The following is a 282,398-nucleotide window of genomic DNA, read 5'->3' as shown; positions in this document are numbered from 1 at the left end:
CCCCCCCCGGGAAAGAGGGGCAACCCCCCATGGGCCCCCGAATTTTTTTTTTTTTTTTTTTTTTTTTTTGAGACAGAGTCTCGCTCTGTAGCCCAGGCCGGAGTGCAGTGGCCGGATCTCAGCTCACTGCAAGCTCCGCCTCCCGGGTTCATGCCATTCTCCGGCCTCAGCCTCCCGAGTAGCTGGGACTACAGGTGCCCGCCACCTCGCCCGGCTAGTTTTTTGTATTTCTTAGTAGAGATGAGGTTTCACCGTGTTAGCCAGGATGGTCTCGATCTCCTGACCTCGTGATCCGCCCGTCTCAGCCTCCCAAAGTGCTGGGATTACAGGCTTGAGCCGGTCCCCAGAATTTCTAACGCAACATCAGAGGCACCTCCCCATCCTCAAGACAGTGCCTGTGTCAGTAATTGGGTTGTACATCGAAGCGAAAATCTAACTTGCTGGGCAGTTCCATGTTGTTATCTGCTATGATCTGAATGTCCACTCCCCAAATTCATATATTGAAACATAATCTGCAATGTGGTGGTGTTAAGAGGCGGGACTTTGGGGGAGGTCATTGGGTCATGAGGGCTCCACCCTCAGGAATGGGATTAGTGCCCTCATAAAAGAGGTAGAGGCTTGAGGAAGCTCATTTGGCCCTTCTGCCATGAGAGGAAGCAGCCAGAAGGCACTGTCTTTGAGAAACCAGCCCTCACCTGACACTGAATCAGCTGGCACCTTGATCTCAGACTGTCCAGCCTTTGGAACTACAAGCAATAAATTTCTGTTTATAAGTCACCCAGTTTAAGGTACTTTATTAGAGCAGCCTGAATGGAATAAGATAGTATGTGAGAAAGATTTGTGGGGTTTTCTTCATTTGTTTCTTTTTGTGACGGAGTTTCGCTCAGTCTCTCAGGTTGGAGTGCAGTGGCACAATCACAGCTCACTGCAGCTTCAACTTCACTGGCTCAAGTGATCCTCTTGCCAATGGCATCATCTCGGCTCACTGCAACCTCTGCTTCCTGGGTTCAAGTGATTCTCCTTCCTTACCCTCCTGAGTAGCTGGGGTTACAGGCTCCTACCACTATACTCAGCAAAATTTTTTTTTTTTTTTTTTTTAATCTTGGCTCACTGCAAGCTCCGCCTCCCAGGTTCACGCCATTCTCCTGCCTCAGCCTCCACAGTAGCTGGGACTACAGGCGCCTGCCACCACGCCCAGCTAATTTTTTTGTATTTTTAGTAGAGACGGGGTTTCACTGTGTAGCCAGGATGGTCTCGATCTCCTGACCTCGTGATCCGCCTGCCTTGGCCTCCCAAAGTGCTGGGATTATAGGCGTGAGCCACCACGCCCGGCCTATACTCAGCTAATTTTTGTATTTTTAGTAGAGACAGGGTTTTGCCATGTTAGCTAGACTGGTCTCGAACTCCTGACCTCAAGTGATCCACCCACCTCGGCCTCCCCAAAGTGCTGGGATTACAGGTGTGAGCCATTGCGCCCGGCCAAGAGAGATTTGAGAATGAGGAGTGGCAAGAAGATTATTGGAAGGAGATGGTAGAGCAGTGTCTCCCGACAGCAGGTGGGAAAGCCAGGAACGGGTTTAAAACACACTGCCATCTTGCCCAGGCCCTTCCTTGGCTACTTGATGGCATAGAGATGGAGTCACTGAACCAGTGGCCTCTGAGTCTTCCTGCACTTGGGTTAGTTGCAGTGGTGGGAGGACAAGAGTCAGAGGTCAATGGAGCAAGCGGGGGCTGCTCTCTTCTAGTCTACTGCAGAAACGCCTGGGCAGGTCCCAGGGCTCAGCCTCTCTGGTAACGGTCACCACCACTGATACTCTGAGGGCTTTAAGATCCTGGTGGGGGCGCCTGGGGTCGGGGGGCAGGTGGGCCAAGGGGCCAGTTGCACCTGAGTGTAAAGTGGCCTGGATGTGGGACTGCCCAGGCTGCAGCAGCAAGGCGCCGCTGCAGCTGGTGCTCAGCTGACTGGGCTCAGGGCCAAGCTGAGGCCCTAAACTCGTCTGGAAAAGCTGGCACTTTGCTGTAAGAGCATGCCAGCCAGGAGTGGGCCTATTGCTCATTCTACACACTGGGAGAACACACTGAGTTGCTTCAGGGGCGGGCAGTGGGGGGACAGGGCAGCTGACTGCACCCACCTCTGTCCCTTTCAGCTTCACCCCTACCCCACCTCCCACCTCTGCCCCCTTTCAATCCCCACAGAAGGAGCCTGCACTAGCCACAGCTGCAAATTCCTGAATTCCCTAATTCGAAGCAGGGACCTGGTGGCTTATTCAAATGAATCCGGTCGGCAAAAGACCCAGCTCTCAAAACCAGCCTACTTAAAACAGTCTTGAAGGGCCTGCCCTGGTGAGAGAGAGAATGTCTCAGGGCTCCACTGAAGCAAAGAAGAGCAGTAGCCAGGATGAGGGTGTCCTACACCAGGGATGAGCTGAGGGTAGCTCCCCCAGACTCATCCAAGCTCTCCTTCTTTCGAATATCGACAATATTCAGCCTAGGTTTAAAAATGATTGTCACCGCAACCAGAGATGAGGAGACATTTCACTTTTACTGGGTGGTTGAATCAACTCCAGCCGGCAAGCATTTCTTGAATGAGTCCTGGCAGGTGTGCCAGGCACTGACAACTTGCTTTACAACAGGAAATGAGATCGTAAGAAAAGAATATGTAATCTGACAAGCGGACCTTTTATATGTACTGAAATAGACTTCTGGAAAATACGTGTATAAATCTCAGAGACAAATCAGTTGGTGCTTTAAAATTGGAAAAGTTGTGAACAAATTCTTTTGCTTTAATCTCTACAAACAGATAACGTATCATACTTGGAAGAAGAAACATCACCAGGCAATTTGGTGTTTTCTTTTGATTGGCTGTGGCTGAAAGAGAAAGTTAAATATAGGAGATGAGAGCCAATTTAAAAGTATTGTTTTTGTGTCACAGCTATGGGGTGAGGTGCACTTAATGTAATCAAGTTGAAACACGAAGTTGTAATTTGGGATTTCTAAAGTATTTGGGACATCGCACGAAGTTGTTAGAAGATTAGATTCCTTGGAATTTAGAGCTCTATTTTTAAATATCCACAGAGTTTGTTTTTTAAAAAAACTTGGTATTGGACATTAGTTCAGAATTTCACTTTGAAGACAGCTAGCATAACAATCAAAATTGCCCTGATTAAATGAACTGGCCCTTCTGTTTTTCAAAATTACTAAGGAATCTGGTGATTAAATGAATTCTTATTTCTCTTCACACTGGTAAGATAAATACGCAAGGTTTTCACTGTTTAGCCTCATAAATATTCTAAAGTAACAATTGAATATGTAAAATCTGAAGGATTTAAATTTACTAGTAAATGATTTCTAGCAAGTAAAATTAGGCAATGAACATACAGTTATAATTCATGAAAAAGGAAATAAATATAGAAGCAAACATTAAAAAAGGTTTTGCCTCACTTAGTAATTTTAAAAGTGAAAATTAGACTAATTTTTAACCTATCAAATTCGTAAGGATTTTAAAGAGTGATAATACTCCTTCTGCTAAGTAGGAGTGTAAATTAGTAAAATACATCTGGAAACTAATCAGATGATATATGCTACTTCTTTTATTGACTCCCACATGCACATAAATAAACCTTTTTTTCTCCTATTAATCTGCTGTTTGTCAGTTCAATTTACAGCCCTCAAGTAATGACCCTAACAGGGTAGAGGAAAACTTTTATTTTTTGCTCCTCTACATATATATTAAGAGGCTTAAAAGAATTCCCATACCTGGCTGGGCGCAGTGACTCACACCTGTAATCCCAGCACTTTGGGAGGCCAAGGAGGGCGGATCACGAGGTCAAGAGATTGAGACTATCCTGGCCAACATGGTGAAACCCTGTCTCTACTAAAACATACAAAAATTCGCTGAGCGTGGTGGCACGCGCCTATAGTCCCAGCTACTTGGGAGGCTGAGGGAGGAGAATCGCTTGAACCCGGGAGGTGGAGGTTGCAGTGAGCCGAGATCACGCCACTGCACTCCAGCGTGGTGACAGAGTGAGATACTATCTCAAAAAAAAAAAAAAAAAAGAAAAGAAAAAAAAGAATTCCCATACTTTGGCCCAAGAAAACTCTAAAAACAAAATCTGAGGAAATAATCAGAAGTCAGGAAAAGGTTTATGTATGGGACGTTCATAAACATGAGTGATAGTGGGGGAAAAAATGAAGGAAAAAAAAAAACTGTCCTCTAAGCGGGGATGTCTTCAATAAATAATGGCATATCCATAAGATAGAATGTGTGTGGTACATGCATGCAAACACACACACCCACAGTACATGATTGTACACAAAACCAAAAAAAATTCATACATGAGAGAAAGGATAGAAAGAACTATTGCAAAATATAAACAGTAGTTATCTCTGGATGGTAAAATTATGGGTCTTAGAATTTTCTTTCCTGTATGTATTTTTATATTTTCCAGATCTTTACAATATGTATGCAATACTTTTAGATTGGAGTGTTCGAGAGAAGCACAGATTTATTTATTTACCAAAATAATAAACAAATTAATTATTTTGAAAGAACGAAAAGAAGGGAAGAAGAAAGAAAAATGTTTACAAAGATCTTTTCTTTCCCTTGTAACATGTCATTAAAGCAAAAAATATGGGTGGATTTTTTTTCTTAGGGTAAGAACAGTATTTTAATTATTTTATTGCATCCCAAAGGTCAGTGATAAAAGAAATGTAATTTTTTTTTTTTTTTTTTTTTTTTTTTTTTTTTTTTTGAGACGGAGTCTCGCTCTGTCGCCCAGGCTGGAGTGCAGTGGCCGGATCTCAGCTCACTGCAAGCTCCGCCTCCCGGGTTTACGCCATTCTCCTACCTCAGCCTCCCGAGTAGCTGGGACTACAGGCGCCCGCCACCTCGCCCGGCTGGTTTTTCGTATTTTCAGTAGAGACGGGGTTTCACCGGGTTAGCCAGGATGGTCTCGATCTCCTGACCTCGTGATCCGCCCGTCTCGGCCTCCCAAAGTGCTGGGATTACAGGCTTGAGCCACCGCGCCCGGCCAAGAAATGTAATTTAACCAAGTTGAAACACAAAGTTACAACTTGGTATGTTAAATAACTTGGTTCATAAAAGATTCTAATAAAGATGTGAATATGTATATATATCATGGCCATATATAAGATAAAGGAAGATAGGCAGGGAATTACTTTCTGTAAATAACTTTTAAACATACTTTCAAAGATAAGAAAACATAAGAGGAAGTTAAGTAAAAAAAGCTTACATGATTTCAACATCTCAATGCCAATTATTTTCAGTTATTCCGTTTGCATGTCATACAAGTTTTATACATTTTTTGCTTCTTAAGTTATCAGGTATTTACTCGTAAATGATTTCTAGCAAGTAAAAACAGTCAATGAACATGCAGTTACAATTTATTAGAAATAAATACAGAAACATTTTTCCTTTCTTTCTTCCAGCCTCCTGTTACATGGAATACATTCTATTTTCTAACTTCTTGTTGTAAATGTTTGCAAACATACACAGAAACTAAAAAGAAAACAAAAAGTATGTTAAATACTGATATTCTCCTTACCTAAACTTAACAGTTGTTAAGTTTTGGGGTATTTTTTTAAATAAACTTAACAATTGTTAAGTTTTGGCGTATTTTTTTGGGCCATAACTTTTCACAATAACTTGTAGACATCATGTCACTTTACTCCTAAATACTGATTTTTTATTTTAACATTTTTATTTTAAAAGACTTAAAAAGAAGATATTTTTCTTTTTTTAGAGATGGGGTCTCACTGTGTTGCCCAGGCTGGAGTGCGGTGGCTATTCACAGGTGTAATTCCACTACTGATCAGCACAGGAGTTTTCCCTCCTTAGGTAACCTGGTGGTCCCTCATTCCCAGGATGTCACCATATTGATGTGGAGCTTAGTGCAGACACCTGGTCAGCACAGGACTCTCAGGCTCAAGCAATCCTCCCACTCCAGCCTCCCCAGTAGCTGGGACTACATGCCTGAGCCACCATGCAGGGCATTACTCCTAAATATTTTAACATGAATTCTCCTATATAACCACAAAACCACCATCACATTTAAGAAAAATAATAAAAATTCCCCAGTATTATCTACTACCCAGTTGATAGCCATATATCCTAGTAAGTCCCCACACATTTTTATAGCTATTTTCTTACTCATACCTTTTTAACAGTTGCCTAAGATTACTGTCAATGGGTATACCATGATGGAATTAACCAGTTCTCCTACTACTTAAGGTGTTCTCAGTGATCAAGGAGCTTCTTTGCAAGTTTGTTCTTTCCACAGCTTTTTTTTTTTTTTTTTTTTTTTTGGAGAAAGAGTCTCGTTCTTTCACCCAAGTTGGAGTGCAGTGATATGATCTCGGCTCACTGCAGCCTCCACCTCCCAGGCTTAAGCAATCCTCCCATCTCAGCCTCCTGAGTAGCTGGAACTACAGGCACGCACCACCATGCCCAGCTAATGTTGTGTAGAGATGGGGTTTTCCATGTTGCCCAGACTGATGTTGACCTCCTGGGCTCAAGCAATCCACCTGCCTTAGCCTCCCAAATTGATGAAAATACAGGCATGAGTCACTGAAGCTGGCCTTAGACAAATATTCATTGAGCGTCCACTGTGCTCCAGGAAAGTGCTGGGTGCTGACAAGTGTAGTGTGAAAGTCATTGCTCCTACCTTTGTGCAGCGTGTAGTTAGTGGACATGGAGGTTTTGTTCTTCATTGAAGTATTACTAAATTAGCAGAAGGAGGAACCTGAGTTAAATAGTGGGAGCTATTAATAAATTAATTAATAATTTTGTAGAGATGGTGTCTTGCTATGTTGGCCAGGCTGGTCTTGAACTCCTGGAGTCAAGCAACCCTTCCACCTCAGCCTCCCAAGTAGCTGGGATGGCAGGCATAAGCCACTGTACCTGCCCGGGAGCTTGCATCGTGATATGTATATCTTCATTAAAAAATTGTTCTAGGCCAGGCACAGTGGCTCACGCCTATAATCCCAGCACTTTGGGAGGCCGAGGCCGGTGGATCATTTGAGATCAGGAGTTCGAGACCAGACTGGCCAATATGGCAAAACCCCATCTCTACTTAAAAAAAAAAAAAACTATCTAGGGATAGTGGCACACGCCTGTAATCCCAGCTACTTGGAAGGCTGAGACACAAGAATCACTTGAACTAGGCAGGTGGAGGTTGTAGTGAGCCGAGATCACACCACTATAGTCCAGCCTGGGTGACAGAATGAGACTGTATTAAAAAAAAAAGTTCCATGGATTATGTTATGTCAACAAAAACCGTGCTTCTGACATTTACCCCAACTAAAAATGGCGGTATTCCCAATATTGGGATTACTCTTATTTTTCTTCTTTGGCACTTCGTTGGGTAGAAAACAATACTGCCTTTTTATTCCTTGAGACTAAAGTGGATTTTTCTTCCTGAACCCCTCAAGTGCCTTGCTTGGCTCTGCTTCCAGGTTCTTTCCACAGCTCTTTTTGTACCATCTTCCTCACCTCCCAAGCAGAAATATTTACTGTCTGGGAACCATTGCAGTAGAATATCCTGGGAGACAGCCTGTTTTCAAACTGTGAGACCCACTGGTTGTCCTCAGCTCTCTGCCTGAGGTAGTCTCATAATCTCCGCTTAAATAAAGGACTTTACAGCTTTGATCCTTGCCCTTCTTCCCCAGGAGTCCCCAGTGGTCTTTATTTTTTGTTTTATTTTATTTTATTTTTATTTATTTATTTATTTATTTATTTATTTATTTATTTATTTATATGGAGTCTTGCTCTGTCACCCAGGCTGGAGTGCAGTGGCGTGATCTCGGCTCACTGCAACCTCCGCCTCCTGGGTTTAAGTGATTCTCCTGCCTCAGCCTCCTGAGTAGCTGGGATTATAGGCACGTGTCACCACACCTGGCTAATTTTTATATTTTTAGTGGAGATGGGAGATGGGGTTCCACCATATTGATCAGGCTGGTCCAGAACTCCTGACCTCATGATCCGCCCACATCACCCTCCCAAACTGCTGGGATTAAAGGTGTGAGCTACCGCACCTGGCCCCCAGTGGTCTTTAGAGGGAGATCTGGGAAGAGACGGGAGGGAAGGGGCCACCCAGCTGGAAAGACAGGTTTGAATTCAGGCCCCCTTGGACTGGTCCCCCCTTTCTTGCCTATTCCACCTTTTGCTCCAACAAGCCTGTTGCATTCTCCAGGCTTCACACACATGCTGTGTGAGGTGCGTTTTCTGACCTTACCTGGGGGCTGTGTACCTAGAAGTTTCTACCCATCCATCCATCAGGTTTGACACCCTCCAGGCCAGGCCTAGTTCTAGCACTTTCTAGTCCTTTTTATCTCCTCTCACTTCTGCATTTTAGTTCACATCCCCTGGCCCCATGAGCCACCTCAGGCCTCCAGCAGTCGGGTCATATGAAACACATCCCATACACTGACTCCCAAGCGACTCACCTCTCCCCTTCCTGCGGTGCCTCTAGCCAACTCTGGTGGGAGGGAGCCATGGGGCCCTTTTGGTATGCTTGACAAACTCCCACCAAAGCCTATCCCACAGCCTGCAGGCTTTTCTGGCAGTTCCAAGGAAATGCAACATCAGGATCTCCCCAGCTAGCTAGAGAAGACCCCGTTCCCCCCCTTCTAAGGTAGAAACAGGGTGGGGCACATGAAAGACCCCCAAGAAGAGCAGCATCCGAGGGGAGAGGGCTGGTTTGGGTGGGGAGGAAGCAGGCAGTTCCACTTCGAGCCCTTTACCTGTGATGTGCCAGGGAGACAGCTGTTTGGAGAGTGGGCTTGACTCTCTTGGGAGAGAGGAGGCGCCTCCCATGTAGGATTTGGGGTCAGCAGTATGAGGGGAGACGTTTAGGCCCTGGAAAGAGACGTCTAGTGAGATGATAGAAAGAATCTCAAGGGATAAAACATTGATCCAGGAGATAACCTCAGATGAAGAGGGACAATTGGGGCGCTTAGTGGGTGAGGCGTTTCCCTTGTCATTTTATGCACGGGTCCTTAAAGTTCGTGTAGCAGGAACTCTGAGTAGTACCTGATTATGCACAGTACCTGCTTGTGCACAGTAGCTACCTGTGCACAGTATCTACTTGTGCACAGTACCTCCCTGAGCACCGTACCTGGGCCATGCAGCTCCCAGCAGCCCTTTCTCTCCCCCTGCTGGTCATGTGATTTAATTTTTAACTCAGGAAAGGGAATTCCCCGTGGAGGGGCTTGAGGGCCAATTAAACACTCTACAAACTGACTTCACAGGCCCAGGATGCAACCTGGCCTGGCCTTCTAACTTCTAGGACTTCAGGGAAATGAAATTTCTCCCTGACCAACGTGACAGTGACTAAGGTCTGTTATCTTTTAGCTGGGCCTCAGGGGGAGGAAAATCAGAATTATGAAACGGGGCAGAGGCCTGGCCTGCACTGGAGTGAGTGCTGTGGGTCCCCAGCTTGTCTAGTTGTCTCACCCGAGACACTAAAAACGGCACAAAGAGCCGGCAGGCCACCCTGCACCCCGCACTTTGCCTCTGCCTTGTGACTGTGCTTAATATAGGTCAAATGAAAACAGCTCCCAAAATAGACCTCTGAGAAGCAGCTGCAGTTGTGAAATGCTCCACAGAAAGGGAAAAGGTGTGGGTGACGAGAGCCCAGTTCTCCTCAGGTGTTACGTAACCCAGGCTTGGAAATCAGGGCCAGATGTCTGCAGAGAACAAGCCAGCCCTTCCTGCCCTTTCCTCCCGGCTTTCCTCCCTCCATGCCCCCACCCTAGACCCAGCAATCAGCCCAACCACACATCAGCAAACTCCGAGGGAGGGAGCTGGGCCCGTTCTGGACGGCAAGGTCACCCCTCAGAGCATCCCTTGAGGAGCTGGTCATGCATACCTAAGCGATCACGTGGCTCCCAGCAGAGCTGGCTGGGAGCTCCGGAAGTGGTCAGGTGACTCCCTGGAAGGGCTGGTGCCTGGGGTGGGTCCCATCTGACCCAAATGGTGGGGCGTGGGAGGGGTGGCGAGAGTGATGGGCTGAGATGGCTGAGAAGATGCCCATGAGGCAGGCTGTTGCTCTGGTCTGTTGAGAGATAGAAGAGGCCTCCAGGAAGGAGGGTACCTCTGTGCTGCCCACCTCCTGCAGGCTTTGCCTCTTCCCTCTGTCCCCCAAGCAGCCTCTGCCTCTGACATTTCCATCTTTGCCTCAGCAAGGAGGGGAATTTCCATTATATAATGAAAGAGAGGGGCCTCCCTCCCATCACCCATTTCTCCATTCATTCAGTGATCATTTCATCAGTGAGGAAGTGCCAGGCCCAGGCTGGGCACTGCAGATATAGCTGGGCATGAGACTCACTGCTTGCCCTCCAGAGTCTCTCATGGTTTGATATGGTGGAGAGCAGGACCAGGTGTGCTGGCTCACACCTGTAATCTCAGTGCTTTGGGAGGCCAAGGTGGGAAGATCGCTTGAGACCAGGAGTTCGAGACCAGCCTGGGAAACATAGCCCAGAAGACCCTATCTCTACAAAAAATAAAAAAAATTAGTCCTGTACGGCGGCACACACCTGTGACCCCAGCTACTTGGGAGGCCGAGAGGGGAGGATTGCTTGAGCCCAGGAGATTGAGGCTGCAATGAGCTGTGATTGGGCCACTGCACTCCAGCTTGGGCAAGGGAACGAGACTCTGTCTGTAAATAAATAAACAACCAACCAAATGTAAGAAAGAAAAGTAAGCAGAGTGTTAGAATTCAGGGAGATAAAAGCCAGGAGAGGTGAGCACAGGGTGGGATCAGAGCCCCTAGAGGGGCACTGTCTTGAGGGCAGGTGGAGGACCAAGATGACTTTCCTGAACAAGAGACTTCTGAGAACAAGCAGGAAGGTTGAAAAGAGCCTGCCAGGTCAGGGGAAGGGAGTGAAGGCTGGAGAAGTTCCCCGCAAGGGAGCCTATGCCTGTGCCGAGGCGCAGGGGCCCGGTGGAGAACATGCCTTCCCGGGAAACTGTACCCATCGCAGGACGGCTGCATGGCAGATTGAGAAAGGCAGGAGGAGGGATGAGGCTGAGAGGGAAAAAGAAGGCCATATCTGGAAGGGCCTTGTGAGGAAGTGTGGACTTCATCCTAACAGAACTGGGGAACTGCTAGAGCAGGAGGTTCTCAAAGCATGGTCAGCAGCCAGGGGAGCAAGTCAGAAAAGCCAGGCTCCTCTTCAGATCTACTGAGTCAGAAATGCTGGGGGTGGGGTCCAACCCTCCACATCTTCGCAGCCTGCTCCAAGAGCCTCTGATGCCTGTTAATGTTTGAGAACCATTGAGCAAAAGGCTTTTATGCCAGGGAAGTGCAGAAGCAGCTCAGGAAGATCTCTCTGGTTGCAGGGCAGAAAGTGGTATGGAAGCGGGCAAGGCTGGAGGCATAGCAGGAAGGAGGGTGTGTGGTGGCACCCAACGCCCCCGGAGAGCTGACAGTGGTGGCAGCGGACATGAAGCAATATACCAGATTCAAGAAACCTTAGCAGGGCCATGCGCTGACTCTGGTAGGGTCTGGGCACTTGTGACTTTGTGGACCACTTCCTCCATTAAACGATACTTAAAATTATGTGTGATGACTGCATTGGTATAAAAATGAATATACTTCGGGCCAGATTATGTTAATTTTATTCTTCTAATTTTAAAAGAAATGAAGATTTTTTCATGAGCCCCTAAATGTGCCATGAACCCTAAGTGCTGTGCCTAGTGGAGGAGTTGGTTTGGAGCATCCAGACTCTACTCTCAACAGGAAATGGCCTTTGATGGAATGTGAGGAAGAGGGAGAGAGGGCATCGTGACTGGCGCCCACCATCTGGGCTGGGGTCCCGGGTGGCAGAAGGTGGTCCATTGAAACGGAGAACACAGAGGAAGAGCAGATTTGCAGAAGGAGATGAGGCCAATTCCTTCATACAAGTTCAAGTGCAAGGGGCCTGAGACACATCCGAGTGGAAACGTCGAGGAGGCAGCTGGATACCAGGATTCGGACTTAGATAGGGATGTGTAAATAATGGCCAGCAAGGGGATAAATCAACTTAGATAGGGATGTGTAGATCATGACCAGCAAGGGGGTAGCTGAAGCAGGAGAAGAGTGGAGGTTATCCTGCAGAAAGTAAGAAGATGAATCCAGTGGTAAAACCTGAGGGAAAGTCACATTCAAAGGATAGACTGTCCAGAGAGGTGGAAGGAAAACCACAAAGGCTCGGGTACACTGGAGGAGGTGAGCATTTCAAGGGAGAATAGTCAGGTGTCGAATGCTGCAGAGAAGTTCAGCAATGGGCAGTACAGCATGTCCTTCAGATTGAGTTGCCAGTGAACAAGGTGGCCTTGTTCTTTCAGAACCAGTGGAGCTGTGCAAGTCGGTTTGTAGAAGTGGAGGCAGTGAGTGCAGGTTGCTCTTCCAAGCAGTCTGCCTGTGAAGGAAAGGAGAGAGATAGGGCCAGGTGTAGTGGCTCACGTGTGTCATCCCAGCACTTTGGGAGGTCGAGATGTGAGGATCACTTGAGCCCAGGAGTTCGAGACCAGCCTGGGCAACATAGCAAGACCTCACCTCTAGTTAAAAAAAAAAAAAAAAAAAAAGATGGGCATAGTGACACATGCCAGTAGCTGCAGCTACTTGGGAAGCTGAGGTAGGAGAATCGCTTGAGCCCAGGAGTTCAAGGCTACAGTGAGCCATGATCATGCCACTGCACTGCAGCCTGGGTGACAGAATGAGACCTTGTCTCTTAGAAAAAAAAAATACAGAAAAAGAAAAAAGGGAAAGAGAGAAGTAATATGGGCTGAGTGAGGGTGGGAAGGAAAGAGCTGAAGCACAGGAAGAAAACTCAGCCTTCGACTCAAGGGGAAATGCCTTCTCTCTCATGTTGGGAGGGAGGTGGAGGATTTCAGGTGGTTTTTGTCTCGTAACTTCTATTTTTCTCTATAAAGTAGAAAGGACCCAGAAACACAGGGAGGTTTGTTGAGGGTGCAGAAGGTTTGTAATGATTACAGTGGAGAATGGGAGAAGGCACTAGAAAATTACAAATCAAACCGTGCAACATTGAGGAGCCAAATGGAGGTAAAGACCGTCACAGTTTAGCGGCAACCATCTGTGGAGTTGTGTGTGGAAAGAAGGAAATTAAACAAGAACACAGGGTATGAGACTGATGGCTTTTTAAAATAGTTTTTGTGGTCGGGCATAGGGGCTCATGCCTGTAATCTCAGCACTTTGGGAGACTGAGGAGGGAGGATCACTTGAGCCCAGGAGCTCAAGACCAGCCTGGGCAACAGGGCAAGATACTGTCTCTACAAAAAAAAAAAAAAAAAAAAAAAGTGTATATATATATATATTTAGAGACAGGGTCCTGTCCTGTGGCCCAGGTTCTGGAATGCAGTGGCATGATTACACCTCACTGCAGCCTGGAACTCCTGGGCTCAAGCAATCCTCCTGCCTTAGCCTCCCGAGTAGCTGGGACCCCAGGCATGCACAATGCCCAGCTTACATTATTTTTAATGGTGTATGCTATGGTCTGAACAAAATTCATCTGTTGAAACATAATGGCCAATGTCATGGTATTAAGAGGTGGGTGGGCCGGGCGCGGTGGCTCAAGCCTGTAATCCCAGCGCTTTGGGAGGCCGAGACGGGAGGATCATGAGGTCAGGAGATCGAGACCATCCTGGCTAACACGGTGAAACCCCGTCTCTACTAAAAAAAATACAAAAAACTAGCCGGGCATGGTGGCGGGCGCCTGTAGTCCCAGCTACTCGGGAGGCTGAGGCAGGAGAATGGCGTAAACCCGGGAGGCAGAGCTTGCAGTGAGCTGAGATCTGGCCACTGCACTCCAGCCTGGGCGACAGAGCAAGACCGAGACTCCGTCTCAAAAAAAAAAAAAAAAGAGATGGGGACTTTAAGAGGTGAGTAGAGGCCGGGCGCGGTGGCTCAAGCCTGTAATCCCAGCACTTTGGGAGGCCGAGACGGGCGGATCACGAGGTCAGGAGATCGAGACCATCCTGGCTAACATGGTGAAACCCCGTCTCTACTAAAAAATACAAAAAACTAGCCGGGCGCGGTGGCGGGCGCTTGTAGTCCCAGCTACTCGGGAAGGCTGAGGCAGGAGAATGGCGTAAACCCGGGAGGCGGAGCTTGCAGTGAGCTGAGATCCGGCCACTGCACTCCAGCCTGGGCTACAGAGCGAGACTCCGTCTCAAAAAAAAAAAAAAAAAGAGGTGAGTAGGTCATCAGGGCTTCCCCCTGGTGAAAGGGATCAAGGCCTTTCTAAAAGAGGCTTGGTGCAGTGTTCATTCCTCCTGTATTTCCACCTTCTGCCATGTGAGGGCACAGCAACAAGGTGTCATCTTGAAGGCAAAGAGCAGTGCTCACCAGATGTGCAAACTGCCGGTGCCTTAATCTTGTGCTTTTCAGTCTTCAGAGCTGTGAGAAAATGAATTTCTGTTCTCTATAAATTATCCCATCTGTGTATTTTGTTATAGCAGGACAAATGGACTAAGAACAGTGTGTTTTCTAAATTGTGGTGGTGCATTCTCCAGTATAAAATACTGTAATTTGGCCAGGCACAGCAGGCTGAGGTGGGCAGATCACTTAAGTCTAGGTGCTCAAGACCAGCCTGGGCAACATGTGGAAACCCCGTCTCTACAAAATAATAGAAAAACTAGCTGGGCATGGTGACACACGCCTGTAGTCCCAGCTACTTGGAGACTAAAGTGGAAGAATCACCTGAGCCCAAGGAGGTCAAGGTTGCAGTGAGCCCTGATAGCGCCACTGCACTCCAGTCTGGGCAACGAGTGAGACCCCATCTCAAGACACAGAAAGCAAAACTATAATTTGTAAAATTCTGATTTCCTATTGTTAAACTGATATGGTTTTCAGATTATTACTATTATAGATAATATTAATTATACTTGGGTATTTCCTTAAGGTAAATTCCAGATCGAATATCTTGGTTAAATTACATAAACATTTTAAGGCTTTTGATAGGCATTATGTATCAAAACGTACCTGGCTTCATTTTTCATGCTTTGAGTGATAGTGCTTCATTTTGCATTGTTTTAGTCATATTTTTATTTCTTCCCCTGTGGTTATTTGTTCATGGTCTTTACACATTTTTCGAGTGGAATGCTACTTTTTTTCTTATTGGTTTATAATGGCTTTCTTTATATATTATTAGTTTTTTGTCATGTGGTGCCAATGTTATTTCCCGGTGATACAGTTTGACTGTGTCCCCACCCAAATCTCATCTCGAATTATAGCTCCCACAATTCCCACATGTTGTAGAAGGGATCTGGCAATAGGTAATTGAATCACGGGGCCTGTTTCCCCCATACTGTTCTTGCGGTAGTGAATCAGTCACACAAGATCTGATGGTTTTGTAAGGGGAAACCCCTTTTTCTTGGCTCTCATTCTTTCTCTTGCCTGCTGCCATTTAAGACGTGCCTTTCACCTTCCACCATGATTGTGAGGTCTTCCCAGCCATGTGGAACTGTGAGTCCATTAAACCTCTTTTTCTTTATAAATCACCCAGTCTCAGGTATGTCTTTATCAGCAGTGTTAAAACAAACGAATACACCTAATTTGTTGCTTGACTTTTATACGGTTTTTTGTCATTCAATTTCAGATTTGTATCTTGCAAAAGATCCATTTTATGTTTAGGGTTGGGTTTTTTTTTTGCTTTTATTCTTAGAAAGGCTTTTCCCTCTCCAATATCGTATAAGTATTTTATATTATTATTCTCATTCTTCTCATTATTTTATAGTTTTCTCTTTGAACTATCTGATTTTTTTTCTTAATAGTCAATTGTCCCAGTGTCTTTGCTTCCCTAATTAAATCACACTTTTATCATACATTAAATATTTACTCATTCTTGGGTTTATTCCTGGACTTTCCATTTTGTTTCATTGAGCTATTTATTGTTGTAACATATCATACTGTTTTAATTATTGTAGCTTTACAGGAAAACTATTAATAAGGCATAATATTCTCCCTTCCACACTCCATTAACTTTCTTTTTCAAAAAATGTCTTGAATATTCTGCTACATTGACTCTTCCAAATGAAGTTTAGACTTATTTTGTAAAATTGCACTAAAAACTCAAAATTTTTACTGGAATTACTTTTACAAATTCATAAGGAAAACTGATATTCTTGAAATATTAAATCTTCTCAACTAACTAGATAAGTATCTCCATTAATTCAATAATTTTTTAAAAAGTTAAGATTTCTTTAATAAAATTCATTAAATTTTATCACTTTCTCCATATATATTTATTATTTCATATACACTTCATTTAATTTGTTAAGAAAAATACTCCCATTTTAGGTTAACTAAGATTTTTAAAATTGTTTTTTAGTGTTTTAAAATTTTATTTAATTGTGAAAAATATTCATAACACAAAACTTACCATTTTGGGCCGGGCGCGGTGGCTCAAGCCTGTAATCCCAGCACTTTGGGAGGCCGAGGCGGGTGGATCACGAGGTCAGGAGATCGAGACCATCCTGGCTAACATGGTGAAACCCTGTCTCTACTAAAAATACAAAAAACTAGCCGGGCATGGTGGCGGGCGCCTGTAGTCCCAGCTACTCGGGAGGCTGAGGCAGGAGAATGGCGTGAACCCGGGAGGCAGAGCTTGCGGTGAGCCGAGATTGCGCCACTGCACTCCAGCCTGGGCGACACAGCAAGACTCCGTCTCAAAAAAAAAAAAAAAAAAAAAAAAACTTACCATTTTAACAAAAATTTTTTTTTTCGAAACAAGGTCTCACCCTGTCACCCAGGCTGGAGTATAGTGGTTTGATCATAGCTCACTGCAACCTCAACCTTCCAGGATCAAGCCATCCTCCCAACTCAGCCTCCTGAGTAGCTGAGACTACAGGTGCACACCGCCATGCCTGGCTGTTTTTTGTAATTTTTTGTAGAGATGGGGTTTTACCATGTTTCCCAGGCTGCTCTCGAACTCCTGGACTCAAGTGATTCTCCTGCCTCAGCCTCCCAAAGTGCTGAGATTACAGGTGTGAGCCATGGCACCCAGCCCCATTTTAACTATTTTTAAGTGAACAGCTCACTGACATTAAGTACTATGCATTCGCATTGTTGTGCCACCATCCTCACCATCTGTCTCCAGAACTTTTTTATCTTGTGAAACTACAACTCTATACTCCTTTAACAATAACTCTCCATTCTGCCCTCTCCACGGCCCCTGGCAACTACCATTCTACTTTCTGTGTCTGTAAATTTGACTATTCTAAGTACCTCATATGAGTGAGATAGTATTTACCCTTTTTTTTTTTTTTTTTTAGACAGAGTTTTGCTATTGTCGCCCAGGCTGTAGTGCAGTAGCTCGATCTCAGCTCACTGCAACTTCTGCCTCCTGGGTTCATGCGATTCTTCTGCCTCAGCCTCCCAAAGTAGCTGGGATTACAGGTGCCCGCCACCACACCCAGCTAATTTTTTTGTATTTTTAGTAGAGACAGGGTTTCACCATGTTGGCCAGTCTGGTCTTGAACTCCTGACCTCAGGTGATCCACCCACCTCAGCCTCCCAAAGTGCTGGGATTACAAGCGTGAGCCACCCTGCCTGGCCAATATTTACCCATTTATGACTGGCTTATTTCACTTATCATAATAATACCTTCAAGGCCCATTCATGTTATAGCATGTCTGAATTTTCTTCCTTTTTAAGGCTGAATGATATTCCACTATACGTATATATAACATTTTATTTATCCATTCGTTCACTGAATGGATACATACATATGATGATGGACACTTGGGCTGCTTCAAGTCAATGGGATGATGCTGCTACAAACATCTCTCTAAGACCCTGCTTTAAATTCTTTTGAATATATACCCAGAGGAGGAATTGCTAGATTTTATGGTAATTCTATTTTTTAATGTTTTGAGAAACTACCATATTGGTTTGCATAGCAGCTACACCATTTTCCATCCCCATCAGTAGTGCAGAGTATTTTAATGTCTCTATACCCTTGTAAACACTTGTTATTTTCTGGTATTAAAAATATACGTAGTAGACATCCTAGAGTGCTACATGGAACATCTTTGCCCCACAGAGGGTGGTCTGCTTACTTATTATGAGCTCCATCCAGATGTGTTTTTAATATTAGGGATAACATTAGGAAAAACAAGATTCTAAAGCTAATTACTATACCTATAGGATATAGAGTGATATCTCATTGTAATTTTTATTTGCATTTCCTTAATGATTAATAATATTGAACATTTTTGTTGATTTTTTTCCTTCCCCCCACCCTTGCATGGAGGTAAGGTTTTGCTATGTTGCCTAGGCTTGTCTTGAATTCCTGGGCTCAATTCTCCCACCCCAGCTTCCCAAAGTGCTGGGATTACAGGCATGAGTCACCATACCCGGCCTGATGTTGAGCATCTTTTCAGGTACCTGTTGGCCATTTGTATGTCTTTGGGAAAATGTCTGTTTAAGTCGTTTACCCACTTTTTACTTGGGTTTTTTGTTTTTTCATTGTTGGGTTTCATAAGTTTTCTTTCTTTTTTTTTTTTGTCTGAGACATAGTCTTACTCTGTCACTCAAACTGAAGTGCAGTGGTGCCATGTTGGCTTACTGCAGCCTCCACCTCCTGAATTCAAGCAATTCTCCTGCCTCAGCCTCCCAAATTGCTGGGACTACAGGCACACACCACCATGTCCAGCTAATTTTTGTATTTTTTTTAGTAGAAATAAGGTTTCACTATGTTGGCCATGCTGGTCTTGAACTCCTGACCTCAAGTGATCTGCCCACCTCGGCCTCCCAAAGTGCTGGGATTACAGGCATGAGCCACCGTGCCTGGCTGAGTTTTATAAATTTTCTATATATTCTGAGTATTAATCCATTATTAGGTATGTGATTTACACATGTTTTCTCCCATTCTGTGAGTTGCCTTTTTAATCTGTTGATAGTGTTCTTTGATGTGCAGAAGTTTCTAATTTTCATGGAGTCCAGTTTATTTTTATTGTTGTCTGTCTTTTTGATGTCATATCCAATAAATCATTGCCAAATCCAGTGCCATAAAGCTTTCCCTCTATGTTTTCTTCTAAGAGCTTTATAGTTTTAGCTCTTACAATTAGACCTTTAATCCATTTTGAGTTAATTTTATATTTGGTAAAAGACAAAAATGTCATCCTTTTTAATGTAGATATCCAGTTTTTCTAATACCATTTGTTGAAAAGACTATCCTTTCCTCATTGACTGGTCTTGGCAACCTTGTCAAAAATCCTTTGACCATATATGCAAGGGTTTATTTCTGGGCTTTTTCTCTATTCCACTGGTTGATGTTCTGTCTTTATGTCAGTGACACACTGTTTTGATTACTGTAGCTTTTTAGTAAGTTTAGACATCAGGAAGTATGAGTCTTCTAACTTTGTTCTGCTTTTTCAAGATTGTAGTGGCTATTTGGGGGTCCCTTGAGAGTCTATATGAATTTTACAATTGTTTTTCTATTTCTGCAAAAAAGCATCATTGGGATTTTGATAGGGATTGCATTAAATCATTAAATTGCTTTGGATAGTATTGACATCTTAGCAACATTAAGGTTTCCAATCTATGAACAAAAGATGTCTTTCCACTTAGATATTCTTTTTGAGTCAAATAGCTTAATTGTATTACCATTATTTTTAAAGTCAGCTATGATGTTGACAAATATTTGGGTTAGACTGTAGCAAGTCTCTAATTTCCAAGATACAAAAGACAATAAAAATGGATTCAAATTCAGCCTAGAAATGAGATTCTAAAGCTAATTACTAGGCTGAGTATGGTGGCTCACACTTGTAATCCAAACACTTTGGAAGGCTGCGGTGAGCAGATCACCTGAGGTCAGGAGTTCGAGATCAGCCTGGCCAACATGGTGAAACCCCATCTCTACTAAAAATACAAAAATTAGCCAGGCATGGTGGTGGGCACCTGTAATCCCAGCTACTCGGGAAGCTGAGACAAGAGAATCCCTTGAACCCAAGAGGTGGAGGTTGCAGTGAGTTGAGACTGCGCCATTGCACTCCAGCCTGTGTGACAGAGCGAGATTCCATCTCAATAAATAAGTAAATAAATAAATAAATAAAATTAAGCTAACTACTAACAGTGTAGCTTAGTTTCGGTATTTCAAATACATGTATAATTCTTAAGATGCTACAACAACTCATATAATAAAGGTATTGCTCACCGACAACCAACTAACAGATCTTCACTGACCATACACAATTGTATGGTGCCTTGGAGCCTTCATGTGAGTCCCCTGAGGGTTCACTGGTGCTGGGGGACAATCAGAGATGGCATCACCATGGCACTGGTCCTTTCTAACAGGAGGACTGGTATAGGAGCAGGTGCTGAAAATGCCCACTGAGCAGGACAGAAAGCTGATTTCTCAATAGCACAATAAACGGTCTTATTTTTTTGCAGAAAACAAGATTGTCGCTGTATATTTTTCTGATTGCTACATGGAACACCTTTGCCCCACAGAATATGGTCTGCTTACTTATGAGCTCCATTCAGAAGTGTTTTTAATATTAGGAATGAATGTTGGAATGCTTTTATTTTCATAAGAAATGTGATATGGTTTGGTTGTGTCCCCACCCAAATCTCATCTTGAATTGTAACTCCCACAATTCCCATGTGTTGTGGGAGGAACCTGGTGGGAGATGATTGAATTGGCGGCAGGTCTTTCCTGCACTGTTCTTGCAATAATGAATGAGTCTCACGAGATGTGATGGTAAGAAAAAAAAAACCAGGAAGCTGGGCATGGTGGCTCATGTCTGTAATCGAAGCACTTTGGGAGGCCAAGTGGGTGGATCACCTGAGGTCGGGAGTCTGAGACCAACCTTACCAACATGGAGAAACCCCATCTCTACTAAAAATACAAAATTAGCTGGACATGGTGGTGCATGCCTGTAATTCCAGCTACTTGGGAGGCTGAGGCAGGAGAATCGTTTGAACCTGGGAGGTGGAGGTTGCGGTGAGCCGAGATCACACCATTTGCACTCCAGCCTGGGCAACAAGAGCAAAATTCCGTCTTAAAAAAATAAAAATAAAAATAAATAAATAAATAAAATAAGAGTTTCCCTGCACAAGCACTCTCATTTTTTGCCTGTCACCATCCACATAAGACGTGACTTCGGCTCCTCCTTGCCTTCCACCATGATTGTGAGGCTTCCCCAGCTATGTGAACTGTAAGCCCAATTAAACCTCTTTCTATTGTAAATTGCTCAGTCTCGGATGTGTCTTTATCAGCGGCATGAGGACGGACTAATACAGTTGGTAATTCCTCTTTTTTTTCCACTTTGTTAAGTTTTGGTATTACACTTGCACTAGCTTTGTAAATTGTATTGGGAAACTTCCTGTGCTTTTCTCTAATGTGAAATTACATTTTGTAGCAAGGGAAATATCTTTACCTATTTCATTTGTATAGCAGGTGCGAATTGTACACAGGCTTAGAGATATAAATATGTGTCTTCATTTCTCTGTAACAGACACTTAGTTCAGGACAGCCCACTTCTGCTGATGAGAGAAAACTTACTTTTATAAATCTTAGCTGCTTTTGATGTGTATCAATTCAGAGTATAAACTTTAAGTCAGTTGTCTCCCTTTCCCCTCTTCTTTCCCATGGTGATCTTAATTCCAGGAGGCTTCCTCGTCTTTCTAGCATGGGGTGGGTTATCTGGTCCTGGCATCATGTCCTTTGGCTCCTGTTGCCAAATGCTGGTGCTGATGCAGAGGTGCCCAGCCCCGCATAGTCTCTACTGGGCAATGGGCCCAGGAGCACGGCATACCTTTGTCCTGATGACAGGACCCTTTAAATTTGTCTACCTCCCTACTCACCACTTCTGTGGCCACTAGTGCTTGGCTGTTTTCCCTCACCTGCCCAGGGGTGCATGGAAGCAAATGAGGCTTCCATCCACCCAGGTGGTCCACCCGACCATTTTGCTTTTACCACCCTTGTTCTGTGTCCTCTGAGGCTTGCTGGGCTACGGAAACCAGCCTATGGCTCTGCTCTGGGACGCACTGAAACGATCTGGGTTTCTCTCATCCCGCTCTTCAGTGTCCACCAGGAGGAAGTCAGGGTGCTGAGCACTCTTGGAGTCTCTCTGTCTGATGTCTCTCTATGTCACCAAAACTGTCATTTTATTATATGATCATGCATTCTATGTTCTCAGTGGCTTCATCTGAGAGGCTTAATTCAGCTTTAATTGTAAAGTCAAGCTTTTTAGAATGCAAAATAAAATAAAAATAACTTCTTTCTCAGATATCTGACTCTTGAAAATCAAGTGTTTTTGGCATTCAGGCTTTCTCTCCTCCATAAAGTAAAACCTGCTTTGAAACTCAAAGTTTAGCAACATCTTCTTGTTCTTGGAACTGCCACATCCTCAAAGCGGTGAATACCTTTGAGTTAAGAACAATGAGCTGCCGGGCAACTAAGAGAAAGTAAGAGTTATTTTAATGAAAAGTACATCAGTTAATGTAAAATAAAATATCCCATTTTTGAAATTATTTTCTCATAAAATCACCTGGGCCTAGTATATATCCAGAAGATAATTCTTTGATAGCTTTCTTTTTTTCATTTTAATTTGTCTCTTTGTGGGTTTCTTTCTTTCTTTCTTTCCCCCTCTTTTTTTTTTTTTGTAAATTTGTTGTTGTTTTTAGAGACAGCCTTACTCTGTGGCCCAGGCTGGAGTGCAGTGGCACTGTCACAGCTCACTGTAGCCTCCAACCTCTGGACTCAAGTGATCCTCTCACCTTGGCCTCCTGAGTAGTTGGGAGTACAGGCACCAGCAACCACACTTGGCTTTTTTGTAAATTTGGAAAACTTATATATTCTGAGGAACTATCAGATTTATCCTTTTTTTTTCAAACGTATCAGCATAGCGTTATGCATTTTATTCACAATTTTAAAATGCCATTTTATCTATGATTGTATACTTTTCCTTACATTGTTGCTCATTTCCTTCTTTCAATTGCATTTGTCAAGGTTTGGTTGCAGAAAAGGAGTCCCCATAACTGGTGTAAGCAGAAAGGAGATCATGTCAGTGCAGTAAATAACTTACAGAATTGTTGGGAAGTCTGAAGAGACAGACGCAAAGCTGAGCTCTCAAAGACAACCTCAGAGCCACTGTGGACACACAGGGAGTCCTTGTGTGTTCACTTCTCCCCTCCCTACCCTCCTTTTAGCTCTTTGTGAATATCGTTTCAGTGATGTCTGGCATCAGTGATGTACACCATGAGGTAGGACACAAACAAAGACCAATGAGGTATTAAAAATAAAAACTTTAGGCAAATTAAATTTAGCAGAGTTTGAGCAAAGAAGGGCTCAAGAGTCAGGCAGCCCTCAGAGCCAGCAGAGGTTCAGATAACTCCATTCCACAAGGCAGGCAGGCAGGCAGCTTTTATAAAAGCAAAATAGAAGAGAGGGACAGAAACAGCTTGATCAGTTCCAGCTCTGGGTTTGCCTCATTTGAACATGGTCTGATTAGTTGGCTGCTTGTGACTGACTGGAGCTCAGAGGCTGTGATTGGTTGAGATTGGCTATTTGTTACAAAAGTATATTCCTGTGTTAGGGTTTCAGGTAGTTTACTACTAAGGTTGCAGGGCCTGACTTAGCGGCTCCCTCCTATAATCTTATTACGTTGGGAGGCTGAGGCAGGAGACTTGCTTGAGGCCAGGAGTTCAAGACTAGCCTGGGCAATATAGGGAGAAGCCCCCCCCCATTCTACAAAAAAATTAATTTAAAAAAGTTAGGTTGCAGTTCCTTCAGTAAGGACTCAGGTACTGAAGCATTCTTAGGCCAAATTTAGATTAATTTAACAGAATCTACAATCTCCATGGTTACAAGCAGGCTAACAAGTAGGGGATCAGGGCTAGAAATAACTTTTCAGTTTTGAAGCTGATAACCTACAGGTCACATTTGGCAGGCTTCCCAATGAACCACCCAGGGAAGGTCTTACAATTCACGGCTTACAATCTGTCTCTGAGTAAAGAAAGTGATTGTGAGTCCCTGAAATTTTATCATGAGTTCCTTAAGATATACTAATTCATGTGTAACCTGCTGACACTAAAAATGACACTGATTTGTTTTGGAATCACAAAGTTTTACCGATTGTCTTGCACGTAGAACATTTTAGCTGTGCACTGTGATCTGTAGCCAACGATTGTACCCTCCAATGAAAAAAGACAATTCAGGGGCCGGCGTGGCACATGCCTGTAATCCCAGTACTCTGGGAGGCTAAGGTGAGTGGATCATTCGAGGTCAGGAGTTCGTGACCAGCCTGGCCAACATGGTGAAACCCCACCTCCACTAAAAATACAAAAATTAACCGGTGCGGCGGCACACGCCTGTAATCCCAGCTACTCAGGAGGCTGAGGCAGGAGAATCGCTTGAACCCAGGAGGTGGAGGTTGTAGTGAGCTGAGATTACACCACTGCACTCCAGCCTGAGCAACAGAGTAAGACTCTATCTCAAAACAAAAGACAAGACGAGACAAGAAAAAAGACAACTCAGATATAAGGGGTTCCTCTTCCTTCTAAACTTTCTTATAAAAGCATTTCAACTTGTTTTTTTGTTGTTGTTGTGTGTTTGTTCTTGTTTTTTTTTTAGATGGAGTCTCACTCTGTCACCCAGGCTAGAGTGCAGTGCCATGATCTCAGCTCACTGCAACCTCCACTTCCCAGGTTCAAGTGATTCTCCTGCCTCAGCTTCCCAATTAGCTGGGATTACAGATGCACGCCACCATGCCTGGCTAGGTTTTTTTGTACTTTTTTTTTTTTAGTAGAGATGGGATTTTACCATGTTGGTCAGGCTGGTCTGGAACTCCTGACCTCAAGTGATCTGCTCACCTCGGCCTCTCAATGTGCTGGGATTACCAGCATGAGCCACCATGCCCAGTCAGCATTTCAACTTGTAACAAACTCTAGAATATGTCCAAATCTGTGGGTGAGTCTTCCCTGGTCAATCCTTATATTTGGCGTCCAATAAACCTTTATCAAACTATTTCTGCCTCAACAGCCTTAATTTTGATTGACACGGTAACCATAGGGGGTCAGAGCAGAGCTGGGATGGACCATGAGATTTTGGTGGTCAAAGTGCCTAAAACCCAAAGAGTTTGGGGATAACTAGGAGCTGATAACAGGAAGCAGATTCCAGACTGAACCCGATCTTGAGATAGAATTATTTCTTCCTGGGAAAGTTGTAATTGAATTCAGTCCTAAAAAAAGTCCTAGCATGGTGACTCATGCCTGTAATCCCAGCACTTTGGGAGGCTGAGGTGGGCAGATCACTTGAGGTCAGGAATTCGAGACCAGCCTGACCAACATGGCGAAACCCCGTCTCTACTTAAAACAAAAACAAAAACAAAAAACTAGCTGGCATGGTGGCATGCACCTGTAATCCTAGCTACTCGGGAGCCTGAGGCATGAGAATCGCTTGAAACATGGAGGCAGAGGTTGCAGTGAGCCAAGATCACGCCACTGCACTCCAGCCTGGGCCATACAGCAAGACTCAGTCTCAAAAAAAAAAAAAGAAAAGAAAGAAAGATTAAAAAGGGGACCCCAGGATGTGGTTGGATGGGCCTGTGGCTGGGGTAGTGGGGTGGTGGGAGAATGCTATGGCAGGCTACACACAGGGCAAAGACCAAGGAGGCACGTGTTGGTGCCTCTGATACGTCCCCTAAGGGGATTAAGGAGAGTGAACAATGTATTTTCAAACCTGGAAGACTAGCAGAGTCCCAATCATTTTCATACAAAAGCTTGAGGACTGCTGGTCTAGCCTGGAGCCTTAGACTTTCCAGGCCACACACATGTTTAGTATATACAGTGGCCCCAGTTGCGACCAGAGAGTATGGCTACTGTGTTTGTGTGATGCTGGCTTAACCCATTCTGGGTCCCATTCAGACGTGTACCCATAGCCTCAGAGCATACTTCAGATATTCAACCTCTTTTTTGTTTTTTCAGAGAGGGTCTCACTCTTGTCACCCAGACTGGAGTGCAGTGGTGCAAATACAGCTCACTGCAGCCTGCACCTCCTGGCATCAAGCAATCCTCCCACCTCAGCCTCCCGTGTAGCCGGAACCACAGGTGTGCACCGCCAGGCCCAGCTAATTTTTTAAAAATTTTTTGTAGAGACAGGGTCTCGCTATGTTGCTCAGGCTAGTCTTGAACTCCTGGGCTCAAGCCATCCTCCCGCCTCACCTCCCCAAAGTGCTGTGATTATAGGCATGAGCCACTGCACCTGGCTTGTTTAGCTTCTTGAGTAACTAATTTCATATGTGTCTTTCCCACGCTGGAGAGTCCAGGTTTTTGCCTTGATATTTAAAACAAGTTCCTTCAAGCCTCAAGCTCTCCTTACTCCACACTATGCCCCAGTTTGCCAGCATTTAAAGAAACAAACAAAAGTTCGTGCTTACCCTGTTATACCCCCTCCAGTCTTCACTTATCCAGGTTGCAGAAGACTAATTTATGTAGTTCGTCTTCATTTGAAATTTCTTCCCAGCTCCTTGTCATGCAGGCTGTCTTGTTTCTAGGCATTTGGAGCATTCCCACGTCTTTGGAGAGGGGAGGGCACCCACCTGTGCCAGGCCAGGTCTCCCTAATGGCTGAACAGACAGGCCTCCATCACAACTGTTTCAGCACTGGCTGAGTGGTTAAGTTAAATATTAAAAGCTGAAAGAACCATTGCATGTCTACAAAGACTGGGATGTAACAAAAGCCCACAAACTCAGTTTTGCCTAGGCCTTTCCTGGGCCTTAAAGCAAGACAAGATAATGAAGAAATTCTTAACAGGACCCGTTTAGAATTAAACACATTTATTAGGGGTCTGAAGAAACTCCCCAAACCTCCATGGCTTAACAGGAGACAAGATAAGGGTAATCAGCCCAGCATCTGGACCCATTTAGATTATGTAAATTTACTGAGGCTCCAGAGGAAGGTCTGCAGGACTCAGATCTTAGTTATAGACTAAAAAGAAAGTTAATCGCTTATGTCTTTAGATGAATGTCCTCTTACACATAGACATATAGCTTAGGAGGTATATAAACTTTGGAAAACTTTGTAATTTTGAGTTGGTCTGGCGATATTTTCCACGTCTTCCTCCTGTGCCCAGTTACAGAAATAAACTCCGTCTTTTCCCAGTTCATCTGCATTTTGTTATTGGGCCACAAGAATAAGCAGCCCAAACCTCAGTTTGGTGCAGGAACGCACATGCTGCCCCAGGCGGGAACAGTGTGGCACCTTTGTGCCCGTGGGCAGGGGACAAAAGGAAGGGGCGGCAAGTGCCCTTTCTCAGCTGAGTAGCCGAGAAGGGCTGGCTGTCAGGGATAATTAGGCTTATGAAGCCCAAACCAGAGATGTGTTTGAAAAAACAGCCCAAAGCAAAACTTAAGCAGAAAGAGGATATTTGCATGATCTCAGAGTATTTCCTTTCAAATATTGAGTGATCACAAAAGACAAAAATAGTGAGCTTACAGTAGAAGATCCTGGCAGACACCACCTTAACCAAGCGGTGAAGGTCGCCTCACCAGGAATACACGTCGGCATCCCACACCCTTTTGATCTGAAGCACCGAGAAGAGCTCGTCACCTCTGTGGCGTCCACTGCGATAATATATCGCCTCAACCTAATTGTGAGGAAGAGTTCTGCAAAGCATCTAGCCAGTACCCTTCAAAATGTCAAGAAAAGACTGAAGAGACTAGCGCTAACTAAGGACGTGTAACATTGACTACAGTGTGGATCCAGGATTGGAACCTGTATTAATTCGTTCTCACATTGCTATAAAGAAATACCTGAGGCTGGGCACAGTAGCTCAAGCCTGTAATTCCAGCACTTTGGGAGGCCGAGGCAGGTGGATCACCTGAGGTCAGGAGTTCAAGACCAGCCTGACCAACATGGAGATACCCTATCTCTACTAAAAATATAAAATTAGCTGGGCATGGTGGTGCATGCCTATAATCCAGCTACTTGGGAGGCTGAGGCAGGAGAATCGCTTGAATCCGGGAGGCAGAGGTTGCGGTGAGTCGAGATTGCACCATTGCACTCCAGCTTGGGCAATAAGAGCAAAACTCTGTCTCTAAAAAAAAAGGAAAAAAAAACCGAGACTGAGTAATTGAGAAAGGTTTAATTGAAGTTTAGTTGGCTCATGATTGCACAGGCTGTACAGAAAGCATGATGCTGGCATCTGCTTGGCTTCTGGGGAGGCCTCAAGAGACTTACAATTGTGGCAGAAGGCAAAGGGGAAGTGAGCACTTCACATGGCTGGACCAAGAGGAAGAGGGGAAGGGGCTACACACTTTTGAACAACCAGGTCGCATGAGAACTCACTGTCACAGAACAGCACTGAGGTGATGGTACTAAACCTTTCCTGAGAAACTGGTCCCATGATCCAATCACCTCCCACCAGGCCCCACCTCCAACTTTGGGGATTATAGTTCAACATGAAATTTGGGTGGGGACATAATCCAAACCATATCAAAACCTGAAACAGAAAAAGACAATAGTGAGAAAACTTGTGAGCACTGAATAAATTCTGTGGTTTCATGAATAGTATAGAACCAAGGCTAATGTCCTAGCTTTGGTAACTGTTTTACAATTATGCCAGACATTAGCTATCACTGGGTGAAGTTGGTTGCAAGGTATATAGGAAATTCTCTGTACTGTTTCTGTAACTTCTCTGAAAGTATGAAATCAACTGGAGAAAATACACCCCACTAACTCACAGGGGTGGGTTGAGGGGCAAACCAAAGGTGAGCATAGGTAGGGTCCCAGAGCCCTTCCTTAGTGCCCATCTCCATTTGAGATTTAACTTCTTTATCCCCCTTTGGGGGGAAGCTCCAGGAGGTGGCATCCTTCCATATCCTCTGTACCCAGCACAGAGTGGGCACTAAAGATTTGTTGAGTAGCTGGGTACAGTGGCTTATGCCTATAATCCCAGCACTTTGGGAGGCCAAGGTGGGCAGACTGATTGAACCCAGGAGTTTGAGACCAGCTTGGCCAACTGTAGAGGACTACGTGCTCGCAAACGAGACGTTCCTGATAAGTCCTGCTCTTGCAAACGAAGCAGGGCATTCCCGATAAGTCCTGCTCTTGCAAACGAAGCAGGACGTTCCTTCCCTGCAAACAGGGAGGACAAAGGAGCCAGTTGCAAACAGCAGACCCTGGGGGCTTGTTTATGTGTAAACATCTTGAAAATCCAGAAAGTCAGGGAAAGGTCAGAAAAACAACAATGTGTCTTGTGACTTGGCAACATTCCACAAACGACTGTATAAAATAAAGCAGAGCATGCCATTCGGGGCGGCCGCCATGTTTGTCTTGTCTTGTGTTGTCTTGTGTGTTCATTCCTTTGTTTAGGAAACACGCGGACCCCAACAGCCAACATAGTGAGACCCCATCTCTACAAATAATTTACAAATTAGTGAGTGGTGGTGGTGCACACCTGTAGTCCCAGCTATTTGGGAAGCTGAGGTGGGAGGATCCTTTGAGCCTAGGAGGTCAAGGCTGCAATGAGCCATGATCATGCCACTGTACTCCAGCCTGGATGACAGAGAGAGATCTTGTCTAAAAAAAAAAAAAAAAAAAAAAAAAAAGATTTATTGAATGACTTGATGGATGGATGAGATTCTGGTTTCCACAGTGGAAGCAGAATTGACCTCCACAATGAGAACCTTCAGAGCAACTGCAATTGGTAAAGTCTGTGCATCGGTCTAGAGTCCTGGAGGACATGGAGCCAGAGTGGGGATAAACTTGGCATTGGGTAAACCTCTGGGGCCACACTTGTCCCAGTAGGTTCCTTCTAATGGTTTGGGATGCAAGTGTTCTTCCGAGAGGCGGTGCAGGGGCTGCTGGAATGCAGAGTCATTTGTGCTCACAGTCTCTTCCTAGAGCTGCTCCTCTTTGGTGGGTTGTTGGGATTTTTTCTGATTTGATTTGCAGGAGCTCTTTATACATTCTGGGAAAGTGGATCCTTTATTGGCCATATGAAATGCAATATTTTTTATCTGGGGTATCTTTTGTGTGCTTGTTTGTTTGTTTGAAGACAGAGTCTCACTCTGTCACCCAGGCTGGAGTGCAGTGGTGCAATCTGGGCTTACTGCAACCTCTGCCTCCCTGGTTCAAGCAACTACAGATGTGGGCCACCATGCCCACATCTACAGATGTGGGCCACCATGTCCAGCTAATTTTTGTATTTTTAGTAGGACTGGGTTTCACCATGTTGAAACCCAGCATGTTGGCTAGGCTGGTCTCAAACTGCTGACCTCAAGTGATCCACCCACCTCGGCCTCCCAAAGTGCTGGACCGCACCCAGCCGTCTGGTGTATCGTGATGAAAGAAAAGGTTTTTGTTCTAGATATAGTCAAATCTATAGTTTCCTTGGTACAGTGTGTGTGGGTTTTTTTTCTGTCATATTTCCTTCCCTACCTTAAGGTACTAAAGATATTCTCCTGCATATTATTCTAAAGATTTAAAAGTTTCTATTTTAGTATTTCATTTTTTAATTCACCTGAAATTTATTCTGTGTAAAGTATGGCATCACAACATGATTTTATTTTTTCGTAGTGAGTTCAGTTGTCTCAACACTATTTGTTGGATACTGTGTCCTTTCCCCCATTGACTCGAAATGTCACCTCTGCCAAGGAAGCTTGTAATAAGCAAAAAAGAATTTGCTTTTGTGTCTGCAATAGAAAATGATACATAGCTTAGAGCTCATTCTTCCAGGTTCTCTGATTCATTGGATTAAGCTATTTTACAACTTCATACATTGTAGATAACTAGTAGCCAAAAGAGTGATTTTTGTCTATACATACTTTAAAAAAAAAAAAAATCTTTCTGGTAGAGCTTCAATTGAGATTCCCTTTCCTGCTGTGGAAGAAACCAGTTAGTTTTGTTGCCATTTTCATGTTCATGTCAATATCTCAGATCTATCAATGTGTCCATTCCTTGGATTGCCCTTGTAAGATCTTACCAGTTCCCTCATTAACGATGAGTTAAATAAAAAATCTACCGGCCGGGCGCGGTGGCTCACGCCTGTAATCCCAGCACTTTGGGAGGCCGAGGCGGGTGGATCACGAGGTCAGGAGATCGAGATCATCCTGGCTAACACAGTGAAACCCTGTCTCTACTAAAAATACAAAAAATTAGCCGGGCGTGGTGGCGGGCAGCTGCAGTCCCAGCTACTCAGGAGGCTGAGGCAGGAAAATGGCGTGAACCCGGGAGATGGAGCTTGCAGTGAGCCAAGATCATGCCACTGCACTCCAGCCTGGGTGACAGAGTGAGACTCTGTCTCAAAAAAAAAAAAAGAATTAAAAAAAAAAAAATCTACCATGTGTTCATTTTATGTCTGTATGAGAGTGATGATTTCACCCTTTTTGAAACCACCCTTTAATAGTCACGTATCAATGGCATATAGCTTGAAGCAAACACAAAGGGATCAATTAGATAGCGATTATTCACTTATATAAGCTCTTCCTACATGACAATAGGATCCAATTTACAAATGTTTAGACCATTTTATCAGCAGCCAAGCCCTGAGTACAAAGGCAGCCTTGTACATCTGGCAGTGCTCTGACAGGCCAGGGAAACAAACCAACCATTCGTATTCTTCTATGTATCATCATATTACAGGAAGCTTTTCAACATCATGAGGATTGCATAATCAACTCTGAACATCTGGAATTAAGGAGGCTGACTGAACAGAGCAGAAGTCGTGAACTTTCCCGGACCTCCATACTCCACCCACTCAACTCAACAAATGTTTACTGAGTGCCTATGATGTACAGCACTCAGTGCTAAAATGCAGTAGGGAAATAAATAAGTCTTTTCGATCTGATTGAAATTAATTTCCTAATTTCAAAAGGAAAAACTAACGACAGGGACTCTATACTGAAAGATATGTTACAGGTTACCATTGCAACCAAAATGCAGATTCAGTCACTCATCACTTTGAATGCAATGAACAAGTACAAGGCTGGTATTGTTAGGCAGACATGAGCAGGGCAGGAGAGGGTCCCCCCCACCCCAACCCCACCCCAAGAATGTCAGCTGGTCATCAAGTGATGATCAGGCAGTTGTTAGTTGTCTCTCTAAAATAATAATTGGTAGCAGCCAACACTAGGGAAAGGCAGTCTCTCAACAGATAGAAACACCTGAAGCTGGTGATGGGCAACTTCCCGATAAGGTCTCAGGAGCTGAGAGAGTGGGCTCAAGCATGCGCTCTATGGGGCAAAATGGCGGAGTGTAACTGGTACATGACGTTCCTCTAGGAACACTCAATTGGTAAGGGAAAAGTGCCTCAAATGAGCGTGTGTGTTACTCCAGTAAACACACTGCACATGTGGTTCCTCCGAAGCGCTGGCAGGCCACTGCGCATGTGCACAGCCCACCCCAGGGGAAAAATCAGGGGAGAAGGGATGCAATTCCCCAGAAGCATGGCAATGTATAAGACCCCAAGTCAAAGGCCATACCACACACTTGATCTGTCAAGTAGCTGGCTTGGTGCTCTTCCAAGTGCACTTTACTTCCTTTTGTTCCTGCTTGAAACTTTTTTTCTTTTTGAGATGGAGTTTTGCTCTTGCTGCCCAGGCTGGAGTACATTGGTGCAATCTCAGCTCACTGCAATCTCTGCCTCCCGGGTTCAAGCGATTCTCCTGCCTCAGCCTCCCATGTAGCTGGATTGCAGGCATGCACCACTATGCCTGGGGAATTTTTCGTATTTAATAGAAACGGGATTTCACCATATTGGTCAGGCTGGTCTCGAACTCCTGACCTCAGGTGATCCACCTGTCTCGGCCTCCCAAAGTGCTGGGATTACAGGCATGAGCCATCGCACCCGGCCTCAAAAGTTTTTGAATACACTTTCACTCCTGCTCTAAAACTTGCCTTGGTCTGTCACTCTGTCTTATGTACTTCAGGTAAATTATTTCTTTTAAGGAGGCAAGAAGTGAGGTTGCTGCAGACCCTTATGGATTCACAATGAAGAAAGTGCCTTTATTCCAAGACTTAGCTCAGGGGAAGAAGTACAGACTCCTGTCTTTAAGGGTACCGCTTTGCTTTTGCGGCAGAAATCAGGGGCTTTTAAAGGGGGACTTGGCATGCAGGCATGGCATGCAGAGGAGGGAGTGAGCAGGTGGGGATCTGCATGACTCACTTTGGTGCCTTACCTACCAGGTGGTTCTGCTGGTGCCACCGCAAGCAGAACTAGGTTGTACGGTAGCAGGATGAGCAGCAGACAAAAGTCCTCAGACACTGAGTTACAGAAGGAGGAAGGGGTTTATTCGGCCGGGGGCATCAGCAAGACTTCAGTCTCAAGAGCTGAGCTCCCCGAGTAACCAATTCCTGTCCCTTTTAAGGGCTCACAACTCTAAGGGGGTGCGTGTGAGAGGGTCGTGACTGATTGAGCAAGCAGGGGGTACGTGACTGGGGGCTGCACGCACCGGTAATTAGATCGGAACAAAACAAGATAGGGATTTTCACAGTGCATTTCTATATAATATCTGTAATCTATAGATAATAGAACCAATTAGGTCAGGGGTCCATCTTTAACTACGAGGCCCAGGGTGCGATGCCGGGCTGTCTGCCTGTGGATTTCATTTCTGCCTTTTAGTTTTTACTTCTTCTTTCTTTGGAGGCAGAAATTGGGCATAAGACAATATGAGGGGTGGTCTCCTCCCTTAGTACAATGGCTATTGTCTCAAGATGCTCTCCAGGTGGGACAGAGTTGGGTCAAGGGCATATACTTTAGATGGTAAATTGACTGTTGTCTCTCCCAGTGGGTCAGCGTTCTGGCTCTGGAGCTTCTAAGTAAGCACGTAGTTAGATAAGCTTGCCTTGTAGGGAATGCCTGGTGAAGGGAATGTAAAGGTTATGATTACATTTCTAAAGGGCTAAGTAGAGGCCAGACATGGTGGCTCATGCCTGTAATCCCAGCACTTTGAGAGGCTGAGGCAGGCGGATCACTTGAGGTCAGGAGTTTGAGACTAACTTGGCCAACATGGTGAAACTCTGTCTCTACTAAAAATACAAAAATTAGCAAGCCTTGGTGGCGCATGCCTGTAATCCTAGCTACTCAGTGTCAGGCCTCTTAGCCCAAGTTAAGCCATCATATCCCCTGTTACCTGCACTTATACATCCAGATGGCCTGAAGCAACTGAAGATCCACAAAAGAAGTGAAAATAGCCTTAACTGATGACATTCCACCATTGTGACTTGTTTCTGCTCCACCCTAACTGACCAATGTACTTTGTAATCTCCCACACCCTTAAGAAGGTTCTTTGTAATTCTCCCCCCTTGAGAATGTACTTTGTGAGATCCACCCCCTGCCCACAAAACTTTGCTCCTAACTCCACTGCCTACCCCAAAACCTGTAAGAACTAATGATAATCCCACCACCCTTTGCTGACTCTGCTTTTGGACTCAGCTCACCTGCAACCAGGTGAAATAAACAGCCTTGTTGCTCACAGAAAGCCTGCTTGGTGGTCTCTTCACACAGATGTGCGCGACACTCGGGAGGCTGAGGTTAGAGAATCGCTTGAACCCGGAAGGCGGAGCTTGCAGTGAGCTGAGGTCGCGCCACTGCACTCCAGCCTGGGTGACAGAGCGAGACTCCATCTCAAAAAAAAAAAAAAAAAAAAAGCTAAATAGAACATGGGGAAAAGAAGGAAAGAAAAAAGAAGAGAGGAAGAAAAAAATTTTAAAATCTTTCTCTCTTAGAAAACTGGGGGTACTCAGTTACATCATGATAGGATAGGCTATGTTACAGTATTGATATCAGAGTTAAGAAATTATTTAGGCAGATAGTGAGGGTAAGGAAGTCCTTGGTAAGGTTTTTCTTTTAATGAAAAGCAGCCCCCAAATCATTTTCTTTTCTAATAAAGAGCAGCCTGTAAAATCAAGCTGCAGACATAGATAAGTAAGCTAGAAGCTTGCACAGGTGAATGCCGCAGTTGTGCCAATAGGAAAAGGCTACCTGGAGCTAGGCATGTTCAAAATGGCGGCTCTGTGTTCCCTTCTCTTTGCCAGCCATGTGTACAGTAAGAAACAGACAACATAGCACCGACCAAGTGGAAAGCCCTTTGCATAATAAGATTAGAATGGGGTAGCCAGCCTACTCTGCGTGTTATGTTAATGTCACACCTGGTTCAACCAATCTGTGGGCTCTATGTAAATCAGGCACCACCTCCTCAAGCCAGTCTATAAAATCAGATGCACTCAAGCGCAGGCCGGAATTCCTCTGGAGGCCTTTGTCTCTGTGGCAAGAGAGAAAGCTGTTCTCTTTTCTCTTTCTTTTGCCTATTAAACCTCCACTCCTAAGTTCTCTCCTGGTGTGTGTCTGTGTCCTTAACCTTCTTGGCATGAGACGACAAACCTTGGGTATTTACGCCAGACAATGTCACCACTTCAGTATCATGAAATGACACAACTTAAGAGAGAGAATATATTCACTAGATAGAGTGGGCCAACGGCAAGTTGCAGTGTTGCTGCCCATCTTAGATAGGGGTAGGGAGAAATGGGGGGAGCCCAACCCTGAAGAGAGTGAAGAGCTCCTGTCCTCAACATTACAGGCAGGTGCACATTATCACAGCCGGCTGAGAGAGGCTGGCATTCTTCCAGCAGCCCCATGCTTCCAACATGATCATCTGGGAGGGTTCTGGTGGGTCCTCCAGAAAAACCTTCCTCCAAGGGACCCTGTCGGGGGAAGCCATGGCATCATCTGTTTATAATTCAAGGCCTGTGGACTCTATTAATTTGGTAGGCAACCTGGTGACCAAAGGGAGAAAGTCTCATTGTCAAGTGATATTTTCTTGGGAAGCCCAAGTCCCTCAAAAAAAAGTTTTCCCAAGGACCCCTGCCAATACCAAGACAGAGAAGCTGCCATCAATAAATATATGACCTACTCGAGAAGACAAGATCTGCACAGGTAGAAAGTCCGGTGCAGATGCCCCTTGACTTATGAAGGGGTTACGTCCTGATAAGTCCATCATGAATGGAAAATATTATAAGTCGAAAATGCAGCTAATACCCTTAACCAACTGAGCATCACAGCTTAGCCTAGCCTACCTTAAACGTGCTCAGAACACCTACATCAGCCTAGAGTTGGGCAGAATCATCTGGCACAAAGCCCATTTTATAACAAAGTGTTGACTCTCTCATGTAACTTACTGCATGCAGGACACAGCGGCATGTGGCATCAGGTTGTTCACCCGCATGATCGTCTGGCTGAATGGGAGCTGCGCTCTCTGCACTGCCCAGCATCACAGGGCAGTATCCTACCACATACTGCTAGCCCAGGAAAAGATCGAAATTCACAATGCGAAGTATGGTTTCTGCTGAATGCGTGTTGCCTTTGCACCATCATAAAGTTGAAAAATCATAAACCATTGTAACCAGGGGGTTGTCTATAATGATGTCTCAGCTTGAGTGATGTTGGTCCAGGGGAACATTAGGAAACCTTGAAGAAGGTACCAGGCCAGAGTTGGGCATTCTAGGTGGTGTGGGATTTGGTAACTGGGTAACGGGGATAGAGAGCAATCCCAAGGCAGTCCCCAGACAGAGGGGCAGGGAGTTCGAGGAGGCCCAGAGACAGGGCATTGGGGACAGCCTGATTGTTTAGGAATGTTATTACTCCCTAGACAACCAGCCTAGGAAGTCCCCCCAAGGCCACTCATTCAGAAGCCTTTCCCGTTCACATCGATGGAAAAATACCCAGGCTGCACATATGCCCAGGCTGGGCCCCAGGCCGGCCTTTGGGGAAGTCCCCTTCCCTCCATCAGATTGCTTTCCTGCCCCACGGGATTGCGCTTCCGAAGCGAGACACACAGGACTTGGGAAAAGGGATCGGCCGTGAAGTCAACTCAGGCGCATTCATCCGGTGTTGCTATGGAATGAGACCACCACTTCTCCTGTTGTCCTTCCCAGCTTCTCCCCCACCTCCCCTTTTCCTTAGTTTATAAGACAGGAGAAAATGGAGAAAGCAAAACGTTAGAAAGAAACAGAAGTAAGATAAATAGCTAGATGACCTTGGAGCCACCACCTGGCCCTGGTGGTTAAAATAATAACAATAATGTTAACCCCTGAGCAAAACTACTTGTGTTATATGTAAATTCCAGACATTGTATGAGAAAGCACTGTAAAACTTTTCATTCTGTTAGCTGATGTATGTAGCTCCCAGTCACGTTCCTCACGCTTACTTGATCTATCACGACCATTTCACGTGGACCCCTTAAGAGTTGTAAGCCCTTAAAAGGGCTAGGAATTTCTTTTTCCGGGAGCTCGGCTCTTGAGACACAAGTCTGCTGAGGCTCCCGGCCGAATAAAAACCTCTTCCTTCTTTAATCCGGTGTCTGAGGAGTTTTGTCTGCAGCTCGTCCTGCTACATTTCTTGGTTCCCTGACCGGGAAGCGAGGTGATTAACAGAAGGTGGAGGCAGCCCCTTAGGCAGCTTATGCCTGCCCTGTAGAGCATCCCTGCTGGGGACTCTGGCCAGCTTGAGCAATGTGGATCCTGAGAGCGCTCCCGGGTAGGTATTTGCCCCAGTGGAACGCCTCGTCAGAGCAGTGCATGGTAGGCCCCCGTGGAGGATCAGCGCAGTGGTTGAACACTGGGAAGGAACTGACACTTTAAGTCCGTACATCTGAAACTTGGTAAGACTGGTCTTTGGAACTTGCCCACTCCATTTGAGTGGAAACGTGGCCTGACCACCCACGGCATGTCTGTACTGGCACTTTGGTTTTTGTTTTTGACTTGACTTGAACTGCTTGATACTTTGGTTTTGGTTTTGACCTGGCTTGGATTTCTGGATACTCTGATTTTGGTTTTGATTCTGGTTTGGTGTAAACTGAAAAAGTGTGTGTGTGCCCTTTTTACCCGTTCTTTGTTCTGTGGTGTGCGTGTGGTGTGAGCGTGGTGTTTTGTCTTGAGGAAACATGGGTCAGACACAAAGTAAGCCCAGTCTGCTGGGAACTATGTTGAAAAATTTTAAAAAGGGATTTAATGGAGACTATGGGGTTACTATGACACCAGGGAAACTTAGAACTTTGTGTGAAATAGATTAGCCAACACTAGAAGTGGGTTGGCCATCAGAAGGAAGCCTGGACAGGTCCCTTGTTTCTAAGGTATGGCACAAGGTTACTGGTAAGTCATGACACTCAGACCAGTTCCCATACATAGACACTTGGTTATAGCTGGTGCTAGACCCCCCACAGTAGCTAAGAGGGCAGGTAGCAGCAGTGCTAGTAGCAAAAGGACAGATAGCCAAGGAAGGATCCCGCTCTACCCACCAAGGGAAATCAACTCCTGAAGTTCTGTTCAATCCAACATCAGAAGATCCATTGCAGGAGATGGCACTAGTGATCCCAGTGGTGCCCTCCCCTTACCAGGGAGACAGGCTCCCCACTCTTCAGCCCACAGTGCTTGTGCCTCTGCAAGACAAACATATCCCTAGGCCACCCAGAGTACACAAGAGAGGAGGTGAAGCCTGGGGAGAAATCCCACCCTTGGCAGCTCATTTATGATCAGGGTCATCTGATCAAGGTCAGAAACACCAAATCATAGTCCTCAGAGGTGAGGTAGGGAGGAGGATCAGGAGAGTGTGGTGGGAAAGAGTGGAGGTCCAGGGTCAGTGTGGTTGGCTTCAAACCCTGTCACTGCCATTGACCAGCAGTGAACCTTGGGCGAGCTCTCCCACTCTCTGTGCCATTTCCTTGCCTGAAAATGGGGACAGTCGCTGCACACCACAAAGAGTATTTCCGAGAATAAAAATGGGCAATGCAGGTCAAAAACAGAGAAGAGCAGACAGCAAAGGTGCAACAAAGGTGCATTCGTACATATTGGCCAACTCAGTGAGTTCTTGACTATTTACCAGCAGAATTCTTTTTTTTTTTGAGACAGAGTCCCGCTCTGTCACCCAGGCTGGAGTTCAGTGGCGTGATCTTGGCTCACTGCAACCTCTGCCTCCCGGGTTCAAGAAATTCTCCTGCCTCAGCCTCCTGAATAGCTGGGATTACCTGCATGTGCCACCACACTGGGCTAATTTTCATATATTTTTTAGTAGAGACGAGGTTTTACGATGTTGGTCAGGTTGGTCTCGACCTCCTGGCCTCAAGTGATCCATCCACCTCAGCCTCCCAAAGTGCCAGGATTACAGGCATGAGCCACCGCACCCGGCCTTATTCTTTAAAATATGCCCTAAACAGAACATTACTGGAGAATAGCTTGTACAGGCCCAAGCTCTAACCAGTCAGCTTTCCCTCCCCACACTTTGCATCCAAAATGGTTCTTGAAGCACCTCCCTAGAGCACAGGTGGAAAAATCACTGCTCCAAATCCATCCTATTCTCAAGAGTGGGATTCCTTCAGCAATGCTCCTGGCAGGACGTAGCACCCACAGAGGGCCCCTTCAAGGAGGGCTCTCTGTAGGAAAGCCAGACATTCACACCCACCAGAACCCTCCCAGATGATCGTGTTGGGAGCACGGAGCTGCTGGAAGGATGCCAGCTCCTTTCTGCCATCTGTGACAGAGCTTGGGGCTGAGCTGGTTCCTCTGCCAGGGATAGTGAAAACCCAAGCTCCTCACACTCCCCTAGGCTGGCTTCTGCCATTTCTCCCCACCGTGGGCAGTATCTAAACACTCTGTTGATGGGTACCTTATGGTTTCCCAGGTGGTCCTGCAAGGGACCAGTCATCTCATCAGTGGTGGCTGACCTGATGCTGGGCAGAAACCTGCCTCTGGGTAGCCTCATCCATTTCCCCTCTGGAGCTACAGAGGACTAGGCTTCCCTCAACCCCTCCACCCGCACCCATCTGGCGTTGCTTTGGGAGATGATTGCTACATATAAAAGGAAAACAGTTGGCCAGGCATGGTGGCTCATGCCTGTAATCCCAGCCCTTTGGGAGGCCGAGGTGGGTGGATGACTTGAGGTCAGGAGTTCAAGACCAACCTGATCACATGGCGAAACCCTGTCTCTACTAAAAATACAAAAATTAGCTGGGTGTGGTGGCAGGCACCTGTAAACCTAGCTACTTGGGAGGCTGAGGTACAAGAATGGCTTGAAACCCGGAGGTGGAGGTTGCAGAGGTGGAGGTTGTAGTGAGCCAAGATCACACCACTATACTCCAGACTGGGTGACAGAGTGAGACTGTGTCTTAAAAAAAAAAAAAGACAAAGTGAGCTCCACAATAGCCCACCCTGACCTTAGCAGTTACCTTCCTAAAAAAGCTCCCTCCCAGGTAGGCAAGCATCATGGATAAGGCCAGGGTAAAGAGGAAGGAAGGTCAGAAGGCTCAGGAAGGCCGCTCTTGTGTTTCCTGAGTTCTCAAATGACTTTCCCGGTGAAGAACAAGAACCTGGCCTCGTCCCAAGCCTGGTCTTTATTCCTTGGCTGGTGTCTGCAAATGTTCTGACACACAGGCCAAGCCTCTCACAGCTCCCAGCGCACACTTGCTGTCAGTGGCTTCGGGCTTAATGACTTGGCTGCCTTCACTCCTCCACCGGGCAGTGTGACAGCCATCAGTACTCAAACCGAAGGCTGCAATTGATGCGAGGACTCATTGAAGAAGTGCTTCAGAGCCAGGGCCGCTCTAATGAGACTCTGCAGCAATGCCGGATCAGATGTCAGAGCCTGGGACTCAGGCCTTGAAGCATTCGATGCAAAAGTTCTAGTCCCCCTCACGGAGAAAAGGATGAGCTCATGGTAAACAGCCTCCAAGACTCACTGCAAAATACCTTCTCTATGGTGAAGCCTTCCTCAATTCTGTTCTCATAAGTTTCCCTACTAGTTTACCCCTTTATTATAGCCTTATCACAGTCTGTTTTGTTTTGCTGTTGGTTACATAAATGTTCATCTTTCCCATTAAACTGTGGAAGTGAATATCGTGTTGCATTTATTGTGGTATTAAACCCCAGAGCTTAGGACATTGCATTTTCCGTGGCTATGCAAGGATTTTTTTTTTTTTTAATTGAGATGGAATCTCATTCTGTTGCCCAGGGTGGAGTGCAGAGGCATGATCTCGGCTCACTGCAACCTCCGCCTCCAGGGTTCAAGCAATTCTACTGCCTCAGACTCCCGAGTAACTGGGACTACAGGCGCATGCTGCCACGCCCAGCTAATTTTTAGTGTTTCAGTAGAGATGGGTGTTTCGCTGTGTTGCCCAGGCTGGTCTTGAACTCCTGAGCTCAGGCAATCTGCTGGGATTATAGATGTGCGCCACCGTGCCCAGCTGGCCCGTGGATATTTAAATTGCATGGGCAGCTACTCTACTCACATTTCCCAGAAGGGATCAGCTAAACTCCATTCTGGACCCAGCTGAAACTACTTTTTTTTCTCTAATTGCACACTGGTATAGTGGGAAGGGGCCACGCAGCCTCAGAGGTACTCGGCACCTGGCCTGTAGAGGACCCCAGTGGAAATCTGTTGATTAGATGCATGCATGAATTAATAAGATGAGATGCAGGAGAGGCATCAAAGAGGGAAGATCCAAAGTGTCACGGTTTGGGTGAAATGAATCAAAGCAGCCTGCACAACAAAGGTTCATTGACCACAGGCTTTTGGACTGAGGCTGGAAAATGCAAGTGGCCAAGGACACCCTCGTGCAGGGAGGAAGCATACAGGCTTTGGATTCAGGCAGATCTGGGTTGGGATCCAGCTCTTCCGTTCACTAGCTGTGTGACCTTGGATAAAGTTTTCAATCCCACCAAGCTTCAGCTGTAAAGCGGGTTAAGAGTCCCCACACCACAGGGCTGTGGGAGGAGGAAATGGAAGGGTGCTGGTTACGCGTGCTCACATACTCCTTTGCACACGGTGAGTGCTCAGTCAATAAAAGCTTTTGTCATCGGAACAGCTCTAAGCATCCACGTGGAGCAAAGGACCTGGAGGCAGAGTGGGGATGGAAAAAGACTATCCCCAGCCTTGCCTTTCTACAGAGAAGCTCAGGAAACAGGACAGGCGGGTATCTGAGCTCCTTGGGCCTATTGCAACATCTGTTTGCCCTGCAGTTTTCTCTGGAGGCTCTCCAGGCAAGTGACAGGCCTTATTTAGCACAGCAAGATGATGGAAGCTGACACTGGCTAGCTGAGCAGATCTTGTGGTTCCTCTGCAGATCATCAGCCCCAAGGAGTACCTTATGGCACTGATTGCCTGGAAGAGACGCCCTTACTGAACTATCATCCCTTGGCACCTCCTGAGCTGCTGTCTTGCAGTTTTGATGGATCTCTTTTTTTTTTGTTCTCATCAGAGTTAGAATTTTTCCTGGTTTAAGAGGGAAAAGATAAGGCTGGGCGATGTGGGTGATGCCTATAATCCCAGCACTTTAGGAGGCCAAGGTGAGAGGATTGCTTGAGCCCAGAGGTTCGAGACCAGCCTGGGCCACATGGCAAAACCCCATCTTTACAAAAAAAAAAAAAAAATTACCGAGGTGTGGTGGCATGTGCCTGTAGTGCCAGCTACCCAGGAGGCCGAGGTGGGAGGATTGCCTGAGCCTGGAGGGTTGAAGGCTGCAGTGAGCTGTGATCGCATCACTGCACTCCAGCCTGGGCAACACAGCAGGATCCTGTCTCAATAAAGAAATAAGAGGGAAAAAATGGAATCAAACATACTATGTGTCAAATACTGTGCTCACCCTTCCCCTTCCTCGTCTGCATGAGCCATGGGTTAGTGCACCCACTCTAAAGATGAGGAAACAGGAATAGAAAGAATAGGAAGCTTGACTAAGGCACAAGCTCGCAGTGGTAGGTCCATGCCCAAAGCACATGTCTTCTCTCTGAAAAAGGAGTTTTGCCAGCATAGGCTCTCTTCCCATAGTTTCGGGCCAGGAATGTTGGTGCCAGCCTGAAGGCTCTCCACTATGACCTTGTTAACCTCACAGAAACCCGCACGGAGAAATGGGTTAGTTTGGAGGACTTGCTGGAGAGAAGACAAGTGCGTAAGTCAGCTCTTATTTAAGGAAGAATCAACTCTGCAGCATGCCCCAGTTTCCCATCTGCGGAATAGTCTCCTGTCTTCTATCCAGCTTTTGGAGATGTTGTAAGGCTGAGTGACAATACCAAAGGGGGGCATCCCATGCTGCCCCAGGGTTCCCCCATCCAGTCTAAGACTTGCATGCAGTCCCCACCCCACCTCTCTTGGTCCCTTGTGTTTTGTGCTCTAACAATCCCATCTTGCTTTTCGTCCACCAGCCTCCTTGCCCTTCTGCCCCAGTCCCTTTGCACTGCCTCTTATCCCTCTCGCAAAGCCTTTTCTGATCCTCACTCTGTAAGAGAATCATACCCTCTGTCTTGATTGTATTGGTGGGATTTTAACTGACAGAGGTTACCAAGTGACAACACGAAGAGGCCAATGCCACTGAAAGTATTTATTATGTATAGTTTCCAAGAGAAAGGGGCACACTACGTCTTGCAGGACCACATGGGGAAGCAGCTGGTAGGTCGTGAGGCAGGAGGAGCCAGGACAAAGTAGGGCCCTGATTGTGTTTCCTATGGGAAGGAAGGGAGGAAAGTGCAGGTTGAGTGGCTGAGCTGGTTGAAGATTGGCTGGTTTGCATGATGTTCGTGGTCTGGGGTGATTTAGGGCAGTGGGAGTATTGGCTTGGTGTGACAGTAGATAAAGGAGGTAGTGGGGAGTTGGGGAATGAATTGGCTGACGTGCACATGAAAGGCAAGTTCACAGGCAAGTTATGTACTATCTCTAGGAATTAGCTAGCCCTGGGAGGGACAGTCTCTTCCAGGCCAGCAGGGCCCCCAAGATGTCTAACCATCATAAAATACAGAAAATGAAAAACATAGCCAGGTGCGGTGGCTCATGCCTGTAATCCCAGCACTTTGGGAGGCCAAGGCAGGCGGATCACCTGAGGTCGGGAGTTCAAGACCAGCCTAACCAACCTGGAGAAACCCTGTCTCTACTAAAAATACAAAATTAACCAGGGTGGTGGCACATGCCTGTAATCCCAGCTACTCAGGAGGCTGAGGCAGGAGAATCGCTTGAACCCGGGAGGCAGAGGTTGCGGTGAGCCGAGATCGTGCCATTGCACTCCAGCCTGGGCAATAAGAGTGAAACAAAACAAAACAAAACAAAGCATGATTGGCTGGGCACAGGGGCTCATACCTCTAATCCCAGTGCTTTGGGAGGCCAAGGCAGGAGGATTGCTTCAGTCCAGGAGTTCGAGACCAGCCTGGGTAACATAGCGAGACTCCCATCTCTGCAAAAATTAAAAAAATTAGCTGGACATGGTGGTGTGCAGACTGTAGTCCTCTCTATGTGGAAAGATCCCTGGAGTCCAGGCGTTCAAGGCTGAAGTGAGCTATGATTGCAGCACTGCACTCCAACCTGGGCAACAGAGTAAGACCTCCAAAAAAAACTTTTTTAAAAACATGATTAACACACCCTCCTCTTTAACCTGGGGGTGCTTCTATGACTGAACTCAGCACACAGTTGGTGATTTTTTTTTTTTTTTTTTTGAGATGGAATCTCCCTCTGTCACACAGGCTGGAGTGTAATGGTGTGATCTCGGCTCACTGCAACCTCCGCCTCCCAGGTTCAAGCGATTCCCCTGCCTTAGCCTCCCAAGTAGCTGGGATTATAGGCATGTGCCACCACACCTGGCTAATTTTTTTGACGTTTTAGTAGAGATGGGGTTTCACCATGTTGGCCAGGCTGGTTTCAAACTCCTGACCTCAACTGATCCGCCCGCCATGGACTCCCAAAGTGTTAGGATTACAGGCATGAGCCACGGCACCCGGCCCACAGTTGGTGATTTTGTTTGCTGTGTTTTTTTGTTTTGTTTTGTTTAGACAGAGTCTCACTCTAGGCTGAAGTGCAGTGGTACAAACATGGCTCACTGTAGCCTCTACCTCCCAGGCTCGAGCATTCCTCTCTCCTCAGCCTCAAGGTGTGCACTGCCACACATGGTTAACTTTTCTTTCTTTCTTCCTCCCTTCCTTTTTTTTTTTTTTTTTTTTTGTAGAGACAGGGGTCTCACTATTTTGCCCAGGCTGGTCTTGAACCCCTTAATTCAAGCAATCCTCCCGCCTCAGCCTCCCATTGTGCTGGGCTTACAGGTGTGAGCCACCACACCTGGCTGTTTGTTTCTTTAGATGCTCATCTCCCTTCCTAAACTGGGAGCTTATCAAAAGCGGGATCCTCACCTTGTTCATCTTTGCACCTTCAGCACCTGCCATGTGCCTGCTATTTGTCTAGATTGAATACAAGGACTCTCCAGCCTGGCTGCATATGAGAATCATCTGGGAAGCATTTGAAACCCTCCATGTCTAGGCTTCACCTTCTGAGATTCTGGTCTAATTCACCTGGGGTGGGGCCAGGCATTGGTGATTTTCAGGCGTTCCTCAGGTGGTCTACTGTGCAGAACCACTGGGTAAGTGTTTGACTTCCCATTGATTTGTTGATTTTCCTGTGAGGAATTCTCTAGAAAGAAAGTAAGGGGATGGTTCCAGGTGTGGTCATTTAAAACACAGTAGGAAACCCAGGGCCTGAAAACCAAGTACTTGCCCTGGGCTTAGTTACCTGATTGGTAGACCCTTACCCAAGTGTGAGCCAACCTGGAAGACTTGGGTCTGAACCAGGTGGTGGTCTCCATTATTCTGCAGGCTCCAGGCCACACTTGTTGGGGAAGGGGACGTTTCTAAATCCCCCCAGTGGCGAGGTGCGGTGGGTGGCTCACGCCTACAATCCCAGCCCTTTGAGAAGCCAAGGCGGGTGGATCACCTGAGGTCAGGGGTTTGAGACCAACCTGGCCAACATGGTGAAACCCCATCTCTACTAAAACTACAACAACAACAACAGCAACAAAAAATTAGCTGGGCGTGGTGGTGGGTGCCTGTAATCCCAGCTATTCAGGAGGCTGAGGCACAAGAATCGCTTGAACCCGGGGGGCAGAGGTTGCAGTGAGCCCAGATCACGCCATTGCACTCTAACCTGGGCAACAAGAGTTACACTGCGCCTTAATCAATGCCTCCAGACTGGGAGCTCTGAAGATAGTTGTCAATCCGGTCTCTCTCCTGTCTGTGGCTGAGGGCCTGTTGCTCTCCGTGGTCAAACGTTGGACATCTTTCCCTGGACGCTGGTCTCAGTGGTTCCTCCCTCCAACCTTCTGCACCTGTCTCTGCAGCCTTCTTTTTCTGCATCTCTAGTGTCCCTTCTGCCTGATTCTCTGTGCATCTAGAAAGGCAGGAGAAACGGTAAGATAATTGTCTCCACAGTTTCCACTCTTTTCCTTAGAATCCTTGGAAGGAGGAATGCTGGCAAACCCACCCATTCTTCTTTTCCTATTCTCTCCTGCCCTACATATCAGCTCCTCCCTGGAACTCCCCTGGAACTTTCTCCAACTGTCTCCCCAACTGCCAACGGCTGCCTCCTCTCCTGTGGCTCTAGGAATCTTCCTGAACCTCTCCAACTCTCAACATCCGCAGGCTCTGATTACCTTAAGGGCCCAAACTGAGGGGCACCCTGGAGGGAATTTTCTCCCCACGTTCTCCAGGCCAGAAACCTGTCAAGGTATGTACCTTCCTGCAGCCAGCACCCAACAGCTCCCACACTGTTCCGGGCAAGTGACAAGGGCTCTTCTCCCCTGTTTGTGTGCGGTAGGAATTTGCTATGAGAGAGAGGAGAGAGAGAAAAAAAACCTTGGACTAGGCAGCTGTTAGAAATTCGTGGGCTGGATGCGGTGGCTCACGCCTGTAATCCCAACACTTTGGGAGACCGAGGCGGGCATATCATGAGGTCAGGAGATTGAGACCATCTTGGCTAACACGGTAAAACCCCGTCTCTACTGAAAATACAAAAAAATTAGCTGGGCGTGGTGGCGGGCGTCTGTAGTCCCAGCTACTCGGGAGGCTGAGGCAGGAGAATGGCGTGAACCTGGGAGGTGGAGCTTGCCGTGAGCCAAGAAAGAAAGAAATTCGTGGTAAAGGTGGTGTTTCCAATTTTTTCACTCTAGTGTGATTTGAGCACATCATTTGAGGCATTATTTGTGACATTCTTCATGGTGTTTCTAGGTGCCTGTCTGTGAGCCTCAAACATTTCTCTAATTCTCCTCAGAAAGGCCACTTCGGTGAATTTCTCACTGCCTGAGTTTTGGGCTGTGATGAGCCTCACTGATTTCAGGCAGGCCTTACATCTGATAGATTTAGTACGTTTCTTTCCTTTGTGAGGTCCTCATTCCCCCTTCTGTGATATAGGAATAAGGATCCCCATTTCCTCCCATCCTGAGAAATTTAGAGGGAACCAGAGATTGGCTGTGTCCCTGCAAAGAGGGACGAGGTAAATACATAGCTTCAGTAGGCTCTAAGTTCAATTCTCACCTCCACCAGATGGACAAAACGTTCAACCTTTCAAGGGTGACATGACGGCAGGTGAATGTGTGAGGCACCACCATTTCATAGCCCCTCTGGAGCCTGCCATCCCATGGGTGAAGTGACTCATTAATAGATGCAATGTGCATCTATTAATGAAATGGGTTTATTAAGTCAACCGTTGGTTGCTGAGACCACCAAGCTTGGGGCTACCTAAAAGAGGAACTTATGTCCCTAGAGTGGAAAGGTCCTGGCCCCCAGCCTCTGGCCCGAGGCCCTTTGGATAAATGGAGGGGTGAGGGAAAGGGTCAGAGCTGGGTTTATCTCACAGACACTCTCCTGACTCCTGGGGAATATAATTGTTGGGAAAATCCAGCCCTGGAACTCTCTTCGCCAGCCCCATCATTGCCACCATGACTTCCTCTGTCTTCTGCTTGATAGAAGGAAAGCAACATCTCTTAAAACAGAGCAAGTGTAGACACCCTGTAACAGAGCATTCCCCATTCCTTCCTCCCGTTTCTTAGACATTGCTAGCACTCATGCACTTAATGATCAGCCATAACACTTGAGGCATTCTTGTTCTTAACTATTTTAAACAAACAGTTATCTGTAAGGCCAATTAAGAATAATAAAAATAAAATATTTTCCTTTACCTCCATTTAGTCCATCGTCGATGTTCTTGCCTTCTTTATGTAGAGCCAAGGTTTCACTTTCCTTTTCATTGAAGGGCTTCTTTTAACATTTCATGCAAGGCAGGTGTACTGGCAAAATCTTCTCTCAGTTTTTCTTTGTCTTCATATCCTCTCCACTTTTGAAGAAAATTTCCGCTGGAAACAGATTCTAGGTTGATGGAAGTTTTAACTTTTTAAAACTGTTTCACTCCATTCTCTTCTCGCTTGCTTTCTGATGGGAAGTTTGATGTAATTCTTATCATTGTTCATTTAGAATAAGCCCCCCTGCCTGAGAAAAAAACAAAGGAAATTATATTTTTATACTTCTGCATTTCAAGACAATTTTCAGATTGGTCATCTGAAATGAAAGGTACATGAAAAGCAACCAAGAGTTGATAACAAAAGATGGCCCAAGTGCATATTGGGTGACTTTGGAATTCTTTCCCTGTCTTTAAATAGGACAATCAAAGGTCAGAATAGTTCCTTTACGACATACGGTTTTTACATGTGCGTGCTTATTTATGTAACGATTTATTAAGCATCTGCTATGTTCATAGTGCTGTGGGGAATGCAGAGACAAATGAGTCCCTCACAGGATGAAATATGTGCACAGAAAAGTAGAGCAGAAGGCAGAAATCAATGAATGGGAGGTGGGAGGAGCAGCTCTGCTCCTGGAGCTTCAGTGAGACCCAGATCTATAATGGGGGCGAAGCATGATCTTTAGGAATTCAATATCCACCCCTCCCTCTCTGATTTTCTCCCTTCCCCAACCCCCGAGGGATAATGGAGCACCTCCTGGTCCCAGGCACTGTGCTGGTGGCAGACACAGCAATTCCTAGGCTACCTGGGGTCTCTCCTCCACGAAGGTAACAGCCTAGTGACAGAGAAATACCAGTAAATAAACAAAAATGGCCAGATATTATTATTCTATCCTGGTGGAAGCACTGCAGATGCTGTCTGCAGATATGACAAGATACCCAGGAAGGTACCCTAAAGGAAGTGATGTTTAAATAGCACATAAAGGTGAGAAAAAGTAAGCCAGGTGGGTCATGGGGCAGGAGACAAAGGCACCCCTTATAGACAGAATGGCTTGTGCAAAAAGGCCTAGAGGTGGGAGAGAGCATGGCTGATTGGGAAGACGGAGAGTAGTCCACACAGGCTGAACAAGAGGTCTACACAGTGAGGAGGATGGAGTGGCCAGTGTTGCCAAAGGGGGCTCTAGAGAACACTAGTTTCTGGGATTTTTTTTTCTCTCATTCTACAGGTTGTCTTTTCAGTGTTTTGATAGTGTCCTTTGATGCCCAAAAGTTTTCCATTTTCATGGAGTTCAATTTGTCAGTCTACTTTTGCTGCCTCTGCTTTTGGTGTCATATGTAAATCAATGCCAAATACAATGTCATGAAGCTTTTCCCCTGTGTTTTCTTCTAAGAGTTTTGTGGTTTCAGCTCTTACATTTAGATCTTTGATCCATTTTGAATTAAAGCAAGGTTCCAACTTCATTGGTGTAAAGCAAGGATCCAACTTTATTCTTTTGCATGTGGCTATCCACTTGTCCCAGAATCATTTTCAGCACCCTTGCTGAAAATCATTTGAGCACACGCACGCACACACACACATGCATACACTCATACACACATATGATGGTTTATTTCTGGGCTCTCTAGTCTATTCTGTTGGCCTATTTATCTGTCTTTATGCCAGTATCAAACTATTTGGATTACTGTAGCTTTGTAGTAAGTTTTGAAATCAGAAAGTATGAGTCCTTCAACTATGTTCTTCTTTTCAAGATTGTTTGACTATTTGAGGTCCTATGAGATTATATATAAATTTTAGGATGGGTTTTTCTATTTCTATTAAAAAATTTGGCATTTTGACAGGGGTTGCAATGAATCTATAGATCACTTTGAGTAACTTTGTCATCTTAACAAAATTAAGTCTTCCACTCCATGAACATTGAATGACTTTACATTTGTTTATCTCTTCTTTAATTTATTTTAGCAAAATTTTGTAGTTTCAGTGTACAAGTCTTTCACCTCCTTGGTTAAGTTTGTTCCTACTTTATTCTGCTTTATGTAATCATAAATAGAGTTGTTTTCCTAATTTCCTATTTGAATTCTTCATTTTTAGAGTAAAGAAATACATTTGATTTTTGTTTGTTGATTTTGTAAATTACAACTTTACTGAATTTGCTTATTAGCTCTAACAGTTTTTCTTTTTTAAAAAATTTGAGTTTTCTATATGTAAGATTGTCACCTGCAAACAGATAATTGTACTTCTTCCTTTCTAATTTGGATGGCTTTTACTTCTTTTTCTTGCATAATTGTTCTGGCTAGGACTTTCTATATATGATGAATAAGAGTGGCAAATGCATGCATCCTTGTTTTGTTCCTGATCTTAGAGGAAAACTTGAAGTCTGTCACCATTAAGTGTGTTGTTATCTGTGGGCTTTTTGTATATGGCCTTTATCATATTGAGGAAGCTTCTTTCCCTTCCTAGTTTCTTTTGATCATGGAAGTGTGTTGAGTTTTGTCAAATGCTTTTTTTTGCATCAATTGAGATGACCATGTAGTATTTTCCCTTCATTCTATTAAAGTGGTGTTATTATGTTGATTGGTTTTTATATGTTGAATCATGCTTGCATTCCAGAAATAAATCTCACTTGGTTATGTTGTATAATCCTTTCAGTGTTGAAATGATCTATGCTAATCTTTTGTTGGGGACTTTGCATCAGAGTTTCTAAGGGATGCTGCTTTGTGGTTTTCTTTTCTAACTTTGGTTAGAAGGTAGGCTTTGGTATCAGCGTAATGCTGGCTTCACAGAGTGAGTCAGGGAGTATTCTCTCCAATGTTTCGGAAGAGTTTGAGAAGGATTAGTGTTCATTCTTCTTTAAATGTTTGGTAGAAATCACCAGTGAAACTATCAGGTTCAGGACTTTTCTTCACTGGGGTATTTTTGATTACTGCTTCAGTCTTGGTAGGTTTTATGTTCCAGGAATTTGTCCATTTCTTCTAGGTTATCAAATTTATTACATAACCAACAACCTTACCCATTGTTTATATTAATCTTTTGTCACCCTTTTTATTTCTGTAAAATACTATTTATTTATATTTTTGTTTTTATAAATTATAGAGTAATCCCCTCACCTTCATTTCTTATTTTAGCAATTTGAGTCTTCTCTGTTTTTTAATTAATCTGGCTGAAAGTGTTAGTTTTACTGATGTTTTTCAAAGAACCAACTTTTGGTTTTGTTGATTTTCTGTTTTTCTGTTCTCTATTTTATGTCTGTTGCAATCTTCAGTATTTCTTTCTGCTAGCTTTGGGTTATCTTGTTCTTTTTTTTTTTTTCCTACCTCCTTAAGGTGTAAATTTAGGTCGTTGATTTGAGATCCTTCTTCTTTTTTAATGTAAACATTTACAACTTCTCAATGTAAGCTTTTATAGCTATTTTACAGCATATACAGCTTTCACTGCATCCCATACATCTTGGTATACAGGTTGAGTTTCCCTTATCGAAAACACTTGGGACAAGAAGTATTTCAAATTTCAAATTTTTCAGATTTTAGAATATTTGCATATATGAGATATTTTAGAGATGGGACCTAAGTCTAAACATGAAATTTATTTATGCTTATACACACCTTATACACAGCCTAAAGATAATTTTATACAATATTGTTAATAATGTTGTACATAAAACAAAGTTTTGACTGTGACCCATCACATGACGTCAGGCGTAGAATTTTTCACTTGTGGTATTCCACAGGCCTTCAAAGTTTTGAATTTTGAAGCATTTTAGAATTCAAATTTTTGGCTTGGGATGTATTGTGTTTTTTGTTTTTGAGACAATTTCACTCTGCCACCCAGGCTGGACTGCAGTGGAGCGATCTCAGCTCACTGTAACCTCCACCTCCTGGGTTCAAGCAATTCTCCTGCCTCAGCCTCCCAAGTAGCTGGGATGGGACTACAGGGGCCCACCACCATGCCCAGCTAATTTTTGTATTTTTAGTAGAGACAGGGTTTCTCCATGGCCAGGCTGGTCTTGAACTCCTGACCTCAAGTGATCCGCCCACCTCAGCTTCCCAAAGTGCTGGCATTACAGGTGTGAGACACCACGCCCAGCCAGTCTCCCATTTCTTTAATTGGTCTTCTGCCTAGTTGTTCTATTCATTATTAAAAGTGGAGTACTGAAATCTCCAATTACTGTTGTTAAGCTACCTATTTTTCCCTTCAATTCTATCCTTGTTTGCTTATATATTTTGGATCCCTGATGTTTGGTGCATATAGGTTTACAACTGTTATATCTTTTTGGTGAATTGATTCTTATCAATATACAATGCCCTTCTTTGTCTCTTGTTGTAGAACAAAACTTTAAAATCTGTTTTGTCTGATATTAATATAGCCATCCCTATTCTCTTTTTGTTACTGTGTACATAGGATATCTTTTTAAATCCTTTCTCTTTCAATCTGTTTGTGTCCTTAGAGCTAAAGCAAGTCTATTGTGGACAGTATATAATTGGATCATTTTTTAAAAATCTAATCTGCCAATTTATAACTTTTGACTGAGGCATTGAACCCAATTAAATTTAAATTTAAATCCATTTACTGATAGACAATGACTCAATGACTTATTTTGCCATTTTGTTATTTGTTTTCTATATGTTTTAACTCTTCTTGCTTACTTGCTTGCATTCTTAAAAGATGGGGTCTCACTATGTGGCCCAGGCTGGCCTCAAACTCCTAGGCTCAAGTGATCCTCTCACCTCAGCCTCCCAAGCAGCTGGAACTACAGGCATGTGCCACTGTATCTGGCTGCTTTTCAGCTTTTTGTGTCCCTCATTTCCTCCATTTCTACCTTTCTTTACATCTAGTTGATTTTTTTTGTAGTGACATGTTTTATTCACTTCTCATTTCCTTTTGTGTATATTCTATAAATACATTTTGTGGTTACCATGGGAATTACATATAACATCCCAAAGTTATAATGATCTAATTTGAATTGATACTAACTTAACTTCAATTGCATACAAACATTTTACTTATACAGCTCCATGCCCCCCCATTTTGTGTTACCAATGTTACAGTTTACATTGTTATATATTATATACCCACTAATAGATATATAATTATTTTATTTGTTGTCTTTAAATCCTGTGCTATAGTTTAGATATTTGTGCCCTGCAAATCTCATGTTGAAATTTGATCCCCAGTGTTGGAGGTGGGGCCCAATGGGTGGTGTTTGGGTCATGGGGGCAGATCTTTCATGAGTAGAATGCATTTCCAGGGGAGTGCATTCCAACGTTATTAGTTCCATGAGAACTGGTTGTTAAAAAGAGCCTGGCACCTCCCATTTCTCATTCCTGCTTTCTATTTCACTGTGTGATTTCTGCACACTCCAGCTTCCCTTTCCCTTCTAAAATGAGTGAGAAAAGGCCAAGGCTTTTCTCTTCTGCCCAATCTTCCGGCCAGCAGAACTGTGAGCCAGATAAACCTCTTTATCAATTGTCCAGCGCCAGGTGTTCATTTATAACAACACTAAATGGACTAAGACATCCTGGATTTAAAAGTGGAATTACAAATCAAAATTACAATAATACTGGCTTTTTTATTTGTCTGTGTGTTTACCTCAAACCAAGGTCTTGATATATTTCTTCATCTAGTTTCAACTTACTGCAGCTTTTCATTTCAACCTCAAGGTCTAGTTTCAGTATTTCTTGCAGGGCAGCGCTAATGGTAATCAACTCCCTAAGCTTTTGTTTATCTGGGACTTTCTTAATTTCTGTCATATTAATATTTTGGAAGATACTTTTGCTGGACATAGAATTCTTAATTGACAACTTTTTCTTCTTTCAGTACTTTATATTGTCCCAATGCCCCCTGGGCTTCGAAGTTTCTGCTGATAAATTGACTGATAATTTTATTGAGGATCCCTGTACATGATGAGTCTTGTCTCTTATTGCTTTCACAATTCTCTCTTTGTCTTTGACTTCCAACAGTTTGATTCTAATGTGTCTCAATGTAGGTCTCTTTGAGTTTATTTTACTCGAAATTCCTTGAGCTTCTTGGGGCCTTAGATGGTCTATTGTATGTCTCAATCTGTAATCTTTGTCTCCAGTGTCTGAAGGTCTGTAGTTGGTCTGCTGTTTTAATGAGCAATGCTGCCCCTTTTGCCTTAGGCAAAGCAAGACTAGTCCTGCAGGCAGACCCCAGACAGATTAGAGCATTGCACATGATGAGTCTGGCTCTGCTTCTTTGAGTTTAAGGGAGAGAACTAGGGCTTGAGCTACCATCTCCAGACCAATACTGCTGGCAGTGGAGGTGGAACAAGGTAGAAAGAAAATGAAATTTCCAACCTTTTTTTGGAGATGGAGTCTCGCTCTCTTGCCCAGGCTGGAGTGCAGTAGTGCTGTCATGCGCTCCGTGTGAAGAGACCACCAAACAGGCTTTGTGTGAGCAGTAAAGCTTTTTAATCACCTGGGTGCAGGCAGGCTGAGTCCGAAAAGAGAGTCAGCGAAGGGAAATAAGGGTGGGGCAGTTTTATAGGATTTGGGTAGTTAAAGAAAAATTACAGTCAAAGGGGGTTGTTCTCTGGTAGGCCAGAGTCGTGGGGGGGCGGGGGTGGGGGTGTGTGTGTCACAAAGTACTCAGTAGGGGAGCTTTTTGAGCCAGGATGAGTCAGGAAAAGGAATTTCACAAGGTAATGTCATCACTTAAGGCAAGGACCAGACATTTTCGCTTCTTTTGTGGTGGAATGTCATCAGTTAAGGCAGGGGCAGGGCATTTTCACTTCTTTTGTGATTCTTTAGTTATTTCAGGCCATCTGGGCGTATAAGTGCAAGTCACAGGGGATGCGATGGCTTGGCTTGGGCTCAGAGGCCTGACAAGTGCGATCTCGGCTCACTGCAATCTCCACCTCCTGGGTTCAAGCGATTCTTCTGCCTTAGCCTCCCAAATAGCTGGGATTACAGGTGCCTGCCACCATGCCTGGGTAATTTTTGTATTTTTAGTAGAGATGAGGTTTCACCATATTGGACAGGCTGATCTTGAACTCCTGACCTCAGGTGATCTGCCCACCTCAGACTTCCAAAGTGCTGGGATTACAGGCATGAGCCACCGTGTCTGGAAAAATTCCTATTATTTTGAAGGAGGCTTTTAAAAAAATTTTGAGACAGGGTCTCCATTTCTCACCCAGGGTGCAGTTAAGGAGGCTTTCTTTGATTAGGCATTACTTGGCTGCTCTAACCTTTGGCTGTTTTCCAGAGCTCCTATAAAGTTAGTTCAGCCAGTTTTCTCTCTCTCTCTGGGTGTGTGTGTGTGTGTGTAGCTTTCCATGAGGGAACAAGAGCTTGGAGCTTCCTAGTCATCCGTTTTGCTGACATCCCCAGGATGATTTTTTAAAACAGCTTTATTGCTACATGCTTCATATATCTCACAATTCATGAATTTTGAAGTATATAATTCAGTGGTTTTTAGTATATGTATAGATATGTGCAACCATCACATAGTCAATTTCAGAACATTTTCATCACCTTTAAAAGAAACCTCATACCCTTTAGCTGTCATCCCATACCTTTCATTCCCATCTTACCCCACCTCCACCTCCAGCCTTAGCAACCACTAGTCTACTTTCTGTCCCTATATATTTGCCTATTCTGGACATTTCATATAAATGAAATCATACAATATGTCCTCTTTTGCGACTGGCTGCTTTCACTTAGCACAATGTTTTCCCCCATGCCGCCTGGGCCCCCACCCTGGGCTCTGTAGAGGGCACAGGATACTGAGAGTAGAGTGGGAGCAGGATTGCATGACGGAGTAGCCAGATCATTGGACTGGTCCAAATTTGAAGTTGCACCCAACAGCTGCAATGCGAAGATAAGGGGAAAGAAATTGAAGATGTTAGCAAGTGAATAGTACAAAGGTTTGCAAGACCCAGGTACCAAAGGGAAGGTAGTCAGAATAGGTAAGGAAAAAGGAGAATGGTCAAGGGACCAGAGTTTAGAATCAAATGAAAGACTAAGTGCAGAGAAGTAACAAGAGGGTAGAGGAAGGAGAAGAGATGGTGATCAGAAGAGCTGCTTGAAATCAGCTGGGCATAGTGGTGCGTGCCTGTAATCCCAGCTACTTGGAAGGCTGAGGCGGGAGAATCACTTGAACCTAGGAGGCAGAGGCTGCAGTGAGCTTAGATCATGCCACTGCATTCTAGCCTGGGTGACAGAGACTCCGTCTCAAAAAAAGAAAAAAAAAACTGCTTGAATTTAATATTTTAGGGATTTAATATTTGTAGTGATGACAGTGTCCAAGAAAGTGGCCATGGGAAGGGGGGTTGGAAAGGAGGGAGGGGAAAACGTTGGTAGAGGCATCCAAAATAGGCAAATTCATAGAGATAGAAAATAGATTAGGGTTGTCAGGGGCCGAGGTGAGGGAGGAATGGGGTGTTACTACTAATAAGTACAGGACTTCTTTTAGGTTGATGAAAATGCTCTGTACTTTGGTAGTGGTGATGGTTGCACAAGCTTGTGAACATACAAAAACCCACTGAATTGTACATATTAAAAGGGTGAATTTTATGTGTGAATTATATCTCAATTAATTTTTTATTAGGAATCAGTGAAAAAATTCAGGGGGATTTGTTCACTATAGTTCAGAGATTCCAGAGGGCCTACGTGGAAATGTTTAGGAGGGAGAGAAAGAACAAGAGTCTATGTCTGGGTAGAAAAAGGAGGTGAGGCCTGGGCAATGATTGGAGGATATCAGGCACAGGAGGCCTGGAGGGGTAAGAAGGGAGTGGAGAGTTTCAGCAACAGTGGTTCAACAGATCCCAGTAGCTGGAGGGACCAATGTGTCTCCGGAAGCCACAGGTTTGGCTTGAATGGTGGTGTCTGGAGGTGGTCCCAGCCCAGGTAACTAAAGGAAGAGAGGGGGACTTCAAGGGTGGCACCAAGAAATCTAGCAATGGGACTTTCCAGGGTGAGAGAATTAAGCAAAACCAGATGGTGATGGGGAGGGAGAATGGTCACTCCTCAAGCTTGAACACGGCTTTCAGATCTTAGGTTTCAAATATGAATCAAAGTCCTGAAAATCCCCAAGAGAAAGATCGGGTTTGAAAATCCCAAGAACCACTGCATTCTGCCAGATCTCTCTGCACAAAAACAAGCCACAGAAGGTTAGATAAATAAGCAAAAGGCATCCAGGGCTAAGGGCCAACCTGAGTGATTAGTTTCCTACTGATGTTTACACGGAGTTATGAGCTGTTAAGTGAAAATAAGGATGATCAGAAACGGAAGTGGCGTGTGTTATGCATTTAAACAAGAATTTTATTAAACCTCTATATACTCCACGTAAGGTGCTCAGAATGCTGGACAGTCTCCGTGCTGCCTCCCAGAAGCTTATAGGCTGGGTGATTGAGGGAGAAACTATCACTAAGCAAATAACTACAAAATAATTTATTACAACTATATAAGAATAATGAAGAAAGCAGTAAGGTGCTCTGATTGTTTATAAAAGGAATCCGATGGATGCTAGGGGTGAGAGCAAGTTTCTCTCAGGAAATGGCATTTCAGCTACCCCCCTAATGAAGGTGGGAAGTGGGGTCGGTGCCTATCACAGCCCTGGGATAGAAAGGAGCTTGAGGAACCTGCCAGAGGTAACATGTGAGAGGAGGAGGAAGTCGGCTAGAGAGACAGGAAAAGCCTGATTTCGCAGGGCATTGTGGTCCACGTGGAGGACTCTGGGGTCCTTCTCCCAAGAACAAAGGGAATGTAGAGGGAGTGAGTAAGAGGCAATGGAGCAGCTACAGAGTGCAGTGGAGCCAGGTGGTTAAGAGCGTGGACTCTGGGATGGGTGTGGTGGCTCATGCCTGTAATCCTAGCACTTTGGGAGCACACAGGTGGATCACTTGAGCCTGGGAGTTCGAGACCAGCCTGGGCAACAATGCAAGACCCTGTCTCTAAAAAAAAATACAAAAATTAGCCAGAGCCGTGGTGTGCCTGTAGTCCCAGCCACTTGAGAGGCTGTGGCAGGAGAATCCCTTGAAGCCCAGAAGGTAGAAGTTGCAGGAGCCGACATCACCCCATTGCACTCCAGCCTGGGCGATGAGAGTGAGACCCTGTCTCAGAAAAAAAAAGCATGGACTCAATGGACTCAACCCAGTTTCAACAGGTTCAACCAGAGCCTGGGGTTTAAATTCCAGGTCTGCCACTTCCTGGTGACCAAGATCAGGTTTTAGCTAATGTTGCTGTGCCATCTCCTCCTCCATAAGATGGGGTGATAATAGTGCCTATTTCCAAGGATTGGCATGAGGATTTGGAGACAAAAGTGCCTGGCACGTGGAGTAAGGAAGAACTGCCACTGGAAGTGGGCTCAACAGCAGCAACCTGCACTGTGGGCTCTCCCTGCTTCCAGGCTGCCATCACTGTGCTAAAAGAGTTGACACCCAGGAAAGTTGAGGCTTCTCTAGTGGATGCCATTTGTAAGATGAGTTTCTTGGTCTTGGGCAGCCCTTCTGGCAGCATCTCCTTGACTGTGGCTGTCCTGTGAGCTGTATACAGACAAGGCCATGCTCAACCTATACCCCAGGGCCTAACATGGGCAGGCACATGGGAGGTGCTTAATGCCTATAAGTGAAGTGGGTTGCAAAGGATTGAATGAATGGATGGATCTGTGAGAGAATATTTACACTATCCATAAATTATTGAGCATTTACTATGTTCCAGGCTCCTTACTGAGGGCTTAACCTGGTTGATTTCATTCTCACAATGATCTTGTGAGGAGGCTACTATTCGACTCTGTCCAGTAGGGGAGATCTTGGGAATACGTTTTCTGGTTGGGGGCAAGGGGAGTCCTGGTTGTATTTCAGGGAGCTTAATGATAGAGAAATGTGTTTAATATGTAGCCCCAAAGGGGGGCTTTTTGCTACAGATTGGGATCCTGGAGGCAGGAATTAAACCAGAAAGCAGACTATGCTAAAAGTAGTTTCTCTAAAGATCTAGCTGCGTGTACTTTACAGCAATGATCTCATGTTCCTTAGCAAGGCACCACAGTGACAGCAATTATTTTACTTGTTTGTGAAAAGGAAAAGTGGTGTGTTCTAGGGAGACGCAGTGGCCTCCCCAGCATCCAGAGAGAGCTCAGAGCAGAAGCCAGGAGTCCTGAGTTGCTGGCATGTCTCTCCCACCCCCGCCTCTGAGAAGCAGAGAGCAGAGAGCAGAGCTATTGGAAAGGCTGTGGCAAGCCGCCTTTGTTCTTCTCCTTGCCCACTCAGGCTCTAACCAGAGTCCCACATGCACCTGGTGGCAGGACTGTTCCCTAAGGGAATGCAGGCAACAGTCCCTGGCTCCCCTTCTTCCCGGTGCAGCGCTGGGGCAGACCAGCCCTTTCTGAGCCCCAAGCAGCTCCCCAGACCTCCTTCTCCAGAGACGATTATTTTGGGAGAGTGCTGAGTTCAGCACAGCTGCAAGGTGCAGCCAGACGCACCCTTCTGTCCTCAGCTGGCCCTTCGGAGCTGGCCTTGGGCTAGGGTGCGCCTGCCCAAGCCCAAGTCCCTGCAGCAGTCCCTCCTACACAGGGTTACTGTGTCCAAGCACCTCCACCTTGGGGAAGCTCACAGGCTGTGGAGACAGGTGGAAGAATGGGGGCTAGGAGAGGCAGAGCCGGTCTGAGGGGCACAGCCCAACTCCTAGCCCTGAGCCTGGGGTCACCAGCTTCCCAGGGCTTGCCTTACAGCCAAGGGGCAGGCTGGCCTTCGGCCAGCTGACCATCCCCAGGCCAAGAGCAGGGAGTGGACGAGGAGCTGAACTGAGAAGCTTATATAAGCACTTCTACTTTGCAGCCTGCTGTCTGCCCTGGCAGCCAGGACAAGAGTGACAACAAAGCTGTGTCCTGCCAGGGGGAGGGGCCTCTGCCAGGAATGTACATTGAGTCCAACTTGGAGGAGGCCCAGGTCCTCCCAAAGTACTTGTGTCCGGGTGGTGGACTGGATTAGCCGCGGAGCCCTGAAAGCTGCCTGCCTTTCTCCCTGTGCTTAACCAGAGGTCTCTCTCCTGCCAAGTGGGCCCCTGGGGTGGGGGGCACAGGTAGTTGGCAGGAAATGCCCTGTAGGGGATCCAGCTGCTCTAAAGCTCCTTCTGTTCCAGGTGCCCATGGGTTGGACAGTGAGGCTGGTCACAGCAGCCCTGTTACTGGGTCTCGTGATGGTGATCACTGGAGACGAGGACGAGAACAATCCGTGTGCCCAAGAAGCCCTCTTGGACGAGGACGCCCTTGTGTGCCAGTAAGTCAGGGCAGGCTTGGAGGCGGGAGGCATAGAGGCTGCCAGGCAGGTGGATTGCAGGGAGGGGTATTTCCAAAACCAAGGAGCACCATCTCCTGAGCCTGATTTTATGGGGAAGACAGAACACACGTCAGGTCTGGAGACCACCTTGATGGAGGATGGCGCTGAGAAAGGGACTTAGAAACAGACTCCTTCCTGCCTTCCAGAATGCACCTCTCCCAGGACCAGGAGGGCTGTGTATATGGTTGGCTCTGCTTGGGCCCTCCAAACCTGGGGGTCTTGGCGGGGGCAGGAGGCTGAGACCCTCAGAGAGAGACCCAGAGAGAGAGACCATCCCTCCCTATAGCCTGAATGCCTCCTCTCCACAGAACCCCGACCAAGAGGCGTTTTAATGAAAGAAGGTGTGTGATTAGACCCTTCCTGTGTGAGAGGTATTTTTCAACGATGGGACCCAGGAGTGTTTGTGCAGGGGCCCTTTAGGGATCATGGCACCGGGTGGAGTTGGGTGATGAGGCTGGCTTCTTCCCTTCCAAGGGCACAAGCTGCTTCTACTTTGGGTAAACTGGAAAGCCTGGCATTCGGCTCTCTCCTCACTGACTCTGCCGGTTAGAAAGCAAGCCTTCATTTATCTGGACTTGTGGGTCATCCTGAGGACTCCCCAGGCCAAATTGATGCCAAACCTCCCTGCCAGTTTAGTGACTGAGGAGGGGGCCACACCGCTGAGCCCATGTGTGAGAAATGGGACAGGAGGAAAAAGAACTTTGACGACCTACTCTCTTCTTTTTTTTTTTGAGACAGAGTCTGGCTCTGTCGCCCAGGCTAGGGTGCAGTGGCAGGATCGCAGCTCACTGCAAGCTCCGCCTCCCAGGTTTCCACCATTCTCCTGCCTCAGCCTCCCGAGTAGCTGGGACTACAGGCGCCTGCCACCACGCCCGGCTAGTTTTTTGTATTTTTTAAGTAGAGAAGGGGTTTCACCATGTTGGCCAGGATGGTCTCGATCTCCTGACCTCGTGATTCGCCCATCTCGGCCTCCCAAAGTGCTGGGATTACACTCTCTTCTGTACCTTTGAATTTTCACAAACATTACTGTTCATGAAAATATGTTTGTTTTTCTTTTTTATTTTATTTAAAACATTTTTGACAAATATTACTTTTAGAACCATAAATACATGCCTTCTCTTAAAGTTATGTAGTTGAATCCTTCTTAAAAAGTAACATTTTGGTTGGATTCAGTGGCTCACATGTGTAATCCCAGCACTTTGGGAGGCCAAAGTGGAGGATCACTTGAGCCTAGGAGTTTGAGACCAGCCTGGGCAACATAGAGAGACTCTGTCTCTACAAAACAGTTTAAAAACTAGCCAAGCATGGTGATGCACACCTGTAGTCCCAGCTACTCAAGAGGTTGAGGTGGGAGGATCGTTTAAACCCAGGAGGTCAAGGCTGTTCTGAGCCATGATTGCACCACTGCATTCCAGCCTGGGCAACAGCCAGACCCTGCCTCAAAAACAAAATCAAAAAAAAAAAAAAAGTAACAAACTTTGCTCATGTCAGTACATTTTGAAAAATCTTGTTAAACAGTTCTGGGTGTAGACCGGGCACGGTGGCTCACACCTGTAATCCCAGCACTTTGAGAGGCTGAGGCAGGCAGATCACGAGGTCAGGAGTTTGAGACCAGTCTGACTGACACAGTGAAACCCCGTCTCTACTAAAAACAAAAAAATTAGCCAGGCATGGTGGTGCACGCCTGTAATCCCAGCTACCCAGGAGGCTGAGGCAGAAGAATCCCTTGAACCTGGGAGGCGGAGGTTGCAGTGAGCCAAGATTGCGCCACTGCACTCTAGCCTGGGCAACAGACTAAGACTATCTCAAAAAACAAATAGTTCTGGGTGAAGTTTTCATGTGGAAGGAGGAAGAGAAACATGGTTGCCTCTCACAAGTGGGATCTAATTTTCTAGGTGCTCTGCTGAGTGAGCCAAGGGGCTGGCAGGCTTCTTGCTCTGAGCAGTGCAAGGTCAACGCCCTCATAAGCAGGAGAGGTCAGCTGGGCCAGGGTACAGCAGGCCTGGGCTGTGATAATGGCCCCTTAAGGAGGACCTCAGCGGTTCCTGGTGTTTCCCACACTGTGGGAAATTAGGATGTCTGTAGGGTTGCTGGAGGTGACCAGCCTGAGGCTCTGGGTGCCCTAGGCTCTGCCCTGCCAAGGTCACATCTTGGTACCCTGGTGACCCGTGCATGGGGGCACACATGGGAAGTCCCAGGGCACCTTCTGTGTCCCAGGTTCTCTGCTGGTGCTTGGACTCCTTGACTTCTCTCACTGTCAGTGATGAACCTACAGAGTCTATCTTAGCACCCCCATTTTGCAGATGAAGAGTCCCCAGAGATTAAGAAATCTGCCCACAGTGTTTACATAGCTTAAAAGTGGCAGAGCCAAGATCTAGTGCCCTTGTCTGACTCCACACTCATGCTCTTTCCCTATCTGCTTCTGCTGACGACCTTCACCCCGGGTCCAGGGCTCCCAAACTCGAGTCAGGGGGAGCCATTCTCAGGACTCCCGGAATACGCCAGCAGGTCCCCAGTTTGAGAAACGATTTATGACCCTAAGGTTGCATGCCAGGAAGATGTCTTTTGATTTCAAGCCATCATCGTGAAAGAGGAGATTTGTCTTTATTGCCATAGAAGTTTTTGTTTGGAAGAGATCATCATGAGTGATGATGAAATGAAAATACGCCAAGGACAGATAGGACCCCTGAGGAGACAGCAGGACCTCCTGCACTGACGCCCACCTCAAGATCCCCACTCAGCTCAGGCTCTGACCTTGGCAAGAGATCCCCCAGAGAAGGCACTCCTCTCGTGGGCATTTGGAGTCTACCAGGGAACTCTTAAAGATTGGACTCAATGCCTAAAAGTATTCATCTATAAGGGAGGAATTTTATGTACTGTGACAAGCAGTGAGACATTGTTAAGAGAAAAGCTTCTCGGGAATCGGACCTTCCCTGCTTCTGAGATACCCCAGACTAGACCAGCAAAACCACAGAGAGTCCCAACCCTGGGCTCAGTTGCGGAATTGAAAGAACTGTGATCCTCCAGCCCTGCAGCCGGGAGGTGAATCCACTCAACAAAGCCCTCCTGCTGCCATCCAGTCAGCCCTGCGAGCTCCCCTGGGGATGGCAGCTGCTGCTCAAAGCGTCCTGCTTTTTGGTGTTGAAAAGCTCCGTCCTGCTTTTTGGTGTTGAAAAGCTCCGTTCTTCAGAACATGCATTCTTATCCCAAGGCCCTGTTGCTCTTCTTGAACATCAACCCACCTTTTCCAGTGCAGATCCAGGAGGTGACACACAGTCTATTTTCTCATCTTCTTTGTGGTCATTCATGTGTGTGGTGACAGATGCCATGCCCTGCCCCTTCATCCCCAGCTCCCCCCAACCTGGGCAGTCATCCCCAGTCCTTCAGTCTCTCTCAGGGGCCTTGGTTTCTCTTCTCTTTAAATACATTTCTTTCAGAGACAGAGTCTTGCTCTGTCACTTAGGCTGGAGGGCAGTGACCTGATCATAGCTCACTGCAGCCTTGAACACCTGGGCTTGAGCAATCCTCCTGCCTCAGTGTCCTGAGTAGCTGGGACTACAGGTGCATGCCACCACGCCCGGCTAAGTTTCTTATTTTTCGTAGAGTTGGGAGTCTCCCTATGTTGTCCAGGCTGGTCTCAAACTCCTGGGCTCAAGCAATCCTGCCGCCTCAGCCTCCCAAAGTGTTGGGATTACGGGGCATGCACTGCTGGATACAGTGGCTCACGTGTGTAATCCCAGCATTTTGGGAGGCCAAGGTGGAGGATCACTTGAGCCTAGGAGTTTGAGACCAGTCTGGGCAACAAAGAGAGACTCCGTCTCTACAAAACAGTTTAAAAACTAGCTTGCTGCTTTTCAAGTGGGGTGACCCACGCTTTCACAGTTTCCCTCTTCAAGGCAGCCTCATATCCCATGTGTCTTTTTGTCATCCTCACTGCCTTAGTCTGTTCAGCTACTGTAACAAAATACCTTAGACTAGGTCATTTCTAAACAGCAGGAATGTATTACTCACAACTCTAGAGGCTGAGAAGCGCCAAAATCAAGGTGCCACTGGATTCAGTGCGTGGTGCGAGCTTGCTGTCTGCTTCAAAGACGGCACCTTCTTGCTGCGACTTCACCTGGTGGAAGGGAAGGGTAGCTCCCTTCAGCCTCTTTTATGAGAGTGCCTTTTATAAGGGTGACTTAATCACCTCTTCCAGGTCCCGCTTGTTAATACCATCACACTGAGGATTAAATTCCAGCATATAAACTTTGAGGAGACACCAACACTCAGGCAATAGCACTCACTGAGGGGCAGCTGAAATTCTAAGCCCTTCATACAGGCACAGCTGAGAAGCCATGTTTTTAGAGACAGGGTCTCACTCTGCCACCCTCTGTCACCTAGGCTGGAATACAGTAGCAGGATCATGGCTCACTGCAACCTTGACCTCCCAGACTCAAGCAATCCTCCCACCTCAGCCTCCCATATAGCTGGGACTACAGATGCGTACCACCACACTTGGCTAATTTTTTCTATGTTTTATAGAGACAGGATCTCACTACATTGCCCACGCTGGTCTCTAACTCCTGGGCTCAAGTGATCATCTCACCTCAGCCTCCCAAAGTGCTGGGATTACAGGCTTGAGCCACCACGACCAGCCCTTGTGATCTAATTCTTGCCATGACAGAGACTCACATGACCACCTAGCTCAAACTGAAGCCTGGAGGAATGAAATAGCTCACTAGGGAAAATGTGTGGTGCAGGGAAGAAAGTGCAGCCAAGCCCACTGTACTCGTTCTCTGTTGTACACAACAGATCACTCCAACACGTAGCAGCTGCAAATAGGTGTTGTCCTGCAGTTTCTCAGTTACTCATCTGGAGATGGGAATAGTGTTGAGAGCTGCCTCAAGATATGGTTGCATGAAATTAAATCCTACATATGTGATGTCCCTGATCTATTGGGGTGGCCCAGTAAAAGTCATGCCCTTCGTCCCCAGTCCCTTATGTAGCGTTAGTTCATGGCAAAGCTCGGGCCAGGGCCCCTGATCTTTCCACTCCACTCCCCAGGGTGCCTCCAAGTCTTGTCATGGAGATCAGGAGATCCCCAAACTCTCCGGATGGAAATTAGAATGAATTCCATGTCAGGTAAACCATAAGCAGCGAGGGCACACAGGAAGGTGGCACCTTTGAGGCTTTCTGGCTTTAATGCAAGTTGTTTGTTTCTGAGATAGAGTCTTGCCCTGTCACCCAGGCTGGAGTGCAGTGATGCAGTCATGGTTCACTGCAGCCTCTACTTCCTGGGCTCAAGTGATCCTTCCACTTCAGCCTCCCAAGTAACAGGGACTATAGGCATGCACCACCCTGCTTGTTTTTTTTGTTTGTTTGTTTGTTTGTTTTTTAATTTTTGGTGGAAACAGAGTCTCACTATGCTGCCTAGGCTGATCTCAAATTCCTGGGCTCAAGCGATGCTCCCACCCCAGCCTCTCAAAGAGCTGAGATTATAGGCATGAGCCACCGTGCCTGGCCTTGAATGCAAATTTTAAAGTATATTTTCTCACTAACTTTAATTTTTGATTCAGCTCACCTCAGGTTTGTCCAGATCATCTTGTAACTCGATTTGATAATCAGAATTGTTGGTCACCAGCTCTGTGCCATCTGCAGATCAAATAAATTTCTCTCTGCGTCCTTCTCTAAGCCTTTGCTAAAGCAGCTGAGCCGGGCAGAGGCCTGCACACGCCCCTCTCCTGTCATCCTAGGTGGGGCAACATGCTATCTTCAAACGCTGGCCTGGCAGTGCCCTATGGGTGTGAAGAGAGGGGCAGGGACACGACCCAATCCCTGGTTCGCTGGCATGTGCCCTGTCCTTCAGGGCACTCTGTGGCTGTGCACCCCCCTCACCAAATAACGATTTGCCGATTTTGCTTCTTTGATTCTTTTGATATTTACAACAATTCCACTCTGATAAAAAGGGGAGAGGGGTTGTGGGCATGAGGGCGTCCCTCCACCCTCAGTTTCCCTCCTCCCTGCCTCTCGTTTTCCCTTGCTGTGCTGCTTGCTGTCTGTCTCTCTGCCCTTGGAGGGTCCCCTCTCTGCCTCGCATCTCGCTAGGTGCAGCAGCAAGGAGTTGCAGCAGAAACAAACCAAATGGTCCTTAAGATGATGCTAGGAAGATAAAACTGGTCCCCTAAAACTTCCCCAAAAGCTATGAAAATCTTGCCATCCACCTAGAATTGCTGTAAGTGTGCAAAGAGTTAGAAGACACAGATTTGCTCAGCAAGACCTTGACTCATCCTGCTTCCACCCTCTGAGACCAGAGTACCTGACTTCTGGTATTGGGGGTGCTGGCCCGCCGAAGTGTCCTGGTCCGCGGCTGCCAGGTGCTGGGGGCTCAGCGGCCTTTTGCCTAAGGCTGGAATTCAGGAGCCACTGAAAGAGTAGGAGGTGGAAGGTGGGAGGGGGAATGCAGGGCTCCCCACCAGGAAGCTGCTCTTGGCCTATTCCCAGGCCCCAGCTTCAGGGAGCTCTCCCTCCAGAACTGTTCTCCAAATTACATCCTCACAGGGTCCCCTGAGGCATCACCTGCAGCAAGGCACTGTGGACAGCTGTGGGTGGCTACTGGCAGGCTGTAGAGCAGCTTAGCCATGCAAGGCTGTTAGGAAAGGCTGGGGACCTGCAACACGCACTCCATACCCACACCCCTTCTCTCTCAGTGATGTCTTAACCCACATTAACCCTACAGAGGCCTTGGGTTGTGGAGATAAAATGTAATAGAAGGGCAAGCAAAAACAGTTTTTAAAAATATCTTTGAAAAATCTTACCTGCATTTCTGAGTTTCAAATACAAGCATGCACTGAAGGCCAGCCTGGTGCAGTCATGGCCCGGCCCGCCGTGCCCTGCCCTGCAGACTCTGTCACTTTGCTCTGCATCATATTTTCTTCCCTTCCAGGAAGCCACATTCTCAGAACGCCGGTGCTGTTCGGGCCCTTCTTCTCAGGGAGCAAATAGATGAACCAGTTCATTCATACTCACTGTCTTAGTGAGCCAATGTTTTACCCCCTGAGGGATGTTTGCATTTTGAAATGGAACCTAGGCTATGGTCAATGCTTAACCCAAAGAAGCCAATTCTTCACCTAATGGCAGGATTTCAGGCATGGGGAGCTCTTGATTGTTTAGGGGAGAGAGAACGTCTATGCCCTTGAAGGAAGGTATGCTGACTTGCTAAGCCTTTCTTTCTGTAATAAGAATGTTTCTGAAAAGCAATCTATAGGTACTGTTTTTATAAACTCAATCCTACTTTAAAGACACTAAGTTTGCCTGAGGATATCTATTCTTTTAGGGAAGTAAACACTGATGATAATTAATATTACACTTTCTGATGACTTACAACATGCCAGGTTCTGTTCTGACCAGTGACCTCGATTTTACTCCTCACACTGACTCCATGAGGGAGGAATTATTAGCATCCTCAGTTTACAGATGAGGAAACTGAGGCACAAGGAGGTCAAGTAACTCTTGGGCCACACAACTAGTTAGTGGCAGGTTTGGGATTTAATCCCATTTCACTTTACATTCCCAATAGTGCTAGACTGAAGCCTTGGGAACCCCAGGCTCCCCTAAAACCCTGACACAGGGCAACCTCCCTCTTCTCTTCATAGGGGCCTTGAAGTTTTCTACCCAGAGTTGGGGAACATTGGCTGCAAGGTTGTTCCTGATTGTAACAACTACAGACAGAAGATCACCTCCTGGATGGCGCCGATAGTCAAGTTCCCGGGGGCCGTGGAAGTGAGTGAGCAGGGCTGTGTTAAAGCAGGGTGGGGGAGAGTGGGGGGGTCTTAATGTCCCTGCAGGCTTGCTCATCTGGGTGACTTGAAGCTGCATGCAGAGCCATCTGGGTTGGGTCTGGTGGCAGCAGATGGCTGTTGACATAAAGTTGTGCCTTCCTTAGAGTGGACTTGAGGAGAAGGCTGGGGGCTGGTGGGAGGGCCGCACACTGGAAACTGGTGATGGTTGAAGCCACTCTGCCCAGGCCTCCTCCTGCTCCCCTGCTCTGGGAGCTCCTTGGCTGCCCCTGAGATCTGGGCCCCCGAGCCTGGTGGAGACCAGCTGGTGTGTGCTTTGGAGTTGGCAGCTAAGTGGAAGAAGGGGTGGTATGGGGTCCTCTCCCAAGGTGCGGGGTGTCTGGGTCTTCAGATGACTTCTGGGCTGGAGAGAAGCTGGTATTTACCAGGACAGGCAGAGGTCAGTGCATCCTGACGCTTTGTTGTTGCAACATGAGACACGCTCTTCTTTTGCCCAAAGTTGTGTGAAAGAAGAACAAAGCATTTTAGGAATTGGAAATAACTATTTTAGTAGGCAGTGATTAGTACTATTCTGGAAGCTTTCCTTGCGGGGTCTAGGAAGCCTGGGGAAGAGTCACAGAAGTGGGAAATGGGTCTGCGGAGTGTGTTTTGGGGGAGCTGATCTGGCCTTCTGGTCTCCGCTTCTTTATTTCTTGACTCCTGGGCCAGACTGAGCTCCCAGAGTGTCAAGGGTGGAGACTGGCCTCTTTTCTGCTGTGTTTTAGAAGGAGGTGCTGGTGCCAATCTAGGCAGGACTCGGGTCACAAATGTGTGGAGATGGAAGGGTCATGGCTGGGATGTGACCAAGTACACACATCAAGGCTGACCTTCTGGTCCCTTCTGAGCAGCATGGCAGAGAGCGGCTAGAAGGGGTTTTTCCTTCCCCGCAGTGCTGCCTTGGTTAGACCTCATGCAGTCAGCTAAGCCCAGTAGGACAATAAGCGCCGGAGGGCGGCAGCACACAGGTTACTCCAATGCGGCGGATAGACTCTTCTCTTCCTTGAAGCATTTTTCACTATCAGAGAGCAAATAGATTGTTAAGAGGCTGCTATCATGAAGCTTTGATAGGTTGTCTTCTTTGCAAACATGACAAACACCCTTTCCTTTGGGAAGATGAGCAATAAAGCACACATGTGTACATGTGTACACATGTACACACACATTTGCATGCACACACATGTGCACACAACATCAGTCCTCCTCCCTGGAAACCCTTGGACTGGGCATACCTGTGGACAGCCAAGAGGAGCAGAGAAAGGAAGGCTGCTGATTGTGACTCCTGGGATGGGAGGTGCAGGGCCACAGAGGCCGGGCAGGAGCCCAGTCTCTTAGATGAGTATATGCCACTCTGTGGGACAGGACTCCGGGCTTCACCATCCATTCACGTCTCTTGGGGTTTGTCCCTTATATAGTGAGGTTCAGTCAGATGCTTTCACAGGCCAGAGACAATCCCAAGGGGATTCTCCCAAAGGGCTCCCTTCTGCGTGCTGATGATGCTGCAGACATCCACTAGATGGCAGTGTAGACTTTTCTGAGCACCTAGTGTCCTTCAGAGCAGGGATTTGAAGCCTGTTGGGAAAGTCTTTGGTTTGATTTGGTTTTGTCGCCCTGGGTTATCAGCACATAACACAAAGACGACATCACCCCGCCACATCCTGAAGTCTTGCACTGTTAAACCCATTCTGTCTCAGCCCAGGGGTGGGGTGGGGGGAAAACCGATGTGAAACGTAGAGATTTATGACGGACACAGAGCTGTGGTCAAGAAAGCCAGGGAGGGCGAAGATTTTACAAAGGAAGATTTGGTCGAAGCTGTGGGAAGAAGAAAAATATAGTATTCTACTACTATGGAACGATAGTTTATGGAAATGTAACAGACCTATGAGAAGGCAGATTCAGAGAGAGTTGCCAAAAGTGGTCATTGAGTGCCACCTTATTCCTGGGCACTACTCGGGCCTTTCATTTAATTCTGTTATTAAGTCTCCAAGTTAAGTATTTCTTTTGTCAAGACTGTTAGTGGCATGTGACAAAAAGTCATCTCAAATCGGTGTAAGCTGAAAAAGCGGGGGAAACTTATTGACTCACAAAACTGAAAACTCCAGGGATAACTTCAGGCAAGGCTGGATCCAGGTGCTCGTGTCACCAGGAATCTGTCTCTTGACTGTTTTTTTCTGTGCTGTTTTTATTTGTAAATAGACTCTTTCCTTGTGGTGACAAAGATGGCCCGAACAGCCTTAGGTTTGTGTTTGACCAGTTTGTCAATCCCAGTGGAAATAGGAATTTCCATCCATCAAAAGTCACAGGATTGGTCTCGCTTTGGTCTCGTGCCTATCCCTGAACCTAGCAGTGACCCTCTACAGCTCCCCTTAATCTACGAGGACTGAGAGCAGAGGAGGATGGTTGCCCTGAATGCGAGTCAAAGTGTGATTGATCAGATAAGGGTGAAAGGATGTTAGGTAGGAAATGCCAGGGCAGGTCCTATGGAAGTGAGTAATCTGGCCAAGTACAGAGCTGAAAGGTTCCAGAGCCAGGGTCAAAGCCAGGTCTGCCCAACTCCACAGTGGCCAGTGGACCACTGGCAGGGGCTCTAAGGGAGACACCAGGGGGTGCTGGCACAAGCAGGGGTGGGCTGGCCAAAGGGAAGCTTTCCTCAGTTAGAATGGAAGAGGGTGGGCAGGAAGGATAGTCCTTGTTAGGGAAGGTGGTAGTTGGAGCTTCGCTTAAGGGATAGGGCATGACTGGTGAGGCTGGAGGAGCAAGTGCTACCTGGATCCCTCAAGAAAAGGGTGCGGGGAGCCTGAGCGTTTAGGACAGAGAAGAGCATGGAGGTATTTCCTCTGGGCCCGACTGAGAAGGGCACGAGTTGGTGACTGCTATGTGGGGATGGTGCGCTGCTTCCAAGGTGACTGAAGCAATGCCACCAAAGCGGCGACTGCCAGCGGACATGCCTGGGAACCCCCACCCCCACCTCCCAGCAAACTCCAAAGCCCTGGAAAGAGGGGTGTAGCTGCGCCTCTGTGCCCACCAGAGAGCTTCCTACCTCCATATTCTGGCATTGGCCACTTCCCCATCCTTGGCATCTTTGGACCCTGCTCCCGTCACAATGCTTCCTCCTCTAGGAAGCCTTCCCTGACTGCCTCCCTCTGGGCTCCACCTACATCCCTGGCTGATCTCTTCTTTCTCTGTGCTTTTAAAATGTCCCTACCCTCTAAACTGGGTTTTGACTTTCCTCTGTCTTGTGCTGTAGTTGCTCATTCCTATCTCTCAAAGCTTCAAGCACTTTGTAAGCTAGGAGAGAAAGACTGTGTGTTGATTTTGAGTCACCCGCGGGCCCCCCAGCACCTCAGATCCTATGCTGGCTGACTGGGTGACTAGGTGAGAGAGTGAACAGGTGAAGGCATGCATGCATGAATGAATGCATGAATGAATGAATGAATGGCAGGTGAGAGAGCATGTCCTGGAGTGTCAGCTATGAGGTGTGTCAGCCTAACTGTTGGCCCTTTCAGCATCTGTTGGAGGAAAGCTGCTAAGCCTGGTGGGCCCGGGACGGCAGGACTCTCTCCTCCCCCAGGGGGTGAGGTGTGAGCTGGGGGGTGGGTGGGGAAGCAGGCAGAGAAAGAGAGGAAGTCAGGCAGGTTCATAAGAAGGCAAAGTAGCACAGGAAAACGTGGCTGGCTCCCGTGCCAGCTATGACTGAGCGAGAGAGGTGTGGAAGTAAGAGGAAGCGTTTCTCCCCTGGCGCTCTGACAAACATGAAGAGGCAAACATTTAAAAATGCATCCTGTTCTCAAGCCAAGGAAAACTGAAAGGCCCCTGAGAAGCTTCTTGACTGGGGGCTTATTCTCCACCTTAAATTTCGCCAGCTGGAATCCTTTTGAAGTGCAGAAATTGCCTTTAAGTGGGGAATGTGCATTGCATTACAGGGAGGGAACAAAAGGCTGCCTCGTTCTGTCCCGCTGTCCCTCGAGTTTCCAATCAGGCTTGGCCCAGGCCCTATTTCTTCTCCTCACAAAGCAGGTGGCTCTGAGTGCCCTACCCACCTGGGCCAGCGCATTTCGTGCCAGCCCGGGCCTCTAGTCGCAGTCTCCCAGGGAGCACCTTCTCGCCTTCATTAGCCCACGGTGGAGACACAAGTTTCAACACAAATTTTCTAGAGGCCCGGAACTCTCCTCTCTGCAACAGACCTCGGAACTCACAGGTCCACTGCCCCCACCAACCCTTCTCTGTATACACAGAGCAGAAAAATGCAGGCTGCTGCAGTCACAAAATGATTAGCCGAGGAAGGACACAGGGCTCCCAACACCCACAGCAATTCTAGAAGAACAGCCCCTAATGGATGGAGCAGGGACGTTCGTCTGAGTAAAGAGAGGCCAACAGGCAGGCATTTCCAGTAGACACACGTGTGCCTACACGTGGAGGCGGTCAAGTGCAGGCCCACTGGCTCGGGGGACTGCAGCCACCTGGACTATTTGGTGTTAAGGATGTGAACCGATTCACTTAGTAAATATTGAACACACACTGTGCATCAGGCACCACGTTAGTGCTATTGATTCAGAGACGAAAGGCACTATCACGGAACTTGCAGTATAGGCGGGGAGACAGAAAGGTAGCAGGCAAGCATGGGGACACAGGGTGTCAGTGAGCCAGGACCCGGCAAGGGACAGATGGGAGCCAGGATGGTGGGGTGAGGGATGAGGCTTGTGGTGGGGTAGGAGGTCGGAGCGGGCAGGGCAGGGGCACATCCGTAGTGAGGAGCCAAGAACTTCATGGCCCTGGTGTGGAGTTTAGAGTTTATCTTGAAGCTTGGCTGGTGGCTCGGGGAGGCGGGTTGCCGTTTGATTTTTAGGCTGGTAAATGTGATCAGATTTGCAATTTGGGAAGGTCACTCCAGCGGCAGGTGGAAGAATGGAAGAAAGGTAAGATTGAAGGCAGGATGTCCACCCTGCAACCTAGGTGATGGCATGGACCATGGGGTGGGTTTAAAAGATGTTCAGGACGTGGAACCCATAGAACTTGGGGACTGTGGGGATATTGGGGAGAAGGAGAGTCCAGATGACCCTCAGGTTTCTGTGATGGGCAGGCAAGTGGGTAACAGTGAGATTGGGTATATAATTTCTCATCTAAGACAGGACCCTTTTGAGAGTAAACAGGGGTGCTGTTAATAGTTATGCCAGGACAATGGGTGTCATTGGGCACGGCACTGGCAAGCTGGGGTATATGTTAACTCTGATAATGGTGCCTTCACCAAGAAGGGGATACAGAGAAACACTGGGTTTACAGGGATGGCAGCCATTGGCACGACTTCTGCACAGAGACCCATAGAGTCTGAGGAGGCTGTAGCATCCAGAGGTAGCCGCCTGAGAGGCGGGTCTACAATCTGACTTGAGAAGAGAAGGCAGGGCTGGGCGCCTGGGTCTGCATCCTCAGCGTTCCAGCAGGGGTGGACTCTGAGAGCAGGACAGGCTTACCTGCGGGGAGGCTCTGCCATGCTCAACAGCAGCCAGCCAGAGAGGTCGGGTTAGCCCACAGGAAACGCACACATTGCCTTACCCCCGCCAGCCACTGGTTACCTGTGTGAGGGGATGGAGGAGTGAATGAGGGTGGATCCCGTGGAATGGGCTACTCACACCACCGCTTTGCCAGGGGAGAAGAGATGCCTGGGAATATTTAAATGCTGGCAGGGGCTGGATACAGTGACTCACGTCTCTAATCTCAGCACTTTGGGAGCCCAAGGCAGGAGGACTGCTTGAGGTCAGGAGTTAGAGACCCCATCTCTACAAAAAACGAAAAAGTTAGCCAGGCCTCGTGGTGGCTGATACCTGTAATTACAGCACTTTAGGAGGCTGAGGTGGGCAGATCACTTGAAGTCAGGGGTTTAAGACCAGCCTGGCCAACATGGTGAAACCCTATTTCTACTAAAAATACAAAACTTAGCTGGGTGTGGTGGCGCATGCCTGTAATCCCAGGTACTCGGGAGGCTGAGACAGGAGAATAACTTGAACCCAGGAGGCAGAGGTTGCAGTGAGCCTAGATCGCGCCACTGTAATCCAGCCTGGGTGACAGAGCAAGACTCTGTCTCAAAAAAAAAAAAAAAAAAGTAGCCAGGCCTGTAGTCCTAGGTACTGGGGAGGCTAAGGTGGGAAAATTGCTTGAACCCAGGGGTTCAAGGCTGCAGTAAGCTAAGGAGTTATGATTGTGCCACTGCACTCCAGCCTGGGCAACAGAGCAAGACCCCAACTCTAAATAAATAAGTAAATTCTGGCAGGAAGGAGCCAATAAAAGGGCAATGTTAAAATGTAGCAGAAGGAGGGGTTGAGGTGTCGACTGGCAATGCTCATTCCGAGGTGATAAACGGTATGGATGGTGGGGGTTAGAGAGGAGGAGATTTTAAAGGGTGTCCAGCTCCTTTGGAACCGATGGGACCTGGCCACTGACTGGAAGTCAGGGGTGGGAGGTGCAGGAGATGCTTCTGAGGGAAGAGGAGGAGGAAGGGGATAGTGGGCAGGAGGGGTGCAGGCACGGCTGCAGGGGCTGGAGGGGGCTGCCCTATGCTTGCCATGGGAGCTGGAGCTCAGCCAGCTGAGTCCCTACTGCAGGGGGGGAAGAGGCAATGTCATGAAATTGCAGCATGAAAGGACTTTGGGGCAGAGCGTGGGGAATGCTGATGTCATGGGCGTTGTAGAAGAGGTGAAGGGAAGAGGCAGGAATGGGGAGCGGGAGTCACCAGGCTCCGCTGCTAGAAGAGGCTGCCATGGGGCCAGGCTGGGGAAGAGCCACTGGATCTGGATCGTTCCAGGACTATGGGCTGGGAGCAGAAGGTAAAGTCAGGACAGGGTAAGGGGCCACCCTGGGGAGATCACCAGTGCATCAAGTGAGGGTTTAGGGAAGAATTCATGAGATTCCACCGTATCTGGTGCCGAGCACCTAACTGGAGTTTCACGGATGGGATCGGTTGTCACTACCATAAAAAGAGATGGGTTTGTAGTCTGAAGGGCAGAAGACACAGAAGAAGAGTTGGACTTTCCGAGGTTCTAGGAGACCTGTGTGTGTTTGAGACCCAGAGGCAGAGGGAACAGGAGGCCGCTGAGGTTGTAAATGAAGGGCTCAGGTGCTAACAGGTGGAGCCAGGTCTGGGAAGGCAGGTGAGGTGAGCGCCCAGCACCCAGTCAAGGATGCATCAGGTCATCTTATCCTTTGTCCCTGGCTCCTTCAGTGCAAGTAGTCAAAGTGCTAAAATCACTCAGCTGTGTCCCACTCTAGCCCAGGTCCCCAGCCAGGTCATCCGGGGCTCCTCTGGGTGCAACTGGACTGGGTGAAAGGGGAGTGAGGATTGTCAGCATTTCTAACCTTTGCAGTTAGATGTTCAGGTGGTAAAGACACTTGCTATGCAGGACTTCACAGGATCGATCCTCCTAGCAACATGGGGAGATGGACAGAGGGGGATTATCCCCTTGATGACAGACGGGGGTGCTGCCCACGGTCACGCTTGGCATAACTGGGAAGTGGGAGAACCAGCCCTGGATGGCAGGTTCCCTGGTTTGCAGTCAGCTACCCTTTCACCTATGTAATTTTGCCTCTGGAATCCCCCGATTCCTGAAAACAGGCCTGTAATGTTGACAGTGGACAGGGGGTGTCATTCATTCATTCATGTAAACAGTGGACAGGGGGTGTCATTCATTCATTCATGTATTCGCTGGAGCAGATCCGGATGGAGCTCCACTCTCTGCCCCTCTGCCAGATACTGTTCCGGGAGTGAGAGATACACACAGAACGCATCCCTGCCCTGCCTGTGATGGGCATCTTGCAATAGTGAGAATGTTCATTGTTGTTGTTATTACTTGTCTGTTATACACTTAATGGCTGAGGGAAACCGTAACAGAATGGCCACGTGCTCTGGCGACCGTCTTACTCAGGGCAGCTCCATTAGCAGCATTCCCAGTCTTGATCTTCACTCCCAGGGCTTGTTATCCTCGTAGCCTTCTCTGTCATTCCAGAACTTCTGGCCAGGCCTGAGCCTGCCCCCAGTAGCTTTTAATCAAACAGCACCCTCCCTCACCCAACCCGCCGCCCCCAGTCCAAAGGATCCTGCCGGCAGCTCAGGCGGGCAGGGTGCACGCGCAGCGACTGGGCAGCTGACGTCCGCTGAAAGCTCCCAGTCAAGTGCTGGGGAAACAGGTTCCAGATGTTTCTCAGATCAAATACTGTTTCTTTGAAGAAACTGTGTGGGCTGATCTACCAAGGGGGCCATGGGACCTGAAAGGAGCACTCAGTGGATTTGCATCCTGGGTTTTTTGTTTTTTTGTTGTTGTTGTTTTAAGGGCACTGAACAAGCGTCTGTGTAGCGCTCTTCACATGTTTGGGATCTGTTCACAGCGGTATGTTGGGGAGTGTCAGCAAAGCCTTCTTGGATTTTAAAATAGCTGCCGGCCTTTGTCGGAGCCATTTACAAGGAAGAGCATTTTGAATGCTACAGGGACTTGTTGCCTGCTCTCACCGGGGAAAGAAGGTGGTGGCCTCAAAGGGAGTTTTTAGAAAGGTTTTGCAGATTTTTAGAAGAGCAATATCCTGTGTTATTTGTTAAAACTTGCAGGCTTGTGGGTGAGGGGCGGAGAGGAGGAGGTGGGTGGAGCTCCCAGCCCTGCAGCACTGCAGTCCAAAACCCTCACTGCCTGGTGGGGAGGTGAGAACTGCCGGAGGAGGGGGCTGCAGCGGCTGCTGGGAATTGGGCTGGCAGGGGCAGTTGTCATAGGATCCCAACTTTGAGGGCATCTCTCATTCTTCCAGGGACCAGCACACCCATGACATGTTGGTCTCATGCTCACAGAGTCCATTAGACCCCAATGGTGGCCATGTGGGTGTCATGGCAGGCAGAGCAAGTATTAGTGTCTCTGTTTTACAGGTGAGGAGACAACAGATCAGGGAAAAATATTTATTTATTTTTAATAGACTTTATGTTTTAGAGCAGTGTTAGGTTCACAGCAAAATTGAACAGATGGTACCGAGAGTTCCCATGTACCCCTGCCCCCACACAGGCACAGCCTCCCCCACCCTCAGCACCCTCCACCAGAACGGTGCATTTGTTCTACTCCACGAACCTACGCTGACACATCACTATCACCCAAATCCATAGCTCACATTAGGGCTTACTCTGGGTGCTGCACCTCCTGTGGGTTTCTACAAATGCATGATAGCATTATAGTATCATACAGAGTAGTTTCATTGCCCTGAAAATCCTCTGTGCTCCGTCTATTCATGCCTCCCTCCGACCTCTGGCAACCACTGGTCTTTTCACTGTCTCTGTAGTTTTGCCTTCTCCAGAATGTCATAAAGTTGGAATCATACAATATGTAGTCTTTTCAAATTAATAGAGAGCCTAGACTACCACCCAGGCCTCCTGACTTCCGTTCCAGCACCTTCCTCGCTATACAAGGGTTCCGTAACCCTGTCCATTTTTGCCAAGCCATTGGGCAGTTGCCCTGGGGCTAAGCTTCCCTTCTGAGAATTGTTCTTCCTTCACTGAGTGTTTCTAGCAAGGCTTCCAGGTGGGTGGAGAACTGCCTACCTCTGCCCCTGGTAATACCTTCTGGGTTCTCACCGTTCATTTTCTCGTTTGTCTCTCCAATGAGAACATAAACTCCTCGAGAGCAGAGACCTCTGTATGCTTGGGAGACCAGCAAGAAAATAGGCAGATCCCATGCAGGGAGATGCGTGCCGTGATATGGAGTGAGTGCAGGAGGCTGGGGGCTTGGTCTCTTGCTAACAATGGGGTAAGCTGTACAATTTTCCAAACACTTTCCCTATCATGACAGTCCTTTTTATTTGTAGCATGTCAGTGCTATCATTTCACACCCCTTATCTCCAATCAGTCCTGAGAGGTGGGTCAGGCGGGTGTTGATCCCTGTCTGTGATGAGAAACCCAAGGTCCTTAGAGATAAAGCCACTCTCCCAAGATCAGCAGGAGAGCGCAGCGGGGCTGGCTCCGAGCCTGGCACCCATCGGCGTGCTGCCTCAGCACCTCATGTGAGCCTCATTACAACCTGGCGGACATTAGTTTGCTCTAAAGTACAGATGTATTGCGTGGAGTGATGAGACTAGAGCCTGGATCCCCTGGCTCTAGCCCTTTCCCCAGCCACTCCAGCCCTCTGGTCCCCAATGTTTACTACATGGTGACATTTGCTGGCCATTCTCCACGTGGCCAGGCTCTGTGCTAACCACTTTATGAACAGTATCACACTTAAGCCTTGCAGCCACCCAGCACAGAAGGCATGAATGCCCTCATTTCACAGATGAAGAAACTGAGGCACAGAAAAATTCCCACTGCTCATGAGCAATAAAGTCAGGATTTGAACCCAGGTCTGTGCAGCCTCCAAAGCTCCTGCCCCTAACCACTCCACAGCACTGCTTCTCAGTGGGTAGAGAGCAAGCTGCAGTACACCCCAAACGTCCTGAGGTATTTCCAGGGACTACTCCAGGCCCAGGGAAGAAGCCAGCCACGTAAGTCGGTACAGAGAAGGAGTGGGTTGTGAGACTTCTCTGGTTCTGTCACCTCCCTTTACAAAAGGGCTAATGGTGGCCCAGCAACATCAAGTGATTGAGCCGAGGGAGTGATGTGGGGGTATAGTGGTGTGCGCAAATCAGGGACCCTCATTTCTTTACTGCGGGTTAGGTCTGCACTGCTAACCTGAGACTGAGTGAGAAGAAGCCATTACACATTTGAACTCCCAGGTGCTGGCAATGCGGAGGGTTTGTGCCATGGCCCAGTGTAGAGCCGCAGAGGGTGGGGTAGGGAGGAGGACCCTGGACCAACGTCTTAGGTGTGGCTCCCCAGGCCTCGCTGGCGGGTAGGCGGAGATCGCCCTCTATCTCCTGGGGCTGCAATGGAAAGAGCCGACACCAGGGGGAGATAGGTGACCGTCATCCGCCCCAGGAACCTGAGGGCTGGCTGAATGGCTGGGGCCACTGATGCAGGAAGGCATTGCAGAGGGCAGGTCACCCAGGAGTGAAAAAATAGAGGATGCCTGATTTGGGTTGGGTGGGCTCATCTCTCTCTGCAACCCCTGCCCCGTCTCTCTTGGCCACTTGGTTGTGGAAATGCCCTTCTGCCATTAAAATGGAAATATCCCTGGGATGCAATGCTTTAAACCTCACCCGCTAACTGGAAGTGCCTTCCAGGGTCAAGCCCCTAGTTAGCTGGGTGGGATGGTCATTTGCAAGAAAAGAAGGCCCAGCACTGAGCGTGCCTCTCACACCTCTCCCTGGATTGAAAAGATTTTAAAAATTGCACTGTCTGTCAATCCCCTATTCACTTGCAGTTTCCCCTCCCCTCAGGCTTCCTGAGTACGAATACCTAGCAGGAACACGAATTGTTGCCTCTCAGTGCTGCCTTCCTTGGTCCATGGAATACTTGGAGCCCAAGGGGTGAGTTTGAGAAGTGCCAAGGCCCCTGGCTTTGCACAGACCTGAGTTTAAATCCTAGCGCTGTTGCTTGCAGCTTGTGACCTTGGGCAAGTTACTTCCTCACTCTGAGATTCCTTTTCCTCACCTTAAAATGGGTGGAATATCCATTTCAGGGGTGAGAGCCAGTGGTTAATCCTCAGTCCGTATCTTTCTTGACCCGTTAGCAGGATTTCACTGAGTGGGTCACTGCCTCCTCCTAGACAGGTTTTTTTTTTTTTTTTTTTCCCTTGGCCTCCATGACCCACACTCTCTGGACTGACTTTCACTCTTTCTGGCTCTCACTTCAGTGTCTCCTTTTCTCCTTTCTTGTTCCCAACTTCCTCTGCTGGGTGGTCTCATCCAATGTCATGACTTTAAATGTCACCTGCATAACAACGATTTCCTGCTCACATGCATCTGGGGTGTCTGATAAGCACCTCAAATGAAACATGTCCAGCCCCAAGTACCCAGTCATCACTCCCAACCCCAGCCTGCCCCAACCTGCTCCATCTTCAGTCTTGCCCCATCTTGGTCAAGAGCAACTCCAGTCTTCTAGCTGTGCAGGCTGGACATGTTGGAGTCATCAGTATCTCTCTCTTTTTTTTTTTTTTTTTTGAGACAGGGTCCCACTCTGTCACCCATGCAGGAGTGCAGTGGCACAATCTTGGCTCACTGCAACTTTCTTTCTCTCACCATGCAGCCAATGCACCAGGAAACTACATCCAGAGCTGACCACCTCTCTCATTCACTGTCAGCACCCTGGCCAGGGTCACCATCCTGCCGACCCGGGTCATTGCAACAGCCTCCTAACCCATCTCCCTGCCACCACCTCTGCCTGCCTCAACGCCCAGCATACTCTCAGCCAGGCAGTCAGAGTGAGCCTTTACATCTGCAGCTCAGATCGGTTCAACCTCTGCTCAAGATCCTTCAATTCCTCCTCATTTCACCAGAGTAAGAGCCAAAGTGCTGACAGTGGCTTCCCAGACCTGGTGTGAGCCAGCCCATCACCTCTTCACTTCTCTGACCTCACCTACTAACTGCTCATCACCTCCCTTGCTTACCTCGCTCCTTCCTTTCTCTCTCTCCCTTTTTCTCTCTTTTTTCTTTCTTTTGAGATGGAGTCTCATTCTTTCACCCAGGCTGGAGTGCAGTGGCATGATCTCGACTCACTGCAACTTCTGCCTCCTGGGTTCAAGCAATTCTATCTCAACCTCCCAAGTAGTGGGGACTACAGGTGTACACCACCACACCTGGCTAATTTTTATATTTTTAGTAAAGACAGGATTTCGCCATGTTGGCCAAGCTGGTCTTGAACTCCTGGCCTCAAGTGATCTGCCCGCTTTGGCCTCCCAAAGTGCTGGGATTACAGGCATGAGCTGTTGTGCCCAGCCTCCTTTCTGTTTCTTGACTGCATGGGGCATGCTCTATAGGGCCTTTGCACTAGGATAGTATCTGCCTGCCTCCCCCGGTCCCGCTCATAGCTTCATAACTCATGTCTTCTTCTCCTTCAAGTCTTTGCTTGAAGGTTACCTTCCAAGGAGGCCTTCCAGATCCCCCAGCTCTGACAGCCCAGAGACCTCTTATCCCTCTTAACTTCTTTCCTTTGTGTTCACCTTCTAACCTTCACCACTTTCCTTTACTACCTTCTAACCTCCATATAGTTTTTTCATTTTTTTTTTTACATTTTTTGCTTGTTCATTTTATCTATTCTCACCCCCACCCCACAACTAGAATGTAAGCTCCATGAGGGCAGGAATCTTTGTCTGGTTTATTCGCTGGTGCACACCAAGCATTGGAACAGTCTCAGTCACATGGTAGGCACTTAGTAAATATTTGTTGAAAAAATGTTATTAGATGAAGATGACAAGAGATCATGTATGTCAACCTGTCAATGCCAAACTTCGGAAGCATTTGGTAGACGAGGATGATGGTGGTGATGGTGATGGACAGTCGTCTCGGCCACCCGGGTGACTACTGCAGCCTTGCAACATGACAGTCGAGGCAAGGCAGTGGCCAGTGGATGCGGAACTCAAGACAGAGGGCTTATTTATTTATTTAAGGATTTAAGGAGAGAGAAAGGGGAGAGGGAGATTTGCAGGAAATACTTTATCCCTGGTTGAAGAGGAATAAATTACAAGGCTAGACACAGGGCTATGCAGATAGTAGATGCTCAGTAAACCTGTGGGGTGAATGTACAAATCCCTTGCAGAACTGACTTGGCAAACTTGCCAGGCAGCCTTGGTGAGAAGTTTGAAGGCTGGATTGAAATAGGGATGCGGGAAGGCACACTCTCCCGAGACTGGACAGAGGAGGCAGCCTGCAGTGTCCTCTGCCTGGATGGTGTCCTGAGGTAACACCCTCTGTTCAGCATCACCCCCTCCCACCTGGTACTTGCTGTGTCTAGGGTCCCTGGAGATTGAGGGTTGGGGGTAGGCTGAAGTGAAGACCTGCATCTCTGGAGAGCCCGAGGTTCCTCCACCTCTATAGCATTTCTCCTAGATGAAAACCTGGTATTTGGGGATATGCAATGTCAGCAACTGCCTCAAACTCTTCATCTTGCAAATAGCTTGATGGTTAATTTCAGGTTTGGAATTGGATTCCTTGATTTCTAACGTGCTAAGAGTGAAGCAACTTGCCAGCTTTCCATACATCTGGCGCTCCCATCCTCCACCGCCCCCACCTCAGATGGGAAACAGGGCCACGTGAGGTGTACCTTTTTCAGTATGTAATCGTGGAACAGCTATTTCCTCCTCCTCGTTCATCTTTTCCATTCACCAGCAACATCCCAGGGCCCCGTGGAGAGGTGCCTGCCAGGCTGACACCTGTGAGGTGGGAGCAGCAGGCAGGTCGGGTCCTGCGTCTCTTTGGCCACTGCCTCTGACCTGTCCAGGCGGGCTCCTACCTCCGGACCCCTAGAGAAATAAAGGCCAGTCCTTGCCTCTACCTGAAGCCTATGTGGCTTAGAGCAGTGGACAGAAAACCAAGCTGACACAGCCACAAAATAACCAGAACAACAACATTCAAGTAGATACATAGCTGATCTCAGGAGAGAAAAGGTCTGCCTAGGTGTAAAATCAAAGGACAAAGTGATAAAAAGAAAGAGGGATGTGAATTACAGCAACATTTGAAACTTCTGCACTTTAATTGCCATAAATAAAATGAAAACCCCATGACAAACTGAGAGAACATATGTGCCACAAATATGCAAAGCATTATTATCTTTATGCATAAAGGGCTCTTATAAATTAGCAAGAAAAAGATGAATACCCTATTTTTAAAAAAAAAAAATAAAAGGATGTTAATGGGTGATTATAGAAAGAAAAACGTTCATTAAAAATATGGGGGAAGTTCTATTCCATTTACAATGTAAAGAATGTGATTTTAGAAAATAGTATATAACTTGATTTAAAAATCAACTAAATGACAGTTTGTGTTCTTTTCTTAAAAGAGTATACACTGCAGGCAAAAGTACAAATTGCTTCAACTTTTCTAGATGAAGATCATGTATGATGATGATTCAATAATGCCTATCAAAGTCATTAGCATGTCCATTGTGTTTGAGCAGTAATTTTAGTTCTAGGAATTTATTCTAATCTGATTACTTAATCAGAGAAACACACAAAAATTTATGTAAAAGGATGTTCATTGTAGTGTTATTTAAAATAGCAGGAAAGAAAAGAAAATCATCTTAAATGTTCAACAATAGATTGGTTAAATAAAATGTGCTCTATCCATATGAAAAAGTACCATATAGCCATTAAAAAGCATGTTCTCGAAGAATATTTAAGGCTATTGGAAAATCTCACAATGTATTTTTAAGCGAAGGAAGCCAAATGATAAAATAGTCATTTAACAATAGTTCCAATTTTCAAAAATTATATCTTTTATGCATGCAAAAATAAAAAACTAGGCGAATGGAGAATATATCAAAATGTTAACATTGGATCTCCTTGAGTGTTGAGACTAAGGGTGATTTTTATTTTCTCCTTTACACTTGTCTGTAATTTCCATATGTTCTCCAATGAATGTGTATTACTTTAATAAGAAGGAAAAAATGCTGTGGGGGACGGGGGGGCGAATGCTAAGAGGAAAAGGCTTCAGCTACCCAAATGGTCTGAGTGCTGGTTGCTGTGGAAACTGTAACTTTGAATTGCCCAACTTTTTGTGAATTACTTTCCTGCTCTGCAGGGTTAATGCTGGTGCTGGATTCAGTATCATCCAGGCGTGGGCACAGGTCTAGGGGTGATAAAAACAGAAGGACTCTGCCTCTAGCCAAGGTCCACGAGGAAGCCCCGTCAGCCTTATCCTGGCTCCTTCTCCTCTTCCAGGTACGGAGAGCGCCGGGGTCCCACAGCAGGTACTGAGGCACAAGCTGTCCCATGTGCAGATCAGCCAGGGAGCCGAGAAGCAGGCTGCTGCTTCTCTAAGTAAGGTTCCCCCAGCCTCCGTGGAGTATTTGATGTTTCTCATTAATCAGCCTTGCCCCACTCTCAGCCTGGCATCTAAAAATAGGGTCTCAGTCACAGTGTCGGGAGGCAGGGCAAGCAGCTTTAGTTTTCTTTTTGTGACGATGAACAAAGACAGGAACTCAGCTGAGTCCAGGGGCAGCTCACTGAAGTTGGGCGTCTAAGCAAAAGTCCCACTCCCAGCTGAAGTCTTGACCATTGGCTCTGTCTTGCCTGCCTGCTCTTTGCCATGGGAGAGCAATGCCTGCCTTGAAGGAGGTCAAGGAGGAAGCCCTGGAAGCAGAGAGGCTGGGTACCAGGTAACCCTGGCCGAGTTGCAAGGGCACTTTCCTATGCCTATTCTGGGAGCATGGATATCTTGCTGCCATTTGCGAATGCTGCTCAGAGCTCTAGGGTGTAGAGAACGGGTTGATTTATAGATCGAGGCAGCTACAAGTTGGAATTTTAAAAAGCAATGTGTCCTTTGAGCAGGAGCCCGGGCTGGGGGCTTTGCAGGCTGTTGCTTTGTCCCAGGGACCAGATGGAACTTGTTTTTCTGCACACTTGGGGGTTTAACCCTTCACGCACTCCCTCCCCTGCGGCCCCATTCAGGAACTGCTGCCTCTGGGGGTGAGGAGAGAGACTCCACGCATTTGAACCTCAGCTGCGTTTCTTAGAAATGCCGCATCTTTCAATCCCCTGCCTTTGCCCAATTATTTTGTTTTATTTGGCACACACTGGCATGTGCCAGACACTGTTCTCAGTGCTTTAGAAATATTAGCTCATTTACTCTTCACAGCCATCATTATCCCCGTTTTATAGATGAGAAAACTGAGGCACACGTTGGTTAAGCAACTTGCCCAAGGTCACATGGTTCGTGAGTGTTGAAGCCAGGATTTGAACAGCAGCTGTCTGTTTCCCAAATTTAATCATAACATCATGGTTGGCTCTCACATAACAGATAAATGAGTCCTGCTCTCAACATTTCGGGGTTTCCAGGGTGATTCTTCTGGCTTAAGCTATGGGAGTAGAAGGCTATCAGAGCGAGATGGAATCCAAGTTTCAGGTTGTACCTGAAATACCACTGCCATCTTTTCAGGGCCATCAAGCTATTACAAGGCCCTCCTATTTATGAGGTCTGAGCGGTGTAATGAGAAAGGTCCAAGGTTCAATGCTCACCTCCACCCCACTCCCCACCCCTACAGCATGTGGCAATGCAAGGCTATACTGCAGGATCTGGGATCCCTAAGTTTGGAAAACTGTTCTCCTGGAAAAGTTCCTGGTGTATCCAATGCCTTTACCCTCTAGTAGGGCTCCTGGGACCTTCCTTTTGACAAACTCCCTTGATTATTTATGTAGCAGAACCCTCAGGGTTCTTTGATCCTCTGTGACGTGTTGGAAACTTAACTCCTCCTGGGCAGAAGCTGTTTCTGACCCTAAGGAAGTTTGCAGAGACAAGAGCGGGACAGAGACCAGAGCTGAGATCTCAGCATTCACCGGGCCTGGGGCTGATGACAGAGCTGAGGCTAGAGTCCAGGTATCCAGGCCACCCAGGCTGTGCAGGAGGGAGAGGTCGCCTGGGGAGAGGCTAACCAGGCATCAGATCCTACATGAAGCAACATGGGGCTTGTCATATCCTCACCAAGGTCTCATGGACACATGAGAGCACTCTATCTGCCTCATGCCATAAGACTACCAGAGCATCCGGGGAACTTGGCGTGGTCTATGATGGAAATGACATGGGGGTTGGAGTTAGGACGTAGATTTTTTTAAATTTATGTAAGTTTCTTTCTTCCTTTCTTCCTTTCTTCCTTTCTTCCTTTCTTTCTTTCTTTCTTTCTTTCAGATGGAGTTTCGCTCTTGTTGCCCAGGCTGGAGTGTGATGGTGAGTTCTCGGCTCACCGCAACCTCCACCTCCCAGGTCCAAGCAATTCTCCTGCCTCAGCCTCCCAAGTAGCTAGGATTTCAGACATGTGCCACCATGCCTGGCTAATTTTTGTATTTTTTAGTAGAGACGGGGTTTCTCCATGTTGGTCAGGCTGGTCTCAAGCTCCTGACTTCAGGTGATCCACCTGCCTCAGCCTCCCAAAGTGCTGGGATTACAGGCATGAGCCACCGCGCGCGGCTAAAATTTACGTAGGTTTTTAAAATTAAAAATGGCAATGCAGTAATGCCACACTTGGGAATGAGCTGTTCTTTCTAAGCTCATCTTCTGGATAGCTGACCCTGGCTCATTCATGTACTCAATCTTATTTGAATCATTTGTAATGGCAGTCTTTCTAAAACATGACACGTGGCCATGGCTTCTTAAACAGAGTCTAGTGAACATGATTTAACCTTTGTTAAATGATGCAATGTCATCATTGTAAACATCTGTCACAGAACAGTGCCCTCACTAAGTAAAAGTATTTCTTTTCAACAGTGGCCGGAGTTGTTGACTTGTATCCTCACCGGGGTTCTGTCATTGTGCTCCTACACAGCCTGCAAATCCCCTAGCCTGGGATCCTTTGAGCAGGTTTGGCCTTGCCCTGGAGAGGAGGTTGCCCTAGTTCTCAATCATCTATGACAGGGAATTAGAACTCTGGAGGTTGCCTTAGTCGAACTGCACAGTGTGGAGAGTGGGTGGGCAGTATTAAAGATGACTTTAGGTGGACCAGGAGGGGCTACGTCCCTCCCCAGAGGTTAGAAGCTGAAGATCAACATGACACAGTCCCTGCAGGACCGACCCTAGGTAGTTCCAAGACAGCAGAGAGAGTCAACCTCACAACTGAATCCCCGAGGCCTAGGACTGTGCTGACACAAGACAGAGTCCCGATCCATCTTCATTGATCATGTCTATAATAAGTCAACGGCGATTTTGCACCAGACCATCTATTTCATGTCACTGTCTTCTCTTGCTTCCATCTTGCTGCCTGCAAGTCTTCAGTGAATACTCTGTCATTTCACCAGCCGCCCCGCCCAATGTGAAGATTCTTTTTCTGGAGCCAGGCCTGCCCGCGGAATATAGGTTTTGTTTTATGTTCATAAGGAAGGCAGAACTTTTCTTAGATCATGCGCAGTGATATCTGTGAGGACCAAGGAAATGTGTAGGGCTATTTGCTTCTACACAAAACCACACCAAACTGCTAAAATTATTTTTAAGCACTTTATCATCCTCCTGTCATCTGTCACTTCTTGCTGCTGTCAAGGATGACTAGTGTCCTTATGGTCCTTCTGATGTGTGGTGGTGTGGGCAACCTGAGAGCTGACTATGTCAGAATTATGTCTAAACTAAGAGTAAATAGGCTTAGAATGAGGATGTGAAGCAAGTGCCTGAGTTGTAGCCTGTGAGCCCTGTGACACATATAAAATGGCTTCTGGTGTATTTTTCAGAGGTGGGGCCAGGAAATCAGCATAGGATAGACAGATCTGAGTTCAGATCCGAGTTCTGTATCCATCTAGCTTAAGTGTCTCAACCTCTTAGGCTTAGTTCTTTCATCTGTAAAAGTAAATAAGATAATATCTTTTTTTTTTTTTTTTTTTTTTTTTTTTTTGAGACAGAGACAGAGTCTCCCTCCATTACCCAGGCTGGAGTACCGTGGCGTGATCTTGGCTCACTGCAACCTCCGTCTCCTGGGCTCAAGTGATTCTGATGCCTCAGCCTCCCAAGTAGCTGGGATTACAGGCGCCCACCAAGATGCCTGCCTAATTTTTGTATTTTTAGTAGAGACAGGGTTTTACCATGTTGGCCGGGCTGGTCTCGAACCCCTGGCCTCAAGTGATCCACCCACCTCAGCCTCCCAAAGTGCTGAGATTACAGGTGTGAGCCTATCTTTGTAATGGGGTACCAAGAGGATCAAAGGAGAAAAAGTACTTGAAGGAACCAATTAGCATACATGGAGCTCTTTCTGTAGTAGGCGCTCACTAAAGTTGTCTCACACCCCTCCCCGACTCTTTCCCATTCTCAGCTGTGCTGTGGGGTGCATGACCTCCTGATAAGTCATTCTCACCGTGCCTTACATTTAGAGAGCCTGTCATGTTTCCGACTCCTTAGCTTTGTCTCATGGTAGTCCTGTGGGCTTGGTGCAGTAGGTGTCCTGCTCCTCAGTTTGCAGACAAGAAAGCTGAAGCATAGATAAGGCTCTTGCCCGAGGTCATGCAGGCAGGTGGTGATAGAACCCAAACCACAAGCCAGGTCTCCTTCTTGTTTTTGAGATTTCTCTGTGCTATGCTCCTCTCGTTGTCACTAACCTTGACCGCGGGTGAGAAGGTTAACCTCTCCACGTTCTTGATCTCCTCATGTGTAACATGGGCAGATTAAACATTCCTGGTCGTCCCTGCTGTCCCAGGGTTCTTAGGTGGCTCAGGTGACATAATGCCCACAAAAGCTCTTTGAAAAATGAAAAGCAGTGCACTCACGATTTCTGCGATTTCTCTGCAATATTTTAATTTCCTTTCTAGCACTGAGCAGATGAGATGCCTTGCACCCTCTTCTCTCGTCTTTGCACCCTCTTCTCTCGTCTCCTCACCCTGGCTAGGGGAAAAGTAGCCAGGAGTCATAGCCACTTTGCTGAGATGAGAGGCACCACCGCCAGGTGCTGCTCAGCAGACACCATGGTAACAGGGTGAGTTGCAGGTTCCAGAAGCCCAGGATCAGGCTTGAGAAGCAGGGTGCACCTAAAGAACCCCCCAGAACAGAATGCTAACAAACACACTTCTTTTTCCCCTGCAAAAGCAGGTTCCTTGTCATGTGTGGCTTTTCAGAATTAATGATTTTGAAGACTCATCTCCCTCATGGAAGCTCTTTGGGACCCTCAGGGACACGAGAGCCATTCTCTCTGCCTTTCCATGGGCCAAGGCTCCACAGAAAGGAGCTGGCACTTGCCTGCAGAGCCTTGGGTTGGGAAAGGGGCAATGATGGCCAAATGCCCCCGGCAGCCCTTGGCTCCCTGAGTCTGTGTGCAGCCTGCATAGGGCAGCTTTTCTACCTCCAGAGAGCTGGGCTAGCAGGGCTATATTCTTTGTGTATCATCATCATTTAATCTTCCCAACAATGCTTTGAGGTAGGTACTGCTACTTCCCCCATTTTCCAGATGAAGAAGCAGGTATGTGTAGCTTGCCCTGGGTCCTAGCTCTCGAACTTCAGAGGCTGTGAATGAACCACTGTGCTGTACCGCCTGTCTGGGACAATGGACTTTATTTAGCCAAGCCACACCTCCTTGGAGCTATCCACAGCAGGGACTAGCAAAGGGATACTGAGACTCAGTTTCCTTGCCAGGCCTAGTTTACAGGGTGGGGCGCGTCCCTCTCTGCCTTCCTGAACTTCTCCCTCCCGGGCAGTAAGGGGGCCTCCCCAGGACCCAGCCCCTCCAAATTCACCCCTTTATTATCCCACAACCTGCCCAGCCCTTCAGCCTGGATTTCAACCACACATTTTCTGTTACAAGCAGTATCTCTTCTATGCCAGACCATCGAGAAGGACGTACTAACTCCAGAGGATAAAGAAAGGGACAAAGAGGAGCTAACAGCCAAGGGGCCACCTCTAGCTTTCACCTAGGGGTGCAGGGCATGAGGGGAACATTCCCTCGGGTATGAATGTCTGTGGTTATCTTTCTAAACTTACTGCAAACCAGAGCTTGGAGCACTTTGATTGAGAACCTGCCACTGATGGCAGATTAGATTGAGCCGCTGATGGCTGGCTGGGAGGATTGAGTGACCATTTTCTGTAATGGCTTCCATAACAAAATACCATAGACTGGATGGCTTTTGTTTGTTTGTTTGTTTGAGGTGGAGTCTCCCTCTGTCGCCCAGGCTGGAGTGCAGCGGCGTGATCTAGGCTCACTGCAACCTCCGCCTTCCAGGTCCAAGCGATTCTCCCACCTCAGCCTTGCAAGTAGCTGGGATTACAGGCACCCACCACCATGCCTGGCTAATTTTTGTATTTTTAGTTGAAACAGGGTTTCACCATGTTGGCCAAGCCAGTCTTAAACTCCTGGCCTCAGGTGATCCACCCACCTCAGCTTCCCAAAGTGCTGGGATTACAGGCGTGAGCCACCACGCCCGGCCAACTGGGTGGCTTTAACAACAGAAGTTTATTTTCTCACTCTTCTGGAAGCTGGAATTATGAGATTAAGGTGCCAGAAGATTCAGTTTTTGATGAGGGCTCCCTCCATGGCTTGAAAACGGCTACCTTCTCACTGTGTCCTGACATGGTGGAGGCTGAGAGTGAGCTCTCTGGGGTCTTTTCTTATAGGGGTAGTGATCCCATCGTGAAGGCCCCACCCTCATGACTCAATCACCTCCAGAGGCCCCACCTCCAAATACCATCACACTGGGGGTTAGGACTTCAACATAGGCATTTTGGGAGACACAGTTCATTTCATAGCACATGAGAAGGGCTGAGGGAAGAGCAAGTTGAGGAGATGAGTACAAGAGCTCAGGGCCTCTGATCTGGACATGGTGAGTGTGTGAGTCCAGGGAGAGATGTGAAGTATTTTTTTAATGAGTTTGATGTTTAAAGGAAACATCTGGACTGGAGATAGAAATGGTTTTGAAACTCACCTCTCCAAGCCAGTTTACTCAACTATAAAATGGAATTAGTAATACCCATCTCATACGTTTGTTGTAAGGCTTGAACAAGGAAAGCAAAATACTCAGTGGTGTTTTTACACATACGAAAACCAGAGAACTAGGTCTTAAGAGTCAAATGGCAGAGATAAGCCTGAGTAAGGCTATGAAAGGGTTTGTTTTTGGTGCCTCAATACTCTAATCGTGTGTCCTTTCCCACAGCTCTCTTCCCCTTTCACAGGCAGTATCTTCATTCTCCTCTACCTCCCCTCCTCCGTGCATATCTGGGCTTCTGAATACATCACATCCCGTGCAGTGCAGTGACTGATAGCAGCTTACAATGTGATCTGTCCCCAGGGACTTTGCATGATAAGAGTCTGAACAGTCTTACATTTAAAGAAGATGTAAGAGGAGGAGAAGAAAAGGGGCTGTATCTTCTCAATTAGCAGAAAAAGCAGGTTTTACTCAATTTTGAACATTTCTCCTATGCTTCAAAAAATCTTTCCCACATCTCAATGTCTACACTAAGCCGTAGTATATTTGGATTATATACATACACACACACACATACATGTGTATATGTATAACACACAAATATATATAGATAGGTACAGGTATATTATCCATTTTAGATTTAGTTATATATAATATCTAAATATGTTATATATAAAAATATCCAAATATACCATATATATTATATATATTAGAGATGAAGAGAGAGAGAAACTATCATGTACATCAATACACATTGAGAACTAGTGAGTTAAAGGGAAGAGACACTAATTGTGGATTTTAAGGCATCATATAGCAGGTGGTGACATAATTGAGGCACCTGACACCTTCAAAATTCTGCCTTATCATAAGTTGTCACCTTGCAATCTCTGTGTAATGCTGGTTCCACCAAGGACTGAATGAGGCATTGGGAGAGTCTGTGTCACTCCTGAACCTCAGCTTGAACAATAATAAAGAGGCCAAGGACTGGTGGGGGAAATGAGAAATGAAATAGGTAACGTGGTTCTCCAGGTCCCCAGAACCAGAAATCGCTGAACCAGAAACACAAGATGTCAGGAAAGTGAGAGTAGGAGTGTGCCTGAGTGAGCCCTAGAAACCCCTAGCAGGAGGGATGGGAGGTACCCCATCATTGGGATGAGGAGGGGAGATCAGAGAAGACTCCCCTTAGCCTGAGGATGGCTCTGAGCAAGCAGGTTGGAGCCTGGATAATACCCTCACTGAACACTGCAACCATCAGTTAAAGGAGCCATTGGAGTAAGAGTTGATAGGTCAGCAGGAGCAAAACTCAGTCATTCCTGATTAATTGGTATTACCCTGGCCTATGTATTGCTCTAGTTCAGATCTTCATCAGATCATACTCCAGCTATGACAGTGATTGTCCAAGCTCCACTCCCTGTCTCTCCTCCCAGATTAGCACACCTTCTTCTGGGTTCCCACGTCATTCTAGGTTTCAGTGGCACTTGTCTCACTTGATGCCAGGATGTGGGATTTGGGAACATGTTTCATCTCTCCAACCGCATTACCAGCAACTTTCAGGCAACTGTCTGATGCCACACAGCAAATCTGCCCCAGGGCAGGGGGGGCACTAGGTAGGCAGTAACTGGGAGCACAGGCAGAGAGACTGGCATGAAGAAACTTGCCCATGGGAAGCAAGGCCAGTGCCACCTAGGCTGGGTTCAAGGATGGGTCTCATCCCCTTGGAGGTAATGTGCTCCCAAAAGCAGAACTTCCAACAAACTTGGAAAACTAGACAGGTTACTGAAACAGGAACTTAAGCTTCTCAGCAAATTAGACATAACAGATGTAAACTGGAAAAATCAGTGAACTTAAAGATAGAGCAACAGAAATTATCTAAAGAAATATAAAGAGAGAAAAGAAGGCTGGGGGACAAAACAGAGCACCCAAGAATTGTGAGACAATGTAAAATGGTCTAGCATATGTATAGTGGGGATCTCATTAAGAAAAGAGAGCAGAGTAGAAGAACTATTTGAAGAGATAAGGCCAAGAACGTCTTAAAGAAAGGCAACATACCACAGATCCAAGATACTCAGAGAACCTTAATCAGAATTTTTTTTTAAATCCGACCAGATATATCATGATCAAACTGCTAAAAACCAAAGATAAACTCCAAAGACAACCAAGGAAAAAAGAATGCTGGCATCCCCCTCACCAAAACATGTCTAAATCCTCATGAAGGAACTATGTTCTCATGGGACAGAGTGAAGGAGGGCATGTGGGGAACACATGTGTAAGCCCATCCCAACATTATTATACCTCTCCAGGTATTAAGATTCCTTGCTTTATATCAAGGAATTTCTGTCACCTTAGCTTTATTTAGTATAGGATGCCATTGAGTTCAGGTTTCATTTCAGATAACCCACTGAGTGAACAGAACCATACCCAGATGATCCAGCCAGTACTTTGGATCCAGAATCCATATTGATCAATATGGCCCAATTGAAAATGATCTTCTTTCCTCTGTGATCAGCACCTTACTATATATTTCTCAGATTTCTGCCAATAAATATTTAAAAACAAATGGCACCTACTTTGGTGTGAAAGTCCACTGTTTCAGAATCAGACTTCGTGCTTGTCTCCCTTGGCCGTGCTGAAATCTGATTCTAGAATAGGTCAGGAGCAGCCAGGCGTGGTAAATGTGGACATCAGGGAGAATCAGGATTCTCTTGCAAGACAGGACCTGGGGAGAAGGGGCAGCTTCTGCTGGAAAGGGAGCTCAGCAGGGTCTAAGTCTCAGTTATCTGAATTCAGCATCCCAATTCACAGGGTTCCATCTTTCCCAGTCAAAACCCTCTCCCGTAAGAGACCTGATGAGGCTGTGAACTTAACTTAGGTTTAATTCAACAACCTGCTGAGTCAGACTCCACTTCTGATTTCAGTTTTGTTGGCCCTGAAACTACAAACCATGGGAGATTCTTTCAGGATAGTCCTAACTGTTCCCTGCTCTTCTGATTGAGGCTTGAGACAAGAATTTTTACTTATTTTATTTTATTATTTTATTTTATTTTATTCTGGAGACAGAGTCTCACTCTGTTGCTCAAGCTGGAGTGCAGTGGCACGATTATGGTTCACTGCAGGCTTCACCTCCTGGAATCAAGCAATCCTCCCACCTCAGCCTCCTGAGTAGCTGGGACCACAGGCACATGCCACTATGCTTTGCTTTTTTTTTTCTTTGTAGAGACAGGGTCTTGTCATGTTGCCTGGGCTGGTCTCGAACTCCTGGGCTGAAGCCATCCATCTGCCTTGGCTTCCCAAAGTGCTGGGATTATAGATGTGAGCCACTATGCCTGGCTGTGCCAAGAATTTAAACCTCAAGCTTCTAACTATTTTTATTTACTTTTCCCACTTCTGGCAGAAGAAGTCATCTTATTCCAACATCTTTATATTCATCATTCTAACATAATCATCTATCCTGCAACTCCACCAAACTCTTATCCTCAATGGGGACTTCGTTCTAGGTAATCACACTTGATAATCAAGATTATTTTGCTACTGTATGCCACAGGCTGCCAGTGACACATTTGCTAATGGTAACCTGTGCTCTCGTCTTCACTGGTTTTAAGCAATTTGGTTGTGATGTGTTTGGTGTAGTTTCCTCATGTCTCTTGTGCTTGGCATTTCTTTGGTTGGGCTTCTGGGATCTGTGGGTTTACAGTTTTCATCAAATTTAGATATTTTTTCAGCCATTATGTCTTATAATTTTTCTAATATTCCCTAAAAGGGAATTTTAGGGACTCCGATTGCATGTATATTTGGCTACTTGAAGATGTCCCACAGCTCACTGATATGCTATTCTGGTGGGGTTTTTTTCAGTCTTTTTTCTCCATATGTTTCATTTTGAATAGTTTCTATTGCTGTGTCTTCAAGTTCGCTAATATCTTATTCTGTATAGTTAACCTTCTGTTAAATCTCATCCAGTGTATTCTTCATCATAGACAATGAAATTGTTATCTCTTCAAATCTGAACTGGGTCTTTAAAAATATTTTCTATGTCTCTGGGAATATGTAAGCCTTCCCCTACCCTCTTGAACATATGCAATATAGTTATAATAACTGTTTTAATATATTTGTGTATGAATTCTATTATCTGTATCATTTCCCAGTCTATTTCAATTGATTGCCTTTTGTCCTTGTTATGGTTTCTATTTTCCTGCTTCTTTACGTGTCTAGTAATTTTTTTTAGGTGCCAGACATTGTGAATTTTTACTTCATTAGGTGTGAAAAGTCATTATAATCTCATAAATATTTTTGAGCTGTGATCTGGCATGTGGTTAGGTTCATTGAAAGCAGTCTGATCCTTCTCAAGCTTGCTTTTAAACTTTGGTAAATAGGACACGAGCAGCCTTTTTCTAGGGGTGATTTTGCCCACTGCTGAATACGCTCCCTGCTGTCCCAGGAATTCTGAAGCTTTTTTACTGTGCCTGGTGAAAATACAAGTTTATTCTCAGCCTTGTGTGAGCCCTATAGACTTTACCCTCTGTTTCTTTCGGGAAATTATTTCCTTGGACTCAGTTTCCTCACATGCACATGCTGATCTGTACTCAACTGAAGACTCAAGGAGGACCTTCTGCAATTTCCACAGTTCTGTCCCTGCACAGCTGTCTCTACCCTGTGAATTGTGAGCACCTTAACCTCCTTTGACTTGAGATCTATCTCCTCAACTCAGGGTGACTGCCAGGTTCCCTGGGTTCCCTCTCTCTCTGTACTGCTGCCTAGAAACTCCATCAGGCATTAAGTTGGGGTGATTGTAAGATCTTCCTCATTTGTTTTCCTTCTTTTGCTGATTACTGCCCCACACTGCCTGAAGTTCAAAATCTGGAAACCATTGTTTCACATATTTTGTTCAGTGTTTTCGTTGTTTCGGGTGGTAGAGTGAATCTGGTTCCTGATGTTCTATCTTGGCTGGAACCAGAAGATCTTTACCTGTCTTCAAATCCAGCCAGACAGATAACCAACCCCAAACATGAGGCTCTGTAGCCTGCAACCTCTTCTAGTTCCAAAACATGATGTCAGTCCGTGTTTACTTGGAGAAAATGGAAACGATACTCTAGCTTTTTTTAAGCAGAAAACTAGTTAATATAGAAAATTGTTAGATGAGCTGAGAAGTGGGCTGTAGCTTAGGCCTCCAGGAATTATTCCACCAGGAATGAAGTCAACAAACTCACCTACCAGAGGTATGTATGGCGTTTTAGTTTTGCAAGATGAAAAGCATTATGGAGATGGATGGTGGTGACGTTACACAACAGTGTGAGTGGACTTCGCACTACTGAATTATACACTTAAAAACGGTTAAGATGACTTTAAATTATGTATATTATGCCATGATTTTTAAAACAATTCATACATGTCATTTAAAAATAATTTGGAAAAGATATTACTTAGAAAACTATTCAGATATTTTAGCATTAAATAGGCTGACTACTGAAGTTTTATTTCTCACAACTTGGCTTAATGAAGTGTGACTCTTAGTCCCTCTACTTCCTCCTTCCCTGGTTTCTTAAGCTGAGAAGGAGGGTGTGGCCCATGGTGGGAGGATGATGAGGAAGGGTCAGAAGACCCTGTTATAATCCCAGCTCCATTCCTCCTCTGCTGTCTGAGGCGGGCCCACCTAAGTGGGCTTCACTAAGGGCTTAAACTATCTCTCTGAGACTTCTCCATAAATAAATGGAACATTTGCCCACAGGACCCTGAATGTTGCATCAGGAGCTTCCCGTTGTGTGCTAGAGACAGTACTATGCCTAACCGTATTGTCATCCCCGCACCCAGACTCCTCCTTCCCCCAAACAGCTTTACCTTCTGGGTGGGATGAATCACAGCAGCCCAAGAGGCCAAAATTAGCACTTTTTGGATTTGTTACTTGGGTTTCACTGGAGGGAAGTGAGGATGTGGGAGACAGCAGGCGAGGTAGGACAGAGGGCAGGAGGAGCCTGGCTCCATGGCTTCCACCCCACCTACTTCCCTGGCCTCTTCCTATGTGTGAGCCGCTTATACTTTCTTTGCCTTGGCTGCCGTGTAACCATTCATTCATTCATTCATTCATTCATCTGGCAAGTGCATACTGAAGAAATATATAACACAGCTGACTTTTGTTGGACATCTGGTAATTTGTCAAGGTCATTATGCTGCATATGTTATCCTATTTAATAAGATGGGAAGGGCCAGGAGCGGTGGCTCACACCTGTAATCCCAGCACTTTGGGAGGCTGAGGCGGGCAGATCACGAGGTCAGGGGTTCAAGACCAGCCTGGCCAACATGGTGAAACCCCATCTCTACTAAAGATACAAAAAAATTAGCCGGATGTGGTGGTGCAGGCCTGTAATCTCAGCTACTCAGGAGGCTGAGGCAGGAGAATCACTTGAACCCGGGGAGGCAGAGGTTGTAGTGAGCTGAGATTGCTCCATTGCATTCCCCAGCCTGGGTGACAGGGTGAGACCCTGTCTCAAAAAGAGGGAAGATATTGAGGAAAGAACTTTATTCCCAAGTTACTAGTGAGGTTCAAGAAGGTAAAGTAACTTGCTTAAGATCAAGCATGCTTGCTAGTAAATGTCAGGATTCAAACCCATGTTGTCTTATTTCAAACTCTGTCCACCACACTGCCCTGCTACCTGCCACCTGCCAGGCGGCCTCCGAACATAGTGACCTCTAGACACTGTCTGGTGGACAACACAGTATGATGTGGCAAGTGCCACTACAAAAGTGTGCCCCACAGTGCTGCTGGGGCACAGAGAGGGGAAGCTGGGAGTTTGAAAGATAGGGCTAATAATACCTTCCCCATGTAAACAATGGAGAATGCACCAGATTTCACCTTGGGGTCTTTCCAGCTCTGAAATTTGTAAGTCTATGACTTGAGGTTGCTTACTGACATAAAGTTCCTAAAATTCTAGAGAACTGCTGCCCAAAGTGAGGTCCATGGACCAGCAGCATCGGTATTCCCTGGCCACTCGTTAGAGATGTGCCACTGCAGGCCCCATCCAGACCTACTGAACTGATGTCTGCATCTTAGTGAAAGTCCCAGACTCTTGAGTGTTCATTACTGCAGTTTCTCTCTTGGATGTTATCTTGCCTTTCACCTTCAGCCCCTGGATTTCCTGGAGCACAATCACTGCTGGGTCCCCAGGGGAGGAAGCTACCTCTTCTCCATCACCTATCTCCTTCCAGGGCCCTCCGTCTCTGTGCCTGTTGAGAGTGGCAAGTACTGGCTTATGTTCTCCTCACTCCTATGAAGGAGTGTGAGGTCTTCCAGGTAACATCTGGTGGTGCTCAGCGGCTTGCTCAGAAGCCTCAATATCGCTTGGCTCAACCAAAAATAAATTGGAAAAGAAAATTGAACATTGCATCAATTTGGAGCAAGTTTATAAATTCTGCAGCTAAGCAATACCAATAGAAAATGATAGATGGTCACCGAGCAGGGCATCCCTGCAGTGATGTATAGTCACATTAGCTGAAATACCGTATTACATGATTCTGCTTTATTACCAGTGTTGGTGGCAGACAGAAAAACAGATTACACTTGAGTTCAAATCGATAGGAACTTTATTTACCGGCCTTTTAAAAACATATTTCTGCACTTTATAAAAACATACGGTAGATGCTATTGATAGAGTTTGTCTGCTTCTTAAAAAGCAATTTGCCCAAAACGAGGCTTTTAAGCTGTAATTTATGGCATTACCTTTTACCTCCTTTAAGGGTTCTGTTTGCCTGGCTGTGCTTTGACGACTTCCTTAGACTTCTCTTGCCTTTAATTTTTCTCTCCCATTTACCATCTCCCTAAACTCTGAGCTCCCCGGAGCCTTAGAGCAGAAAGGAGGACAGGGTAGCATCTTCCGATGGAGACTGGGGTCTCTTCGCAAAGCTCAGCTTCCACCTTCCTCTTCTCAGCCCCTGCATTGCTCTGGATTTTGAGGGCGCTCAGATGGCCCAGCCTCTGCCTCCTGCTGTTTCTCACTCCCATGGTCTTCTTTTCCTCCTTTTCTCAGCTCCAAAATGGAGCTCATGTCCGGCTCCCAAGCTCTTATTTCAACAAATCCTGTGTGGTAGGAAAATTATCCCCATTTTATAACTGTGCAAACTCAGGCTATCAGAAGTCAAACCCAGGTCTTTTGACTCCAAATGAAATCAAGTCGTTTTCGAGGTTTGAAGATTGCGGCCGGCAGTAAGCCTGGTGCTATGGGAATGCGGAGAGCTTATGATCCACTTGAGAAAGACAAAACAAACATACTTTTGAATAAACTACTTCTCAGTGGTTAAATCACATAGTGACTGAGCATATGGGAGTTTTACAAAGCCTGGAAGGCTTCCTGGAGGAATAAGCCTGTGGCCAGGATTAGCCCTGGGTTAGCCAGGAAAGGGGAGAGATGGGAGCTCCCAGCAGGGGGAATAAGGTGTAAGAATCCTGAGCCCAGCACTTCCTGACATGAAGTAAGAGAAGGCCTGGTGGCATGCTGGACAGAAGTGAGGAACCAGCCAGCTGGACACAAGGGCCTAGTGGCGGAGGCCCAGAACGCTGAGATTTGATCGGGACAGAGCGAGGCATTGCAGTTTTCTGGGCACAGGAATAGCATGAAATTAATGGTTTAGGAAGATGATATCATAGTGATGTGTGAGATCCTGGTTGGAAATCTGATCTGGGGATGTAGTACCAGTGCCCCTGAGCAAACCGGTGTGGCCCGGCCCAGGAGGGCTCCAGGAGCCTGGCCAGAGACAGGCAGAAGCCATGGCCACCTCCCTTACAAGCCCCACCCTCATAGCAGGGGCCAAGACTGAGGGTTCTCCTGTGGCCGGTCCTTTTAGAACTGGATGGGTTGGGGCCAGGCACGATGGCTCACGCCTGTAATCCCAGCACTTTGGGAGGCTGAGACAGGCGGATCACTTGAGGTCAGGAGTTTGAGACCCGCCTGGCAAACATGCTGAAACCCCATCTCTACTAAAAATACAAAAATTAGCTGGGCTTGGTGGCATGCGCCTGTAATTCCAGCTACTCAGAAAGCTGAGGTAGGAGAATTGCTTGAACCTGGGAGGTGGAGGTTGCGGTGAACTGAGATCACACCACTGTACTCCAGCCTGGGCAACAGAGTGAGACTGTCTCAAAAAAAAAAAAAAAAAGAAGAAGAAGAAGAAGTGGGTGGGTTGGCCAAACATCCTAGGTTGGTCCTGCATCCAAGAAGTTATGTCCTAAAGAAGATGTGTGGAGTCCCCTGCAGGACACGGCAGGGAAGACAATTAACTGGAAATAAGTAGAAAGCAATTAAAATGAGAGCACTCACTCCCCTTTTATTGTCATTGTTGTTGTTATTAAATTATTTTGAGTTAGCAGGTGTACAGATAAGGGTCACAGTGAAAAATTAACCTCCTCCCACTCAGTTATCTACCGAAGCAGCTCCTGTTCCCAGCGTGTGTGTGCGCGCACATGCATTTGTCTTCTCCAGAGATACTTCAGAGGGTTTCTTTTTAAAGAGAATAAACTAAAAAGTGCTAGAGAACATCATAAAACTTCATTTGGTAAATACATACTTTGAGATGGTCTTGCTCTGTCACCAAGGCTGGCAAATGTGATCATGGCTCACTGCAGCCTCGACCTCCTGGGCTCAAGCGATCCTCCTGCCTCAGCCTCTCTAGTAGCTGGGACTACAGGCGCATACCACCACACACGGCTAATGTTTAAAGGTTTTATGGAAATGGAGTTTTTCCATGTTGCCCAGGCTGGTCTCAAACTCCTGGGCTCAAGTGATCCTCCCACGTTGGCCTTCTAAAGTGCTGGGATTACAGGCATGGACCACCACCCCATCTTATTTGCTAAATATTATAAAAATATGCTAGGAATGGCTGGGCGTGGTGGCTCATGCCTGTAATCCCAGCACTTTGGGAGGCCGAGGTGGGCGGATCACCTGAGGACAGGAGTTTGAGACTAGCCTGACCAACATGGTGAAACCCCATCTCTACTAAAATTACAAAAATTAGCTGGGCGTAGTAGCGAGCACCTGTAATCCCAGCTACTCGGGAGGCTGAGGCAGGAGAATCGCTTGAACCCAGGAGGTGCAGGTTGTAGTGAGCCGAGATCGCTCGATTGCACGCCACCTGAGCAACAAGAGCGAAACTCTGTCTCAAAAAAAAATTATATATATAGAAATACACACACACACACACACACACACACACGGAATGTCCTCAAGGCCCAGTAACTTGGGAGGATTAAAAAAAATTAAATACAAGCCATAAGGAGAAAAATAAGGAGAGATGAGTCACAATTAGACTAACAGTCCCACCCCCTCCCCTACATCCTGCAACTTCATTTTCTGACTTGAGCAGCGTGCTGCCCCACCCTGGGGTGATCCCTGGACCTCCTCAAATCCCTCTGACCTTACCCAGGAGATCCCTGCCACAGTAGACAGTGCTGCTAACTGCTCCCTCAACCACCCACCTCTGCCCCTAACTGAGAACTCCCCACCTTCTGGGCAATGTGCCCAGTTACCAGCTGCCAGCCAGGTGGGCCACCCCACCTCAGGTCCCTGTCACTGTCCCTGTTGCTGCCGTGTGAGGAGTGGGGGCATGCCACGTGCACCAGAGCTGTCAGTGCACTTGCTGGGCCACTGCTCTGGGGCAGCAGGCTGTTTGGGGGCTACAGCCTTACCCCGAAGGGCTGCAAATGGCAGGGTACTGCGTGGCTCCAAACTGAAAGAGGTTACACCTCTCCCTGCCTCTGCACGCCGGCCTTGACCTGGACTTGACACGTGCTGAATGCTTTATATACAATTCCATTTAGCCCACGCCTGCATGAGACAGACATTGTTTGCAGCTGCATTTTAAAGATAAGAAAGTCTAGACTCGGGAATTTAAGAAGCTCTCAAGGTCCCACAGCTGCTAACTGACAAGACGATGGGATGTATCACACGCTGCCGGGTCAGATTCAATGGCTGTGAGCTGTGTTGAATTTCCTCTTGACCAGTGTGGATGGAAGAGTTGCCTTTTGGCTCTTCCAGAAATGTGCCGTGTTTCTGAACTCCATGGTTGGTGGCCGCTTCCGATCACTTCTGTCTTGCCTGTCTGTAAAGTGCAGAAATAGACCCTGAACGCCTGTGGGAAGAAACGCTTACTCATTTGACAGTCCTAGCACCGAACAGATCGTTATTCTGGAGCAGGGAGTCAGTATTTGTCTAGTAAGGGTTTCATTGTTGAAGAAATGATTGATGAGTGAGCAAGTGACTGAATAAATGAATCAACAGGTGAGTACGACTTCCCTCCTTAACCTGTAATTCCATGTTAGTCACAGGAGAGAAGTGAGCCTGTCTCCTGCAAAAGGATGCATAAGTCAACCCTGCAGGTGGTCTGTGACTATGAAGCCAGGAGGCCGGCTCTTGGAGTGGCCTGTAAGCTGATACGAAAGCAATTCCCAAACTCAGGTGTTCCCCTACTCTTGCACACAGACGGTGTGCCTGGGACACAGAGCTGGCTTCCCAAGAGGACCCAGTGAATACCCACAGGGCGTATTCATCTGTATGCGTAAGTCCTGACTTCTTTCAGAAGTTCACTGGAGACCTTGGGCAGGGTAGCTTCACTAGCAACAGTGCTGAGGAAGCCAGGAAGTGGAGACGATGTCCATAGACTGTCTCCTGTGTCCATCTAAGCTGGGCATCTTCTGAGGCTTTTTCACGCTGAAACTGAAGAGCACAGCTCCTTTGCTTCAGGCAGAAGGCGAGTGCCAGCTCCCTCACAGACTCCAGAGGACTCACAGTTGCATCGTGTGCCTGGTGCTGGGGACCAGCAGCAGGTGTAACCCAGCTTGGCAGTCATAGCAGCGAAAGGCCAGTGCCAGCCTGCTTCTTGTGCTTGGTCGTGGAGGGAAAGGGCGGGTGCTGGAGTCAGCCAGACCTGGGGTTGAATTCTGGGTCAGCCCCGTACTATCTGTGTGACTCTGAACAAGTCATCTAACCTCCTGAGCCTCCGTTTCTTCATGCGTAAAAGGAGGAAATAAGAGAAACCATCTCATGAATGTTGGAGAATTTAGATGAGATGAATTATGTGAATTCCTCGGCACTATAAGCTCTCAATAAACAAGGGCTCTCTTTGTGAACTGGCATCAAGCAAGGATGGTGTACATATCCTGGGGCCGGGTAATACTCATTTTCAGTATTATCACGGTCTTTCCTTGCATTGCATTGAATGCACCACTGGGTCAAAAAGATTCTCTTCTTACTGCCTACAGGTGTCCACTTCATTTGGGGAGAGTGCAGTGAACTCTGTTAGATGTAAGCGGATAGTTATCTCACAGTAAGTGCTGCTGTGATTCCGGATGGAGATAACACCACAGGGTGAGGCTTTTCTGGAAGAGGTGAGCTTGGCCATACTTTGAAGGATGGGCGGGACTTGAATGAGCAGAGATTAAAGGAGAAAGCTTTTTCAGGTGAGATAAAGGGAATAAGACAGATCCCAGACTGGGAGGCAAACATTCACATTGGAGGATGCAGTGAAATTAAGGAGAGGACATTGGGAGAAGAGAGAGAGGATGTCGAATTGAACTTATCAGGTGAAGGCTGGAGACAAGGAAGCAAATGCTCAGGGAGGATCAAAGGAAGTCAGAAAGCAACCCAGGCTGGGGGAAATGGCCCTTTGTCAACGGTGTGGATGCCGCCTTTGGAAGAGGTTCTTTCTTCTCCCTTTCCGCCTCCTGGTGTTCTCAAGTCCTGTGCTGAGTGAGTCTTGTCAACCAGCTCTTCCCTGATTAACTCTCCTCCCGGAGCCTTAAGTCACGATCTGCACTTGCTTCTCCGTAATAGCCAGTGAACCCTGCCATCCCACTAGGAGAGGAGAATGCACATCCTGACATTCTAATAGGCTCAGCAGCGAAGACAGTGCTATCATCGTGGTGGTGACAGCAGGCTCCAAGCCCTGCCAGGTAGTTTTTGCAACTTTCTAGTCTTCCTTGTCTTATTAATTAGGAGAGTCTATCTCACAGATTTGGGGCTATAAATCTCAGATAACAGCTCTTCAACCTTCATAACTGCTTCTAACTAGGTGGTGGAACCAGGTGCATTTCATCTTCATTTTAAAGAGGACCCTGTGTCTGCGACCTGTGTGGGAGCTCTCTCTGCAGGACGGGAGCAAGAGGAGCTACTGGTGATGGCAGGCAGCGGGACATTTTCTACGTGGCTCTTCACTGGCCTCCAAAATTGCCAACTCTTCAGCCCTTAAGTCAAGATGCATCAACTCCAGCCCCTTTCCTGGCTCCCTTCTCAGGTTGGGGGACACATATCTGGGCATCAGAAGCCTTTGCACTCCAGCATAAATATGTGTGAGCCCTGGAGTGGAGAATTGGTGAAATCAGCTGATGGTGGAGTTGTACCCCACTCTTTTTGTATCCCCCGCAAATAGTATACAGTAATCAAAATTTAAGCCACCCGAGATGAAATAATTGCTTAACAATCATATAAGACAAAATGATTCAACAAATGACAACGAGGCCCTGTGATATACAGAACAGATGCATTCAGTGTACCATATTATAATGCGCTAATACAAGATTGACAGCACAATAATAGGAGTGAGCAGCAACTCAGCCTATAATTCCAAACCAAATGTGAGGCTGTCCACAGAACTCAAATCCTAGCAGGCTGCAAAATTAGAGGTAACACCACGCAAGGTTCAAGACGACTCATTAGCAGGTTGGCAGAGTGTTTCAGGAGCAAATTTGTCTGTCGAAGGAACTAATTTTGTGCCATCTTCAGCTCAACTTTTTTTTTTTTTTAAGTATGCGGATACAACCTTCTCTGGAGAGGGATGTGGGGCTGGGAGGTTGAGATCTGGCCACAGCCCCTTGGGGCACAGGGAGGTCAGGTCCCTGGTGTGGGTTTTTGAGTGGATTTGAGTATTGGCAGAGTGATTTGAGTGTGTTAATGGGTGGTACAAAGCAGTGGTGATGTGGTAAACACTATTCAGGTTGATCTCAGCGTGAGAAACTGATGGGACTTTCTGCTGGCTCCTTGGGACTGTTCTCACATCAGAAAGTGTTTGGATCAAGGATATAATGAAGGATAATTGTGATAAGCGTCCTTCCAGGTCCGAATTTCTGAACCTTTAAACATAATCTCTGCTTTGTATAGATGCCCCTATTGTTTTGATGGTGTCTGGGATTTGTTTTAATCAGGTGTGGGAAGACATGTAGACACAGAAATGGCTCTCATGAAGGAGGAAGTTTTATACTCGCAGATCCCAAGAGGCGGGGGGTATGGCTTGCAGGGCCACATGGGGGATGCCCCAGGCTCGGTTGGGAGGCAGAGTGAACCAGGGGAAAACCTGAGTAGGAGTCTTGATCGTGGGAGGAACAGGTGGGGTAGGGTGAGCAGGCTTAGGGGTTGGCTAGTGTGAATCACTTCAACAGGCTCTGGGTATAAGGACTGTTCCCAGTTGTCTAGTACCCACCCTGGGGTAGTTTGGGCAGGTGGATAGTGGCCTGGAGTGTAAAAATCTGATAGAGGAGGTGGTTTGGTAGTATGGACACTGGACTGGTTGGTTTTCACAAGCAAATGGTGCTCAGAGGAGTTTACTATCTCTAGGAATTAGCCCTGGGAGGGGCAGTGCCTCCAGGATCAGTGAGGCCCCAAAATGTCAAAGCACAAACATTACAGAATAAAAAGACACGATTAATACCCCTTCATAGTTTCACATCTGCGGCTGCTTTCTTTCCTAGAGCTGTGGTCCCTTTTCTGCCAGTTTGAGACCTCCCTCTGTTCATGATCAAAATAGGGCATGGTAGCATCACCATGTGTGCATGACAGAAAGTCATGGTACATTCTCCACACCACCCCAAATCCTGAATCTGTGCGGTCAAGAGGGAAAAGCACCCACCTCCCTTCACCTGGGACCCCCTGCTGGCTCCTCCCACCTCTGCTCAGTCCAGGGCTGCCTGGGTGTGGCCGGCACTGCCTGGGTCACTGGTGCTGATGCTGCACGCTTTCCTAGAGTTTGACTAAGACGCCCTATGTCCCCAGTTCTGCCAATAACAGGCTGTGGGCCCTGGCTAGGTTGCTGTGATTTCCTGTGTCCCCATTTCCTTCCCTGAAAAGTGATAGGATGGATCCCAGTTCTAAATGCTTATTTTCTCTGCAAAATTGGGGAAAGGATAGGGAGAAGCAAGAAAAAGGTGAATGAGATGGAGGGTCGGGGTGTTCTCTAATCTTTACAGAAAACCAGTGACGGCCACATGTTGGAGAAGCCTCCCAGGTCTCATTGACAACCCCTTCCTCATCCGCCCCATTGAGCCAAGAAGCTCGCAGGGATGGCAGTGATTCAGTGCCTACGAGGTAGCCAGGCTTCCACGCTCGTTACCTTGTGTAATTCTTACAACAGCCCAAGGACAGAGTCGCCACTCTCAGCACCATTTTACTGCTGGGGAAACTGAGGTGTGGAGAGGTTAAGTCAATAGTCCCCACTTGCTCACGGCCACACAAGTAGTGGAGCCTGGCCTCCCACCCCACAGTTTCATCCCTAATTGCTGTATGCTACTGCCTCCCTCTGTGGCAGGCAGGATCATCCACGTAGGACTGGATGGCTTGAGTGTGATCCACGCTGCAATAGAGATTCATCCCAGGAGGAGTTTTTCCAAAGAGGGAGGGTGACCCCCAAAGGAGAAGCATTGCCCCATGGGGAGAACGTTATTTGGAACTTAAGTGGTTTCCACTAATTTCTTCTCTTAACAAGTATTTTGTGTCTGTTAGATAGCTGGCATGGCTCTAGGCACTGGGGACCTACAACTGTGAATGAGATGGTCCCAGTCCTGCACTCAGGAAGTTTTCAGCCTGGCAGAGCACGACAGACACGAGAAAAGGGAACAGATAAATATAGTAGCTGCAGGAAGCCCAAGTCTGAGGGGCTCTGGCCTGTCTGCATCCAGGTCTGCAAGTTGGCCAACCTTGGACACTTGCAAAGGCACAAGTCCTTGTAGGTGATAGGAAGGTCACAGAAGTCAAAAAAGAGGGTGAGAGGCACCCCCAAATGAGCAACTACCGCCCTTAGGCTGGATGGAGAAAGGGAGGATGTGGGGTTTGGAGAGTCCAGGAGCTGGGGCATCCCTGGGGACACTGGAGCCCTGTGGGGCCCCATGCACACAGTCAAGGCCACAGTCACTGTTGGACGCCAAGAGGGAGAGGTAGGACTATCCCAGCTTCTTCCTCCCTCCTGCCCTTTAATTTCCCACCAGTGCCTCTATATGACTCAACCCAAACTAAATCCAGAGGACCCAGGAAGCCTGGAAAGTACAGCCATGGGGGTTAGTCCCCACCCCTCCCCCAGGCAGAGCAGAGCAGGAAGGGCTATGGGACCTGGCAAGGGCAAGCGGGCCCAGGCCCTGGCCCTGGCCCCGTGCTTCCCCTTCTTTGGTGACTGCATCAAGGTCTTGAGGTCTATAGAAACTCCTGGTGGGCAGGAGAACCAGTGGCTTTAAGCAGAGTCTGGGTCTAGGCTGCCCCTGCTAGAGCACCAGTGGCCCCTCCCCACCCTCACTGGTCCACCTGGGCCACTCCACGTCCATCTCTGCATGGCCAAAAGAAGACTGAAGAATGGGGAGGAAGGTATGGGGAAGGGCAAGTAGGGAGAGCACCTGGCGGGGAGGAGAGCACAGGCAACCTGGAGCTGTCCCCAGAGCCCACATGGACCTGCCGCAGCACAGCAGGCACCTGCTCGGTGAAGGGATGGAGATCCGGTTCAGGAAGGGCCTTAGCATCAGAAACAAAACACATACACTGACAGCTGCCCTGAAAGAGAAGTCAATGTGAATGTAAAGCAGGTGATCGCTGCCTCAGGAGCAGTTTTGAACAAGTTTTTCTTTTAAAACCCCAGGGCGGCCATCTACAGCCCCCATCTGCATCTTCCTGCTGAAATAATAATACGTCACATTTATAGAGCACTTTGAGCTTCTCAAAGCAAGTTCTAATGTCATTTGACCCTCACAAAAGCCCTGTGAAGTAAATGGCAGGGACGGGAGTTGAGGTGGCTAAGGTCACATGGGCACCCACTGAAGAGGTGGGGCCCACTCAGGGCTGATGTCTCGTCTTCTAGCTGAGTCTTTCCCAGACTCCAGTGCCTGTGCTTTGTTACCCCTCCCCATCATCCACCGCCTTCAGGGTCCTGGCCCCAGGCAGAGCCCCAGGCTGCTCACTCCTCCCCATCCCCTTGCTCAGGCCCGACTTTGGGTAGAGCTATTCCCACTTGAAGCCAAACTTGGATGCATGTGGCAATCTGCTTTTCAGTCTGAGAGATCAAAAGGAACAATATTTTCAGCTGCAGAGACAACCACCACAACAAAAATGGTGCTTAACACGCTTTTCCCAAATGCAACGTACCCCTTTGTGTGCCGTAGAATCGTACCATATTTTGCCATGAAATAAACACACCAGAAAATTTTTTTCTTCTGTGGAAGAGGATGAAGAAATTTGGGTAATTAAAACTCCCATCGATCAATGCTTAGATCTCAGAGATAATTGCATTGCTTCTGCAGATGTTTGTTGAATCATGCAGTTTTGTTTTCAAGCGTGTGTGTGCCTCAAGGCCTGAAATCACATCTCCCCCAGTGTGAAGCACCCCTAGGCAGGCTCCCTGTCCTCCCCGACCCTTGTGGCATAACGTGGTGAGAATAGCCGGGTGGTAGTCCTGGCTCTGCCTCAAATTCGCTATGTGGGAATGAGCCTGTGATCTAGCCTATCTGGACCTCAGTTGCTTCTGTAGATTGAAGAGCTGGAGTTGGAAAATCTCAAGGTTCTGTCCCTCTTTTGATGTTTCTTGGAGTCAACATTCCTTTTGAGGGTGTTCATCTCTCCCCACTGGCTTGAAATCTCATCTCTGCTACTCACCAATTCATGTGTTCATGAGACGTTTACTGAGTGCCCTTTTTTGGGCAAGTCCCATTGTGAGGCTTGAAAGTACAAGGGTGACTAAGATATAGTTCCTACCTCTGGGGCACTCACGGCCTGGTGGGATAGGCAGCCCAGAAGCAGACATGTCACAATACAATATATTGAACGCCGTTCTCTCAACATTGAGATCGTAGAGGCCACGCTCTCATTCTATGAACTCACACACATCAGTTAAACCTCTGCGTCTGGTCTTTATCGTCACCTGGGGATGTTTGCTTCCCTTCCTAGCTGAGATCTATTCACTGTGAGTGGGCTCTGAGAGTAAGATTATGTTAGAGCAGAGTAAAGCATTTCCCATAGGGAAGGGCTTGTCCTCTCTTTCTGCCTCAAAAGAGATGGAGGAACACAGAGGAGATACCACCGGCCCCATAGCCACACTAAGCTGGGAACAAGAACTATAACTTTTAGCTCATCCCCCTACCCGGTGCTCTGTGATAAGAAACCAGCCCGACATCATTCCAGACGCCCTCTTCCAGCCTCCAGGCTCTGCCCATGGTGGCTTCACTGTGATGACAGTTAAAATGCAAGAATACTTTCAAAAGGAGGGCTGTTTCCCCTCGGCATCTAGCTTGGCCTAGACATTCAGTTTGCTCTCTGTTCCCTGAGCTCCAAGCCTCCTCTCTGATGAAGCCAGGGAATGCACCCCTGTTTGGAGATCCTGTGCTCTGCTGACTTGCTCAGGCTGGCCAGGAGCAAAGAGCCCGAGTGAGCAGCCCAGAGGAAGGAAGCCAGGGGACCCGAACCCAGGGGTGTCAGGCCCGGAGAGGGAAGCCCTCCCCACCTGTCTGCGCTTTGTGATTAGATGTGAGCAACGGGGTAACTCACAGGCAGCGATCTCACTCACTTGGTGAGTCAGGTAAACTGACAGAAAAGTGAGAAAGTGCCACCTGGAAACCCGAGGCCACTGCCACACGGCCGGGTGCTGCCCCCTCTCAGAGCCCTCTCCCTGAGCATGCACTGACCCTCCACCCTCTCCCACAGAGCCCATGCTGGTCTGATCTGCAGGATGTGTTTTCCGTAGAGGCCCCCAAATACCATCTTACCATGCCAGTCCCCTACTATATTCTCTAACCTTAAATTCCAGGGATTCCGCCCCTCCCTCCCTCCCTCCCTCTCCATGCTTACCCTCCACCCACTTTCTCCCAGGAGCTGCTCCTGTACCTGGAGTAGATTCACCTGCAAACACTCAGCTTGCAGGAGCACAGCAGACTGGGGAGTTTCCTTTCCCAGCCAAGCTGAGTTTGGAGGGGGGTGTGGGAGGAGATGGGGAGGGCTGGGGACACAGTTTGAGTCTCTAAAGGAGGACTGCATTGCCTTCTTCCCTGCCTCCTAGTTACAGATGAGAAGGTAACCAACCTCGTGTGTGTGTGTGTGTGTGTGTGTGTGTGTGTGTGTGCAGTGTATGGATGCACAGAGGGCCCCTCCATGGTGGGGCGCGGAGCCGTTCTCTCACCCTGCAGCTTTCTGCCTCTCCCTCCACCCTCCCCCGACTCCCTGCGTCCCACACTGCAGGTGTCTCTGAGGCAGTGTTTATGTAAGCAGCTCATGTTCTGCCGAGCGACAGCGAGAAGCTGTTGTCAATTTGAGGAAAGCCCCCGGCTGCCCACATGTGTGGTTGTCCCCGTGGGTTTCATAACAAGAGGGGGAGGTGGGGTGGTGGGCCCCTGGGGTGAGGGCGGCTGGTCTCGGCCCAGCCCAGGAGCTTCCTCCCTGCTGCCACCAGTGCGCCGACTATTTGCAAGCTGCTGGCCTTACCTCCTCTCCTCCTGGCTAGTGTTTTGGCTACGGAGAGACACAGTCAGTGCCTCCTGGCTCTGGCTGGCCCTGCCCAGGAATGTAGTACTTGGGTCGTGCTGGGCTACTGGAGTCAGGGCAAAGAACCTGACATTTTGAAGGCATGAAAGTCCTAAGGACCTGCCAACCAACCCAGCAGGTTGGTTTGATTCTGACCTCAGAATCAAAACATGGACCCCAGGTTTTGATTCACAATAAGGACATGTAGCCCCATCATCTTTCTATTCCAAAGTCAGCTGTCCTCACCCGGACAACTGAGGACAGGGAGAGAGTGGACAGAAAGGGCTCTGAGCCACCCAGACAGTGGAAATGGCTGGGACACCTTATTCCTGAGGCTGAGGGCTCAGTTTGAGGATTCCCATTTAGCACAGCCTGGTTTAAGGAGGAGAGAAAAGACCAAAACATGGTGTCCACTTGATATGTTTATAAGGGCGGAATAAACTCCCTGAAACCCAAATCCTAATTCAAATAGCTAATATATATGGATGGAGTGCTTTTCTGATCCAATCATCATGCTATGAAATGTATATTTCAGTCCTGGCAAAGACTTAATGAAGGAGGCACTATTAGCTTCATTTTAAAGATAAGGGTCCAAGGCCCAGAGAGGTTGAATAACTAGTCCAGCCTCACGCAGCAGTTAAAGGAGAGGTTCTCCTCAAAACTTGGAGTTTTCCTTTCTACTCTGAACATTAACAGAAATGTGTTTACATTTTCTGGCTAACCAAGCCAGATTTTGGCTTTGCTCCAAGGAAGCTAATGTCCCACCTGAGAAGTAGCTTTGTTTAAACAGTGGAGAAAATAATTCCTAACTCATTTATTTACTTCTAATTTTACACTTCAAGGGCTGTTTATTTTCACAACACAAGCACTATAAACACACACTGTCATCGATGAAGCACGTTTATGAGGTGCCCCTGGGCTGCAAGTTGAGTTAGAGACAGGACATGTCATCACTGGTAGTACCTTCATCATTGGATGGTAACCTCTCTCCTGAGTTTCTTGCTTTTCAAGTGCTCTCAAGTATTGTCCTGCCAACCCTCTCCTGGAATGAGGCCGAAAGGAAAATCCTGAGCACTGGAAGAATACGCTGGATACTGTCTGTTCTGGGTGGTTCATCCTTTCAGTCCTGCAACACACACTGGATGCTGTTAATTTCACCATGGACCCTACGCACTGGTGATGTGAAAAGTGTTGAGATCTGATCTCCGCCTTAGAGGAGGCTGGCAGAGAGAGCCAGTAGACACGCCACTGTTGTATGCATGGGATGTGTTAGCAGCTGCGGTAATAAGGGAAGAAGTGGTTGCAAAATAGGTGACATCTGTCGGCCAGGCACAGTGGCTCACAACTGTGATCCCAGCACTTTGGGATGCCGAGGCAGGTGGATCACTTGAGGCCCAGAGTTCTAGACCAGCCTGGGCAACATGGCAAAACCCCATTTCTATTAAAAGTACCAAAATTAGTCGTGCATGGTGGCGCATACCTGTAATCCCAGCTACTCCAGTGGCTGAAGCACAAGAATCACTTGAACCCGGGAGGCTAAGGTTGCAGTGAGCCAAGATTACACTACTGCACTTCAGCCTGGGCGACAGAGTGACAGTCTGCCTCAAAAAAAAAAAAAAAAAAAAAAAAAAAAAAAAAAAAAAAAAAACAAAAACAGGTGACATCTGAGCCGAATCTTCAAGGCTAAAAATTCTAAATCTAGAAAAAGCGTTGCTAGTAGAAGGAAGCCGCAATGCAATACCACAATCTGGAAAGCCCGGGGTGCAAGTAGAGGTGTGGCTTGAGACTTCGCAGGGTTTCTGGACAGTGCGGGTGGGTGACAGGCAGGAAGGGTAGGCTGGGGCCAGTTTGTGAAAGCCTTGGGGACTGGAACTAGACAACCTGGACCCTAATAATTCCCAGCTTCAACCTTCGCAGACGACAGGGAACTAAGTCAAGACTAACTGTGAAGCAGGGTCCCAAGTATTTATGTTAGGGACAAGAAGTGCCAAAGTTTGTAAGCAATTTCCTCTTTTATTAAAAAAAAGGTTGAGGGGGGGCTCAGAACAACAGATACTGGGGTCTATTCGAGGGGGAAGGTGGGAGGAGGGAGAGGAGCAGAAAAGACAGGGTACTGGGTTTAATAGCTGGGTGATGAAGTAATCCACACAACAAGCTCCCATGACACGAGTTCACCTATGTAACAAACCTTCACTTGCACCCCGAACCTAAAATAAAAGTTAAAGAAGAAAGGGGAAAAAGAAAATAAAAGGGGCTCACATATCCCTTATTACTAAAATACTATCCTATGTGATTTCAAGACTAGAGAGAGGAAAGAGTGGAGTTCCCCTTTTGTGAGCAGGGAATTGTGTTGAGCTTGCAACTCATCAGGCACATGAGTCTCGGGGGTGAAAAAGCACAGCTGGCTCGGAGGGCTAAATTCATTATTTCACTAACGAGGCTGACTCCTGAGGTGGCGAAGGAAGAGGATGGTCAGGCCGTGAGTATATAGGCTGAATGGAGAAGCAGAGAAGAAGCCACAGACCCCACCCAGAAAACAGGATGGGCAGGTAGACCACCAGAACCTCCATTTCTTAAAGCCCCAATGGACAGCTGGAAATTACTTGCCCCTGAAAAAAAATAATAAATTCCAAATTATCATTTCAATGGCTCCTCACATAAATACCAAAGAATCAGAAAAGCTGATGCCTCATGTTGCTCCCGGAATCTAAGCAATGGTATCTTTCAGTTATCGGATTTTATTTCTTTGCAGCATTACATTTTATACATATTTATTCATGCAGAACAGAAGCGCTGCGTTATTGAGGCTGCCATGGGAGCGGAGGAAAAGCTGTTATACATAAGAATGCACTGCATTTACATTGTCGCACTTTGCCACAATTGAACCATATGCAACTGGTTTTTTAAAATAATAATAATAAAAACCTCTGGTTTGCATTTAATTTGCTGAGTTTTTTTCTTTCTTACTCCTGAATTTTCATACGCCATAGAAATGTGAAAGGGGCGTCATGTCAAAATCCTTGAAGATACAGAGGGGCTGGGGGCTGGCAAAAGACAGCTTTAGTGGGGAGGGTTTGGGGGCCCACAGCAAGTTTATAACTATTTCTTTTTTAACAGATGCAGTTAACTGAACTGCAAAACATTCATCTTCCAATTTAATAACTCATTCTCCCTGCATGGAGACAGGGGTATTATAGTGCAGGATATTGCTTTTTGGGCTTTTGAGTGTCAATGATGAATCCCCATCTTCTAATAAAATACATTTTCATAGTAATTGAAATAATAATTTTTTTTTCCTCTTCATTTTCCCAGGTGCTTAAATAGGGGCTTTCGACTTCTTTCCCTTTCTACTATTCTAACCTTATTTTCTTTTAACTGAAGTTCCTCAGGCTTTTGAGCTGCACAAGTCAGGGCTTCTGGCGTCTGTGTTGTGGGGGCCTGCACACTTTCCCCAAGGCCACAGCTGCTGCGGGATGGGCTCCACACACACAGAGCTACTTAGGAAGACCAAGATGTCAAGACCTGGAATTTTTTTGCTGTGTTTGGCTTTTCACTTCCATTTGCTTAGCAAACTGACTGCCCCTGGAGCTAAGGACAGATGTGTTAACCAGCCAGCTGAGGGGCCCCAATCCTACAAATCCTGAAGTTCACACACTAGGGGTACTCTGAAATCTCCCCTAACACCTCCAAGGTCAAGATCTGGGACTCCCCCCTACACCCCGACCAACATTCCCCATGTACCCATCAAGCTGCAAGTAATCTCCCCAGGAATTAAAATGAGTACCAGTATGTTAAGGACAGCATGAATTTCTCAAGCAGGCAATGATGATGTTACAGTGAGTATAGTATGTTTAATCTACAGCTCAATTCACAGGGTTACTTTGTTCGATTGTTTGTTTATTTTTGAGACAGAGTCTCACTCTGTCACCCAGGCTGGAGTGCAGTGACACAATCATGGCTCACTGCAGCCTTGAACACCTGGGCTTGAGCGATCCTCCCACCTCAGCCCCCCTGAGTAGCTGGGACTACAAGTCTGTGCCACAAAGCCCAGCTAATTTTTTTTTTTTTTTTTTTTACTTTTTTGTACAGATAGTATCTCAGTATGTTGCCCAGGCTGGTCTCCTGGCTTCAAGCAATCCTCCTCGCCTTGAGCTCCCAAAGTACTGGGGTTACAGGCATGAGCCACTGTGCCTGGCCAGCAGGGTTACTCTAAATGCTATCGTGGTGAACTTAACTTCAATGGAAAAATATAATGTTGTCTCCTAAGACATCTTTTCATCGCATCCTTTCCTCCATGGCTGACAATGAAGACAAAGAAGAAAAATATAACTAAGACTGTAATGGGTTTAAAAACACCAATACAGGTGCAGTCTTGCCAATAACTTAACCAGCTTCGGGAGATTCTCCAGCCCCTTTCTCTTTATACTCACCCAGGGAAGAATGATTTCGGTGAGAACTTACTCAGTTTAGGCTGTAATTTAACTTCACCTATAAGAATACTCTCCTTTCTATGTCTAATCTTCCCTGATCTAGTAAAAATACCCTGGAAGTCAGGAATCAAAATTTAGGCTAGGCGTAGTGGCTCACACCTGTAATCCCAGCACTTTGGGAGGCCGAGGCAGGCAGATAACCTGATGTCAGGAGTTCGAGACCAGCCTGACCAATATGGGGAAACCCCGTCTCTACTAAAAATACAAAAATTAGTTGGGTATGGTGGCGCATGCCTGTAGTCCCAGCTACTCAGGAGGCTGAGGCAGGAGAATCACTTGAATCCAGGAGGCAGAAGTTGCAGTGAGCCCAGATCGTGCCACTGCACTCCAGCCTGGGTGACAGAGCAAGAGTCTGTCTCAAAAACAAAAATTTTAAAGTTTTAGTTAGAAAATCAAAGTAGCTAAGAGTAAACAGTCAGGAAAACTTAAAATTGTTGAAGGCAATGCCTTTGTCATTTACAGCATCGGAAAGAATACTTTTCTGCCTCTTCATTTTTCCAGGTACTGAACAAAAGACTCTCAGTTTCTTTCCCTTTCCCTTGTCCTAACAGAAAAGGTACACATGGCCCTAGCAAGTCCCAGAGAGCAGGCTGCACTGCACAGGGCTGCAGCCAGCATCCTCAGCATCTTTGTGCAAACTGCAAAAAAGGCTCCTGCCTCTTGGCCTGATTCATCGCTAGGCCAGGAGGCATGGCTTGGCAAGGGGGACAGGGGCTGGATTTTAGTCACCCTCTTGCCCAAGGGCCACTGTGTAGTACACACATGACTTAACTCTACTGACAGTAGATGGTAGAGTTAAAAAGACCCAGGTCCAAATCCTGACTCCATCATTTTCTAGCTGTGTTGCCTTAAGCTACTTGATTTCATACATATGTCATACTTATAAGAATGTTTTAGGCCAATGAGCAGATAAACAAAATATGGTGTATCTATACCATGGGATACTACCCAGCCGTGGAAAGGAATGAAGTAATGTCTTTCACAGCAACTTGGATTATTCTAAGTGAAATAACTCAGGAATGGAAAACCAAATATCATATGTTTTCATTTATAAGTGGGAGCTAAACTATGAGGATGCAAAGGCATAAGAGTGATATAATGGATTTGGGGGACTTGCGGGGGGAGGTTGGGAGTGAGGGATAAAAGACTACATACTGGGTACAGCGTATACTACTCGGGTGACAGGTGCACTAAAATCCCAGAAATCAGGCCGGGCACGGTGGCTCGCGCCTGTAATTCCAGCCCCTTGGGAGGCCGAGGCAGGTGGATCAGGTCAGGAGATCAACACCATCCTGCTGGTCAACATAGTGAAACCCATCTCTACTAAAAATACAAAAATTAGCTGGGCATGGTGGCGTGTGCCTGTAGTCCCAGCTACTCAGGAGGCTGAGGCAGGAGAATGGCGTGAACCAGGGAGTTGGAGGTTGCAGTGAGCCAAGATCGCACCACTGCACGCCAGCCCAGCAACAGAGTGAGACTCCGTCTCAAAAATTAAAAAAAAAAAAAAAAAATCCCAGAAATCACTACTAAAGAACTTATCCGTGTAACCAAAAACCACCTGTACCCCAAATCTTATTTAAATAAAAATAAAAATGAAAAAAAAGAATGTAATGGGGACTAATTATGATGATATATGTAAATCGCTTAGTACAGGACGAGGAGCTAAATCTGTAGTGACTATTACTATTCCAGAGAGGTCTTCCTAGGTCCTTTAGTGCCCATGGGCAGAAATGAAACTACATTTCCTACAGCAGTGATGGGGGTACAAAATGCGGGCCCAAGCCTGGAGGGGAACTGTCTTGAGGACAGAACGGCTGTCAGAGAGAAACCAGTAGGTTGTTTGACGTTGGCTTCTAGGCAGAGGCTGGACTTTTGCTCCTGCTTTCTGGGGTCACCTATCCCAGCTCTTCCTGCTTCTCTTTCCACCCACCCCCGACCCCTCACCCCCAGGGCCCAGCAGCATTTCAATGGATTAAAGGATCCTGCTTTATCTGACTTTGGGATTGGGGGTCAGGGGTAGCAACAGGAAGTCTTTCTTTTATTTTCCTGGGTTGAGCAGGAAAGAAGTCCAAGTGCATCTGCAGAGGATCCTCCAGAACGTTCCCTTTCCACCTTCATCTAGGGCCATCTTTGATCCTGAGAATCTTGAGATGAAGGTTGTTCAGAACAAAACCCCTTCTCTGGCAGAGGCCCCAAGGGCTTCTCTGGATAGGTAAGAAGTAGCCATTTAGAGCCTGAAGATCTACTGTTAGTAAAGACCTATGTCTCGTTCAACTTTTTCTCAACAGACTTTACTTTTTAGAGCAGTTTTTGGTACCCAGCAAAACTGAACAGAAGCTGCAGAAAGTTCCCACATATACCCCGACTCCTCCTATTCCCCCACTCCCCACCACTCACTATCAACATCCCCCACCAGAGGGGTGCATTTGTTACAACTGATGAACCTACATTGACACGTCATTCTCACCCAACGCCCATAGTTTACATTAGGTTACACTCTTGGTGTTGTACATTCTGTGGGTTTAGATAAATGTATAATGACGAGTCTCCACCATTGTAATATCATACAGAGCAATTTCACTGTCTAAAAATCCTCTGTGCTCCACCCAGTCATCCCCTCCCTCACTCTTGACCCCTGGCGACCGCCGATCTTTTAGTATCTCCACAGTTTTGCCTTTTTGAGAATGTTGTATAATTAGGATCTTACCACATGTAACCTTTTTAAATTGGCTTCTTTCACTTAGTAGTATGCATTTAAGATTTCTCTGTGTCTTTTCATGTCTTGATAGCTCATTGCTTTTCAGTGCTGAATAATATTTCATTGCAAGGATGTGCCATGGTGCATTTAACCATTCATTGACATTTTGGTTGCTTCCAAGTTTTAGCAATTATGAATAAACATCTGTGTGCAGGTTTTTGTATGAAATCTGGATTTGTTCCAGGCTGGCTGGTGCAGGTTTTGTGTCTTGAAACCTAAGTTTTCAAGTCCTTTAGGTAAATATCAAGGAGCATGACTGCTGGATTGTATGGTAAGAGTATCCTTAGTTTTGTGAGAAACTGCCAAACTGTATTTGAAGGCAGATACCTCATCTTGCATTCCCACCAGCAATGAATGAGAGTTCCTGGGGCTCCACATCCTCACCAGCATTTAATGTTGTCAGTGTTCTGGATTTGGGCCATTCCAATAGGTGTGTAGTGGTATGTCATTATTGTTTTAATTTGCAATTCCCTAGTGACATATCATGAGCACCTTTTCATATGCTTCTTTGGGACCTGTATATCTTCTTTGGTGAGGTGTCTGTTCAGATCTTTTGCCCATTTTTTAATTGGGTTATTCATTTTCCTATGGTTGTGTTTTCAGAGTTCTTTGTATGTTTCAGATCCCAGTCCTTTATCAAGTATGTCTTTCTCCATGGGTATTTTCTCTCAGTCTGTGGCCCCATTCAATTTTGTTCCCTCTTCCTGTGTGTCCAGCAGATTCACAGCTCCTTATGAAAGAGGTGCCAAAAACAAGAGCAGCTGTGGGGTAGCGTGGCTTCCTGGGGAAAGTCCGTGAGCCTGTGACCACCTTTCACTTTGAACCCACATTTGTTTATTCTTTAAACAGTTGCACTGTGCCCAGCACTAAGTCCTGAGGATGCATCTGTGAAGGAAAGAGTCAAAGCCCCAAGTCTTGTGGAGCTCACTTTCTGGTAGGGGAGACATACACAACAATAAATAAACAAACATAGAGACATATAGGGAAAAACACACACAAGTATACTGTACAGCAATCTGGAACACAGTCCAGTATAAGAGCAGGAAAAGGGAGACAAGAGGCCCTGGCACAGGGGACATTTACAACATGAATAGGATGGCACAGGGGGCTTCACTGAGAAAGGGATATTTAAGCAAAGTGGATGAAGATGGAGCCAAGAAGGCAGAGAAAGAAGGCAGAGGGGCCAGCCAGTACAAAGGCCACCAGGCAGGGGAGTGCCTGGTGTGTGTGAGGAACTGCAAGGAGGCCAGTGTGGCTGGAATGAGTAGCGTGGAGGAGAAAGATGTAGGATGATTTGGGGGTGGTATATGCAGATCCTGTAGGGTCTGGTGGCTTTTGCTCAGAGACAAATGAGGAGCCATGGGAAGGATTTGAGTAGAGGAGCAAGATGACCTCACTTAGGTTTGAACATGACTTTTCTGGCTACCATGTTGAAAACAGGCTGCCCAGGATGCCCAAATGGAAGGAAGGAGGCCAGTGTAATAATCGAGGTAGGAGATGACAGAGGAGGTGAAGTTGGTGAGACGTGGTCAGATGTCAAGCCAATGGGATTTCCTGCTAGATTCGATATGGGGGTGAGAGAAAGAGGAATCCCAGATGATGTCAAAATTTTTGACCGGAACCACTGGAAGGATGGAGTTGTCCGTAGCTGAGATGGATAGGAGCAGGTTTAGGGGTCAGGGGGACATGTTTTGTTTACCCGGTTTGACATCCTGCTGGAGAGGTCAGGCACACAGATGTTGGACAGATGGGTTTAAAGTTCAGGGTTGTTTGTGTATATGAAATTGGGCTGAGTTCTGTGGGGAATAAAATGGAAAAATAAAACCCAATTCCTCCCACCCCTACCTCTACCCAGGACTTACTGGGGGGGAGTTGGAGAGAATGCAGGCAGGCAGCACACACGCCAGGCACACCCAGAGGAAAGCAGCTTTTCTGAGACTCCCTGGAGGCTTGAAAGCAGGCGAACAAATCCAGGCTACCAAAAATCACACGAAAGAGACAATCACAAAGACAAATCCCCAAACACCTTGATTGCTCACTGCTAAAAAGCAGTAAGAGAAAACCAGGGAGCTGTCTTCCCTTCTCCAGCAGCAAGAGCATAGACATTTCCCACTCGCAAAGATGATCACAATGGCTCCTCATGGTCTGTCTGTCTGCCCTCTCCACTGACAAGGCAGCTAAACAGAGGGGGACCCACCCCCAGTGTCTGGGGCAGTGGCTTCAACTCTGTCCGCAGTCACTTATCAAGCAGCCAAATCTACCCTGGACTCCTGCCAGCTGGGCTGGGCTAGGTCCTATTACCTATGGTCTCTGCATGCACAGAGGTGTCTGTTTAAAAGGTGATCTGTAACTATGGGATCATCACCTATTGGACCAGTATCAGGCCAAATGTCTAATATTGGTAACCCAGGTCCCAGGGTTAACGTGCCAGATGTGGTCCTCACCCTGAAATCCAGTCAACTGCCCAAGCAAGAGCCGAGTTTTCACATTCAACATCCCTGAGTCTCTCTTGTTGAAGTGGCAGATGGTGAATTTCATGCAATGACGTGAGCAAAGGCCCCTCTATTTCCAGCTTGGAACTCGGAATCTGCGGAGAAGCTGCTAGTCTGCATTCTGTGCACTGAGTGCTGCAACTCTTGGGGTGGGGTTGGAGGAGGGGTCGGGCTAGCTTCCAAGAGGGCTGGAGCCAGGATGGGGAAGGGCAGTGAACTGGCCTTTGTCCAGGGTTCCCCAGCATGGAAAGGGGGAACCAGGGCAATTTGAGAAGCTGGACCAGGTGTGGAGGACAAGACCTGCCTTCTGCAACCTGAAAATCTAGTGCTTTAATAAGCTGGTGTGCTAAGGAGACCTCCGGGAGATGGGCAGAACGGCACAAAGGCTGGGGGGTTATTGACACGACGTCTTTGCAAGCTCGGATCTGAGCAAGAGTAAACCTGAGTTATGAAGCGGGCCCGATTAATGAAAATGTGCATGGTAACAGCCCATCCTCAATGATCTCCACCCAGCACTTTGGCACCTTCTGACCCAAATATGTTGACGGAGTCTAATGTCCTACATCCAGCTTTTTCACCTCCAAAGATAGAAAAAGATTTATAACACAATAATAACTTTCAGGAATCTCAGCCCACTCTGGGATGGCTCTCTTAGGTCCTCAAGGGAAAGGGCAGATTTTAGGATAATATTAGGGGTCTGGAATTACCTACTCGAGGGGCTTCCCCAGAAATGTGATTTGAGGCCTCATCTCCTGCACCCTTTCCCCTCTTCATTCCTATCACACAGATTTACTTGCAATTTCTTCAACCCGCCTCTATGCTCCTGCCTTTCCTTTGCACAGCTGGGGTACAACGTTCTCCTTCCTGGGGTCCCCTTCCCCATCTCCCAGCCGGACCAGCTCCTCCACTTCCACTAGGGCAAACTCACACATCACCACCTTTTGGAAGCTTTGCATTCAAGCTGTATTTTAATAACATTCATTGCTTTTTTTCTTATAAAATTCATGTTCCGTGAAGAAAAATAAGGCGCCTATAAAAAAAAAAAAAAAGAAGAAGAAAACAAAAATCACTCATCATTTTGACATATATTCTGTTGTTGTTTTTTTTTCTGTATGTTTATATGTATTTTAATTGGGAGCATACTGTACATACTGTTTTGTGATTTGCTTTCCCCCCCACCCCCGCCCCCACCTGAGGCTATATAGTTAAGCACAAAAGAAGCAGTTTAGTATAGTGGTTATGTGTGGGTGGCCTCTGGAGTCAGACTGTCTGGGTTCAAATCCTGGTGGCACCACTACAATACTGAGACCTAGGCAAGTTACTGAATCTGTTTCCGTGTTTAGCACAGTGTGGTTTACAGCATATTTTAATCTGTAATTTTGTTTTCTCTCTTTCTCACCGGACTGTGAGTTCCTTGAGGTCAGAGAGTGGCTGTTGTTCATCTCTCTGTCCTCAGCGTCTTGCTGGGTACATAACAGGCATCCCCAAAATGTGAAATGCTTGAAAAGACCCCGGAGAACGATACTCAGCGAAAAGGACCAGATGAAAGTTCCTGAAACACAGGACCCAAGATTGGCCTGCGTGGCCTTGTGTCTTACATATATTAGCTAACGCAGGTCAATAATTAAGTTTTCTTAGGCTTCCATTTCTTCATTTGTCAAATGGAGACGCCAGGGTGACTGTGAGGCAAGCAAGACGATGTCGTGGACCTGCTCTGAAAACTAAAATTTGGCAAGTGAAGTTATTTACTGATTTCTTGGGGCTCGTCTCTGGCTCTGAAGGGGACAGGCCTGGAGTCGATGATGCCCTGGGTTTGGGAGAGAATAGAGTGGGCGCAGCGCTGGCGCGGCCGGCTGGGGGCTGCGCGCTCTCCCGGCAGCACCGCCCGGCACCGGGCCACACCTCGGGGCGCGTGTCCTGAGTGGGAGCTGTGGGCTTGGGGCGCCCGAGCTGGGACAGCCGGGGTGCGCCCTGCGCTCATTCTTGGCTGGAGTTCGAGCCCGGGGTGGGGGGCCCTCTAGGCGCCGCCGCTCGCGCCCCGGGAAGTGGCCGCCGATCTCCTTCCCGCGTGGCCCGTCTTCCGCCCACCAGATCCGGTGGGGAGATTCCTCTCCCCTTTCCTGTGGGATCCGGGCGGCGGGAGGTGGCTGGAACGGAGTCTTCCTTTGCCTCCTCCTCCCGGGCAGCATCCGAAGCTTTTCTGAGCAGGATGGGGCGGGGGCGGGGGGCCGCGTGCGCCCGGGCGGAGGGAATTCCTTCCCCGGCGGCTGCTGCACCGGCACCGGCAGCAGCGCCTTGCCTTTTTTAGCTCTTCCCCGAGGCTCCTTCTTGCGGCGCGGCCGGGGGACGGCGGCGCGCTCCACCTCGCGGCGGAGAAAGTGCGGCCCCCGCCCGGCGCCCGGGAGGCGCAGGTGAAGCGCGCAGCCAGGCCCCGGGTCCCGCTGCCGCCGCCGCCGCCACCGCCACCGTCACCGCCCGTGGGTGGGCAGCGGGAGACGCCGCAGGGGGACCCGGGGTGATTCCCATCCGCCCGCCGCTCTTCCCGGGCTGCCCTGAGCAAGGAGTTGTTTTGTCATTTTCGCAAAAACACCTTCCCTCCCCCTCCCCGCCGCCCCCCAGGCTGTTTCAGAAATGGCATTGAGTCAGACCTGAGTCACAGGAGAACGTGGGCCCCCAGCCCCGTCCAGCACTGGTTCTTTCTTCCCCGGGCCGCCCCAGCCCTTCTGTCTACCCCGACCCCGCAACCAGGGCTCCGCGTCTGGCCCCGCAGGTCCCCGCCTGGTGACCTACACCTTGGCCCCGCCGCCTGCCCCCTCACGCTACCTGCCCCGCACCCCTGCCCCCTGGTGGCTGTGAAGGGACCTCATCAGGGTCCGGCACCGCCATCCCGCCCTGGGTCCCCTGCCCCGACCTTCCCACACAGATGGTGCGCGCTCTGGGTCAGTTCACCAGCCTGGCGCTCGGCGGTGCCCAGCGGCCCCCGTGGTGGTTTACTGTGGTGCGCACTACCCGCTAGGACTTGGTCACCTACTTCCACCTCTGGCTACCTATTTTCTCACCCCTTCCACCCTTTCCTGAGCTCTCTGCCGAGAAGGTGCTACACAACTCTATTTTTAGTCCTAACAAGCTGCCTGGCGGAGCAGCTTCCATCTGCAGCGCTCAGAGCCCTTTACAAATGCTAATGAATGGAAGCCGCTTCCTCCGAGTCACTTCGATTCCTACTGCTCCTCCTCACCCCTCCCCCACACTTTCTCCTGGAGGAAATTGAGGCATGGGGTTAGGGTATGCGGATGGGATCCAGCTGGGACAGAACCCCTCGTGTCCTGTGGCCTATTGGTGGTTCTGTCTTCACCAGAGCCTTCTCACTCCTCTCAAGTCAGTGCTGGGTCCTGGGTTAGGTTCAGAGATCACACAGTCCCTGTCCTCAAAGAGCTGAAGAGGTGAGCCTAGAAGCAGACCATCACAATACAAATAGGTGGCCCCACGGAGCTGTTTCTGCCCATAATGTCATAAGGGCACAGAACTCTCCCCTGGGCAAGGGAGGGAAGGGGCTGGTCCTGTGTTTGTCCTGTTTATAATCAAGTAAGGCATCCTAGGTGACACCTGAGCTGAGACTATAATTGAGATTGGAATTAATCACGCAAAAAGCAGGGGGCCTGAGGGCAGTTTATGAATAAAAGCGCGAGGTTCAGAAAAAAGCAGTATGAAGTTGGAGGTGAAGATGTTCTGTGTGCCCAGGAGGGAGGCGGGGCTGGAGAGGATCTGGTCAGACTGGAGTTTTAAGTAGATCATTCTGGTGGCTGTGAGGAGGGTAGGCTTGATGGGTTAGGAAGCCCTTACAGTAGTCTGGGCAACAGATGATAAAAGTCCGGACCAGACGTCGTGGAGAAGTGTCTTGGAGAGGACAGCGTGCATTTGAGAAACATTTGACAGTTCCTTAACTGGAGATCCAGAGTGACACACCCTTCTTTTCTCCTGTAGCATGCTGTTAGGCAGCCCTAACATCTCCCTAGTCCTTCAGCCAGGGTATCACCGCGTAGATGGAACTCTTTTTTCTTTTGTGCTGGACACTTGGTACTCCTGGAGGGCAGAGACCCACCCTCTGTCTCTGCCATGGCAACTAGCAACGATGCACACAGTGCCTGTCTGAGCTTATGAATGAATGTACATTGAACAGATCAGAGCAATGAGAAGGGGTGGGGAGTACTCTCCTGGTATCTGAGGCGTATAGAGATAGAAGGACGCAGGGAGGCAGGACTGTAACCACTGTTCATCTTCATCAAAAGCCCTGTGCACACTTCAGGCAGAAGCTAACCCTCCCTCCACGCCCTTCACCATAAATCAGAAAATGCTGCCAACTATCTATGACTGAGGCTTCAGAAGCTGTAGGAAGCCTCCTTACCAGTTTCAGGCCCTGCTTTCCAACCAAAAAATTATAGTGTCATTTTTTGAACACCTGAATTGTGTTCCAGCTGGAGCCAGCTGTGCAGAAGATGGGCTTGGATAATGGCCCTTAGGACACACAGAGAGGAAGGGAGCGTGAGGGACTCCCCTGCATTCAGCAACTTTGTCTACTGGGGCAGTAGGAATGTGGGGCCTTCGTGCATCTCATTCTCCATGCTATTATTATTGTGCCTGGACATTTTCACAGCCGTCTTTCACTGCCAACAGCATCCAGAGTCATCTTTCCAGTATTAAATCCCAGTCTGTTGTGACAATAAAAGAAGAGGTTACTGTAATCCCAGCACTTTGGGAGGCTGAGGTGGGTGGATCACAAGGTCAGGAGATCGAGAACATCCTGGCTAACATGGTGAAACTCGTCTCTACCAAAAATACAAAAAAATAGCCAGGTGTGGTGGCAGGCGCCTGTAGTCCCAGCTACTTGGGAGGCTGAGGCAGGAGAATGGCATGAACCTGGGAGGCAGAGCTTGCAGTGAGCTGAGATCACACCACTGCACTCCAGCCTGGGTGACAGAATGAGACTCCGTCTCAAAAAAAAAGAAAAAAAGGTTATGAGGGTGGGCCCTGGTCTAAGTTTGCACCCCAGTACCTCCACTCCTGCTAGCTGTGTGGCCATAGAGAGGTTGTGACTTATTCAGCCTTTTGAAACCTCAGTTTTCTCACCTATAGATTGAATATATATGAGAGTCCTTGTGAAGCTTAAAAGAGTTTGTGTTAAAGCATTTAGAATGGTGTCAGGTGCCTAGTAAATGCTCAATAAATAGTAATTGCTCTGAATACTGCCAGAGCCCCCTATCCCATACTTGTTATGACTGTACTTCCAACTCCTCTCCAGGGTGATCTATACAAGTTGCTGTTTTTGGATCCTGTGAAGTCTTCCCTTAGTCCCTTCCCTTAAGTCTTAGATACTTAGGGAGGGAATCAGTGACCCTGTCATTAATTGCTGAATCACTCTTCTGGGGCAGGAAAACATACTTCATTTAAGAGAACAGTTCCATTTTTTATGCAGACGAGATACTCCTGTAGATCATTGGCTAGGCTATGGAATCATAGAATGTTATAGCTGGAAGATATCATGGGGGTACTAATTCCGGCTTGAATTTTTCTGAGATCCAGAGATTGAGTTACTTGTGTGGTTAGGGGAAGATTGAGGATGGATCCCAGGCCTCCAACTCCTGTGGCTTCATGAACAATGCTACCAGCTTTCCCTGAGATCTGCTGTCGCCCCATACCTTCAGTTCAGCTGGAGTGCTTTTGATCTTCTCTTTCTCTTCTCCCCATCAATACTCCTGATTAAGTGGCCGCTTTTGTATTGGCATCACTCACTTGGTGCTAGCTAAACATGCAGGAGAAATTAATTCAGGGTTCAGACTTAATGGGGAGAGAGAGAATGACTTCGTGCTCCCGATCCAACCAGTATGCCGCTCAAACCCTCCTCACAAATTGTTCCTAAGATCTTATCACTAGAGTACAAGATTGAGTCTAGGTTATTAAAAGTGGCAACCGAACCCATTTTCTCTCTGTTTCTTTTCATTTTCTCCTGTCCACCACCCCTACCCCACACCTCTCTGTCAAGAGAAGTTCTTAGTTCCTGATATTTCTCTTTAATCAAGTTGACATCCTTTGGACCTAAGGAAATTCAGAATCCAGAAGGGCTGCAAGACTCAGAATGAGAGCCAAAATAGAAAATAGATCCCTGACATCACAGAGCCCTGGTCAAGCCCCCTTTTAATGTTTTAAAGAGATTCTCCAATGAGTTCTGCTAAATGTAATCTCTGCCAAGTCTTGCCACAGAAAGTCCAGGAGAATAGCTCAGCATTGAGAGTTTGCCTGCCTGCATTTGCATGCTGGCCGTATGACTTAATTTCCTCTGTATTCAGCAGATAAGGTGTGTAGCCTCTCTGGGCCTCAGTTGTATCATTTGTGAAATGGGGATAGTAGTCGATATTTATCTATCCTAGCTAAAAACCTATCTCTTAGGCTTGTTGTGAGGATTCAATTAGTCTATGGAAAGCCCTTGGAAAGTCTGGTACATGGAAAGAGCATGAAACGCTGAGCTATTATTATTAGCTGTAATAGGGCACATTGAACCTCCACTTCTCCCTCTGCTGACTTCAGTAGGCTAAAGTGAAATTCTTCGATAAAGTTCTCCACTCCACTGGTGAGGGCTTGGAATCAAAACCTGAGGCCCTGGACAAGAACCAGGTAGCAGCTCTGGCAATCGGTGGGCACTGACTTCCAACTTATTGTGTCAACTGGCCAGTCACTTAGAAGTCAAGAATCCCTACATTCCAAGGAGTACAAATTTAATTCTATTTTAACAAATATTTATTGAGCATTTTCTATGTTGAATACACTGTGCTGGGCACTGGGGATACTGAGATCAAATGTGGCCCGGGTCCTCAAGAGCTTCCAAATGAGATGACTAATACGGAAACCGTTAAGTAGACCTCCTGGCAGCACAGTGTCATGAACATGGACAGTCAGGGCTGTCACCGAGTCACCTGCAGTGTGCTCAGTAAGCTGGGCTTGGATGGACCATGCAGGGAGACTGTGGCTACTTATTCTTGTGTCCCTGTTGCCTGGCACAGAACAGATGTTCAAAAGATCTTTATGTGTGACTGGCTTGTAATGGAGGGTCTTGAGGAAAGTTCCATGGAGTACTAAAGTTCCATCCTGGGTTTTCAGCTTCGAAGGTAGAGTCAGATTTTGAGAGGGCAAAAAAGATGGAATGCATAAACACAACGTGGTATATCCACACAGTGGAAGATTATTCAGCCTTAAAGAGGAAGGGAATTCTGGCCCATACTACCACATGGATGGAACTTGAGGACATTATGCTAAGTGAAATAAACCAGTCACAAAAAGACAGGTACTGTACCATTCTACTTAGGCAAGATACCTAGAGGAGTCAAATTCATAGACAGAAAGCAGAATGGTTGTTGCCAGGAGCTGGGGGGAGAGGGAAGAGGGCATTGTTTAATGGGTAAAGAGTTTCGGTTTTGCAAAATGGAAAGCATTCTGGAGATCAGTTGCATATCAATATGAATGTCCCTAAGACTACTGAACTGGACACTGAAAAATGGCGAGGATGGCAAATTGTGTGATGTGTGTATTCTGGTACCATATATATATATATATATATATTTTTTTTTTCCTTCTTTTTCTCTTTTTTGAGACAGAGTCTCACTCTGTCACCCAGGCTGGAGCGCAGAGACATGATCATAGCTCATTGCAGCCTTGACTACTAGGCTCAAGCGGTCCTCTCACCTCAGTCTCCAGAATAGCTGAGACTACAGGCGCACACCATCATGCCCAGTTAATTTTTAAATTTTTTGTAGAGATGGGGTCTCCCTATGTTGCCCAGGAACAGACAACTCCTGGGCTCAAGTGATTCTCCTTCCTCAACCTCCCAAAGACAATATTTTTTAAAAAGATAGGGAAGGGATCTACAAAAACAAAGATGTAAGGCAAGATAGAGAGGCATAAGAGTGTAGGTTGTATTCAAGGAAAGGATGCTGGACTGATAGGGCCCAAACTTAAAGTACAGGGAGGGACATTATAGGAGATGAGGCAGGATGGAGACCAGATGGGCCTCGAATGCCATGTCAAGGAGTGTGGAGTTTAAAATTTAGGCTTTGATTCCATACATTGCTGAAGTAGGTCTTCTAATATTCTTAAATCTTGGCTACTAGACAGCTGTCATAGGTACTCTGTGGACCAGTGTGCCAAGCTGCTGTCTCAGTTCTATCCCAACCCAACCTCTTCTGCTTAATAGGTCTCGAGGCTCATCTCATCTGGGCCAGAGACGGCCCAATGCACCTGGACACTTCTGGCTGCTTTCTCTGCTGGCTTTGTTTTGGACTGACCCCCCTGGAGTATTCAAGCTCCAGCTCACTAAGGGAAACTAATGAGATTCCAGCCTGATGAGCCTGACTTTTTTCCAATTGAATAGTTGTAAGCAACCTCAGTGCTGCAAGCTCACCACTTGGCGAATTACTGGCTCTGCCTCAGAAGCTACTTGGATTTTCCATCTTTGACTTTCTCCTGGGATGCAGGCTCCACAGGGGAGTCTGATGGCCATGTGATAGTGTTCCCTGGTAGATAGGTGCTGCTGTCGTAGTTTGCTTTATAGGCTGGGTTTCTCTCAGCCTAAGACAAAAGTTTACTTATTGAAAGTAGAAATGAGTTCAGCATGTTGGGTTTTTTGAAATGTTTGGGTATTATGGGGACACCCATGCCATGCTGACTTCTAAATGGAGTCCAAACCAGATGACCACAGGTAGTCCCTTCTATGTAGTTCTGTTTTGTTGTTGTTGTTGTTGTTGTTGTTGCTTGAGACAGAGTCTCGCTCTGTCACCCAGACTGGAGTGCAGTGGTGCAATCTTGGCTCACTGCAACCTCTGCCTCTCAGGTTCAAGTGATTCTCCTGCCTCAGCCTCTCAAGTAACTGGGACTACAGGCACCCGCCACCATGCCTAGCTAATTTTTGTATTTTTAGTAAAGACGGGGTTTCACCATGTTGGCCAGGCTGGTCTTGCACTCCTGGCCTCAAGTGATCCACCTGCCTCAGCCTCCCAAAGTGTTGGGATTACAGGCGTGAACTACCACGCCCAGCCTCTGTTATTTATTTAACATGAGACTTTTAGGTTTCAGTTGTCATCTCAAAGTCTCAGTTTTTTAATCTCTAAGATGAGTCTAATTATCCCTTTCTTGCTTTCTAAGGGTATTGAGAAGATGAATGGGGTAGACAGGATGCCATACTTTGAAATCTGAGTAACAGGATGAGATACTTAATACTCTGCATTCTCCCAGGATGCTGGGGCCAAGCATTTGACAGTGAGGATATACTCTGTATGCTCCTTATCTCTGTGTTTACCAAAATGAAAAGAGAAGAAGGAAATTCTCATTCTGAGATTGATGATAAGGGTTAACCTGTGATTAACCCTAAGCCTTAACGAGGCCATGTTACCTCCTTTCTTAAGCCACATTGCTAAAAACAGCTACACTCCTCAGATGCCCTCACTGTTTTGCTGCCCAACATCTGAGAAAGGAACTTAAGAAGAAATGCAGGAAGATGGATGATTCCTTTTACCATTTCAACACCCACACTATCCCTCTTTAACTAGCTGGGTCTGTGGGTGCTACTGAAGCTAGCCCTTCTCACTGGGACATGGAGAGGACCCCGCCTTAGTTATAACAGCAGCAAGAACAAAATGCCTCAGCCCTTGTCACCTAGAAGAATTCTACCCCATGGTCTCCATACTCTGAAAAATGGTGGAGGAGATGGTTGGGATAGCAACAAAGAGTTTGCCCTGTGGATGGTCCATGAAGCATCACCCAACACACCATGCACCCCAGGGGCATGTAAGTCAGGAGACGGACAATTCCTACTATTGCAGGTAGTTCTCATGGACAGCTCTCCTCTTGCTCCCCATCCCTTGCCCCCTGTTCATCTCCATGGCTCACTGCTCCCTGACTCGGTATGCTGCCTTAACCATGTCATGTACAAAGTGAGATAGATAGAGAGAAAAGCTTATGAGGAATGCTTCAGTATTTGATACCGGCTCCTGGCTTTTCTGTTTAGTAACCCACTTCCACCTCCCTCTTTGGTCTTGGACTCTGCATCCCACCAGAATCAACTGTCCTTGCTCCCCCAACTTCAGGTTTTCCTGTGACTTCAGATGAAAGACTCATCACATCAGTTCTGGGTTCAAGAACTCTACCAACCCAGGCCAGCTCCTGGCCTGTGGTCATCTTAGCTTCCAATTCCAGTTCTGCTGTTTGCTTGCTGGGAAACTCACTTGCCGCTTAAAAGTTAGCATATACTGTGCACTGATTCTTCCACTGCTGCCGGTCCTTCAAGAACTTGGCTCTGGCCACAAATGTTTCTGGAATGGGTGATGGGGAGCAAGAGGCTGAGAGAAGTGTATAGCCTTTGGTAGGCGATGGAGCCCCATATGGTATAGATGCTTTGTCTGTAAACTGCCTCAGGGTATTAAACCAAAATGTGTGAGTGAGTAACTGTGTGTTTGTGTGTGCGTATGTGTGTGTAGATTCCATTTGTTAAGGTAGCCCAAATGTTCACTATAAAAATTTGGACTACCCAGATTTTTTTTTTAAAGAAAAAAATTAAATGTCTCTATTCCCACACTAAAAGATAAGCCAGTATTAATATCATGGTATAAATTCCTCTACATTTTTATACCTATCAGTTGTATCTTACTTCACATACTAGCTTATAATTTTGTGGTTTTTTGACATAATAATGCATCAGTTCATGTCATCAGACACTCACCTATCATTTTTAATGGCTGAATTATGTTCTGTGGCGTTCGGACTCTTACTTCATTTAACCAGTTCCCCTTTGTTGGACATTGGGTTGTTTCTGGGGACGTTTTACTTTCACTATTGTAAATAATTTGGTGTCAGGGAAACTTAGACTAAATCTTTGACTTTATTTTTAATTTCTGAGGGTAAGATCCTAGAAGAGGAACTAATAGATCAAAAGGTATGTACCTTTTCAAGGTTTTTTATGTTTGTATTTATTTATTTATTTGAGAGACAGTTTCCCTCTATTGCCCAGGCTAGAATGTAATGAGGCAATCTCGGTTCATAGAAACCTCTTCTTCTGGGCTTAAGCAATTCTCGTGCCTCAGCCTCCCCAGCAGCTGAGGTTATAGGCATGCACCACTATGCCTGGCTAATTTTTGTGTTTTTAGTAGAGACGGGGTTTCGCCATGTTAGCCTGGCTGGTCTCGAACTCCTGGCCTCAAGTAATCCGCCTGCCTCGGCCTCCCCAAGTGCTGGGATTACAGGTGTGAGCCACCTCTCTCAGCCCTTTTCAAGGTTTTTGATATTCATTGCCAGACTTGTCCCAAGAAAACCCAATTTCTATTATCATACTGTCAACATTTCATCAACATTGTATTTTTTTAATTTGTTAAAATAATTACCAATTTGACAAGAAAAAAATAGTACTCTAATTGATTATAAATTAGGCTGGTTATTTTTTCATGTGCTTTTTGGCCGTGTGTATTTATTTTGTGATTTTTCTATCCATTGTTGCCCATTTTTTCTATTTAGACTTTTTTCTTACTGATTGGTCAGAGCTTTTTAGTACATTAGGTATATTATCCCCTTCATCATATATTTGCCAATTATTTTCTTGGTCTTTTGTTTGCTTTTTATTATATTAGGTTCCTTCTTTTTTTTTTTTTTTTTTTTTTTTTTTGAGACAGGGTCTCACCCTCGCCCAGGCTGGAGTGCAGTGATGCAAACATGGTTCACTGCAGCCTCAACCTCCTAGGCTCAAGCCATCCTCCTCCTGCCTCAGCCTCCTAAGTAATTGGCAATACAGGCGTGTGCCACCATACCTGGCTAATTTTAAATTTTTTTTGTAAAAATGGGGTCTCACTTTGTTGTCTAGGCTGGTTTCAAATTGCTAAGCCCGCACAATTCTTCCCCTTTGGCCTCCTAAAGTGCCGGGATTACAGGCATGAGCTATCATGCCTGGCTGCTTTTTACTATATTTATGGTATTTGTATGTAGAGGAATTGTACCTTTTTGCATAGTCTAATCAGTCATTTTCATTTATAATTTTGATTTTGGTATCATCATTGGGAAGGTCTTCCGCATTCATAAGGGCATTCTTTCTCATTTGATTTAACGCTGAGTTCTAGGAACATAATACTTCCAGCAATTTTCTCTGCAGAAACCTTAACCTCAGGGGTGCACAGCCTCCAAAAGGCCTGCAGGGCCAGAGGAAGGAATGTGAAAATGCAGATCATGACACAGACCCCACATCTAATAGACTCTCTGAGGGCTGGGGAAGGACTTTAAATCTCTTCTAGTCTTGGTAACAATCTGGGCTCCACTTGAGCACCCCTAGCGATCTCATCTGGGGGATTTTACTTTTTGTTCAGATCTTTACAAAAGTTCCCTGGGTTCAGAATAATGTCAACATCTTCCCAAGCATCCCTCTCCCAGGAGCTCTCAGTGTCACTACACAGTGTGACCCCATGCAGGGCACAGGTCACCCAGGCAATTACAGGTGGGAGAATTGCAGAGAGGGACGATGAGTCGATCCTGGGTCACAAAATGCTTCTGTATCAGCCATGGGAACACTGACCGCAAGACTGGTGTGCTGTTCACACTTGGACCATGGTGTGAACATAGCGTGAACAGACATGGTGTGAACACACACGTACATGCTCATTTGGACAAGCTTGCATGTGCGTGCGCACACACACACACACACACACACGCACGTTCTAATCTCACCCTTCTGCTAGTTAATCCTAAATGGGAGAAACTGTCTCTGTAATTTGAAAAGAGGGAGGGGGAGGGAGCAAATAAAACCTTCAGTAGAAAGAGTCAGGAGAAGACATGCATTGAGCATGTGCAGAGTAATTTTTCTTCTGCATGCTTTATTAAAGAATTATATGACATAATTACACGTTATAATGTCTTTACACATATTTATGGTAATTACGTCAATGCACATTTGATGTTCTGTAATTACAGTAAATACACAACAATCCTGACAAATCGCTTGATCAAGAATTCAAATTCCCTAAGTGAAGACGGGGAGAAAAGCCATTAACTCCTTTGCTCCCTCATTGCCCCAGCCCCTGCTTATCTCTCTGTCCTTTACTGGCAGTCGTGGAGGTGGTTTGTATTCCTAGCTGTTATCAAGGCACGATTACATTCATTTCCACTAGGCACGTTCCTGAGACTGGTCCCTACGGCAAGACTACTTCTTTTTATCGTTCCCCCTATAATACTATTGTGTATGCGTGTTGTGTAGGAGGAGTGGGTGCCAAACCTGATAGTGTCCCAGAAGCAGATACGTAGTGAATATACGTATTTTGGTCGGGCCCTCTGCAAAAAGATTTGTCCGGGGAGACGTAGGGAAATACAAAGGAAGTCACCAGTCCGGTTTCATCTCCTATGGAAATTGGAGTTAAAATAAACACCAGCAAGGCTCCTCACTTACCTAGAGGCTGCTGCCAATCTCAAAGCGACTTTGTAACTCGATCAATTCCTGAAGGGTAGAGCCATGTCCAGTCCTCTAGCACCTGGAGTCATGCACTGAGATTCTTAAGCAGTGAGGCTGTGAGAGCACCTATCTGTGTGCAGCATTGCAGGCACTGATTATATTGGATGGATCATTTTTTTCTCTTATGTGAATTTCTTTTTTTGGTCTCATGGTCTCTGGATTCTGGCGTTGGTGAGGTTTGTCGTTCTTGCTAATTAGGATCTGTGGCCAGTTTATCAAAAACAATAAGCAGTTGGCATAATTGTTGTCCCAACCAAGATGCATCTCCTGTGATCTGTTCATCTGCGGATCCCAAATCCTCCTAAGGCCTGGAGGAAGCATTTCTTTGCCTTTGTCGGACTCAGGCCGTCATTTATTAGGCCCAAAGAAGGAGTGCTGGGCTTCTAGGAGGCAATAGTAGAGTCCAGGATTTGAGCTCTGTATCCCTAATGGCTCACCTTCTGGATTTCCTCCCGTGAAGGGAATTTGCTGTGAGGCAAGTTGCAGAATTGAAAGAACGTCAGGACTGAGGTAGGAAGCCCTGGCTCCCTCTGTTCCTACCTAACTCTGATCAGCAGCTTTTTGACCCTCTCTCTGAAAAGAAGGGCACCTTCCTACCTACTTCACAGGGCTTTGAGCTAATAGATATTAAGGAGCTTGAAAATATTAAAACTTTAAATAAATGTAAGAACTCTGCAATAAACTCCAGTGCCCAGCATTGACTTCCTTTAGTATGAAAGCAGAAATAATGCCCCAGGTTTACATCCACTGATTTTGTCCCACCTCTGTGACCTGGAGAAACCAATTATCGCTGGAACAGGTGGTCTTGCAGGGTGTTGTCGCTGTCCCCACAGGAGGACAAAAGAAATCTGTCACACTGGTTCAGGCCAGTATGGGAAAGGAGTAAAACGAGGGCTAATGATTCATCAAAGTAGCAAACTTATTGACTAATAAAATTCTTAGTCATGAAGCCTCCATGTGCCACGCATACCGAAATCAAAGCAATTACAGATTGAAATGAAACTGGAATGCTTAGTTCGGAAAATGCTTGTTTTAGCCCAAGATGGGGGCTGCAGGTGAGTGACCCCTCAGTCCCGCAGTAATGAAAGCGCTTCGCAGCTCGCTTGGAAGGATGGTAATTGCTGCAGGCTAAGATAGGGATCTGGCTGTGCTAATGATGCCCTGTTCCTTTTTAGAGGCCTTGCTCCAGTTTTCCTGGAGTGCCAGGATTGCAAAGGAATGCAGTGTGATAGAAATGAACACATGAACACACGCATCTTAGCATTTTGCATTTTTCAAACGTTGCCATCATCTTTTAGTCTTTTTTTTTAATTGTTAATTGCTCAGGACCTGGTAAATTTAGACGGATGCCTCATCGATGTATTTAAACATGTGAGCAACTGAAATGGAAACAGATGTAGCATTTTCTTTCTTTCTTATTTTTTTTTTCTTTTTAGTGAGGACTTTGCACGGCCAGGAACTATAATTCATATTTTCTTCACACTCACAAAAGACTCCGTTGGAACCAAGTTTGTGTTGGGAAACAGATTTTTTCTAGGCTCTTTCTGGTTGGACGCTCTTGTGGTGTGTTTCTCGCTGCTGTTCATTTACCAACGACTAGAAAAGGTGGGCTTGGAGGGAAAGGAGACCCAGGCTTGCTCCTTTTTACATGGGTTCGGGAAAGAAATCGGGAGGTTTGTGCTCCTGAGACGGTCGTTGAAGATGGGAGGGTGCCGGAATCTGCAAATGTGTTCATGTAATCAGAGCATGGTCGTTCTGCCAAAGCAACTTCTTGCCTCACTACAACAGGTAGGGAAACAAAGAAGAACAAGAAACTCACTTCTTCTATACTCTAGGGGTTGATACTTTGGAGGTGGAGGGCAGGAGTTTGAAATTAAATATTCGGAAGAGAAATCGGCAAGAGACCAAATCTCCAGCAACAGAATGTCCATTAAATCTCAGTGATGGAATTCCCAGTAAAGACTGTTCCAACCCCTCTCCCTTTTTCCTCTGCCGCCTCCCCACCGGCGCTTGGGAGTTCAATAACTCCCCCAGAGGGATGGTGCCCTATTCTCTCCGGGTCTGTATAATCCTTGGCTGTTGAGCTACCAACTGCAGTCCCCAGGGATTGAAAATTAATTTCTTTCCCTGCCCCACGCAGCTGATCCCACCTGGCCCGTGGCTCAGCAGGGCGCTGGGGTCAGATGTGCAAGACCACCAGGTGCTCGGAGTAAATGATCAGGGCCTCGGACTGAGAAGGCTCCTAACAATACAAAAATGCCATTTTCCACTTAACTCAATTGCAGTGCATCCGGCTGTCTCTTTGCACCGAGATTCAATTATCAGGGCCGATGCACGCTCCCTCTTCCCCCCAAGTCCTCACTTGTGCTTTCTGGGGAACTGTTTGATGCCCCCTTTTCCCAGCAACTATGGGTAATGGGATTCCGATAAGCAAGAGAGAAGATTTTTCTGCTCGTTGTCAGCTTCAGGTGTGAGGACCTGAGAAACTCTAATGTGCAGTGGGTGGCGCCCTGGGAGAGCACCGCAATGTGAGTTAGAAGACCCTGCTTTTGCTGTGGTTGGGCAAGTTGCTTAGCTTTCCTGAGCTCAGTTTCCTCCTTTGTCCTGTAATAAAGTTATACCAGATGATCTCTGGGTCTCATCATCTAGTTCCAAAATCCCAAGTGTCTACCTTAAGTAGGCTTCACTGAGGGCCCCAAAGCACTTCCTTGATGGGAGTATATTCATTCTCAAGAATCAACTCAGAAGGAACTGGAATGCAAAGTCACAAAGGCCCCTCAGTGCCCCAATAACTGGTGTGCCTGGAACTAAAGCCAGATGTTCCGGCTTTGGTCTCCGGGTCTTTCGCCTCCTTCTTCCAGAAGCCTAGGACTCTCAGTGGAGTCCAGCATGTTAGAACTTACTAGAGGCACCGTGCAAGCCAAATATGGAGGGGAGGAAGGGAGTGGAGACTGTCACCCAGGGCAAGATCCATTTGGACGTTGTCCCGAAGAGGCTGCCTTTCCAGGTCCCCCGCCTCTCGATCTTCAGTTTGTGAGGCTGTCAATGGAAACTGGATCCAAGTGTTGCTGATTCAATGATGTTTGCCCAAATGCTGTTTCCTAAGAACTGTTGGATGCCCAAGATGCTTTCTGAGTCTGTTTTCTTTTTCCAACAAGCCCGTTTCTTTTCCTGGAAGTGGGACATGGCATGAAGCCGTGTCTGAACCCAAGTCTATTCCAACTCCTTTCTAAACTTGGATCACATTGCAATGAGAGGCCCTTCCTCCTACCCCTCCCAGAGGTCCTGGGAGGCTGTGGCTGTTAGTAACACTGACTATATGCAGCAGTCTTCCTGCTTATGAGCCTAGACATAGCTCCGTACATCCGGATTTCATTTTATCTTCAAACCATGTTGGGAGGAAGGATGAGTATCTCCATTGTATAAATGAAGAACTAAGACTAGACGTCACAAATGGCAGGTTACACAGCCAGAGCTAGGCTCACAGCCTCTGCTCTTTCTAGCATCTCACACACACACACACACACACACACACAAACACACACACACTTGCCATGGAGATGTTTTCAGACCAAGAACAACCCCTCTTAGTGGCGCTGCCCGGCCCTATCACAGCTCACGCCTCACCTGGCTGTTTGGACACGACTTTGCTCTCTGACTTCCCAGTTCTCCCAGAAGATCAGCTTGCTCCAAGAAGCCCCTGGCTTTGTTCCTTTTCCAGTCCCTCTTCAGTCCCTTCCCACCATCAGGCAGTCCCTTTTGTCAGGTTGTCCTGATTCAAGATGCTGGCCAGCAAGGATTCATCCCATTCACCCTTGCCTGTTCACCTTCTCCAATGTTTTCAGGAGGGTCCCATAAACTCGGACCCTAAACCAGAGGAGACTTGCAGTAAGAAGACCAACAATAATCATCCCAGCTCAATCACTCACTGGGCAAGTCCTCAAGCCCATTATTTATTTCTTCTAAGCCACAGATTTTTTTTTTCTTAAAGGGTAGGATGGCATCTTCCTCTATCACAGGGCTCCTGGGGGATCCAGGAGTCCTTATGTGTGGACATATTTGGTGAACTGTAAAACACAAGTCATAGACAAGCTCTTCTGTGCTCACTGCCCCCACTCTAATTCGATCACTATTTCTTTCCACCCAGCATTTACCAAATGCCCACATGTGCTGCCTCCTTCATGGAGTACACTCAGGTCCTCTCTTCCATCCCCACTCACAAACCAGTTGCATTCTACAGCAACAAATGACAGATTAAAGCCATGGACATGTGAACGTCTTGGGTTGACTCTATGTGAAAGGAATCAGAAGCATCAGATTTTGACATCTTTAACCTTTTTTTGCATAAAAAGTAGATGTGAAGAGTGAAGAGTTGTAGTAACACCCCAGGCCAAGTAGCATATTCAAGACAGCATGGCAGGTGACACCCAGGATGTCAGAGAACGTGACAGCAGCACTGGGGACGTGAATCGCATAATGCCACACATCAGCGTTGCCAGCAGAGCCAGGATAACTTGGCAGTGGGCACGGAAACACCGTCTGGGTCAGAAGATGCCAAGAAGAGCTGGTGTGTTATCATTAGGAAAGTAACAGATTCAACCAAGGCTGCTAATACCAAGTTGCCGTGTCTTCCACCCCCTCTTTCTGCCCTCTAACTGACCTCAGGCTGGTAGCTTTCCTTTCCCTGCCTGTGCAGTGGGATGTCCCACTTCCTGTCTACGCTGTAAAGCACCTTGAAGGCAAGAACCAGGTCTTAGATGCCAGAAATGCATCTCCCAGTAGAAGGCACCTAATATCTATTAACTCATTGATAGCCATAATCTAGTTTTACTCAGTGCCTCAGCTTCTCCATTTGTAAAATGGGAGAATAATTACAATACCTTCTAAAGGATGAATAAGAAAAAATATTACAATACCTTCTAAAGCTTCTCTATTTGTAAAATGGGAGAATAATTACGATACCTTCTAAAGGATGAATAAGAAAAAGTTTAATAGCCATGGAGAATGCTGAAGCCATCTATTAGAACTGCTTTATGTACATCTTCATTTCCAATTGGGACCTTACCCAGCCATTCTTGCTGCAGTCTTTAGGATCCCAAGCACAGAACTGACAGTCCCAAGCACTTTAAGATCTCAAGGGGACAGAGGCTGGGGGTTGCCCTCTTGCTCCATGGACGTGCTGCCTGGAGCTGGTACTTGCTGCTTTCCAGATTCCTGCCACTGGGCTCTATTAGGAGAATATGGTGTAAGGATATCTGGTTCTCTGAATGATAGTGGCTAGTGCTTCTGAGAAGACTTTAGAGACTAGACAGTGTATGTTTGTCTTTATCGGATGGTTCTTCAAAGGGAAACAATTCTGCTCCCTCAGCAGTCCGCCTTTTTCCCCAGCTGCCTTTCTTCTTGATGACACTCATCATCATCTCTTCCCTGAAAATGCAGCAGAAGAAAGGAAATTTCTCCGTCCTTCCTCCTTGCCACAGCTACTACTAAGAGTCCTGTCTCCACCTTTGCAACTCTCTCTCCTCCCTCCTGCCTATTTTTCTCTGGCTACCAAAAATTGATCTGTTTCTTATGGCTCCACGTGGAATTTGACCATGTGCATGGAAACAGCCAGGCAGGGCTGACGGCACTGTCAGACAGCACAGCTCCTGACACACCTGCACAGCAGTGAGCACACACACACACACACACACAACTTCCCCTTCTCTGAGCCTACACAGGATTTCCTCTCTCCTATCCCCCTCAGCTGGTCCCACACACTCATCTTCCCCTGACACAGCCCACATCGCCACCACCCTGCCCGCCCCATACTCCACTCCCGGCAGGCAGACAGCCCTCCCCTGCCTCCCTACTCCTCACAAATCCAGGAAGAGCTGCACTCCCTTGGATAATGAGTTGAGAACTTACAGCCTCTCGTCTCTCTCTGGCTGGTGACTGACACAAATGGAATTCATCTTTAATCATCTGTTAACTCGTTGTCTATTATAGCTCTTTAATAGCACCATAGATATTCTTAATGAAGCATGATTTAAGGTATTTACAGCACATGGACCGACAGACATCACTCACAGTGTGCAGGTAATGAGGCATAAAACGGCTTTTGAATTCCCCCCAAAAGAGAAAGCGACAGAGAGAGAGAGAACGCTTTAGCACTGGGGCAAAAGAAAAAAAATAAAATAAAAGCGTTGTGTTGTAAGGTTTGTTTTAAAATGTTTAGGCATTTAAAGTCATTTCAGCTCTTCCGACGTGTTTGGCTCACAGAGTTCAGCGATTATCCCCACTGAGAGTGGCAGGCTCAGGTTCCAAGCATTCTCTTGAAGCCACCTGAGGTCCAGGCATCTTTCCTGGAGCATTTTGGGGGCTGGGGTTGAGCAGTGTTGCTCACGAGGATGGCATGTAGAACTCAGACCATCCTCAGCTTCCTCCAGTCACCCAGTTTTCCCTGATGCTGTTCCTAGGGGTAATAACCATCTTTGTAGGGAAGGGGACAGGGGCTAGGGGTTACCCTCCCGCCCCATGGATCTGCTGCCTGGGGCTGGCTTGTGCCTCTGTCTTGCCTCATGAAACCCAGGCCGCATTAGCCTTCAAAGTAAAGCCTATGAGAAGCAGAGGGGGACCTAGCCTGTCATCTTACCAAGGACAAGACCCGAAGTCACCCAGTTAGTTAGGGACAAAAGCAGAATTGCAACCAGGGTCTCCTGTCCCTTGAGGGTCGTCCTCCCACCCCATGATGGTGTTCTGAATGTCCAACTAGACAGGCTTCATAAAATCTTCAAGAAAATGGAGACTTCAAGAGAGCAGAGGAAAACATGGAGGTAGACTAGAAGACTCTTTTCCAAGGACATGCTTTAAATGTAGAGATCTCCAAAGCAGAAGCAACACCTTAAAGGGCTATGTGCCAGGGTAGGACGGGAGAGGATGACAGATCTGAATTCCAGCTCTGACCCGACTGCCCCAGGACACCTGACCTTTGAACAGGACTTGCTGACATTCCCCTACTTCCTTTCTCCGCCTCGGAGGGTTGGGCCCAGCCAACCCACCTTCCTTGGAGTCAAGGAATAACATAAAGAAAAATGGCTTGTTGTGGGGGCATGGATTGGACATGCACATCATTCGCAGTGATGGAAGTGGTGTCATCTTTCTCTTGAGGACCGATTTACCAGGATCCCCTTTTTTTATTTTTTAAAATGTTTTTGTAGAGGCGTGGTCTCCTTGGGTTGCCCAGGCTGGTCTTGAACTCCTGGGCTCAAGTGATCCTCCCACCTTGACCTATCAAAGTGCTAGGATCAGAGGTATGAGCCATCGTGCCCTGCCAGGACCCCATTGGTTAGGTTACCTTTACAACCCTCCATTTGTCCCAACACAGGCAATCTCTATTTGGCCCAAACCCAAACACTACAAGTTTTTGGTGACATTTGTATTGAGTCCCCTTTCTACAACTCACCAGTGTTGGCCACTGTGAGGCTGTGGTAGATGTGGGCAGGGAACTGGAGACCCAAGGCCCAGTGGGTCCACCTTCATGAGGGAGTGGAGTTGAGATGCTTTGGGGATCAGTGACACAACCTCTTACTTGGCTTGGGGTGCAAACCTAGACTCCCCGTCACCCTGGCCTTCTCTCCGAGAGGAGAACTGTGGGCATCGCAGTGGTGACACTTCAGTCACCACAGGCACAGCAGCCAAGTGATAAGATGGGTTTAGGGTGGGGTGGGGGACCCTGATGCGATTTCTCAGAATGGAGTCATGAGGATCCCATGATAGCTTGACCAAGGCCACCAGATTCTCTCCCAATCCAGGGTTTAGTGCCTTTACAAGCAGGAGCTCCTACTTCTAAGTAGGAGCATTTCCCTTTTTCCACTCGGAAGAAGGTGGCACAGGGAGGGGAAGGGGCCAGCCCTGGTCATGTGGGACCAGAACTCTGGGGCCCAGGACTCCCCAGGCTGTTGCTTCTCCCAATCTGCCTCCCCATGTGCAGCCTCCCCTTATTCCTGGGAGAGGCCACTGACCATGGGAGGGAGCCAGATGCCCTGATCTGTGCACACGGTGCATGCGGGGTGGCATTCTGAGGACACTGACAGGAGGAAGAACCCACCAGCACCAGCCCAAAGGTGGAGGTTCGCATAGGAGAAGGACATTTCTCCTGGCATCTCTAGCTCTTTTAGATGCGCCCCAACTTAGAAGCTCTCCCAGTCTCTGTCATCCAAGCTATACCCTAGGCGGGCCCAACCCCAGCAAGTGGGAATACAGGAGCAGAAGCCTGTCCATCCAGGACCTGGCTGACCATGCCAGTTATTTCGCGCATTCATTTTGTGCCAGGCCAGGCCTGTGCCAGGTCCTGAGTGGAGCTGAGCAGCTTGCCCAGATGAGCCTGTGGTCTGATCAGAGGACAGATTTCTAAACCAATAATGCCTGATAGTGGCTTAAGGAGGTGAGAGGCACCTTATGGGGCATGAGGGCGGAATACCTGTGGTATTGAAAATGGATTTCTCAACCTGAAGAATGGCAAGGCGTTTTCCCCCAGCAGGCCACAGAGATGGATGTAGAGCTGACCAGCCTCCCAAAATACACACTCATGGAATGTCAAGATCAGAGGAGGCCCTGAAGCTTCCCTACAACATCTCTACCGTGTGCTGCTGGATTTATTCACTTATTTTTGAGACAGGTCTCTCTCTCTGCTGCCCAGGCTAGAGTGCCCTGGTGCACCCATGGCTCACTGCAGCCTCAACCTCCCAGGCTCAAGCGATGCTTCCGCCTCAGCCTCCCGAGTAGCTAGGACTATAGACACATACCACCACACCCAGCAATTTTTGTTTGTTTGTTTTGCTGTTGTTGTTGTTGTTGTTGTTTAGAGATGCGTCCCCCTGTGTTGTCAGGGCTGGTCTCAAACTCCTGGGCTCAAGTGATCCTCCTGCCTTGGCCTCCCAAAGTGTTGGAGTTACAGGCATGAGCCACTGCATCTGGTCTGATGATGGATTTACTTTCCTCCCTAACCCCACCCTCATTTCCGATGCAGCCCATTTCAGGGCTGCTCAGCGCTGACTCTTGAAAGGTCTTCCTTCATCCTTCAAGGACTAGAAAGCCGATATAGGAGATGCGTGAGGACCAGACAGAGAATGGAGAGCTGGCAGGCTTCAGGCGGTCCGGGAAACTGATTCTCCTCTATACCACTGCTCTCCCTCTTGCATCCTGGGTAATTTGGCTCCTGGGGGCCCTGCCTGCATGGAGCTTTAGTTTGCCATGACCCTGATTTCTCCCACCCCCTGCTAATGGGCCCTGGTTCATAGGGCTGAGAGTAGCCCGGCTTTCCTTGTGCCAGGGCATACACTGGCTGGCTATGGGTTGGCTGCCCCAGGTCAAGTGCCCACCATGGTCCAATCAACTAAGGACCAATAGCTTTGAGCAGGGAGAGGAGTCAGAGTCAGATCCCAGATACGTTGGCTTCTGTCTGGGGGCAAAGCAGCAACCCCACCAGTGGGCCAAGGCACACCTCTGAAGCCCTTGGCCAGGAAGGAGTGGTCTCTCCCTGAACTCCTGGAGGAATATATCGCCAACAGAACCAATTTTCTGCACAGAAATGAAACAAAACAAAACAAAAGAGAGAGAGAAAAGAGAATACAGTAAGTGAAAGGGGAGAAAATCGCAGGGGACCCCTTATTGAGATACTTGAAATTTTTGGCTGGGCGCAGTGGCTCATGCCTATTATAATCCCAGCACTTTGGGAGGCTGAGGTGGGTGGATCACCTGAGGTCGGGAGTTCAAGACCAGCCTGACCAACATGGAGATACCCCGTCTCCACCAAAAATACAAAATTAGCCAGGTGTGATGGTGCATGCCTGTAATCCCAGCTACTCAGGAGGCTGAGGCAGGTGGATCACTTGAACCCAGGAGGCAGAGGTTGTGGTGAGCCGAGATCCTGCCTTTGCACTCCAGCCTGGGGAACAAGAGTGACACTCCATCTCAAAAAAAAAAAAAAAAGAAGAAGAAGAAGAAGAAGAAAGAAAGAAATTTCCTGACCAGGTACAGCCTTGCAATCCAGGATTTCCTTTAGTACGGTCTCATCCTAATTTATAGCAACTTCTTTCTCTGTCAGCTAGAAAATGCCGGTTTATAGAGGCATGAGCGTCTTTGGAGAATTTCCGGGGCCCCATCTTAGTGTTTCTTCTGTAATTATTTTGTGACAATACGAGCACTCCAGTTAATTATTTCAGTAGTGGTGTTTTTTTCCCCCTTTTCCAACCAAATCGGCACTTTTGTGCTTTCTAAGGAGGATTTGAGTTGACATCCTCTGAAGATGGAAAAGCCAAGTCCCCAAGAGCGAAGTGCTTGTTAGAAATATCGCTTCAGAGCCGTCAGAGGAGAGGTGAGAGGAGCGGAGGGGCATCGCCTCCCTCCTGTGAGCGTCTTTGTTTTCCCTCTTTCATCGTCTTCACCCTTGATCCAGAATCCAGGCTCTTCGAGCTTGCCAGATAACTCAGGAGTGGCCCTTGTCATAGGCGTAAGAATATTTCTGAAAAACACACGTGTCTGGGGCAAGGCTGCCATTCAACTTCAAACATCCATTCAAGACCAGGCCCAATCAGGCTAATTTCTTTTTCTCTCTTTTCTAGATGATGTAGGAATTTCCTAGATGATTCCATTCATGGATTGGCCATGCAGCAGGTGGTCGAGCACCATCACGTACACCCCAGGTTCTCCTGGGCCTCGTTTCTCTTGGTTGATTCCCTGACATTAGGAAATGTTTTCAGCAAAGCCTGTGTATGACACTTAGATGGAGCAACCCGTTTCCTAGGAAACTGTTCATTCTATACATGTCCTACTTCCTGGTATCATTTGGATCCAGCTGCCTCGATTGGCCTTCTTCCTTGGTCCTTCTCTGGCCCCTCCACTATGAGATCAACTGAGTAGTTCCTAACCAGACCAGCAACATAATTTGTGGGGCCCAGAACAAAATAGAATTGCAGGGCCTAGCCAGGTGCAGTGGCTTACACCTGTAATCCCAGCACTTTGGGAGACTGAGGCAGGTGCATCACCTGAAGTCAGGAGTTCGAGACCAGCCTGTCCAACACAGAGAAACCCTGTCTCTACTAAAAATACAAAAAAGTAGCGGGGCATGATGGCACACGCGTGTAATCCCAGCACTTTGGGAGGCCGAGGCAGAAGGATAACCTGAGGTCAGGAGTTCAAGACCAGCCTGGCCAACATGGTGAAACCCTATCTCCACTAAAAACACAAAAATTAGCCAGGTGTGGTGGTGCATGCCTGTAATCCCAGCTACTCGGGAGGCTCAGGCATGAGAATCGCTTGAACCTGGGAGGCGGAGATTGCAGTGAGCAGAGATAGCGTCACTGCACTCCAGCCTGGGCAACAGAGCGAGACTCTATCTCAAAAAATAAAAATAAAAATGCAGGGCCTGTAGTTCAAAAAGTATCAAGAATTTCAAGATGGCAACAGCAGAGCATTAAACCAAGTAGCTGCCCTTCTAAGTGTAGGGCCTGTGCAGCTGCAGAGGCTGCACACACGTGAAGCCAGCCCTGTGTCTCATGGCAGTAGGAATGGCCCTGGACACCCTTCCTACAGCAGTGTAGGCCTGTTGGGATCCTGGTCTCATGACAGTCATGCTCCTTCCATTTCATCGCAAGAGTGTTCCAAAGCACCATGGATTTTAACCTCAGGTTTTTCAGGTTCTCCCTGATGACACGACTCATGTTTTTGTAGGGAGCAGGAATTACTTTTCGTAAGCCATATTCACTCTACTCAGAATATGCACATAATATTTCCTACCTCCCTCAGTCCCACAAGAGCATCAGAATTGGCACCCTGGGTCCAAATGAACCATTTTCCATGCGCTGGGAATGCTGTCTCTGGCCACAGTACCCAGACTTTTAATGACCACAGTTCTCCTCTCTGCTCTCAGTCCTTATGGATCCCCTTCTAAAAGTCACGATCTACCCAAGAATCTATTGTGAATCGACCACCCGCCAGTTTCTCCAAACGTTTTAAAGAGCAATTTGTATTTTCAACCTGTCTCACTTCTTGGGGATAATGAATTAGACGAGTTGACTACCCACTGTGTAAGTTAGCAGTTCCTTTTATCTGTACTAACTGCTTCCTTTTCAAGTGTCAAGAGTTTGCTCTAGTTCTGCCTTCCAGGGTTTGATAATCAAGACTGTGTTTGAACATTTGTACTCCTAGTAACTTGAAATACTTTGAACATACCTCGTCTCCTTCTTCTGTCCTTATGTGGCCTCTCCTTCTCTCTCGCCCATTTCTTATATTTGGCCATTGAGTGGCCCTTTCTGCAGCAGCACTGGAAACCAAAGACGGCACTTCTAGGCAGGCCTGCGATGGTTCTCTGCGAAGGCAGCGCACCAGTATCTGCATGTTTCCTTCTCAGTGAAGCCTGACCTTTCATTGTCTTTTCAGGTTTCAGTGGTCCTTTGGGGCTAGTGTCTTTAGGGAACAGTCTATAGCCATTCTTATCCTTTTCCAAGTTGTCCTCCCAGAACTACATGCAGGGTTCATTCTAGCACAGGGCTACCAAGTTTCTCTGCTCTCACATAGCCTCTTGGCGTCAGCCTGGATTTATCTGCACCAGGTGGCATTTACACATGCGGAGGTCCTCCCCGATCCTCCGATTACCTGGGGGCCTCATTGCACACTTCCTCTTCCTTGAAGGTGTAGAATAAATAGGCCTAGAGTTGAACCCAAAAGAATGCAACCTAGAAGTGAACAGAGAAAGGACCCGTTTGCTGTTTTGTTAGTTGCTGTCTCTAAGCTGTTCCCTATCAGTGACAAAATATTTGGCACCAAAGGTTCTTAATTTTGAAAGTAACCTTGTCAAAAGCTTTTGAAAAACTAAATACAATTGCCTTTCCCACTAAGTTATTTACCCCCTAAAGAACTCTGACAGATGAAGGAGGAATGATTGTACTTTACAGAAATCCTGCTTCCACCCCCTCAAAGGGCCGCAGAAGAGAGTGGCTAAGAGCCACTGCTTCGCAGTCAGACAGAGCTGGGTTTGATTTTTGCCTTTGCCACTTAATCATGATGTGCCTTTGGGCAAGTTACTCAATCTTCTCCCTAAGCCTCAGTTTTCTCTTCTTTAAAATGGAGATGATAGTGCTGAGCTGTTGTGTTGGCTGCAGAATTAAATGCGTCAAGGGATATGAGGGGTTTGGCATGTAGTAGAAAAGGGCTTGACTAATGGTAGCTATTATTTCTTCAAGAATCTTTTATTGCTGATTACATCAATTTATACATCCAGGGTTCGCTTTTTATGGAAAAGGCACTTACTTGGTGGTAAACTCCTTAGCAATTGGTACCATTAGTTATATATTTCCTGTATTTTGTTCTTGCACTCAGCATGCACATTTATTGTTTGTCTCATGTGTGTCAGGCACTGGGCCATGGTACTCAGCAGAGGACACTAAGAGCCAGCCACCAGTCCCTGGCAGAGATCACAAGGTGGTGATGGGAGCAAACACACCAAAAGCCAGTGCGATGTAACTCGCCCTTAACACAGACATTCTCTCGAGCAACTGATTCACATTTTCCCACATTCTTCCAACCAAGTCTTTGACCCAAGGAGAACATGTGGGTGTTCCCAAAGTACCTCTGAAAATTTGTTAATAGGCAGGAATTACTCAAAATTCTCCCCCTTCCAATTCCCTAACAAAAGAACCAGGGCTAGGCACGGTGGCTTATGTCTGTAATCCCAGCACTTTGGGAGGTCGAGGTGGGAGAATTGCTTGGGTCCAAGGAGTTACAGACCAGCCTAGGCAAGATGGTAAGACCCCATCTTTAAAAGAAAATTAATTAAAAGAAGAAAAAAAAATTTCAAGAAAAGAAAAGAACCATGTTCTTTTGGGACTCCCCAGCCAACAGGGTCACATTTTCATCCACACCTGTGTGTAAAAAAAAAATTATTTGTTAAAGGCCCGCCAGTCTCCACTGAACCTAGTTTCAAGGAAGATCTAGGCCATGCTGATCAGTTTAGAGGGTAATATGATGTAAAGAAGACAGGCAAAATCTACCCGAAACCTGAACAATGTTTTACACTGTGATCATGGTTAGATATCATTCATCTGATTCTCTGAGCCTTTCTGGAATTTTATAAAATCTCCTGATGGGTATGGAGAATAGTATAGTGTCCCACACACAGAAAAAAATTTCCCCAACAAATGTCTTATTTACAGCAGACCGGTCACATTCTGTGGATTTCTTTTAAATGAAAACACTTCCTTGAAATTGGAAGAAGACTTAGAAATCTCATGGCTGTCTTCCCTTAATTCGTTTCTTTCTTTCCCCAACAAGTTCACTCCTAAAAAGCTCAACATTGCCTCCCTCCTCAGCCATCCAATTGGGGTTTGGGCGAGGGGGTAAAATCACCATTTTCAGCCTCACAGGATGAGATGGGCTCCTCACGTGGAAGAGCTGGCAGTGGGAGGGAAGGAACCAGAACAAATCACGAGGGTCTGTCAGGTTGTGGTTCTCAGTTATGCCTTGTTTAGCACCCTATGGGAAGACAGAAACCCACACACACTAGGCTTAGAAACCAGAGGCTTCAACCCTGCAAGTATTTGTTTTGTGCTGCCAGTAGCTATTGTATTTCATACACCAAGTCTTCATCATCCCTTATAGTCCTTTTTGCCAGAAGAACCCTCACTATGTTGTAGTAACCCATTCGTTCTCCTAACAGCACTTCAAGAAAGCAAGGTATTGAGATGAACCTCTCCCATTTTGCATGTGGAGAATCAGAGGCTAAGACAGGACCAGTCATTTAGTTCCAACCTCTGCCTCCCAACCAGCCCTTCCTGATCCACCAGCCTTTCCCCCAGGCCTTGAGCCCATCTAGCTCCTTTGAGCAGGGCACCGCCATGCCACCCCCAAAGCCCCCGCCTCTTCCTACGAGCCCCGCCCCTCCCAGCTGGGTAGCTCAACCAAGGGTCCACCCACCTCAACTGGGGCCGAATCCCGTGACAACCAACACCACGTCCTAAAGACTGAGCCGCCAGCCCAGCCTCTCACCCCCATCTATCTGGGCTTGGTCATCCCCAACAAGTGTGAAAAACGCCACCTTTGCAGGCCGGAATCTGAAAGAAATTGGAAACCTGCTGCTAGCTCCATCCCCACTCTCTTCTCATGTTTGCTGTTATTTTTTAACACTTTTTTTTTTTCTCATAAAAGCACTATCCTCTTCCCCAGAGCTTGCCTGTAGCGAAGGCATGGTCTGTACAACTGCAATTATTTCAGAGAACAGATGGAGTGAGGAGCAGAAAGTCTGTTAATAGTAATAGAAATGCTACATGTTAACCTGGACAGCACACGATGACAGTCCCATGACTACCCGTTCTGTTCCCACCAGCTGGGCAACCAAAGTAGGAATGAGATATTCACAAACACAGCCATCAGCCACGTAGCCACCTAAAGTTAGAACTCAAATTCCTTCACACTAGGGGCCCTGGCGACTGCGGCGGCTTAGGCCGAGAGCAGAGAAGGCCGAGCCACAGCTCAGCGCCAGGCCTGGCGGCATCACCCCAGCTTTGGCTCCACCGCTGAGGCTTCCTGGGTCCGCTGAGGCTCAGGCCTAGCTTTTAGGCAAACGCTGAACTTGCCAGCCCTAGCCAGGAGCCAACCCCACCAGTGCTTTCTATGGCTGCTCTTGGGAGGGAGTGTTAGGTCTGCTGAGCTGGTCTTGACTCCCTGAAGGCAGTGTCATGTATGAGGGAGTAAGTGAAGGGCCAGAGACTTCGGGTCTCCCAAGCCAAGGTGCAGGCTCCTTAGCAAGCAACACAGTGTCAGGGCCAGCAGTCCAACGGGCTCATCCAGCTCTGTGGCCAAAAATCTCTTTCCCTTTCTAGAACATAAAAAAAAAAAAAAAAAAAAAAGCTGTTTCCTAACAGAGAAAATGGGTACAATTCATTTCAACAAACATGTCTTAAGCACCTACTATGTGCAAGAAAATATGCTAAGCACTTCAGGAGCAACAAAGAAATAATAATTGAAGGCCAGGCAGGTGGCTCACACGTATTACCCCAGTAATTTGGGAGGCCAAGGTGAGAGGATCGCTGGAGCCCAGGAGTTTGAGACCAGCCTGGACAACACAGGGAGACCCCGTCTCTACAAAAAATATGAAAAAATTAGCCAGGTGTGGTGGTGTGTGCCTGTAGCCCCAGCTACTCAGGGGGCTGAGGTTGGAAGATTGCTTGAACCCAGGAGATGGAGGTTGCAGTGAGCCGAGATCACACCACTGCACTCCAGCTTGGGCAACAGAGCAAGACCGTGTCTCAAAAAAATATGTATATATAATAATCTAATAAGAGAGGCCAAAAAAAGCCCACACAGAACAAAATACATAGCAGAATATGGAAGGTGCCCCAGCAAAGGTACAAGCAAAATGCTATTGGGGTTCAAAGAATGAGGACGGCTTCTCTGGTCCAATACTTCAGAGAAGTATTCATAGATGAGATGAGTCTTGAGGAAGGAGAAGGATTTTCTGATGGGCAGAGAGACTACACAAATAAAGGCACAGAGGTGGGGAAGCAAGAATCACGCTGGAGATCAGAAACATCCTCCGTCTGCGTGGGCACGTGTATGGCTATCATGGGGTCCCCTGGGCAGGCTGACTGACAGCTGGAGGTGCAGGGCCACAGATGCCAGGTTATGAAGTTTATATTTAGGGCCTAAGTCTGTAGCGAGCTGTTCTTTAGGAAGATTATCGGGCAGCAATGAGATTGCAAACGCCAATTCTGCATCTTTCCAACTCTGCATCCACTCACCTCACGTTGGTAGCTTGGACAGACCATGATGTGAATATCACCTGTGGAAATGAACAAGTGCTACAAGTCAGAGCCTGATTTTTTTTTTTCCCCAGAGAGTCGGTTTACCAAAACACCACTAGCTTACTCCGATGGTAAGCAAGCATGCAGTGAATAGGAAGAGAGGTTTAGAGGTTAGAAGGGCAGTTAGGATGCTATCGAAATAGAGGCAAGAGCTAGCACAGACCTCACTCAAGGGTGTCAGAAAGGATGGGGAAAGGTGAGGATAGAATCCAGAGACTGTAAACTCAGAAATCTGTAAGAATTGGGCGTGACTTTGAGAGGGAAGAGTTGAAAGATGATTCATACTTTGAATTTGACAAAATGGTAGTGCCATTCATAGAAACAGGTTAAGTCTGAGGAGGAACTGGTTGGGATGGTGGATATGAATGTAGCCTGGGAGATAGAGATATTTGTCTGATTGCTAATTTACTAAAGAAACGATCCACATCCTTTGTTGCTTAGGAGCTCTTTTTCTTTCTTTTCCATCAGTTTCCTCTTCTCTCTCCCTTTCATGCAGTATGGATAATATCTTAATTCATCATTTGACATGTAGTGATTTTTGCTGCCTGCTTGGCTGCAGATGAAGCTTTGAAATTTACATACGTTTCTCAGCTTTGTTAAGACAAAAAAGTTGCAGTGACCCGGGGAACACAGCACAGGCTTTGAAGAGGGGACAGAGTACAATGAGGATTTGAACTCGCCACCCGGCTGGCCCACACCCCTTGGCACACAGCCAGAGCCATGTGAGCCAGGCGAGAGCGTTCCTTCCCCAGCCATCTTGAGTGGGCAGATGCTCTAGAGGGACTGTCTTCCCCAGAGGACTGGGCAGCACAGTGGCAGAAGGCACTTGATTCGGAGACGCCGGAACATGTTGCCAACAAGTATATGTTTGTAGCATGGATGTTTTAAATTGCACAAGTGTCCAGAGACCTAGGTGTGCAGGAATTTGCAACACAAAAACAAATACCATATTGTTCTGGGTAAAAGTCAGCTCCAAATCTGTCCCTCTACCCTCTGAGCAGGGGGAAGAGAGTGGAATTTGGAGACGAGAGATATGATTTTGAACCCCAGCGAAGCCATTCACTTATCTTACATTTGTTGATCACTTCACATATGCCAGGCATTATTCTGAGCCGTGTATTAATTCACTTAATATGCATGCAGTCTAAGAGAAAAGCACTATGATTATTATCTCTATCTTATACATAATGAACCTGAGGCTCAGAGAGTTTAGGCAGTTTGCCCAAGGCAGCACAGCAGCTGAGTAGGATTCATGTCTGAAGTTCACTGCCTTGGACAGATACCCTGATCCATCTGAGCCTCCATTTTTCCATTTATAGACTCAGAATAATAGTGTCTGTTTGGGATTTTCCCTGCAGTGGCCCCTTTTTCCTAGCATCACACTACTGATGTTTACACATCTGTCTCCCTCAGTAACTGTGAGCCATTCGAGGCAGGATGTAGGTTGGAGCCCCAGGGAGCTGAACTAGTGAAGAACCTGGAACCTTTTACTTGAAGAGCAGGTCATTGAAAGCCATGATAACGGTTTTCAAATATCTGAGGGGCTGCCATAACAAGCAGGACAGGGCCTGTTCTAATGTCATTCTTGGAGACAGTGTGAGTTTGAAGAAGGCATTCTGGGGCTCCAGGGGACATAGCGCTTTCTAACAACCTGAGCTGTACCAGAATGAGCTGCATTCCCAGGATAGCGGGGGACCCATTGCTGGGAGGCCGTGGAAGATCCTGGATGATTCCTGCTAGGTTTACTATAAAGGCAACATGACCCCTATTCCTTCCAGTGTTCCAGGATTCTGTAATAGTCCCATTCCCAGGTAAGCTTAGTCCACCCTGGGGACAGGGAGAGGACCAGAGGGCTGCCTGTGAGATGCTGTGTCTCCGTGTGCACCAGTGTTCCCGGGCCACTTCTTTCTGGCCCCACCAGAGATGCTGGGAAGCTCAGTCTCTCTGGCTCCAGGCAGCTGGAGATAGACCATTTGGAGGAAGTCTTCCGGCTGTCAAGGTCACTGCTGCTCCAGGGACCAGTGGGAAGAATTGCTGATGCCATTTGTTCACAATAACAAAACCTGACCCACAGACATTGCTTCACAGTCTTAAAAATACTTTCATGCTTTTAACTCATTTTATTTTTACAATAACCCTGCTGTGTGAGACAGGTATTACTGCCATTTTGGAGATCAGTAAACTACACCTTAGTGAGAGTAAATAACTCCCCAAGCCACAGCCTCTATGTAGAACTGGGGCTGGAATCCACAGCCCCCAGCATTTACTTATTTACACTTGAATAACCTCTTCACAATGTTAGGTCGCCTTTCTGAAGACCAGCCTCTGGCATCCACTTGTCAGAAGTGACCTAGGTGTTAATAAAAATGTGTTTGGGTACAAGGGGAAAAAATCCCTATCATAGGAGACTAAAGGATTGGTTTGTGTCATGCAACAAGAAGTCTAGGGGCTGAATCCTGGGCTGTTTCAGCCTCAAGGACTGGGCTCTTTCCATCTTTTTGCTTTATCATCTTTAGCACATAGGTCTTCAGCCACACACTTGTCCCCTCTCAGTCACAGGATGGCTGCAATACACCAACATCACATTCACATTCCAGGCAAGAAGAAGGAAATGGGTGAGGGGACAAAAGACACCAAGGGTTTTCTTCTCCAAGTGAGACTTTGCCTTTATTCAGGAAGAGATCCCTCCCTAGGGATGTCTCCTACATGTTCTGGGACAGAATATGGCTGCCTGTCAATGCAGTAGAGGCTGGGAAATCCAGTGTTTTAGCTTCCCAGCTTCTAGAATAGAGGCAAGCAAAGGAGGAGGATTCCCTCATCCACAGCAAGTACACAATACCTTATTCTCAATGTGTCAGAGCATGCCGCGAACCCCAGCTCCTGGGTGGAGGTGCCTCTGTCCTCATAGCCCAGGATATGTCTCTGTCCACAGCTATGGAGAGGAAGACTGGCTGCTGGACACCAGCCTGAAATTCGAACCCGTCCTTGGGGATGAAAGGCTTTCAGCTCTAGGGGCAGCACCCGGCTTGCATCCTGGCGGGCCCATCAGCCCTGGCGAAGAGCAGCTGTTACACTCAACCTCCCCCAGGAAGAAGGCTCTTAACTAGATTTCCCATACAGAACTTGGTGGGGGAGGCTCAAACACAACCAGCCCACTATGGGCTAAATTTGTATGGCAACCAACATCATCACGAATAGTGGGAGCGCAAGGCGACTTGTGTTTGTGACTTAGGTTTCTCAATTGGATGCTCAAGCCCCGTCATCTCCAGGACCCAGGACACAAGGGTCCTCAGCCAAGGTCAGAGGAAGATTGTCCTCTTTATGAAGAAGACATATAGTCTTCTTCTGAACTGAACTGAACTGAGCTCACTGATGAGGAGGGGAGAAATCTGGGTTGTAGTCAGTGATAGATTTGGCTATGGACTTTGGGGGAATTAGACTTTAGGGTTGTCATTCTTGTCCTTAACTCTACATTAGAACACCTGGGAAACTTATAAACCAACAGCAACACCTCAGCCCCACTCCAGACTCCTTCAATCAATCAAAACCTCCACCCGGTAGGGCCCAGCCTTGGTAGCTTGAAGAGTTCCCCTGGTGATTCTCACATTCAGGCAGGGGTGAGACCATTGCCTTGGAGAAAATGGCCCTCCACTAATCATGACTGTGAACCTTAACCTAGCCAGGTCAGCTCAGTCTCCTATTCAAGGACAAGAGAGTGCAGGAGACAATAACCCACATTCAAAATCACATCACAGCCTGTAGTCCCAGCACTTTGAGAGGCCAAGGCAGGCGAATCACTTGAGGTCAGGAGTTCGAGGCTAGCCTGGCCAACATGGTGAAACCCCATCTCTACCAAAAATACAAAAGTTAACCAGGTGTGGTGGTGTGCACCTGTAATCCCAGTTACTTGGGAGGCCGAGGCAGAAGACTAGCTTGAACCCGTGAGGTGGAGGTTGCAGTAAGCAGAGATCACACCACTGCATTCCAGCCTAGGTGACAGAACGAGACCCTATCTCAAACAAAACAAAACAAACAGAAAGAGGGATCATGACATGCTAGACAGTCCTCAGCTTCCTGTAGGCTCCAGACAGGCTTGATGGATATCTGAGTCTTAAGGAGTCAAGGGCCCTGTTTAAAAACGTAACGAGGATTTCTTCTTACTGGATATGGTAAGACACACAGAGGGACATGATGGTGATGAAGGAAGTTTATACTCACAGATGTCTAGAAACAGGAGGCACAGCACACCACACAGGGCCACATGGGGAAACACCGGGGTCAGTCAGGAGGCAGAGGGAATAAGGGGGAAACGCATGCAAGAATTTTACTGTGGTTTTTGCCAGAAGGCATGGATGAGACAGGGTAAGCAGAGTAGATAGGTTTAGGATTGGCTGATCTGAATAATTCTGGTGGGCTCTGGGGCACAGGGGCTGCCTCTTGTTGTCCGGTGTCTGGTCAAGGGATGATTGGGACTAGAGACAGTGACCCCGCCTGATAAAGGAGATGGGTGAGAGTGGGGGCTCTGAGTGGGTGGCTGGCATTTGAAGAATGTGCTCTGGGGTGGGTGTTTGCTATCTCTAGGAATTAGCCCTGGGAAGGGCAGTCTCTCCAGGTCAGCAAGGCTCCAGGTGTCACAGCATCAGAAAATAGAGAAAATAAAAACAGTCCCCACCTTGCCAGTGCTTCTAGGACTCAGGACTATCTCAGTGTCTGCTGAAATCTGATCACATTCCATCCTAAGGATACTTTTCATTTCTCCTCTTGGGGAAAGGCAGACACACAAAGACTCCCCAATGGCAAGGCAGGAGAGGGCCCCAGAGATTTTTCTTTCTGTGTCGGGAAAGCCCCTCTCCCTAAGCATCTTAGCTCAGGTTGCTATAACAAAACTGCCATAGACTGGGTGTCTTAAAAAATACACTCTTATTCTCACAGTTCTAGGGGCTGGGAAGTCCAAAACCAGTGTGCCAGCAGATTCAGTGTCTGACAAGGGCCTGCTTGCTGCTTTGTAGTCAGCCTTCTCACTGTGTGTCTACAGAGAGAGAGGGAGGAAGTGAGTTATCTAGCATCTCTTCTTATGAAGGCACATATCCCATCACGAGGGTTCCACCCTCATCACTACCTCCCAGAGACCCCATGTCCAAATACCATCACCTTGGGAGGTAGGGCTTCCACATATGCATTTTTGGAGATGCAAACATGCAGCCCCTGTCGGCATTGCTGCACTACAGAGGGTGTGGCACACTGGTCTGCCTCCAGGAATGACCACTTTTGTGCCATGCTGACCCATCTCTCATACGAATTGGTCTGCTAGCCCCCACTGGCCTTTATTGTGCCCATTCTTATCCACCCCCACTGCATCATATGCAGGAATTCTCTCTCTACAATCCACCCCTGATCATGTCACCCCCTACTCATCCCCTGTCCCTACCCCCTGCATCTATAAACCTCTTCTGGCACATGCTCATCTGCCCTCATCAATCTTGCTAGGCTCATTCACTGCCACTCCACTTCACCTTTTGGCCTTGTGAATTCCACCCTCCAGACACACTACACAACATGCTGCTCCCTGCCTGTGGATGTGCTGCTTCCTTTGCCAGGCATGGCCTTCCCTTCTGGGCACACTCCACTCCTCAGGATCAGCTCAGCTCAGTGGTAGCATCCTCTGCAGGTCTTTATTTGGTCACCATGAGCAGGGCTCATCACCTCCTTAGGTTTGCTTCTCCAGTGCTAGATATATGCCTGGTTACAGCACAGAGGGTCCTTGGACCCTCTGCACCCATATCCAACTCCCCCAGTAGGCTACTATGCCCTCAAAGGCAGAGGCTGTGCCTCCCTCATCTCTTATGCCAAGCCCCTAGCATGGTGCTTAGTATATGAAAAGGACTCAGTCAATGCTTGTTGAGTGAGTGAATGAATGAATGAATGAACGAACGAACGAACGAACAATGGAACTACCTGGGCCACGCACAATATATAATTTATTCAAAAATATTTATTGAGTGTCTACTGTGTGCAGACACTGTGCTCTACTGGGAATATAATGGCAAGCAGAAATAGACGCCATCCCTCCTTTCAAGGGGGTCATACTCTTGTGGGGGACACTGACATTAATCAAAAACTATGCTGATTAATGTATTATTGACTACAAACTGAGATGAGCATCAGAGTGAAAGAAATGGATGATTAACAAGGATGATTAACAAAGGAACATAACCTAGAATGGGGCTCAGGAACACTTCTCCAGAGAAATGACCTTGAACTGAATTCTGAAGTATGAATGAAAGTTAACTAGTTCCAGGGATGGAGTGTTCTAGACATAGAGAAAACATATGCAAAGGTGATGAGTGGGGAGGGAGCAGAGTGAACCCTAGAAATAGGAAGGCCCATGAAACTGGAATACAGAGTGCAGGAGAATGTGTACAAGATGACAAGGACAGTGGGCTGATTGCAGGGTCAAATTGTGCAACCCCTTGTAGAACACATTAAGGATCCAAGGGAAGCCAGAGAAGGATTTTAAGCAGCAGGATCACATGATCTATTTGTGTTTTGAAAAAAAAATACTCTGGATCAGGGTAGAAAATTGCTTAGGGTTTCAAAGAGACCAGTTAGGAGGCTATTCCAGTAGCCAAGACAAAAGATGATGGTTGACGTGATGGTAGTGGTGATGCGGGCGCAATGGGTGGATTTGAGAGCTGTTTGAAAGGCTGAATTGACAAGAATTGGTGGTGGATTGGAAGAGGAGGAAAAGAGGGAGGAGCATGGCAAAGATGGTGCCCCGGTTTCTAGTTTGCATTTCCAGATGGAGGGTGCCTTTATTTGCCAAGATAGGACACTCTGAAATACCAGGCAATGTTGTTGGACGTGATGAGTGTGAGGTGCTCTGAAAGAGCCAAAGGAAGATGGAAAGTGGGTCATTGGACATAGGGTCTGGATCTCAGAGGAGAGCTCTAGTTTAGAGAAATAAATGTGGCTGTGGGTTTATGTTCCTGAGACGGAGGTTAGGGTGACACAAGAAGATAGCTGACCAGGTACAGTGGCTCACGCCTGTAATCCCAGCACTTTGGGAAGCCAAGGTGGGTGGATCATGAGGTCAGGAGATTGAGACCATCCTGGCCAACATGGTGAAACCCCATCTCTACCAAAATACAAAAAAAAAAAAAAAAAAAAATAGCCAGGCATGGTGGTGCCTGCCTGTAATCCTAGCTACTTGGGAGGCTGAGGCAGGGGAATCACTTGAACCCGGGAGGTGGAGATTGCAGTGAGCTGAGATTGCACCACTGCACTCCAGCCTGGCAACAAGAGTGAAACTCTGTTTAAAAAAAAAAAAAATGTTTTTAAAGACAGCCCAGGACCCAGCAGTGGGGAAAAAAAGGCTTGAGGAAGAAGAATGGGATGGAAGCACAGAAGTCATGGGAAGAAGGTATTCCTATAAAGAAGGGGTGGGCTGCCATGTCAACTGCAGCTGAGACGCCAAGTGTGATGAGGATTGGAAAACATCCATTGGATTTGGTGACATGGAGGTGGTGATCTTAGCAAGGGCTGCAGCAGAAGCGATGGGGGCAGATTGGATTAAGGAGTTAGTGGGAAGTAAGGAAACAGAGGCTGAGGGTGTTGACAGTTCTTGCGTGGATTTTGTCTGTGAAGCAGGGAGGAGACAAGGATAGGGGAAAAGCAGGGGAGGATATGGGGCCAAGGAAGATGTCTTTAAAGATAAAAGAGACTTGGTCATGTTTTAATGATGAGGAGGAAAAGGAAAATGTAATATTCAAGAGAGAGAAGGTATTGCTGATGATGGGGAGAGGATCCAAAGCATGACAGAGGAAGCAATCTCTTCCTTCTTGGGGCTTGAGCCACCCAGTTTCTCTAAGACAATGGGAGGGGAGAAGAAGAGGTTGGGGGCAGATGCACTGGGGGGTTGCAAACCTTGAAGAAGATCTTGAAGGACTATTTGATGGCTTCAATTTCCTCTGAGAAGTCATCAATGAGAATGTTACCTGATAAGAGAGGGGTCAGGGGAGTTAGGGGAGATTGCAGGTTGGAGATTTAGGGATATTGGGGAAGGCTTGAAATATTGGAAAGTCATGAGTAAGGGTGGGAGGGCAAGTTGACCAGAGAAATTTGGAGTGGCACTCAGGGCCTGTAATGAAGCTGGTAGCCAAAACTATAGGGTGGGGCCAATCTCTTCTGTAATGTGACTTTCCTCTGCAGCACTCACTGCTCAGGTCATACACGGAAATAAAGGAAAGCTGGGTTTACCCACCTTTGGGGTTTTGTCAGGAAAATGTTCAAATGACAGAGGACAAGGGAATTCAGGTTCTGGCCATTTAAGTTGATTAAGACACAAGTGAAGAAAATCACTGCCATGCAAAATTATCGGCTCCCACTGATGGGCTTTGAGAAAGGAGTTATCAGTGGCCTGGAGGTCCTCGTTGAGGTTGAAGACTACTCCCAGTAGACTTAGTTGAAGAAGCAAGCTGGAGAAAGAGGGGGTTATGGCTAGAATTAGTGAGTTTTGGAGGTGGAGCAGTTTGGGGGATGACAAGCAGCTTCAGGGTGTGGCTGTGGAAGTTGATGGTTGAGATAGAGAGGGAAAGATTGCCTGAGATGGAAAGACCCAGGAACCAGAGAGGCCATGGTGTTGGGTGAGTGTTCCACATGTTTGCTAAACTCACCAGAGTAAGAGCAAGACTCAAGGACAAGAAGGAGACTAGGAGCAGGTGCCACACTGTCTTTGGTGAATGTAGCAACCAAGAAGTCATAGGTGACAGCAACCAAGACAGAAAGAGGATGTATTCAACTAATGGCCTGTGTCACAGAGAAGGCACCAGGGTGCAATGGCGTCTACCCAACCTCCTGACCCTGGAGTTTATGGGATGTGAGAGAACACATACTACAAGAGAGCAGTGAGGGGAAGGGGATCTTCAGGGGAAAACCAGGAGAACACAAAGAGGTAGAGAGCAATTGTTGGAGAGAGAGGATGGAGGGGAGATGGCTTGTTGTCAGTGGCAGCTCCAGAGCAAAGAATGGAAGGGCTTAGAGGTAAAGGAGGAAAATAGGACTGGCTCAGAGACAAAGAAGAAAAGAACATTTCAGGCACAATGATGTGGTTGAGGACTGATGGCTGGGAAGGCAGGAGTGGGAAAGGCTTTGTACAACCCCAGGTACAGATGGGGATTGAGGCTGGAAACCAGAAGTTCAAGAATGAGGCAAGTCCAGCCCTGACAGCTGATAAGAGCAGAGTTCCAACTGGGTAGCCCCTCTCCTATCTATGGAAATATTTGCTGCCATCTTGCTTTCCACTTACCCTGCTGCCTCCATTTTCCCTCACTCCCAGTTGGGACACATCTATTAAAATTATTTCTGGATAAATAATCCAATTTTAGAAGACACATAATCCAATTTGTAAATGGGCAAGAAACTGACATAGACATTTCACCAAAGATATACAAATAGTCAATAAGGACATGAAAAAAAACTCAACATCACTAGTCCTTAAGGAAATGCAAATTAAAAACATGAGATACCAGTTTACACCCGCTAGCATGGCCACAATCAAAAGACAGACAATTATAAGTGTTGACAAAGATGTGGAGAAACTACAACCTTCATACACTGCTGGTGGGATTGTAAAATGGGGCAACTGCTTTGAAAAACAGTTTGGTAGTTTCTTAAAATATTAAACATAAATTTACAGTATGACCCAGCAGTTCCACTCTAGACATCTAACCAAGAGAATTGAAAATAAGTATTTGCCCAGAGACTTACAGAAAATGTTCACAGCAGCATCATTCACAATAGCCAAAGTGGAAATAAAGCAAATGTCCATCAACTAGATAAACAAATGTGGTCTCTCTCCATACAATGAAATATTATTCAACAATAAAAAGGAATGAAGTACTGATACATGTGCAGCATGGATGAACCTCAGAAACATTATGCTGAGTAAAAGATGCCAGCACACACACAAAAAAACAAGCATTATGGTTCCATTTATATTAAATGTCCAGGAAGGGCAAAAAGGAGATTACAGAGACAGAAAGTAGATTCATGGTTGCCTGGAGCTGGCGGGGGCAATAGGGAATGACTGCACACATGGTACAAGATTCCTTTCTGGGGTGATAAAAATGTTCTAAATTTAGATTATGGTGACAGTGGCACAACTTTGTAAATTTTTAAAAAAATCATTGAAATGTATACTTAAAAGGGGTGAAGTTTATTATATGTAAACTATGCCTCCTTATAGCTGTTTTTTAAAACTTTATCTAGACAAATCCAGATCTAATTCTGCTTCTATGTCATCATCATCATCCCAAAGTACTGTGATTTGTTAGTGTGGCTTCCTGCACCTTGCTCATGCCCTGCTCCATAGTGCCCAGAGTCCTATTCCAGCAGTTGCCCTTCCCCCAAATAACCTTCAAAAGTGGAATGAGGATTCCCCGAGCTCTCCTTGCTGCAAAGGGACAAGGCCATCCCTCTTTACCTCTCAGCATCAGTGAAAGTGCACTAGAGACTGATATCTCCAGGATAATGATGATACACCTCCAAAATATTATGTGACTGCTGCACATTCCACATTATTTTATAAGTTTGGTTTATTTTTAGCAGGTAATATGTATTCACATGGCTTTAAAAATCAGTATGATAGAGCACACATATAGATGTATCTATCTCATCTACCCATATCAATACCACCACCCACAGCCTCTGTTAGTTTTTTAAGCACCCTTCAAGAGTTTGCTTATGTAAATACAAGCAAATGTGACTAACTATCTTATTTTCTCCTTATATAAAAGTAAAATAATAGATATGCTGTTCTGTACCTTGCTTTTTACACTAAAGTTATCCTGGAGAGCTTTTCATATCAGATCTTAGAGATCGTCATTGCTTTTTTACAGTTACGAAGTTTTCCACTGTGAGTACTTATCATTATTTATCAACCAATCCCCAGCTGATGGACACTTGAGTATTTCCAACAATTTTCACTTCGTTTCTACTGTGACAGACAGGGCTGAAATGAACAACCTTATATACAAGTCATTTCATAAGTGTGCAGATATCTTTAGTTGGAAAAATCACAGAAATGGGATCACTGAGTCAAAAGGCATATCACTCATATTATGCATTCCTATAGCAATGCATGCAGCCTCAGTTTCCCCGCAGCCTTGCCAGCAGAGCGTGTGGTCATGCTTCTAGATGTGCAGTGTCTTTGCAAAGAACTTGGATTTCATCCTGCCTTATTCAAGTGGGATTAGTTTATTTTCATTTTATTTTATTGCGATAAGAGCACTTACCTTGAGATCTACTCAAAAGATTTTTGAGTGTACAATACGATATTGTTCACTATGGACACAATATTGTACACCAAGCTTTCTAGAATTTCTTTCATTACTGAAAGTCTATACTCATCAATTAGCAACTCCCCATGCCCCTCCCCATCCCACTCCATCCCTGGCAACCACCATTCCTCTCTGCTCCTGTGGGTTTGACTATTTTAGATACATCATGTAAGTGGAATCACACGATATTTGTCCTTCAGTGACTGGCGCGTTTCACTTAGCATAATAACCTCGAGGTTTATCCATGTTGTCACCAACTGCAGTATTTCCTTTTTAAAGCTGAATAGTGTTCCTTTGTATGGATATACTACATTTTCTTTATCTGTTCATCTGTTGATAGGCATCCTGTTGTTTCCTCATCCTGGCTATTGTGAATAGTGCTGCAGTAACACCCGGATTTCTATCCCCCAAAGTGTGATTGCTGGATCATATAAGCAGTCTGATTTTTACAGTGTGTCTAGATAGCTTCAGAATCTACCAAATAGGTGTTAGAATCTGAGGGCAAGTAGATCACCTGGCTCAGCACCCTCATCTTTTAGGAGAAAGCCAGAAAAGAGGACTTATCTAAGACCCACCAATCCATGGTATAATAAGAATTCATGGGCACCTATTAAAGGCTGGCATTTTACTAGGTCTATAGCCCTACAGAAGTATAAAATAGTCTCTATCTCTATTTATAGCCACTCCCCATTGTTCCTGTTACCATCTGGGCTCCACCTCCTGTCAGTTTGGCTGTGGCATTAGAGTCTCACATGAGCACAAACCCTACTGTGAACTGCACATGCAAGGAATCTAGGTTGCATGCTCCTTATGAGAATCTAATGCCTGATGATCTGTCACTGTCTCCCATCACCCACAGATGGGGACCATCTAGTTGCAGGAAAACAAGCTCAGGGCTCCCACTGATTCGACATTACAGTGAGTTTATGATTATTTCGTTATCGATTATAATGTATTTATAATAAAAATAAAGTGTACAATAAATGTAATATGCTTGAATCATCCTGAAACTACCCCCCCCCACCCTCATCTGTGGAAAAATTGTCCCACGAAACCAGTTCCTGGTGCCAAAAAGGTTGGGGAGTGCTGTCCTAAAGAATCAGGCAGCAGTGTAGGGTTAGGGACAGGAGGGGCCACAGGGAACATCAGAGCAGCGAGGGAGAGCAGTCTGCCACTGAGAAGACTTCCCCTGGCTATTGTTCAAATAGGAGAAGAATGAGGGTTCTGGGACTTCTCACCGTGACTTTTTTTTCCTTGAGTGCAAATCTTTTTGTCTAAGTATAAAAGCAATGCATTTTATTGCAGAAACTTCGGGAAATGCAAAAAATCACAAAGAAGAAAATAAAGTTCATCATTATCCCATCATTTAGAGATCATCAGTCGGCATTTAACTTTCTATTTTTCTAGTTTTCTTTCCATAGAGTCATATACATGTGTACGATATGTGGTTTTGGTCTTCTCTCCTTTTTTAAAAAACAGACAATGACATAGAATTCACAGGATTTGGCGATCTACCCATTGTTTCTACATACCTTAAAAACTCTGGAGATGAACACTAAAACTTTTGTTAATTTTATGGTCAAAGATTGGATCTTATTTTATTCTTTGCTTACCTTTCATGACTAGTAAACTTGTTCATATGGCTTTTGATCATTTGTGTTTTTTATTTTATGTGTTACCTACTCATGCTGTTCATCCATTTTTCTATTGAGTTATTAGTCTTTTTCTTATGGATTTAAAGAGTACTTTGTATATTAAAGATATTCACATTTTTTCATACATATTGCAAATATTTGCCCTCAGTTTATTGTCTTTGAATTTTATTTTGGACTTTTTTTGCCATATAAAAGAGTCAAAATTATATCTAGTTAGATATATCAATCTTCCCTTCATGACATTTACTGTTAACAGTTTGGTGTGTATTTTTTCAGACATTTTCTATGCATATGCAAATATATCTATAAAGATATATATATGTAGTTAGATATATAAAGTTTTCCTGCACATTTGAGACATCATGCACATTATTCTGTAACTTATTTCACATACTAGTATATTTTAGATAATTTCTTATATGAGTATATAAGGATCTAACTCTAACAGAGTGTTCTATTGCATAAATTTAATATTATGTTATTAAACCAGTTTTAAAGCTTGTTTTTCATTTTCATATTTAAATAAGGAAGTTTTCTGGTGTCTGAAAGAAATAGGGACCTAAGTTTATTTATTCCACATAGTGAGCCAGTTTTCCCAATAACATTTATAAAATAATCTATTTTTCCCCACTGATCTGAAATAACTATGTCATATATTAAATAACATTTTAAATAACTATCATATAGTAAATATACATATATTGAAAACTTGACTTTCTCTCTGGATTTTCTATTTTGATTCCTTTATTAATCAACACCATATTGTTCTAATTATTGTAACTTAATAAGATACATTAATATCTCCAAAATTAATACCATCCCTATTTTATCTTTTTCAATATTGCCTTGGATAATTATTTTTCTTTTATTTACTTGTTTTTTACATTTATTATGACCTTTAGAATTATTCTGTGATATTCACAGAATATTTAGGATTTTGACTGGAATTGTGCTAGATTAAAAAATTAATTGAAGGTTTATTGACATTTTTACAAAATGATTATTTCAATTTAAAAGCATTGTATTTCTTTATCTATTCAAGTTTCCTTCTTATGTGCATCAATAATGTTTTTGTTTTCTTTGTATAATCTTGCATTTGGCATCAAGTTCATTCTTACTTATTTTACATGTTTTGTTACCATTGTTAATGGGATCTTAAATGTATACTTTTAGGACTATTATTAATATGTAAAAAGTACCAGTTTTGTGTACGATTTGTAATGGTTTACAGAATATTACTTTTGTTTCCAGTTGATTTTTTTTTAATTCCTCATGTAGACAATCATGTCATTTGCAAAACAAAACAAAACAAAACAAAAACAAGAAGAAGAAAGGAAAAGAGAGAGGGTATATGACTTTATTTCTTTATTTCTTCATTTCTTCTTTTACCATATTTACACTTTATTTCTTTTTATTTTCTTATTACTTTCTTGGATATATCAGATACTATGTACAGTTTTCTCTTTATAGGATTCTATTGGGATTTTACACAAACACACTTTTGTATATATTCCTTTTTTTCAGTTACTATTTTCTTTTCTTTTGAGTCCTTGGAGATTTTCTTGGGTTTATCTTCTCATTCTCTGATTTAGGTTCCTGTAGCCTCTAGTATGTGGTTTACGGCTTCTTCTGGGTCTTAAAATCCAATAGTCAATATTTTTACCTCTAAACTTAAACTCATCTTAAGGTGTCCACGATCCCCTCATTGTCACAACCAACAATCACTTTGTGGCCCTCATCTGCCTTGATGACTGTGATACTGACACAACCTTTATCCCTTCCTTCATTTCTCTCTTGGCATCCATGACACTAACTCCCCTGGCTCTCTGCCGAACTCTCTTCTCCTCAGCTTCTTTCTCCCTTCTTTGTCCCCCTTTGAGTACTGAAGTTCCACCGCAGTCTTTCTTTCTTTTTCACTCTACAGATTCTCCCTGGACAATCCATGAATCTATAGATTCGTCCCTCTCCATGTCCACAGCCCATCTGCCAAGTCTTGAGAGAGCTCCAACCTCATTTAAAGGGCATCTCTCCCTGTAGGTTTCAACACCAAACTCACTGCCTCACTGTCCCCTGACTTTGCTACCCCTAATATCCATGGCTCTATTATCACCAAGCTGCCCAAGACAGAATCTCAGAGTCATCCTGGCTTTTTCCTCTCCCACATCTGCCCCACCCGGTCACCTCATGCTGTGAGTTCTGCAGTACACATGTCTCTCCTTTCTATTACTACTATTTGAATGGAAATCCCTGTGGTCTTTCTCCAGAGTATTGCAGTTTTCAGGGTTTGTTTGGATTTTTTGCTCTGCTTTTCATCCTTTATTCTATCCTCATCATGTCTCATCATGTGCCTTCCTAAAGCCCATGTGTTATTTTTTGTTTGTTAAGACGGCATCTCACTCTGTCATCCAAGCTGGAGTACAGTGGTGCAGTCATAGCTCACTGCAGCCTCCTGGGCTCAAGCAATCCTTCCACTTCAACCTCCCTAGTAGCTGGAACCATGGGCGTGGGCTACCATGCCTGGCTAGCTTTTGTATTTTTTGTAGAGACAAGGTTTTGCCAGTTGCCCAGGTGGGTCTTGAACTCCTGGGTTCAAGCGATCAGTCCATCTCAGCCTCCCAAAATGTTGGAATTACAGATGTGAGCCACCATGCCCAGCCCCAAAGCACACGTTTGATGATATGAGTTGCCTGTTCAAACAATTTCAGTGGGTCCTGTTGCATAATAAATTCTAAGCAACTTATGATGTGCAGAGCTTTCTGTTCCCTGGTCCCAATACCCATTTCAACTTTGTCACCTACTATTTCTTTCCAGATGCCTTATGGCCCAGCCATTCCCCAAACACCCACCACTGCCTTTGCACACACCCTTACCTGTTCCTAGTGAGTGCTTTTCCTGATACTTTACCTGCTCAGCCTTTGAGATTAAGCTCAAAAGACAACTCTGCAGCCTTCCTGGACTACTGGGGTAGAGAGATTTAATCTCCCTTTTCCCTGTCCCGTCCATGCTTGATAAATGCTCCTCTGCTTAAGCATTTAGAACACCAGAAAGCATTTAGAACAACAGGGTGTGCCTGCCTCTCCCTGTTAAGGGGAGGGCCAGGACTCTTATCCATTTACTTCATTCATCTTACTCACTTCTTTCTCTCTCAATTCCCTGTCTTCCATTATACTCACACCTAAGTCCCTATCCAAGTTAAACCCAGCTACCACATATTCAGCACGTGTACTTGAACAGTTAAAAAGCACACAACTATGAAATGTAATACTATCTAGTAACCTACTACATATCTATGGTATATTCATTTTCTCACTGTCTTAAATGATGATCTCACACCTTTTTCTGTGTCCCCAAACTTCCTACAATCCCTCTTCCCCTGATGAACTTGCCTCTAACTCATTGAAAAATAGAAGCAATCGGAAGACAATTTCCTCATTCCTCACTATCTCACCTTCCATCGGAACCCACATCCTCTGCTTCTACCCAAGACCTAGCCCTTCACTTTCACTCTGGATCCTGTCCCCTCCCCACTTCTCAAAGTCCGCTCTTGTGACAATCCCCTTCCTCCTCTCTGTCATCCCTATTTCCCTTTCTATACTGGACCATTTGCATTGGTCTACAAACATTATCCCTCTCTCTAAAAAATATCTTGACTCTTCTTTCCTCTTTAGTTACAGCCACTCCATGTCTCAGCTGTCCTTCCTACCAAAACTTCCTTTTTTATGATCATCTTTAATAGCTACCTCCAATTCCTCATCTCCCATCTCAGTTCAGCCTGTTCCAACCAAGCATCGGTCCTTTCTACTCCACTGAAACCGGTCTTATCATGATAACAGTGATATCCAAGTTGTCAGATCGGATTGTCACATCTGTGTCCTCATCTGGCCCTACCTTTCAGCAGCATTTGATACAGCTGATCACTTTCTCTTCCTTGAGACGCTTTCTATCCTGGCTTTTGTAACACCTGCTCTCCAGGTATTCCCCCCACCTTTTTGGCTCCAAAGTCCCCTTTCCCTGATTCTCCCCTCTTCTCAATGTTAGCATGTTTTACAATTCAGCCATGAGACCTCTTTTCTTCTGTGTGTCTGCTCTACTGATTTAAAGACCATCTCTATATCAATGACAACCAAATTTGTTCACCCAATCCTGATCTCTCCTCTGAACTACAGACTCTGACATGCATACCTGATTGTCTTCTGAGAGGCATTTCAAACTCAAGATGTCTAAACCAGAACTCTGAATGTCCACCTTCAAACAGCTTCCTCTCCAAGTCTTATCTGTGCCATTAAGTGGCCCAGTTGTTCAAGCCAGAAACACAGGATTCATCCTCAATTTCTCTTTCTCCATCCCCCTCCTTACTGCCCTGCCATTGAATCCATCAGCAAACCCTGCCGATTTTACCTAAAAATACTCCTCCAACTCATCTATTCGTTTCTATCTCCATTGCTGCCATCCTAATCCAAGATGCCATCATCCTTCACATGCTACTGCGAGTCTCTTAACTGGCCTCCTGACCTCCTCTCTGGCCTTTGGAGATCATTCATTTTCTACTCAGCAGCCAAAAGAATCCTCTAAAAACAAATCAGAGCATATCACTGTCCTACCTAAAACCCTGAAGCAGTTCTGTGTTGCACCTTGAACAAAATCCCACTCCCTACCCAGGCCTAGAGAGCCCCCTGTGGCCTGGCCTCTGCTCCCTCCCCGACCTGCCATGTCCACCCTCCCCCGGCTTGTCCCTGGCCACAATGGTACTCTTCCTTGCTCCTCAAAGCCTACTTATTTTTCCCACCTGAAGACCTTCATAGCAGCTATTTTTTTCCTTCCAGAACACTTCCCACCTCTCATCCCACCCTGTTTTATTTTCATCATAGCAGTACTCACATGTTCCCTTGCTTATTTATTTATTTTTATTATCTATGCCTTTTACCTAGAATAAAAGTTTCCTGAAAGTATGAACCTTACTGTCTTGTGCTCTGTTGCCTCCTGGCATCTGGAGCAGCTCCTGGTACGTAGTAGGTGTTCAGCAAAGGCTTGTTGAAGGGATGAATGAATCCTGGTATTCTTCATGATGGGTGCTGTTCTTGGCACACAATAAGTCCTCATGTATTTGTTGAATTGATAAGCAAGTCACTCCAACTACGCTGGATGCTTCTTGAGGATCAGAGACCTGTTTTAGGTTTCCTTAATTCCTCCACAGCACCCAGCACAGCGCTCGGAACTCCCAGGTGATTGGTACGTATATCTTGTTGGATTTATTCTTCCTCACAAAGGGGAAGCCAAGAGTCCTGCTGTCTGCTTCACAGATGCCATTTCTCTGAGAATAAACGTGATGTGAGAGGGATGTCACGAGAACAAGGACAAATTGGATAGGATGCCACGGGGCTACTCAGCCATTCTCAGTTGGAATGGCGGGAAAAGGAGGTCTGCCCGTGGTATTTTCCTATTTCAGCCATGATGCTACATTACCTTTTGGTACATGTGTTACAGGGCGCAACCTATATCCTGTTGATGGTGGATCCAGATGCCCCAAGCAGAGCGGAACCCACACAGAAATTCTGGAGACATTGGCTGGTAACAGATATCGAGGTAAGCAGGCCAGGAGGCACTCTCTGACTCATTTGGGGTTGTAGCTGGAAGATTATTATTCAGTGCCATTCCCACCTCTCATCCCAGAGGGTTGGAGCGAGGACTTCCATGTCCCCTCTCCCCCAGCACTCAGCTGTCAGAGCCCTCCCAAGTTTTCCAACAATTTCCAAAAGTGTCCCAAGGCCAGTGGTATGCTGGTAACCCAGCCTTCTGGAAGGGTGGGGGGAGCCCTGATTTCTAGTGTTTGCTGATTTTTATGGTATAAATAAATACTCCCACCACAGGAGTTGTGATTTAATTTCAAGCTCCTGATGATTTAACAACTGACTCACACTGTTTCTGAAACGTTAACAATTGGCTTCAGCACACCACTAGATTTGGGGGCACTGAGGGGATTCTGAGACGTGCAGGTGGCAGAACCAGCCAAGGAAGTCCTGGAGCTCCTCCCCGTGATGGGGCATGGGGCATGAGAGAGGCACAGCAACTTCCTTTTCTTTGTGTACAGAAACAAGTGGCCGCCTCTCATCTTCGTGTCTTTGTCATCATGATAATTGTGAAGGAGCCTGGCTCACCCTCTTCAGGGAGGGTCCTCAAATCTGGTGGCTTGTTTGTGCCATTATGTGGGAGGGAAAGGCTGTGTTGCCAAACAAGTTTCGGATACTCTGGGTTGAACTGAACTCATTCTGTTTCTAACTGAAGGGCTTTTGGAGATTTTACTAGTCTAATATGCACTATATCATATACACTGATTTCCCAATTGCATTTGGTTATTGAAACTTTCTGTTCATGAGTGCCTGGCAGTACTCTTTGGGGAAGTCCACACTAGCCTCAAACAGTCATGAATCTGTGCCTAGAACACCTGCAGATGGGCTTTGCAAAGAGTGTACAAAGGCATCAACCCTGTAAGATAGTGGGAACTGAGAACTAGAAAAACAAAGTTTGGCTGTGGTTTGGACCTTGGCTGGCTACCAACTCAGTGACCTCTGTCGGCTCCTCTGGACATTTCATCTTGCTCTGTAATACGGGAAACGTGCTGCTGACTTGCTGTGATTGTGATGAGCCAATGACTTACGATAGCACTTTGGAAAACAGACAATTCTGCAACTATGAGGGGTTTGTGTTTTTCCTTCCAGAACTGTGGGTAGAGGAAGGGGTTGAAATCTGAACTAGCTTCTGACCATCCTGAGCAAGGCAGGGTTCTCACAGCCACTGGGTGGGAGTAGGGGGGTGACAGGGGAGTTACCCTTGTAACCAGCTGGTGGCCCAGTGACCAGGGCCCCTCCCAGGGAGCTCGGGTGGACAGCCATCCTTAGAGGTAGCCCTGCCTATGGCCCTGGAAGGGGCTTCCTCAAGGGAGACCCGAGCAGCAGCTTCGTGGGCAGTGCTGGAGCCACCTCTCTTACTCCACACACTTCCCTGGCCAAACACCATAAGCACACAAAGGGACAGAGCTGGGAGGTTTGAGCCATCAGGAAGTGGGAGGAGAGCGGTGAGCATGAGAGAAAGATCTGGCATCTCCCCTTCACCCCCCAAAGCTAGAGCATTGTCATTTTCTGAACTTAGGCCTCCCCGCAGTCTCAGGGGTGAAACACTCAAGAGAGAAGTATTGCTCTGAAGGTCACATTCACAGCCACCCCAGGCACACAGGGCTTCCTGTTAGGGAGCTCTGCTCGGCAGTCCTGAGGCCAAAGTGCGAAAGCAGCTAGGGATGGGATGACTTCAGAATTGAGAGGACTTGAGACCATGAGGCTGCCTCTCTTCCAAGCCTGAAGACCCCCCACTCCTCCACTCCCCTCACCCCCATACTCAGAAGGGACATCTCACAGGAGCTCTGTGCACCAAACATGAGTTTAGCCTCGGCAGCCCAGCTTAGAAGTAGAACAGGTGGCAGGTGACAGGTGGCAGCTGTCCGGCAAGGCTGCTAAGCCACAGAGCTTACCAGTGCCACCTGCCCGGGTGCGGCCCTCGGCCTTCCTGCTCAGGCCGGAGGAGGCTTGGGTTTCCGTCGCATTTGCACCGCTTCCCTCGTGAGTGTTCCGCAGAAAGCGGCAGCAATATCCACTTGGCCCCGCCCACCTTCCCCAAAATTCCGCCAACCACAGAGACGGTGTCAACCAAATTCATTTAGGTCTCAGGTTCTAGACCTCGACCAGAGGAAGCGAAGGCTGTGATCAAACCCGGAGCACTTCCTTTGCGTTGGTGTTCGCCGCTGCTAAGTGGGTCTCAAACAGTTGAGTGCGTTCAAATTGGCAGACAAGCTTATTAAAATGCAGCTGCCCAGGCACTACCCCACCTGCAGAACCGCCCCCTCTGTCGGTCTGGGGAGAACATGGCATTCCGGCTCAACAAGCATCCAGAGGGACTGAGCAGATTGAAGGAAGACTGTAGAGCGGGGATGCCTTGGTCCTTCCTAACATCACTCATTTGTGGAGCAATTTCAAGTGAAAAGCACTTTTAAAACTCTTGAAGCTCAACACCACTTTGTGAAATAGACATCATCCTCGTTTTATAGATGGGGAAAGTAGAGCCCAGAGAGGTTGAATGATGCTGCCTCTTAGCTAGTGGGTTAGAAAGGTGAGTCTTCAATCCACACCCCTTAACCCCAAGTCACACGCCTTCCCTGCCGTACCATGTGGCCTGAGTTCAAACCACATCTCTCCCATCAACTCCACTAGGACAAGGAGCCACTATCCCCTCTCTATAACGTGGAAGGCATCATCTCTGTGGTTCCCTCCACCACCCGCCGGCTCACTCCCAGAGTTCTTTTTCTGACTACCCTTTATGGGTAGATGCTTCCAGGGAACTGTCCCCAGGGAATACTATCTTGTTAAATAGAACACGCTAGGTAAGTGTTTTGGACCCTGTAATGCTACACCCTAAACACCATCATTACCCAAACAGCCTCAGTAGGAAAGCCTGCCATAAAGTCTATGCAGACAGAGAGTGACCATGGCCCTGTCGTTCACAATGACCACAGAAGCAAACCTGGTGGAACTTCAGCTGACCCTGATATTAGGGGGCCAGGTCAAACTGGATGGTAGATCAGGCCATGGCCATAGGAGCCCTTCAGTAGGGACAATTTTTTGATAGCCTATCTGGGTTGAAACAGGACAGCAACTAGTTTTTAGGAATACAAGAAAGATCTGTGGCACCCCCCAACCTCCATTCCAAAGAGGGGCTGGCAGGGTTTAGTACGGAGTAGGATAAAGCTCTGGAACTTTGGATAACTTAAATAAAAACTAGAAGTTAGATGCCTGGCAATAGGGACAAGGCATCCATTCATAGTACCCTTTTGTTCATTTAATTCAAGAAATAGATATAGAACACTATTCAGTATAGGACAGTGGTTAACAGCGAGGACTCCGGAGCCAGACTGCTGTGGTTTGAATTCCTAATCTACCATTATTAGCTGTGTGATCTTGGGCTAGTTGCTCAACCTCTCTGTGTCTCAATATACTCAGTCATAAGCTGGAGATAGTAGTATACCTACCTCACACTGTTGCTATGAAGCTTAAGCGCATTATTTTAAGGAAAGTGCTCAGAGCAATACCCAGAACACAGTAAGCTCTACATTGTTACTTGCTGTTATATTCTTATTATTGCTCTAAATCAGGTAGCTAGGCTAGCACTGGCATCACAAACGCAAAGAAAATTGAGGAAGGCTCTGCCCTCACAGGGCTTCTATTCTAGAGACCAAGGAAGGAATCCACAACTCAGTGGTGGTATTACGAGGCCCCCAGAGGCTGGCTTAGGGTGGAACTTCCTATACCTGTGGGTTTCCATCAACTCCGGAACAGGACTAGGCTCCAGTCTCCAAACCTGGCTAGGCTAGGACAGGCAGACACGGATACATAAGGCATTCTGTCCCACTTGGCTCCCTCTTTGAAAGGTTCTCATTGAGCAAGAGAGATTTCTAACTGAGCATTGACAGATAACATCTTTCTCCTCAACTGCAGTGTCCTTAGCGTTTCCTTAAAGATGATTTTCAGTTCTGATTCCATCTAACTAATAATCTTCATGCTGAAAGCTCGTTAAGATATCAATTAATTTGCATCATTCATTTTCAAAGAAACACTTATTGGTTCATCTTTTATTTGTCTCTGAAATTAGTGTTCAGGGCTTTTCATGCAGATATTTTCATTAGACTTTTTATTGTTAATGGGAATATTGAACACAGGAAGATGGTATATTAATACTTTCCACAAAGAATATCATGACTGGTGACAAAGAACACTAAGAACAATTAAGGAGACAAGAGTACCTTTTTACTTCCAAAAAAGAAAATCTTCCTAGAAACCGTCAATGATTCTAAAATTTGCCCTGAATATCTTTTTTGTTTTAAGAAAGAAAAGGAAACTGGCAAGTTCATGGTTCCCTTTCATTCAGTGCCCTCAACCTTTGGCAACTGTAAATGCAACCATTTCTGGGTTGAATTAAAAGGGTCTCTAAAGGGTCATTATTTTGTCTACTTTTCTGTAGGGTTAAATTTTTCCATAATTAGAGGTTTTTTTCCTAAGGGCTTCTAAGTGCATTAGGTGAATAAGATAATGGGAAATCCAATAAACAGGGCAAGAATTATAGCTCCCTGCTTTCTAGTTATGTGGGTAGCACGTGGCAGGACACTTGTGCCTGAGTGATGGGTTCCACTGCTGAGAGAGTTGTTTGACCTCTCTGAGACTGCAACTTCGCCTCTGTGAAACTGACAGAAATCCTCACTCTTCAGGGTGGAGACAAGGAAAAAGGAAATTACATATACAAAGAAGAGAAGCCTCCCTAGAGAGAGGCACTATAGGAAGCAGCACGTGTATCCTTGTTTCTAATCAATGGAGCGGCAGAGCCTGTAGAAATTTAAATATATCGATATAAAAATAATGATATAATCTCATTTTCTATATATCCAGAAGCCCGCTAATGATAATAAACAGAATAAACAATCTTTATCAGGCCTGCAAGTTCAGATGAAGAGGTCAAACCAAGGAAATGGGATTAATAATGACTTCTTTCTTTAGAGCTGTATTTGCAGTTTTGCCACTGATATTTGTGTAATTTCCATGCATGCTTTGACCTGTACTGTGAGGATCCATTTTAAGTAATAAGCAGCTAAAAGGCATGGCTTAGGCTCCCTAACACATAGGTTCAGATCTATGGGCCATAAAGAGTGCGTGCTGATGGAGACAGCACAAAGGTGGCCATAAACCAGGTGGTTGTTAACCAGACTTGTATGTGGCCACCCTGAAGGGAAAGGGAAAGAGCTTGGACTTTAGGTCAGATGAACGAGAGGAGGTTCCAGGCTCTGCCACTTCCAGGTGGGAAGGACCTCTAAGTGCATTAGGTAAATGAAATAATGGGAAATCCAATAAACAGGGCAAGAATTACAGCTCCCTGCTTTCCAGTTATGTGGGTAGCACATGCCAGGACACTTGTGCCTGAGTGATCGGTTCCACTACTGCGCTAGTTGTTTGACCTGTCTGAGACTGCAACTTCGCCTCTGTGAAACTGACAGAAATCCTCACTCTTCAGAGTGGAGACAAGGAAAAAGGAAATTACATATGCAAAGAGGAGAAGCCTCTGAGGCTCAGTTTCTTCATTAAAATGGGCATGTTAATAATATCTATTTCCCAGCGTTCATTGAGATTAAGGCTTCTAACACAGAATAGTAGGACCTTGGTAAATGTAATTATCTCCCCCACAACCCCCAACTTTGACATCTGACCATAGCAGCTAGTTATGATTTAGCAAATTCCCTTAGACAATTGGACTCATGTTTTGCAAAGTAAAGATTCTAGACAGTGCCCAACACAGCTCATCCTTTTGCCCTTTGAAACTAGATGAGTCCAGGCCCAGCCTGGAGGACCTAACATGACCCCATCTAGCTTTTGTGGAAACCAAAGCATGTTGGGGCCTGGAAGGGTTCAGTCAGTCCCATCATTCCATCTCTAGGGATCCCCTGTGACCTCCTGGACCAGAGCAGGCTCCCTGGAGTCATCCCAGGCCACAGCCCAGGTGTGATGCTGGGCTGCAAGTGACAGCCAGGCCTATGGTGCACTGCCCACATTTGGGGCTGCAGCCCCTTCCTCTCCAACACTTCCCACCTCTATTTTTAACAGAAGCCAGTGCCCCTGCCATCTCCTTATCACTCACTGTCCCACTCTACTGTCATTGTCCCGCCCCAGAGATGCTTTTGCTCCCATTCAAAATAATTTAAATAAAATGTTGCTACAAAGTGGAATATTATCTTTTGATGAATGTTTTTAAAGCCCTTTAGGTTTTCATGGTAATTTGCGATGTGAAATTATTTGGAGATAAGAGCCAAATTAGCTCTCGTATGCTGAGGTCGCTGTGTCCTGTTATCCATGTGAGCAGTGTTTAAATATAATCAGCCCTTAGACTAATGCAGCATAATTGTTCATTTGAAATAGCTTTTTTTCACTTCATTCAATGAGTCATTAAAATATTCAAGGGATAATGCAGTGAATTGGAAATGAATTTATCATATTATCCCATACATACTGTAGTGCTTCAGGTAACTAAGGAGAAAGAGAGAGAGAGAGAAAGAGAGACTGCAGATATAAATAAGGTATACATGCAGGAAGGGAGCCAGTATATACAGGAATATTGTAAACAAAGCTTTTTCATTGGTTTATGGCAAGCGTGTATAGAGAGGCTGACTAGGTGGGGTGAAAGAGAAAGAAAATGCTGTTCTTCTAGGAGGTTTCTCTCTCTCTCTCTCTCTCTCTCTCTCTCTGTCTCTCTCTCTCTCAGCACTCTGAGATTCCGTGCTCCACCACAGCTCCGCTGTTAACTTATTTTTATCAAATATGTTTATATCAGAAAGTCGTTATGGAAACCAATTCTGCCATCCAGGAGAATTCCTGGATCAGGCAGAAAACTCACTCTTTCTTTCTCTTTCTCTTTCTCTTTCTCTCTCTCTCTGTGTCTGTCTCTCTGTCTCTGACACACACACACACACACACACACACACACACCCCAGACCTCCATGAGACACCCCAAAGGGTGTCTTGCTCACCTAACTCTGATCTCAGCTCTGAGGGGGTAGCTGGTGGCTCCCGGCACTCCTTCATGGGCAAACCCAGAAAATGTATAAGACCAGAAACCCATATCCACCCTTGCCCTGACATGAGGAACCTGGGCTTGTCACTGTCCTCTGTGCCTCAGACACTCACCCCTGAGCAGATGCTCTTAGAAAGCGATGGGGTTGGGGAGCGGGGAGGAGAGAGGGCGAGGGCAGGCAGCGTCTTTGAAGCATGGTGATCCTTCCTCGGTCTTAGAAAGTTCTATCTGTTTGCATTGTTTATGCCACACTGGAATAATGTCTTCTGTTCTGGCCGCATTAATTTAAGAGGGATGGTGACCAGCATAGGAAAGCAATCTGAATGGTCAGGTTCGGTAGAAACCACATCAGGTCAGCAGCAGCGGAAAGAAGTAGGAAAGGCTAGCCTATTGGAACAACTACAGACGCATGAGAAGGAATGGCCTTTAAAGAGTTAAGGAAATCTCATTGGAAAACAGAAGAGATCTTGCTGGACTTCACTAGGCCGATTCAGGACCAGTGGGGGAAGTTTCCAGGGAACCACATTTTGGTCCCTTATGAGATAGAACTTTCTAAGAATTTGAACTGCTCAAGAACTGCGCATATATTCCACCGAGGAGCAGGCTTTTGTGAATGACAGTAATTACACATGGGTGACCCAGAGAATTTTCACACTGGGTAGAAGGCTGGTGCAGGTGACCTGTAAGGTGTGCCCCTTGGCATCTCCAACAGTGTCTCCACCTGCCATATTGTCTCTCCTGGCCACAGACACTCTTCCTATAGGTCATATCCATAGAACATATTAACAACAACAATAACTAATGAAGAGAGAATAAAAAGGAGGAGGAAAAGGAGAGAGGAAAGAGGAAGAAGGAAAATAAGAAAAAACATCATTGATGCACTTGGCAAGTAATGCCAAGTGCTGTGCTTTACATAAGCACCTCATGTAGTCCTCATAAAAGAGGGAGGTAATGGAGATAAGAAACTGAGGCCCAGAGTGGGTAAGCAACTTGCCCAAGATGTCACAGCTAGCAAGTGGTTGTCTGAGATTGGAGCCCAAAACCTACATGCCTACTTATGAGGCCATATTACTACTCCAGAGTCTAAGTGGGTTCCACACCCACTACCTAGGCCCTGCCCAGGTGACAGCTTATATTGGGGCCATGTGTGGGGTCTAAGAGGTGGTGGTGCTGGTGTAAGCAGTTTGGTTTGAGATTGGTGGCCCCTCTACCTCTAGCCACACCAGCCTCAGCCATGCACAGCCCTGGACTGGGGCTCCAAGTGCAGTGTGGACGCAGGAGATTGATTCTCTGACTTACTATGAGCAAATTGTTTACCTCCCTGAATCTGTTTCCTCGTCTGTATAAGAGGAAACTAACATCGACCTCACAGGAATGTTGAGGATTTAACGAGATAACATTTGTGAAACACCCAGCACGTAGCACCTGGCGCTTAGTAGTTGCTATGTATATGCTGGCTCTCTCCTCCTTCCATCCTTTACCACCCTCAATCCTCCATAGGAAGCTTAGAAAGCCGAGCCTTCGATGGTACAAAACATATGTCACTCCCAAGAGGTAGGACAGGGCCTGGCCAGGAGAATGAGCTGCCTGTGGTTATCGCTTCAAAGACCTTGAAGGAGAAAAGTCACCAGTGGGCATAGATGTAACAGGGAGCTGTTAGGATTGATTGTTTGACCTGCACTGCTCTCAGCACTGTGGCTACTAATAAAATACGATAAATAAAAATCAAATCAAATCAAATCTGGTGAGTACATGTTAGGGATTTAAAATGTGGTTTTTCTGCTGCCCAGTTGGAAAGACAGGGCCAACACATAGGAAATAATGAGAGAGCAGTACTCAATGATTTTGTCAACTCCAAGTGGGCTTTTTAGACTCAAATTGCTGTGGAAATTGGGAGCACCCTCCTCTTCTCGGTGAGGCAACTCCTCCTACTTCAAGGCTCAGCTCAGATGTCACCTCTGCCTAAAGGCTTGCTCTACCACCCTCAGACTGAGTTAGTCAGTCCTGCCATGCTGCTGCCACACTCAGTCAAACCTCAATTAGTGCCCTCATTATTATTTATGAGTCTCTTTTCCCTCTTAGACCATGAGTTCCTGGAGAGCAGAAATGTGTCTTCTTATATTCTCAGCACTTAGCCCAAAACATTAAGGGCCCTCAGTAAATGTAGAATTAATGAAGGCATGAAGAAATGAATGAATGAATGAAGAATGAAGGAAGAGATGGGTGAATGGGTGAATAGAGGTGAGTAGGTGAATGGATAGAGGGATAGATGGAGGTTGAATAGGTGCGTGGGTGGTGGATGGATGGATGAATAGATGGAGGGATGGATGGATGGATGGATGGATGGATGGATGGATGGATGGAGATTGGGTAGATGGGAGGGTGGATGGATGGAAGTTGGATAGGTAGATGGACAGATGCATGGATAGATGGATGGAGTGACGAATGGGTGGAAGTTAGGTAGGTGGGTGGATAGATGGATGAATGAATGGATAGAGGTTGGGTAGGTGGATGGATGCATGAATGGATGAATGGATGGATAAAGGTTAGGTAGGTTGCTGGATGGATGGATAGATAGACATTGGTTAGGTGAATGGATAGATGGATGGATGAATGAATGGGTAGAGGTCGAGTAGGTGGATGAATGATAGGTGGACAGAGGTTGGGTGGGTGGGTAGATGGATGATGGATAGAGATTGGGTAGGTGGATGGATGGATGGATGAATGGATGGAGGTGGAGGTTCGGTAGGTGGACAGAGTGATGCCACTCCATCTCTTATCAACTCTTATCAACTCTTATCTTAACAATGCAGATAAGACTTGACCTGGGCCTTGAAATTAGGAGCAGCCCTGGAAAAGTCAGAGGATACAAGCAATTGCATTTCAGGAAAGGAACAGTGTAATTAAAAACTCAACAATTTTAGTGGTGTACAAGAAAAGAATCATAAACATAAATTAAAAGCCAAGATAGGTGAGTTAAGTGAGGCCCTTGATTGTTATAGATGTCTCTAGGTTGTTATTGCAAACATCTACTAACAGATTCCCCTCTTGTAATCTCACCATTTACAAAAATGTGAACCTTTCTTTCATGCGATAATTTTTCTAAAATCTAAATAGGATCATACTGCTTTCCTATTTGAAGCCCTGCAGTGATTCCCCAGTATCTCAGGATAGACCCCTCTCCCCAGTGTGTTACTCAAGGCCTTTGAGGCTCTGGGCCCTGCCTGCCCCACAACCCTCATGGTCTCCTGCTGATCTGCTTGTAGTGTCTCAGACCTGCTCAGACCTTGTAGGCCTTTGTGGACTATTACCTGCTCTGCCCCCTCTTATAAAAACTCTTCTGCAGTCCATAAACAGGCCATTGCTTTAAATGAGTTGAGATTGCTAGATAAATTACACCTCCAAGGTCCAGAAAGAGCTTAGATTTGCAATCACGAAATCATTTCCAGAAATAGGGAAGGAAAATGTGGATTCCCAAATTTAGGCTGGTAAGTGTAATATCAGTCCTCATCAAAACATCGAAATTCAAAAACAGTTTAATAAGCAGATGGTCTGAGACAATATAGAAAAGAAAACAGTGCACATTAGGAGTCAGCATAGATTCACCAAAAACAAATCATGCCTGACCACTCAGAGTTCTTTGTTGGGAAATGCACTGACCCCTTGGACCAGGAGGATGCTGTCAGTAAGCACAGTACAGGTTGGCTGAGCCAGGCATTAGAACAAGTCAATTGTGGTAACCTTTTGGCCAAGGGGGAGAGATGTTTCTTCAATGACTGTTGTGTTAGTTGGGGGTTTGTGACTTGTTAACAAATCATTCCTGAAGAGGTGACAAATGAATTAGTACCAATCTTAAAGTTGGTCCCTGGTGACATGCCACAAGATTCTGGCCTGAGTGCCTCACCTTGTTTATATCTTTTTTTTTTTTTGAGACAGAGTCTTGCTCTGTCACCCAGGCTGGAGTGCAGTGGCATGATCTTGGCTCATTGCAACCTCTACCTCCTGGCTTCAAGTGATTCTCCTGCCTCAGCCTCCTGAGTAGCTGGGATTACAGGCGCATGCCACCACACCTGGCTAATTTTTGTATTTTTTGTAGAGACAGGGTTTCACCATATTGGCCAGGCTGATCTCAAACTCCTGACCTCAGGTGATCTGCCTGCCTCGGCCTCCCAAAGTGTTGGAATTACAGGTGCGAGCCACCACACCCAGTTACCTTGTTCAATATCTTCATGGATAGCATGCTCACCAAATTTTAGGTCAAAGTTTCAAGGAATAGCTAATTTGATGGGTAACATAAAACAGTTAATTTTGGCAAATCAAAAGGATGTGCCTGCATTGAGAAATTTAAATGTAATAGGGATTAATCTAAAGTTCTATATTTAGGTTCTAAATCAGTTGCACACATACAGAAGGGGGAAGATCTGGCATGTCAGAGGTTCATGAGGGAAAAAGATCAAGAGGAGTTTTAGCTAGTTTTGAAGCTAATTTTAATCTAAATTTTAAGCTAATAATAGAATGTCAAGCCACAGTGTGAGAGTTAAGACAGTTAATATCATCTTAAGCCACATCAATAAAAGTAAAGGCTTTAGACCATTGAAGAGTTATACCTCTCCTTTCTGTGCATCTATGAGATCATTCATTCATTCATTCATTCAGCATGTGCTTAGCACATTTTAGACAATAGGTTTCATTCAGGCACTGCAGATCAGAAAGTTTATGCAATCAAATCCTTTTTTTTTTTTTCACTTTAAAAAAAAATAGGTTTTATTTTTTGGAGCATTTTACATTCATAGCAAAAGAGAGCAGGGTACAGAGCATTTCCGTATACTTGCTGCCTGCCCCAAGCCTCCTCCACTATCAACATCTGGCACCAGAGCGGTATGTTTGTTATAACTGACGAACTTAACACTGATGATCATGGCTGGGCATGGTGGCTCATGCCTATAATTCCAGCACTTTGGGAGGCCAAGGTGGGAGGATCACCTAAGGTTGGGAGTTTAAGACCGGCCTGACCAACATGGAGAAACCTTGTCTCTATTAAAAATACAAAATTATACGGGCATGGTGGCGCATGCCTGTAATCCCACCTACTTGGGAGGCTGAGGCAGGAGAATCACTTGAACCCAGGAGACAGAGGTTGTGGTGAGCCAAGATCGTGCCATTGCACTCCAGCCTGGGCAACAAGAGCAAAAATCGGTCTCAAAACAAAACAAAACAAAACACTGGCGATCGCTAACAATCCATGAACCTACATCATGATCACCCAAAGTCCATAGTTTACATTAGGGTTCACTCTTGATGTTGTATGTTGCATAGGTTTGGACAAATGCATAATGACATGTATCCACCATGATAGTACCATGCAGAGCAGCTGACCTGCCCTAAAAGTCCTCTGTGCTGACCTGTATGCAATGACGTCCTTTCTGCGAAGGAGCTCCCTGTCTGGTGAGGGGAGCAGAGGAGAAAAATCAATGACTCCATTACAGCCTGGGGAGTGTTAGGATGGAGTTGAGTCCTGAGAACCATGGAGATGAGAAGGAGGGCAGCGGGGAAAGTTCCCCAGAGAAGGAAACCTGTGAGCACTGTGGAAATTCACCAGGCAACCTCGTGAGGACAGGGCACCCAGACCAAGGGAATAGCAGGAAGGAGCTGACGTGTTCCAGAATCAGATGGGGACTGGTGCGGCTGGAGCAGGGTGGTCACGGGGCAGCATGGAGGAGATGAGGTCATGAGGCAGCAGGGGAGACCAGGAAGGATGGTGGTTCTAACCCATCCACCCGGTTTAACTGCGCCCAGACGAGTTAAATCAGAATCTCTGGGGGTGGAGCACAGGCATCCTTATTTTTAAGGCTCCTCAGGGGATGTGAACATGCATCTGGGTGAAGGGAGGAGGAAATGGGGCATTGCTGTTCAACAGGTGTAAAGTTTCAGTAATGCAAGATGATTAAGTCCTGGAGATCTGCTGTACAACATGGTGCCTATAGTTAGTAGTACCATACTGTACACTTAAAAACTGTAAAGAGGGTGGATCTCATATTGAGTGACCTTATCACAATGAAAGAAAGAAAGAAGGAAAGGAAAGAGGAAAGGAAAGGAAAGGAAAGGGGAAAGGAAAGGAAAGGAAAGGGGGAAGGAAGAAAAGAAAAGAAAGAAGAAAAGAAAAGAAAAGAAAGAAAGAAAAAAATATGCATCTGGGGTTGAGAACCACCAATGTCGGGTCTTTATCCAGGCCTGGGCAAGGAGTCTGGCAGACAGCCTATGGGAGGACTTCCAGCAGGGAGTAAAAACTGTCTTGCATTTTTTGTTGTTGCTTTCAGGAGACAGGGTCTCATTCTGTTGCCCAGGGTGGAGTGCAGTTGTGCAATCATAGCTCACTGCAGCCTCCAACTCCTGGGCCCAAGTCATCCTCCTGCCTCAGCCTCCTAAGTAGCTAGGACTACAGGTGCACACCACCAGACCTGACTATTTACTTTTATTTTTTATAGATATAGGGCCTCACTATGTTGCCCAGGTCGCTCTTGAACCATTGGCCTCAATCAATCCTCCCACCTCGGCCTCCCAAAGTGCTGGGATTGCAGATGTGAGCCACTGCACCCAGTCCCTGCCTTGCACTTTTTTTTTTTGAGATGGAATCTTGCTCCGTCACCCAGGCTGGAGTGCAGTGGTGCGATCTCGGCTCACTGCAAGCTCCACCTCCCAGGTTCATGCCATTCTCCTGCCTCAGCCTCCTGAGTAGCTGGGACTACAGGCACCGCCTGGCCAATTTTTTGTATTTTTAGTAGAGACGGGGTTTCACCATGTTAGCCAGGATGGTCTCGATCTCCTGACCTCGTGATCCACCCGCCTCAGCCTCCCAAAGTGCTGGGATTACAGGTGTGAGTCACGGTGCCCGGCCAGAGGTGCCTTTTAGATTTTAAGTGAGAGATTGAAATGAGTCTGGAACTCCCAGGAGAGACCAAGACAGGTGGCCTGGCTTTGGGATACGAACGTGGTATTTGCAGCCAAAGGGCTGCTGTCTCTTCAGGGGCCGTGTATTGTGTCTGGAGATATTCAAGGAGAAGTCGTCTGCCAGGGATTGGGCAAGAGGTTGGATTAGATTGGCCCCTAGGTGCTGCGACTTTATAAACAAGCTTAACCCCAGCCCACCTAGAACAGAGCACCATCCTGGGAGGAGAGTGAGCAGAGGCAGGGAGGTCTCATGATACAGGGTCTTGGAGGCCATGAGGGATTTGCTCTACCGAGCAGGAGACTGAGTGATATTCCAAAAAAAGCTTGGAGCCAGAATGGGGAAGACATGTATGCTGGGCCGCTTGCTAGCTGGTGATGCTGCTCCAGTCTCTGCCGTTCTGTGGGTCTCTATTACCTCACCTACAAACAGAAACAGGGAGGTAGATTTTGGTGATAACGCCAGGCTCTGATAGTTTATAATTCCATACTTGATCCTCCACTAAGCAGCCCTCGACTTCTTTCTGCCAAAATGTTCACATGCACAACACACTCCCCTGGGCCTCAGAACACATAAAACAAGCTCCAAGTTCCCCCACGATTCCCTGCGCGCTTGCTCTCCCAGTAACAAAGTGTCTTGGAACACTGATGAGAGTGGCGTTATTAGAGGGAGAACGTGGAAGCCACTCTCATTTATTTTTGAAGGTAAATCACTCACTGGAGCTTTATCATTAGCAACACCTCCCTGGGAATCTACTTCTCTAGTGATTTGTGACCTGTGGTTGGAACGAGTGTCAGGTCAGTGTTGCAAAGCTCAGCTACAGACCACAGAAGACCAGAGTGGGCCAGTGAGCAGGGGCGAGGCCTGAACAAGCTCCCATTTTAGAAGGAGTCAACTAGCAGCTTTCTGCAGAAACTGGAGAAGGACAAGCCCCATGGCAGGAGACGTGTTGGGGGTGGCTACAGGAATCCAGGCGTGCCGGGCCGGGTGAGAGACGGGCTTGGCACGGGAGTAGTGGGGATGGGTGGGAAGGCCCAGGGGCTTCTTGGGGCTCCCCTGCCAACCTCCACCCTGAAAGACCACGGTGGAGCTGGTGTGGAGAGATCAGAGACTGAGGGCCAAATTAGCCAGTGGCCCAGAGTCAGGAGAGAGCAACATCCTCCTCCTGCAGCGGATTCTGTTGCTTTGCAGAGAGACAAGGAGGAGGAACCCACAGTCCAGAGCACTTGGGAAGAATCTGGAGACGCTGGGGGGTGGGGGGAGGGGCAGCAGGGAGGGACTTCAACAGGGTAGAAGGACAGATGCCCAGACCTCCCTGGGCTGCTGGCCCATCAAGCCCTTGACTAAGAAATGGCTTTTTCCTTTCAAAGAGGGTGGAAGTCACTGTTTTCTTGTCTCCGTTGATGAACAGATTCTGGGTGGCAGGAGTCACCATAGAAACAGGTGCTATCTTAAGCAAATGAGCCTTATTAACCTTAAGAGTGGTGGAGTTTTCACAAGATTGCACATATAGGGTAGGAGGGAGAGTGGAGTTTGGTGGGGGAGGGCCACGGTGGCTGGGAGTCGGGCTGCTGTGGCTTTGGGTGTGGAGGCATATGTGTGCGCATGCATGTGTGCATTGCGTGTGTGTAATGCCCATCTACGTGTGCTTTTGCAAAACCATTTCCCAAGGGATAAGCTCAGGTTCTGCTTTTTCCCTAATGAATACGCATTTTCCCCCCGAAAAATATCCTTGATCTCTTTGGGAACCAGCCTTAAGGCAGTAGAGGCCAGGATCCCTGACGCTACCCCTCACCCTTTCCCCAACTACCTTCCCCTCCATTTCTGCATGCATCTTCCTGTCTGCTTCACATCAGGAACAGGTACCTCCCTGAGGACCTGGCAGCCAGGAAGCAGGGATCTCTTTGCTCCAGGAGGTGGTGTGGTGCAGTGGTAGGTACAAGGATACTGACAGGAGGTGGACCTGGGTCCATGCGACTGCTCTGTGACTCTGAAGCTGTCACCTGCCTCTGTGAGCCCCAGTCTATAAAAGACACCATGCACCCCATAAGGCTGATGTGAGGCTCCGGTGAGATCATGCATGTCGACCTGAAGTCTCTCCCCACCCCTCCCCACTGTGACTAGGGGCTCACTCTTCTCAGGCACAGCTGTGACTGCACAAAGGTTGTTAATCAACCACAGGGTTAATCTTTCCCCAGCATGATCTCATTGGTCAACAGATTTCTACTCTCCATGAGTTCTGTGCTCTGCTAGGTCCTGGGGGAGGTATAGAAGAAGGTTAGGATTAAGAGCCTGACCTTGGGGAGGTTGGATGGGCAGGGAGGGTGTGGAGTAGCAGAGTTGGGTGGGGCCTCGAAGGTGGGTAGGATTGGGGTAGGCAGGGAGGAAAGTGTCCAAGAAAACGGGGGCATATATTCATCTCTTGAGGCAAAGGCAACCAAAATCTGAACTGTTCCTAGGTTACGAAAGGTTATATAAGAAAAGAAACTGGCATTCTCCCACAGTATCTGGGAGTTGTATGCACTGGCTCCAAGAAGCACGTCTGCTGCCCTCTGCAGCCCCTCCCTGGGCAGGACACTCAGCTCCAGGTATCATGGCACCTGCCCCAGTCCTGCTGTAATCCCAGAAAATAAACTGAGACTCTTATCCCAGGGGCTCTGAGGAACTGTCCTGAGGCTCTGCAATGGAGTCCCTGCAGTCTGAGGTGCAGTTTGCCCAGGAAGACAAGACGGAGCCAGCCTGCCCAGGGACTATGCCAGGGTGGGCACAGCAATGAGGGGACATTTATTTTCCTTTGTCATGAGGAGTAAAGAGTCACAACACATGCCTGAAGCAGGGACAGGGCTGATGGCACAGAGGAGGGACACTTATCTGCATCATAGATTTCTAGACCGTAGAGCTAGAAAAGCCCTTGAATCCATCTGGTTCTACCCTTCTGTTTTATGGATGAAGAAACTGAAGCCCAGGGTCACAGAAGCTTATCAGTGCACAGTGTGGACCGGAATCGAGGTGTCCCAACTCTTAATACTATTCCTCCTTCTGTCTCCTGCCCCATCCAGCCTATGGTTAGCAGGCCCAGGGCAGTCCCTGGGTGATTAACCAAGACTCCAGGTATACTGAGACACCACAAGCATTGTTTAGGTCAGACTACAATAAAGAAGAAAGCAAAAGTTTACCCTGGGCTGCTCAGCTCTCACCCCTCTCTTTTAAAAGCAAAATTTGTCCTCAAGATAGTTTGCTGAGAATGATGGTTTCCAGCTTCATCCATGTCTCTACAAAGGACATGAACTCATCCTTTTTTATGGCTGCATAATATTCCATGGTGTATATGTGCCACATTTTCTTAATCCAGTCTATCACTGATGGACATTTGGGTTGGTTCCAAGTCTTTGCTATTGTGAATAGTGCCACAATAAACATACGTGTGCATGTGTCTTTATAGCAGCATGGTTTATAATCCTTTGGGTATGTACCCAGTAATGGGATGGCTGGGTCAAATGGTATTTCTAGTTCTAGATCCTTACACCGCATGTTCTCACTCAGAGGTGGGAATTGAACAATGAGAACACTTGGACACAGGGTGGGGAACATCACACACCGGGGCCTGTCGTGGCGTGGGGGGAGGGGGGAGGGATAGCATTAGGAGATATACATAATGTAAATGATGAGTTAATGGGTACAGCACACCAACATGGCACATGTATACATATGTAACAAGCCTGCACATTGTGCACATGTACCCTAGAACTTAAAGTATAATAAAATAAATAAATAATAAAAGCAAAATTTGGCATTTTGTGAGCCTTACCTGGCCCCTGCCGATGACTGCAATTTCAGAAGTTTCAGAAAAGTTATCCCAATCCACCCATCCCCAGCTCCCAAATTATCTTCCCCATTGGCTTTAGAGATGCCTAAAATTTCTTAATAGCAGGAAATGCTTTATAACATAATTGAGAATAAGGCTGGAAAGGGCTAGTCATAGGGGGCGAGTTCATGGACTGGCTTAAGCCCCAAACTCCAAGCAACAGTAGACAACATTGGACTTTTGGCTGGGCCACTCAAAGGAAAACAGAGCAGGAAGCCACCATACAATGACAGAAAGTGAGAGACATGGAAGGGAGGACAGTAGGAGGGGGAGGTCAAAGGAAAGGAGGGGATCTCCCTTTCACTGTGTCTCCCTGCAAAGTCCATGCACATTCCTCTGCACCAGCTGCTCCAAAACAGGAAGCCGCTCCCTTTCCCAGTATTTTTCTTGTATCCAGGTTTTAATTCATAGATATGGCCAGGCACAGTGGCTAACTCCTGTAATCCCAGGGCTTTGGGAGACTGAGATGGGCAGATCACTTGAGGTCATGAGTTCGAGGCCAGCCTGGCCAACATGGTGAAACCCTGTCTATACTAAAAATACATAAATTAACCGGGCATGGTGTCAGGCAACCATAATCCCAGCTACTTGGGAGGCTGAGGCAGGAGAATCACTCAAACCTGGAAGGCAGAGTTTGCAGTGAGCCAAGATCACGCCACTGCACTCCAGCCTGGGTGACAGAGTAAGACTCCATCTCAAAAAAAAAAGAAAAAAGAAAAAAAATTTATAGACATGACCGAGTGATGACACAGGGAGATCAATGCCATTCAAGAAAGTTTATTACTCACAGTTCCCAAGAGGAGGCACGCCGGGCCATGCCACAAAGGGCTCTGTGGGGAAACACCAGGGTCATCAGGAAGAGGAAAGCATGGCCTGGAGCCTTTATTGTGGGTTCCACAGGAAGGAATGGGCATGCAGGTGAGCAAGTTTGAACAGCTTAGGACTGGCTTGTTTGCATAATGTTAGCAGGCTCTGTGCCACAGGAGTGATCCCTAGCTGTCTGGTAGCTGGCCCTGGGGTGATTTAGGGCAGGGGGAATATTGGTTTGGAGTGTGAGAGTAGATAAAGGAGGTGGTTGGTGGAATGGGCTCTGGATTGGTTGGTTTGTGTACAGAAGGTGTCTTCACCAGCAAGTTGTTTACTATCTCTCTCTAGGAATTTGCTAGCCCTGGGAAGAGCATTCTCTCCAGAATTAGCAAGGCGCCAGGATGTGAAAGCATCATAAAACCCAGAAAATAAAAAGCATGATGAATATACCTAGGACCCCCTCCTATCTGAGTGCCGTTCTTTTTTGAAAGTTCTGCTCAAAATACTCTTCATTCAGGATACCTTCCTGATGACTCATGACTCCAAACCCTCTCTCCTTCTCTGGCCTCCCTCTTAGCACTCAGTCTGTGCCGCACAATTTAGCACCTGATTCCACGCTGCCTTGTTTCCTAGTTGTCCCAGAGCACTTGCCCTAGTTTCCCAGCCTCCAGGGAAGACTCTCCTCACCTCCCTCCTGCACCCGTGCACAACCAGCCCTGTACCCAGAGCATTGCCGTTGGTGTTGGCACTAGCCCTTTCCAGCCACTATCCTGGTCAGGGCACTCACTCTGACTTTTCATACTCCTATCAGGACACTGAGGACCAGGGAGATTAACAATTTGACTCAAAGTCAGTGGACTGTCATGATATACTGCATCATTGCCCCTATCATGGACAGCAGCAAGACTCTCCTCCCCCAGTTCCTTCTGATCACATGGACCCTGCAGGGGTCTGCCAGTAGCCTCCTCCAACAAATATATACCCTCCACCAACTGACCTCCCACTGCTGCTCACCATCAGCTACTTACTTACTCCTACCACCAAACCTCTTCACTTACCATCTCCTTCCCCGAATATCCTTTCCCTTCTCTCCCAAAACAAAGTTATGCACAACTTCCCAACCCAGCTTAAAGGCCACCACATCACCTTCAGAACTGCCCTGATCCCTTCTGCCAATGAGTTCACTGACTTGGAGTCAAGTTGTTCATCTCCTTTGGGCCTTGGTGTCCTCTCAGGTAAAGAGAAGAGCTGGCCTGCATGATCACCTGGGCCCCTTTTGTTGGTGGTGGGTTTTGTTCGTTTGTTTTTTGCATTCAGATATTCTGATTTGGGTTTGTTTTTCTTTCCTTTTTTTTTTTTTTTTTGTTTGTTTGTTTGTTTTTGAGACGGAGTTTCACTCTTGTTGCCCAGGCTGGAGTGCAATGGCGCGATTCAGCTCACCGCAACCTCTGCCAACCGGGTCAAGCAATTCTCCTGCCTCAGCCTCCCAAGTAGCTGGGATTACAGGCACGTGCCACCACGCCTGGCTGATTTTGTATTTTTAGTAGAGACCGGGTTTCTCTATGTTGGTCAGGCTGGTCTCGAACTCCCTACCTCAGGTGATCCACCTGCCTTGGCCTCCCAAAGTGCTGGGATTACAGGCATGAACCACCGTGCCTGGTCGATTTGGGTTTTTAAAAAATTTTTATTTTTATAGGTTTACAGGTACAAGTGTTTTAAATTTTTATTTTTATAGATTCAGGGGTACAAGTGCAGTTATGTTGCCTGGATCTATTGTGTAATGGTGAAGTCTATTCTTTTAGTGTACCCATCACCCAAACAGTGTACATCGTATCCAATAGGCAGTATTTCATCCCTCTCCTGCCTCCCTCCTTCCTACCTGTTAGTCTAAAGTATCCATTATTCTTCTCTGTATGTCCATGTGGAGCCATTGTTTAGCTCTCACTTATAAGTGAGAACGTGGTTTTTCACTTTCTATTTGAGTGATTTCACTTAGGATAATCTAGGCCCCTTTTGGCTCTAACCATGTTAGGTGCTGACTTTGTCTATAGAGCTCTTCCTTGGTGTGCAGCAAGTGCTTCTTCTTAGGCAGCATGCAGGCAGAGAATAGGGCATTTGAGCCTGGCATACCTGTCCCTGAGAGCCAGCCCAGAGGGCTGCCCGGAGGAAGTCTTCCCAGCTGCTGATTACTGACCGCACTGTTGACAGTAATAACAGAGACAATTCCGCTCAACTTAACTATGATTTACTGAGCACGCCTTCTGAGTTCAGCACTCTGCTGGGCACTTTATGGGGCTCTAGAAGGGTAGGATTAAATTCCTGACCTCAAGGAACTCAAAACCCAGTGGGGAAATGAATTATATGTACACGCGCGCACACACACACACACACACACACACACACACATTTGAGAATTGCTGAGAAAACTGGGCATATCTATAGGTTCAAGAGTCTGATATGTGTACCAGTGTGAGTCACTGCTTTTAATCCCTTATTTTGGATTTGCCAACATTAGACTCTAAGTGTCTGCCAACACAGCAGTGTGAGGCCACCCGTAAGTACTCAGTGTCCGCCATGTTGGAGGACACTGTTCTGGCCACTTTGGGCTTGGAGAGCATACCTTTGGGATTTGTTCAATACCATTCCAGTTGTAAACATTCCCACCTTATCAACCTCTTAACCACGGAAATGCTCAGAAATTCTCACATTTCAGCATACAAACACACCTCCTAAAATGTCTTTGACACTTAGAAGCACACACAAAATATCTTATCCGTGTGTGTTGATTTTTTGGTTCAGAAAATAAGGTAAATTCATTATGTTTTATACTAACAAGTGGCATAAAATATCATTAAAATATTACCCAATAAATGTGAAGCATTTAAATGGATAAAAAATCTTTTGTGTAGAATGTGAAAGACTTGAATATTTGGAGAGATGCATCATAAGTTCACAAATCAACATTCCCCAAATTAATTTTCACATGTGCTCCTTATTGACAAAAAAGGAATTTTTATTGTAATTTGACAAAATGATTTTTATTGGAACTTAGGGTGATTCTAAAGCTCACACTGGATGGGGAAAACCCATAAAGAATATTTGAGAAAATGTTGTAAACTAAGACTAATAAGGGAAGGGTAGAATAGAACACTTGCACTTCTTTTTATAAAAATATAATAATTAGGCCGGGTGTGGTGGCTCATGCCTGTAATCCCAGCACTTTGGGAGGCCAAGGCGGGCAGATCACGAGGTCATGAGATCAATACCATCCTGGTTAACACGGTGAAACCCCGTCTCTGCTACAAATACAAAAAATTAGCCAGTGTGATGGCATGTGCCTATAATCCCAGCTACTTGGGAGGCTGAGGCAGGAGAATCACTTGAACCCAAGAGGTGGAGGTTGCAGTGAGCCAAGATCGCGCCACTGCACTCCAGCCTGGATGACAGAGCAAGACTCCATCTCAAAAAAATATATATACATATATACACACACACACACACACACGTATGTGTATATATACACATCTATAAAATAATTTAAAAGTAGGCACCGGTGAGAGAATACACAGACATATCATTGAATAGAAAGATCTGAAATAGATTAAAATATATATTGAGAGTATAATAAAGAAGCCATGAAAAACTGAAAGGAAAGGACTGATTATTCCACAAATGGTTTAGGGATGATTGACTATCCATTTGGGAAATAAATAAATAAATGTTGACACTCTTTCTCAGACCATAATCAAAGTAAGTAAATGGATTAGCTATTTAAATGTTTAAAGTTAAACCATAATAGAATCAGAAGAGAACAGACATTAATATTTCTCTGCTCTCAATATAGGAAAATACCACTTCACATGTACCTGCAAAAGCAGAAGTGAAATAATTGACCAATCTGAGCTCATAAAACCTTCAAAACTTCTGTAAATAAAAACCTCTCAAGGTAAAATTTTTAAAAAAAGCAAGCAGCACATTGAAAAAAATGTGAAATATACCATGAGGATTATTGTCTTCAACACGTAAAGTACTTACAAATCAGTAAGATAATAGTTGTATGGTCAGCTGGGTGTGGTGGCTCATGCTTGTCATCCCAGCACTTTGGGAGGCTGAGGTGGGTGTATTACTTGAGGCCAGGAATTCGAGACCAGGGTGGTCAACATGGCAAAACCCTGTCTCTACTAAAAATACAAAAATTAGCTGGCATAGGTCCCAGCTACTAGGGAAGCTGAGGCATTGCTTGAACCTGGGAGGCAGAGGTTGCAGTGAGCCGAGATCAAGCTACTGCATTCCAACTTGGGCAACAGAGCAAGACCCTGTCTCAAAAAAAAAAGAAAAATTGTACGTACCTCTCACAGGGTTGTTGAAAGAAGAAATAAGGCAGTCTATAAAGTGCATAGGATAATACCTAGCACACAGTAGGCACTCAATAAATGTTTGCTGTTATTTGTTTTTGACCAATAGAAAAATAGTAAGTAAAAAAATGAGCAAAGGACATGAATAGGAAATTTTTTCAAAAGAAATATAATATAAAGATATGAAAAATGAAAATCAACCCTGGCAGTTGGAAATGCAAACAAAAACGAGAAATCACCACCACCTCTCCCTACCCTTCCCCAACTGTGGCCATTCAATTGGCGATGTTTGAGTTTTGTTTTGTTTTTTAAAAAAATATATTAATAAAATGCCATCCAATGTCTTCTCATAGAGTGCTGGTGAGAGTGTAAATTGTTAAAAATCCTTTTGTAGCATTATATGGCTGTGTGTATTGAACGTGAAACACCTTTAAAATGTGTATAGCTTTCAGCCCAACAATCTCCTTCTAGAATTTACACTAAATTTATATAAAGAATGATACCTATCAAAATAAGGCAGGAACTGTTATCTATTAGATAATTATTAAGGAGATTATGATGGATGTGAGCAAAAATTCATCCACAATGCTACTCATCCCTGTGTTACTTATAATAATGAAATATTAGCAATGACCCATTTGTCCAACAAGACACAGTTGGCAAATAAATTGCACTATATAGACTATTATGCAACCTACCAGGTACAATGGCTCATGTCTATAATCTCAGCACTTTGGGAGGCTGAGGTAGGCAGATCACTTGAGGTCAGGAGTTCGATACCAGCCTGGCCAACATGGTGAAACCCCACCTCTACTAAAAATACACACACAAAAAAAAATTTAGCTGGGTGTGGTAGTGCACGCCTGTAATCCCAGCTACATAGGAGGCTGAGGCAGAAGAATCACTTGAACCCAGGAGGCAGAGGTTGCAGTGAGCTGAGATCATGCCACTGCACTCCAGCCTGGGTGACGGAATGAGACTCTGTCTCTAAACAAAAGAAAAAAGAATATTATGCAGCCATTAAAATGGTTGAAGATGAATATATAAGCACCTGACAAAATATTTGTGCCATTTTTTTACACGAAAAGAAAAAGCAAATGAAAAGTAATTCGAGCACAATTCATTTTCGTTGTATGGAGAAAAGAAACTGGAAAGTGTATGCACCGAAATGTTGGTAATAGTTAGGTCTGGGTAGTACGATTATGAGTGATTTTTATATTCTTTGGGCTTAGCTGTTTTTCCAAATTTTCTATAATATATATCATTTTGTAATCCAATTTTAAACTTGTCCTTAAAAATTAAATTGCTGGGCAAGATAATTTGATTATTACAATCATGGTGGGGAATATAAAAAGAATTAAGTAAGGGCCCCACTCCGAGGAATCTGTGGTTTCTTTTGGGAGCATTTGAGCATCACCTCTGCTGAGAGCCACCTGCCCCCTACCACCCGCCACAATGCCCCTATAGCACCCTATACACACCTCTGACATATACCTGGCTCTCTGCTTGCGATTACAGATTAGCTTGCTGGTCTCCCTACTAGGCCAGCAGCTCCTATGGGCAGAAGCCAGGGTCCCTCCTCTCCACGTCGGTAAAAGTTCCATGAGTGCTCCTTGAAAGAGCAACATATACTTAGAACAAAATTTGCTACCTATCAAAATAAGGCAGCACGTGTGAAGCGCTGGGTGAATCAGACCGAAGGTAGGATGAGCTCATAAGAAGGCATCTTTGGTTATGACTGGGATGGGGATGAGCAGGGAAGGCTCTATGGAAGAGGAAGACATTGAAAATCACCTGGACTCATGGCAAGGATATGACCAAGGACAAGGCCTGATATCACTGTAGGGTAAATATCTAAGGCCAGGCCACAAAGCAGGGGGCCCACCAACCCTCATCCCCAGCTCTTTCATCTCCACCTTACAAGCACTGGGAAGCGTTCTATGAGGGTAAGGCCCCACAGCCCTGAGACATCACCTGCGGCAGGGAACTCGAATGCCACCTTTGTTTGGACTGTTGCACCCAAATGGCTCTCTCCCGGATTAAGGGAGTGCTGATCTATTGACCTAGCCAGCTCCTTCTGTGACTGTCCACACAGATTCCCTCACATGTGTTTGGAAACCTCGTACTAAAAATCCAAGCTGGCTGCTGTGGCTCATCCCTATGATCCCAGCACTTTGGGAGGCCGAGGCAGGTGGATCCCTTGAGCTCAGGAATTCCAGACCAGTGTGGGCAACATAGTGAGACCCTGTCGCTACCCAAAAAAAAAAAAGTTCTTTGAATCAACCAGGTGTGGTGGCGTGTACCTGTAGTCCCAGCTACTCCGGAGGCTGAGGTGGGAAGATCACTTGAGTGTAGGAATTCAAGGCTGCAGTGAGCCATGATCACACCACTGCAGTCCAGCCTGGGAGACGGAGTGAGACCCTGTCTAAAAAAAAAAAAAAAAAAAAACAGTGCTTTCAAATGTTAGCCCCCTAAGGCAAGGACTTTGTCTAACTTGTTTATTGCTGTACACCCAGGGCCTAGGACAGTGTTTAATGAAGAGTAAGTGCTTATTAAATGTTTGTTGAATAAATTAAATACGATAACTTAAATATTGGCTTCCAGGAGTCTGCACTGAGTTACACATACATGTGATGAATATATATACACTTCTGTGGCTGCCTTGTGAATATGCATTATGTGTTTGTACGTAAAATATGTAGAGGACCCTAAAATGAATGTGCACTCGTGTACGCGCACACACACAAGCACGCGCAAACGCACAGAGAGCTTGGGAAAATATCAAAAGGAGAAGCCCACAGCTTTCTCGGTAGTCAATCGCACCCTTGGAGAAGAGGATTCCAATAAAATAGAATTTGGATGGTGTCACAAATAAATTTGCCTTTCTAAAAGCTCCCAAATTAAAATTTGAGAGAGGGTTGAGCATGAGGACAGGATGGCAATGAGCAGATATGAATTTGCTTTATTTGTACGGCTCAAAACTCCTCTCTGTACCATTTGCGGGTGAGGAAAGAAGACTGCAGGACCGGAGACAAGATGAGAAGCTCTGAGGCTGCTCCCTTCTCTGCTCCTCAGCCCGAGCTTCTCCAGGAGCCCACTAGATATGGCAGCCCCTTCCCCTTGCACCCCCAGAAGCCCGTGGAATCCAGCTCTTTCTGTGTGTGTATGGGGTGGGGAGGTTGGTTGTCTGCGTGAAGAGGCAGCCCTTTAGGGCAATGGTGCAGCAACATTACCCAGCTTAGATCTCTATTCCTGTGGTCCTCTGGCCAATCAAAGGGTAGTGGCTGACTACCCCCATCTCCCTTCAGAAGTAAAGTAACTGCTGTCATATTGTTCCAGCATCTTAAGCCCTGGGGGGTCATCGTGTGTCCCAGTTACTCACAGAGCCCAGTGCCGCCTGCTAAAGACTGTATTTAAGGGTAATATAAACAGTTTGATCTTTAAAGTACCCTGGATGCATAATATCTATACATAGTTCTTGAATTTTTCTTCTAAAAACAATTAGCCAAAAAGCCCTTTTTATATGATATTTGCAACTACACTGACAGTAACAGCAATTAAACCCCGTCTGTTTGCTGAGAAAGGAGCCAACTCTTCATTTCTCCAGAAGCCTGTAAAATGTACAAATTCGGAACTAGAACACTGAGCCTTCAAAGGTAGCCACAAGACCCTTCAAGGTCAGGCCCCAGCCCAGCTTTTATTTCCCCCTTGATCCCACGTAATCCCATCATCCCAACCAGCCCCAGCAACCCCAAGATATCCCTGGTGTTTTCTGCCCCTGCTAAGCTGTTGCCATGCTTGGGGGCCTTGCCAGGGATGTCTTCCTCCTCCGTGTCCCTCTTCCCCCAACCGTATGTCAAGGCACGGTTCAAATCCCACCTATGTACGCAGGCTTCCTGGTCTACCTCAGCCATCAAGGCTCTCCTCATCCCTTGAATTCCTGTATCTACCTGCTTAGGAAGTGCTTCCACATGGTCTGAGGATAAGCGGTTCTATAGGTCTCTGTCCCCACTCTGGGCTGTGACCTCCTTAAGGGCAAAGCTGCACCTAGCTCTCTGCCTGCACGTGTGATGAATAAATGAATGAGTGAAAGAAGGAAGGAAGGAAGGAAGGAAGGAAGGAAGGAAGGAAGGAAGGAAGGAAGGAAGGAATCATCAAACAGCCCATGCAATGGTTGAAGGATGACAAAAGGGAGTTAACAGGCCTATGAAATAAAGACCACAGCTCTGGGGCTGACACTTAGAGAGGGTTGACAGGGAGAAGCAGGGAGATCTGCTAGCAGGCTATGCAGTGGCCTGGGAGAGGGATGACGGAGTGGCCACGGGGGTCAGTGGGCCATGGGACCAGAGAAGAGGCAGTGGACTCACCATTCTGGAAGGCCAGGCCCGACACCCTCTCTCTTGCATCAGAAAGCATGCTACAGAATTACCAAATCAACATGGACTACAGGGCATCTGCTGTTGCACCTGTCCCCGGAAAGTTGAGCTCAGTGAAAATGAAGTGCTGTCTTTGCATTGGAGGGTTAGCAGAGTGGGAGGCAGAGAGGAATCTTTTTTGGAGGAATGAGAATCATGTCTGTCACAAAGTGTTTGACAAGGTGAGCATCCATTTCTTGGGAAGACAGTGAAACCTAGCTCTGGGCCACCCAGAGACTGATTTCCCTTTGGGGCACTGGATCAGCTTGCAGAGGACCCCCATGCTGCTGGAGACATTGCCCCAGAGCTCTGCAGTGGGCCCAGGTACCTTCCTGTGGCCTGGAGCAGCTTCGAGCTGCGTAGGTCTTCAGGGGCTGGGAGGAAGAGAGGGGCCCACAGCCCCACCTCAGGGGGCTTAGGAATAGAGTCATCTCTTACTTATCAGTGGGGTCTCTCTGAGGGGTGGCAAACATATCAGCATAAACTGGAGGTTGCAATACTTTAGTTCGAGGCTGGCACCCACCCCCATCTCTGACTAGTCACTGTCTAGACTTCACTAGGAGCTTGAATTTCTTCGTCTTGAAACAAGTGAGGTTGGGCCCGACGATCTCTAGGGGTGATTTCCGCTTCTAAAATTCTATAGTTCCAGAATTTCTCCGCTTCCTTGACTCACTGACAGCCTACTCTCCATCCTAATGACTTAAAAATTCCTGTGAACACACTTAGTGTATAACTGTCTTTCTGTTTCATTTTTTAGTTACATTATTCTAGATAATACTCTTCTTGCTTGCCAAGAAAAGAAAAAAAATGACATTAATTAAAGATTTGGTCTGTGTCCTAATCAAAAATTTTGAAAATGAATGTATCATACTGTACATTCTGCAATGTAGCCTGCTTTCTTACTTAGCAATATATCATTAACATTTTCCCATGTCAACACATAATCTTCTAAACCATGATTTTTAGTGCAGAAGTAGTTTACCATATGGATGTACTATAATTTACTCAGCCAATCCTCTACTATTGGACATTAGGTTGTATCTATTTTTTTTATATTATCACCAACGCTACAATGAACAAAGTTGTGAATACATAACTCTTCATTCACCTCTGTGGTGACTTTCTGAGAATAAATTCTCAGGGGTCAAAGGTTTTGCATATTCAAAGGCTTTTTGGTACATGTTACTAAAATGCCATCCAGAATTTAGAATTTCTATCAATGTAGAATCCTTGTATCAATTTAGAATTCATAGCATATGAATAACCATCAGGACAGTCATATTTTAGAGTTAAAAAGGGACCTAGCAAGGCTGTGGTCCATCCCCTCCAGTTTACAGGTGAGGAAACTGAGGCCCAGGCTGGGAGGTGCGTAGGTATTTGTCCTGGGCACTCCTCTCAGTATGGGTGAGACTCTGAACGCCACCAGGACCCTGCTTGTGCCCTGACCTGCCAACCTCGGTCCCCACTGCCATAACTCAGGGCTTCTAAAGCCTTCCCTCCCTGTGTCACCTCTCATGGGCCCTCACAGCCACATGGCTTCCTCCTAAGAGCAGGCTGCACTCGCCATTTCTCCCTCTTCTCTTCCCATTTGTCTTTCCCTGCTCCTTCTTTGTCCCCCTGGCAGCCACTTCTGATGGAAGTGTGCAGTTCTTGTCCCAGGGGTTTCTCTGTGATAGTTAGAAGCCCTCTCCCATTTTGAAACCCCTCCCCTCTTTCAGCTACCTGGATCCCACCGCCACCTGCCCTTTTGGCCCGTTCTTCTCAACATCCTTCCCAGGTTCCCTCCCTCTACCTGGCTTCCCGCCTGATGCTCCCGGTTCTCCCAGCATCCCCCTTCCCTTCATATGTTCCCAGGATGAGCCGATACATCCCTGAAGGCTCTAGCCACACCCACTTTTCCTCTGCCAGAGCTCCAAGCCTGTGGGCCCATTGCACACCTCCCGCTGCACACTCCACAGGCCCATTCACAACGCGTTAGCAATGAAACGTAAACCCTTCCCTTCCCCAGCCCTCACCTCGACCCCCTCATCTACCTAGATCTTCTTTTAAGGCTGAGCGGAAACATTTCACCCTTCACAAGGCCCTCCTGTGACCCAGCTTCTTTGGGGCAGCACTGAGCCCCCTCTCGTCTAGGAAACTCCCACATTCCCCATCAGGGAACTTAGCACCGTCACGCAATTACTCATAGTCGAAGCCGTAGGAGTAGTAGTGGTGGTTTATTTCTCTGACTCCCCAACCAGACTAAAGTACTTGAGAGTGGAGGCCATGTTTAATTGGCCTTACCCCCAACAACTGTTTGTTGACTGAATAAGCAGTGGCAGAGAGAAGCAAGTATTATCCTCAGAAGGTAACTCCTCTTTTCTCTTTGCCATCACCAGCCAACTGGAAATCTGTACTGAGTCATTTCTGACTACAAGGAGAGGGTATGGGTGCCATGGGATAAAACTCACCCATCAAAATATTGGTATCCCCCCTCCCCCGCCTCTGCCAATTTCCAGACCTGATGGAAGGAACATTCTCAAGGCTAGATCAGTTTGAGATTGTAATACTCAAGGTAATTCTTGCCCTCTGACCACTTCTCCAGAACAAACTCTTTATGCTAACCTGGCTGGTGTATCTAAAGGCAGACCCCAACTCTTCAACTCCACTCATTATATTTCATTCTTTTAGAAAAATACGACCCCTCTCCTCACCTGTGCAAATCCTACCACCCTCCACGATAGTGTTCCTAGAGGAACCCACCCCTGCAGACTCCTCTCCTGCCCAAACATCAGAATCCCCATTAGAAGGGACCAGCCTTCAGCCGGGCACAGTGGCTTACGCCTGTAATCCCAGCACCCTTGGGAAGCTCAGGCAGGAGGATTGCTTGCACCCAGGAGTTCGAGACCAGCCTGGGCAACACAGAGAGACCTTGTCTCTACAAAAAAATTTTTTAATTAGCCAGGAATGGTGATACACACCTGTGGTCCCAGCTACTAGGGACGCTGAGGTGGGAGGATCACTTGGGCCTGGGAGGTTGAGGCTGCAGTGAGCCGTGATGATACCACTGCACTTTAGCCTGGGTGAAAGAGCAAGACCCTGTCTCAAAAAAAAAAAAAAAAAAAGGGGAGTGGGGGCCAGCCCTCTTTCCTGCATAGGAGTCCCTCCGTATTGACAATCCCTCAGTCCCTGGCATGGAGCTTTGTATGAAGTGTGCTCTGGTGAACAAGCTTTGATCACTCAAAGGAAGATTTGATGACTGTTAGAAGGACTGAGGAGAAAGAGATGGCTTCCTTTTTGCTCCCCCAAGCTGCTGCCCTAGCAACTTTTTAAAAAGCCACTAATAGACAGGGTTTCAAAATCCAGAGGGGTCAGGCATGGTGGCTCATGCCTGTAATCCAAGCACTTTGGGAGGCCGAGGTGGGAGGATTGCTTGAGCCCAGGAGCTCAAGACCAGCCTGGGCAACATGACAAGGCCACCGTCTCTACAAAAACTAAAAAAATTGCCAGACATGGTGGCATGTAACTGTAGTCCCAGCTACTCAGGAGGCTGAGACCAGAGAATTGCTTGAACCCAGAAGGTCGAGGCTGTAGTGAGCTGTCACACCACTGCTCTCTAGCCTGGGCAGCAGAGCAAGACCCTGTCTCAAAAAAAACAAAAAAAGAAATATACCTAGCCTCTTACCAGGGGTCCCATCCTAACTCGAAGGAACACATGCCCCAGAATACTAGAATGTACTAGAGTGTTCTTTCCGTGGTACCACTAATCCAGAGCCCCTCCAGAACGGACGGTTTAGTGTTTCTATTGCTGGGAGACGAAAAGCCGGATGAAGGGGGTAGGAGGAAGGGAAAGAGAGCCAGGATGTGTTCAGTTTCTACTCCACGCTGGGCACTTTCTAAACATGCATTATCTTATTTCATTCCCACTATAACACTGAGAAATAAGTACTGACCCTACTTGACGTACAAGAAGGCTGTGGTTCAAAGAAGTGAATCCACCTATCCAGGGGTACAGAACGTAGTAAGGAGCAGAGCTGAGATTTTAAACCTACATTCTTTAGAGTAACCCCCTTGTCTCCAGGAGGAACAGTAGCAAAGCCCAGAAAATGCAGCTCCACGTTTGCCTGTCGGTCTGCTCTTTTCCTCCTCTATTCACAGTCGTTGACAGCTTCCTTGATGCCAGACTGCGGTGGCTTCTCCGAGGACCTGGCATGGTCGCTGTTGCTCCTGTTTTGAATGAGGACTCAGGCTTAGGGAGGATCAGTAACTTTCCCAGGCCATGCTGCTAGCAGGTGGCAGAGCCCATCTGACTCCTTCACACCCCGGATCACCCCTGCCTCCCTCTCTGGGCTTGTGTCTCAATCCTCCTCTCTCAGGGAGCAGCAGCAGGATCTGTGGCCAGGCAGCACATGGCGGATCTATTCCAAACCAGACCACCGACCTCAATGTGCCTATTAGAACCTTACCCCATTCCAGAGATAGGGCGTCTCCGAGAGGACACGTTGGAGGACATCTGGGGTCTCGATATGGCTGTGGCTCTGTCCTCGGCACTGGGCAGGAAATGCTGAGGGGCACCTGGGCCAGATTCCCATGGGTGCCCCCAGGAGGGCAGGAATTTAACTGAGGACACAGCAGCACTCAATTCCGGTTCCAGTATCCTTGGTTGAAGACAGTTGAGGGCCAACAGCTTTTTTCCTCCAAAAAAGAATTGTCAGGGCACCGCATGCTGACCTTGCTCCTAGCTTCCCCTCATTTGAGGAAATGCAGAGAGAAGTTGCCAGGCCCCCGTGGGTCTGTGCTGAGCTGCCCTGTCATACCACTGCCATGGGAGCAGCATCTAGGCCTGGGAAAAGTAGGTCCAGAGTGGGCAGCATAGTGTTCCGGACACACTGGGGTCTGAGGAGCAGGCCCGGACACAGCTCACATGCACAAACTGTGCACACGTGGCCTGTTCCTGTTCCTTCACGCAAGCCGTGTCTCCGGCACCCACAAAAGGTGACGCCCAGATGGAGCCCAAAGCGTCCCTGACGGTCCCCCCTCCAGCTCGCTGCCTTTCTCCTGATGTCGCTGTTGACAGAGGGTTATGTAACCTCGAAGGAAGGGAGGCCTGGAGTTCTCCCCAAAGCGGCGAGTGAATCAGTTTTTGCTGCCGTCATTTTCTCAGCAGGAATCTGCTTTATGCAGATTGGATTTAGGGGTTTTTCCTGGATGCTTCTGTTTCATTTAACATGCAAGGGCTAATAACTTGTCACAATTCAATAAGGCGGTGGTTACAAACACCCGGGCGGCTGCTTATTTAAATGCAGGTTTGTTAATTAGCTTCTCCTAACAAGGCGTACGCTAAATCAGGCTCCCGGCTGGCAGCACCCAAGCCTGGCGCATCTCCCGGGACGGGAGGTCGGGAGGTTGGCTACAGGGTCACATCCAGTCGCTGGCAGCAGGGCCAGAATTAAAGGCTAAGAGGCCTGTCTCAGCCACTCCACTGCCTCAGTTTCCTTCAAATCAAGGCATCAATGACAAATTTTAAAAGCAACGCCAAGATAACCACACTCTGTCCCTTCCCTTCCTTCCTTCTCTGGTTCTCCTTCTTGTCTTTGATTCCTGACCCCATCCCCCACTCCAAGTGTGCTGTGTGTGTTTATTGCTGTTGCTGTTTGATGCAAGCCCCACCTCTTCCATAAAACCTTCAGAGCTTCCTTCAACCCTGACACCCTCTCCACTTACATATCATCATCTACTCAGTTTGGTAGCAGGTTGCAGGGGTGCTGGTAACAGGGACAGAAGAAAACCAGCAAAGATGGGGCACCTGCTGTGGGCCAGGGGCTGTGTCCACAATCCCCACAACAGCCTGCAGTCGGGTGTCCCCAGCCTCCTACTACATATGTAGACATTGAGGCCCAGAGAGGTTGCGTGACCTTCCCAAGGTCACTGGACCAAAGAGAGTCACTCAGGGGTTCAACCTCCTGCTATAACTTCAAAGCCAGTGCTCTCTCCCGTCCTGGTGGGCAGGAAGTGCCTGAAAGCAGCATGTGTCGGCCAGGCGAGCGTGGTGGCCCACCCCTGTAATCCCAGCACTTTGGGAGGCCAAGGTGGGCAGATCACTTGAGCTCAGGACCAACCTGAGTAACGTGGCAAAACTCCATCTCTACCAAAAACACACAAAAAATTAGCTGGGCGTGGTGGCATGTGCCTGTGGTCCCAGTTACTTGCCTGTCTGGGGCGGGAGGATGACTTGAGCATGGGAGGTTGGGTAACAGAGTAAGACCCCGTCTCAAAAAAAAAAAAAACAAAAACAAAAACACCACCACAGCATGTGTTAGGGAGGCATTATTCATTACTGTCATCATGACGGTCGCTGCTGTGAGATCTCGCTGAAAACAATGACCCTACTTGGATCCTAACTGAATCCTGGAATCTGGTTCCACCCAGAACCTTAGGCCTCTCACTGAGCACCTGACCACTGCCATAAGAAAGCCACTGGGTACCCACAGGAGCAGCTGGGCCACTGCCTTTGGAGGGCCTCATCCCTACAGGGCAGTTCCGGGCACCAGCATCCAGTGAGGAAGTCGAGCCTTAAGCCAAAGGCAAGAGAAAGCTGGTCACACAGAAATCCCAGGAGGCATTCATCCATAGACATCTGCCATCCACATTAGACAGCCATGCCCATCCTTCCCCAGAGGGAACGTAGAATGAAAGCACAAAGAACATTGCTTAGCATCACTCACTTATTCTCAAGAAAGGACTGAGAAAGGATCTAAATATAGAAACAAAATAAAAGTTAGGTTGGAATGGGGGAGACAGAGCCCTGAGAAGTCCTGGGTTGCCCCAACCCTCCCCCAGGGAAGTGTAAGACCCGGCCCAGGTACCCCTACCCAAACCTCAGGAGCCCTACCCAGCCAGGTGCGCTGCTTCTGCATGGAGCAGGTGCCTGGCCAGTACCCTCTGGCTGAGGTGGAACCTGTGGTTGCTGGCAGCTGGAACCTCCGGGGATTGCTGCTCCCCATTATGGGTCTGGGCAGGAAGGCTGAGGGACCTAGTGGTCATCCCTATGACTCTGGTAGAAGCAAATGCCAGGAGTCCTGGGAGGTTGGTTACTCAGTTACCACTGAGGACACTAACCTCCAGGTGTGATGTGTATGGGGGCTGTCACTCTCAGGATACCCTAAAACATGCTGCCTCCAAAGCTGGGCCAGCTGCTAATAAAAGGGTCCTTAACCTCCTGGAGGATCAGAGATGCCAATCAGATGAAAGTGGTTGGGCTCTCCCTAGGGAAATATACATGCAAGCATATACAAAGGTATATAATTTTGCAATTTGTGGTCATCTGCAGGCCCCTCGAAGACTATTCATGAGTCCTAGGTTAAGAACTTTTGCTTGAAGAAGACATTCTAAGAGACTTTTTTCTTAATTAGCACTCCCCGGTGCCCAGATGAGACTTTTTCTTTCTGTATGTGGTCCGTTGACCTTCTAAAAATGTCAGTTCCCTGAACCTCTCTGATGGATGGGTCGGGTATTTTCACACCCCCAAAGGCAGAGGTCTGGATCTGATGGTGTCTCAAGGACTTGCACCATGCTTAGCACAGAGTAGGTGCTCGACAGTGTGTGTTGAATGAATGAGGGAGAGGTTCCCACGTGCTCTGTGAGTTTGCACTACTCTATTTTTATAGCTCACATGATTGCTCTTAATTCATAGTTATCAAGCCCACTGGTAAGGCGCCTGGTATCACTAAGATCAACATTATGGCCTTTTAAAGGGGAGTGTATTAGGGCCCATCCAGTCTCTGTGCAGTGTTTCTGGCACCCAGCCCGAGAGACCTCTTCCCCACCCACCCTCATTCCCATCTCAAGTCTCAGTTTCCCAAGCACTTGGACACCTCTGTCCAGTCAAGGCTGACACGAGCAATAGTGAGAAAGCCACAGAGCGACTGAAAGAACAAGATGGAATCCCAGATCCTCTTGTCCACTATAGCTGCTGAGATTAAAGAGGGGGAACTGAGGTCAGCAGGTCCTGTTCCTGGGGAATGGTGGCAGAGTGGGTGGCTTCAGCCCCCCGGGTTTCCTGGGCCTTGCTGAGAGAGGCCCAGCTCTGTCACCTGCAGAAGATGCCTGGTCGGCTCCCCCTCTTCCCCAGGGAGGAAGGGGGAGAACCTGCCATATCTGAAGTCCAACATAGGCCCCTCCACCCATGAGCTGGGGTCCCTGAGCCTGAGCCAAACTCAAAGACCAAACATGTGAGGGTCTGGGGTAGGGGCGGAGGCCAGGCAAGGAGTCTGGTTTTCCCAGATGAATTCGGGTGGCTGGGCCACATGACATAGCCAACTGAGGCAGGAGTGGCTGTGTGGGAGGCCCGGGTACAGGGGGAGGGAACTCCTACCCCCGCCCAGGCCTTGGATCATTTGAAAGGCAAATGTGCTGGGTTGCCTAGGGAACGGGAGAAAAGGGACTTCCCTAGCACTGGTGACTAGTAAGGGATGGAGACGGGAGCTGTGATGCTGAGAAAATTGTTTCCAAAAAAAAAGTAAAAAGCGGTGACTAAGCAGCCCTGGTTATGTAAAGCGATCCCTGAGGAAGTGTGGGGAAAAGCCTGGAGCCCACCCCCGTGTCCCTCCTCCCCACTCCCAGCCCCGGTGCCTGCTGCCTTGGGAGTTTCCACCAGCCCCTTCCCCCTCCGGCTCTCCCGGAACTCCCTACTCCTCCACAGGACTGCGAGGCAGTGGGGCTGGGCCCAAGCAGGGCTTTCACTGCCAAGGGCATCCAAATGTGGTGGGCAGGACAGGGTACCAACAAGGAGATGCTGGGGCCTGTCCCCAAAGGTTCTGTCACCTCTGCTCTGAACAGGACACCTGGGGTCAGTCCAGCAGGGGGCAAAGGGTCATTTCCCATCCCACAATCGGCACCATCCTCTTCAAAGACAAAGAGTTTCAGATCTGAACCCCGAGGCTGCTGCTTGCTAACGGTGCTGTCTTCACAAGTTACGGAGTCTCTTTGGGCCAGTTTCCTCAGCTGGAGATGGGAGATAGTGTCTACCCCACAAGGCTGTTGGAGTGATTCACTAAGAGAGACAACCTGTGTGCAGTTCAGGGCACAGGGCAACACGTGGGAAGCACTCAGAGCACGTTTGTTTCCCCTCCCCTTAGCCAAAAGCAACCCTAGAGACCGTCTCATCCTTTTACAGAAGGGAAGACCTGAGACTGAGCATTAGATGCCTTCAGGATTGGAGGAGTCCGGCCATCACTTTAGTGCCCTCTGTCCACATCCTTCCAGCAGCCGAAGGTCTGCTGATCCAGACCCCTTTACTTCCTGGTGGATGCGTGGCAGAGGAGTGAATGCCTTCAGGCCTTACAACTCCCACGGCAAGTTTTCTTCTAGTTTCCCAGGAGGCATCCTCTAGTGAGCAGCCCAGAGCACGGTGGAACCTCAAAGGATCCATGCGAGGTCATAGCCCACAAAACCTTCATCTGTGGTTAAGGCAGAAATGCAAATATGCCTGGCTCCCCAGGGAGGTTCTCCCTACTGTCTGTGCTTAAGAACGGGAGAGGACCAGGTAGGGTGCCCTGGACAAATGAACCTCAAGGTACGAACTACTCCAAGCCTCAGAAAGCTATTGAAAAGATCGAGAAACAGCAACCTTGGTCACCAATAAAATCGACCCAGGCCTGAATGAGAAAGGAACGTGTAATTCCTCTCTTGCCTCAAGATTTTTAAAAGGGCCAGGCACAGTGGTTCACACCTGTAATCTCAGCACTTTGGGAGGCCAAGGTGGGCAGATTGCTTGAGCTTAGGAGTTTGAGACCAGCCTGAGCAACATGGTGAAAACTAGCTCTACAACAAATACAAAAATTAGCTGGCTGTGATAGTGTGTGCCTGTGGTCCCAGCACCTGTGGTCCCAGCTACTTCCGGGGCTGAGGTGGGAGGATCACCTGAGCCAGGGAGGCAGAGGTTGCAGTAAGCCATGATCGTGCCACTGCACTCCACCTGGGTGACAAAGTGAGACCCTGTCTCAAAAAAAAAAAAGAAAAAAAAGAGAGAGATTCTAAAATAATAAGATGCCTGGGAATCCATGCTGCTTTTAACTTTCCCTGGCGAACTACTGTGCAGTTGTCCCCTCCAAAGTGGTGGTGGGAAGGTCCAGGGCACCCTACCTGGTCCTCTCCCGTCCTTAATCTAATGTCCAATCTAAGTCGCCCATGTGATGGTTTCTGCCCTGTTTCTTCCCATTTGTTCTTGGAAAATAAAAATAGCCAATCACTTTCTATATGCGTATACTCGAAGCCCTGCTGAGTGTCTCCTCTTCCAGACCTGACTTTCTTCACCCTTCCCGATGCTAAACACAGTGCTAAGGGCACCATGTCAGTGGTTCATAGATATTTGCCAAATGAATGAACATTCCCAGTGGAGACACCACCCAGCCTTCCAAAGGACTCTTCTTGTTAGTGGGACACAGGGTTTGGGGACCACGGCACCAGCCCAGCTCTCTCCCTGTGCTTTTCTGTCTCTCCATATAATGGGGGTGTGGGTGGGGACATTTGTGACCTGGGACCCAGATGCTCTGCTAAAGACCCTTAGAGCTCTTTGCCTGGTGACCTCCGTGACGCCATAAAAAACCCACTGGCCTTGGTGTGGGACCTCTCCCTTGACCACCTCCTAGCCCGGTGACCTTTGACAAGTCACTTATTTCTCTGCAGCTCAGATTCTTTATTTGTAAATTGAGGCCAATAATAGCCGCATCAGGGTTGTGGGGAGCATGCGTGCCTGGTTCATCAGAGGTTTTTGGAAAACATGAGGTGAATCCAAATATGGGGTACCTTGAACCCCACGAGGACTGGATCCTTCTATGGGGAGCCAGGGTCCCCATGGCTTTTCCTTCTCAGGATCCCAAACCCTCCTCTGGGCACCATCGCACGCGTGGAGCCGGGAGCCAGCTGACTTGGTGAGGAAACCCCATCCCCCTCCTCCCCCACCTCCCCCGCCCGCCTTCCCACCACCTCTGATCAGTGCTGTGAGGATTAGTCACCACCTCCCATGCATCCCGTGCCCCCCACGCAGGCAGACGGGCTGAGTGCTTAATTGGAGTTCCTCACACCTCTGAGGACAGCCTCCGACAACATGACAGAGAAGCCCGCCCTGGTGGCCGCAGCCCCTGACTGACCAGGGCACTAAAACTGGCTGAGAGGACTTTGCTTTCTCTGAAAAAGCCCCCTTCAGACGGTCTCAGCAGAGCAAGGAGACAAGGCCAGGGTAGGACCAGAAGGAGGGCTGGGAGCCATCCAGGAGCCCAGCATCCACAAGACAGCACGTCCAGAACCTTCTCCCAGGGGGAGCTCTCCACTCAGTCCTCTGCATCCCAGTCCACAGGGTGGCCCCAGGCCCGCTCCATCAGCAGAAGCCTCGTTCCCATCCCCGGATCACAGGCGAGGGAAACAAGGACAACAGGAAGGCAGGAAAAGCATCTTGGGTGGAGCAGTTGCTATCAGTGGGCGTGCTTGGTGAGGGCCCAAGAAGGCCCAGGAGCCTGTCCAAGTTATCACTCGAACCCGGGAGGCGGAGGTTGCAGTGAGCTGAGACCGCGCCACTGCACTCCAGCCTGGGCAACATGAGCGAAACTCCCATCTCAAAAAAAAAAAAAAGAAGTTCACACTCTGTCTCCCCATAACTGCCTCTAAAGAGGACTAAGCGGGGCGTCTTCCAGGCAACAGGATCCAGTCTCGCATGGAAGCTCATGGATCTGTCCACTGTGGGCAGCTGGGGACTTTGGATCTGGGAGGAATTAGGTCATTTGCTGCTTTACATGTGCCGAGCCCAAGCAGAGAGGGGCGAGATGGACAATCACTGCAGAGCTCAGATAAGCTCAGGACAAGCAGGAGAGACAGGTGTAGATGGGCAGCCAACTCCAGGGGTACAGGAGGCAACCTCCCCCAAATTCCAGGGGCAACTAGAGAGAGGAAGGGAACCGTGGTGGCACTGCCCGGGAGTGCTGCTGCCTCGCGGGTCCCATCGCTGTGGGACTGTGTTTCCCCCTCTGTGCAGGGGCTGGTGGTGGGGAAAGCAGAGTGTGATGACGGTCCTGGGAAAGGAAAGAGGAGAGCGGAGGGGGCTGTAACGAAGGAGCCAAGCTATAATTTCTCATTGAGGGCGCGGGGAAGCCAGAAAGTGAAAAGCAGCCTTCTCCCACACGCCCTCAGCCTCCCCAGCCTTGCATGTCTAATTGGATTCCCTCTGCCTCCTACAAGGTTATCCTTAGCGCCAGGAAAATACCTCATGGTCGGATTCTCTCCTCCCCCTCAAGAGGAAGGCTGGGGGCTCGGAGCAGCACTGCCATTCATAATATTTCCCGGTGCCCCAGCCACCACTCCCTGCTCTGGGGTGACAGGAGTGCCGTGCAGGGCGAGTGAGAAAAGAACCCCGCACCCAGTGGAGCTAGGGCAGGCTGGCAGCCAGGGGGTGAGTGTCCTGGCCATCTCAGGCTGTCACCCAGAGGTCCTGTCAGTGTGGCCTCAGCTGAAGCCTGCTCATCTCCTTCAGGGCCTGCCTCTCCCCAGGGTTCCAGGGCTGCATTCCCCCATCCCCACTGCCACTCTTATGCTCCAGGCCAAGCCCACCCTGGGCTCCAGCCCAGGTCACTCTCACAGCCTAGAAGGGCCCCACCCAACAGCCTGCCCACTGTGGTCTTGTCCTCTCCATCCCAGAAAGTTCTCTTGGGGTAGCCACACCCTCCTCTTCCACACTGTAAATGTGAGAGATGATGCAGATGGAGGAAGTGAGGGGAGTGGAAGAGTAGAGGAGGGGGGACCCGGGGGGACCTGAGGGGAAGCATAAGGAAAGAGGGAAATCAGGGAAAATGAGGAAGGGGCCAGCACCCTTCCTCCTCCATGAGCAGATCAGTGCTGAATGTCTTTCCCAGTTTCTCACTTGTTTTCTCTGGCCCACACCACCTGCTTCTCTGCACACTCACCTCCTTTGTAGCGCCCTCCCTCTGGACCTCAGCTGGTGTTTCTCTGCCCCAACCCATCATTCCGACCAGTGCCCTTCCCATGTCCCCACCCAAGCCTGCCCCCCCCAGGACCCATCACATGCTGCCCTGGTTGTACCCCAATGCCATCCTTCAGGCCAGTCTGGCTAATGATATCAGGCCATGTGCCAACCACCTCCCAGCTCCGCAGGCCTCACTTCAGGGCTGCTCTGAGGAGGAGGAGTCAGCTGGCATGGGATTCATTGACCGATATCTGGGATGCCTCAATCAGAAAAAAATGGCTGACCAACCGTTCTCCTTCTCACATCCATATCAAGCCACTTAGCTCCTTAAGTCAACGAGTGATTATGTTTTAGTCAATTGGGGAATAGATGGTGAAATTAGAGACAGGGAGGAATCAGTGTTTGCAGATAGGGAGAGAGAGAGCATCAAGAAAAGATAAGCAAAAATGCAGAGAGGACTCGGGCTGATGGAGAAACCCGTGGGAGGCGGATGTAAGAAGACAGCGGCAGCCGGAATGAAAGACCAGTGGTTTGAAGGCTGAGAGCAAGACCAGTGGGGTAACCAGGAGGCCCACAGACCCTGCAATCATCAACACTGAGGTTCAAAGGGACTCATATGCCAGGCACCACGGAAAGCTCCCCCAAACCACATAATTTTACTGTTGAAAGACTAAATCTATCAGCGTCAACATAGATTGGCCTCTGTGCCCCGGAGAACTTTCTCATCTATCAGTAAAAAGACAAATGAAGAAAGGGGAAAGGGAAGGGTTTGCAATGACTTCTGGAGACCCATGCACGCGCCAAAACCTTGGCATAATCTCTCTGCTAGGAAGGATGTGAGCGCTGGCGTCAGCATCTCAGGATTCTGTTCTTCAAAGAAGCCGCTGCCCCTCACAAGGCTTTCTAAGTATTACTTTGGCATAGACATGAAGAAGGGGAGGGTCCCAGTGGTCCCCAGGGCCCTGCAGAGGTAATGGTGCCTGCCCTGGGCAGCCCCAGCCACAGACACACCTGCCTCTCTGGTTGGAGACACCCCTCTGTGTGCATCTGCAGCCCCCATTGTTCCAGGGGTGAGCCCAGACCACCCTGGCCATCCCTGGTAGGGACAGATGGCCCGGAGAAGCTCACTGCCGGCGCCTCCAGAACGGGAAACCCCCCCAAGAGCCAAGGAGTCGGGCAATCCTTCCTGCCCACTCAGAGATTCCGGAAGCCCTTCCAGCCTGGAGAACCCGCCTCCCCAACCTCTCTCTCGCTTCCTCTGTCTGTCTCCTCGAGCCTCCTGTGAGTGCACAGGAGGGCTGAGGGAAGCCCCGTGTGCCTGTGATGAACGGAGCTAATTTCTGGTTTGCTGGTATGCCGCAGAGACGCTGCCTCCGTCCCCCTCCTTCCCAGCAAACCCTCTCCCACACACAGACAAATAGGCTGCATATTTAATTGGAATTCCTCACACCTACAGGGTAAAGCCTTGTCAGTAGAAATAGAGCCCACAGCCAGCTGGCTTCCCCCATTCCACCCACCTTGTCTCTTAAAAAGAAATCCCCCCCCTCCATACGTGAACACCACCCACGGGCCCCTGCACACCCCTCCCGGCATGGTTGTAAAGGAGGGATTGGTTGGCAAGGCCGCTCCTTGCCTGGGCCTCGACAGCTGGGCCCACCCAGCAGAGACCACCCAGAGGCTTCTCCCTGGCAGACGGGCCCTGACGGCCTTCCCATTGCCCACCTCAGGAACCCCCTTGCCAGACGCTCGGTGCTTCCGGGTTCCTGAAGGATGCTGCTGAGAGAGAGAGGCAGGCTTCTCGGGTATAAGGGGCCTGTTGATATGGAGAAGGAAGAGAGGGGAGCCCTAAAACCTAGAACATGACCTTAGAAGAGAACTTAGGGCCTGTCCCTTATGGTACAGGTGGGGAAACTGAGGCCAGAGAGGTGAAGGAAAATGTATCACATGGCTAACTTAATGCAGAGCTGCACTGAACCTGGGTCTCGGCTCCATAGACGCCACTTTGCCCCTTGTCTTGTGGCATCTCTCCAGGATGGTGGCACCCAGGAGCTGGCAGGACCAAGGAAAGACGGGCTCCTGGGGAAGAGCCAGGGAGAGACTGGAGGGCACGGGAGGACAAGGGACCTAAAAGGGATGAAACAGACCGAGAAGACCATGGGGGAAGGTCAGATTACTTTCTTTTCATATGGCAACAGAAGGAAATCGGACAAGAGGCAGAGGCGCTGACAGACAAGAGGAGGCTGAACTCAGGACAGCCTCGGGGATGGCCAGGACTCAGCAGCCCATCCTGGTGGGGACAGCTGGGCCAGAGTGGCTCCCTGTCTGCACCTCCAGAACGAGAGTCCCTGAAGCCTCACATCATGACCTCGACATCCAGGGTCAGCAACTTCAGCTGGGTTTGCCGGGTGGGCGGGCCTCGGCCCCCACCCCCCCATCAGTGATTTTTATCTTGCTGCCTCCTCCCTGTGGGGCCTCCTTCCCTCTCTGGCTAAAATTGAGCCTGGCACAGGCTGGCGCCAAACCTGTGTGTCAGTGAGTAGACAGCTGCCTATGGGGCTCTGAAGAGTACTGTGACATCCTCCCTCTCCCCCACAAAATATCATCTCAGTTTGCCTGAAAGTTCACCATTAGTGACTCATTTCTTTGGGTTAAACATAGCCCTCCCTTCTTAAACGCAGCTGCTCTAGGAAAGGGTAACTCATTGAGTCCTTAACATCCTAGCGTGAATGGGGAGATAGTGAGATGCCGAAGCCCAAAAGGAAGGGAGGAAGTGGAAGCAGAGAAAGAGACAAAGAAGAGGAAGGAAAGTGATTGAAAGGGAAGACGAGAGCAAAGAAAGGAGTGGCAAGAGGCAGATCCAGTTCAAGCCGTGGCCTCCTTCCTTCAGGAGCACACACTGTGATCGATGGAGCGCTTTCCTCCATCTGGCTTGAATCTCACAGCTCCGTGAAGCCAGCAAGAGGGAGGCTGTGGTGCCCATTTTATAGTTGAAGAGACCTGAGTATCTCGGAGGTTGGAGGACTTGCCATCTAGCCTGTGAGTGGGACAGCCAGGGCTCTCTACCCTACCCGCTGTGTACAGCACCCGTTAGGGGCCTGCACGGAGTTCACCTTCTCCCCAGCTCTCCTATCGTCCTCTGGTCAGAACAGGGAAGGTCCCTGGCAGAGGAACGAGATGGAAAAGGGTGGAGGAGGTAAAGCGAGGACCCCCACAGTGAGAACAGCGAGCAACCCTGCATCCTAAAGCCCCCCACTGAGGCCCCCGAGGGAACAGAGGTGTGGCTGGAGGGCGGAGCCCCCACCCGCTCCATAGTGACAAGCCTGATGCCAACATTGGGAACATCCCACAGGTCCTTCTGGCAGCAGCCTCCCTCCTGAGCACCCTCTCAGGGGCCAGGAAGGCCTGCAGATGACTTTGCTGGCTTGGGGTATGAACAGGCAGCTGTTCTGTACGGAGAGGTGTAGGCCGGCCCAGGAAAAGGCCCCCAGGAGACAGAGCCGCAGGAAGAGACCCCAGGAGCCTGCTGAGAAATCCCACAGGCTTCCAGGCCCAGCTTCCTCATCCCCTCATCTCCCTGCCTCCCTCCCCGCCTTTCTTCCCTGGGGTCACAGGTCTCCTCCAGCTTTGTGCCCTGCAGGAAGTGGCCTGTCCGCCATATTGAAACTGTCCCCTGTGTCTCCCTCTTAACGAGCCAGGTTAAATATGCTGTAATCAGAGTAATAATACACCTGGGCTGGTGCTTGAGCGAACTGCCTTTTGTGCTGCGATAGGACATTAATAGCAATTATTCTGCTTTGTAATTGGAGCTTTAAATACTAATTCAAACAGCCAGAGGAAAACCAATTAGTGCTAATTTATCTCTATGTGTTTTCCAGAGCTGGTGTCTGTCATACTGTGAAGAAATAGGTTGGTAATTAGTACAGTTGGGTGGTAGATAGAAGTAATTATCAGATTCTTTCATTTTTCTTTGGGTGGGGGGAAAGAGGGGTAGGGGGTGGGGAAGGCCAAGATGGGTTTCTAAGTCTTTGTTCCTTTGAAGTTTAAAGAGAGGGCCCCTGTTAGCTCTGAGAGCCCAGCTCACAGCAGCCAAGACTGTGCAGGTATTTCAGAGGCAGGTGGGTTCTGGTGGAGGCTGCCTTGAAGGCCTTCACAGGACCTTCCAACTAAGAGGCTCACAGAAGTAAGGCCAGCAATGTCACGGGAAGCAGAATCTTTCCTATTTGTCTAAGAAAAGGTCTGTGGGCCTCAGATAGCTTACCTTCAGGTAGAGGTGACAGTAGGGCCTGAGTCCCAGACCAGCCTCTCAGTTCATAGCTCTATGGCCTGTGCAGAGGCACTGAATCTCTCTGATAGCTGGTTTCCTCATTTGGAAAATGGACATAAGAATACCTACTTTGGGAGGCCAAGACAGGAGGATCAATTGAGGCCAGGAGTTGGAGGCTGCAATGAGCTACAATCACACCACTGCACTCCAGCGTGGATGACAGAGCAAGACCCTGTCTACAAAAAAAAAAAAAAAAAAAAAAGAGAGAGAGAGAGAGAGAGAATACCTGCCCTGCCTGTCAAGGTTGTTGTGAGGATTTAATTAAATAAAATAAGGTATGTAATGGGCTTGGAACCCAGGAATAATTAGTATGAGTTACTGAGTGCTTACAGTTTGCCTGGGACTCTTCTAGATGCCTTTGTGTATGCAGAATTACCTCAGCCCAAAGCCTTGACGCACTGTGTCCAATTATTTCCCTGCTCCCTCTCCTGCCCAGACCTCTCACCAGCTAGACAACCCTGGAGAAGTTACTTAATTGCACTAAGCCTCAGTTTTCTCATCTATGTCATAGGGGTAACAACAGTACCTTCTTTGTAGATTTATTTTGAAGGGTTAAATTAGACAATGATTACAAAGGCTCTTATCACAGTAATGCAGGGCAGGTGAACCCTAATGTGGGGCTTAGCCTGTGAGGGTTCTTGGCTTCACCCTGGAAAGACTTCAAGGGCGAACCAGTGGTAGGGCAGAAGAAAACAGCTTTATTGAAGTGGCAGTGTCACAACTCTGGCAGCATTACAGCTCCGTGACTGCTCCTGCAGAGCACGGCTACCCCATAGGCACTGTGCTGATCGTAGCAGCTCAGGGCAGTTTTTGCAGTCATATTTATACCTATTCTAATTACACATAGATTAAGGGGCAGTTCCTGCAGAAGTTTCTAGGGAAAGGGTGGTAGCTTTTGGTGGCTGGGCCATTGCCATGGAAAGGGGCGGTAACGCCCAGGTGTTGCCATGGCAATGGTAAACTGACATGGCACACTGCTGGGCGTGTCTCATGGAAAGCGGCTTCCACCCCATCCCTGTTTTAGCAAGTCCTCAATTTGGTCCAGTGTCTGAGTCCCGCCTCTGGAGTCAAGTCTCACCTTCTGCCTGAATGGTGCCAAGCATAGAGTCAGAGTTCCATCCAGTGATTACTTAGCATTGTCAATATTATTATTATTTCATCACATATGGTTTTGTTATCATCTATACAAATTTTCTTTTTTTTTTTTCTTTTTTGAGATGGAATCTCATTCTGTCAACCAGGCTGTTGTGCAACGGCACAATCTCAGCTCACTGCAACCTCTACCTCCCAGGTTCGAGTGATTCTCCTGCCTCTGCCTCCCGAGTAGCTGGGACTACAGGCATGCACCACCATGCCGGACTAATTTTTATATTTTTAGTAGAAACAGGGCTTCACCATGTTGGCCAGGCTGGTCTCGAACTCCTGACTTCAAATGATCCACCCGCCTCGGCCTCCCAAAGTGCTCAGTGGTGTGAGCCACTGCACCCAGCCAACAAATTCTCTACTTAAGAAGGTAGATATGGTACTATCAATGCATTTTATTAACTAATCTGCAAGTATTTATCAAATGCCTGGTATGTGTTTAGTACTGTAGGGGTTAGCTTACACTATTTAGTGTGACTAGCACACCCTGAACAAAGGTGATGGGATGCTCATGGCATTTCCCCAAGCTTCACAGTTTACAAAGTGCTTTCACATATCTGATTTCAATGCCTTCTCACGAGTGAGTGAGTTGAGAAGTAACTTTAATCCTATTTTATGGGTGGGCAAATGAGGCTTGGAAAATTTAGGTGATTTGCTCAAGAAAGTGGTAGAATCAGAAGCTAAGCCCAGATATTTTTTACTGCAAAACCTGTGAAGGCACTCAATAAACACATGTGAGTGGATGCGTGGATGCATGTGCTTTCCGTTAAACCACACAGCCCGAACTGCCAATGTGAAGATCATGCTTCTCTGTGTGAGGAGCAGGGCTGATCAAGGAGAGATGGGATGGAGGCATAGAAATCTTCAGAGGACAAATGGAACAACTTCCCTCAGCCTGGGCAGGGTGTCTTCAAGAGCTGAATGAGAAGATGACATTGAAAAATCACACAGTCACAATGAATAACTTGGAGGAAGATCTGGTCAGCCAAGGCCCTCTCCCGTTCACCCCAGACCCCACCCCACCCACAGATTCACTCAGGAGACCTGCCTGGACCCCTGGGCTGGGCCTCCAAGGATGCGCAGTGGGAGGGTAGGGAGAGAGGGGACAGGGTGCAGCTTCGGCCAAGGCCGGAGGGATATCAAACACACAGCATTTGAGAAGCAGGGACTAGGCTGGCCTGGCAGTGAGGGAGGATAGGTGCTTTGGAAGGGGGGCTACGATTGATAAGGGAGGCTCTGGCAACCATGTGGCAGAGAGCAGGTTTCACCAGGGCTACTTCCCACAGCTATTGACTGCTCCTGCTGCAGAAGCAGGTAGGGGCTGCCAACTAGCTGCTGTCTGCCCACCAAGCCACTGACCCAGTCCCAGAGCTTCCTCCGCCCCAAGGAAGAGGAGCCTTCCTTCTCATCCACACAAAGGTGCCCGCCATAGACCTGCTACCCTGTGGGCTTCAACCCAGAGGGGCACCTGTTTCCTGGGAGCTGATGGCTGCCCAGGATTTGACGTGTAGGAAACCGAAGCATTTCGAAGGCAGAGTTTGAGAAGGTTAGAGTGGCAAAGGCGGCAGGGTGGACAAGAGGAGAGAGTCAGGGGACCCTGAGGGCAGCAGAGTAACAGGAACAGGGAGTCACAAAACAAAGAGGAGGTGCAGGTTCCTGAGCACAGGCCGGGACTGACTTGTGTGTCTCAAAATAATGACTGTAGCGATGGCGGGAGGAAGGATGGGCGGCTTTCTTTTCATTTTTCTCTTTGGTTATTGGTATTTTCTAAATTTTCTACACTGAGCATATTTCTCTTTCATACGAAGAAAAACAATGGAATTTATTTTTTTAAAAAAGGAAGGGACATATGCTGGTGACATTTTGAAGGAAGAGCTGACAGAATTTGATAAGTGACTGAGGAAGGGTGATAAAGGAGAAAGAGGCTGGGTGATGGGGAGATGACAGAGAACAGGCATTCGGGCGGGGAGGCGGGGCCTGGGAAAATGCCCTGTTCTATTCCTCTCTAGGCTGCAGGCAAGACATGGGAGAGCATCCACGCAGCAGGAAAGGAAGGGTCTCAGAGAGGAAACTGAGGCACACAGCAGGGAGGGTCTTTGCTTACTCACCGGGCTGCAGGGCAGCTTAGGGTTAAGAACGGAACTCAGAATATCTTTACCGAAAGGCTGCATCCAGAGCCGCTGAGACAGAACCAAGCATAATAACGGGGCCCTGCCTCTCTGGAGGAGTCTTCAAAACAGAGGCTCTGAGATAAGCCCCAGAGGGCCAGACCCTTAGGTAACCTCCCGGCCTGTAAACTTGGGCTGCTTGGTTGGCGCCAAGAGCATGGGCCTGAGGGAGGCAGGAACCCAGGAGCGACCTCAATGGCGTGCCCAGGGAGTATGAGGCTGAGAGGCGCTGAGGCAGCACTGAGGCCAAGCTTTCTGGGAGCTCCCAAGGGTCCCATGTCACTGGTGGTGGCAACGTGAGGGTGGAGAGGGAGGGAGATCATCCCTGGGGGACACAGGAGCTGCTTCTCACATCGAAAGGATCCCCCTGCACCTTACTTTCCAGCTGACCCCCACTCCCCAAATGTCCACAAATGCTCTCAGCCCCTAGAAACCCACTCTACCCAGCTCCTGGTGTGACTGAGTTCTGCAGAGGCCTGACATCTGGTGGAGCCCGGGAGACAACTGTCCCAGGCCACACAAACACCAGGATAGGAAAGGGCGGTTCCTTCGGCCTCTAGAACCTTCTGCCTTGCATCTGCCAGTGACACAGCCAAGGGTGGGTCTCCGGAGGCTGCAAGTGGAACGCTGCCTCCTGATAGCACCATCTGCGGGCCAACAACAAGCCCGCCCCAACTCCCCTCCCCATCCTGCCCTGACCCACCCCCTACCTCCTTGCTACCCTCCCCAGCACCCGGCTGGCCTCCCTGAACCATTGCCTCAAAAGGCTCTGTATTGACTGGGCCGAGGCCCCACCCGAGGCTGCGTCACTGTCTCCTTGGCAACCGAAGGGCTGGGTGAAAAGTAACACACAAAGCAAACAAAATGAGCTCCACACTGGAGGCCCGGGAACTGTCACCTCAGCATCGTGGGGCCTTGGATTGGCAGGGGATAGGGGGGTCTGCTTGGCTTCATTCACTGAGGCTGTCCTGGGGGGCTCCCGTGAGCACCCCAAACCACCCCAGGCAATAAATGCTTCACAACACGTCGTGGTAGCATGCATGCTCTTACTGTGCTAGGGGCTGTGTGGCCAGGAGAAATAAGACATCCAAAGAGGGTCCTGTCTCTGCAAGCACTGGCACTAATAAAGCTGAGATTTCAGCCCCAAAAAGGCATCTACCAGGGGGCAAAGGGGCACAAGAAGTGTTTGTGGGCAGTCACTTCAGGGGAAACAGCCTGCTAGGGACCCCAGTGCTCCCAGACTCCTGCATTAATGCTGTCACCCCGCTATCTTTGCCCAAGACCCTAGAGCATTTAGGGAATTTCCAACAGGCACCATAGGAAAACCCTTTGTAGGTGTTTGCCTGGAATTCCAAGGTACTTTTCAAAAAACATTTATAGGCCGGGCACAGTGGCTCATGCCTGTAATCCCAGCACTCTGGGAGGCCAGGGTGGGCGGATCACCTGAAGTCAGGAGTTTGAGACCAGCCTGGCCTGGAGAAATCCCATCTCTACTAAAAATACAAAAATTAGCTGGGCATAGTGGCAGCACCTGTAATCCCAGATACTCAGGAGGCTGAGGCAGGAGAATCACTTGAACCTGGGAGGCAGAGGTTACAGTGAGCCGAGATGGCACCACTGTACTCCAACCTGAGCAACAGAGCCAAACTCGTCTCAAAAAAGAAAAAACTATGCAGTTACAAGTACATACATCAAGTACATAGGTCTTAAGCATAAAATTTAATGGTTATTTACCCTAGTAACCACCACCAAGATCAAGATAGCAAATATTTCCAACACCCCAGGAGTCTCCCACACACCTCCTCCCCATCCATATATCCCCGGCAAGGTGAGATTATTTGGAGTCCTATCACTGTCAATCAGGCGTGTTCTTGAGTGTCATGTAAATGGAATCATGGTATTCTATCGTAAAAATCGCCTGTGTTGTTGCAGAAAGCAGTGGTCCCTGCTTACTCTTCTTTCCCACTCAAGAAATCACATAGGAATGACAGTGGACATGACAACATTATAGGGATAACTTTGAATTCCCTCTGATTTACAAAGAAAAATTTGGTGGGGGGGATTATCCGAAAACCACAGCACTTTGTTATTGGCAGCATATTTGCTTGTGATACATCTCACAACTGCTGGTCCCACACCAGCGTGTCACAGCTTTGAGGCTGAGAACTGCTAGTCTAAGTGGTGTGATTTGGGAAGTAAAGGAAGGTTATTTCCTGCCCCCAAAATATCTTTCCTCTACCCCACTGCTTCCCCCCAGAGCTTCGCCGCAGTCAATTTATTGTGCTGTATGAAGCAGCCCCAGGGTCATCTTTGAAAATGCAAGTACACCTGACGTGAGAATCTGTGAAATCTAGAACGCCCCTTTGTATGGCTTAAAGAGGAACTGGAAGCAGGTCTCACCCAGGCACTTCTGCAGCACACTGTAGACCCCCACGGTGAGGTAAGGAGAATGATATTGTCATCCCCCACTTTGTCCATGAGGAAACTGAGGCATGGGGAGGTCCCATAACTCACCTAAGGCCACATGGCTGTTAGCTTGCAGAGGGCAATCATTCCAACCCAGCTTAGTTGGCTTCCTCCAAAGCCTGTGCTGCGACCCACCTGGGTGGACAGGAAGTACTGAGCATTTGGAAGCAAGAAGTGCAGGGAGAAGCCGTACTGAGAAAAGTGACAGGGCATGAAGTCAAGTGTTAGAGGAAAAAAAGACCCATCTTCATATTGGATTCCATTCTCCCCACCGCCGCCCTGGGTGCTGCTGCCCCTGAGATACCGGCGTGCCCTCCACTGGCTCCCACCCCTCTGTTTTTGGTTACCTCCACAGCCAGGTGCAGGGATGTGTCACAGGCACCAGGCTGCATCATCGCAGCGATATGGTGCACAGGTGTTCCTGTCCCTGAAGGGCCAGCTTCCTGATACACCTCTTGGGCTGTGGAAGAATACCCCTTCAGAAATTTCATACCATGCAGCTTATGTGCATTATTTCAGTCTGAGGAAAGGGTCTGCTTTTGCAAATGAGAAAGCCAGTGCTCAGAGGGTTATGTTATCGCCAAAGCGCTGCAAGCTCTGTGAGGTCAGAGGCCATCTATGAACTGGTCATCACCCAAGGCCAGCTTCTTCCACTTTGTTTGGCATTTCCCTGATGCTTGTGACCTGTCAGTGGGCTTTCACCACCCACAGTCCCACAGGCGTGAATGGCCGGGTCCGCCCGACCCTGAAGCGCACATCCTCCATACCACATCTTCATCACCTGATGGCCTCACTGTGACAAGACTGGTCAAGACTGTGGCGTGAGGGTGAGGAAGGAGACACAGGCTCAGCTTCTTCCACTTTGTTTGGCATTTCTCTAATGCGTGTGACCTGTGGCTTTCACCACCCACAGTCCCACAGGCATGAATGGCCGGGTCCGCCCAACCCTGAAGTACACATCCTCCATACCACATCCTCATCACCTGATGGCCTCACCGTGACAAGACTGGCCAGGACTGTGGCGTGAGGGTGAGGAAGGAGACACAGGCTTGGTAAGGAAGAGGAGGTGTTTAGGGAGTCCATCAATTTAGGCCAAGGAGCTGGCTGCCTCTGTCTACAGGTGTGAGGCAAGAGCTCTTCCTCGAAAATAGCATCCTCACTGCCCAGATTGCGCTGTGACATGTTTACTCCCTTGGTCTTAAACGCTGAGGGTCAATGCTTGCATGGCAATTCACCAAACTTTGTATCAGAGACCCACACTGTATCAGGCACTGTGTCAGGCTGTGCATTTAATAAATGAATAAAATACATTCATGGTGTCAGAGTGTAGAAATGGAGACATGTAAAGCCCACGAATGGTGGTGATCCACAGGCTGTGTGGAGAGAGCCCATCCGCAGCATGGAGCGAACATCTGTTTAGGTGCTTAGAACCTATTCACACGCTCACATGCACTGACATACACAGTATGTTATCCTGGAGTAGATGGGGAATCTTGTGGACAGGGTTTTATCAGGAGAATGAGAAAGTCGAATTTGTTTTCTATTGTGCTAGCTTTGGCAGCATCCGTGATGGGAGGGATGAGAGAACAGAAGCAGGGGATCCCTCTAAGGTGGTTACAGTCATCCAGGCATGGGTTCATGAGGGACAATGTTTGTCCCTAAGAAGAGGTGTTCCTAAGAAACTGAGGACTCGGGCTAGGCATGGCAGCTCACACCTGTAATCCCAGCACTTTGGGAGACTAAGGCGGGCGGATCTCTTGAGGTCAGGAGTTCGAGACCAGCCTGACCAATGTGGTGAAACTCCATTTCTACTAAAAATACAAAAATGAGCTGGGTGTGGTGGCGCATACCTGTAGTCTCAGCTACTCGGGAGGCTGAGGCAGGAGAATCGCTTGAACATGGGAAGCAGAGGTTGCAGTGAGCCGAGATTGCACCATTGTACTCCTGCCTGGACATTGCATCAAGACGCTGTCTCAGAAAAAAAAAAAAAGAAAGAAAAAGAAACTGAGGACCCAGTGATGATGGGATGGGAAGAGGTGTGAGAGAGGGAGCGCTTGGCTCGTTCTCTGGCAGAACCGTGATTTACAGGACCCAGGGCAATTTGGAAATGTTATGCCCTGCCTGGGACAGGGGAAGTCCATCCCCTCCTCTCTCTGCTGCACTGGTCCTCATGGCCAGGGGAATCCCCAAGGATTGCAACCTCTATGCCCAGATGTGCTTGGAACCTGGATAGGGAGTGGGTGAGAGGCCTCTGCCAAATCATCCATTGAATGTTGCCATTTGGGGACAGGAGCGGCCAATGTTTGCCCCACTCTAAGATGCCGTGGGGTGTATGCCTGATCCCCACTCTGCACCTGCACCCAGGCTCCCACAGAGAGCAGAAGGCGGTAGCAGCCTCAGAGTAGGGCCACGGGTCAGCCAGCTGAGGCTCCAAATCCCCACCACACGCTCCATAGTCCCATCATACTTCACTTACCAAACACACATTCAAAGATAAAATTACTAGGAACTCGGCAGCAAACACGGGGCATTAAATTAAAAATATAAAGGCCTTCAAAGCACAGGGCACTGGGCAACTACACTGGTCACATGCCCACAAAGCCAGCCCTGGTCCCTGGATTTTGGTTGGCATACGGGGTGGGCAGTGGGACTGCCAGCTAACTTAGTGCAACCTGAAGCATTCACAGGTCAGCAACTCACACCTTCACATATCAAATAACACCTCCACAGAGAGTAACCTGGACTTGAAAAGAGACCCTGGAGGAGGTGGAGATCAGCATTGGGAGAGAAAAGTGTATCGTTCTCCATTTATTCAGGATGGAGGGTGTGTGTGTGTGTGTGTATTAGATTCAAGTGTGCAGAGCTTTTTAAAAAAACAACATACTTGGGACCACTCCAGCCCAATAGAATCCCGATCTCCTGAGTAATGGGTGCTATAGGGTATGTTTGGGTAATGGAAGCCCAGATTCACTGCCATTTTTTCTTCATCCTTGGTAAATTTCTTTGGATCATTTCACATAAGGAACATGGGCCAGGAAAGGCTTGACATCATGTTAAGTGAGGAATATGTGAAGAAACTGATGAGCGTTTCCCCTGGGGAAGAGAAGCTCTGAAGACAAATCACACGTCCTTCTGGAGTATGGGCTCTTGAGAGTAGGGACCAGGTCTTCCTCATGGCTCTCTCCACACCTGGCATTGCGCACTTGGCATGCAGGGGCCACCTAGCAAAAGCTGTGCAATGAATGAATGAAATAGTTGAAAGCAGTCAGGTAGGAGAAAAATTCATCTTGTTCCATGGGGCGCCAGGCAGACCTACAACCATGGTGAGATAGTGCTTTCATGGTAGTCGTTTTGGGGAGAAAGAGCTTGGTTGAGAAGGTGAACTTTCTAACAATAATGATAGCTAACCTTAATTAGCCCAGTAGGCTGGGCACCTCTTACACATATATTACCTAGTCTCATCCTCACAACACCCTGTGAGGCAGACACTTGCCTTGTTCCCATTTTATAGATATGGGGGAAACAGAGGCAAAGAAATGCTAAGTCTCTTAGCCAAAGTCAGAAGTCCATGGAGTGGCAGTGCAAGCTTCGAAGCTACACATTCTAGGGCCAGCATTCACTGCTCTTAAACACTTACTTTAAACCATGAGAGCTACATAGTGATGATCTGACAACTATGAGGGGTTGGGGGCAGTGCCCAGGGCCAAGAATGAACAAGTCTTTGGTTGGGGACATTGTGGAGTGGGATTCAAGAAGCAACCCAAGGGGTTTAAGACTTCTTCCGGCGGGGAACAGTGGCTCACACCTGTAATCCCAGCACTTTGGGAGGCTAAGGTGGGCAGATCACCTGAGGTCAGGAGTTCGAGACCAGCCTGGCCAACATGGCAAAACCCCCCTCTACTAAAAATACAAAACTTAGCTGGGTGTGGTGGCATATGCCTGTAATCCCAGCTACTGAGGAGGCTGAGATTAGAGAATCCCTTGAACACGGGAGGCGGAGGTTGCAGTGAGCCAAGATCATGCCACTGCACTCCAGCCTGGGAGACAGAGCAAGACTCCATTTCAAAAAAAAAAAAAAAGAGTTCTTTCAGCCCACAGAAAAGATGCTGCTGTCATTGTACTCCTTGACCCTTGGTCGTTCTTGTGTAGGAAGAGTTGCTTGGAACTTCTCTGTCTGAAGTGGACACTGGTCTAGGAGTCAGGAACCTGGAGTCCAGTCCTGACCGCAGGCAGCTCTGTGATATTAGGGGACACGCATAACCTCTTTCAGCCAGGATTCCCTGGCTGTAACACAACGAGCAAAGGAAATCTCTGATGCCTTCAACCCCAAGACTCCACAGTTCTTTGATTTGGAGTGGGGAAGGAAAGAGAAAGTCACAGTGCAGGAGAACGTGGCCCCACTTTGCCACTTACGGAGAAGTAATTCTACCTCTCGGAGACTTGCAGTCTCTTTTATCTGCAATGGCATGGGAATTGGAAGCCTGACCGAGAAGAAACCAGATGGGTCAATATCATCCATCCCCAGGGAACTTGGCCTTTTCCTTTCTTCAGGACTGAGAATCTGAGAGTCTAGGGCACCTCAAAATTGACCTTGCTTTTTCTCAACCATGGGCAAAAGCTAATGTCAGAAAGACCCAGAAAAACTGATGGAGCAGAATTCTGGCTACATCTGTGGATAGGCATTTTGAAGGAATGCTCTTTGGCACATGGTTTTCCACCCTGTGTTGCTTTTCTAGATATATATTTATATACATATAAATATCTCTTTCCCTGAGGGACAAGGAGTCTCAGCCAAGAGGGAATTCAGTGTGATCTGGTAGAATTTGTTGCAAAGGAAATTCACTGGGGTAGGAGGTAGAAATTGTGTATTCAGGACATCACCTGGTTAATAAAAATTGCACAGCTCCTAGAACACATGCAATTTCTTTTCTTTAAATTAATGAAGGGTGTATTGTTTCCCCATTTTTTTTACCAATTTAAATTGTGATTTTTTTTTTCTGGGACAATAAGCAAACTAACATAGGGGTTAAATAATTTGTTAAAAGGTGGGGGGGTAGAGAGGAGTTGGGGTTTGGAAAAGGGGGCTTTGAAGGGGGACTAAAATCTGCCAGTAGCAACAATAAATGCAGAGTTATGCCTTAGGCATAATATATCAAAGAAAATATAATGCATCCAGCTTAAAACTAATGATTGCCATATAATTAGATGAGAAGCATTGTGCTATAAATGTGTATTCTTTAGCGTGCTGTGATTTTACTGTAAAAAAAAAAAAGAGAAAGAGAGAGAGAGCGAGAAAGAAGGAGACAGAAAAACACAGAGCCCAGCAACATACTATAAAAAGAACCCTCTGTTGACTTCTCTACTGTTTAGTATTCCTTGGCTGTTCTCCCTTGGGAGTGTGTAATTAGTACTTTATGAAGAGTACATTTAAAGCAGTTTAATATTCACCTCATTCAATCTGAAACAATGTGATCCATGCTTAGACAAATCAGTGCTCCTTGCTGACATAATCTGTCAGAACATTACCTCTGAAAAGACCTTTCAAGAGGTTTGGATGTTAATTAGTTGTCTATCATGTATAAACAGAGCAGTGAGCAGAAGGGGCTCCGACAGGCCAGAGGGATACGTTGGGAAATGCATTTTGTATGAACACGGCTTGCAGGGGGGTCTTCTCTCTCTCTCCGCCTCCCCCGCCTCCCCCCAGCTTCCCCTCGCCATGTCAGCAGCCACACAAGCTTTGGACTTCTTCCGGGCAAGATAAGTGCTTTCCGGTTGGCATCAAGGGGCGCCCCTGGCCCCCAGAGGAGACTGTGAATAAGGCTAGAGGTGTTCACACACACACACACACACACACACACACACACCCCACTCCACAGCTCCCCAGGGCAGGCCCACCTGCAAGATGTGACAGCTGTCTCCTTTCAGGTCTGAGAAGCATGACCTCACAGCCCACCTGTGCTTGCTGGGGAGGCTCCGGGCTTTGGGATCTGGCAGGGTCCCACCTCCTGTGGGCCATGGGCAGAGGGGGCCAGGAGGAGATGGAGATCTGATGCCTGCCTCCCCGCTGGCCCTAGAGCTTGCTTCCTCTGGGAAGCCAGGCTGCTATGACAGAGTCACATGGTGCAAGAGAGGACAATGCACAGGGGAATTGGTGTGCACAAAACCTCCTTGAACACCCTAGACCCAAAGAATGCCAGCAAGGCTCAGAGTCATGTTCAAGATCACCTGGTCCAGACTTTGCGTTCAGGGGAACCTTTGCCAGAGTTCATCCTACAAGGACTGAGGTCTAGACTCTTCCTATGTGAGTTAGTTGTCTGGGGTTTGAACAAGCCTTCTTTTATTGTGGACTTAGAATGCCCATGTCTGAAGCACTTCCTAGCATATTGAAGACGCTTACTAAGTAGTAGGCTGGTGATTCCAAAATGGAATGGCACAGGCCCTGTAGGAACCACCTTCCCAGGCCTCTGGAGCCTTTTCCCTGCACCCACCACATACACATGTTGTCCACTCAACTGCCCCCCTGCCATCTTCCTTTCCCTGGCCTCAGCCACCCCACCTTCCATCAGCAGCCTCAACCCCCATAGCCTCTTCATTCACTGTTCATCCCATAAGCATCCACCAAGCACCTACTGTATGCATTGTACTATGTGTTATGTTCTAGGGCAGCCAAGATAAATAAGTCATGGTCTCTGCTTGTGAAGCGTTTATCAGATCTATAAACGTATAATTACAGTTTGGGGCAATTTTAAGTCATGTAAGGGAGGCAGTATAATTTAGTGGTTAGGAGGGAGTTCTTCTGGAGTCAAACTGCCTGTGTTCAACTTCCCAGTCTTACCACTCAACAGCTAGGTGACCTTGAGCAGGTGATTCAACTGCTCTAAGCCTCAGGTTCCTTGTCTATAAAATGGGGGTAAGAATATCCACCTCATAGGTTTGTAAGTACTCAATGAGATAATGCAGTGAGGTGCCTAGCACAAAGCTTAGGGTGTAATAAGTGCTCGACCGATGTGTGTCCCTGAAAATAATGCAACGATAGAAGCACAATCAAAATGCCTGAAGGTAGAAGAGGGAAGTACTAACTGTGCCTAGGTAGTCTTGGAAGGCTTCCCAGAGGAGGTGACATCTGAGCTGTGTTTTAAAGGACCAAATAGAAGTTTACCAGGAGAGAAGTGACAGAAGTGCTGTCTAGGTAGAGGAAGAGCACACACAGATGCCAGGGGGTGCAGAAATGAGTAAACCACTGAGACATTGCCTTGAGTTCCATCTCACACTGCTGTGCTACAGCCTGGGAGTCTGTTCCCAGTTGAGCCCTTCAGAACCAGCCATGAGACAGCACAGGTATGCGGAAGGGAGCAGTCTCCATGGCTGGGTGGTGATGGAGTCTTCTCGAGGAACTAGTTGCTTCTCTCTGCATTTCTCAAAAAGAAAGGAATCACGATTGCAAACCCCCCCGGCCTGGGTATCCTACTGCAACTTGAACCCGTGGCAGAGCTAGGCTCCCAGGGAGGCGGTGGGGCACAGAGAAGGCAGGACCACTGACTCCAGCCAGTTTTCACCCCAGCTGCAGCCCCACAGCCCTGAGATGGAGCGGGCACCTCCACCCCTCATGGTGGCAGAGGCTGGTTGAGAGGAGGGGCACCAAGGTGCACAAAGGTCCGGCACAGTGCCCGATACACAGAAGGCACTCAGGACATGGTTGCTTTCATTATTATGGGGAGAGCTTACTCCAGTCCACCCTTTGTTCAGGAAAAAAAAAAAAAAAAAGGGCTGTCGTTGTCTAATGTTTCACTTGACAAGAAGCCAGGACTCGAGAGGACTGGGTATTCCCCGGGTATCCTCTTGGCAAAGCCCTGGGCCTCCGTCTATGCAGGGTCTCTTCTAGCCTCAAAGACTCCCAGCTCCCACCCCTGACAACAACAAAGTCCATGTTGGGGCCCAGGTCTCCAGCACCTCACATCCACCCCCAGCTTTCCCTGAGCCCACCAGACTGCTGTGGCCACTCCAGCCACCTGGGATTGCTCCCCCAAGGCCAGCAGAGCCCATCACAGCTGCCTAAAACAGGTAAACAGCTGTTTCCCACGACCCTCTTCCCACCCTCACACCGTCCCTACAGACGGTCCTCCCCTCCCCTGGCTTCCACTTCTCCATGCTCCCCCAGTGTGCACTGACCAGCTCCTGACACGAGCCCTGGACTTCACTCCTCTTTCCATCATGAAACCCCAGCCTGGGGACCTCTCCCATCCAAGGCAAGGCATTGGCTCCCTAACAAAATATCCCAAGCCCTGGGAAAGCACTGTCCACCCCACCACACCGCAGACAGGGTGGGCAAGCCCTGGACCCTGCATTCTCATGCTTGTTAGACAGAAGCAATGACATCAGCTCCCATCTGCTGAGAGCCTGCTATGGGGTATGTGTTATTCTCATGATAGCCCCTGAAGTAGGCATCATTAGAATCATAGGCAGACCATTAAACTAAATCCGGGGCAGGCCAAGTGAGTGGTCTAACGGCATACAGCCAGGCAAGTGCAAAACTGGGCTGCAGGCTTTTCTGTCCATTTCCAAACTCCCACCACCCACTTTCCACCAGGTAAACCGGCCCCCTGCAAACTATAGCCCACGGGCCAGATCAACCTGTTTTTGTAGGGCCTGTGAGCTGAGAATGGTTTTTGTATTTTCAAAGGGTTATAAGAAAAGAAACAAACAAAGAACATGTGACCAAAACCATATGTGGCCCACCAGGCCTCAAATATTTACTACCTGGGCCTTTCCAGAAAGTTTGCCGTACCACAGGGCCACCCAGGAACATTCAGTACCAGGCACTGGGTACCACAGACACGAAGTGAAAGGGTCACCAGAGGGAAGACGGAAGGACGCTCAGGCCATCCTTCTATGTGACCCACCAGCTTCAAAACCATTTTCAAAATAGTGTTTAGTAGCGATGAAATCAGGCTACAGAGAACACCAGGAGTTTCTCTCCTTGCAGGCTTCACGGCTTATGATGAAATATTTCACACACAATGTCTCTTTCACGGAGTTAGAGTCCCCATTTTTTGAATGAAAAATGGAAAAGCTGAGAGCTAACATGACTAACTTAGGGGCCCCTGGTGAATATCCCCCCCAGGTCCCATGACCTCAAGGCCAATGTTCTTTCCATCACATGGCGGCTGCTCTGGCCCCCAGGGCATCTGGCCAGAGAAGCTGGGCACAGAGAGACCAAGAGCAACCCAGGCAGGGCTGCGGGCGGTTGGGCAGAAGGCGGAGCCACTGTGGTGGCTGCTCCTCCCAGGCCACCCTGCTCTTTTCATACGGATTGAATTTATATGCATCTCAGATTTCTGTTTTCAGCAGAGGCCCAACTCTCTTGGAGTTGTTTCAGCCACTGAGTCCCAGTACCCCAAGAGGAGTATCCCAATTGCTGCATCTCAGGGGTGATTCTAGCTCACATCCAGCAGGCTAAATAACTGTCCCCCAGGGCAGGGAAGCCTGATTTCCAGTTGCAGCTCTCCCACTTGCTGGCTGGATGACCCAGGGTGGGCCAGCGTCCCTCTCTGAGCCTCCCTTCCTTCCCTAGTAGCAGAGTGAACGATCCCCACCCCGTCCTTCACCCCTATGGGACTCTGGGAAAGGGAATGAGGTCATGTCTGTGGGCTGCCTGGCGGAAGGAAGCGGCAGGGGGAGTACAAGGTAGTATTATCTTCTGGGTTGAGCTGGGCAGTTGCCACGAAGTTGCTGAAATGTGTAAGCATTCCAACGACCTCGGGAACCCGTCGTGGGAATGTCACGGGAAAGCAGCGTGTCAGAACGGGCTTGGGCTTCCGAGTCACCACGGCGTGAGTACAAACCCCAGCTCAGCTACTTCCCAACTTTGGCAAACAACCCAGTCGCTTTCGGCCTCAGTTTTCTCACCTATAAAAAGAGAATAATCCCAACCACAGTTTGGTTGCTTGGTTAAGGATTTGAAAAGATGATCCCTGGCATAGGTGAGCGCTCATTATGACGACTGCTGTGGACCTGTTGTCTTGTCAGGACACCTCTTTGTGTTTCTCCATGAACTATCTCCAGATAAACGCGAACATCCTCCACCTGTGCCCTTCCAGGGAGCGCCTTCTGCAGTGGGGATAGCTGGGCATTCTGAGCACTTCCTTTTGAAAAAGAAAAATTAGAACCGAGGCAATGAACACAGGCCTTTTCCCCAGCATCACCCAGGGAACCTGTGACCCACAGGGCCAGGGGTCCTAGGTCCAGAGACTGAGGGAGGTCAGGTACTCCCTGGGTCCCTTTCCCCTGGTAAGTGGTGGAGTCTGGTCACCACGATTTCTGAACTCAACAGTCCCAGCCTTGGCAAACTGAAACTCCCAGCCTGCCAGCAACCACTGTCTTCTCCCTTACCCAGGAGCAAAAGAAGGGCCTCAGTGGGCCCCCAGGCGAGTGGGATTTTGTACAGACAGAAATGGACAATCTGCTCCTGGCATCTTTTTAAGACAGGAAGGGATGCAAAGATTGGGGGCTGGACGCATCTAGAAAAGGCTTGCTTCCCCAGGCATCCCCAGTCCACGTGCAGAGGAGCATGGGACAGTGGTGGAGGTTGGTGGGGCCGGGGCCAAGGCCAGGGAGGAAGCGGAGAGATGCATCCAGCAGAGGGTGTGAGAATCAGCCACAACTGGCCGAGACTGTCGGAATTAGTCACCAGTGTTGACGAGTTCAGTCAGTTACATAACAGCCTCCCTGGCTCACCGTTAGCTCTCCTGAGCTGGGGCTCTCCGGGGTTAAGGGTCTCTGGCAGGGAGGGTCACATCCTGGGAGCCCAGGGGCAAAGGTTCTCGCACAAGCCTGCCCTCCCCAGTCCTGCTCCAGCCCTGCGAGGCCAGAAGGAGGCGCCAGCTGTTCAGCTCCTGCCTGAGTCTTGCCACCTTGTCTCCAGACCATCCCACGCTGGCCTCACAAGGCTGCCTCTCTGGCCTGAGCACAGAAGATGCTCAGACAAGGAGTTAAATATGGATCTCAGCTCAGGGCAGCTCAGTAGCCCACTTCCCCGCTGAATCTATTATGATACATCATTATAATGATTATTATCAATAAATATTTAGCAAGCACCTTTAGTTGTGGCCCCGTTGGAGGCATTGTAGGAGCTACAAAGATGAATAAGATGCAGATGTACGGCAGCAGCAGGAGCTTGGGATTGGATGCTTTTCCTCCAGAGGGGAGAGCGTGTTCAGAGAGAGGGACTCTAAGCAGGTGGCTCCGTTTTCTGCTTGAGGTCAGATTGAAACCCTGTGTAAAGGTTGGCACAACCAGCCTCAACCCCAGATGCCCAGGATAGGGTGGGATTCTTGAGGCCAGATTTCTTGCTGATGTACTTACCCACTGCACATGGCTGAAAAAAAGAACAATAAATGTCTAACATCAGTAATGGATGGTGATGATGATGACAAAAATGATGTTAGAAAAGAGTAAACAATTTTGCCCCAGCACAGTGGCTCATGCCTGTAATCCCACCACTTTGGGAGGCCAAGGCGAATGGATCACTTGAGGTCAGGAGCTCAAGACCAGCCTGGCCAACATGGTGGAACCCCATCTCTCCTAAAAACACAAAAATTAGCTGGGTGTGGTGGTGGGTGCCTGTAATCCCAGCTACTCAGGAGGCTGAGGCAGGAGAATCACTTGAACCCGGAAAGCAGAGGTTGCAATGAGCTGAGATCGCACCAGTGCATGCCAGCCTGAGTGACAGAGCATGACTCCGTCTCAAAAAAAAAAAAAAAAGAGAGAGAGAGAGAGAGAAATGAGTATACGATTTTGGCCCGAAGCCCCGGGAACTTCAGCTCTTCCTTCCTGCCTATTGGCATTTCTGTTACACTCCACTAGACAATAGAAAGCCAGGAGCAGAAGCTTGAGAAACATTTAAGAATCACTCAAGCAGATATTCGGACTCCAGGCAGGACTCAACTGAATCAACCAAGAAGAGTCACCGTTATAGCAGCAGGTGAACTTAGGAGTGGGTTCGAAATCCAGGAGTGGGGTGACAGCCTCTTGGGCCCTTCCTCTCTTTCCCATGCCTAAGGGAAAGCCCCAGCCCAGGCTCTCAGGGGACAGTAATAACCACCAAGGGCCAGATTGCCTCCTCATTAGCCTACCAGATTCACGGTAGTTAAGAGCCGGAAGGAGTCTCAGTTCAGCCCTCTCATTCTATAGATGAGAACACTGAAGCCCAAAGAGGAGAACTGACTCACCCAGGGCCACACAGCAGAGATGGGTCTCAAACTCCCACATCCTTTTATTATACTGTGGAAACCAGAGAGAGGTGCGGGAGGGGACGAATGTGGGGAAACTGTCTGCCTCCTGAGCCTGAGAGGTCTGTGGGATCCATACCCCCTGCTTAGCTGGCTCACTATCAGGCAGATGACAGCTTCACGTGGAGGGAGACCAACCGCCCCAAGGAGGCCACACAAATGGCCATGGAGCCAAGTCAGGGTGTGCAGTTTCTAGAAGAGCCTTTCCTCTCTGCTTTGCTCCCTGAAAAGAGCAAAAGGCTCACTCACTTCTAGGCCTGCCGGCAAATTTCTGATGAGAAATCTACTGCAGCTTCTAACTCCCAAAGATCTCCTGGGCATCTACTTGGCATAAGCTTTTCCAGCAATATTGAAAGCCAATTAGAGAAAAATTAAGGAATTAAATAGAAAAATTTGTGTTGGTTAAGGCCATTAAAAATCATTCATTCACTCAACACACGTCTACAGAGTGAGGATTCAGTCACAGAGATAAGGTCTCTGATCTTAATACACCCGCAGTCCGGTAGGTAAGGTAGAAAAATCAGCAGTTATCCCAGGGACTCTCATAGCTACGATGTAAGATCCTGGAAGCACCAAAAGGGAGCACCCTGTGGGTGGGGTGGCCAGGGGTCTAGCGCAGCTTCCCAGAGGTAGACATCAGACCCTGGGGCTTAGAGAGCCTCTGAAAGCCCAGAGCCCACCCTGAGAAAGATAAAATTTGATCTATTTGCTTTCATTTTCTACTTTATCTTCATCACTCCTCTCCTTCCATCTGAACATACCCCGTCAGCAGCCCCTCATTCCTGTTCTATCATCAGACTTTCCCATCTTCTTCCCCATTTGGGACCCTCAGCCCACACCCTCAGCCCACACCCGATCAAACATGTAGAATCAGCAGAGGTTGTGGGGAGGGGCCCCACTCATGGCCAGACAGATGTGCTCTGTTCCCCGCACAGCTGTCCGGCAGCAGCCCATCTGCGCTCACTTCCTGCCTCCCAGCTCCAGCCCCTCACACCTCCCACGCAGGGGTGGGGAAGTCTGGTCCTGAGATTCATCCCAAAGCCAATGTTGAGGCTGCCACTAGCCCGGCAAAGCCCCAGACCCTGGCTCCCGCCCTCCCCACTCCCCCACAAGGAGTGGTGGCCCGGGAAGGGCTTCAACAAGGTGAAGACTTTGCCTAGGCCACTCTGGAGGACTCTGCCTTGAAGTTCAGCTTCAGTCTCTTGGCAGTCGTGAGAGCTGCGTAGCTCTGAAGTTCTCCCAGCGTCATGTGTCCACATGAAACACGCCAACATCACTGATCTGGTTTCATTATTTTGTCAAAATTAAAAGAAGGCTGCTTCACTCGAGCCAGATGTATCCAAGGGAAGAAAATTATATTTTCAAGAGAGTTTGAGGCACAAAGCTGTCCCACCTTGATTGTTGTCTCCTTGTTGGAATCCATGTGGCCCCCAGTTTCGATGCTGGAAGGTGGGTTCTGCATTGCTGAGAGATAGTTTCTGGAAACCTGCTTGTCTCTGGGATGCTCACAGCTCCCTCCTGGCTCCTGAGCAGGGAGCATCTATTCTCTAGGAATATAGAGATGGGGCAGGCAGCTGTGTGGTTCCCATGGAATGAATACCCCTTAAAGGCAGGAACTATTAATGGTGAGATTATTAATTGTTGTATCCCCTGTAGCACACAGCCCTGGCTCTGTATATGGCGGGCACTCGATAAGTGTGCACTGGACTAAAGGTACCAGGATACTTCCCTGACCACACACCCGGGTCAAACAGGGAAGTGAGGTATCTGATTAACCCTCTCCATTTGCCCTTAGGAAACTCAACTTGGGCAATGGGGAAAAGAGGAGACATAGCAGGAATACGTCTCCAGCCTGGAGAAGGGATGGGGTGGTGAAGGAAGGAGAAATTGGACTGTAAAATGAACGGGCATCCCCAGCTAAACCCACAGTCTTTTCTTGAATGTCATGTCCTAATGCATGGGGAGTTAGGCAGAAAGATGACAACCTCTTCCCTTTTCCTAGAAACAGAAATGCCCCAGGAGGACTTGCAAACTCTGCAATCCTGTATCTCCAGAATAATGGCATTGCCTTAGTGGGAACCAGCTTCTGCAGGCAGAAATGAGCCCCCAGAACAAGGGCTGGGGCCAATAACAGGAGCAGAGAGCTAGCCCAGACTTTCTGGTTGCAAGAGGAGGTTCCCTTCCGTGACCACTGATTGTAAATGATTCTAGTTCACCCCACTCTCCCCGCTGCATACACAGACACACACAGTCTTGATATACGACTTTGGGTGAGAGGCAGTGCGGGTCCTTCTCCCACGCTGGAAACCCATTAACCAAGGGTATGAATTCAGGCCTTTTGGATTGCTCCCTTAAAGTGAGCTTCCACAGGGTCTATGGCCAGGCAACCGTAGACTTAGGTTACTTTATTTGGTAAAGTATCTAAGAAAGAAAAGTTCTTTCACAAAGGCGTTCTTGTCACCTTTTTTTCCATTTTACAAATCTGGCCACTATGGTTGTGACAGAGTCCCTGAGATTCAGGTCCCAGCCTGAAAACCCCCATCTCCCGATAAGCCTGAGCCTAATGTAACAGACAGGGAGCGTGGGACCAGACAGGGTGGCTCACATCTGTGATCCCAGCACTTTGGGAGGCCAAGGTAGGAGGATTGCTTGAGGCCAGGAGTTTGAGACCAACCTGGGAAACAGCAAGACTCCAACTCTATAAAACATAAATTTTTCTTTAAAAATTAGCCAGGCATGGTGGTGTGTGCCTGTAGTCCTAGCTACTCGGGAGGCTGAGGTGGGAGGATCACTTGAGTCCAACAGTTCAAGGCTGCAGTGAGCTATGATCATACCACTGCACTCCAGCCTCGGTGTCAAAATGAGACCCTGTCTCAAAAAAAAGAAACAAAAAGAAAGAGAGAATGGTTGAGTGGATGGCTGGTGATGAGAGGAGTGGGTGACAGACAGCAGGAAGGCAGGCTGATCTGCCAGCAACAGGCAAAGAGGCCAAGGGCCCCATCCACATCTGGGGCCTCTGAGGCAGGCTGCCTCGCAGAGGAGACGGCTTTGTTTTAGGAACAGTGATTTATGCTTCTTGTGGTTTCAATCAAGAGCAACCCAAAATGTTCTGTAAATACAAATATATAGATGCACAACACACACACAGACACTCACACACAGACACACACGCTCCTCCTTCTCCAAGTCACAGCCTCCTGTTTCAGCAGCCCAGCAATGATTTGGGGCCTCTCTATCTACCGCAGATTTAGGAGAAAGGGAAAATCCGCATTCACACATTCACCTGGATTCCTCCCCTAGTTCATCAAGATAGGGAAGACCTAAGGTCTCACACGTGTTCCTGGACGTCAGACCCAAGTTTGCCAAGGCAACTGGGATTTGCACGGAAGCAGCAGGGGTTTGTTCCAACCAGCCCCAAGAGTGGCAGGTTGTCTTGGGAGCCCTAGAGCTCACAGGTCTCTCCCAGGCATGGCAGCATCTCTAGGCGTCTGACTTGAGGGTGTCTTCCTCTGCTCTCCTACTTGTGGGATCTTAGTTCCCAGTGGTCACCCTTGCCAGCCCCAACCCTACCCAGAAGCACAGGGCTTGACCTTGGAGCTCCTGCAGCATGGATTCCCTGGGACAGATTTCACAACCCAGCACTGAGTTTTACCACAAGTTTCAGACAAAGAAGGTGTGTTGGAGCCCAGAGCATGCTTCTGCCCGCTGCGTGGGCGTCAAGTTCAATGCCTTCTTGTCAACACTTGAATGTGTTGAACATCACTCACAAGGGCATTCTTTAAGAAACCTATTAAGTTAATTACCCAGGCATTTTTTTCTGTCTCTCTCCCCCTATCCATGCATCTCATATAAAAAGAAATTTGGCTTTCTTCCTCTCTGAGATACTTTTGATGTAACTCTTCTCCCCTCGGCACAATAACATCTTGTTTATTTCTCTAAGTCAGTCAGGGTGGCTGCACTGCACAGACTGACCCCTTCGCTCAGGTCTTAGTTCCGAGGGTAACTGAGAGAGAGTGAAGCTTGACCCTAGGGATGGGGGAGTGGCCCATCCGACCCCCTCCTTTCTAACTGCCCAGCCAGAACACGATCACAAGGATGAGAATAGTGAAGGAAAAAACCAAGCTCCCATGGGGTATTCCCTTCCTTCCCATAGAAGGTGAAACAGGAGTCACCCCGATGGGCAGGTCAACAAGTACCTACAGAGCACCAGCCATGTGCCCAGAACCATCCACCTTGACTTTGGAAGAAGAAAAAATTCTGTCCAGATAAATGTTTCCCAATTCCAGCCCCATGCACATCCAAGCCCCTGGGAAAATGAAAGCATTAATTTATCATCAAGAATCACAAACTGAGAATCAGGAGACGTAGGTTCCAGATCCACACCACTGCCCGTGACTGGTCCTGTGGATGCCGTGGCCCTGAATTTGCTCCTCTGTAAAAGGCAGGGGGTGGACCTGGCTAAAGGGTGGCTGACCTCTGTTGCAGCTCACTGGTGCCTGCACAGCTGGCCGCAGCTACCCACTTGGCCGCAGCTACCCACCTGGATGGGGAATCTGCTCACAGGAAGGGAAGGAAAGGAAACGCTCTGTTCAGACAGTGAGCAAACGAGGGCCATCTCAGAGAGTTGATCCACATGCTGTGTTTGGTGGGTGTGCCCTTGGTGCTGACACCCCTGTCCAGGGAGGGAGGAGATGCAGGGCCTGGGGTGGGCATGGCTCTCCAGCTGTAGCTGGGTAGGTGGAGGCCATGAGCCTGGGAAGACCGTTGTACTCCTAGGCTGACATTACATTGATGGGATGTCTTGCCTACGGAGCTAAAACAAGAAGAGCTGCAGAGAGGTCCACAGAGACACGTGGAGGAAGCACCAAGTAACCAGGCCTCGGCCTCCCAATCATTGTATTATGGGAAGTCAGGGCTGCCAGCTATGATAAAGGAGGAACATACCCCACAGCTTCCTTGCCAAGACCATACATAAGCAAAAAGCAATTTTCAGAACTTTCCAGCCATCCCCACTCTCCTTCCTACTTCCAGGAAAACAGGAGCCCTGGAGCAGATGCAGAAACTCCATGAGTGCTATGGGACACCCCTCCTGTTCCCACATCCCACACCCACCCCAGTCCCCTGAACCAGGACTGTCATCTCCCCAGTCCCAGCAGTGGCACCACCCAAATTCTCCGCAGACCCATCTGGGTACACAGAGCAAAAAGCGTTGATGTGGTGAGGCCTCTCTGCAGAATCCCAGAGTTCAGAGGTACCCAAGGGGTCCTCTGGGCCAACACCCTTCCCCCAGGCAAGTCTGCGCCTATATCATCCAGGACTCGTGGAGGCCTCTCCTGTCCTCCTGGGGTGTGTAGTGGTGGCCGAGAAAAGGCCTACGCTGCATGTGGGAGCCTCGTAGCTTCCAGGGGGGCTCTCTTTTTCTGGGATGCTCTTGCTTACAGGGAACCCCAAGACTACCAGAAGCTGTTCCACCCACCTCCCCACCCTCCCTCTGACTCAGGACTACTGACAGTCTGGTGAACTCTGAGTCACACCCCCTCCTCGTTCTCCCCCCAGACCACCCCCATCATGTGCAACCCAGTACAGAAGAATGCTGGGGAGGGGGAGAAGAGCAAGTGGAGCCCAAGGACTTGACCCTGAGCGGCTGAAGGTTGGGAAATTAGGATCACAAGCCCTCAGTGCCCTCTCCCCCCCAGGCATCTAGCATGCAGTTTCGCTCTGATGCAACTCTCTGCCAGGCGGGTTCTGTGACCCAGCATCCCAGAGGCTTGGACACCTTCTGGGGCAGGAAGAGAAAGTGTCCTCTTCTCTCCACATTGCAGCCACATTCCATCAATACAGACTGATGGGCTTCTGTCCCCTCACCCTGGAGGGCTCCTCTCAATGGTCCATCCAACCTCACCCATAGGCTTGGAGCCATCATCGCACCCAAGCAGCCTAAGTGCAGCCCCCTCTTGGAGAAGGGCTCCCCTTTTCTCTCCAGATCTGGGGAGATCTGTAAACAGAGCTTGGCACAGGCTTATTGGTCTGCCTTCCTCACACCTCCCTGCCTGGGTGTGTGCCTGCATGTGTGTGCACACGCATGTGGATGTGCCCCAGTTGCTCAAGTTGACTAAGAGTCTGAGCATTGCATAAGCCAGGGCCCGAGTCCAGGCAAGGGCCAGCCTTTCCTCCGCTCTCCACCCAGGCTGGGACGAACCTCTCCTCCAGCGCCAGGACCCACAGCTCTGTGGGAGAGCCTGCACGCGGCCCTGGGCTCCTGCTCCACAGTGCTTGTGTGAGCACACACTCACACATTCCCTGAGAAAGCCCCTGGGGCCTCTGTGGGAAGGCTTTCCGGGAGACTTTTATGGCCAAAGAGGAAGGAAGTCCATCGTTAGAACAGCCAGGGCCAGGCAGCGGGCAAACGCCGGCCAGGAGTGGAGTCAGGCTGCAACTTTCCCACTGTGAATCTTTTAACCCTTTTCCTAGTCTCAAGCTGCTCAGTGAGGCAGGGGCAGGTTGAAAAGCAACAACCCCTGGGGTCCCCCTGCCGCCCCTCAAGCCCCCTGCCCCCATGTGCATGCACACCCATGCACGCCCCACTCACCTGCTGCTCACACTGGCTCACCCAGCTCTGATCACAGTAGGCTCCTGCCCAAAGAAACACAAACCTTGAGGCTTGCAAGAAACCATCTTCATTATTTTACTGAAGAGGCCACAGAGACCCACAAATCAGGTGACTTGCCCAAGGTCACCCAGGTTCAAGTCCAGAACCCAGGAGTCTGTGGCCTCTCACAGGCGCTGTACAGGAGGCTAGGAACAGCAGAGACCCTGGATCCACACAGTGGCACTTGAGGAAGGGACAGAGCCTAAACAAGGGTGGGGGCACCCCCAGGGACTTCCCAGGAGTCCAGCACTTACTATCACCCAGGGCTTTGACATCTACTACAGTAGCCACTTAACTGCCTGTGGCTATTTCAATTTAAATTAATTCAAATTAAATAATTTCACATGTGGCAGCCCATAATAAATAATAAATTTATAAATAATTCCAGGTGTGGTAGCTCATGCCTATAATCCCAGCACTTTGGGAGGCCAAGGCAGGAGGATCACCTGGGAGTTCAAGACTAGCTTGGGCAACATGGTGAGACCCCTATCGCTAAAAAAATTTTAAAATTATAAATATTAGCTGGGTGTGGTGATGCAGACCCATAGTCCCAGCTACTTGGGAGGCTGACATGGGAAGATCACTTGAGCCCGGAGGTTGAAGCTGCAGTGAGCCGTAATTATGCCACTGCACTCCAGCCTGGGCGACAGAACGAAAGTTAAATAATTCTTTTTACAACTCCATTCCTCCGAACTTTGATGACCACAGGCAGCTGGCAGCTACTCTACAGTACAACACAAAGAGAGGACATCTCCACCATCACAGAATGTCGCATTGGGCAGCGCCAATCTGGAGGGAGGCAGATTGGGGATCGGATGGTCAGAAGAAATCTGTTCTCTGATGGAAGGCTGAGGTCCTCTGTGAAGGAAAGAGGAAAGAGAGGAGGGAGGAGAGGAGGAGAGAGAGGAGGGAGGAGAGGAGGAGAGAGAGGAGGGAGAAGAGGAGGAGAGGGCAGAACAAAGGAGGGGACGGGGAGAGGCTGGAGAGAAGAGAGAGGACAGGGAGGAAGAGGCTGGAATCGGAGAGAAGGGGAAGGTGGTGAAGGGAAGGAGAGAGGACCCAGCTCTGGCTGAGATCTGACTGAACCGGGGGAGACTAACACTCTCCCCACCCCACCCTCCATCCTAGTCCAGAAGGGCCAGGGCCCAGAATCACAGATACTGCAATCAGTCAGGGGCCAAAGAGACGGCACCTGGTGGCTTTCCAGACCCAAAGTGCCCAACCTGCTTCCAAATTGATCAGCCCTTTTACCCAGAGCTCTCTCTACCCCCAGGGTGGCCTCCACACCTCAGCACCTGGATTCACAGAGAGACACTCCTTGCTCTGTTCCTCTGGGGGTGGGGCAGATCTAACAGGGAGGACCCTGTGGTCCTGTTCATATTCACTTCAGCAAAAATGTCTCTTGCAGGAGAAAAAAAGAAAGTTGAATATAGTAATATGAAAAGGCTTCTCCTGCCACGAGATGGGTATATTTTTCAGACCACAGGACAATACTTTGATTCAATTCCACAGACACATGAGCAGTCCATTTGTCACTTTCTCCCATATTCTTCTAAGCAAACATTTGAGCAGCATCATTGATCTTGGCAAAGAGCATCACCTATGAAGTCAGAAATACTTGGGTTAAATTCCGGTTCTGCCGCCTAATGATTTAGACAAGGCGCTGCCTCCCTGAGCCTCAGTTTCCTGCCTTGCGGGCTGTGGTGGCGGAAGGAGAGCTCCTGGGTAAGGCAGACCCTCGGGAAGTGAGTTCCTCCCCTTGTTCCCCAAATACATCCTGTGTGTCTTTCTCCTGTGTTATGGGCAAGAGATGGAGAACAGGAAAGGGATCCTCTCACATTGCTCTCAGGCAGAGGAGAGGCAGAAGGACAAATGGCTGTGGTCCCAGGCCGAGTGGCAGCCACAGCACAATAGGGTGAGGGGAGGGAACAGTGGGAGAAGGAAGGCTTCACAGAGGAAAGAAGTGTGAACTGGACTGGAAAGATAAAGAGAATCAGAGTAGTGCACTTGAGACTGAGATCATCCATGTGCCAAGCTCACAAGGAACTTCATCAGCTCTTCTCAGTTGAGCTAGACAGGGGCTCTGGAGAGAGGTCTCAGCCTGGGATCCGTGAAACCTTTAGCCACAGGGCCCCAGCCTCTGCCCCTGCCCTGAATCACCAGGGCTACCCCACATCCCTGCAGGGCTCACTCCCCCGATGCCTCTGTGGGACCCAAGGCTGGGGACTTGGTGACTCATCACACCACTCTCAGCCCTCCCCACCACAGTGCACAGGGTCCTCTAAGTCAAGAGGGTGCTGGAGAACGTGGCGTGTCCCTGTCTCAAAAGCTTTCTGCCCCCAGGCCCAGGCATAACCCAGGAGAGAGCTGGGAAGATCTAGACGGGCTCTTCCATCCAACTTGAGCAAGTCCAAAGTCTCCAGAGAAATTCCAGCAAAGGGAAAAAAATATTCCCTTCCCTTCAGAATCAATTTTCTGAACACAGCCCCTCTTTGTTCTGAGGTGTAGACAAAAGAACATTAGACTATGAATCAGGGGACTTAGATCATGGGCCAGGACACCTGCATTCCATTTGCTGATCTGCTGCCGACTGGAACTCCCATCTCGGGCAAGTCATTAACCTCTCCAGAGCTTGTGTCCCCATCTGCAAATGCTACCCTGTCTGCCTCCCGGTGAAGGAGGATTAGGTGATACCGCGGTGCACAAGGGCCTGAAACCCCTGGAGTGGAGAGTGCTGGATACGGGTCCAGGACTGTTGTTGTTACCATCTAACAACCATGGCACAACCCCCAGGTGACTCACCTGGCCTGTTTGCTCTCCAGTCTCCCCATCCAAGGATGTAGGAGCTGTACCTCTCTAAATGTTCCTCCTCTTCTGTCGTGCCCCCGTAGGAGGCTAAGAGTGACCTGGGACAGTGCATTGTCTGTTCTGCATTGTAAGAAGGCGATGTCTGCAAGAAGAGAGGACATGAAAAAGGGAGCTTGGTTAGGGGCACAAGGAACCTGCATGCTTGGGCTCCTCTGCCCTCCACTGACCCCAATTATCGGCAATGGCCTGTAGGCAGGGCTGGGCCCGCGCCTGGCTGGGAACTGAGGCTGAAGACTGACTCATACATGAGTCTCTTTCCACCAGCAGACCCTGTCATGGTGGCCTGTGGCTCCTGTCCAGGTTCTGACCGGAAGACCACAGTTAGGCAGTTCTAGAATTCTGGGGAAAGCAGGTGGGTCCATCTCTTCATCCTCAAGGGCATTAGGGAGTCTGATTCTGCCCATCCCACCTCTCTCAGGTGCTACCAGTCACCAAGACTCCCTGGGCACCCACCAGGGGCTTGTCTATGGCTAGAAGATTGCATGTTGATTTCCACTACACACTTTATCCCAAGTGATTTTATGTTCCCCTGACCAATGTCTACAATCAAATTGGGAGAGGGAGGCAGAATTCAAAGAACAACTTGAGTCTCTCAGGAAGCTGGTCCTGGGAACACAGGGCAAGTATCTCTTTAAAAATACTCCCTGTACAGCAGGTCACACTGGCCTGCAGCCACAACCCCCAGGCTGTGATCTCACCAAGCTCCGAGAAGCCAAACAGGGTCAGGCTTGGCTGGTCCCCGAGTGAGCAGGGAGACCTCCCAAGCAAAACACAGGTGTTGCTGGTGATTCAGCAGGCCAGCCCCACCCTCCGCGGAGTCTAGTTCTGCTCAGGTGTTGGAATTGCAACTGGGATGATTCAGGGAGCTCCTATCAGTACCTGGGCAGAGGAAAGGGGCGTGGTGCCACCAGCAGGTGCTGAATGCTCTTTCTGGCCTCCATGTGTGACAAGTGTTGACACTCTTCTTTAAGAATCAGGGTGGATGCACTTCCTCCCTCCCTGTACCCTGCCCATTTCCTAAGGCTGGTTGTTGTCAGCCATTGACCTAAATTCCTCAGGTTGTCTCAACCAGATAAGGGATGGAGGAGGAAAAGGCAGCTCCAAGGGGCTTCGGGCTCAGGAACCAATTAGCCCCCACTCCAAACAGTTGTGGTCTGGGGCTGCCAGCAGGCTCCTGGCTCAGACCCCAGGATGGTCCCTTCTGGTTTGGGAACAAGTAAGGATGAAAGGGGTCCATGAAATGAGGGCCGAGAGCCGTCATTAGCCTGTTTTATGAGTACACAGATATTCATTACACCTCAACCCCATCATTAGAGGCTCCAGCAAGAGCTCAGGCCCCTTCTTTATTACAGTAGAAACTGAGGGGGTTTCTCCCCCAAAGGGAGCTCTGCTTCTGCTTCCGGGAAGGAGGTCCCACCCAGGAGAAGGTCAGTAGCCTCCACTCTCAGGCAGGCCTGACTCTCACTGCCCTTGCTCACTCCCCAGCCCCAGCAGCTGGGCAGCCCAAGGGGAGGTCAGGTAGCCCAAGGAAGTGCTGATAAGGGCCTGGGGCTTCTTGGGGACAGGAGGCAGGCATAAGAGGCCTGGGCACTGGAGTCTGGCGTAAGAGAGCATTGGCTCCCCAGCACACAACCCTTCACTCCCTGCCCCAACCAAGCACCAGTAGCTGACAGAGAGCCTATGCAGCCTCCTCCAGGAAGCCCTCCCGGCTCCCCTAAGGCTCTCTGCACCTCCTCTTCCTAGTGTTCATCACAGCTGTAATGATCTCTTGACTCTTGTGTCCTGCCAGACTGCAAGCCACCCCATACAGGGACACCACGCTTGGCACGTAGCAGGAACTCCATAGAGGTGGGCTGAGTTGACATCAGCCAGGATCCAGGGTAGGATGTATGAACTGGGGTGGAAAAAGGGGACTCTCTCCTAGCCTCAACTCCTCTCTCTCTGCGTTTTTCCACAAGGTGATGATCAGATGGCCTGGCTGCTTTTTCAAGGCCACAGTCAGCGAGTGACTGAAAAATAAATCCTCTGCCACTGTCTAGGCAGCGCCCCCTTACCTCCTAAATTTAATCCCTTCACATGAATGCCACGAGCAGCTAGACAGGTCTTCCCTTGTCATCAGCCCCTTTCTGTCCCCAGAGGGTGACCACATCACTAGAGGAAACACCCAGTGACAAAGCCCAGCAGGGCCAAGCCCACACTTCCAGGGCCAGTCCCAAGAGCCTCTCCTGCTTGACAGGACCGCAGGCCGATGGGGGCAGAGGAGGGGCGGGGGCTCACCCTCTTTCCCATTAGGGCTGGCAGCACCACTGGTAATAGGTTGGAGCCCACCCCGCTGGTGCAGGCCATCGAGGCTGAATGGAGCGTAGCCAGACCCCACAGCGAGGACCAGGGGCGCAAGAGCTGGCAGATTAATCAACTGTCGTCTGCATTCATTAAAGGCCTCTTGCTTGTGTGCACAGCAGCCTCAGACGCCAGGGCAATTAACTGCTCACAGCAAAAAGTTCCGGGAGAAGTTTCTCTCAGCTCCCCGCAGCACAGCCTAGGGATAGGCCTGGTGTCCTAGAATCCCAGACTCCTCAGAGGAAGGCCTCTGGAGGCCTAGCTTCGAGGGTGAGGCCCTGCCCTCGACCTAGGGCACGGTGGGCTTTCACTGGAAGGAGGCAGGGGAGCCCCAGATGGGGCGGCCTGGTGAGTCAGCAGCTGTCCCTTGATCTTCTTTGGGTCCCTCCCTCTGCTGTGACCCTGTCCCCTTTCCTCCCATCTCCTCGTGTCCCTGGGCACTGTCACCAGGAACAGCTGGGCCCTCGTCATGGCTGTGCAAAGACTCATTTCAACACACTCTGAGACGGACGATGTTCCCCATGGGGACTTGAAGCCAGGCAGTATGGGCTGCCCCCAGCCCCGCTTTCCTGCCTGCCGGGGAGACGGTGGCGCTGGCTTCCGAGATGGTCAGGGTTCCTCCTCTGCACACAAACCTTCCCGCCACCTATGGGACTCAGCTGAGCGGCCCTTAACAGACAGCCCCCCACTGATGGAGTGGCACAGTGGCTCAGGTTCCGCTGGCCTTGCCCGAGAGAGCCGTGGTCCTCCCTTCCTCTCCTGGGGCTCTGTCAGTACCCAAAGCATTCCTAGAACATGGGACCAACTGTGGGCTCCAGGTGGAGTTCACTGAGCACAGGCTCAGGGTTTTTTGCTGTGATTGCCAAGCTCCCCGGATTGGCATTTGCCTGCTGGGCACTGTAAAAGTGCCACAACAGAAAGAGAACAGTCCCCAGGCCTGGCAGACAGCGGCAGGGCCCTGGATGCCGGCAGGCCCTGGTGGGCCACATTCACTGTTCCGTTGGCTCAGACAAATGAATCTGGGTTAACACAGGCAGGCAGGGACACGAAGGCCCACCACACAGGCCTCGGCATGACCAAGGCACGTGAGAACGGCAGCTCAGCAGAGATGGCAGCTGGCTTGGGCACCTCGGAGGAGGGAGACCCAAGGAAGTCGCCTGACTGCTGGCCTCCTGCTGGGGCCAGGGCCCTAGAGTTGATCCTGACCTGCAAACCTGGGCTGCCCTGTGCCCTCCTCTGGTCTGTAGGCAACATGGAAGAACCACTGTTCTCTCGCCTCTTCCATCCCATCTGTCTCTTCCCAGACCCTGAGGTCCCTGAACGCCTGGAGGACAAGCAACCCTCCCTCCTCACGGAGGGTAGGTGTGGGGAGCATGATCTGGGGAAAGGAGCCAACAAACATCTCTGTGTGCCCAGCCCTTGCCCTTCTCCCCAGGAACTTCGAGGCTCAGAATAGCACACCCAGAGTCGCTAACCTGGGGCCACTTTGCCTGGCTCTAAGCAGGGGCGAAGGGAAAGGGCTGTGTCTCCTGCCTTCTCAGGTCTGGCCCAGCCCCTCTGAGCACCCAGGAGCCCAACCGGTCTGAAGGGTCTGACTTGAGAGCTGGGGCCACAGAGGAAAGGGGAGCCCTGGGGCGGGGCCTCCAGAAGGAACAGGAAAGAAGGCACCATCGGGAACCGGGGCTCAGATGGTTCCCACCACAGCTGCCACCACAGGTCTGATGAGGAGTCCCCTTCCCTGCCCTGGGGAATCCGGTTGGAGAGCAGGAAGCCGCTGTGGTAGTGCTGCGGGGCTTGACAGACTTTAGTGTGCATAGAAATTGCCTCGGGTTCTGTAAAGAGGAAGCTTCTGGTTCACTAGGTCTAGGTTGAGCCTGAGAGAGATTCTGCATTTCTGACAAGCTCCCAGGACGCATTGCTGCTGCTCTGAGGGGCTGGGGGACTGGGGCCAAGTTCACCATCAGTCCCTTGAAAAAGAGCAAGCCGTGATTTGAATGAGACGTAGAATGTTTCTGCTTCTTGTCACACTTTCTAATGAGCCTAGCATTTCTTAGAGCTTCCAAATCTCGCCGGCATCTTTTCTTGCTAGAAATTCCCGACCTTTCTTCCAGAGTCCCTCTGTCTCTTTTTCCTTCCATCCATCCTTCCTTCCTTTCTTCCCTTCTGTTCACAAGCAGCCCCAGGCCTGGGCCCATTGGTGGGGAGGGAGAGAAGAGGCTCCAAAGGGTAGATTATGCTTTCTCTTCCCACCAGAGCCAAGTATGGAAACCTAAAATAGGGCAACGGAGGGAGACAAAGCAGAGAACAGAACGAGGAATCTGACTCCCACCTGCTGCTACCAGACTTCCCCAAAGAGCCACAGTTGAGGCTCTTGGCTGTTGGGCACTCCCTCCCCCTCCATCCCCCCAGCCCAGGCTTTGTGGCCTGGGTTCCCAAGGACACCTCATCTCATAGGTGGCACATGAGGAGGGCAGAGTAAGCCAAGACAGCACCCGTCTTCTGGTTGGCAGTAGAGAACAGGATGGGTCAGGGTTGGGGGCTGAGGGGCCCTTCTTACCCAAATAGAGGGGAGACAGGAGGACTGCTAGGGCCGGAGCTGGGGGAGAATGCTGAACCACTCTCAGAACTGCAGCAGGGAGTGGGGGCATCACTCAGCAGTCACGGCCACTCAGGATCCCAAGGCATGGGGTTCCAGCTCACTCGTAAGCCCTGGGGTACCACTCCCCAGGCCAGATGGATGCTAGGGGGCTGCTGGGCTGCCTCTGTCCAGCTGGAGTTAGGGAGCAAAGGTCTGGTCAGGTCACTTCCTCCCAGTGTACTGGTCCCCCCACTTCCTCCTCCTCTGCCTCTTGGAGGTGCAGCCACCCAGCCGGAAAGACTGGGTGCTGGATGAGAGATGGGGAGCGATAAGAGTCAGGCTGAGGAGTTAGCCCTACAGCTCTCTCCTCTCCAGTTGGGTTGCAGTTTCCCAAGCCCTGTTTGTCTTAGGGATTAACTGCACCCATTTCCTAATTGTTCTGCTGCAGCAGGGAGGGCAAGGCAACCTGCAGCCTCCTACATGCAGCATGAGAGGAGGGCAGCACCTGGGGGTGCCCCCCGCCCCATCCCGCCTCCTGGTTGACTGCCTCCTCTCCCACCTCTGCTCGGATGCAGCCCAGCTCCGCTGCCTCTCAGTCCCTGGGTGGGTAACAGACCAGCTTAGGTCTCACTCCCAGACCTCAGTGCTAATCAGTCGTCTGTTTGTCCTGGCCCCCTGCCCGGGGCCTGGAGATTCCCACACCCACTTTTCCTAATTGCATGGTCCCAGCTTCAGCCTGGCCACCAACCCCTTCCCAAATGCCCCCTTCTTCTGGTCCTCCCCACCATGCCCAGCCCCAGGCATACCCAGTGAAAGGCAGTCTAGGAGAGGAGTATGTGAGTGCGTGTGTGTGTGAGCATGTGTGTGTCTGTGTGTGCACGTGGATATACGAGCATGTATGTGAGCTTGTGCCTCTGTGTGTCCATGTGTGACAGCATGTGAGTGTGAGCATGCATGAGCATGCATGTGTGGGTGTGTGAGCATGCTACAAGTATGAGTGTGTTGTGAGTGTAAGTGTGTGAACGTGTGTATATGTGAGTGTGTGGGTGTGTGAGCATGTGCCTTGTGAGTATATCATGAGTGTGCAAGTGTGTGCATGTGTGTGACTTGTGCTCTCCTGTCTCTGGCCCTCTCAGACCCAGCCTAAGGTTGCCCCTAAGCCCCCTTGGCCTCATTCTGGTCCCAGCTCCAGCTTCTCCCATCTCACACCCTGCCACTCCCATTCCCACCAGTTCTGGAAAATTCTTCCCACTGCTGCGCTTCCCTTGCTCCCATCACTCCCAGGTTCTGGCCAAGTTTCCACTTGACCGCAGAGCCAGCAGTATCCTACTTGCTCTCTAGCCCAGGATCCTCTGTCTGACCCCCAAGGCCAGACCCCTCTCCAGAGGCCCCACCTGCTGGACAACATCTCTGACTCTCTCTCCTGAGCCGAGCCTGCCTGTGTCTGTCTGTATGTGGGATCATGTGTCTCCAAGGGATGGAGGGAAAGAGGAAGGAGTGAGGAGCGAGAGAAGGAAGGAGGCCGGGCTCAGATGGTGTCATTAGGAGCTATTAAAGCCCCTCATCAAGGGTTATTAATAAACATGATGTGCCACTCGCTCTGCACACCCTGGCTGAGTACAGGCCCAGCGGGGCAGGCCCGATATTCACAGCTGAGTAACCTCCAAGCCCACGGCACAGCCATCAGCCTCAGGAGGCTGGCTCTGCCAGGAGACTTCACAGGATGGACTCCCAGTGCTCCAAGGGTGGACGGAGGCAGCATCCCCATCCTCAGCCCCCACACCATCTACTCCCCAGCAGCCACCGAGCCTTTCCCTCCAGGGTCCAGCCAGGAGCTCAGCCCAGTAAAGACCCTTACACTTGGACGGCGCTGCGGGACTTTAGAATATTCCATTTCCTAATTGCACCTTCACAACAGCTCTGTGAAGAAACCAGGGCAGGTATCGTTATCATCGCCACTTTATAGGTACGGAAACTGAGACGCTGTGAAATTAAGTGTCTTGCTCAAAGTCATGTAGCTAATTGGTAATGACATTGGACTGAAGCCCGGGCTGCCCTGTAGGAGAATGGCTGTGTTAGACGCTGAGTTGCTCATTGACTGAGGCTGCTTTGACTGGATGGCTCCATTTCCATCGTTCTTGTGGCTGCCAGAAATCAGCAAAGCAGGGCAGCAAGCGTTTGCTCTCCAAGGCGTGGGGAGTGGGGGGATCCTGCACCTTAGCGGGGAATTTCCTGGACGGCGGGGATCTGAATGAGCGAACTCACGCAAAGACCCTGGCGAGATGCCCGCACACCACGGGCACTCCACGAGAGGTGGTTCCCCTTTCTTTGCCTGATGGTCATGACATAAACATTCAATTATTGGCCCCTAAGGAGGCTGGGGCAGGTGGAAAGCTGAATGGCCCATTCTTTCTATTTGTTTTTGTTTTTGTTTTGAGACGGAGTCTCACTCTATTGCCCAGGCTGGAGTGCAGTGGCACGATCTGGCCTCACTGCAACTCTGCCTCCCGGGTTCAAGCGATTCTCCTGCCTCAGCCTCCCAAGTAGCTGGGACTACAGGTGTCTGCCACCATGCCTGGCTAATTTTTGTATTTTTAATAGAGACTGGGTTTCGCCAAGTTGGCCAGGCTGGTCTCGAACTCCTGACTTCAAGTGATCCGCCCGCCTCGGCCTCCCAAAGTGCTGCAATTACAGGTGTGAGCCACCATGCCCGGCCTTTATTTGCTTCTCAGCTTTGCAATCTCATGCCGTAGTTGGGTGCAAAGTTGGCATCCACGGTGACAACCACAATGGTATTTAAAATCACATAAGAAGACAAGAACTAGTGTTCTAGTAAGATGGCTATCCAAAATAGGTAAGAGAAAAGGAGTTGGGGAGCAAAAAATATAAGATTTGAGATATCAGGGAAATGTTTTTACGAGGAATACCCAATTCCCTATATGACTTAAGATAACTGAGGCATCCTGGCAACCTGAGGTTGATAGCAAAAGCTACTTTTGTTCTAAGTGTCTAGAAAGGGCAGTCTTCAGTTTAAAGTGATATCAGTGCATAGTAATCATATTTAGCAACAAACTCCTGATATTTGCTTTCAACTTGATATTTCTGTCTACTTTTTTTTTATTTTTGAGACTCCCACTCTGTCACCCAGGCTGGAATGCAGTGGTGCAACAATATAGCTCACTGCAGCCTCGAATTCCAGGCTCAAGTGATTCTCCCACCTCCGCCTCCCGAGTAGCCAGGACTACAGGAACACACCACCTCGTCTGGTTAATTTTTGTAATGTTTGGTAGAAATGGGGTCTCGCTATGCTGCCCAGGCTGGTCTGGAACTCCTGGCCCCAAGCAATCCTCCTGCCTCGGCCTCCCAAACTGCTGGGATTACAGGCATGAGAAACTGCACCCCGACTCTTGTCTATTTCTAAGAGAAACAGGCTTAATAAGACCATATATTGTGTTCTTTATTTCTTTCCTTATTCTTAACCCCACCCCTGAACCCCATCCAGAGAATGAGTGACCCATGACAGGCAAGGGTCAAAAGGAGGTGGCTCCACAATTTCCTATGGCTCAGTCTGCTCTCTGAGTATCAGGGACTGAAAGTAACTTGGGCAAGTTCCCCAAGCAGGAGTTCCCCAAGGGCAGACAGTTGAGAGTCCCAGCCAGTACAGGCCCCAGAGGGACCAGGGGCTCGAAGCTGCCATCTGCGTGACAAGAAGCTTTGGAACCAAAATGCAAAGAAAAGAAAGATGTTCTCAGGGCAATTGTCTCTATGTGGTAGGATCCAGGGAATGCTTTTTCTTTCTAGTGCCTTTGTGTGTTTTACAATTTTTCTACAAGGAACATGTAGCCCGTTTACGACCTGAAACAAAAATTACTGTTTGTAAAAGGGAGGTGTTTGGGTTTGGGGGTCCAAGAGTTACCTGCTCTGAGTGAGGCCATTGATGACAAAATTCAGCCGCATCCTGCTCTGACCTGCCACGTGGGCAGTGTCCCCAAGTAAAGGCCCACCCACGTCCTTTCTTGATAGGGAAGGCAGCTCAGCCAGCCAGCTGTGGTGGCCCTCCTGGGACACAGTTACTGATCATTTGGAGAAGAGAAGAAGCCTTGCCTGGGATCTGTGGACCCAGAGTTTAGGTTGCTGAGAGCTTTGAGTCTCAGAAATCAGAGGCACTGTCTGCCATTCCAGTCTTACCCCATCCTGCATTTCCAGCCTTCTCTTGAGATTCTTGAAGACACACATGCTGGTTCTGGCTTCAACGGACAGTGAGGTCATTTGAAATGTTCTCATATCTCATGCACACATTTATACATTGCTTAGGCAGCTTTCTCAACCTAAGCTGCCCTTCCCCTCCTTTATCTTGTCTACTGGAGAACTGAAAAACTCCTATACATCCTTCAAGGCCCCATATCTAGCCTCCTTTCAATAACTTTCTCTGATCACTACCCCCAAACAGTTATCTCTTCCTTCTTCTCTGCTCCCCCAGCATGGCCTCTAGGCCTTGATTATTTAGGCCTGTCATTGTTATTTCTTTGTGATTTATCTGTTCTAGCAGATCAGAGGCTCCTTGATACCATGACCTATGTCTTAATTATATTTCTGCCTCTAACACAGGCCTCTCATTTATTCATTCATCTACCCATCTCCCCAGCTACCATTCCTCAGGGCCAGCTTTGTGCTAGATACTATCACACACACACACAGCTGCAAGATGGTGTGACGTTTTTGGCAACCATACGACCTAGAACAAAGGGCCTGGAAAGCCTGTACTTTTCAAGACTCAGACACCCTGGGCCTTGGGAAATCTTGTCTCTTAACCTGGTGTCATGGAGGATGATGACATTCTGGGTGAAGCTCCTCCCATCCTGGGTTCAACCTCAAAAGCTCCTTACTCCAAGCTCAAAAGCTCCTTACTCCAAGAAGCAAATCATTCTCCCTCAACTGCACATTGGTACATGGCTTAGACAGCTTTCTCAACTTAAGCTGCCCTTGCCCTCCCTTATCTTGTCCACTGGAGAACTGAAAAGCTCCTACACATCCTTCAAGGCCCCAAAATCTAGCTTCCTTTCAATAGTGCCCAACCCCACTTTGGCATCTGGAGATCCAGAGAAGTAACCAATTCCAGATTTGAAGCCAAACTAGGAATCAAAGCCCAGGAGTCCCATCGCCAGTCTGTGCCAAGATACCAGGATCTGCCATGCACCCCTTGGCATCTCCTAAGATGATATTCACCAAGCTATCCCCACTGCCCATGAAGGCACCAGGAAAAGGCCTACCAAGTCTTTGATATGGACATTTCTGGAGGGAAACGGGTCCATGAAACAACTGGCCATCCTACACCCTGGAGTCTAGAAGTGCTCAGCTCCTAGGAGGGCTTAGATCTGCGCCTCCTTCTTCCACTTCCCACGGGCTTCATTCCACCCACCTCAGCGGCCATCCCTCCTCTCCCCAACCCCAGGGCAAAAGAGAAGGCCATGGGGTTAATTGACTGGAAGCCTCTCCCTGGCAGCAGGCAGTAGTCTCCAGAGCTGGGTCTTCTCTAGGCTGGCGTTAGGTGGTCCCTGGGGACCTCAGAGCCTGGGAGCTGTCAGTGCCTTCCGCTCACTTACCCTTTGTTAATTGCAGAATATACAGATTGCTGGGTAGCGCTTTCCAGTTCTGTGCCTTTTCCTGGATCCTTTGCCACTTGGCAGCCTGCAGGCAGCTGTGCAAAACAGCAAGGAGCTTTCTTGTTTGGTGCCAGTGTCAGAGAGCTTGGAACTCTGTTTTCATTTTCCCTTTTTTTCTCATTTCTTCCTCCCCACCCTCAAGTACTCGGTTTTGCTAATTTCTCCGTCTACTTTCCTTTATCTCCATGACACCTTTCTGTGCCTCACTTTCCAAGTTAGGGACTCTTCCGATGCCTGTCCCCCCATCCCCACCCTCCCCAATTCCCCCATCCCCACCCTCCCCAATCCCCCCATCCCCACTCCCACCTTTCACCCAGGGATCAAAAAGCAAAACGTCCCGCTCTGACGGGGGTTTGCACCCAGGCAGGAGAAGATTGAATCCTCCTGTGCAAATGGGAAGAGGTGGGAAAAGAGATTAAATCATCTCCCTCACTCAAGGATATGTGCGACTGACCCTTTGCTCTGAGGGACCACGAGCCTGCGTATCTGGGGCCTTCACAAATGCCCCGGTGGGTGGGCCACTGCCTACAGGTGATTGAAGGGGAGTGAGGGAACCGGGCCAGTATCCTTGCTGAGACTAGCAGTGAGCCATACCCCTTCCCCACACTACAGACCTCACACACCAAATCCAGCCAGAGCCTTTACCTAAGGGGTTCCCCAGGTGAGGGAGGAGTGTCACTGGACCCGCAAGTCTATGAAAGGCCTCAGAAAATGCAGCTCTCTGTCCCTATGGGGACACCCAAAGGATAGAGGTTGTTAAGTAGGGATGGCTCAAGTTGCAAGGGCTAGGCACTGGGCTGGGGTACCCACGGACTTTGACTATACCCACCATGTGCAGAGCATCTCATGGGTCGCAAAGATGGGCAGGGTGTAGTCCCCACCCTTGAGGAGCTGAAGCTTCTGTGGTTTGTCTCCTGTCCAGTGGGGCTAAAGATCTCTGCCCTTCCCCTGAATGGGATGTTGTGAGACCAATCGGTTGGATGGTTGCCTGGAGAATAAGGCTGAAAGCCTGTTACAAATGCAAGGTAATAGCAGTGGGGATAGACCCCTGGCTTCCAGCACTGCGCTCTTTACCTGACCCAGATGGGACAAGTCTGGGAAGACAGTCTGCATCACCCTGGACTGAGAATGGGGTTGCTATGACTCTCAGTCGAGCCACAACTTTCCCTGAGTATCTTACTTGCCAGTTCCAGGCTAGCTTGCCAGAGAAGCAGTGGGCTCTGAGGTGGGAGAGAACTGGAAAGGAAATCTCATGTTCTAGGAATCCAGAAGCACCTCCAAAGTGTTCACAGTGTTGAGCCCCCTTCTCTGCAGTTAGAATAATTTGCACCTAGTCCTGTGCCAAGCAGTCATGCACAAAACCAGTACCCTACACTCACATACATGTGCACATGCATACACACACAGACACACACACACACACACACAACTGGGGCCAGCTTCTAGGAAAAAGGAGTGACTGCTATTCTTTTTCTTTTCTTTTCTTTAAATTTTATTTTATTTAAGTTTCGGGGTACATGTGCAGGATGTGCAGGTTTGTTACATAGGTAAACGTGTGCCATGGTGGTTTGCTGCCCCTATCAACCCATCACCTAGGTATTAAGCCTCATATGCATTAGCTATTTATCCTGATGTTCTCCCTCCCCCTGCCCCCACCACGGACACCAGTGTGTGTTGTTCCCCTCCCTGTGTCCATGTGTTCTCATTGTTCAGCTCCCACTTGTAAGTGAGAGTATGTGATGACTACTATTTTTCTTATACCTTGAGCATTTAAGAGTCCTTCTAAGGAATTCACCTCCTCCTCCCTTCCCTTGCTAGGAGACTCATGGGTATTTTAGACTCCCCATCTCCAGAGGATGCCAATGAGGAAGAATTGCCTTCCCCAGGCCCTCCAGTCCCAGACTTAGAAAGGCCCGGAATGTCCTCCTAGGCACATTACCCAAATACCTCGGTATTCCTGGCCTTCTCTCCCGAAAAACCCATCCTGGGCTTTTCAGCATTCTTGAGGATGAGAAACTGAACTACATCTATGTTGTCTGTAATTTCTATAATTACAGTTCACCCTTAAACAATGAGGGGGTATGGGTGCCACCCCCAACAAAGTAAAAAATCCAAGTATAACTTTGGATTCTCCCAAAATTTAACTACTAATAGCCTACTGTTGACTGGAAGCCAATAACATAAATAGTCAATTAGCATGTTTCATATGTTATATGTATTCTATACTGTAGTCTTAAAATGAGGTAAGCTAGAGAAAAGAAAATGGTATTTAAAAAATTCTAAGGAAGAGAAAATATATTTCCTATTTGTTAAGTGGAAGTGGATCATCATAAAGGTCTCTGTCCTTATCATCTTCACACTGAGTGGGCTGAGGAAGAGGAAGAAGAGGAGGGGTTGGTCTTGCTGTCTTGGGGTAGCCGAGGCAGAAGAGGTGGAAGAGGTGGAGGAGGTGGAAGGGGAGGCAGGAGAGGCAGGCACACTCACTGTAACTTTTGTTGAAAAAACATCTGTTTATAGGTGGACACAAATCAAACCCATGTTGTTCAAGGGTCAACTATATTTCTTTTTTTTAACCTTAGCATTTAAACAAGTTCCTCTTGAAAATGTCAGCCTGTCTTAGCTATAGGAAGGGAAAGGAGATTTGGTCTATGCTCAGCCCATCTTAAAAAGGCAAGAGCACATCTGGAGTCTGGGCTAGGGGAGGCAGCAGGGTCAAAGTGAGGAGGCCTAAGGTGTGGGGAAGCTCTTAGCAGAGACCCTGCAGGTTCGGCCATAAACCTTCCCTCCTTGGTCAGTCCTGGAGGGGCTACAATTTCTACCATAGAATCAATACCTGGTAGGAGCCTTTGGAGACTAAATGTTAAAAGGTGAGAAAGCTCAACTTTCAGCCTCCTTCAGGGTCTCCTTCCAAAGCCTGTCTCTTGTCAGACATGACAGGAGTGGTGTCTGTATTCCTCAAACGCTGGGCTGGTACTCCCTCCTCCCCGGGCACTTTCCTAGCCCAGCAACCCTGAGCAGTGCTCAAAACTACAGGTTTCTCCCTCTTACCTCCTGAAACTTCCTTGAATCTCATCCATCCCTAAAGAGTTTCAGCTTTCTAGTGTGATCACACGCTAGAAGTGACACTCTAATCCATATATTTGTTTTGAGACAGGGTCTCACTCTGTCATCCAGGCTGAAGTACAGTGGCACCACCTTGGCTCAGGATCAGCTCCCTGGGCCCAGGTGATCCTCCCAGCTTTGTCCCCTAAGTAGCTGAGACTACAGGTATAGACCATCATGCCCAGATAATTTTTGCATTTTTTTTGTAGAGATGAGGTTTTGCTATGTTGCCTAAGCTGGTCTCAAAATCCTTGGCTCAAGCAATCTGCCCAACTCAGCCTCCCAAAGTGCTGGGATTACAGGTGTAAGCCATTGCACTTGGCCATCATGAAGATATTTTAGAAGAGCTAAAGTCAGGTGGCAGGGTCCCCATTTTCACCACAGCCCCAGCCCTCCTGATAATATCTCCGTATTTTAATCATGGTCTTTGGAAAATGATGCCTCCCATAGAAATACTGGGATTGTCATGATGTCACAGAAAGAGCGCAGGATGGCACTGAGGTCAAAAGGCATGAGACCTTGAGTCAGCTGATTTTGAAGGGCCTAAGGTCCAAGGTCTCATTCTCCTTGAACATTCTGGGGTTTTCCCTCTCTGCAGCCTAACTCTCTCACCTTTTAGAATTTAGTTTCCTAAGGCCCCTACCAGGTGTTGATTCCATGGTAGAAATTGTAGCCCCTCCAGGACTGACCAATGAGGGAAGGTTTATGGCCAAAGGGAACTTAGGCAATTCTTAGGACAATTCAAGTAAATCACAGCTTCTGACCCCACACCATGTGGGGGCCCTTCTGCCACCAGGTCCTCCCCTGTTCTTTCTGCCAATGAGGACCAGCACCTGTCTGTGGGATCAGCTCCGGGGGAGGACCTGAACAGTCCATTTGCCATCAGTGCCCCAGTCAAGCACTGGGTCTGCTGAGTGACTAGGAAGGGCCAGTGGCTTGCCTCAGCAAACCCAACATAAGGATTTGCAGAGTCTTTGCCTATGCTGGCCCCGGTTGATAAGGAAAGCTCCCCAGAGTGAAAGGATGAAGAAAGGGAGCCTTCCCACCCCATCAAGGCACCAGATCAGCCTTTCCACCCACTGCGGCCCTGCACAAACCAGCTCCCTGATCTGACCAGCCCCAGCTCCCACCCTTACCCGCTCCCTGGCCTCACTCTGAGTAGAACCCAAGCCTGGGGGGAATTGAAAAGAAACAGCCAGCTTAGGTTGCTGTTGTTTTGTTTAAGCAAACCGCTGGCTGGACTGACTTGGAAAGGAACAAGGGGAGGATGAGGAGCTCAGGGCAGACCAGGCTGGGCGGGTCTTCCCTGAGCTCAGCCCCAGAACTCTCCATCTTGCTAGGGTGGCAGAAAAGCTCTGCAGGGAGAGTGGCTGCTGGGCATCTGTCAAGGCCTTCCCTCCTCTCCTGGAAGAGATGGGCATCAAGGAGACAGGTTTCCATTCTCCAATCCCTTATCCTTGTGGGCCGCAGCCCTTTGGCCACACGTGGGCCTGGATAATGCCAGCCCTGGATAATGCCAGGCCCAAAATGTGGGGAGTTGGGGGACCACGCTGAAAGGGGAGTGAGACAGAGCTGGAGTGTGCATCACCGTATGGGTGGGACCTGACGTTGAAGGCTGCCCAGATTCTCCTGAGCAGAAGAGAACAGGATCAGGGAGAGTGGAAGGAAGTTAAAGGAAAGAGATCTCAGCTGAGCATGGTGGCTCATGCCTGTAATCCCAGCACTTTGGGAGCCTGAGGCAGGTGGATCACCGGAGGTCAGGAGTTCGAAACCAGCCTGACCAATATAGTGAAACCCCATGTCTACTAAAAATACAAAAATTAGCCAGGCATGGTGGCGGGCCCCTATAATCCCAGCTACTCAGGAAGTTGAGGCAGAAGAATCGCTTGAACCCGGGAGGTGGAGGTTGCAGTGAGCCAAGATCGCACCACTGCATTCCAGCCTGGATGACAGAGCGAGACTCCAAGAAGAAAGAAAGAAAAGGAAGGGAGGGAGGGAGGGAGGGAAGGAGGGAGGAAGGAAGGAAGGAAGGAAGGAAGGAAGGAAGGAAGGAAGGAAGGAAGGAAGGAAGGGGATCTCACCTGCATCAGGTGAAGAAGACGAAGTACAAGGGGCTCATGGGGGAAGGGTCTATCTTTCCACAGTCTCCTGCTTCTTCTTCCAACCAAATGAGACCTAGGTCTATAGGAACCAGCCTTGGAAGAGGGATATCTGACCAAGAGGCGCAAAGTGAGGACAGTAATAGAGAAGCTGCAGTTCAAAGGGGAGGAGATCTGGTGGGTTCTGGACTGGGCAAGTAGGACTTTAGTTCTATAAAAGGTAAACCACAAGCTAGGGGATTGGATCTCACCTACCCCTGCCCCCACCTCAAGCAGGGCCTCCCACCTCTCCCCCATCCTCCCAGCATCCCATGAGCCCCTCTTCTAGGCTTGGTGAAAAGGTAGCCAGGGCACAGTTAGGTGTCGGCAGACTCAATTAAGAGTCACGCTAATCACCTTCATTAAGGCTATAAAACCCCACACCTAGGGGCCTCGGGGCTCCCTGGCATGGCCTGGGGCCCCTGAGCCATGGCACAGAACCAGGGGCCCAGCTCCAGTCTCTTTCATCTGAGCATCTCCTGGTCCTGCACAAACAGTAATTAGCACCCACCCCCGGGGTCACCTCATTATCCCACAGACACCGCGTGGAGGGGAGGAGGGAGGGAAAGAGAGGAGGGAAACTGAGGCTGTCCCAGTGGCCAAAGAAACTGCCCCAGAGTTGTGGGCTAAGTTAACTGAGGGTGGGGAGAAGCTACCACGGAATCAGGCAGTGTAGCCTCCTCCTGCCTTCCCTTCCCCCACTGGTTGCTCAGAGCCCATTGCTTAATATTCTAAAGCTTCCAAAGGGAGCAGAATCCTCCCTCCAGAGAAGATGGGCTCCTTAGCAAGATCCAGAGAACTGCAGATCTAAGCACCTCCCTTAGATCTGACCAGACCCCGCAGGTGATGTCGAGCGCCCAGTTTCAGGCACCAATGGGGATCATGGAACAGCTCTTTGGGAAGTGTCCTACAGGGCTTCTCTAGAGGCAAGGTGTCCATTTGCCACCCTCAGCAACATCTGTGTCTGTCCTGTCTCCCTGGATCCCCTGAGGTACCCATTCCAAAACCCCACTCACTGCCCTGTCTCCCAAAAGCAGCCATACATCCTCCTCCTCTCCCATCTTCCTCCTCTCCCATCCTCCTTCCTCTCCCATCCTCCTCCTCTCCCATCTTCCTCCTCTCCCATCCTCCTTCCCCTCCCATCCTCCTTCCTCTCCCATCCTCCTTCCTCTCCCATCCCCCTCCTCTCCCATCTTCCTCCTCTCCCATCCTCCTTCCTCTCCCATCCTCCTTCCTCTCCCATCCTCCTCCTCTCCCATCTTCCTCCTCTCCCCTCCTCCTTCCTCTCCCATCCTCCTTCCTCTCCCATCCTCCTTCCTCTCCCATCTTCCTTCCTCTCCCATCCGCCTCCTGCAGAGAAAGAAGCAATCCCGCAGAGCCCACGTGGCCTGAAGTGTGCCCAAGGCATAACCTACAGCCCTGCTTGTCTCTTCTTTCAGGGTGCCGACCTGAAGAAAGGGAAGATTCAGGGCCAGGAGTTATCAGGTGAGTAAGACATAGGGACCCCTTCCCCCAGCCAGGGCATCAGTGACGATCACAGGAATGAAAACCTCATGGGGCTGCTTTGTCGTGTGCTAGTGCCAGCCTGAGAGTTTTCTTGGATGCCCTGATTTCATCTCCACAACTGCCTTTTATGGTCACTGCCATCAGTGTCCCCATTTTAAAGAGGATAACACTGAGGCACAGACCATCCTGTGCCATGTGAACAGCTAGTAAGGAATGCAGCCAGCGTCACAGTGCAGGGGGCCATCTGACTGGAGGCTGCTTGCAACACCTGTGCACCCCCATCCTCCCCCCAGCTCCCCTCTCTCAGATCCCTGCCCCAGGATGGTGCCTCAACCTACCTTGAAAGGGATGCTCAGGTAGTGGGCTGGCCTCTGGCACAGGACTGGGCACCAAACTTAGCCTTGCAGTTCCATGAAGCAGCATGGGCTTCGGCACCAATCAGGCCTGGATTCAAATCCCAGCACCACCACTCACTGCTGGCCTGGCTTCACCTCTCAAGCCTCCAGGAAATGGGAAGATGGAGGAGATGTCATAAGTGAAGGCCTACAGCCCAGGGCCTGGCCCGGAGAAGTAGTCTAGCATGTGTGAACCCTTTCCCCTCCTCCTCATGCCTCAATTCTCTGCCTTTGGAGGTTTTGAATGGGGAATTCTTGAGGAAAGCCCTAGTGAGAGGCATTAGTCTGTATCTCCCTTGAGGATAAATTCTCCATGCGCAGATCCAGTGAGTTCTCACTTCAGACTTGTCCGCACAGAACCGAAGTCACCAGTTTTGGGCAGCGTCGAGTGTGCCCACGGTGGAGTGCACTCCACAGCCCACATACCCACCCACCTCGCCCACACTGGCTTGCGCACGAGGAGACTCCCTGGCACCCACCTGTGCTCAGAAGACTTCCTCAGCACTGGTGGTGTTTAGGAAAAATGCTCCTTTACCTGCATTTACACACACACTAACAGGGCCTCCAAAACAGCCTCAGGGTGTTTGCACACTGGCTTTTCGTGTGCACACACCCGCCCCAAGTGGAGATCTCCAACCACACACACTCACATGGCTCCAAGCACATCCAGCTCTGCTCTCACTCTGAGTGCGCACGCGTGCACACACACACACACACACACACACACATCTGATCTGCGATCCAAAAATGCAGGGAAAGATGAATCGTCAGGAATTCCCCGGCTGTTGGCATGCTGGAAGCCACCAGTGGCCGGAAGTGCACAGTGAGGGACGCTTCCAATGCTCCAAGCAGCAAGTCGTGCTTTTGTTTAATGATTGGGAGAGAAAAGAAGGGGAGATGGCCATAAAGGACCAATACTCCCTCCCACCAACATCCTCATTGCAAATGCTTCTTTCCCACCCACCCAGGAAGATTCTTGGCTCCAGCCTGGCTCTCCTCCATGGAAAGGAAGATGGAGAGAGGGAAGGGGAGTGGGAAGGGCTGAAGTATGCTGGGAAAGAGGCCCACCTTGAAAGACCCAGGCCAGGCCAGCATGATCTTGTCTCTCTGCATGGACTTGGGAGAAGAATGAGGGATGTCCCCACCCCACTTCCCCCGCAACCAAAAAAAAAGCGCAGCCTCCTGGAGGAAGAGGGAAGGAGTGGGAGAGGGGCCTTCTCCCCGGTGCCCCAAGCGCCCAGCTCCTACAGCTCCCATGATCAAACCTTTGAACCCAGTCCCACCCACCCTTGTAACCACTTCCAGATCCTCCAGACGCAGCCAAGAAATTGGCTTCTTTGGGGATTGAGTTCATAAGCAAATGCCGAAAAAATAAATAAAAATCCTCTGCCAAACACACTCGCAGAGGAAGATGGGCTTCTCTTGAGGCAGGAAATCCATCAGGATAGACTAAAGCAAAAACAGGACAATGCCAACACCCACTGGCCCATAAAGGTCTGGGAGCCACGCCAGCACCCGAGGCCTTCAAGCCAGCTCACGGTGTTTCCTCTCGGACCACCTCCTCCCCAACTCTCACCCCCACCAAAATATGTTCTTCTTAAATGAAGATACTGAAGCTGAGATCCCACCAAATACAAATCCTAATGGTTTGCACGGGTGAGTCCCGATCTGGGGCCCCAGGGAGGTCGGCAGGACCATGGGAAGACAGAGAGCTCTGCCCTGGATAATATGGGATGTTGATGCCCACCTCTCTCCTTCTTCTACCTGTAGCCTACCAGGCTCCCTCCCCACCAGCACACAGTGGCTTCCATCGCTACCAGTTCTTTGTCTATCTTCAGGAAGGAAAAGTCATCTCTCTCCTTCCCAAGGAAAACAAAACTCGAGGTAAGACCTTCCCATCCTTCCATCCACCTCCAGGGTGAATTCTGGGGTGGAACCAACGCTTCATACATTTATGGGGAAATTAGGGCCTTGACCCCCACTCATGAGCCTTGGAGACTGGTGTCAAAGGCTGGTGTTTCTTGGGAGCAAACTGGAAGGAGTTCCTTAAAGATGTTGGCATCAGATGTGGTCTCCCTTGAGAAGTAAGTCCCACAGACTAATGTGGAGGCTCCAGCTGGGTGGTTGCTATGTAAGGCAGGATCTCAAAGTGGGTGACTGGAGCCAGGGAGAAAAGTGCCCCGAAACTTTGCATGGCATGTGCAGACAGCTGCCCCTGAACTTTGGCAAGTCACTGTGCTCTGTAATTGAGTCTGATCTGGGCAAGAGGACACTGGAATGCCACCCTGCCGGTCTATCCTCACGGGTTGCTAATTACTGGGTCGGCTGTGCCATCTCAGTGATGAGGTGAAGATGTCCCCCACCATCCCCCCTCCACTAGCTTCTCTGAGCAGCCCTCCTTGGCTTCTGGAGCAAACCAACTCCCTATAGCCTCCTCATGGCGAACCCTGCCTTCTTGGCCTCGGTCCTCCCGCCACCAGGGCCAGGGAGCAGGAGCGGTGGCCACTTGGCCACTGCAACATGCCACAAGTGACTCACCTGACCCAGTGTGAGCCATGCCCCTGACTCCCCCTCCCACCATCTGAGCCTTAGATTTCTCTTCCAGAAAATGGGAAATAAAGCCACCCCTGCACTCTATCACCTCCCCAGTTTTAGGGAGGGGAAGGCAATAGAGACTGCACAAATGCCATCTGAGAGTGCAAGGAGCACGTCCCCCAGGCTGGCAGGAAGGCAAGTGGGAGGGTGGGTGTCATCAGCCATTGCCTCTCACCCAGTGACCTTGACCAAACATCCACCCACTGGGAAGCCAGCACAGGTATTGCTACAGCTGCAATGCCGGAGGCCCCAGAGGAGAGGAACATGGAGCCCAGAAAGGCACAGGTTGAGCGACCGGGCCCTTCAGATGTGCCAAGCAGGGCCCACCAATCACAGAGGGCTCCAGGCCACCCTGGGAGTAGAGCTGGTGCAAACTTTCCACCGGTGAACCTTCCCCAGGTGCCCTCAGCACCTTGCCAGTCCATGAATCTGTTTAAACAGCTTTGCCAAAGACACACTTTTAAGTTTAGATGCAGAGAGAAGGAAACACAATTATGTATCTTGCCCAGACCAAGAAAAACTGTCTCCAGCACCCTGGCTACCAGTCTCACCAAAGATGTCAGGATCTCAGCCTATGACATTCCCCCACCCATGAGGTTCTCATAAAATGAGGCAGTGCCTCTGAGCCCCACCATGAGACTCCGGGGTTACCATGCCTATGCCCAGGGCAGGAGCCTCTCGCGGGGTAAGTGCCTTCTGAAGGCAGGATGGAGGCAAGGATAGAGCATCAGGAGATGCCATGAGGAGGGACAGACGAGGGAATAAGAGAACTGCATACACCAAAGATGCTTCCCTACTCTATGTGCTGGGGCTCCCGAGGCTCGACGGCAGCCTGTCCTCCAGAAACCACAGTGGCCTGAGGTACCAGCAAAGGCCTGACCCACCCCTCCCAGGATGTTGGTGACCAGGCAAGGAAGCCAAAACACACTGGGCCTGAAATCCATTGTTTGGTCTTGTGTACTTCCCCACCCCACCCCTTGACCCACCTTTCATCCATGGGGAACTTAGAAACTGGACTTGCATCTGGACAGGGTTTAAAATGGCCCTCCCAGATGAAAGCCCCAGCCAAGGTCCCAGTCTTGCCATATGATGCCTTCCATGTGCCCAGCGCTGTGCTGGGAACTTCAGAGAAAATACAATCAAGAGCGCCAGGAATTTTCCCTGCCCTCAAGCAGCTTACAGTCTGCTTTGGAAATAATTAAATAACAATGCAGAGCAGGTTGTAATTAAACACTTAATTGTGTGATTCTAACTGTAAGGACAATTGGAAGTCTGTGGACTCAGGGATAGATCTCTTCCCTTCCTATCATGCCCTTCCCTCCAGAACACTGTGCCCTCTCCAGCCAGAGAGGATATAAAGGTGTTTTATTGTAGAATGAGGCAATCTGGACTCCCCTCTCTAGTTAGTGATTTCATTTTGAGGCCAATGAATGAACCTTGCTGGGCCTCGGTTTCCTCATCTAGAAAATGAGGGGTTGGCTCCAGATGATCTACAAATTTCTCTGGCCCTGAGGCCATGGGGAGGAGGTTGGAGCAGGGCTAGGCCCTAGAGAAGGAGGAGAGCTGAATCCTTGAGTGAAGGAAGAGGGAGCTCTGGGTTAGAGAAACCGTGTGTGTGTGTGTGTGTGTGTGTGTGTGTGTGTGTGTGTGTATTTTTTTTTTAAGTGAGAAAATGGAGGGGAAGGGGGAAAACAAGGTTCTCAAAAGTCTGGCAGAGGAGTGGCTTTTGCGGGTCGACTCTGGGAAGCCATTCAAGATTATTTACCGGAGAAGCGATACTCAGAAGTCACTCTTTGGAGATGACGAACCTGGAAGGACAGGCAGAACTGACCAGAATGAGAGGACAGGACACCACCAGAGGGGTCAAGACATGAGACAGTGAGGTGTGGATGAACCCAGGGGTGATTGCAAAAGCAGAAACCCCGGGTCCTTGCACAGTGTTGAAACACTCAGGGTCTGGTGCTCTCTGAAGCACCTGGACAGTGCCTGGGGACTTATGGAGCCCAGGGCTGGACCAGTGCTTGGGAGGCCAGAGCATGGGGCCCTGCCAATGAACAGAGGCCCCAGGACTTGCCTTGATCTAGATTTCTCTCCATGGGAGAGAATCCGTGGAGGAAGTGGGATGCCAGGGATTGGGCGGGGCGGCGGGGGGGGGGGGGCAATGTGGTATAACCAGCTGCTTCTGTCCCCCGGGTGAACAGGCAGGAAAAGCTTCTAGAGACTCGAGGGGAAAGGTCAGCCTACAGGAACCAGGTAGAGGGGCGTCTATGGCAGATGGGCCCCTGAACCCCATCCTATTCAGGCCTCTTCCCTCCCTGGATCTTATGGGTGAATGACAGGCTTAGGGTGAAGAAGGGGGCTTGAGATGATTCTAGTAGAGCCTGTCATGACTATGTAGAGGGGTGTGGGGATGGCATTGTTCAGACCCAAGGAGGTGAAACCCTTCCCAGAATTCCTTTTTTTTTACTGTGACCCCACGACAATGTACAGGTGGTCAGCAAATGAGATCTTGACATCCCGACTCTGATTGTTTGTCATTGGCCTGGTGACTTCCCCTCCCTGGGCCTTGATTTTGACCTCATCAAGATAAGGGGTTGGACTAGTTGATCTGCAACTGAATGACCTGAAATTGATTTGCTCCCAGCTTCCTGGGCCGTCCTCACCTCTCTGTTCTGCCAAATAAATGCAGGGACCAGCTGATGAGGCTCGACTCTCCCAGCCAACCCTGACATTTCCTAGTAGAGGTCTTCCATCAGACCCCAGGAGGCCAGGAGCACAGCAAGGGCCCTGGAGGGGCTTAGAGCTACCCTGCTTCTAGCTGATGAAACCCTGCCCTGCCACCCCACTCCTCCTACCTTTGCCCTGCCCTGCCACCCCACTCCTCCTACCTTTGCACAGCTCCTTCCTCTCTGGCCACTTTTGAACCACGCTTGGCGTAACTCAGTAATGCCTTCTGCATTCACTCAGCTGATGCCAGACGCCTAGTGTGTGCTTGGCGCTGTTTTGGGTGCTGTAAGAAGTCACCACGTGATGGTGTCCCTGCTCTCATGCATGTGTGGAGTCACCCTGGTGGAGCTCTGTGGATAGGCGGTGCTCACTGAGAGAGTTAGGGAAGATATTCAAACAGTGCAAGCATAACTGGTCCCCAGTGCGGGAGGAGCAGAGACCTCTGAACTCTAAACAGCCTTAACTGGTGCCTCTGACAAGGGCTGGCTGGCCAGCATCACAGGACAGCTGTGCGACGCATGTCCCAAAGGCCACACTTTACCTTTCCAGATTTGCAGTCACCATTATCTCAGGCCTGTGACATGCTAGGCTTTCTCCCTCTGATTCTAAGTGAACACCCCTCTGAGGGGGACATCTTCCCTTCCAGGCAGATTTCATTTGCACCTTGTACCATTGCCCTTGCATGCAGCACACTGCCAGAACATCCCTGAACTACTTCTTTGCTCACATCTGCCGGCCCACCACTGCCCATCTGGGCACCTCATTCTCCCCTTCCCAGACCCGCAATGCCTTGCCCACCTTCCAAGCACCAGTATGCCCTACTGGCCCTCCATCACGCCCTCTGGAACAACCCCACAGAGCTGATCCGCTCAGCCAGGCTTCCTCCCGCCTGCTGTTGGCATCTCTAGTCTCTATCGTCTTCTCCACTCGCACAGCATTTGTCGTCCCCCCCCCAGACATCTGCTTTGATCTCTTCTGTATTCCTAAATCACTTGCCACTCGTGGCGGCCCCCACTTCCACCATGAGACTACCAGTTCCTTAAGAGAAGTGCTCACCTCTGCCTTCTTTCCCTTCTCCCACCTGTCCCTATGCCCAGCCCACTGTGGGCTTTCAGTCAATGAGTGTGTCTGTGTGTGGGACACACCCACATATGCACATCCACAAGCCATTCACACACATGGATCTGCACGTTCTCACACCCCCACATTCACAAACACACATCAGCTTCCCTCAGCACCTGAGAAGGCAGCCACCTCTGTGAGGACCATGCCCACAAGTGACAGTCTCTGCATTGATCCATGTCCTCCCTGTCCCGCCTCTCCACCAGCCTCCCTGCCCCTCCCTGGTGTTCCCCTTGCCAACCATGTCAAGGGGACAGGACAGTGGCCATCACCCCTACCCCGGGGCAAATGAGGAAAGCAAAGCCTGAAACAGTGAGTGGCATGACTTACCAAGGGCATCCACAGTTAAGAGCCGTTTGACTTTCTTCTGACTTCCAGGGAAGGGCTGTTTGCACCTGCCACCGTCTTGCCTACATCCCTGTTCTTCTGACCCAGACCACCAGACTTCTGAGCCCCACTGGGGATACAGACAGAGTGCAGTTGCATCCTGCTGTCCCGGGCCTCCTTGGCCAGCAGCAGCTGCCCAGAATGGTCCATGCACATTCCCCTTCCCTGGCTGTGGCTGAGCCTCAGACTCCTGGGGAGCTATGGTCTGTGCCATACCACACCTCAGTCACCTCACCCAGAGGTGTCACAAGCCAGTCTCACACTCCTCTTGCAAGCGAGCAGGGGAAATCCCCTCTCTGCCCCATGAGAGGACATGCCACAGCTTGCTCCAGAAGCCACTCCAAGGCCAAGTGCCCAGGATGGTGTCAACGTGCTGGAAACTAATAGGCAAGAGAGGCTCTGGTCACCACCTCCAGAGCAGCCTCAGGGCCTTCAGAGGGGAAACTTGTTCACTGCAAAATGGAAGTCCTGGACCAGGCAGCCATAAACCGCTCCCTAGCACCACAGGCACCCAAATTCAGCAGCTCAGAGGTGGAGCCGCCCACCCACAGGGGTCAGAGAGGAGAGACAGGCAGGGACTTGCCACACAGGGGGTTGAAGTCTTGCTTGTGGCATCTGAAGGCATGCAGGCCTCGGTGGGTGAGAAAGAAGGGGAATCTTGGGGCCAAGGGCAGCAGAGCCCCACGCAGCTTCAAGGGTAGGCGGTGTTGCCGCAGAGGGATGAGGCTGGGAGGAAATCCACCAGCCTGGTAGCAGAACACAGCAGCTCGTGGTGTCAGGAAGCATGGAGGGAAGAGGTCTGAGAGCAAAGGAGGCCCTGCCTGGAGAGCAGCCCCCGCCCTCAGACTGCCCCCCACCAGTGCACACACAGACACAAACACACTCAGCCCACCCCCGTGACCTCCCATGGTGGTTCACCTGGCCCAGCCCCAGCATCCCCCAGGGGCCCAGCCCCTGATCACTGTGTGGGCTTGTGGCAGGAGGCGCTCTTCCTCCAAAGGGCCCCACCCACTTGGCCAAGCGGGTAGAACTGGGGGCCTGGCAGCCGCCCAGCTGGGGCCATCCCGGGCAACACTCAGACAGGCACCCAGGCTGGGAACCACCTGAAATCTCCATGAGCCCCAGGTGGACCTCCTCAAGAAGCAAGTCCCAGTCCGGCCAAACATCAGCCGTCCCGAGCAATATTGAACACATCAAGAAGAAACCACAGATAAGCCCCCAAATTCTACCCAAAATGCCAGCCAACTGTCACCACTACCAAATATTGGATTTATCACTGGGAGCTAAACTGGCAGCTTGGAGTCTCCCATCCTCCTGATACATTTCGCGCCCCACCCTCAGCTGCAGAAGGGCAGAGGAGGCCTAGGAGATGCACTGGCTGGATAATTAGAACCAGCTTCTACTCTTCAGCCCTCCTGGGTCCTCTCTCCAAAGAAGATGTGGGTCCCCTCACCACCCCAAAACTCCCCTGGCATCCCCACCCTCTCACTCCTGCCAAAGTCACAGGGCCCCCCACTACCCCAAAGCCTCTCGAGCCCGCAGGATCAGCCACTCAGCAAATCTCCTCCAGGAGTAATTGGATGTGATGGAACGAGGGCTTTTCAGGTCCTGAGTAGAAGTCTCCGGATGTCATTTAATGGCACAAAAAATAAAAGGCTCAGGCCTCCCGCCTACCACCGCCAGGACATCATTAATCTTGGCAGAAAGGTATCAGCGCTTCTATCAATGTGGCCGGTCCCGTGACGAGCCAGACAAATTACAGACCTGAGCCGGGCTCTCTGTGGGGTGGTTATTAGGCTGGAGTTGAGTTTTTGTTTTTTTCTTCAGGGCCACCATCCCCCAACAAGAAGCAGTGGTGCCCTTACCTAAGGGGAGAGGCAGCGAGGCCAGAAAAGAGGGTGACCACCTTGGGTAGATACAGATCACCAGCTGAAGGAACAGGGCTGTTCGGAGCCAGAGCCAGTGGCCCCTGTCCTTACAGAGACTGCCCTGGGACAAGATGCTGCCGCAGCTCCAACCTCAGGGGCTCAGCAACCCACTCCCTCTTCTCCAGTCCACCCGAACAGGGGCCCATGGGAGAATGCAGCTGGAGTGAGGAGCTTCCCTACCCCACTTCCCAGGCTAAGAGGGAAATACATCAGGACGGAAATACTGAGGACCAAGTGACCAGTCAGGTGGGAAATGTCCCTTGGCTACAGCAGGGTCACCCAGGAAGTGCTGTCCTCGGCTGTTGGGAAGTCTTAAGAGTGGGCCTGGCTGGGCTCGGTGGCTCACACCTGTAATCTTAGCACTTTGGGAGGCCCAGGCAGGAGGATCACTTGGGCCAGGAGTTTGAGATCAGCCTGGGCAACATAAAGAGACCCTGTCTCTACAAACAATTTTTTTTAATTAGCCGGGTGTGGTAGCACACAACTGTGGTTCCAGCTACTCAGGAGGCTGAGGCAAGAGGATCACCTGAGCCTGGGAGGTCAAGGCTGTAATGACCAGTGATAGTGCCACTGTACCCCAGCCTAGAGAATGGGCCTGCTGAAGGGAAGCCAGGGGTGTCACTGGGGGTGGGGAACTTGTCTGCTAGGGACCCAGACTACAAAGTTCTACTGCTGGCCAAGGCCACCCTTTGAAGGACCAGACTGTGATTAGTTTAGTATTACTTGTATTATATTAAAAACTCGCCGAGGGCAGGAGGTGAAACGAGGCGGCTCCGCTGACCCCATGCCTGGCAGAGGACGAGGGTGATGGCTGCCAGTGTTAAAGGGGCTCTGGGGTCTGACCTCATCTAAGAGCTTGCACTTATGGCAGGGGAGCAGACCCCTCATTCTTCCAAGTCCTGCAAGGGGGCCAGGGTCAGCTGGACTTGGTGGAGCACCTCTCAGTTTCTCGGATGCCTGCTTAACCCTAACTGGCCCAATGGAGCCGTCCAGATGCACGTAACAAACCACTCCCAAATGGTGGAAAGCCAGCTCCACAGATCTGGGAAGCTTGAGGTGGAGAGAGTGACTGTCAAGACCTGCCCCAGGGCATTCCTGCCATCGTCACAGTCCCTGGGACTAAAGCTCCGAGGAGGAGACCCTTCCCCAGCTGCTGAAGACAGGGGACATCTTTCCCCCCTAGAGCCTGCTAGGAGGCCAGGCACAGAGTGGTGGCCCAGAAACCCCCCGGTGGCTTTAGATAAGGTTATCAGACTCTCCCCTTGGCCCCCATCTGGAACAACGCTGAAATCTAACATCTCTCATCACTAACATCTTTCCTATCAGCACTGACCAGTAAGTGAGCGTTCCAGGGCCGCTGCATCTGGCTATGCAGGATGAGAACAGTACCCCCTACGGTTGTGCAGGGATCAACCTGTACATCATATGCGGCAGCCCTGTCCTGAGACACCCAGGCCTCTGTGTCCCAGTCACAGGGCAGGTGGCTCATGAGACAGGCATCAGACAGCTTCCTCCTCCTTTCTCCCTTTAGCCAAGGCCTCCCACCACAGAGGCCTCTGAAGTGCCCGCACTGCCCCGCCCTCATCTCAGGAAGAGCCTGGCCTGGGTGCGTCCAGGGTACAGTGGAGTGGCCCAAGCACAGACAGCAGCGCTGCCCTCTTCCTGCCTGGCCATGGACTCTCTGCCTCTCAGGGACAGCAGTGCCATACAGGAAGGGGCTTTCCTCTGAGCGGTGACCACAGAAGCCGCAGTCTCCTAGCTCTCCAGCTCTCCCCACACACCCCAAGGGCCTGACTCACCCCCTCTGCCTTCTAGAACTTGTCCTCTGTGGCAGGAAACAGGGGGTGTAAGGAGTTGCGGCTGAGCCAGGAAAGGAGGCAGCAAGAGGCTAGCCGGCACGGGGACTGGGTTTCAGGAGCTGGCCGGGGAGCCCGAGAACCACAGGGCTGTCGACTTGGGACTGGAAAGGAACCACGAGGTCCCCAGGGCACTGAAGGCTCAGAGGCTTCCGAATTATCGAAGGGAGCCAGCTCTCGCTCTGGACGCAGGGGATTTCTTCCCCACAGCTTGCCCTGGCCTCGTGATGGGTTTCAATTCCCTTCCTGCCATGCGGGTTCCTTCCTGCCCTACGGTGGGGAAGGCCCCCTCGTCCCTGTTCCTGTCACACACCAATTCACCCATAAGCCCTTATTACCCTGGCATGCACACACACCAGCATACACACATATACACACATGCACCTACACATACACATGTGTGTGCACACACTCGTTCCCAGGGTCATAATACCATAATTCCTTTCATTCCAGCCAGCTGGGCTCCTGGGGTGCAGAGGCTCAGGCACAGCCCCTCTGAAAGAACACTCAGGTAACACCGAGACTCCTAGGAGAACCCGACTGCAGCCAGTACACCTCCAGCGGGAGAGCCGTTCTCAGCACCTTGGCTACACTTTCTGCAAAAGAACTCCTGGAACCCCTTGTTTTCCAGTCCCCCTGGGCCCCATCTGAGCATGCAATCGCTGAGTTGGATAGGATTTGAGGGAATCTGCAAAGGCCTTTCCCCTATCCTTGCCCCTGCGAAGCTTCCTTGCCAGTACCCCACTTTGTGCCTCAGTCATCCCATCTGTGAACTGGGAATGGGAACAGTCCTCCCTTTTTAGGATTGGTGTGAGGATTAAGCGAATTATGTGTCAAGCTCTGAGAGTAGTACCAACACATAGGAAGCACAGAAATTGGGGTGTTACTGATTTTATTATTTGCATTATTGTTATTGTTATTTTGGGTTTTGGATTAAAAATTATCCTCTCCTTGAGAACATCTTTGAAATGTCAGCAGCCTCTGGGAGGCAGGAACGCTTCGATGGGCTTGCTATCTTAATTGCTATGAAAAGGGTGGTGGGTGCTGACCAAGGAGACAGGTAGGTGAGAGGGTGGGTGGCCCGTGAGTCTCAGGTGAGGCTCTGAGAGCTGCCAGCCCCTTGCCCTCTTCTGTCTGGGTATCAGAGGTGACTGGTCTCCATTAATCCATTGTATATCGGCCACTGCCTAGCTCTGCTCCAGACAGGGTCTTCTCCAGGCACTCTCTCTCCACCCTGGGAGGTTGCTGCATTTAGCAGAAAACAACAACAAAAAAAGTAGGATGCCCAGTAAAATTTGAATTCCAGATAAACAACGAAAAAAAATAATTCGTGTTAAGTATGCTCCATGCAGAATGTGGGACACGCTCACACCAACAAACAATTTGCTATTTATCTGAGATTCAAACTGAACTACTTCCTGCCTTTTCCTGGCAAGCATCTGCCCAGGGTGCCTGACACCCAGGGTTTGGGAAACAAGAACGTGGGAATATACCTCTGACCACCTCCCTCAGCCTCACTCCATGCCCCGGGCTGTGCCCTCCTCGCCCTGCCACGAGGCCTGTTCACACTCGCCCCAGAAGATGTGCCTCCCTGTACACACTTGTGTTTTCTCGCCCTGAGGAGGAACCCCTCCGACCTAGGCACTGTCTGGGCTTCTGCAGGCCCAGCTCTTCCGCCAGGGTCTGGGGGGCTGCCCCTCCACCTCTGCCACAGGGAAGGCACCCTGGTGCACGCCCTGTCCTAGGACAGAGAGGAGGAGGTTGGTGGGGTTTAGTGGAGAAGATTGAAAGAAGAGCACTGATACTTCCGCCAATCTCAGCCCCAATCTCAGCCCCAGCAGCAGGGGTGAGCAGGTGTGAAGGAAAGCAGTGGTGAAAGCTCCCATCCTGAGGTCAGGGGAGCCTGCAGGGAGAGGGCGTGAGTGGAGGAAGTGGGCAGCCGACATGATTGGGTTTCCTTTCTGCCCGAGAGTGAGAAGGCAGCTCTGCTAAACAGAGGCGCTGGGGAAGGAGACTCAGGCATCCTTGACTTGGGCTGGGCTCTCAGTCCCCATTGCCTTCTGGAGAGCAGGCAGCTCTGCTGCTGTTCAGAGGCTCTGCTAACATCTGGGGACTGCCTCTGCAGCAGGAGCCAGAAGCTTCCACAGCCACTACGCCCCATGGCCATCACATCACCTGCTGCCTCGGGTCCCTGAGCCGGCCTCCCTCCCAGGCCCCTGCTAGCTTTCAAGTCCATGGCTCTTTCTCACTGCCTCCCTATGGTCTGTTTGTCCTTCCAGGCTCTTGGAAAATGGGCATATTTCTGAACCGCTTCCACCTGGGTGAACCTGAAGCAAGCACCCAGTTCATGACCCAGAACTACCAGGACTCGCCAACCCTCCAGGCTCCCAGAGGAGGGGCCAGCAAGCCCAAGCACAAAACCAGGTGGAGATAGCTGCCTGCTAGATGGCAGGCTTCGCCGTCCAGGCACATGGCCCCACTGCCCACCACCGACGATGTGGGTATGGAACCCCCTCTAGATACAGAACCCCTTCTTTTCCAAATTTAAAAAAAAAAAAACATCCAGAGCTTAGTGCTTTGCTTCCTAACTTGTATTCATTTGAAAAGCAACAAGAGGAAATCGGCCAATATTCAGCACTGGGGACCGAGGCTTTCCTGTAAATGCAAGGGGTTGGGTGGGGAGTGGGGAAAATAGACGGACAGGCAGGATATAGTGATCCCTACGCCCGAACTGTCACTGAGTCGCTGTGGGACCTCAGGGAAACCTCTTACCCTCCCCAAAGTTCTGCTCCCTTGGCTGTGACACGGAAGTAGGAAGAAGCGGGAGAGGGTGGTTGGTTTATCACCATGGGCCTTTCCAGGTCTGACATTCGACAACATTCATTCAGCAACTATGGTTGCATGTGGGATGCACCTGGCCTTCCTCCAGGCACTGGGGATGCATGCCTGCCTCATCCCCATGCATGGGTAGATAGGGCAGACACAGCGTGGTGCTCACCTCATGGAGCTTCCAGTCTAGCAGCGGAAGGAAATATCCCCAACAAATGATAAACTGTGATAAGTATGTTGAGGGTGCAAAGGGGGCCTGATTTCTGATGGAGAGGAAGACTCAGGCAGAGCCCTGATGTTTAACTTCAGGGCTGAAAAGTGGGCTAGGGGTTACCAGGTGAATGGAGACAGGAATAGAGAACATTCCAAAGCTCCTCCGAGCCCCTATGGCTGGCAGGGGCACGCATGGCATCTTCCAGGAAACGAAAGGTCCGTGGTGTGGCTACCGCCAAGTATGAAAGGGCAAGAACAGCATGACGGGTGGGCAAAGGCCAGACCATGCCAGGCCTTGTTGCCATGTTAAAGCTCTGGACTGTATCCAAAAAGCAATGGGAAATCATTAAATGATAAGTAGATTGGGCCAGGCATGGTGGCTGGTGCCTGTAATCCCAGTGCTTTGGGAGGCCAAGGCCAGAGGATCGCTTGAAGCCAGGAGTTCAAGACCAGCCTGGGCGGCATAGGGAGACCCCCCGTCCCACCAAAAATAAGAATAAAAAATTAGCCAGGTATGGTGGTGGATGCCTGTAGTCCCAGCTACTCAGGAGGCTGGCATAGGAGAATCACCTGCGCCCAGAAGTTTGAGACTGCAGTTATCTATGAATCTATGATTGCACCACTGCCCCCAGCCTGGGCAACCGAGCAAGACCTCATCTCTAAAAAATTAATAAAATAAAATAAAAATAGATTGGAGGGGCAGATGGCATAATCAGATGTATGCTTTTAGAAAGCTGTGAATAAGGCCAGGTGCGGTGGCTCACGCCTATAATCTCAACACTTTGGGAGGCCGAGGTGGGCAAATCACCTGAGCTCAGGAGTTTGAGACCAGCCTGACTAACATGGTGAAACCCTGTCTCTATAAAAATACAAAAATTAGCCGAGCGTAGTGGTGGGCGCCTGCAATCCCAGCTACTTGGGAGGCTGAAGCAGGAAAATCACTTGAACCCTGGAGGCAGAGGTTGCAGTGAGCCGAGGTTGTACCACTGCACTCCAGGCTGGGTGACAAAGTGAGACTCCATCTCAAAAAAAAAAAAAAGAAAGAAAGAAAAAGAAAAAAAGAAAAGAAAGCCATGAATAAATTCTCTGGTATCTGCAAGGAAAGGACTTTTGCCATCTAACTTCCCTGGGCTTTCTCTGCAGGCCTCTTGACTTCCCCACCCGAGGACTCCTGGGGACCCCTCCCTGCTACAGTCTCATTCCCAGCCTAAAGTTTTGGAGGCCCCTTACCTCCCCACCACCACTCCAGTCCTTTCAGCACCCCTAACACCCTCTTCAGTTCGGTTTCCCTCAAAGAGTTAATAACCACCACTCTTTGGCTAGCATGCAGCGACATTGGTGACTCATGTGTGCAAAGTGCTTGGAGATCCCCAGATGAAAAGAACAAGCTGCACCTGGGTACAGGGTTCTTACCATCTTAGAGTCCTGCCCCTCGCTAGCTGGAAGGCAGAGGGCCCTAGATGAACCCTTGGCCCAGCTGAGCACGCTTTTAACTAGTGGCACAATTTTAGTGGTGGGGATCTGAAGAATACAGTGGGGCTGGAGGTTGAGTTTGTGAATGGGAGAGAATTGAATGATCCCCCCCTTCATTGATAGATTCAGCTCCCTGCCCAGGTAAAGGGCACCAAATTCTGATGCTCCAGAAGAGCATTTTATGCCAGCCCAAGGTAAAAGGAAACCTGGGCAGTAGAAATTGTGGAGCCTCCCCACTTCCTTCTACCCCACCAGGCAAGCCTGCAAGCTGACCTAAAATAAGAAGCAAAAGGAAGTGTCCATTTGCAGTGCCATGGAAGGCAGCCTCGCAAGGGAACTTTCTGGGTCCCCTATTCCCTGGGACCTTCTCCCCACAGCCCCCACCCCACAAGACTCAGAATGTAATTGGCAGCTCCGGTTGGTGCCCAGGGCCAGGATAAATAGAAGGTCAGCTTCCTAGAGCAGCCCCAAATCGAGACACATCCTCCCCTCTTCTGCTTTTAATTCATTGTGGCTAGCATGTTTATTTTGGGTGAGGAAAAAAAATCGGATGTTTATCCTTCGAGGAAATTATCGGCTTGCTTTCTTTCCTTCCCCCAACCCCCTCCTTCCTTTTGACTTGACATTTTGGGCTTTGAGTTTAGCTGCTGGAGAGACCCCCACCCTCCTGGCCCCAAAACGTGAAAAAAGAACAAAGCTGGCCCAGGCTCTAGGCTGAAGCCAGCCCTGGCCAGGCGATCCCTGGAAACCACAGAGAAGGAGGTCCCAGTTGTGGAGAGGGGAAACCTGGAGGCCATGGGGACCTTGGGGAAAACCCAGCCTTGATGGCGCTTTCTGTCTGCAGAACACTTTGGGCCTCTCATCCTTTTCTTTGCACCACCTCCTCCAGGAAGAAACAAGATGAACATCTAAATTGCTTTGAGATCTCCAACAAAGCAGCTAAGAAAAGTGTAAGGGAGCATTAGTGACCCCTTTACCAGGATAAAGAGAACTGACATTATTATTATCATCATTGTAATCAGATGCATTTATTGAGCACTTTCTGCATACCAGGTACTACACAAAATGTCTAATGTGTGGTATCTCACTGAATGCATCCCCGCGCTACTTCATGGCCTTCTGGGGGCCTTCATACATGTTCTCTCATTTGATTGTCACAACACACTAATAAAGTGGGTGTTATTCTTATTTTAGAGATGAGGAAACTGACATTCCCATAAGTTAAGGAACCTACTCCCTATTCCCTAACTAGTCATGGTGGAATCTGGTGTTAACTCAAGCCTCCTCAGGTGTAGTATTTAGAGGAAAACTGTACTCTAATTTTACTCTCTTGGCTATGTAAGATAAAGGCCAGATCAGGATCTGGAGTGGGACAAAGAGAGAGGGCCGAAAGTTCCAGAAGAAATTAAGGGGACTCTTCTCCAAGTGTCTTTCCTTACTCAAGGTTAAGCCATCCTGGACCATGTGTGATTTGTAGGGATGGCCAGGGTTCCTGGATACTCAAGGCAATAGCCTGGCCCAGCCCAAGGCCATTACCATCCCTCCCCACCTGCCCACAGCCACTACCCCAACAGTTTACCATCCTTAGTCCATGGAATGACCCCTCTCCCTCCCCATCATTCCTGTGTGATAACTGCTCTTAGGTAAGGAAGAAAGGTAGAAAAGAAGGGAAAGTCACCTAGAAAGGCTCCAGGGTGATGATATTGATGAAGGTGATGATGATGGTAATGGGTGGTGATGCTGAAGATGGTGATGGTGATGATGAGATGATGGTGATGATGATAATTATGGTGATGGTGATAATGAAGTGATGGTGATGGCGATGGTGATGGTGGATGATCACGGTGATGTGATGGTTATGATAAGATGATGATGATGGTGATGGTAATGATGATGATCATGGTGATGGTGATGATGATGATCATGGTGATTGTGATGGTGATTTTGAGGTTATGGTGATGGTGATGGTGATGATCACGGTGATGGTGGTGATAAGGTGATGGTGATGGTGATGATGATGGTGATTGTGACGATGATTATGTTGATCATAGTGATGGGTGATGGTAATGGTGATGATGAAGTGATGGTGATCATGATGATCATGGTGATGGTAATGGTGATGATGGTGATGGTGATGATCATGGTGATGTGATGGTGATGATAAGGTGTTAGTGATGGTGATGGTGATGATGATGATCATGGTGATTGTGATGGTGATGGTGATGGTGATGATGATCACGATGATGTGATGGTGATGATAAGGTGATGGCAATGGTGATGGTAATGATGATGATCATCATCATGGTGATGGTGATGATGATCATGGTGATGGTGGTGATGAGGTGATGGTGATGGTGGTGATGAGGTGATGGTGATGGTGGCAATGATGATCATAGCGATGGGGGATGGTAATGGTGATGATGAAGTGATGGTGATCATAATGATCATTGTGATGGTAATGGTGATGATGTGATGGTGATGGTGATGATGATCATGGTGATGGTGATGGTAATGGTGATGATGAGGTGATGGTGATAATGATCACGGTGAGGGTGATGGTGATGATCATGGTGATGGTGATGATAATGGTAACAGCAACGGGTCCAGGTGTCAGCACTCAGCAGTCATGGGATAGGAAGAAAGCCTAGTATATGCATTCAGTGATGCCATTTAGAAACACAAGTTTTCTTACTGAGCAGATCTAAATTCACATATAATTTTTACCATTGATAGCTCCGTGACCTTGGCAACTGCTCCAGACCTGTGTTTCAACTGAAAAAAAAAAAAGCAGTATAATGAAAATAAATGGAAACAAGTGCCTTCCTCCAAAGATGTGTTGCAATGGTTAAATGAGATAACAGGGAAGGCATCTGAGCACAATGCCTGGCGTGCAGGCTGTTCAGTAAATGTGCATGTTCCTCTCTTTCCCTGCCTCCACCTCACCTGTTCTCAGCGTGGCTGGAGCAAGCAATGAGGCTTAGGATATTGGGAAAGAAGCATCTCTCCCAGAAGAGAGTCCTTCCCCAGAGACCCATCAGAGGCTCGGCAGCCCCAGGGAAAGGACCAACTGCCAAGGAAGCCTCAAGCCTCAGCCCAGCATCCCCCTCCCAAGCTAAGCAAAACATTGGGAGGCTTGGATCAGGAAAGACAACCCAGTTCCTTAGCAACTAACAAGAATTTCCCTGTAAAGACAAAGACCCTTCACTCAGAACGCTCCCTCCCCCTAGCCTCCCCAGGTGTCTGATCTGCTTTGCAGGAGTGGGGCTGGGGGACTATCCAAGTCCCCAGGACATCTAGAGGCCTCTTGCCTCACCCTCCTGGCTGTCCTGATATTACCTGCAATTATCCCAGAACACCTTTCATCCTGGTGCTAATTAATTTTTCCACTTACCCCCAGGAGCTCCTGGGAGACACATGAGATACACATACATGCACATACACACACACGCACACACACACACACACACGAATGCCCATATTTTCCTTCTGAGACTCTCCATTTGAAAGATCAGAAAAGTATGGTTAGTGAAAGGAGCCCATTTTTTGAGGGGTTCTGTCTGCTGCCTCCCTGGTATTTGGAAAGAGAAATGAGAATTGAAAACGATGGTTCAGGGAGAAGGGAGGACAGGGTCCCAAGGTATCTTAGGGGATGAAAGACAACAAAGGGCTTTTACAAGGACCAAGGAAACCCATACTGGGACAGTGGTCTCAGTGCCAAAGGCCACCTCAGAGCCTCCAAGGACAAGTTGTCCTGCTTAACACAGAACATTTTTAAAGAAAAAAAAAGGAAATGTTTTAATAGTAAAGGAAAGTTCAAGCGAGAGTGGGAAACAGAAGGAAATAGAAAAGAAAAATATGGCTGTCTAGCCTGAAAAGAACCACTGACCACGAGTCAAGACCTGATTCCAGTACCATCATCACCATTCACTGCTGTGTGAGCCCAGGTTAGTCAGCCACCCTCTCTGGGTCTCAGTTTCCTCATTGATAAAATAATTTGGGACAGGTATTCTCTGACACCTCCTCTAGCTGAATGTTCTGCGATTCTATATGGGAAGTGGCGGAGAAAGCTATGACCACTCGCTGGGGCAGAGAGTGAGTGGAAGCCACTAGAACAGATAAAATGACCTTTTCCAGAATCCAGAATGAAAGAGATCCAAGTGCATTTGGCTGCAGGAGCCAGAAAGCCCTCCCTAGTGGGAGGCCCAGGTTAAAAGGAGTTTACAGATGTGGGAGCTGAAGACCCTGGGAGTTCCCAGAAGCAGCAGACGGACCAGTCTCCCCCAAACCCAGGCCAGAGAAAACCCGTTCAGAGACTCTCAGCACCTCTTGGAGGGAGGATGGAGGAGTGCATAGACATGGGTCTGCACGCAGAGATGGAGAGCAGGATGCAGGAGCACACCCTGTATTCCTCATGAGCTGGGCTCCACACTATTGGCGTAAGTCAGCTGGGCAGAGAGGGGTGGGTAAAAGGGAAGAGGCTGACTGTGTCATGAAGGAGGAGCAGCAAGACCACTGAGTCCTAACCTGGCTTTCCAGTCCCATGATGGAAGTAGGAGAGCAGCTAAGTGTGCTTCCCTTAGGGACTTGGCCACAGGGGCCTGGGAAGCACCCTGGAAGTTCAAACACCCTTCCCCTACCCCCACGACCCCCCACACCCACCAGCATGCCAGACAGCTGGACATGCACCTTCAAATCACTGTAAAGAAACCAATACGTCGCACACATGCTGTGGCTGTGAAGCCAGCGCACAGTCAGCCCTTCTGCAGGACTTAGGGAGGCTCAGCTATGAGCCAAGAATTGAATGCACCACAAAAAAAAAACTTAGGTCTCTGCCTTCTTGGCCAAGTGCAGTGACTCACACCTGCAATCCTAGCACTTTGGGAGGCCAAGATGGGTGGATCACTTGAGATTCAGAGTTCGAGACCGGCCTGGCCAACATAGTGAAACCCCGCCTCTACTAAAAACATAAAAATCAGCTGGCATGGTGGCAGGCACCTGTAATCCCAGCTACTTGAGAAGCTAAGGCAGGAGAATCTCTTGAACCCGGGAGGTGGAGTTTGCAGAGATCACACCACTGCACTCTAGCCTGGGCGATACAGCAAGACTCTGTCTCAAAAAAAAAAACAAAGAAAAGAAAAGAAAAGAAAGAAACTAGGTCTCTGCCTTCTGGAAGCTTTTCTGCTCTTCCAGTGTGGTAGGAGAGAAGATGGACAGACCCAGAGGTGGCCAACAGTTGTGTTGACGGTGACGCCTGTGCAAGAGGTAAATGCCAAAAGAGAGGGATAGGAAGGCTGGCTAACAAGGGAGGAGGGAGCATTGCAAGATGGGAGGGGACAGGAGGGTATGTAGTGGCCTATTGAGGGGGAAGGGAGCTTGAAGAGAGAGGCCTAAAATAAAGGACAAAACAGTTGCTGGCCCCAGGCTCACAGTTTCAGTTCACTAACCTGCCCTCAAGCCCTGATCTGCTGAAGGCACCTACAGCCCAGTATTTGCTCTCATGGGCCCCAGTCACCATTGTCCAGAGCCCACCTGTCTTCCTTCGTCACCCCCTGAGAGGCAAGCCCTGCCTGTCCACACATAGACAAGTGTGCGTGCACACATTGACACACACCTCTACTCTATGAAACTTGCACATGCTTACTGTAAATACAACAGCCCACACAAAATCACATGGTGTATGCACCCGCTAGACACTCCAGGATATCGACTCTGCCAAGCTCTCTCTAGACATCCATGCAGGCTGTGTACACATGCATTGCTCAGCATCCACAAATGCGGACATGGAATTTGCATGCACATGTGATCTCCATATATGCACACCCACTTCATTCACAACCTGTACACACCCCAGCCCACCACTGATACAGAGACACACCTCTGTGTGGATTAGACTGAGGACTAGGCAAGGCCTAACCACAACCCTCACTTTACATCTTCTGATGCAGCGAGTGGATTTTTGACAGCGGCAGTGGAGGTTTCATGGAGGAGGGGGGACTGGGAGGAGTTTGGTGGGGGTAAAGGGGAGGTTCTGGCAGAAGAAGGGAACAAGGCCTTCCCTGAAGTCCACCAGGAAGGCACCCAGACACATGCCCTTCCCCACAGCAGCCCTACCTCTGGCCCCTTGCCTGCTGCCAGGCCAGGGAAAGGAGAAGCTAAAAGTGGCCAGTCTGAGTTGCTAAATTGGACCTTGGCAGAGAAGGGGAAACGCGTCAGTTCCCTGGGGAAGTGGCCGAGCCCAAGGCGGCCACAGGCCCCTGGGCTTCTACTCCAATGGAACAAAAGTTGCTCAAATAGATCTGACGCTTTGTTTTCGAACCCAAAATACCCTGTGGTGGCCGCCGGAAGTGTGACCGCGGGAGGGAAGTGGGGCAAGAGGGGAAGATTAGTTCGAGTTTCCATTGCGGCGTACTTTTTCTTTCGTTTGGGGTCTAGAAGCAGCTTTCCTACCGCTTGGAGAGAGTGTTTGTGTGAGAGGGGAGTGCCACTCTGAGATTTGGGGCTGGGGGAACCCGCAGCGACGGCAGTCACCCTTCTTCCGCTGCCGTCTCTCCCCAACAGGTGGCCTCTGAAAACAACCCTGTCAGAATTTCATCTCGGGCCACCTGGTGGCAGGGTGGTAAAGCCCACCCAGGGGAAGAGGGGCTGATGCCAGGGGGAAAGGGACATGTCGCAGGTGGCTTTGCCTTCAGAGACCAGACTTTCCCTTGTGAACTTTGATGCTTTTTTTTTTTTAACAAAAATTATCTTTTCATAGAATTTTTCAAAGAGCACCCAGTAAATGAGGCCATAGCTGGACCAAAACACAGACCCACCTATTCAGACTCGGTCATTTAATGACTATCAATGCTAGCTCTAAAATGCAAGGATTGCAGAAGAATTACAGGATCTCAACTTGTACTCCCCATCACCCTCTGTGCCCTCATCCGGATTTATTTATCTTCACACCACTTATCAGCCCTCACATATGTATGTTTGTCTGTGTCCACCTTGAACACTCATTAGACCTGGACTTTCCCCACGGGAAGAACTTGGACTTGGCTTTCATCAGTGCCATATCCCCAGTGGCTGACCACACCGTAGGTGCACAATAAACAATTCTCAAATGTTAGGAAAAAATGGGAGAAAGAGAGGTCATCAGACAGTTCTCTTGTCTCATGTGACTTGTAAATTCAAAACTGCTTCGGCGGCTCTACCCTAGCCTCTGGTGCCATTATTAGGGTGCAATGGGGCTCCAGAGGGGAGAGTTGGGGGGTATGATGGGTAACTCAATACAAAATCAGGCGCTCTGGCCCTTGTGGAACAAACTTTTGGGGGAGGAGGGTGAGACAGACATTTATCAAAGGATACACAAATAAATATCGAAAGGTAACTAGGGAGGATTTTGGGCAACCTAGGAGAGATATTTGCGGTAACACCTGGAAGAGGGTACACCGGGAAGGCTTTTCCGTGTGCGGAGATTGACGGATGCTTGGGGTTTGACTCTGTAAAGGCCCCAGCCCCTACCTGGCACTGCGTGGTGCCGGGTGCGGCGGGGAGTGCCTCCCCCTGGCACCCGGACACAGGGGATTCGAACTAGTCGCCGGGGAGGCCGAGCGGCGCCGCCGCCTGCGGCCGGGGGCCTGTGAACCCGGGCTGCAGTTCAGACGCGGCCGCGCGGCCTCGTCCCTGGGTGCTATTTACCGGCTTTTAATGACGGCAGGGTAATCACCCTAATGAAAAACGCCCTCGGGGCTCAGGGCAGCCAGACTGTGATGAGGAAACCGGGAGGCATCTCGGAGCCGCCGGTGAGTCACAGTGAGTGTGCAGCGCGCCGGCCTGCGCAGGGCGCGAAGGACGCCCGGGTGCCCTCCCAACTGCGCGCCACTCCCGCGCCGCCCCTGGAACGCGGAGAGCGCGGCTGCGTGCTGCAGGGCCGCGGGGTCTACGCCCCGGGCACCCCGACCCACCCTGGGAAACCCGGCGCACACCAGCCAAGCCTCCTGCAGAGCCAAGTTCTCCGCTGCAACTTTTAACCAGGCCTGCAAGGGGCTCCAGCACTACCTTCCTCCCTACTCATGGCCTGGGCTCTCCAGGCGCCTGGATTTGGGAGGGGCCTCTCTCTGGTGTGTTCAAGACACCCCTGAAGATTCCAAGCTCTGCTGGGCTTCACATCCGCTCTCCTAAGGACCATCTTTCTGCCAGTGCCTCAGTTTCCCCAACTGAGTACCAGTAGCATAAGATTCTCCACACCACCCTCCGCACCCTGCCCCCGGGTGGCAAGAGTATTCATTACAGTTTGTTCCTGACTTTGAAGATGAAAAATACCAAGGATCA

General features: G+C 48.3%; 1 protein-coding gene and 1 long non-coding RNA gene across 3 annotated transcripts; one reads left to right on the top strand and one right to left on the bottom strand.

Moving 5' to 3' along the window:
- Nucleotides 1-46,359: 46,359 nt before the first annotated feature.
- On the top strand, nucleotides 46,360-272,136 carry PEBP4 (phosphatidylethanolamine binding protein 4). 2 transcript variants are annotated; one of them, XM_025394107.1, is made up of 7 exons: nucleotides 46,360-46,482; nucleotides 60,082-60,218; nucleotides 67,913-68,039; nucleotides 168,819-168,917; nucleotides 258,494-258,539; nucleotides 260,726-260,839; nucleotides 271,850-272,136. In XM_025394107.1, exons 2-7 carry the CDS (start codon nucleotides 60,088-60,090, stop codon nucleotides 272,002-272,004), a joined length of 672 nt encoding a protein of 223 aa, XP_025249892.1. In that variant the 5' UTR covers nucleotides 46,360-46,482; nucleotides 60,082-60,087; the 3' UTR covers nucleotides 272,005-272,136. The 2 variants fall into 2 exon arrangements, with proteins under 2 accessions (XP_025249892.1, XP_025249891.1); XM_025394106.1 differs by lacking the exon at nucleotides 46,360-46,482 and adding an exon at nucleotides 59,894-59,979.
- Nucleotides 99,796-109,802, bottom strand: LOC112630058. The gene is made up of 4 exons (XR_003120803.1): nucleotides 109,626-109,802; nucleotides 107,214-107,291; nucleotides 100,575-103,841; nucleotides 99,796-100,143 (listed from the first exon to the last, which is right to left on the bottom strand). It is a non-coding gene; the product is annotated as an uncharacterized LOC112630058 (long non-coding RNA).
- Nucleotides 272,137-282,398: the final 10,262 nt, after the last annotated feature.

This window comes from Theropithecus gelada, chromosome 8 (assembly GCF_003255815.1).
Source record: "Theropithecus gelada isolate Dixy chromosome 8, Tgel_1.0, whole genome shotgun sequence".
NCBI lineage: Eukaryota > Metazoa > Chordata > Mammalia > Primates > Cercopithecidae > Theropithecus > Theropithecus gelada.
Note: the sequence above shows the minus strand (reverse complement) of the source record. Positions and strands in the feature narration are given on the sequence as shown.

Coding starts and splice junctions, on each gene's coding strand:
- PEBP4 (XM_025394107.1), top strand. CDS start 60,088: ATGGGTTGGACAGTGAGGCTGGTCACAGCAGCCCTGTTACTGGGTCTC. Junction 258,540..260,725: donor TCAGGGCCAGGAGTTATCAG/GTGAGTAAGACA, acceptor TTCTACCTGTAG/CCTACCAGGCTCCCTCCCCA. Junction 260,840..271,849: donor CAAGGAAAACAAAACTCGAG/GTAAGACCTTCC, acceptor TTGTCCTTCCAG/GCTCTTGGAAAATGGGCATA.